Below are 257,979 nucleotides of genomic sequence, written 5' to 3' on the forward strand. Positions count from 1 at the left end.
ATTGATGTCACTTGTTAAATCCACTTCAATCAGTGTAGATGAAGCGAAGGAGATGGGTTAAAGAAGGATTCAGAGGGCAAATGGGCAAGACAAAATATTTAAGTGCCTTTGAACAGGGTATGATAGTATGTGCCAGGCTCACCGGTTTGAGTGTGTAAAGAACTGCAACTCTGCTGGATTTTTCAAGCTCAACAGTTTCCCGTGTGTATCAAGAATGTTCCACCACCTCGATCCAGAGCCACTACAGAATTTAAGTAAGCTGCATTCACTGTTGTCTTCCTCATCCCTAGATTCCCTGTTTGGTTTGAGCATGTACATCTGTGTGTACTTATTACCTTTCTCCTAAAAACTCCTGCCTTTGTTTCATATTTAGAATAACTACTTGTCTGACCCTTTTAGGCCATTTAATTCCTCTTTCCCCCTTGACTCTGTACCATATTGCATCATTTTGCCAACAAATCCTTCATTAATCATTCATCCTGTTAAATGTATTGCTTTATCTTGATGTTCTTATAATAAATATTTTTTGTTTATAAAGTATTTGCTGGCCTCCGAGATGCATTTGTCTTATCATTTAAAAAACGTAATTGCCTTCAGAATTATATGATAATTGTATCTCTTTTGTTAAATTAGAGTTTCCAATAGCCTCACATTGTGGGTGGTGCCCTGTAAATTCCAGAATTAATAACCAAATGAATTAGATATTATCTCATTACAACACTCATCTACACCAGTAATGCCACAGACAGACAAAGCACATAACTTACCACTCAGACAACACCACAAAGAACAACAGAGGAAACTAAGTGCCAAGTACAGTAGAGTACTGATTTCATCACCCTAACTTAGATACAGGGCCGGACTAACAGATTTGGGGCCCCGGGGCACCTACCTCCAGGGGGCCCCTCAACCTCCCCCCATGAAAATATTATAAAGAGGTTCTACGGAAAACTACTTTTTTTTTTAGGAAAAGAGCTAACTTCCTGCATTTCAACACCCATTGAGCATGTTTGGGATGCTCTGGATCGACGTGTACAACAGCGTGTTCCAGTTCCCGCCAATATCCAGCAACTTCGCACACAGCCATTGAAGAGGAGTGGGACAACATTCCACAGGCCAGAATCAACAGCCTGATCAACTCTATGTGAAGGAGATGTGTCGCGTTGCAACTAAAATACCCAAAGCTGAAAAGGACGAGAGGTTTACCTTGGGATTCAGGTCTGATAGGTGGATAATCCTGCCTGCTTTTTAGGCAGGTTATAATGTACATGAGGAGAATGTGTGATGTCAAATGTTTAATAAAACATGTGGCATTACTTTAAAGTGGCAATCAGCAATTGAAACAATAACAAATGGTTTCCTCGCCCATTTCCGTTAAAATGGGGCTGGAGAAATGTAACCACTCAAATTCATATACAGAGCCATGGATGCAAAGACTGACCATCCATGATATCAAAATTATAGTTTTAACTATGTTTGTAGGGTTTGTTTACATTTACTTTGTTTACAAACATTGGAGTAAAACCAGCTTATATTTTGGGTTCTGATGGGGTACGACAGTTGAACAAAGCTCATGAGGCATTTATAAGTTATATTCTTCAAGAATCAATGGGTACATATCATTTATCCACAAGTCCAAAAATGTATTTAGCAACTGTAGATTGCCCCTTTAAAGGGTGCTGTTGAGTGTCATCATTTAGGCCAGGGCCAGGTGTTTTCCCTGACCTCCTCACCTGGTAAGGAATAACTCTGGGTCATAGTTAAAGTTTAATTTTCTGGGTCAGGGCCCGTATTCATAAAGTGTCTCAGAGCAGGAGTGCTGATGTAGGCTCAGGTCCTCCCCATCCTCTGAAGCTAACCAGGGTTGGTTCTGGTCGGTCCCTGGTTGGGAGACCAGATGCTGCTGGAAGTGGTGTCGGAGGGCCAGTAGGAGGCACTCTTTCCTCTTTTCCAAAAAAATAATAATATTCTAAATGCCCCAGTGCAGTGATTGGGGATATTTCCCTGTGTAGGGTGCTGCCTTATCGGATGGGACGTTAAACGGGTGTCCTGACTCTGTGGTCACTAAAGATCCCATGGCACTTATCGTAAGAGTAGGCGTGTTAACCCCAGTGTCCTGGCTAAATTCCCAATCTGGCCCTCATAACCTCATGGCCACCTAATCATCCCCAGCTCCTCATAATTCATCTCCGCTCCCCTTTAACTATTCCCCAGGTCATTGCTGTAAATGAGAATGTGTTCTCGGTCAACTTACCTGGTAAAATAAGGGTAAAATAAAAATCCATATAACCCATTTCATTATGATGCAAGATCAGCAATCCTATTCTAAGATGCTTTGTTAATACGGGACAGGTCTCACAGTCAGGAAACATTCCTCCTCATTGTCTTCATCAATACTCATTGCTTAAACCCCAGGTCACCTTTTCCATAAACTTATGGAGCCATTTGTCAAAGAACGACTAAGAAAGTGATAAAATACCTAAACTCTTTATCAGGGTGTCAAGAAAAACTCAACGCACTTCAAAAATGTGCCTTCTATTACACACTCAGTTTGCCCCTGTCAAGTGGATAATAAAATCTGTGGGAGAGTTTGTGACTGTCTCTCAGGGTTTATGCCTGGTACAGTGAGCATGTACTGTAGGGTGTGTGTGTGTGTGAGTGTGTGTGTGTTCGATGTCTGGGGTTAACTGCTTCTGTTTCATGTGTGACCCTTTTGGTATGTGAACGTACGGTACCCCGGAACCACACTGGAAGGATGACACACACACACAGCAGGACCGGTAGGCACCATTGTTTCATAAAGGATTAGCCCTGGACCTCAGTCACTGTCTGGACTTTGGACCCCACAGCAGGCAAGTCAGACAGTCCATCAGCCAGCCAGACACACAGTCCCAGTTGTGCCTGGCACAGCACAGCACAGCACAGGACAGTATCAAGGAGTGTAAAGAGACATTACATTCCTTGGACAGTATAAGGATATACAGGGAGTTATTTAAGACATAGCTACACTAGCTTTTAAGGAAAAATAGCTTTCAAAGTTAAATCTCTTTACTTTCCTCCATTACGTCGTTCACAGTTATCCTCATTTCACTGTTTTATCTCCCTCCTTAAGGCTATTATTTAAACGTTCTTATTTTTTTCATAATGGTGGGATGTCTGAATTCAGGCAAGGCATAAAAAAAATTCAACGTGTCATCTTTAATTTTACAGTTACAATCATTGTTTTTTCCAGTGTCTTGAAACCATAAAAATAAATATACATATGTTACAAAACAATTCCAGTGTCTTTGATCATACAAAAAATGACATTTTGTACAGTGCCGATCACATGATAGGAAGCGTTATAAAGGCCTTACTTGTGTAGTGGTTAGTTTGACATTAGAGACTCCATACCATACAGTGCTATGAAAAAGTATTTTCCCCCTTTCTAATTTTCTCTACTTTTGCATATTTGTGATATTGAATGTTATCAGATCTTCAACCAAAATCTAATATTAGATAAAGGGAACATAAGTGGACAAATAACACAACAATTACATATTTATTTCATAAACAAAGTTATGCAACACGAGATGGGTCCCATTATGCCTGGCGAAAACCAAACACTGCATTCCACAGTAAGAACATCATACCAAAGGTCAAGCATGGTGGTGGTGGTGTGATGGTTTGGGGATGCTTTGCTGCCTCAGGACCTGGACGACTTGCCTTAATAGAAGGAACCATGAATTCTGCTCTGTATCAGAGAATTCTACAGGAGAATGTCAGACCATCCGTCTGTGAGCTGAAGCTGAAGCGCAGCTGGGTCATGCAGCAAGACAATGATCCAAAACACACAATCAAGTCTACATGAAAATTGCTAAAAAGCAACAAATTGGAAGTTTTGGAATGGCCTAGTCAAAGTCCAGACCTAATCCCAATTGAGATGTTGTGGCAGGATTTGAAACTAGCAGTTCATGCTTGAAAACCCACACGTCACTGAGTTAAAGCAGTTCTACATGGAAGAGTGGGCCAAAATTCCTCCATAGCGACGTGAGAGACTGATCAACAACTACAGGAAGCATTTGGTTGGAGTCATTGCAGCTAAAGGTGGCACAACCAGTTATTGAGTGTAAGGGGGCAATTACTTTTTCACACAGGGGAATTGGGTGTTGCATAACTTTGTTTATGAAATAAATAAAATAAATATGTAATTGTTGTGTTATTTGTTCACTTATGTTCCCTTTATCTAATATTAGGTTTTGGTTGAAGATCTGATAACATTCAGTATCACAAATATGCAAAAGTAGAGAAAATTAGAAAGGGGGCAAATACTTTTTCATAGCACTGTATATGTACTGCAGTGGTTCTTTACCTACTTTGGTAAGCAGAATAATGGGTATGTACTGCTGACCTGTGTTCAAATGTTTTCTTTCAAATACTCCCCAAAATTTGGGGTGCATACCTGGAGTGCCAGATTGGCATAGTTTGCAGAGTGATAATGTTTGCTAGTCTGAGCCACAGAAGAACATGTCCTATAATTTCTCCACAATCAGAAAGGATTTCTAGAATTGTTGTTTTTACAAAAGCATTTTCTTTTCAATTTACAAATATGTATTTTTGTCTCTCATCCACGATGACAGTTCAAATACAAAATATAGAATTTTTTGAAATATCTACATATTAATAAAAGCATTGGGTGAAAGGCAGTGCTCCTCTTTCTATGAGTAGCTTGGAGGAACAGGGCACTTGGTAAGTCACTGAGTTTCTCCTGAACTTCCTGTACGCCTCCTGTAGGCCTCCACAACTCTGACTGTACCGGCACACAGTGGTCATACATCCATACATCCGTATATGTATCAGTCCTGAGGCTCTTAAGAGTCTTTGATCGACCAATGTGAGTCACTCATTCTGGGGGATGTAGTCTTTCTTCACCTCTTCTTCTAGTGGTTTGGCACAGGAGGTTCCATTAGTCCAGTAGGTAGGACCCCCTCCTTTACTTGGTTTAGTCTGACACATACATTCCCTTTTCTTGTCTTTAGTTTAGTCTGGCAGGCGTGGCTCTGCAGTAATACTACTCTCCTTAGGAGCTGAAGAGGGTGAGAGGTCAAGGGTGAGAGGTGAGGGACGAGAGGTCACTTCTCCATTGCACATGGGCATGATACCTTCTCTCTTTTTCTTTATACCTATCCTTTTCTCCTTTACTCTCTTGTTTTCTCCTCTCTTTTCCTTTCATTGTCCTTTCTTCTCTTGTTCCTTTCTTCTCCTCCTCCTCTCCTCTACTCCAGTGAGAGGTCATCTTTTCTCCTCTCATAAGGGCAGAGAGACTCTGGTTTTCCTGCTGGGTCAGATTGAAGTTTCATTACTGCCGCTGTTCCGGGAGAGAGAAAGGGATGGAGGGAAGGATAGAGGGAGGGGAGGATAGAGGGAGGGGAGGGAAGGATATAGGGAGATGAGGAGGGGAGACATGCTGGGTTAGATGTGTGCAGGTAGGGATGCAGGCTAACATCACTAGACAGTGTACAACCAAGTGCAGCATTCATATGTGGGATGGGAACTTTCATTCATACAGTACACATAGACATGTGCAACAGCGAAATATGTCCTCCTTATGTGATAACTTCACCTAATACATGCAGGTCAGCATCAATAGTCTCCATGGTCAACAGATGCATGTCATTAAACTGTCTATAATGCAATCTGACATAAAAAATAATCCACTCATTCACTATTTAGGCTAAAAGGAATCATACATCACTTCATGCTGAGTTGCACTACATTCTCTGCTCTATTGAAAAACACCACACACAAGAATGACACTATGACATCATCATCACGCGACTACCCACTCGGAGTCTGATTCGTTGCCTCCGTTGGTCGTCATCGCCGTCATGCTCATATCCACGCCCCCATTCTGTGGTAATTGTGGCCGTGGGGCGATCGGCGGCTTGATGATTACGCTGTTGCTGTTGCCCACAGATACGGGGCGCACCCCGTCGTTGGAGGCCACGGAGGGGGTCTTGGATGGAGGGATGATGGGGGGAGGGATGGAGGAGGAGATGGTGGGAGGGTTGTAGTCACTCAGCTTCTCTCTCAGTCGGTTCTTCATGTTCTTGTCGGTCAAGGGAGGAGGGTACGTGATCTTGTTCTTCAGGATGCCTGAGATGGGAAGAATACAGAATCTTTAGATTTGTTTTAGGTGTAATAACAAAACTTGTACAAATGGATAAAGACAGGGCCAATATATTGTATGCTTGGATGAATGATTGAATGAACAAACAAACGAGTGAGTGAATGAACAAACAAACAAACACACAAACCAACCAACAAAAAATAAAAAAATAAAATAAGGAATGTCTACATCTCTCACCCTTCTTCGGCTCAGGCTGGTGGGTGCTGGGAGGCCCATTGGAAGGTCCATTGGAGGGTAGACTGGGAGGTCCGTTCTCCCTTGTTGGGGTCTCCCTGTCCTGGGGTGTCTCTCCTCTCTCTCCTACATGGTTGAGTTTGTTCTCCTGGTGCAGCTCCACGTTCACCTTGGTCTCCACCCTCAGCCGTTCTGCACCCCCAGGATCCTCGCTGTCACTGGCTGTCGTCGCCTCCTTGGGCCAGTAAGGCTTCACGTGATTGGACACTGCTTCCACTAGGGTCAGAGGAAGAAGAAATATGAGCCAATCAGTACTTTGGTTGTAGGTAGTACTACCATACCACAGTAAATAAAAAATATGTCTGCAGGTATAATGCACTATAATCCAGTTATAATGTATTCTAAAGACTTATGTCATCTTATCAGTGAGTCATTAAGAATGAATAAAAAGCTAAATGAGAGAAACTGCAGTGCTTTCTGAGCAGTGAGACCATGGATGTTTTGGGTAACTGATAGGTACCCGTTAGGGTGAGGGGTGTTTTGGTTTAGAAATGGATGGCTACCTTTGGGTGCGACGCTGGGCCCTTTGGGTGTGCTGTGTAGAGGCTGTCTCTCATTGTTCCACTTGGGCTTGATGTCCATGTCATCATCTTCGCTGTCAGAAGAGTGAGACGAGGCATAGGACGAGCTGTGTTCATCTACAGACAACTCACTGTCCGAGTCCGAGTCTGAGAGAGAGAAAGAGAGAGAGGGAGACCAAAAGACAAAAAGAGAGAAAGAGCAACACATGAATACATTACACAGACACACAGCTCACTGCTGTGAAGACCACACACCATCTCCATCTACTCTTACAAAAAGGACAGTTTGATGGAGTTTGAATCAGATCATGATATGGCTTACCGTCTCCTCCTTTAGTGCCGTTCCTGTGGAACAGAGATCCGTCCAGGTCAGTGTGTCCTGCTTTAGCTGTCCCCGACGACACACTGGGCTTCTGACCAGAGTCACCCCTACATCAGAGAGAAGGCCAAACACAGGTTAGTTACACAGCTAGGTGTAATCACATTGCAGCCTTTGAACTTACTATAGAGCTGCAGAAGAACTGATGACAAACTTCACCTGGGCAATGGATGAAGTGGAATTTCCCCCCATTTTGTCTCTTTTCCCTGAACATAATGTAAGAGTAATAACTTTTCCAAACTCTTATAGATTTAGACATTAGCCAGAGGGCCTACAGCAATACTGTACTGTAGCTAACCTGTCTGATGCTTTCTGATCTAAGAGTTAGGCTTGCTGGGGCTGGAGCCTAACCAACAAAGGCCAGCTGTGTGTGTCTGAAATATTCTACCAGGTACTGTATATGCCTCCCCCTCCAGCCAGACACTCCCCACCCACTGAGCTTAGCCCTTGTTGACCTGTGTATGTGTGTGTGTGTGTGCTTGTGTGTGTGTGTGTGTCGTCTCTTTTTGTATGCTTGCGTGTTTGACAAACTGCTGTGTTATGCTGAGCCATGCTTTGCCTGCATGCGCGTGAAATCATATTCAGAAAGGTAGAAAAACTGTCACAAAACCACAGAGAGAGAGAGCAAGAGAGAGAGAGAGCGAGAGAGCGAGAGAGAGAGAGCGAGAGAGCGAGAGAGAGAGAGAGAGAGAGAGAGAGAGAGAGAGGGCTCAGAGATGCTGTGGAGGGGGGCTGCTACAAGGGTTAGTGTGGTTGAGCTAGTCACGCAGAGTGAGAGAGAGCGAGAGAGAGAGAGAGAGATGGCTCAGAGATCAAAAGAGTAACAGAGAAAAAAAGAGAGATCCAGACTGAGAAAGGACAGACAGTTTTGCCATTGCCATAGCCATGCGGCAGCCACAGTGTTACCTGAGTGTGTAAGCGAGGTAGCTGCTGTGGCTTTTGGCTGACCTGACGGTACTCTCCAGGGAAACAGTGGACTCCCCAATGGCTGACCTGTACAGAGGACCGTCCTCAGTGTACGTGGTGTTACAGTTCAGAGACCGCTGGAGGGAGGGGGGATTGGTTGGAAGGAGGGTGGGAGAGAGGGGGGTGGAGGGGGGGGTGGAGAAAGAAACCAGTCAGTACTAGACAGTAAAGATATCTGTTTATCTCCTTATGTGTGTGTGTGTTTATCCGTGTGTATACTTACAGTGAGTAGAGATGCTCTGGTAGTGCTGGACTCATCCGGTAAAGCCCTCTTCCCAGTAAAGACATTCTTCAGATTCTTCCTCACTTCTTTATTAAAGATCACATGGAAGAAGAAGATGATGATGCCCTATAAGGAGACGGAGAGAGAGGGTCAGTGAAAGCCTTTACAAAATCCATTCTCTTCAATGATATTAGGCCAGGGCCTGCATTCATAAATTGTCTCAGAGTAGAGTGCTGATCTAGGATCAGGTTCCCCCTGGCAATGTAATCTTATTCAATATTATCTAAAAGGCAAAACTGATCGTAGATCAGTACGCCTACTCTGAGACGCTTTATGAATGCAGGCCCTGGCCTAATATCAGTGAAAATAATGGATTTTGTCACGGCTGGTGATCACTGGTGTACAGTAAGGCTGAGTTTTAGCTTCTAGAGTCTAGTGAATGATAGTTGACTGTACAGCCTGACCCGTGACCTTTAACCCTGAGCCCTGTCCCTGACCCCTCACCTGCAGACAACTGAAGATGGCGAACAGGTAGTGAAAGGTCATGACATCACTGTTGACGGCCATGAGGCCCAACAGCCAGGTGGCGCTGATGAGCAATAGGAGCATGAAGGCCATCCTCAGAGCAGGACTATGTAGGGGGAGGGAGGTAGACGGAGAGACACAGATTATAACACACACAATCACACAGTCACCCGCATGTATGCACACACACAACATAACACACACATGCACACACTCATACATACACGCATGGACGCACACCCACACAGTCGCGCATCCACAGACACACATGTAAGTCCTAGTAATAGATGGTTAATGTAACATAGGCGTAGCTCCACAATAGAATGTAGAGAATGGCCTTTGATATCCTTAATCTCAAGTGTGTGTGCGTGCGTGCGTATGTGCCTGCGTGTGTAATAATACTTACATGGCTCCAGACTTCTCGAAGGACCTCTGCCTGCGTCCACAGGATGCCTTAGCTGCCAGTACAAAGATGACGATATTGACCTGAGAGAGAGGAGAGAGACAGAGACAAGCATTAGTACCATGGCAGACAACATGATAAATTAACTTACAGTCAACTACAGATACACTCAAGACCTCTAATTGCAAATCACTCACTAACACAGGCATGGCATTTGCTAAGGAATTAGAGAGAGAGAGAGAGAGAGAGAGAGAGAGAGAGAGAGAGAGAGAGAGAGAGAGAGAGAGAGAGAGAGACAAAGAGAGAGAGAGACAGAGAAAGAGAGAGCGGAGAGAGAGAGAGAGAGAGAGAGAGAGAGAGAGAGAGAGAGAGAGAGAGAGAGCAAAGGAAGGACAAAAAGAAAAGAAAAGGGCAAGGAGAGAAGAACGAGCAGAGAAAGAAAGAAAGAAAGAGAAGAATGTAACATTGAAAATAATCATGTAAAAGTAAGTATTAATCTATCGCTATTAGAGGTTAAAAAAGGCACCATTTATCTCAGGCACTCACCAGGACGACTACAGAGATGGGTCCTGCGAAGCTCCAGATGAGAGTGTCGTGGACAGAGAGCCAGCAGAAGTCTGGGTTCCCATAGCCCTGAGGGTCAAGACCCACTGCCAGACCTGAGGAGGGGAGAACCAGAGAAACATATCAAGACTGTGTTAGCTGTAGGCCTACTGTAAAGTATGAGCATCACCTGTACTGGGCCAATAATACATTCACACCTATTAGAAACCCCACTAAACAACAATGTAAGTAGATGCATCAGGCTATTATTGATGGGAGAAGAGAATAGCAGAGAAAGGCTAGAAAGCCTGTGCATGGTTCATCCACAGATGATGTTGCAGGTCAAGCAAAGCATGTCGGAACAGCGTCTACCGTGTGCAGGCTTTCTTTCTTTATTCAAATCCATAGATATACACAGAGGCTTCATAAAACACCTCACTCTAGTGCACAACGGTGTAAGCTGATCTACACTGGTATTATCCATGAGAGAAGAGAGGAGCTGGGCTGGGTTAGGGACTTATTCTCTCCCCAGGCTTTGTGCGTTTGCCAGGGTGGAAGGTGATACCATTATGGGCCGACTGGCATCAGCAGACACAGGTCTAATCACCTACAGGAAGTCTTCAGGACAGGAGATGATATATAGCACTAGAGACTACTACTGGACAGAGACTTCAGGATGTCTCTCTCTCCCTCTCTCTTTCCACCGCTTCCTCTCTTCTGCTCGCTTCTCCTCTCTCTCCTGCTTCCTCTCTCTCTCTGCTCTCTCCCTCATATTATCTGGCTTTTCCTACTGCTCTCTTCCTCTCTCTCTCCCTCTCTCTCTCTCTTTCTCCCTCTCTCTCCACCAGGTTTCCCACAGGGATCAAAGGTTCCTCAAGGAGAGACAGGCGAGTCGGTGTACGGCAGGAGACAGACAAGATGGCTTCTGACTCGTAGGTGTGACTAGGTTTGTTTACCTGGGATTGGGGTGACTGAGTTTAAGTGTGTGTGTGTGTGAGTGCGTGAGTGCCCATCCGTCTGTCCGCGTGTGCATCTGTGTGTGCATTCGTTATGTGTGTGTGTTTCCTCACCTGTGATGATTGCAGGTATGCCCCAGCCCATGGCGTAGTAGAATCTCATTTGACCGTGGTTGATGTTCCTGACCTCCGTCAGCATGCGGTAGATGTGGAGGCCCTCCACAAACATCCAGGCAAACGTACACATGTAGAAGTAGTGGAGCAAGATGGCGATCACCGTACACACAAACTACAGACAGAGAGTCACAGAGGGACAAGGTTAGAGATCACGAGGGACATCCATTTCAATCACATTGAGAACCATTAATCCAAGTTCCAAGTTCCATTCTTCAGCACTGGTCACACTACACTGAGGGTACAAAACATTAAGAACACCTTCCTAATAGAGTTTACACTAGTAAAACTAAATGCATGCTTTTCAATCGAACGCTGCTGGCACCCGCCCACCCGACTAGAATCACCACTCTCGACGGGTCTGACCTAGAGTATGTGGACAACTACAAATACCTAGGTGTCTGGTTAGACTGTAAACTCAACTTCCAGACTCACATAAAGAATCTCCAATCCAAAGTTAAATCTAGAATCGGCTTCCTATTTCGCAATAAAGCCTCCTTCACTCATGCTGCCAAACATGCCCTCGTAAAACTGACTATCCTACCGATCCTTGACTTCGGCGATGTAATTTACAAAATAGCCTCCAACACTCTACTCAGCAAATTGGATGTAGTCTATCACAGTGCCATCCGTTTTGTCTCCAAAGCCCCATACACTACCCACCACTGTGACCTGTACGCTCTTGTTGGCTGGTCCTCACTACATGTTCGTCGTCAAACCCACTGGCTCCAGGCCATCTATAAATCACTGCTAGGTAAATCCCCGCCTTATCTTAGCTCATTGGTCACCATAGCAGCACCCACCCGTAGTCTGCGCTCCAGCAGGTATATCTCACTGGTCATTCCCAAAGCCAACACCTCCTTTGGCCGCCATTCCTTCCAGTTCTCTGCTGCCAATGACTGGAACGAATTGCAAAAATCTCTGAAGCTGGAGACTCTTATCTCCCTCAATAACTTTAAGCATCAGTTGTCAGAGCACCTTACCGATCACTGCACCTGTACACAGCCCATCCGAAATTAGCCCACCCAACTACCTCATCCCTATATTGTTATTTATTTTGCTCTTTTGCACCCCAGTATCTCTATTTGCACATAATCTCTTGCACATCTAGCATTCCAGTGTTAATACTATTGTAATTATTCTGCACTATAGCCTATTTATTGCCTTACCTCCATAACTTGCTACATTTGCACACACTGTATATATATTTTCTGTTGTATTTCTGACTTTATGTTATTTTTTTACCCCATATGTAACTCTGTTGTTTTTATTGCACTACTTTGCTTTATCTTGGCCAGGTCGCAGTTGTAAATGAGAACCTGTTCTCAACTGGCTTACCTGGTTAAATAAAGGTGAAATAAAAAAATAAAAAAATGTCTTGCCCATTCACTCTCTGAATGGCACACATACACAATCCATGTCTCAAGGCTTAAAAATCCTTCTTTAACCTGTCTCCTCCCCTTCATCTACACTGATTGAAGTGGATTTAACAAGTGACATCAATAAGGGATCATAGCTTTCACCTGGATTCACCTGGTCAGTCTATGTCATGGAAAGAGCAGGTGTTCTTAATGTTTTGTACACTCAGTGTATAGCCCTGAGTGTGTCTCTCTCCCTCCCTCCATCTCGCTCTACTTTTCTTTATCTCCCTCCATCCCTTGTTCCATGCAGTGTTCTTGGGAATCCCCCAGCAGGTAGGGGAGGGAGAGGACTAGAGCTAGATCCCAGTCTACAGAACAGAAGGGCATCAATCTAACAGGGCTGTGACTGACAACAGCATTCCACAGCACTGACACACACACACACACACGGCTAGGCTTCTAACTTCAGAATAAGAAAAGCACTTGGAAAAACAGAGGGTGAGTCAGTGAGTAAGTGTCGATCATTACTACTGTTGTAACAGAACAGCAAGAAGAGGACTGCCTTCTAGGGAGTTTTTCCTAGCCAATGTGCTTTTGCCTCTGCATTGCTTGCTCTTTGAGGTTTTAAGCTGGGTATCTGTAAAGCTTCTGATATAAAATACGTTGATTTGAATTTGATTTGAACAGTAACAGTCTATGGAGACAGACTCAGACCTGAGGCTCAAACAGTTAGGCACCAGTAACAGCATGTCTCTATTATCACAGGCCTTGAGGGACAGCAGGCCTATTAGTGTGTCTGTGTGTGTGTGTGTGTGTGTGTGTGTGTGTGTGTGTGTGTTGTGCAATACATTTCAGAGTAAATTGCATCAATGTACTTACTTTTATGTCAAAATACACTATTAGATTACTTGCTTATAGGCAAACCTTTATACTGCACTTACAAGGTAAAGGAATCACATGCTATGTGAATACACAGTATCGGACATCTCAGAGTGTCTTAAATAGGGAATGTATTTTTAGACAACAGAGAAATGGTTAGTCTCATCCAGTACAGTAAATTCCTGCTCTAACACTATTAGTGAAGCATCAGATGTATAATCTAGAAAAATCTAGCAGACAAAGACAACCTCTCAGGTAGGATCGATCCCTCTAAGCTCCTGTCAGCACCAGTACCTGAATGGCTCCAGGCAAACCAATAGCAGCAATTTACCAGAAACCGCTAACTGGAGTGAACCTGAAACACAAATCCCTGCTTTATCCCTTATCCTACCTGAAAATACACCACGCTACAGGAATAGGAAAAATACTGTATATGTTGGGGAGGAGTGTGTATGTGGGGGGACTGGGGAGGTGTGTTTGTGTGTGTGTGTATAATGTACGTGGGTTGTTTGTGTGTTTTAAACATTGCAATATGATTTTCAACAAAAATAGAAACCTGTGCAGGCAGACACAAAGACTTTCCATAGTGTTGTAGAGCATGACTCTTTTCTCAGCTCAACAACAATGATGAATTCCCATAACGCCAGGGAGAAAATGGCTGCAGGGCTGTATTCCTGGGGTTATCCCAGGTGATCCCTTCAATTTGTAAACAAAATGTGGAGACTCCATAATCAACATAATTTACAGAAGTGATATTTAAATAATTAAATGTAACCTGTGCTCTAAGCAGAGAGAACAGAGGCACTAGTGTACTTCTAACACTTAAGCTTAAGAATCAGGAGTGCTACCAAACAACCAAGATATTTTTTCATTCATATCCAGATAGTCACAAATACTAAACATTCCAAACTATCCCTGCTAAAGCATGGTCAATGTCATTTTCAGGAGTTTATAGGTCAGGGTTTCTTAATTTTCAGTCACTGGGTTTTCAGTCTTGTTGATGGGTCAGAGGTTAAAGTTCAGGGGTTAGAGGTCAGGGTCATGGTCATGGTTAGAGGTCACGATTAGGCTTCCTTAGTTCAGTTTATCTATTTGTCTGGTGGATTCGTCAGGGTTAGAGTCATAGAAGTCAGGGTCAGAGTAAGAGGTCAGGGTTCATAGGTTAAATGTTTCTCACTGGGTTGTCAGTCTGGTTGATGCCGATGAGGAAGACGAGCTCGGAGAAGAAGAGTGCCGCCACCAGGTTCCTGTGGATGCTGTGGAGGTTAGAGCGTAGCTTCCTGAGTAGAGCCAGCAGGATGAAGGTGAGGAGCAGGGCCACCAGGGAGGCTGACACCGTGGTGTAGGTCACAATCTTTAGGGGTAACACGTCACCATGCTGGGGGGAGGGCAGGGAGAGGGAGGGGGGAGCAAGAGAGGAGAAAGGGGGAGAGGGGTAAGAAAGAGAGAGAGAGAGAGAGTGGGGAAAGAGAGAGGAGGGAGAGATATGTATTACATTATTGTATAACTAGCTCAAATAAAGATCATAATCATACTTGGTAGCAGCAAACAGTGAGAGGACCTTAACTATCCCCCCACCCACACACACACACACTACTGCTGTAGTGTAGCCTGCCCATAGCAATATAATTACAACTCTATTTAGAGCTATGTACAGTATATGTCTTTGAGCCTACCTCTCTCTTGGAGATGTCCATGAGCACAGCGAAGCTGGTCATGTGGTTACACTGACAGCTGATGTGTGTGTTGTTCCTGTGCAGTAGCTCACATCCTTTAGACGACCAGCCTCCCGTACCACCAATCCTACACACACACACACACACACACACACACACACACACAGAGGAAAGAGAATAAATACCATGTAAAGAGTGTGTGCGTGCGTGCATGTGTGTGTGTGTGTGTGTGTGTGTGTGTAGTACTCACTAACTGTAAGTCGCTCTGGATAAGAGCGTCTGCTAAATTACTAAAATGTCAAATGTAAATGTACTCACGCGATGGAGTGATTCCAGAACACACACACAGGTTTGGTCCTCTCTTCTGTCTCCAGTAGTGTGTACTCCAGTGTGATGGGGGGGTCAAGGGGAGAGGGGAGGGGAGAACCCTCGCTGTACACCAACGTGCTCACTATGGGGGTGTTGATCACTGGACGGTTGGGCAGCCTGTTCACACACACACACACACAACACATATACATATGAGCAAGGATGAATGGACACACTCATTTTGATAACTTTTGAAGTAATGTTTACGCATGTGTGACCGCACGCACTCAAGCAAACACTCCTTTTAGGGAGTTCCAAAATATACATTCTCTGCTGGTTGTGGTCGCTTGGCAACCAGACAAATTGTGCTTTCTGAGCCCTTCTAGTACCAGCGCAGCAGCTATCATATACAAACACGGGGCTAAATATTATGACATACCAACCAAACTGTTCCACATTTAACTCTGCCTTATATGTGTATGTTTCATTTGTAAATGATTTGTTTTAATCATATATAGAGTTTTGAGTGGTCCAAATGTATACAGTGAAAGATTCTGACTGCATGGCAATGACATGTGAGAAAAACACCCACAGTATGCCAGGGTAATAACCGGACCTAAAGTAAACAATGGTTTGTGCCAACGCAAATACAGTTGCCATATCTATTGCCACGCTTGAGTAATTTATGACATATGTTATGTCTTTATTATGATGGCTAGATTAGCTACATAGAAATTGATAAAGGCAGTGTCTGGTTATGTCAGATTTTATGAAAGATTGAAGTAAAGTGTAGTAAAATGTAGTAAAGCATTGCCCTGGTTACCTGAGGCTCCTACGGTCCGGGTCGTATCGCTCAGGGAGGAGCTGACCCAACGACCTGAACACTATCACCACGGCAACAGGCAGGGGGGCAGCGGGCTCGACATGGCGGCGTCTCTTATTGGATAGGGTGTGATCCTCTTCAGGGGCGTCGGTCTGAGAGGGCTCGACGCTGGGGCTAGGCTCGACTACTAGAGAGTGAGAGTGAGAGTAAGAGTGAGAGAGAGAGAGAGAGAGTGAGAGAGTTAGAACACCTATTTAAGTCCTTACTACATGCATGAAACACAGATAAATTATATAAAGAATAATAGTGAAAAGCTTTGGAGCACCTTAAATAAAATTTTGGGCAAAAAGGCGAACTGGGCTCCACCATTCATTGAATCAGCTGGCTCATTCATCACAAAACCCACTGATATTGCCAACTACTTTAATGTTTTTTTCATTGGCAAGATTAGCAAGCTTAGGCATGACATGCCTACAACTAATTCTGAACCTACACATCCATGCATAACTGACCAAATTATTAAAGACAAGCATTGTAATTTTGAATTCCGTAAAGTGAGTGTGGAAGAGGTGAAACAATTATTGTTGTCTATCTCTCCTGGCTCAAAGTAGAGGAAAGATTGACTTCATCACTACTTGAATTTGTGAGAAGTATTGACATGTTGAATGCACCAAGCTGTCTGTTTAAACTACTAGCACACACTCAGACACCCATGCATACCCCACAAGACATGCCACCAGAGGTCTCTTCACAGTCCCCAAGTCCAGAACAGACTATGGGAGGTGCACAGTACTACATAGAGCCATGACTACATGGAACTCTATTCCACATCAAGTAACCCATGCAAGCAGTAAAATACAGATGAAAAAAACGGATAAAAATACACCTTATGGAACAGCGGGGACTGTGAAGAGACACACACACAGGCACAGACACACACATACACACGCATGATAACATACACACACGTACACCTGGATTTTGTGTTGTAGATATGTGGTAGTAGAGTAGTGACCTGAGGGCACACACTTAATGTGTTGTGAAATCTGTTGTGAAATGTAATGTAATGTTTTTCTTATTGTATATAACTGCCTTAATTTTGCTGGACACCAGGAAGAGTAGTTGCTGCCTTGGCAGCAGCTAATGGGGATCCTTAATAAATACGATTACAAATCATGGCTGATTAATTTTGAGTCTTGGTAAGAGACTGGGTTACATGACTGCTTAAGCTTGACTACAAGCATTGGATCTGTTTAATTGGTAGGTCACCAACAAATCCCAAAGGTTTTGATGGATTACAGCCCAAAAGAGTTTGTACAGTTTGCAGTATTCCAAGTCCAGTGGTAGGGTGAGCAGACAACTGTACCTTTGTTGGGGACCTCCTGGGGCCTAGTGTTGAACTGTGGGAAATGGACAGAGGACGTGAGATCTTTGGGGTAGTACTCCTGGATCTCATGGAAGCGAGGGAATGAGGCCTGCTCAGGGACGGACGTGTCCAGGTAATCAACAACAATGACTAAGGAGAGAGAAAGAACTACACATCAAGACCAGCTCATTATCAAATAAGGGTGATATATTATAATTGCACTGAATGGAAGTAAAACTTGACTGCAGTTCACTCAGAGACTAATTCTGTGTTAGGGAGTTAGGAATCTGCTCCTAGACTCTGAAATCTTCTCTTCATTGGTCTGTAAATGTGTCTTCACTCACTCATATTGTCAGTGACGATGGTGAATGGTTTGAGGTAGGTCTTCCTCATGTTCTGTGCCAGGGTGTTGGTGTAATCCTCAAAGTGGCGCAGCAGGTGGGCGGTGCCCCCCTCAGAGCGCTGGATCTGCTCCCAGTGGTCTCTGGTGCCAGGGTCTAGGATGGCACTGCCCGCTCTCACCAGGTTCTGAAAGGTTTACAATACAGAGCAGGATGGTCAGACAGTAAGTCACTACAAGTCGCTTTGAATATGGGGGAATACGGGCAAAGCTCAAACTCTGTCACTCCTGTCTAACTCATTTGAAGTCCTGGTGTAGCAGAAGTTACCTGCTCACGTAGGCCTATATAAGATAAGTGACCTAAAAATTTCACAAACTAAAGAGAAATGCCATAATATAAAGTTAAATAGCTCAGCTTTTTGTAGATTAGAAATGATATTGCAGGTTGATGTTTTTTTTTGGGGGGGTAGATCAGCTTAATATTGCAGATAGATTGTAACTTCCATCAATGTAATTGTCTGCATCACTTTTCTCCAAAGCAACTTACAGTCATGCGTGCATATAGTGAGGGAAAAAAGTATTTGATCCCCTGCTGATTTTGTACGTTTGCCCACTGACAAAGAAAAGATCAGTCAAATTTTAATGGTAGGTTTATTTGAACAGTGAGAGACAGAATAACAACAAAAAAAATCCAGAAAAACGCATGTCAAAAATGTTATAAATTGATTTGCATTTTAATGAGGGAAATAAGTATTTGACCCCCTCTCAATCAGAAAGATTTCTGGCTCCCAGGTGTCTTTTATACAGGTAACGTGCTGAGATTATGAGCACACTCTTAAAGGGAGTGCTCCTAATCTCATCTTGTTACCTGTATAAAAGACACCTGTCCACAGAAGCAATCAATCAATCAGATTCCAAACTCTCCACCATGGCCAAGACCAAAGAGCTCTCCAATGATGTCAGGGACAAGATTGTAGACCTACACAAGGCTGGAATGGGCTACAAGACCATCGCCAAGCAGCTTGGTGAGAAGGTGACAACAGTTGGTGCGATTATTCGCAAATGGAAGAAACACAAAAGATTTGTCAGTCTCCCTCGGCCTGGGGCTTCATGCAAGATCTCACCTTGTGGAGTTGCAATGATCATCAGAACGGTGAGGAATCAGCCCAGAACTACACGGGAGGATCTTGTCAATGATCTCAAGGCAACTGGGACCATAGTCACCAAGAAAACAATTGGTAACACACTATGCCGTGAAGGACTGAAATCCTGCAGCTCAAGAAAGCATATATACCGTGCCGAGAAAGCATATATACCGGGCCGTCTGAAGTTTGCCAATGAACATCTGAATGATTCAGAGGAGAACTGGGTGAAAGTGTTGTGGTCAGATGAGACCAAAATCGAGCTCTTTGGCATCAACTCAACTCGCCGTGTTTGGAGGAGGAGGAATGCTGCCTATGACCCCAAGAACACCATCCCCACCGTCAAACATGGAGATGGAAACATTATGCTTTGGGGGTGTTTTTCTGCTAAAGGGACAGGACAACTTCACCGCATCAAAGGGACAATGGATGGGGCCATGTACCGTCAAATCTTGGGTGAGAACCTCCTTCCCTCAGCCAGGGCATTGAAAATGGGTCGTGGATGGGTATTCCAGCATGACAATGACCCAAAACACACGGCCAAGGCAACAAAGGAGTGGCTCAAGAAGAAGCACATTAAGGTCCTGGAGTGGACTAGCCAGTCTCCAGACCTTAATCCCGTAGAAAATCTGTGGAGGGAGCTGAAGGTTCGAGTTGCCAAACGTCAGCCTCGAAACCTTAATGACTTGGAGAAGATCTGCAAAGAGGAGTGGAACAAAATCCCTCCTGAGATGTGTGCAAACCTAGTGGCCAGCTACAAGAAATGTCTGACCTCTGTGATTGCCAACAGGGGTTTTGCCACCAAGAACTAAGTCATGTTGTGCAGAGGGGTCAAATACTTATTTCCCTCATTAAAATCCAAATCAATTTATAACATTTTTAACATGCGTTTTTCTGGATTTTTTTGTTGTTATTCTGTCTCTCACCGTTCAAATAAACCTACCATTAAAATTATAGACTGATCATGTCTTTGTCAGTGGGCAAATGTACAAAATCAGCAGGGGATCAAATACTTTTTTCCCTCACTGTATATATATATATTTTTTTCCCTCACTGTATCTACATTTTATGGACACAGTCAATTTTACAATAATTACATTTTGTTTGTTCTTTCTCCTGAACTTCTTCTACTCTCAACCTCTTCGATCATTTTCATGATGTCCATCCGGTTTGCTGCTATATGCCATATCTTTCTAACTGTGCTCCTTCACAAAAGCTCCCAACCTACAACCCATACACTTATTATGGAAACAGCGTGCCTACATTATTAGTTATCTTGTTATTAGTTGTTGTTAGTTGTTATTAGTCCCATCCTTCAATTCCATTCAACACCTCCCATCTATCTTTTAACACCATCCATATAGGATTTCTATTTGCCATATATATTTCAACTGTACTGTGATGTCTTACAAAAGTTCTGAACCTTTCTATTCTCATTGTTTCTACAGATTGTGAATTGAAAATAAACATTTTTGCTAATAGTATTATTATGTTATTGATCGATTGACTATGACTTTTCAGATCACTCAGGTTGATGTTTATTGTCACGAGTCTTTCCCTGGAACCAGAACTGAGCGGTTTCCGCTAGATGGGCCAGCTGCAAAGTCAAAATTGTCTATATCGTAAAGATTCATTTAAGGTTAGGGTTAGGCATTAGGGTCAGCAGTGTGGTTAAGGCTATGTTTAAAATCTGATTATTGGACTTTGTAGCTGTGCCAGCTAGTGACCACTCTCCAGAGCTGCCTCCAGTACATTAGTTATCTAAATAAATTCCAACCTGCATTCACATTGGCCAGGTCAGCTTCCCCCTGTTAGTGGAATTGGGAGAAAGCCAGTGGAGGGCAGTATTCCTCCAGTTGTCCCAGTGTAACTGAACCCACCCAGTCGGCTACTCCTGAATAATGCACTGGTAATGCACCTAATGCCCTGCTGTCTGACACAACAGACAAGTAGTGCATGGTCCCTGAGAGAAATACTATGCATACAAAACAAAACTTTAGAAAAATAAGAATATTGCAATTAGCCAGTTTGCAGTCAGCATATTTGCAATGTTGTATTCAAATATTGTTTTTTTGAACAACAACAAACTCTGACCTCGTTGAATTCTGCGTCTCTCGTGGCCGTGAGATCGAAGCCTGTCTGTTGACTCTCGTACTGGAGGACCCTGGTCAGCAGCTGGAAGGCTGTCTTCACATCGTTGCCGTAGTAACTGTCCGTGTGGTTGGTGGCGTTGTGGAGCAGGCGGACGATAGCTTTGGAGCGCTCGCCGTCCATCCTGGACTCGTTACGATGCAGCTCCTCATTCTGGAGGGACGGAGGGGAAGAGAAGGAGGTCAAGGATACAGACAGATACTGGAGACAGTTTCAACTATATTGACTGTCTGTGATAGGTTGGTACTAATAGATGAATCCTAACCAGGGGTGAAAGTAGATCACATTTCTTACCGGTATGGGACACCCAAGCACGCGCACCTATTACTTTCATATATGATCTCTGTGGGCCTAGTAGCCTGGGCCAAGTAAAGATTTGTCATATCACTTTTAACATGCAATACCTTTTAACATGCACCTTTGTAATAAAGCATTCCATGCATCCTCGCATTTGCAGACTTACGTAAGACAACTTACTTTTCCTAATGTGATGATTAGACTGAATAGTCATAATTTAGGCTAATAATATAACTCAATCACTGTTCGCAAAAAATACTGTTCAATGCAGCGTGTAGTGGCTTAGAATAGGCCTAGGATATAAGCTATAGGCCTATCAGATAACATTTCTTGTTGGCCTTTTATAAACACATTTCATGCAATTCTACTACACTTTATATGACTGGTGATATTAACAGAAACTTTTTTAATACGACAAAAATTACAGGGTAGCCTACTTGGCTGACATTGACAAACAGATCAATAAAAACAATGTTGTCAGATCCATATAATCGGCCTACGAAAAGGGGAGACACAAATACAATATGACATCCATCTAACCTGGAGGAGGAAATTATTGTCCAAAAACAAACAAAAGTGGCATTGACGCAATGATAAAGACAGTGAATATGTGTACTCACCGGAGATATGGCCGATGTTCTCGTGCCAATAAGATAGGCTACTGTTCGCTCAATTAAGTTGAGAATTTTGGTAACTAAAAGACAGATTTGAGTCTTTTCATTGTCATCTCTTTACAGCAATAGCCATTTGCTTTCCAAACAGTTTTTCCACGATTGTATTTTTAAATATTATGATATGCCTGGCTGGGTCTCTCTGCTTTTCACTGACAGTCACAACTCAACAATCATCTATTTGGTATTTGCAGTGTGTGCTGCCCAATTGTGGGCCCTTCTGACTGTAGGCCATGTGATTTAAAACAGTCCACCGCTTTACAAAAGAAAATAAGCTAATGATCCTCTGTGGCCAAGTCATGCTTTCTGGTGTAGTGCCAATTTTGAATGATTTTATTTATTTATGTATAGACAGAAGTAAGCTAATTAGGCTTTTTAATTGGCAATTTAATTCAATTTACTTTAAGGAAAGCTTAGCTTCCCCTAGCCTTATGGACACGCCACCTATGACTTTTAATGTAGCATAAACACAACCAGTCATGATGTTTTCATCTGATCACTTAAAAATGGCGCTCCTGTAGGCTACCCGCGCAAGTTCGTCCACTCACAAAATAATTCCAGCATCCAAACCCCTACAGTGCACTGTGCACCCACAATTTGATGAATGGAAAGAGACATCAGTTATAAAACACCTGCATGTATTGTAATGACATTCTGCGATTGTCATTTGGCCTACACTTGTAGCCTGAATTGATGTCCACTGTTATTAACTCGTGCTTTGATCTCGGCCACTCATCTGCCCTGCTCGGTCTCAGCTACTAATTTGTGCATTGTCCTCGCGCGTCTTGAACATTCCTCGCGCGTTTTGAACATTCATCTACGCTTTGGCAAAATACAAGTGTTCTCGTTGAACCACAACAAAATTTGGCAATTCGCACATTTTTCACGCGGCTGACATTCAGTAATGTTAAATAATGGTGTAATAGCCTAAAGTTTTTTTAGGCATTTTGTGTTACTTGTGATAGGCTCACGTTTTACCGGTATGGCGTACCCCCACTATTTAGGCGTACCCCCACTATTTATTTTGCCAGGACGCCATACCGTTTGACTTTCACCCCTGAACTCTAGATTTGCATAAGTGACTCCGAATTTTGTATAATCTTTCAGTGGGAGATTTGCACATCTGTAGTTAGAATAGGTCTCTGTATGAGTGAACTATGGATGCCATAGCCTTGGACTGGATAAGATCGAGCACACCCACCATCTTCATGAGCTGGGAGAAGGAACCTGTGGTACAGTTAAAGAGTTCAGGAGGCAGCCAGCCCTTTTCATCACTGCAGTGGCGGATAGCAGTTCCTACAGTGAGAAAAGAAACAAGTTGAACGATAGCGGTACTTACAGTAAGAAAAGCAAAAACAAAAAGGAGGAGAAGAGGAATATTGGGGTGAGAAATAGTTCAACCGTCTCTTCCTTGCACCAGGTGGCTGCTACACATGGGTGGAAATGGGGAGTTCCTTCAGATAATAAATTAGATAAAAGCACAATCTAAATGCCAGCGTCATTACCATTCATCCCAAACAAGCGTTCAACAGAGAAAAGAGTTTACGGTTAGAACTGACAGAGGACCGTTGGTTGATGTGAGCCAAGCCGAGTCACCCAATAAAAACGGCCCAAGAGAGTCTGGCGGGCAACAAAGGGTTTCCGTGGTGACAAGGGTAACTAAGGGGGTAACTAGGGAGGTTACTGTGGTTTAATGGGAGCAGGTCAGTGATGTTACGTCCTGGCCCTGCCCATATTGTCTCTACTGCTAAGGCTCTATGTGGAGCAGGAGGCCCACCCCACCGCGCACACACACACGGCTCTGCGGTTTTATGAATGTGGCTCCAAGCAGAAGTTGCCAAGTCTTCTTCACAATGCCCAGTGTTTGTCTCTGTCTCCGGCTGCTGCCCTCCAGAGACAGAGTTTCACAAACACCATTGGCCAATGACAAGTCTCAAAAGGCCCTGATAGACCAATGAGAGGGCCTCATTAGTGTGCTGTGTTAATGAGTTCCCTCCACAGAAAGAGGTGTTAGGAACAGCAGAAGGCCTTAAACTAAGGGACTCCACAGTACATAATCTCCATTCTCCACCCATAGCATTTGATATCCGTACGAATTGGGCTGATGAATTATTGTGACTGTTCCTGCTATCATAAGAGCTGTGTAGCGTGCAGAGGAACTCACCGATAGATCCTTTGGGACAGTTCATGGCTGCAGGACGGCCAAACTTGGTCTTGGGCCACCAGATCCCTTGGTCGAAGGCCTTGGGACAGCCCTCGTACACCACTGAGAGATGAGAGGGGACAGATGGCACACAGTTAGAAGTGGTCTTTATAATCCCTAACCACTGACACAGGGTCAGATGTTTTGTGATCCCTCTAATGGTTCTGGTTGGTAGTGAGTTATGTGTAATCTGATCCTAGATCTGTGGTTAGGAACAACTTTTGCCTTGAGCATCAAGGGCTGCCTTGGGCTATATTACACATATCTAACACGCCCAAGAAACACTACCGCTAACAACTCTTACGAGTCTTTCAAAACAGCCAAACAGGCCAGCAATTATATCAATAATCCTACAGAGTGGTTCCACAACGTTAATAAATAATTCACATGATTTCTAATTTAGTAGCCTAATCCTAAACAAAACCAGGTTAAGACTTGTATGTGTGTTGTTATGGCTTTTTAAGTAATGCAGTCTGATCATGTGCTGTATTGTATACATACCCAAGTGCTTATATCCTAAGAAATGACCATGATTGTAACTCTTTGAAGACCTTTTATACAGTAGCCACAAGGTTCAGTTGGAGCACTTAGGTGACAGATATGGTATCTAAAAGAGGGAAGGCCTTGAACCAGACTATAGAGAGGCAGAGGCTCTGTTCAAAACTCTGAAGATGAATCCTTCCTTCCTCCTGTCCTTGGCGTTATAACTGATCTGACATGTCTGGATAAGAGGAATCCTTGCTTTCATGAATCCAAATTGAGTGAGATCAATGATTACATCAAAGAAGGAAGGGCAGAAGAAAGGATGCATTTTCAAAATATTCAAAGAGACAAAATGCCCTCACAGGCTCTCAAGATCACATTTAAGAGTATCAAACATTTGCATGTGCACCATTTCCTTCCATGTGTATACATACCTTCGCAACCGGTGGCGGTGACCTCAGCGAAGGGGTTGTCACAGCGATTACACTGTTGTCCGATGACCCCGGCTTTACAGGGGCACTGTCCGGTGTGGGGGTCACAAGTACGGGAGTGGGCCCCTAGAGGGAAGCACTCACAGGGGTAACAGGTGTCCTCATCCTTGGGCCGGTAGTAGTTATCCTGGGGAGAGAGATGGGGGAAAGTTAGCGATTAGCACCTTCAGCTAACTAAGCCTACAACATAAAGTATTATCTACCAGCCTAGTGTTTTAAGAATGGTTGGTTGATTTGGGACCTATTGGTGAGTTGTGACCAATTCCTACTAGGTTTGTCATAGTTTACAATTGGGGGGCTTCAAGAGGAAACATAGTTAGATTCATCTTAGGGTCACAGAAAATTCAAAAGGCTTAAGGAGAGTCCAAAACACATTTGAGAAACCCTGCATTAGCCTGTGAGAAGAGTACCAGTGATGATCTTCTTACCTTGCAGCGACACTCTCCGCTGGTCTTGTTACAGTCAGGATTGAACCCTTTGCCGATGTCACAGTTGCAGGGGCCACACATGGGGTTCCCCCACCAGCCCCGAGCACACGGCTTCTCAATCCTGACACATCACACAATAACAACACATTTAGTTGAGTTTAGCACATGAATGGAAATGGAATGCTATAACAATATCACTTAACAACAAAAATGCACTCAACTGCATCACGAATCTAGTATAAACTTTATATCCCTTGGTAGAGAGACACAACACAGTGAGTGAGTCAAACACTCGCTCTCCAACACATTAATTTCTCTGAGTTGATGGAGGGGTAAGATAGGGGGTTATAATAGGGGCAGGGTAGTCAGTAGCAGTGCAGGTGGAGACCAAACACCTATGGAGGAGCACTGAAGCATGAGGGAGTCCCACATCCTACCTTAGACAGGAAATGATGTGTGACATTTGGGTCAAAGGTCAGTGGGTAAAGAATTTACATACAATCTACCACCCAGAGGAATAGTCAGGAGTATGTTGCTGGCTACTGCAGTACTACAGAAGCAATTTATGGCCAGAACCTAATATAGCTAAAGCTGGCCTGAGGCTCGGCTTACCGTTATATATCGCCAAACACACACACACACGCTCACACACACACACCCGCTACAGACCCCGTTCGCATTTAAACCATACACACCACAGACTTGTTACAAGAACCAGTTAATGTCTAGAACAACACACAGTGGTTTCATCTAACCCTCTGGCTCCTGCCTCTGACACTCACGCCAGATTCCTGCTCTAATCAAAGGCAGATCTGGGATCAGTTTTGGAAGATAAAAAATCCCCCAGAGAGCTTAGATCACAGGCCTGGGAACAGCCACATCTGGGGTTCATTCCCAGCAGGCTTACACCAGGTGCTGGAGAAGGACTGTTTTGAGTTAAGGACGGTAAAAGTAGATCCTGTTCCCAGTCAGATGAATGGTGAGGTGCATATTTGTGAAAGACAGAGAGGAAGGTAAGGGAGTAGAGGTTGATTAGGCTAACATGAAAACATGAAGCCAAATCAGGACACGCACATAACCACACATGCACACACTTACACAGGCACTTCCACAAAGGGTCCAGGTCTTACTTGTTTTCGCAGTACTGTCCGTAGTAGTTCTGTCCACACTCGCAGGTGTAGCCATGGGAGGAGCTAGGCTTGCGGACGCAGGTGGACACGTGCTCGCAGGGGTTGAGGTGACACGCGTCAACACACTCCCTCCCAAAGTACCCTGGGAAAGGGCACAGGTTACAGAGAGAAGGTCAACAGGTCTTCAACAACATGGCAGAATTATACACAGTCATATAATGGAATGAAAACTGAAAGCTGAAGACCACAAAACAACATTGCTATGGTGAACAACATTCAGAGCAAGTGAATGGTGTGAGACGAGATGCAGACACAGGTGTGTGTATGTACTGTATTTGTGTGTGCGTACAGCATGTGTGCAACCTGGGTCGCAGACACAGGTGTGTGTGTGTGCGCCCGTACGTGTGTATGAGCGTGTGTTACCTGGGTCGCAGACGCAGGTGTGTGTGCTCCAATCATCGCTGCAGTGGCTGTTCTCAGGGCAGATGTTAGAGTCACAGGGGTCAGCCAGGTCACAGCCCTCCTCTACACGAATCTTAAAGCCCTGCAGCATGTTCACATTGACCACGTTGGTGGATGTCTCACCCATACGCACACCCTGTGGGAAAGAACACACGCTCTCCATTAGGTCCCAGAGTCTCAGGTACACACACACTCTTATCACACGCTCATCACACAGCCCCTAGGTATTAGTTAAGATAGGTAAGTATATACATACAGTAGGCTACAGTACTTTATGTTGTGAAGAATAATGTAATCCAGACATGGCTACTGTTAAAACGTACCTGTATACATCCGGTGAAGCCATCGTGGACGTGGTTCCCCTCTCCTGGTAATCCTCCCAGATACAGAGCCCTCAGCCTCAGACCTGGCAGCTCATTACCTATCTCCACTGACCTCTGGAGACACACACACACACACACACAGTGTATAAGATTTGCTGTGTGTACGTATGTGTGTGTTTGTATCTGTGTCTTTGTGTGTATGTGTATGTCTCAGTACCTTGTACAGTCCGTAGTCCAGTGACACCAGGGCCATGTATTTGATGTCCTTGCCGTCTTTGACGCTCTTCAGCTCCACGAGGACATGGTGCCACTCCCCATCGTTCACCCTGACTTGAGGGAAGCTCAGCACCGCTACCCGCTCAGATCCCAGAAACACCTCAAACCTCACGTACTGATCACTTATCTGAGGGGGGGGGAGAGCGTGCGAGAGAGAGAGAGAGAGACAGAGAGAGAGAGAGAGAGAGAGAGAGAGAGAGAGAGAGAGAGAGAGAGAGAGACCATTCGATCAACCATTTAGCACAACTTACCTTCTTGCTCTGTTGTTGTTACTGTGTGTGTACAATAACTCACCAGTAGGTTGACAGTAGAGAAGTCTCCAGCGTTAGCCTGCATCAGCGTGCCAGTGCCCTGCCTCGTCCGGAACATCAGGCCCATGTACCAGGGCACAGCGATGGTGACGTCGAGGTCACTCCATGACACCAGGGCCTGGCCGTCAAAGTGCTGCGGTGACGGCATCACTGGAGGAGGAGAATACTACAGATCAGAAACACATAATATGTTCAATAATCACTGCTATTGAGGCACATCACGTGTTATACACATCACATGCTTAGTAGGGCTGGGAATTGCCAGGGAACCTCATGATACGATATTATCACGATACTTAGGTGCCGATACGATATGTATTGTGATTCTCACGATTCTCACAATTCTATATGTATTGTGATTCGATACTGCAACTTTATTGCGATTTGATGTTCCAAATATATTGCTCATACAGTCGTATGAAAAAGTTTGGGCACCCCTGACAATTTCCATGATTTCCATTTATAAATAATTGGGTGTTTGGATCAGCAATTTCTATTTGATCTATCATATAACTGATGGACACAGTAATATTTCAGTAGTGAAATAAGGTTTATTGGATTAACAGAAAATGTTCAATATGCATCAAAACGAAATCAGACAGGTGCATAAATTTGGGCAACCCAACAGAAAAATTACATCAATATTTAGTAGAGCCTCCTTTTGCTAAAAGAACAGCCTCTAGACGCTTCCTATAGCCTCTAATGAGTGTCTGGATTCTGGATGAAGGTATTTTGGACCATTCCTCCTTACAAAACATCTCCAGTTCAGTTAGGTTTGATGATTGCCGAGCATGGACAGCCCGCTTCAAATCATCCCACAGATTCTCAATGATATTCAGGTCTGGGGACTGGGATGGCCATTCCAGAACATTGTACTTGTTCCTCTGCATAAATGCCTGGGTAGATTTTGAGCAGTGTTTTGGGTCGTTGTCTTGTTGAAATATCCAGCCCCGACGTAACTTCAACTTTGTGAATGATTCTTCAACATTATTCCCAAGAATCTGCTGATATTGAGTGGAATCCAAGCGACCCTCAACTTTAACAAGATCCCAGTACCGGCACTGGCCACATAGCCCCACAGCATGATGGAACCTCCACCAAATTTTACTGTGGGTAGCAAGTGTTTTTCTTGGAACGCTGTGTTATTTTGCCGCCATGCATAACGCCCCTTGTTATGACCAAATAACTAAATCTTTGTTTCATCAGTCCACAGCACCTTATTCCAAAATGAGGCTGGCTTGTCCAAATGTGCGTTTGCATACCTCAAGCGACTCTGTTTGTGGCGTGTGTGCAGAAAAGGTTTCTTCCGCATCACTCTCCCATACAGCTTCTCCTTGTGCAAAGTGCGCTGAATTGTTGAACGATACACCATCTGCAGCAAGATTATGTTGTAGGTCTTTGGAGGTGGTCTGTGGGCTGTTTTTGACCGTTCTCACCATCCTTTGCCTTTGCCTCTCCGATATTTTACTTGGCCTGCCACTTCTGGCCTTAACAAGAACTGTGCCTGTGGTCTTCCATTTCCTCACTATGTTCCTCACAGTGGACACTGACAGCTTACATCTCTGCGATAGCTTTTTGTAGCCTTCCCCTAAACCATAATGTTGAACAATCTTTGTTTTCAGGTCATTTGAGAGTTGTTTTGAGGCCCCCATGTTGCCACTCTTCAGAGGAGAGTCAAAGAGAACAACAATTTGCAATTGGCCACCTTAAATACCTTTTCTCATGATTGGATGCACTTGTCTATGAAGTTCAAGGCTTAATGACCTCACCAAACCAATTGTGTGTTCCAATTAATCAGTGCTAAGTAGTTACAGGTATTCAAATCAACAGAATGACAAGGGTGCCCACATTTTTGCATAGCCTATTTTTCACATCTGATTTAATTTCATACAACTTAATATTGCTACACTAAAAATCTTTGTCTGGACAATACCCCAGTACTCAGCTTTTATTAGAAAATGAGTGGCATGCCACTGTGATCATTTTCTGTGACGACAGAGTAAATTATTATGCAGCCTCAGAGGGGTGCCCAAACTTTTTCATACAACTGTATCTGCTATAGAGAGACACGAAAGAACATGAGAACATTTGTTTTGATTAGACGTGGAAATAAAAGTGCTGAAAGCATGTTGGCTCACTATTTAAAAAGAAGATGGAGAACAAGCTATAGGATGAAAGATACCGGAGTTTTGCCGCAGGTACAGCCGACTAGCGCTAGTTAACGCTACCTAGCAAACAACATTTTTACAAATCGATACTTGGATTCAAAGTATGGATACAATATCATCCAAAAACAATATCGCAATATGTACACTACCGTTCAAAAGTTTGGGGTCACTTAGAAATGTCCTTGTTTTCCATGAAAACATACATGAAATTAGTTTGAATAGGAAATATAGCAAAATGCATAGGAAATGTAGTCATTGACAAGGTTAGAAATAATTATTTTTAATTGAAATAATAATTGTGTCCTTCAAACTTTGCTTTCGTCAAAGAATCCTCCATTTGCAGCAATTACAGCCTTGCAGACATTTGGCATTCTAGTTGTGAATTTGTTGAGGTAATCTGAAGAGATTTCACCCCATGCTTCCTGAAGCACCTCCCACAAGTTGGATTGGCTTGATGGGCACTTCTTACGTACCATACGGTCAAGCTGCTCCCACAACAGCTCAATAGGGTTGAGATCCGGTGACTGTGTTGGCCACTCCATTATAGACAGAATACCAGCTGACTGTTTCTTCCCTAAATAGTTATTGCATAGTTTGGAGCTGTGCCTTGGGTCATTGTCCTGTTGTAAGAGGAAATTGGCTCCAATCAAGCGCCGTCCACAGGGTATGGCATGGCGTTGCAAAATGGAGTGATAGTCTTCTTTCTTCAAGATCCCTTTTACCCTGTACAAATCTCCCACTTTACCACCACCAAAGCACCCCCAGACCATCACATTGCCTCCACCATGCTTGACAGATGGCATCAAGCACTCCTCCAGCATCTTTTCATTTGGTCTGTGTCTCACAAATGTTCTTCTTTGTGATCCGAACACCTCAAACTTCGATTCGTCTGTCCATAACACTTTTTCCCAATCTTCCTCTGTCCAGTGTCTGTGTTCTTTTGCCAATCTTAATCTTTTATTTTTATTGGCCAGTCTGAGATATGGCTTTTCTTTGCAACTCTGCCTAGAAGGTCAGCATCCCAGAGTCGCCTCTTCACTGTTGATGTTGAGACTGGTGTTTTGCGGGTACTATTTAATGAAGCTGCCAGTTGAGGACCTGTGAGGCGTCTGTTTCTATTTGTCCTCTTGCTCAGTTGTGCACCGGGGCCTCCCACTCCTCTTTCTATTCTGGTTAGAGCCAGTTTGCGCTGTTCTGTGAAGGGAGTAGTACACAGCGTTGTACGAGATCTTCAGTTTCTTGGCAATTTCTCGCATGGAATAGCCTTAATTTCTCAGAACACGATTAGACTGACGAGTTTCAGAAGAAAGTTATTTGTTTCTGGCCATTTTGAGCCTGTAATCGAACCCACAATTGCTGATGCTCCAGATACTCAACTAGTCTCAAGAAGGCCAGTTTTATTGCTTCTATAATCAGCACAACAGTTTTCAGTTGTGCTAACATAATTGCAAAAGGGTTTTCTAATGATCAATTAGCCTTTTAAAATGATAAACATTAAATGATAAAAATTGCTTTTCTTTCGAAAACAAGGACTTTTCTAAGTGACCCCAAACTTTTGAACGGTAGTGTAATTGTATTCATTTTTTCACCCCATCATTAATGCTTAGTATGTCAGACTTACAGATTGGTTGTTGTATTTTTGTATTCTTCCAGACATCATTACTGTCAAATATCTTGTTTTATCCAGGACACTAATCCTTCTTTGACAAACATGCACACAGTCTAACACATCACACTCCAGAGCACCTACTAGCCCTGCAGCCAAACAGACATGTTGTAGTCAGTCAGTCAGCCATTCAGTCAGTCAGTCAGTATAACAGTTGTATGTCTGTCAGCATAGCACTAGGTCTTTCCTTATGAGACAACCGAAGCGCTAAGCTCTCTCAATCCCCCTCTTCTCCGCAGGGCACATATTTCTACTGATGCACAGAGGACACACACACACACACCTGACAAAACACACACTCAGAAGATGCTGGGGACTAGCTCCTGAACCGCCGCCCTCTCGGTCTCTCTAACTTTTTTTTCACATGATACATTGCTCATTTGCAGTGCCTGGAAAGAGTCAAAGGATGTAAATGATGCATAAAGAACAATAGTTTGGAGTTGGATTCCTTCGAGATACAGTTCATAAGACAGTGGAGAGCGGAGGACAACCACCAGCTCACACGAAACCTTCACACTAACCTAAACACACTCACAGGTCAGCTGTTGATGTGCAACTATCTGGGAAATCCTGAATTACAAATCGACTAATCTCGTCATATTTCTCTACTGCGCCTCTACAGTACCACTGATATGTCTATGGTGTCCCTTGCCGCTCTAAAAGTAATATGATATCTATGGTTCCCGTGCTGTCTGTACCCATGATATAACGTCTATGGTTTCTACTTTCTACACAGCTTGTCAACAAGCAGTGGCGCAGCCAAACCCTCCGTGTTACTTCTGTTCCTACGTCCAACTACATATACTCTATCTGCTGCCTGGCACCACTACACAGCTAGCTCATCCAGCCAACCAGCCCAGACTAGGTGGAGATATTTGATCAAATATCAATGTGTGTGTGTTTTATAATTGTTTGGAAGCAGACCGAAGAGGGTAAATCAAAGCCATCCTCTTACTGTTTTATAACTCAGTAGGACTATTACTCATAGTCATAGTGTAGCATTCATTTCACTCAGGTAAAAATAACAATATATTTGGCAAGTGTTCTGGTTTTATTGCCCTGGCCTTGGATAGTTTCCCAAACAAAGACATTGCTTTATGACATAATGCTGACACACAGGCACACACACAGTCGCACACTACAGCTTCCCTTGATGACTTGGCGTTAGATTGCTCTGTGTGCAAGACAGGACAGGCACAGAGTGAGTCACTTAGTTTAACCCTTTCAGCGGAACACACACACACCATTTCAGTACCCCGCTCCTGGCCTTACACAAGACCTGACCACAAAACCAGTAAACCTCATACAAGCATACAGCCCTATCATTAGGTATGTTAGACACACACACCACACCACACCCATCCATCCACACCACATCCCACCCATCCATCCACACCACATCCCATCCATCCATCCATCCATCCCTAGTGAGGGATATGAGCGACAGAACAGTCAGGATCAAAACAGGGCAAGCTGTAACAGTGTAACCACACACTGACTCACACATCATATATCTGTCTATCACACACCCACACCTGTCCATCAGCACGGGAGTATATAGGACTGCTATGACTGATACTGTATATACACTACAGGAGCTCTGTGGTCTGCTCCATGTAAACACTCTGGCTCAACAACAATGGGGCAACCACAGGGTCTGCGTGTGTTCCCGTCCCTTGATCCTGACAATGATATGTGAGTCAGAATTGGTCTTTGTCTCATTAGTGAAATAGCTCTTTGGGCTATGTTCTAAGTTTCACTATCATAGTAACATCTAACTGCTACATAGCACGTGTATGAGTCAGTAATGACCAGTCACCTCAGGTTCCTGTTGGACCTCTATCCGCAGATACACTTCCTTCACACACACACACGCACACGCACACCCTGCTTGATCGCTATCTGAAAAGACACTTCCTTCACAGGAAGCTAAGCCACATTAACTCCAGTGTCCTTCCTCACTTCCTTATGTAATCAACTGTAACACAAACAACAGAGTCCTGCTCACACTGACGCATACAGATGTTGACCCAGATATTCAATATGAGGGACCCTCGCTGTAACATGCACAGCTGCAGTCCTTATGCCATTTTGAAACACACACATACGCATGTAACAGTATTGCTTCCGTCCCTCTCCTTGCCCCAACCTGGGCTCGAACCAGGGACCCTCTGAACACATTGACAACAGTCACCCACAAAGCATTGTTACCTATCGCTCCATAAAAGCCGTGGCCGAATCAACTACTTCTAGATCTCAGAGCAATTGACGTCGCCGATTGAACACTACTAGCGTGCACCGCTAACTAGCTAGCCATTTCACATTGGCTACACACACACCCTCACCTTGTTCGCAGGTTTTTCCCCCGTTGCCCAGAGGACAGTCACAGCTGTAGGTGTTCCACTTGTTGACACACACTCCTCCGTTCTGACACAAATCCTTAGTACAGAAGTTCCTCTTGGCAGGACAACCTACATGGGTCATAATAGATGTCAATCAGTAGCAGTAAACAAACAACACAGCTAACCTGAGTAAAAATGAAAATAATATATGCATCTATGAATTAATTAATAGATGGATGAATGAATGAATGAATGAATGGTCTGGATGGATAGATTGACAGACGGACGGACAAACAAACTACGAACAACGACCGAACAAACAAAGGTTGTTACCTGCAGTGGTTCCGTTGTTAGCGATGAAGCTGGCCATGTCCGTGGGTTTGCTGTCGATGCTCAGGTTCCTCATGCAGCCCACAAAGTCTCTGTTCCTCACAGGGAAGTCCTCGGGCAGGTTGGGAACACCACCCAGCAGCAGCGGTCCTGTCAGGTCCAATGATCTGCAGGGGAGAGTAAAGGAAACTGGGTCAGAATGGAGCCAAAATGGCACTTGAAGCTCAGAGAGTTCCTCTAATGGTTCTGGATCCAAAATGGCACCCCAGTCCCCATAGGATTAGAAGCTAAAGATGCACCAACAAAAGTGAACAAAGTGCCAACTGATGGGTAATGGACTGAAGTGAAAATGAAAGCCACAAACTTTATTGAACTCCCTTTCTAAAAAATGAATGCAATGACAGGACCAACGTTTCACTGCACAGTGCCTGTGACAGACTCCAAAGTGTTCCTCCAAGGTTCTTAAGGGTTCTAAAGGGGACTACAGGGTACTCCAGGCTACTGGTGGTGTGAGTAGCATGGTTTCCCTTCAAAAGGTTATTTGTCACATCTCTTGTTGACTGAAAGGACAAAGCCACTGTTACACAGCTAGCTAGCTTGATTCATTCCTCATCCTCTAACACTACAGCAGCCCAGAAGACTTAGCAGGCAGCAAACAGCAGGCTAAAGAAGCCGCTTAGCTTACACACAAGCCTCTATACTTCTAAACATCAAACGGCCAGGGTTTAATGTGACTTATTGTGACGCAATACCAACGCATAATGTAAAACATATGATCAATTTGAATAAGTCCAACGTCATATGGTCTAAAAATGGCACATGAACTTGAACTTGTGTGGTGTCCCACAAAGTATGTGTCGAACGGGTGTCACACAATGTACGCTATTTTGGGCCGGTCCTTTATAACGATTGTTGCCTCTCACTTCAGGAAAAGCAGCTAGGGTGAGGTCTGACCGACAGACAGGTAAACAGATAGACGTGTGTGCGTCGTAACTTTCACTCCTTTTCGTAAAAGACCTAACCTAAAAGCCCGAGTGTCGACCTCAGAGTCAAACGGAGCCACATAATTTACTGTAGAACAGCTCTGAGCCTATCATAGTGGAGCGACTGGTTCTAAAAGAATGCAGCCTCATTACCCCGTTCCTTTGATGGGTTTTTCTTCTTTTCCTAAATGTGTTCTAGCTTGCTGCCTTGCCTAACGTCCCTAATTTGAAAAGGCTCTTGGTTTCAGATACAGAAACAATTAGTTGCAGTAGTAAACGTCTGGGAGATAGGATTGTAAAGGTTAAGCCATGTTAGGCTGTGTAAGAGGCTATGTCTGAGAGATTTGTCTGACCATTGAGAGCATGTCAATCCTGAGAGATTAAGAGAGAGAAAGGCAAGGTAATCTGGTGTAATGAAGGTGATTGAACATCAGTCCTGCAGTTACAACACTGACTCCTATTAGTCTAACACGCATTAGTCTCACTAAAGGTAGTGGAAAGAACTTGAAGACAGAGGGGGAGAGGGAGACAGAGAAAGAGAGAAGAGAGTGAACAAAAAACAGAGAGAGAGAAACAGAGAGACACTCACTTTTTCTGTCCGGTCTGGGTGCCCTGGGCAGCACAGGAGTAATTGCCGATCTGGTTGCCAAAGCGAACTGCCATGGCGATGTCACAGTCGTCCACAGCAACCACAGCCACCTTCTCAGCCGAGGGTCCATGGGGGATCCCCAGACGACCAATGTTGGGCTGGAACACAGAGGTCATAGGTCACATGATTACAGGAAGTAAAAATTAACATACATCAATAATGGAGGAATGAAGAAGTTGCCCTTCTTTGGACTTTACTGTTTGGAAACACTTTGCATTCTAATGATGGCATGAAACTTAAAATTGCATTTCCATCTCTATGAACATGATATAAAACAGTTATTCACACCATAAACAGTAAAAGCTATTAGGTTAATTAGGTCATAACGGACACTGATTAGAGCAATTATCCTGATCAAGGGCTCTGGCCTATGAATGTTGATCTGAGAGAAATTAAGATCAGTTTAGAAAATCTGATTAAACTCCTTGGTTTTAATCGCAGTGTCAAAGCACAGGCTGAACAATTATTTGCTGAAATATTTCCTCTAACAATAGCCAAGCAGTGGGCTTGTGTGGAAAGACCAGTATTTTCTCAGTGTATTTACTCCACAGCCTGGCCTGGCCTGAGACCACAGATTAGTTGATTACCTATCTCTCTCTCCCTGGAGAACAGTAAAGAGGTAAATTAGTCTACCCGTACAATAACTGCAGTACAGATCACAACTCAGATTAACAGTAAAGAACCTGCCCCTACAATAACTAACTACAGATCACAATGCAGATGACAGAGTTTACAGAAGATAGGAAGGGTTTTGAGAGGCTTGAAGAGAGGGGGAGAATGTTGGCACATTATGTTTATTGCACAAAGTTTATCACAGACAAATAAGATTAAAGTAATAGGACACTGTATGGTAGGGCAGACAGACTGCTGGAGGAAAGAAATACAGAAATAGAGAGGGAGACTATAGTTAAAAATAGAAAGAAGTGGAAAGAGAAAAACAAGAGAAAGTGTGAGCGAGACAGAGAAACAGAGAGCGAGCTCCATTTTGGGTCAGAGCAGTCCCAGGGTGGCACAGTTGCCAGGACACAATAACCTTTATCAGCACTATCACTACCACTCCTTTAGCCCAGCCCCTTTCCACCGCTCTCCACGCCTCTCCACCTTCAAAACACTTTCACATTTTCCACATAAAGACCTATCTAAACAACAGTGCGCTTCTGACCTCGTTACACTCTCTCCCTACGTATTTCTTCAGCAGTCGCGCTCTCTTTATCTATCCCTGTTTCTCTCCTTCTCTCTCTCTCTCTCTCTCTCTCTCTCTCTCTCTCTCTCTCTCTCTCTCTCTCTCTCTCTCTCTCTCTCTCTCTCTCTCTCTCTCTCTCTCTCTCTCTCTCTCTCTCTCTCTCTCTCTCTCTCTCTCTCTCTCTCTCTCTCACACACACACACACACACACACAAAAAAAAAAAAAAAAAAAAAAACACACACACACACACACACACACACAAACAGGGTTTAACAGGGACGGTATGTGTCTAGCAGTGAGGGTATTTGATCCCTTTCCTGTGGAAGCGTGACAATGGGGAGGATGGGCTGTTGAAAGGCAGGCAGGTGTGGTCCAGCAGCAGGAGCAGGCCATCGTGGGATAGCTCTCAGACAACACACCACCAACTGTGTCTGACTGTCTACAAATTCATGAAGAGCAGCTTTTTCAAATACAAAAGCTTAATAAAATGTAATCCACACAGGCCTGATCTGAGGACTTAAGTAATTTTAGGTTACTGTTCTTTGCAGTGTAACCTCAATTGAAACTACTAGATATTCTCTGGCTCATAGAGGGAGAGATAGAGAGAGAGGGAGAGAGAAAGGGAACAGAGACAGAGAATGAATGTAAATTGTAAAGTCTTCTGTCTGTAATAACTTTTTCTTTATGTGTTGGACCACAGTAAGACTAGCTGTCGCCATTGGCGTTGGCTAATGAGGATCCTAATAAAAATGTATAAACGAGTGAGAGTAAAGAGAGTGATAGACAGAGAGAGAGAGAGAGAGAGAGAGAGAGAGAGAGAGAGAGAGAGAGAGAGAGAGAGAGAGAGAGAGAGAGAGAGAGAAAATGATAGAGAGAGGTAGGAAGTATAGAGCACGAAAGCTTTGAACTTTTAAGTAGAGATAGAGAGCTCAGCAGGTTTCTTGAGGTTGCGCCAACTTCTCTTGGTACCACGTACAGCTCAGTACCACACAATGCCCTGCTCTGCATACACACTGGGTCAACCTGTAGAGAGTCATAACTCTGGCTGGCCAGGCCTGATTTAAGAGCTGCACTGGGAGCTGGCTGGCTACGCTCTGAAGGCACCACTAGAACTCTCTATTCGTTTGATTTACTATAAGAGCTGGAATAGAGAGCTAAGCACCATGGCTCTCTATCTAATCTCTTTATCAGAGAGCAGCGAGAGGGAAAGTAGTAGCAAGTACACCGTTATATATACACACACACACGTGCACGCACACACTTACTGCCAAACACAGAAAATAATTACTTCCTTGCATTGCCACATAACCATGAGAAAAGATCGATATTCGATAAGAAACAGTTGCCTGGAAAAATAACACAAGGCCAGAGTTACATGCCTGTCATTCGTCCATGTTTCAACATCAAGGAAGGTCTGTGCCAAATTAATGAATGTAAGTGAATGAGAGAAAGTGTGAATGGCAGGCAGTTCTCATAATGAACATAACCCTCTTAGCTGTGGAGGTGAAGTGTCTGCTGAATGACCATAGAAGTCTAGTGGATGTTGTAGTAGATGTTGTAGCCAGCTCCCCATTGACAGGCCAGGCCAGCAGATCAATGGCTCTCATTGGTATACAGTACTGGCCTCCTAAGCAGATACTCTCACACTCTGGTTATGTCCCAAATGGCACCCTATTTAACACACTACTCTGGCTCTGGTCAAAAGTAGTGCAGTGCACTACATAGGGAATAGTGCACCATTTGGGATGCATCCTCTCACTGTCACACGCACTCACTCTCCTGCTTAGCAGAAGACCTTCTCACACTCTCCTTGTCAGCCTAGTGACACTGTATGATTAATGAGATGAGGGGTGAAGCCACTCCATTGGCACGCAGAGCGGCACATCAATATAGACGCACACACACACTCTCACTCACTGAAACTATACTTGGCTTGGTACACCAGGCCTCTCTTTACGCATTGGCAGCAACACACACTCAGCGGCAGAGGATTCGAAAAGAGTTGAGTGTGTGTATGTGTGTGTTTGTGCCCAGGGGGACAGGGAGGGCTGTGTTTGGGCAGGTACAATATAATATCCTCTTTACAGTTACCTTTAGAACAGAAACACAAATACATAATTGAGCTCAGGTGCATCCTGTTTCCATTGATCATCCTTGAGATGTTTCTACAACTTGACTGGAGTCCACCTATGGTAAATTCAATTGATTGGACATGATTTGGAAAGGCACACAATTGTCTATATACAGTGCATTCGGAAAGTATTCAGACCCCTTGACTTTTTCCACATTTTGTTACTTTACAGCCTTATTCTAAAATTGATTAAATCATTTGTTTACCTCATCAATCTACACACAATAACCCCTAATGACAAAGTGAAAAGAGGTTTTTAGAAAATTGTGTTTTTTTTTTTTATATACCTTATTTACATAAGTATTCAGACCCCTTTGCTATAAGACTTGAAAGTGCATCCTGTTTGCATTGATCATCCTTGAGATGTTTCTACAACTTCACTGGAGTCCACCTGTGGTAAGTTCAATTGATTGGACATGATTTGGAAAGGCACACACCTGTCAAAATGTCTGCAGCATTGAAGGTCCCCAAGAACACAGTCGCCTCCCATCATTTTTAAATGGAAGAAGTTTGGAACCACCAAGACTGGCCGCCCGGCCAAACTGAGCAATCGTGGGAGAAGAGCCTTGGTCTGGGAGGTGACCTAGAACCCGATGGTCACTGTGACAGAGCTCCAGAGTTCCTCTGTGGAGATGGGAGAACCTCCCAGAAGGACAACCATCTCCGCAGCACTCCACCAATCAGGCCTTTATGGTAGAGTGGCCAGATGGAAGCCACTCCTCAGTAAAAGGCACATGACAGCCCACTTGGAGTTTGCCAAATGGCACCTAAAGGACTCTCGGACCATGAGAAACAATTGAACATCTCTGGAGAGACCTGAAAATAGCTGTGCAGCGACGCTCCCCATCCAAGCTAACAGAGCTTGAGAGGATCTGAAGAGAAGAATGGGAGAAACTCCCCAAATACAGGTGTGCCAAGCTTGTAGCGTCATACCCAAGAAGACTCGAGGCTGTAATCACTGCCAAAGGGTCTTCAACAAAGTACTGAGTAAAGGGTCTGAATGCTATGTAAATGTGATATTTCCATTTATTTAATTGTATAAATTACCAAAAAAAGGCATGGATTTTTTTGGGTGGGGCACTTAACCCTAATTGCTCCTGTAAATCGCTCTGGATAAGAGCGTCTGCTAAATGACTAAAATGTAATGTAAATGTAAGTGTAGACCTTACCGTGAAATGCTTAATTACAAGCCCTTAACCAACAATGCAGTTTTAAGAAAGAATACCTAAAAAAAGAGAAGAAATAAAAGTAACAAATAATTAAAGAGCAGCAGTAAAATAACAATAGCAAGGCTATATACATGGGGTACCGGTACCGAGTCAATGTGCGGGGGCACCGGTTAGTTGAGGTAATTGAGGTAATATGTACATGTAGGTAGAGTTTTTAAAGTGGCTATGCATAGATAATAAACGGAGAGTAGCAGCAGCGTAAAAGAGGGGTGGAGGGGGCAATGCAAATAGTCTGGGTAGCCATTTGATTAGATGTTCAGGAGTCGTATGGCTTGGGGGTAGAAGCTGTTTAGAAGCCTCTTGGACCTAGACTTGGCGCTCCGGTACCGCTTGCCGTGCGGTAGCAGAGTGAACAGTCTATGACTAGGGTGGCTGGAGTCTTTGACCCTTTTTAGTGCCTTCCTCTGACACTGCCTGGTATAGAGGTCCTGGATGGCAGGAAGCTTGGCTCCAGTGATGTACTGGGCCATACGCACTACCCTCTGTAGTGCCTTGCGGTCGGAGGCCGAGCAGTTGCCATACCTGGCAGTGATGCAACCAGTCAGGATGCTCTCGATGGTGCAGCTGTAGAACCTTTTGAGGATCTGAGGACCATGCCAAATCTTTTCAGTCTCCTTAGGGGAAATAGGTTTTGTCGTGTCCTCTTCACGACTCTCTTGGTGTGCTTGGACCATGTTAGTTTGTTGGTGATGTGGACACCAAGGAACTTGAAGCTCTCAACCTGCTCCACTACAGCCCCGTCGATGAGAATGGGGGCGTGCTCGGTCCTCTTCTTTTTCCTGTAGTCCACAATCATCTCATTTGTCTTGATCATGTTGATCAGGGCCTAACATAAAGACAACTCAGAGTATGCTATTCTGTTCTTCTGAAATAGACTACATTTTCTTTATATCATGTTTTTTTAGACCTGTCTAAAATAAATAATTGATTTATTGTGATGGTGTAGGCTATATTAAATGGATTTATTAGATTTGTTAAAATGTAGATGTTGCAAAGGTCTGCATCAGTGGCTTGTAGGCTATGCATGGAAACCAAGAGTAGCTAAATGTGTTTATGTTAATTAACGGTCAATTACTGTGAGACCAGCAGTTATTTGCTTGACCAATCACCGGCTGACAAAATTTCATGGCCACCACACCCCTACCAAGGACATTATATAATTAAGCAATAAGGCCAGAGGAGGTGTGGTATATGGCCAATATACCACAGCTAAGGGCTGTTCTTAAGCTTGACGCAACGCGGAGTGCCTGGATACAGCCATTAGCCGTGGTATATTAGACATATACTGTACTACAAAACCCCCAAGGTGCCTTATTGCTATTATAAACTGGTTACCAACATAATTAGAACAGTAAAAAGTAATGTTTTGTCATACCAGTGATATACCACAGCTTTCAGCCAATCAGCATCCAGGACCCAAACTACCCGGTTTATAATATACAGTCAATGTCTGGTGAAATCAGAGGTGATACATGTATTGCAGCAGGTGATATACATTATGCAGGTATGCAATTGATAATGAGAACACACCTCCGTCTCTGGCACAGTGCCATTCTCCCCCGGGACCTGGCAGGTGCCTACTTGTACCTGGGTGCCCCCTGGGGTCCCATGGTAACCACAGACATCCCTCTTTCCTGTCTAGTACCCTTAAAGGGGCAATCTGCTGTTCAAACAATAACAAAGCTGCCACCCCGTCACTGATTTGGTAAATAGCTGAGGGTTGGGGCTGGAGAAACGTAACCAATCTCAAATGCAGATTGCCCCTTTAAATGCCTATGACGGTTCTTCACCTCTGAACCACTTTGTTGAGTTGAGTGGTGGTGACAGCAGGCTACTGTATTACCACACCAGAGTTTCTTCAACAGAAGCTAGTAGTTAGTAAAACCACACAGAGTGGAGGATATGTAGTCAGTGTGACCTTTGTGTTTCCCTGTGTCCTCAGCCATGCAGGGCTGGTAATGCAGGTGTTTTACCACTAGAGTGTGTAATTACATGGTATGTTCTAGCGAGAGAGTGGGAAAAGAGAGAGAGAGAAAGAGAGCGAGACCGAGAGAGAGAAAAGGAGATAGAGAAAAAAGAGAGAAAGAGAGAGATAGACCAAGAGAGGAGAGACAGAAAGAAGGACAGGAACAGATGCAGGTCCAGATGTGGTATATGGGGGTCCCACACCGAACGGTGGAGGGTCTGCAGCAGCTGTGCTCGAAACTCACTTCACACGCATACACACTGAAATCCCACTCCATACTCGAAGGTCCAGGATAGGGGTCCGATATGTGTCTGACGTATTGACGTATGAGCTGGGGATACATGACCATGTAAACAGCTATCGGCTGGTCACAAGTGTCTCCCACATATACGCAACACACACACACACACACACACACACACACACAAATACTGTATATATACACACACACACACATACTATATATACACACACACTTCCCCAATACAGCTCCAAGACATACATTCAGTAGACATTTGACTAAGTTCTGTGTGAATAATAAAAATAAAAATATTAATTTAACCTTTAGTTAACCAGGTAAGCCAGTTGAGAACAAGTTCTCATTTACAACTGCGACCTGGCCAAGATAAAGCAAAGCAGTGCAATAAAAACAACAACAACACAGAGTTACATATGGAATAAACAAAACGTACAGTCAATAACACAATAGAAAATCTATATACAGTGTGTGCAAATGTAGTAAGTTATGGAGGTAAGGCAATAAATAGGCCATAGTGCAAAATAATTACAATTTCGTATTAACACTGGAGTGATAGATGTGCAGAAAATAATGTTGCCCTTTGTATGGAATGGGGCTTTCAATGACACTGACTGTTATTCAGCATACCGACAGTTAGATCTGTATGTATGGGAGAAATGTATCGAGTTACACCAGAGTTTTCAACAGAAAATATAGGCCTAGGCCCTATACAGTTTCAGTTTCAACAGAGTTTCTGATCCCCTGACTAAAAGTGGACTTGGCTCACAGACAGGGCCCCTGGGAGTCTCCCGTTTACCCCCTTTCCCTCTCTCTTTCTCCCCTTCTTTCTTTCTCTCTCTCTGGGATGTTGACAATTCTGCCATTCACCTCCTAGCTCGTCTCTGGGGATGATAGCCTAGCTGGTGCCATAGCAACACACTTGATCCATACAAAGAGAAGGTCAGAGAACACAAGCAACAAGTAACACACACAGACAGACAGACAGACGTACGCACAAACGCACATACACATGCGTACACACACACACTCTCTCTCTTCTCACCGCCTCTTTGAGTGTGTAAACTAACTAACTCTCTCGCTCTGTGTACTTGTTTTCAGCTCTAACACAAGTCAGTACAGGCAAACACTCCATATTATGGCCTTTAGATTTTTTAAAACATTTTAGTCAATTAGCAGACAATCTTATCCAGAGCGACTTACAGTTAGTGCATTGACCTTAAGATAGCTAGGTGGGACAATCACGTCAGTCATAGTCGTCGTCGTCGGGTGAGGTTGTGTCTCTCTCTGGCGTGAGGTAAGCTTGGCTTATATGGCTTATATACATAGTTTGGGCTTTGTCGAGTAAAGCTTAAACTATGTATTTAGATTGTAGTTAGGTATTGTAGGTAGTTATCGTGGGTTGTTGTATGTAATTATTGTAGGTTAGTATTGTATTCGGCTGAGCCCGGTGCAGCACGAAGCTAGCTAACCCACTACCTGGACTAGCTAGCGGGTAGCTACTGGTAACTATTTGCAACTGTGGATAGTTGTTTCACGCCTGAGAGTGCCTGTAATTACGCCAGCTGGCTGCCTACAATAATTACATACAATAATGCCTACCATACAGCTGTTTCTAACCTCATTGTCTGAAGCGTTTACGTTAGGTAGTAAGTGGCTACTGTGCTTGAAATTTAGCTAGCTTGTTGCTACCTGGATAGCTACTAAACAATGGCTGGAACGACCTAGCGAACAGACGCGAACTGGCTGAGTCAATTCAGTGGCTAGCTTTGCACTTGGCTAGCTAACAGTAGCTGCTAGGGGTAAGTTATAACCTACATTTGTGTTTTGTTTTTACATATTGGTAGCCAGAGTCGTTCAAGGGAATTCGGGACATGGGTGACTAGTTAACGTTAGCTTGGCTCTCTCTGTGTGTTCGTGCCGTGGGAGGAGGGGTTTCTTCTTTGTCTGAACGCAATGGCTAGCTAGTATGCTAACTATTCTAGCTAACTAACTGGCTGAATAAGTTGACGACGGACTCGCTCAAGCTGTCGGGACTAACCCACAACGTTAGACACGGACACGAATGATCTGCTTGGCGTGTTGACACACTGGTGGTTTGTTGTGGCCGAGTATTGGTGCTAAACCGTGTTGTTGGCGTCCGGCATGCTAGTTGGCTGTGGCGTCATATGACTAGGTGCCCTGGACGATTTTCACGGAAGAATACTGTACCAAGTTAGCCAGCTGAATAAACTAAGTTAGTCTATTCCTAGAAAACATTGAACCGCTGTAGTTTACAACAATTATAGTTTCTGAGGTGGAAGTTGGGAGAGTTATATTTGGGTGTTTCAGTGAAACGTAAGTGAGGGAGGCCCCGCTCTCTCCTTTCCCAGATGTTTAGTTCATTTCATTCCGATCTCCTTTGCATTATTGTAGCCATTTTCTGTAGCCTGTCAACTATGCCTCTGTCTATCCCTGTTCTCTCCTCTCCGCACAGGCTATACAAATGCCTCACACCGCGTGGCTGCTGCCTCTCTAACCTGGTGGTCCCTGCACGCACCACCAACGTGGAGTTCCAGGTCTCAGGCAGCCTCTGGAACTGCCGTTCTGCTGCCAACAAGGCAGAGTTAATCTCAGCCTATGCTACCTTCCAGTCCCTCGACTTCTTGGCGCGGACGGAAACATGGATTACCACTGAAAACACTGCTACTCCTACTGCTCTCTCCTCGTCTGACCATGTGTTCTCGCATACCCCGAGAGCATCTGGTCAGCGGGGTGGTGGCACAGGAATCCTCATCTCTCCCAAGTGGACATTCTCTCTTTTTCCCCTGACCCATCTGTCTATCTCCTCATTTGAATTCCATGCTGTCACAGTCACTAGCCCATTCAAGCTTAACATCCTTGTCATTTATCGCCCTCCAGGTTCCCTTGGAGAGTTCATCAATGAGCTTGACGTCTTGATAAGTTCCTTTCCTGAGGATGGCTCACCCCTCACAGTTCCGGGTGACTTCAACCTCCCTACGTCTACCTTTGACTCATTTCTCTATGCCTCCTTCTTTCCACTCCTCTCCTCTTTTGACCTCACCCTCTCACCGTCCCCCCCCTACTCACAAGGCAGGCAATACGCTTGACCTCATCTTTACTAGATGCTGGTCTTCTACTAATCTCACTGCAACTCCCCTCCATGTCTCCGACCACTACTTCGTATCCTTTTCTCTCTCGCTCTCCTCCAACACTACTCACTCTGCCCCTACTCAGATGGTAATGCGCCGTCGCAACCTTCGCTCTCTCTCTCCCGCTACTCTCTCCTCTTCCATCCTATCATCTCTTCCCTCTGCTCAAACCTTCTCCCTCCAATCTCCTTATTCTGCCTCCTCAACCCTCCTCTCCTCCCTTTCTGCATCCTTTGACTCTCTATGTCCCCTATCCTCCCGGCCGGCTCGGTCCTCGGTCCTCCCCTCGGTCCAAGCCCTCGGTCCTCCGTGGCTTGATGACTCATTGTGAGCTCACAGAACAGGGCTCCGGGCAGCTGAGCGGAAATGGAGGAAAACTAGACTCCCTGCGGACCTGGCATCTTTTCACTCCCTCCTCTCTACATTTTCTTCATCTGTTTCTACTGCTAAAGCCACTTTCTACCACTCTAAATTCCAAGCATCTGCCTCTAACCCTAGGAAGCTCCCCCCCCCCTCCCTCTCTGTGGATGACTTCGTCAACCATTTTGAAAAGAAGGTTAACGACATCCGATCCTCGTTTGTTAAGTCAAATGACACTGCTGGTCCTGCTCACACTGCCCTACCATATGCTTTGACTTCTTTCTCCCCTCTCTTCTCCAGATAATCTCCGGTGACCTTCTCACTTACCTCACCTCGCTCATCAAATCATCCTTGACCGCTGGCTATGTCCCTTCCATCTTCAAGAGAGCGAGAGTTGCACCCCTTCACAAAAAACCAACACTCGATCCCTCTGATGTCAACAACTACAGATCAGTATCCCTTCTTTCTTTTCTCTCCAAAACTCTTGAGCGTGCCGTCTTTAGCCAACTCTCTTGCTATCTCTCTCAGAATGACCTTCTTGATCCAAACCAGTCAGGTTTCAAGACTGGTCATTCAACTGAGACTGCTCTTCTCTGTGTCACGGAGGCTCTCCGCACTGCTAAAGCTAACTCTCTCTCCTCTGCTCTTGTCCTTCTAGACCTGTCTGCTGCCTTTGATACTGTGAAACATCAGATCCTCCTCTCCACCCTCTCCGAGCTGGGGATCTCCGGCGCGGCTCACTCTTGGATTGCGTCCTACCTGACCAGTCGCTCCTACCAAGTGGCGTGGCGAGAATCTGTCTCCGCACCACGTGCTCTCACCACTGGTGTCCCCCAGGGCTCAGTTCTAGGCCCTCTCCTATTCTCACTATACTTCAAGTCACTTGGCTCTGTCATATCCTCACATGGCCTCTCCTATCATTGCTACGCAGACGACACACAACTAATCTTCTCCTTTCCCCCTTCTGATAACTAGGTGGCGAATCGCATCTCTGCATGTCTGGCAGACATATCAGTGTGGATGACGGATCACCACCTCAAGCTGAACCTCGGCAAGACGGAGCTGCTCTTCCTCCCGGGGAAGGACTGCCCGTTCCATGATCTCGCCATCACGGTTGACAACTCCGTTGTGTCCTCCTCCCAGAGTGCGAAGAGCCTTGGCGTGACTTTGGACAACACCCTGTCGTTCTCCGCTAACATCAAGGCGGTGACCCGATCCTGTAGGTTCATGCTCTACAACATTCGGAGAGTACGACCCTGCCTTACACAGGAAGCGGCACAGGTCCTAATCAAGGCACTTGTCATCTCCCGTCTGGATTACTGCAACTTGCTGTTGACTGGGCTCCCTGCCTGTGCCATTAAACCCCTACAACTCATCCAGAATGCCGCAGCCCATCTGGTGTTCAACCTTCCCAAGTTCTCTCACCCCACTCCTCCGCACACTCCACTGGCTTCCAGTTGAAGCTCGCATCTGCTACAAGACCATGGTGCTTGCCTACGGAGCTGTGAGGGGAACGGCACCTCCGTACCTTCATGCTCTGATTAGTCCCTACACCCAAACGAGGGCATTGCGTTCATCCACCTCTGGCCTGCTGGCCCCCCTACCTCTGCGGAAGCACAGTTCCCGCTCAGCCCAGTCAAAACTGTTCGCTGCTCTGGCACCCAAATGGTGGAACAAGCTCCCTCATGACGCCAGGACAGCAGGGTCACTCACCACCTTCCGGAGACATTTGAAACCCCACCTCTTTAAGGAATACCTGGGATAGGATAAAGTAATCCTTCTACCCCCCCTCTGACACCTATAGAGCCTTAGAGAGCTGACAACACAGGAAACACTGCAGTAACTACCCCAAAACAGCCCTAGGCCTGAACACTGACTAACTAACATAATATTTTCATCCTTAGACCTATTACCCTGGTCTACCACATGACACCTTTACTAGCCGGGAGGGAGGCTAAGGTCAGTGATGGATGCATCAGATTACAAACAAAAGAGGAAAAACAACTCTGAAAAGAAAATCCAGCCATTTTATGAGGACTTGTAATACTGCTAATGTCATGACTGGAATCTTTCCAGGAGTATATCTTGACTCACAAGGCAGTGTTAGGGCCGTGGAGTGGGAGGTGTGTGTGCAACTGTTAGCCAAGACTCGGGGGTGTGTGTGTGTTGTCGAGAGTGTGTGTGTGTGCATCAGTCTTCCTCCGGTGTGTCACAACACTCCCGCACAAAGACAATGGGGAATGGGGAAACCCTGGACTTCAGATTGGACAGGATTCTCTTCAACATTAGGAGGCTCCAAGCTGCCACAAAGCTAAAATCTGAACACGTACTTGAGCTCCAGTACGCCGATGATCGTGTTTTTGTGGCACATACCCCAGAAGCTTTACAAGCCACCCTCACAGCAGCTGTGAGAGCATACAGCAGAATGGGGCTGTCTGTTAACAGCCCAAAAACAGAGGTCCTATGTCAGTGGTCATCTGATCCTGTTCCACACTCAGAGATCCTACAGAGAACCAACTGCAGGAGCATTGAGGCGTCCATCACACACCACAAGCTTAGATGGCTTGGCCATGCCATCCGGATGCCAGAGGATCGACAGAGAAGACATATGCCTGCACCAGCATCAACAGGACAGGCCTTTGTGTGCTCTGTCTGTGGCAGACAGTGTGCATCCCACATCTGATTATACTGTCATCAGCAAACCCACAAGCAGGAGTGGAAGTCATCATCGGATACGATGGACTACCTCAAGTAAGTAAGTGGGTGTGTGTGTCAGGCCCACACTGCAGGAAGTTGCTAGCGGAGGCGAGGAAAGGGTGAGCGGGGGTATTTTCATAATAAAGGAAGTTGGGAGCAAAGGATCTGATTTTACTTGGGTTTCACTGAGGAAATGCAATCGCCTCTCTCTCGCCCTCTCTTTCTCTCCCTTTGTCTGACTCTCTCTCTCATTCCAACTTCCAGAATTTAAAAAAAAGCTAGATCTCCTGCCATCCTTTGCTTTGTGTGCTCCTACGAAGGGAGGGGAAAGGCAAATGTGTGTGTGTGTGTGGTGTGTGTGTGTGTGTGTGTGTTTGTGTGTGTGTGTGTGCATGCCTTGTGTGTTTATGTGTCACGCCCTGGCTCTGGGGACACTGTTATGTTGAGCCAGGGTGTGTAATTCTATGTTTGTATTTCTATGTTGGCCTGAGTGTCTCCCAATCAGAGGCAACGAGTGTCAGCTGGTTGTCTCTGATTGGGAGCCATATTTAACTGTCTGTCTTTCACTTTGTGTTTGTGGTTTCTTGTTCTTATTTGGGTTGTTTATGTAACCAGAGACATCACGTTTTCGTCTGTTGTTTTGATCGTGTGATCACTCTAATAAATATAATGTTCGCATTCAACGCTGCGCCTTGGTCTACTCCCTTCGACGATCGTGACAGTATGAATGTGTGTGTTTGGTCTGGTGTGTATCTGTGCCTGTCGTGTGCGGGGTAGGGTGTCGGTGTAGCTGTGACGTCCCCATGTGTTCTCAGACCATTACCTCACCTAAACGATAAACCGATCACTTATCGCAGGCATTTTGCTGATATTGTTCATTACGATAAGTAGCCTATGCTAGAAAAATGTGAAGTTTTAAGTTAAATAAGTTTGCCAATATGGGTGATTATTAATGGGAAAACTAGTAGTTGTAATTTAAGGGATAATAAAATAAACTGTGGTGCACAACGTAATAAACGTATCTTTCTATTGATCGTTATCGCGTCAATTCAGGCAATTTTTACACACACACACACACACAGCCTGATGATATACAGTGGATGACAATGTTGCGCTCTCTCCCACAGGACATGAGGCGGACGTTCAACCCTATATGTTACCCTGATGCCTTCTCTAGAAAACACACATATATAAGTGTTCTGCTCTTTCTCAGGGCGATGGCAGATGGACAGCAGTATTGTCCTCTGAATACCTTGAGCCGAACAAATGACATACTGAGGAATAGGAAACCTTCAAATATGGAGTTTCTCTCTATCATATGAATCCCGTGAGCCGTTATCGAAATCTGGAGCTAGTTGGAATATCTGTGAGATTCCTATCTTCCTACAAACTCCCCACTGTAGGTGTGAAAGGTTACTGTAATACATGTTTTATACAAGCCTAGGAGTACTGAAAGCATCAAACACCCATAAGAATGTCTGGCAGTGAATGCTGTTACACATTAACACGGCTTATGTGTAAGAGAAATGGACAGAGCAAGTAAGGGAGGAAAGGGAGAGAGAGCGAGAGAGAGAGAGAGAGAGAGAGAGAGAGAGAGAGAGAGAGAGAGAGAGGGGGGGAGCAAAAGACAGAGACAGGTGCCAGTTGTTTACAGCACTAATAATAAATCCCTTCGTATCACCCTCACCCTCCCTCCCTAGTTCTCTTTCTCCTGACCACGCTCTCCCTCCTCTCTCTCTAACATTGAGTCATGCTACATGAGCTGTGTGGAATCTCTGGCTCCCTCAGTGGCAAACAGCAATTGGTCTGGAATAGGACACAGGTTATACAACAGGGGTTTTCAACTATTTCTTGCCCAGGGACCGCCACTCAGGCAAACCGGCGACCAAGGGACCCCAATCATATGTTATCAAACAAAAATATTTTCACGCCTTGTCTTATCATCAGGTGAATGGTAAGGAGAAGTAATCAACATTTTAAAATCAATAGATTTGGTAGATCGTTTTTTATTATTTTGACCTTATTTTTCTATTTATTTAGCCTATTAGACAGAAAGGTAGCTCCAAACACATTTTTGCTAATAGTGTCGGTTTAGCTGGTTAAACAGAGGTTAGTCATGTTTTTGCAAAAATTAATTAAGTCAAGAAAGCTTACCATCAGCCAGCGAAACTTGCACTCACAGGTGCTTTATCAAAGCCTTTGTCAGATACTCCAGAGAGTGTAATTAGCTCCAATGAGTGTAATTTGCTCAATATTAGGAGTTGAGAAATAAAGTTGACATTAGAAATAAGATATTTTCCTCTTTTCTACTGTAGGTATGTAATTAAACATTCATTTATTCTGTTGTTGCTAGCGATATTCATAAAAACATATTTTGCCCCCACTTTTTTTGTATATATACAGTATTTTCGCGGACCCCCTGAAGTACAGTGAGGGAAAAAAAGTATTTGATCCCCTGCTGATTTTGTACGTTTGCCCGCTGACAAAGACATGATCCGTCTATAATTTTAATGGTAGGTTTATTTGAACAGTGAGAGACAGAATAACAACAAAACAATCCAGAAAAACGCATGTCAAAAATGTTATAAATTGATTTGCATTTTATTGAGGGAATTAAGTATTTGACCCCTCTGCAAAACATGACTTAGTACTTGGGTGGCAAAACCCTTGTTGGCAATCAGAGGTCAGACGTTTCTTGTAGTTGGCCACCAGGTTTGCACACACCTCAGGAGGGATTTTGTTCCACTCCTCTTTGCAGATCTTCTCCAAGTCATTAAGGTTTCGAGGCTGACGTTTGGCAACTCGAATCTTCAGCTCCACAGATTTTCTATGGGATTAAGGTCCATCGTCCCTTTGATGCAGTGAAGTTGTCCTGTCCCCTTAGCAGAAAAACACCCCCAAAGCATAATGTTTCCACCTCCATGTTTGACGGTGGGGATGGTGTTTTGGGTTCATAGGCAGCATTCCTCCTCCTCCAAACACGGCGAGTTGAGTTGATGCCAAACAGCTCGATTTTGGTCTCATCTGACCACAACACTTTCACCCAGTTCTCCTCTGAATCATTCAGATGTTCATTGGCAAACTTCAGATGGCCCTGTATATGTGCTTTCTTGAGCAGGGGGACCTTGCGGGCGCTGCAGGATTTCAGTCCTTCACGGCGTAGTGTGTTACCAATTGTTTTCTTGGTGACTATGGTCCCAGCTGCCTTGAGATCATCGACAAGATCCTCCCGTGTAGTTATGGGCTGATTCCTCACCATTCTCATGATCATTGCAACTCCACGAGGTGAGATCTTGCATGAAGCCCCAGGCCGAGGGAGATTGACAGTTCTTTTGTGTTTCTTCCATTAGCGAATAATCACACCAACTGTTGTCACCTTCTCACCAAGCTGCTTGGCGATGGTCTTGTAGCCCATTCCAGCCTTGTGTAGGTCTACAATCTTGTCCCTGACATCCTTGGAGAGCTCTTTGGTCTTGGCCATGGTGGAGAGTTTGTAATCTGATTGATTGATTGATTGCAGAAAGATTTCTGGCTCCCAGGTGTCTTTTATACAGGTAAGAAACTGAGATTAGGGGCACTCCCTTTAAGAGTGTGCTCCTAATCTCAGCTCGTTACCTGTATAAAAGACACCTGGGAGCCAGAAATCTTTCTGATTGAGAGGGGGTCAAATACTACTTTTTTGTTGTTATTCTGTCTCTCACTGTTCAAATAAACCTACCATTAAAATTATAGACTGATCATTTCTTTGTCAGTGGGCAAACATACAAAATACCCCTAGATTAGAACACAGAGGGAGGTAGGTATAGAGAGAACAAGGGAGTGTGTGATAGACAAAGAGACAGACAGAGGGAGAGATCGAGAAAGAGAGACCGGGAGAGAGGGACAGTAAAAGAGGGATAGAGGGAGGGAGAGAGGGATGGAGAGAGGGATTGGGGGAGGGAGGAAGAGGCAGCCATGAATGCAGGTGGAGTCTGGCAGATTTATGACACACTGTCTGGGGTTTTCTACTACTGTAACTCACAAGTAGACACACACACTACGGCTAGGTCCTCATGCCCTGGTCTTATGCATACACAGCGCTGGAACCAATACAGCTGGAGAGGTTGGGAAGGTCTACATTTTAATCCTTCACACAATCCCTTTATTGTAGCCATCTTTAATACATAAATCCCAATGAATCGCTCCTATTAACAAGTCAATTATCCCAAAGTATCCTTATTATCACTGAGAGGAAATCAAATTGAGGACATTAACCATTACAGAGAGAGTCTCATCCACACTGACAGAAAGCACCCAGCTCCTAATCCTGCCAACGTCAATATTCACTCAGTTAAGAGAGTACAGGTACAGACAGGGACAAGGAGACAGAGAAACTTCATTCATGGCAGACAGCTGTCAACAGGCTGGGCTGACACACACACACACACGCACACACGCGCACACACACACACACACATCGCCCTAGGCTCATAGTGCTGTATTGCCTGGCTACAAGAGCAGGTCTGCCAACAGATACAAGATAGAATTCCTGCCGATATTAAAGACATGCTCTGCAACTTTGGCTTTGAACTTAAACTTTGAACTTTAAGTATTTTTTTAAACCAACCGCTTTGGACTGGATGTGTCAATGTGTAGTTCATACATGGATAATCAATGAGCAGAATTACTGTCTTATCTCAATTAGCCACGAAATACCTAGTTTGAGAGCGACTGTTTATCTGAAAGCTGTGCTGCGCCATTTTCCCTACATTTTCCCCCACATGGGCCAGACCTCTAGCAATTAGAGTTCTAGCCAATAAGCTTCAGCCCCTCGACATTTGAGTGACAGCTAGCAAGATGCACACATTGCAGAGCGAGAGAGCAATGACGAGGTGTACAGACAGTATCTGCACATATGTGACGTAGTACGCAATTTTCGGGGACCACATTTGGCTTGTGAGAGCTACTTTCAGAACTACTGGCTAAAAAGTACACAAAAGTACCGGAGAATCTCTTTAATCCTACTGCTCCTGCTCCTGTTCGCTCCCTTGGTCACATGACCAGCCCTATTAGAGAAAATATGTCAGCGGGGAACGAGATCCCTCTCTGTGTGTCAGGGCCATTCTGACTGGTGATTGGCTGAAATCTGACTCCTCACTTCACAATAAACCCCTCCATTTGAACCCGTCCTCTGCTGAGCGCTACAGTAGGTGCTTGTAGCTCATAGTGCTCAGCGCTCCTGCAAGATTCCCTGTAGGTGTTTGAGAGGCTGCAGCATACATAGGCAGAGATGTCGACGAACACAAACACACAGGTTTAATGGGTGAGCATTGTGTTTTCAGTGAAGGAAAATGTAGCTACAGTGAAATGAATGAGAATCAAATGGAAACCTACGGCAAGACGCGAAGTAACTCTGTTAAAGAATGGAGTCTGTAAAGACATGCAAACTTGTGAGACACTCGACAACATGTTGGATAACACACTGTGGACTAGAACCAACCTAACCACAGAACCACCGCAAGACTAGACCACGACTAGAGCCAGACCAGAGATGAGACTAGAGCCAGACTAACCCCAAGACTAGTACTACCACCAGTACTTGCAGTACTAGAACTAACACCAGTACTAGAGCTAAGACACTAGAGGCCATGCTACTGTACCTCCTTGTGTGTCAGCTCCAGCCAGGCAGTATAAAGAGGGACCCCCAGCACCCCACTGGACCCCAGCAGGTGCAGGCTGTCCTGGGTAGACCATGGGAGAGAGAGGGGTGTGTTAAATCCATTAAGATCTGCAACTAGTGTGTGTGTGTGTGTGTGTGTGTGTGTGTGTGTGTGTGTGTGTGTGTGTGTGTGTGTGTGTGTGTGTGTGTGTGTGGACTACAGCACCAACAGTGCATCCGCTAGTCTAGTGTAAGTGTGTGTGTGTGTCTGTAGGTGTGTGATTGTCTGTGTCTGCATGACAGGGAGTGTGTATGTGCATGGATGTTTGAGAGAAATTGTTTCTGCTCATTTAGATCTCAGTGACTGGATTATTCTGTATGTTCTCGGCTCAGCACTAAAATGGTCTAAATAAAAGTTCCTAAACAACTCCAGGTATTATATCAACTTCTATACTAATATAGTGAACCACAAATAGTATCTCCCTACAAAACCAATGGCAGATATGACTCCCATTTTAAATATACACAGTTTAACTCACTCAGAGTTTATGATCATGAGTCCAGCTGTGAGCAGTGAATGGAGCCTTCTTAACTGTTCTGAGGTGCTATCACTGATGATAAACTCTGCCTTTGAGCTCTGGAGTAATGTGCGTCAAGACATACAAAATAATAACAAGCTGGCTTCCTTTAAAACACTCCCCTAAGAGACATAGAGACTGGCTTTAACCTAGAAAACATACATTTAACCCCTCAGACATTTAGGGAGTAGCCACTGTCCAAGGAGATGAATATTCACTGTTGCAACTCATGCAGTTTAACCGACAACTCTGGTGTTCAGGAAGCACCAAGTTCCAACTCCTACTCCGACCAACTGAGCCTCCAGAACCTGTTTTCTTTATTACAGCAGCCTAACAGCACTGTAAGACAATGGGAAGAAAGCGTACACAAACCAATTCAAGCCAGCTTGAACAAAAAAGGGAATCAGGTGCTCAAAAAAACATCAAAATCAGGCTTGATTAAGGCAATTTATGCCGAAACCTAAGCTTGTTGTATGCCCCAATAAATACTCATATCAATGCAGAAACAGAGTGCTCCTTTTTCTTGATTTTCCTGGATAGTCACCCGTTGAAGTGTCCTGGGGTTAGGGCTGTTGCGGTGACCGTATTACCGCCACACCGGCAGTCATGAGTCAAGACCGCAGTATAAATCCATGTGACCGTTGAGTCACAGTAATCTCCTCTTATACACTCTGGACATGCGTTGGTAGTACCCAACTCGCTAACCTCAATCGGGTCTCTAATGGTCTGGTACTCAGGGCTCTATTGTCCCTCTAACCACTCTGACATCACATCAAACACTTATCATCAAAACAGTGTCATGCTTTTAAAACTCACCTCACTGTGATTGATCAATTTGAACAAAGAAGTTCAACAACAGGTTGAAACTGAGTGGAAAACCTGTTTGTTGTTTCAAAGCCTAACACAACAAAATGGACAGCACTTTCTAAGGTGATGATTAATTCAAAACATCCATATACAAATTAGAGCTTATGCATAGGCCTATATATGAGCCCAAGCACGAAAAAAAGCCTACCAATACATAGCCTACCGCATATTACGTACTGCATATTTTTTTATGACCTAGGCGATGCTGTTGGTTCATTGATTGTGCAGGGCGGCTTACAGAGTTAGCCTACAATTATAGTTAATTTGTATTTGAATAGCCTAGTAATAGGGCATTTTTTATATTTTCATAATTAATAGGCTGACACATGACCTTTAGCTACAGAATATCTCAACATCATATTACACATGGCAGAAAAACATACAAAAAGACTGATTTAAGAGATCTTTGGTACATAATTGTTCTAGCCTAAATTAAACAAATTCAGAGTTAGCCTACAATTACAGTGAATTTGTATTTTATTTTGAATACCCTAGTAATATAGGGCATTTTTTTTATTTTCATAATTAATAGGCAGACACATTACCTTTAGCTACAGAATATCTCACTACTGTGCATTTCCATCTCCTTCCCTGTCTCCTTCATTACTTTCTCCAGCATGCAGAGAGAGGGGATGTCAACAGTTTAATGAAATAGCCCATGTTTCATTGTGAAAACATGTTACTATTGATGTTCCCGAACAGATTTTACTTGGTTTCCCAAATTAAGCACTGGGTAGCTGCAGGAACAGGGTTGGAGAGCCCATGGCATACAGAGTTCGGGCAGAATATCACCTGTCACGTAGCGAAAGGATGCATGCTCCTCAAACAGTGGTTGATGGGTGGAGTGAAATAACCAGAGTAGCCTACCTGGCATGATGGAAAAAAACGAACCGGCAGGATAGGGATTCGAGTGCATACAGATTACATTTATTTTTTCCCCTGCCCCTGTTCCTGCCCATTTGATAATGGGCCATTCTAAATCAAAACTCATTTTACATATTAGTAAAGACAAGATTCAATTGAGAATAGTCTGATGTGTGAAAATATGATCACTTAATGAGAGAACAGCGTGTGCAGCCTGAGGCAAGGAACAGAGCGCAATGTTTTTTTGCGACTTTCTCAAATCATCAACAGCCTAAAGTTGCGAAATAACTCTACATCTAGCATATAGGACCTGTTTCAAATGATTACTTTTAAGCTCAACATCGCTCCCGAATGGGAAAAATATCCATTCTATTTTATTCAGCTAAATTCAATTATATTCTTCCTACTATAAAATCATATAATATAAAATAATGGCACAGGACTTATAAGCATATCTTGTCTACTATACGAACAAGCCTAGAGCCTATGGCATGCACTAATAAAGACCCATATCTATAAAGGCTATGTTATCACCATCTCTATGAGTCAGAGTATGAGTTTCAGATGAGGGCTTCGATGCAGCAGTGTGATTAGAGCTAGCTAGGCCTGTCTGTGTCTGGGAATGTGGCTAAGAGCATGCTATACTGTAAAGTGTAAATAACATCATGTCCTCTAGACTACTCCGTCCAGACCACAACTATTGACAAGTCTGACACTAAAAAGGGAGTCTACGCACCACACACACACCACCGTAAATCACCAAGCACAATGCAAGTGTGTCTGTTACCACGGAGACCCAATGCCCCTCATAGCCCATCCCCTTGTGGCCTCTGACCTATGGTTTGGGGAGAAAGGGGAACGGGTGCGTGCAGGGGCACCCCTACACCCTCAGCCCCTGACCCCATAACTCAGAGCAGACTGTTAGGGTCTGTTTGGGTTGACTGGGCCTCTCCACTCTGATTTGGACAACCCTTAATCTAACCGGTGCCTTGAGTAGGCCATAAAAATATCATAGACTGTGTCCCAAATGGCACCGCAATCCCTACATAGTGCACTATGTTTGACCTGGGCCCATAGAGCTCTGGTCAAAAGTAGTGCACTGTGTATGGAATAGGATGCCACGTGGAACGCAGACATAGAGAATCCCTTTATAAGTTCTCAAAGGCTCTGATGTAGAAAGTGATAGGTCTTCTGAGCTTAGTCTGGCTTTAGATGAAGTCCAGATTGGATCCTATCTGGCTGTTCTCAATCTGACTGGGGTGATGTATAACATAAGATGCCAGCGTGCCTGGTTGCGGTAGCCTCTTCCTAGATTTAAGGGAGTTCCTGGACAGCAAGGTTATTATAGTGTTTTTAAATTAGTTTTTATTTCTATTTTTATTTGAAATTCTGATTTGCTCATTTATATTTAGTTTTAGTTGTATTAAAATATTTATATTTAGTTTTTATATTTAGTTTTAGTGCTAGGGATAGAAAGCATGCGTGGGAGGCTGGTTTTTTGTGAAATGTTTTGTGTCACTTCTTGCAACTGGGGGCAGTAATACATAAGGTGATTTGTCAGGTCATAGGTTAGATTAGGTTTAATTATTAGGTCAATCTCAATGTGACTTGGATTAATTAAAAGGAATAGCACCCAGACTGGTGCAAAATAGATGTCGGAAGGAAACGTTCTCTCGCGTATGTTTACACCAATCCAACGCTTTTTAACTTTAGTAGTACATGTGAGAAGAATCAAGTTAGCTACCTAGACGATATTTTCTGTTAGCTAGTGATAGCTAGTGATAGTGATCAAAGATTGTGTATACACTGACAAGATACTGGACTGACCACTCTAACAATGGGAATAAATGTCGGCAAAGGCGGTGAGGAGGTTGGATCAGGTGGGGCTTTTCAAGCCAATGAGAGGGCAGATACGCACAACTCTGATATAAAATAGTTTTTCTCAAAGTTGTCGGAATGCCACGTACGGCCACTTATATATGTACATTCAAAGCAACCAAAACATTATGGCTATTTGATCAAATAAGCCTCACGTAGCAAATTAGCAATTATATTTTGTGTTGACCAACACTGTTGCTGGTATTTTGGCCCATTCCTCCATGCAGATCTCCTCTAGAGCAGTGATGTTTTGGGGCTGTCGCTGGGCAACACAGACTTTCAACTCCCTCCAAAGATTTTCTATGGGGTTGAGATCTGGAGACAGGCTAGGCCACTCCAGGACCTTGAAATGCTTCTTACGAAGCCACTCCTTCGTTGCCCGGGCGGTGTGTTTGGGATAGTATGCTGAAAGACCCAGCCACGTTTCATCTTCAATGCCCTTGCTGATGGAAGGAGGTTTTCACTCAAAATCTCACGATACATGGCCCCATTCATTCTTTCCTTTACACGGATCAGTCGTCCTGGTCCCTTTGCAGAAAAACAGCCCCAAAGCATGATGTTTCCACCCCCATGCTTCACAGTAGGTATGGTGTTCTTTGGATGCAACTCAGCATTCTTTGTCCTCCAAACACGACGAGTTGAGTTTTTACCAAAAAGTTCTATTTTGGTTTAATCTGACCATATGACATTCTCCCAATCCTCTTCTGGATCATCCAAATGCACTCTAGCAAACTTCAGATGGGCCTGGACATGTACTGGCTTAAGCAGGGGGACACGTCTGGCACTGCAGGATTTGAGTCCCTGGCGGCGTAGTGTGCTACTGATGGTAGGCTTTGTTACTTTGGTCCCAGCTCTCTGCAGGTCATTCACTAGGTCCCCCCCGTGTGGTTCTGGGATTTTTGCTCACCGTTCTTGTGATCATTTTGACCCCACGGGGTGAGATCTTGCGTGGAGCCCCAGATCGAGGGAGATTATCAGTGGTCTTGTATGTCTTCCATTTCCTAATAATTGCTCCCACAGTTGATTTCTTCAAACCAAGCTGCTTACCTATTGCAGATTCAGTCTTCCCAGCCTGGTGCAAGTCTACAATTTTGTTTCTGGTGTCCTTTGACAGCTCTTTGGTCTTGGCCATAGTGGAGTTTGGAGTGTGACTGTTTGAGGTTGTGGACAGGTGTCTTTTATACTGATAACAAGTTCAAACAGGTGCCATTAATACAGGTAACGAGTGGAGGACAGAGGAGCCTCTTAAAGAAGAAGTTACAGGTCTGTGAGAGCCAGAAATCTTGCTTGTTTGTAGGTGACCAAATACTTATTTTCCACCATAATTTGCAAATAAATTCATTAAAATCCTACAATGTGATTTTCTGGAATTTTTTCCTCATTTTGTCTGTCATAGTTGACGTGTACCTATGATGCAAATTACAGGCCTCTCTCATCTTTTTAAGTGGGAGAACTTGCACAATTGGTGGCTGACTAAATACTTTTTCCCCCCACTGTAGGCGTACAGAAAGAGGCCAATTCGTACATGTTCAATTAGATTATTTTTTATAAAGATAAGCATTATATTGTTAGATTAAAGGCGTAACTCTGGTAGGCCTAAAACGTTCTTCCTCACCTCAACTTCAACTGTGGGAGTCAGTTGGAGTGCTGGTGTGCACTGCCTTCACAGGCCTGCAGTAGCTAAGCCTAATGATAGCCATAGCCTTCCACACCAAACATTTACAAAATGTTCTTAACTTTATTAGGGTAATATCAAAAGTAAGTCGACATTGTTTATAGGGAAAATACGAACAGGTTATTATACTGCGGCATTAAATTACGTTTTGCATCTCGCCCTGTTTGGCTTTTCCTTCTCATGGTTTGAGTGTGAGTAGCCCTATAGCAGGCCCTAGTGGTAATTCTATTATTTTGTGGCAAACACAACATTATAGTTGGAACTTAATTTAGCCAACAAAAATGTCTCTACAAAATGAAACAAAATACTTTTTGCAAAGGCTATTTAAAGAATTGGTTTAGATTATTAAATAGGCCTGTAATAATGATACACAATAATATGAATGATAAAACAAATTATAATATTTATGAAAATAAATAAATAAAAGTTAGAAAATTGCATCAAACCTGAATAGCGAGTTGCACACAGTCCATTAAGGCCGCGCCAACTTGTCCCACGAACATTCTCCTTGTCTGAGAATTGTTTTACTTCAATGGAAAAGGCCTCCATCTTCACAAGCAACAGTAGCCTAGGCCAAGGCTCCTTTCACTGGCTTTCTCCTCAACAGCAGGCGCACATGAGGTGAGAAGCCGGAACCTGTTTAAGCTGGACATTAGCGATACGTTTTATTGAGTTGCAATTGGCTGACACATAACAAAGCTTGCGCAGTTCTCATCACCTCACACACATTAAATTAACAGAGGACGGGTCCAATCGGGTCCAGTCGGTAATACATTTTTAGTTGCACATACCTGACCCAGATCTGAGACAAAAGTCAGAATTTAGGACCCGCTTGGCTCCCGGGTCGGATCTCGTGTGTGCACATGTGTGTTAGCTCGCCTTTGCGTGTATGCGTTTGTGTTTGTTTTACGCTGCCGACAGAACACTAGTTGCATAAAGGCGACAGGTCCAGTCATGGGAGAAACTAAACAAGTAAGAAAGAGGAGGATTTGGTTTAGAAACAGGAAATATGCCCAGACTGGCAATAGCATGGACATTAATCTCCCGTTCCCATGGTATTATACCTCCACAACAGCCGCAATACAACACACAGAACAATGAAAACCAACATTCCTTAAGTTTGCACAGTGCAAATAATACTGTGGTTGTCATGGCCAGGTATTGAGATGAACGAAGTACTACATGATACGTCGCTCGTTAACAATAATCATCTTCTTTAGAACTGGTTCCTATTGAGAAAGGTTGGGATTTGGCCTAAATTCACCAATGACAACAATACATGAATGCAAAACCTTAACACAACCATGCTGCTCTAAAGAACTCTTTATCTATTTACATTTCTGAGACAAAATGCTTGTCAGTGTCAGCATGCCTGGTAGAAACAAGCCTAGTTGATAGGTAGTGTAACAAAAGAATGCAACAATGTTTTCTGCTATCCTGGCGAACAGTCAGAACAGAGGCAGATACTCTTTCAGAGGGGGCTGAACAAAACTATACGTACAGTGGGGTCCAAAATTAGTGTAATTAATTTTGGACCCCACTGTACGCACACACACACACACAGACAGACACACAGACACACAGACAACCAGAACCTGGATGTCTCCCAACCTGCTAGGAGGTTGGCCAATCACAATGCAGTATTTCACATCTGATAAAACTGGGGTTAGGGAAGCAAGGAAAGCGGGAATCAAAGACAGTCTGGAAATTTAAAAAACGGTGTCTTTTGTGACAAAAATGTATGAGGCTATACTAAAGCTTCAACACAATGCACATGCATTCCAGTTAACATATAAGCTTTCCTGGAAGCTGGTTGGAAAATAGTCTAAAAGTCGGTGCTAAGAAACTCTCTCATGTTCAGAGAAGCATAGTCTATAATATAGATTTGAGGTAGATGATGTAGATGTTGTCAGTCTGCTATTGTAATTCAATGGGCCAGAGGCCATGGAAGTTTGTGGGAAAATAACACCCAGCAATTGACTGCCATGTAAGGTCGTCTAATATCCGATTACCTTTGGTGGTGAATTTGATCCGCGATATGAAATAAGCATTATAATGCTCCTTAAGATTGGTTTTTATAAAGAGCGTAAGGAAAATCGTAGCCATGTTTCCCTTATGATTAACTGGGACACACACGACTCATAAGATCGTTATCATAAGATCGTTATGATATATTCAGGATCATTATGATTCATATGGTACTGAAATGTAGTCACACTTTATTTCGATAGTCCATAATAAATTATCTACAGCTGGTCAAAATATCAACAGACTATCAACCAGGTTATCTGAGTAGGTGAACTTGACAGGTATGCAGACTCCTCCATTGGGGTGTCCATTACATTTCTGTCTTCAACATATGTTTACTGTTTATATGTATAGCAACAAACAAACCAGACAGAGAGATAAACGAGGTGTAGCAGTGTCTTACCCTGTTGTAGTAGTGCAGCTGGACAGAGTGCCAGTGACCGTCACTGACCCCTCCGGGAACAAAGGGATGGACCACGGTCTTAGCCTCTCCTGGAGGAGGGAGAGAAAGTGATGGGGAGAGAGGGAAAGACAGAAAGAGGGAGCGAGGAAAGATAGGAAAGACGATAAAGATGAAAAGAGGTTGTAGTTAATTCAATACCATATTGTCTGTTGAATGTACAGTACCAGTCAAAACTTTGGACACACCTACTCATTCCAGGGTTTTTCTTAATTTTTTACTATTTTCTACATTGTAGAATAATAGTGAAGACATCAAAACTATGAAATAACACATGGAATCATGTAGTAACCAAAGAAGTGTTAAATAAATCAAAATATATTTGATATTTTAGATTCTTCAAAGTAGCCACCCTTTGACTTGATGACAGCTTTGCACACTCTTGACATTCTCTCAACCAGTTTCACCTAGAATGCTTTTCCAACAGTCTTGAAGGAGTTCCCACATATGCTGAGCACTTGTTGGCTGCTTTTCCTTCACTCTGCGGTCCGACTCATCCCAAACCATCTCAATTGGGTTGAGGTCGGTGGATTGTGGAGGCCAGGTCATCTGATGCAGCACTCCATCACTCTCCTTCTTGGTCAAATAGCCCTTACACAGCCTGGAGGTGTGTTGGGTCATTGTCCTGTTGAAAAACAAATGATAGTCCCACTAAGCCCAAACCGGATGGGATGGTGTATCGTTGCAGAATGCTGTGGTAGCCATGCTGGTTAAGTGTGCCTTGAATTCTAAATAAATCAATCACTGACAGTGTCACCAGCAAAGCACCCCCACACCATAACACCTCCTCCTCCATGCTTTACGGTGGGAAATACACATGCGGAGATAATCCGTTCACCCACACCGCGTCTCACAAAGACACGGCGGTTGGAACCAAAAATCTACAATTTGGACTCCAGACCAAAGGACACATTTCCACCGGTCTAATGTCCATTGCTTGTGTTTCTTGGCCCAAGCAAGTCTCTTCTTATTATTGCTGTCCTTTAGTAGTAGTTTCTTTGCAGCAATTCGACCATGAAGGCCTGATTCACACAGTCTCCTCTGAACAGTTGATGTTGAGATGTGTCTGTTACTTGAACTCTGTGAAGGATTTATTTGGGCTGCAATTTCTGAGGCTGGTAACTCTAATGAACTTATCCTCTGCAGCAGAGGTAACTCTGGGTCTTCCATTCCTGTGGCGGTCCTCATGAGAGCCAGTTTCATCATAGCGCTTGATGGTTTTTGTGACTGCACTTGAAGAAACTTTCAAAGTTCTTGACATTTTCCGGATTGACTGACCTTCATGTCTTAAAGTAATGATGGACTGTCGTTTCTCTTTGCTTATTTGAGCTGTTCTTGCCATAATATGGACTTGGTCTTTTACCAAATAGGGCTATCTTCTGTATACCACCCATACCTTGTCACAACACAACTGATTTGCTCAAACACATTAAGAAGGAAAGAAATTCCACAAATGGACTTTTAACAAGGCACACCTGTTAATTTAAATGCATTCCAGGTGAGTGAAGGAAAAGCAGCCAACAAGTGCTCAGCATATGTGGGAACTCCTTCAAGACTGTTGGAAAAGCATTCTAGGTGAAACTGGTTGAGAGAATGTCAAGAGTGTGCAAAGCTGTCATCAAGGCAAAGGGTGGCTACTTTGTAGCTCAATTGGTAGAGCATGGTGCTTGTAACGCCAGGGTAGTGGGTTCGATCCCCGGGACCACCCATACGTAAAAATGTATGCACACATGACTGTAAGTCGCTCTGGATAAAAGCGTCTGCTAAATGGCATATTATATTATTATATTATTTGAAGAATCTAAAATATCAAATATATTTTGATTTGTTTAACACTGTTTTGGTTACTACATGATTCCATATGTGTTATTTCATAGTTTTGATGTCTTCACTATTATTCTACAATGTAGAAAATAGTAAAAATAAAGAAAAACCCTGGAATGAGTAGGCGTGTCCAAACTTTTGACTGGTACTGTACATAACCTTGCATGCCAGACCTGTAGGCTCTACTTTAATAGGAAGGATAAATGTCTCCTAATATAGTAGTGTCATCGTAGAACATGCATTTTTAAAACGATTTTTCAGCCTCTAAGTACGTCAAAGTTCAAATAAACGTAAGGAAACCTATTTCTCTCCTCCATTCATTCATTAAGTTAAAACATGAAACTCCAACATGGGGAAATAAAAACGCAGCCAGACTCACAAAGCCAGCCAGCTCTCACAGTCATCATAAATCACACTCACTGTAAGAACACCAGGGTTTTCCAACCACGTCAATGGTTCTCATTCACAACGTCTGCAGGGCAACAATCACACCAGATTTACCCAGGGCTTTACTGACTGTTTACCAAGGGCAGGAGTCCCTCTGGAAGAATTTCCCCACTGACTCAGTCAACAGTAATGCAACACTGTAACTGTGTTACACAGAGCCATTAGTCATGGTGTTTAGTGTGTCTTTATCAGAAGAAACTCAATGACTTCTGCAGTACAACGTTGCCTTTTCTCGTTGGCTGTGTGGTATAAACTCCAGGGCTCTCTAGGCATTGGCAGTGAGACAGACTCAGCGCAGTGGATTCAACAAGAGCTGTGTTTGTTTGCATGCATATTTGTGTTTGAGCCAGAGGAAGCAGTGACCCAGTCCTTGCTCCTCTGTTTATGAGTGTGTGTGAGCAGGGCTGAGCAGGGCTGAGGTGTAAGTAGGTCTTTATGGCTTGTTAAGTGTCTATACTGTCATGAATCAGTCTGCCCAGGCTCTGTTATGGGGGAAGCAGCTGCTCTCTGACCACAGTAAAACACTCATCCCTTTCACACAGCCAAAGCCAATGCATCTCTAGGTGTAATGGCACAGCAGCATAGCCAGACAATGGAGAGGACAGATTCTAATGAAATCCTGTAACTGTTTGTTTCACACTGGTCAAGGAGTTCAGCTGATGAGAGTATTTACCAAGCGGTTTGTGAAAGCCACATTAATGATATCCTTACAGCGGAGTTGATTAATCAAGCCATCAGCTAGTGTTGATACAAGCAACTTGTAAGTCATTTTCCAGCTCTTTGTGTGAGCATGATTATTTGTACTGTGGACACACACACTGCTGCCATTCTCACCTGCAGAGAAGGTGAGTTGGATCTGTTCCTCGATAATCTCCAAGGCGATAAAGTCGTGTTTCTCGTTAAATCTCCCATTGTACAGCAGCAGGGCATTCCTCTCTCTGGTGGCAAACCTGGGGACAAGATGGACACAGGGTCAACCTTTTATTGTCAAACACACATTTGGTGCCAAACTGGCACCCATTCAAATCCTACATCTCAAACATAGTTAGTCAAAGTCTTTTCTTCTTTCTTTTTTTTGTGAACAATTATTCATTAGGTTTTTACAGTATGTGGCATAGTTAGACAAACTCAGTGACAGAGTCTGTGTATCTAACCCAAACTACCAGATAAGATACACTATATATACAAAAGGACACCCCTTCAAATTAGTGGATTTGTCTATTTCAGCCACACCTGTTGCTGACAGGTGTATAAAATCAAGCACACCGCCATGCAATCTCCATAGACAAACATTGTCAGTAGAATGGCCTTACTGAAGAGCTCAGTGACTTTCAACGTGGCACCGTCATAGGATACCACCTTTCCAACAAGTCAGTTAGTCAAATTTCTGCCCTGCTAGAGCTGCCCCGGTCATCTGTAAGTGCTGCTACTGTGACGCGGAAACGTCTAGGAGCAACAACGGCTCAGCCGCGAAGTGGTAGGCCACACAAGCGCACAGAACAGGACCGCCGAGTCAGCACAAGAACTGTTCAGCAGGAGCTTTATGAAATGGTGTCCATGGCCGAGCAGCCGCACACAAGCCTAAGATCACCATGCGCAATGCCAAGCATCGGCTGGAGTGGTGTAAAGCTCGCCGCCATTGGACTCTGGAGCAGTGGAAACGCATTCTCTGGAGTGATGAATCAAGCTTCACCATCTGGCAGTCCAACGGACAAATCTGGGTTTGGCAATGCCAGGAGAATGCTACCTGCCCCAATGCATAGTGCCAACTGTAGTTTGGTGGAGGAGGAATAATGGTCTGGGGCTCTTTTTCATGGTTCGGGCTAGGCCCCTTAGTTCCAGTGAAGGGAAATCTTAACGCTACAGCATACAATTACATTCTAGATGATTCTGTGCTTCCATCTTTGTGGCAACAGTTTGGGGAAGGCCCTATCCTGTTTCAGCATGACAATACCCCTGTGCACAAAGCAAGGTCCATACAGAAATGGTTTGTCGAGATCGGTGTGGAAGAATTTGACTGGCCTGCACAGAGCCCTGACCTCAACCCCATCGAACACCTTTGGAATGAATTGGAATGCCAACTGCGAGCCAGGGCTAATTGCCCAATATCAGTGCCCGACCTCACTAACAATATTGTGGCTGAATGGAAGCAAGTCCCCGCAGCAATGTTCCAACATCTAGTGGAAAGCCTTCCCAGAAGAGTGGTGGCTATTATAGCAGCAAATGGGGGGGACCAACTCCATATTAATGCCCATGATTTTGGAATGAGATGTTCGATGAGCAGGTGTCCACATACTTTTGGTAATGTAGTGTATATGAGAGGTGGGATTTGGGGTTGGAGAGGTGTGTAAGGAAGGGGTGAGAAATTCCTGAGGAAGAGAGACTTGAAGGACAATAAGGAAGTGGTCGTAAGACCAGTGGTCTAGAGACAGGAAGGAGGAAGTAGATGCCCATCTCCCTGTTAACCCCTGCCATAGTGTGTGTGTGTGTCTGCCTGCGTGTATGCTATGAGGGGCACAGAGGGCACAAGAGTCAGACACCAGATGCTAGCAGGGTAGTGGGAGGTGCGGAGGGGGGAGGGGGGCAGGAAGATACAGCCGATAAAAGAAAACAGTGATAAGAGTACCTCATCACAGGGCACTTCCTGTTTTCACCCTGTTCTACCGCTTCTCACTGACACACACTCTGCCTTTTACATCAACCCACTTTTATGATCCTCACCCCACCTAGAACTTCAAATGGGACTAGCAACAGATCTGACACAATCTTTAAACTATTGTGCAAGTGCACTAGTTGTGATCAGAGCCACATAGGGCTGCCACATAGAATGTAGTTTCCTATAGTTTATGGGCCAGGAATATGGTGTCATTTGAGAGACAGCCACTATGTGTTCCTGCCTTGACTAATGAAAGGTGTTTTAGCTCATTTTCCTATACGGCAGTTTCAACAGATTAGAGTGTGAACACACACACACCCCTCTCATGTGTTTAATGTAAGGTTGTTTTTGTGTGAGCTCCAACACAATAAAGATGTCTCTACATGCCCCACTGAACTGGTACACTGAACTGAGTGAAGTGTGTTTTTTGTGCAACACTCCCTGTAACCAAATTACAGTTTACTACACACACGCAACCACGTACGATAGGCATGTCGCTCGGTTAACACATCTAGGCTGTGTAGCTGTGTGTGTGTGAGGGGAAGATCGACAGGAGATGCGAGAAGAGAGGGTAAATGGGGAGAATAGTACAATTCATGGGAGAGAGACAGAGAGGGAGAGAGAGAGAGAGAGAATAGATGGTTTCCAAGTACTCACATGAACGAGACAGTAAAGTGGAACCTCTGTCGTAGTCCTCTGAAGGTGATGAAAGACTGACCAGGAAAGGACCTAGTGGTCATCTCACAGTAAGGCTTCTCGTACTCTCCCGGGGGACACTGGCACATGAACCCCCCCACCAGCAGGTCCACACATTTCCCCCCATTCTTACACACCCCCGGGACACACCGCCCTAACCGGGCGTTCACCTCACAGTGCTCACCTAGGGAGAGAGGGGAGGAGGGAGATAGTATGATTTAAAAGTTATATACAGCCAGTCAGACACACAAAAAGTCATATTCATAGACTGCATTCCCATTTCTGAGAGACAGAAGACACTGAAAAGATGTCACTGTTTCCATATTGCTCTGCTGAATGGTTCTCATGGAGGATCTAAATAATAACAATAATAATAAAAAATAATGTTTTATTTTCACATACACTGGATAGATGGAGTGACATGTGTTGTTTTTCAGGGTCAGCCATACTAATACGGCGCCCCAGGAGCAAATTAGGGTTACAGACACTAACTACTGGTCTGGACATCACATTACCACCACGGATACACAGCTCAGTTTCCCACTGACAGACTGTCTGTCTATGAGACCACAGGAAACTGGCTGACTGGCTCAAGTTTGCAGACCAAAGTGGGCCAGCCAAGGCAGATTCCTGATTCCTCCACTGACAGACTCCCATGGGTCCATCCGTTTCCTTATCTAAGATGGCCGCCAACCACCGGCGTCAACTCCAGCTCCAGTGTTGTGTCAACCATCATCACGACAAGATCTGTCCGGGGGGCAGCCAGGTATGCGTGGGATGGACGGGGGTGCAGGATGCCAGAACATCAGATCTCAGACCCTGTCTGGACCCTGGTAATGACTCTTCTCTCTGCGGTATAATCCCTTTTTTTGAGGAGAATTAGGAGGATCTGTTTCCCTGTAATGTGGGAATAATGTGGAAACCCAAGGCGGACACAGTAGGCCCCACTGTCATCGCCCACATAATGTCTCCTGACTAGCTGAGGTTGAACTGTGACCTTCAAAGACTAGGCCACCCATTGGAGGAGAGGAGGGGTGGAGGGTAGTATAATCAGGTAATTACAGCTGATAAGGAAGTGAAGGAGGGAAAGAGAGGAAAGGAGAGGTGGGGTTGTTATTATATTCTACCAGCCCCATTGTAGGGACAGCGAGATGGAGAGATGTGGTATCATGATGAAAGCTCCCGTTCAGTTGACCTGTAAACTCCATAATAAAAACGTCCTGAGTGCATCTGATAGCTCCGACCCTCAACCATCACTCATAGACACAAAGACAGGAGTAGGGAGTAGGGCCTACTATAGCGTGTACCTGGGGCTGCCAGCTAGACAGCATTCCAACCTCATCTCAAACATAAATCACATTGAGACAGACCACATGATTTCCCATTTAGTAAAGGGGTCATTTGTAGTTGATGGATCATCAGTGGGTTGGGCGCATCCTGCTGCTGGCAAACACCAGAGTTGATCTGCAGCCAAAATGACTGCCATGAAATGCGTGCATCACCCAAATTGGAAGCTACACTCTGATGGTGGATGGGGTGACTTACCAGACAGTACCTACATATAATTGAAAGCTCTTAGAGACCTAGCAAAGTATTAGCCTGGTCCCAGATCTGTTTGTGCTACTTTGCCAACTACTATGGCCATTTTCACACCCTTGGCAAGACCGCACAACAGCTCAAAGAACAGGCTAGCAAAGGATAATACAGTATAGAAACAACTCATTCACCGAGTGGAGCCACTCACCAGTGAAGTCTTCCTGACACTCGCAGGTATAGCCTCCCTCTCGGCTGCGACACTTCCCGTTGTTCCTGCAGGGTCCTGAGTAGCAGAGGTCTATCTCCGTCTCGCAGTAGTCCCCGGTAAAGCCTGCAGGACAGCGGCAGCGCAGACCGTTGATGGGGTGGATGGGACGGAACAGCACCGTGTCAGAGGAGATGAAGGGCGGGGAGCTGTCAAACTTCAGCACAGACACACACTTCATGTAGTTCTCACACGGCTCCCTCAGGCAGATGTTGTCGTCGAAGGGAAGCACCTGGAATGGATACAATGAATTAGGAAATTGCTCAAATCCAGAAATTGAAATGGGTAACAGAGATCGCAGGTTTTCGTTCGTTCCTTCGAATCAGTGGCTGACTTAGATCGGGAAAACATGAGTCGTGTTCATTAGGGCACACAGTAGCTAAACTTTTCAAAACAACAACAAACATTTATTATTGTTCAGATAGTACCTTCCAGTTTCAGAGAATTATTTTCTTCAATTTCGTGCCAACTGTCCATTACCCAGTTCTACAGGAGTGCCTATGGGGTAGGTAGGGGTCGATTTGGGATTCATTCAAATAACCTGTTGTGAGTAGGTTACCTGTTGTGATGATATTAGTCGGAGCAGGGTGCGGTTCAGGTAGATCTGCTCCTGCAGCTCCTCGGAGGGGAAGTACCTCCCTGGGGGGCCCCCTGGCTGCAGCGCCGAGAAGGTCACGTTGAGGATGGCGCCGCGCACGTCTGTGTCGTTCTGGATGTTGAACACAAAGACGGCCTGGCGGCTGGTGGAGAGTAGAGAATAGTGAATAGAGAATCTTATGATCATACGGAGCAGAAGTACTGTAGCAGCAACAGAATGGCTACATGGACCTCCATGGAGTAGAAGCTAGGGTTACAACATTTCAATATCTTTCCCCAAAATTCCCAGGTTAGACAGAAATTCCGGTTGGAAGATTATTATTCCCTCCTGATACTGAGAATCTTCCGGAACCCTAAGTAGGAGCAGACAAAGTACCTGGTGGAGAGCACGGCTGCTACACCCTCCAGGAAGAGGGACAGCAGAGGGGACAGGAAGCGCTCCTGAGACATGTTCTCCAGGCGCACCGTGATGCTGTTGGTCAACATGTCGTCTGTGATTATGGTGACACGCAAGGTGCACAGGGCTGTGACCCGATGGATACCGTCTGGGGAGGGGGAGGAGAGAGAGGGAGGCTAGGGTTAAATGGATGAACTACAGAGCAGAGCAATAGTTAAAAGGCGGACCAGAACTAATGTACATAATTGAAGCCATGAAGATTTGTTAAGATTTGTTTAGCATTTTGTAGAATATAGAAGTGATCATCATCTAAGTGGATTTATTCCAGAGCAGAAGTAGAGTCAACCACAGTTCAACCACATAAACACAATAGTTGAATAGTTAATGAATGAGAACATTTTATTATAACTGGCCCGATCAAAGACATTTAATCAAATCAAATCAAATTGTATTTGCCACATGCGCCGAATACAACCGGTGTAGACCTTACAGTAAGCCCTTAACCAACAATGCAGTTTTAAGAAAATAAGATAAAAGTGTTAAGTAAAAAATAGGTAGCAAATAATAAAATAGCAGCAGCAAAATAAAATAATAGTAGGGCTTTATACAGGGGACAGTAGACAGAGTAAATCCAGTAGGCATATATCATTTTAATAAATAACCTGTCCTGTCAATGACATGAAAGTGTCAGCATTTTCCCCCTCTTGTCCAGAAACACACTTTAATTACGTACAGTAAATATCTCAATCCTAACGGCTGACAACGGCACATCTCTCTTCTCAGAGGAGATCTAGGGTGCATCCCAAATGGCATCCTACTCCCTTTGTAGTGTATTACTTTAGACCAAGGCCCATGTGGCTCTGGTCAGAAGTACTGCACTTTATAGGGAATATAGTGCAATTTGGGACGCACCCCAAGAGTGTGACCACCAACACTTCCCGCAAATGAGAGACGTGTGCTGCTCACAGCGATTTCCTGACAAATATTATGTTACAGTGAGACCTGGGAAGGACTGGCTTATATTTTCTTCAGTCTCTGCCAATATTCTCTCTCTGTGCCGAGCTTAGCAGCTCCACTTGTTTGTCATGCCATTGTTCTCTCTCTGCTACGGTAGATTGAATTAAGTAGGTCTCCTTGTGATTCCACCTGATTCCACCTAAATAATTAAACAAATCTGATCTTGATTTCAACTTGTGGAACAAATCAAATCAAATGTTATTTGTCACATACACGTGTTTAGCAGATGTTATAGCGGGTGTAGCGAAATGCTTGTGCTTCTAGCTCCGACAGTGCAGTAATATCTATCAAGTAATATCTAACAATTTCACAACATATACCCAATACACACAAATCTAGTAAGGAATGGAATTTAATAATATATACATATATGGACAAGCAATGACAGAGCGGCATGGACTAAGATACAGTAGAATATTATAGAATAGAATGCAGTATATACATATGAGATGAGTAGTGCAAGATATGTAAACATTATTAAAGTGACTAGTGTTTTCAATAGGCAGCAACAGCCTCTAATATGCTATTGATGGCTATTTAACAGTCTGATGGCCTTGAGATAGAAGCTGTTTTTCATTCTCTCGGTCCCAGCTTTGATGCACCTGTACTGACCTCGCCTTTTGGATGATAGCGGGGTGAACAGGCAGTGGCTCGGGTGGTTGATGTCCTTGATGATCTTTTTGGCCTTCCTGTGACATCGAGTGCTGTAGGTGTCTTGGAGGGCGGGCAGTTTGCCCCCGGTAATGCTTTCGGCAGACCGCACCACCCTCTGGAGAGCCCTGCTGTTGCGGGCGGTGCAGTTGCCATACCAGCCCGACAGGATGCTCTCAATTGTGCATCTGTAAAAGTTTGTGAGGGTTTTAGGTGCCAAGCCAAATTTCTTCAGCCTCCTGAGGTTGAAGAGGCTCTGTTGCGCCTTCTTCACCACACTGTCTGCGTGGGTGGACCATTTCAGTTTGTCAGTGATGTGTACGCCAAAGAACTTGAAGCTTTCCACATTCTCCACTGCGGTCCCGTCGATGTGGATAGGGGGATGCACCCTCTGCTGTTTCCTGAAGTCCACGATCATCTCCACGATCATCTTGTTTTGTTGACGTTGAGTGAGAGGTTATTTTCTCCCTGTAGGCGGTCTCGTCATTGTTGGTAATCAAGCCTACTACTGTTGTGTCATCTGCAAACTTGATGATTGTGTTGGAGGCGTGCTTGGCCACGCAGTCATGGGTGAACAGGGAGTACAGGAGTGGGCTGAGAACGCACCCTTGTGGGGCCCCAGTGTTGAGGATCAGCGAAGTGGAGATGTTGTTTTCTACATTCACCACCTGGGGGCGGCCCGTCAGTCCAGGACCCAGTTGCACAGGGCGGGGTTCAGACCCAGGGCCTCGAGCTTAATGATGAGCTTGGAGGGTACTATGGTGTTGAATGCTGAGCTATAGTCAATGAACAGCATTCTTACATACAGTGGGGAGAACAAGTATTTGATACACTGCCGATTTTGCAGGTTTTCCTACTTACAAAGCATGTAGAGGTCTGTAATATTTATCATAGGTACACTTCCAGAAAAAAATCCAGAAAATCACATTGTATGATTTTTAAGTAATTCATTTGAATTTTATTGCTGACATAAGTATTTGATCACCTACCAACCAGTAAGAATTCCGGCTCTCACAGACCTGTTAGTTTTTCTTTAAGAACCCCTCCTGTTCTCCACTCATTACCTGTATTAACTGCACCTGTTTGAACTCGTTACCTGTATAAAAGACACCTGTCCACACACTCAATCAAACAGACTCCAACCTCTCCACAATGGCCAAGACCAGAGAGCTGTGTAAGGACATCAGGGATAGAATTGTAGACCTGCACAAGGCTGGGATGGGCTACAGGACAATAGGCAAGCAGCTTGGTGAGAAGGCAACAACTGTTGGTGCAATTATTAGAAAATGGAAGAAGTTCAAGATGATGGTCAATCATCCTCGGTCTGGGGCTCCATGCAAGATCTCACCTCGTGGGGCATCAATGATCATGAGGAAGGTGAAGGATCAGCCCAGAACTACATGGCAGGACCTGGTCAATGACCTGAAGAGAGCTGGGACCACAGTCTCAAAGAAAACCATTAGTAACACACTACGCCGTCATGGATTAAAATCCTGCAGAGCACGCAAGGTCCCCTTGCTCAAGCCAGCGCATGTCCAGGCCCGTCTGAAGTTTACCAACTTGTCCAGGCCCGTCTGATGAGACAAAAATATAGCTTTTTGGTCTAAACTCCACTCGCCGTGTTTGGAGGAAGAAGAAGGATGAGTACAACCCCAAGAACACCATCCCAACCGTAAAGCATGGAGGTGGAAACATCATTCTTTGGGGATGCTTTTCTGCAAAGGGGACAGGACGACTGCACCGTATTGAGGGGAAGATGGATGGGGCCATGTATCGCGAGATCTTGGCCAACAACCTCCTTCCCTCAGTAAGAGCATTGAAGATGGGTCGTGGCTGGGTCTTCCAGCATGACAACGACCTGAAACACACAGCCAGGGCAACTAAGGAGTGGCTCCGTAAGAAGCATCTCAAGGTTCTGGAGTGGCCTAGCCAGTCTCCAGACCTGAACCCAATAGAACATCTTTGGAGGGAGCTGAAAGTCCGTATTGCCCAGCGACAGCCCCGAAACCTGAAGGATCTGGAGAAGGTCTGTATGGAGGAGTGGGCCAAAATCCCTGCTGCAGTGTGTGCAAACCTGTTCAAGACCTACAGGAAACGTATGATCTCTGTAATTGCAAACAAAGGTTTCTGTACCAAATATTAAGTTCTGTTTTTCTGATGTATCAAATACTTATGTCATATAATAAAATGCAAATTAATTACTTAAAAATCATACAATGTGATTTTCTGGATTTTTTAGATTCCGTCTCTCACAGTTGAAGTGTACCTATAATAAAAATTACAGACCTCTACATGCTTTGTAAGTAGGAAAACCTGCAAAATCGGCAGTGTATCAAATACTTGTTCTCCCCACTGTAGGTATTCCTCTTGTCCAGATGGGATAGGGCAGTTGCACCAACTGAAAACTGCTAAATCTTACTAACCCATATATCATATACAGGGGCGCAACTTTGGTTCTAGAAGTGGGGGGGACTGCTCGGAGGCGTCCGTATGGTCCTAAAGCACACCGTTGCCTTGTTTTGTATCACATTACAATGATAAAATTGGGGGTGACAAAAATGCTATTTCAGAATGTCGGGGGGGACATGTCCCCCGCCCCCCGTGAAAGTTGCACCCCTAATCATACACACTGAGTGTACAAAACATTAAGAACACCTGCTCTTTCCATGACATAGACTGACCAGGTGAAACCTATGATCCCTTATTGATGTCACTTGCTAAATCCACTTAAATCAGTGTAGATGAAGAGGAGGAGACAGGTTAAAGATTACTTTTTTGAATCTTGAGACAATTGAGATTGTGTATGTGTATGTGTGCCATTCAGAGGTTGAATGGGAAAGATACAATATTTAAGTGCCTTTGAACAGGGTTTATGGTAGTAGGTGCCAGGCGCACCGGTTTGTGTCAGAAACTGCAATGCTGCTGGGTTTTTCATGCTCAATAGTTTGACCCAACTGTTGGAAGCATTGGAATCAACATGGGCCAGAATCCCTGTGGAACGCTTTCGACACCTTGTAGAGTCCATGCCCCGACGAATTGAGGCTGTTCTGAGTGCAAGTCAATATTAGGAAGTTGTTCCTAATGTTTGGTATACTCAGTGTAGATCCTACAGGCCTGGGCCCATTCGTTTTAATACTGGGTTATAGGGAGAGAGCTGACAACTGCAAACTGCTATCTCTAACCGATCAATCCAAGTCTATAGGGCTAGGCTATATGTTCAACACCAAGCATACAGAGAGAGCCTATAGGGCTATAATACTGTGGTATCTGTGATGTAGGAGGAGAGTTGCCAACAGGTGGCTGCAGCAGTTGAAATACTGTTGAAACGTCTCTGAGTGGGAGATCGGGTTGCAGGAGTCTTTTTGAGTTAATGTCTATGCGTGCTTGAGAGAGGCGGCTGAGCGGCAGGTGCCTTGTCAGTCACTCTCCCCCAAATTAGGTCATTTCTCAGGACCCCTATACCACTCTCCACCCTGCCTCCCCCCTTCCCATATCCCCTCTCTGCTCCCTCCCCCGTCAGTGCCTGTCACGATCGTTATAATGAGCGGACCAAGGCGCAGCGTGATATGAGTACATACTTTAATCGGTACTTTTCAAATACAACAAAAACAACAAAACGATACGTGAAGTCCTCGGTCAATAACACAAACCTACACGGAACAAGATCCCACAAAACACAAGTGCACAACAGGCTGCCTAAGTATGGCTCCCAATCAGAGACAACAAGCAACAGCTGATTCTCGTTGCCTCTGATTGAGAACCACCCCGGCCAACCTAGAAAACAACATGAACTAGAAACTGAACATAGAACACAAAACATAGACCCTACACACCCTGGCTCAACATATAAGAGTCCCCAGAGCCAGGGCGTGACAGTGCCTCTGTTCATCAGACTGCCTCACACTGTTTAACAGACTGGGTGTTGATACCATTGTCTCCTCACAGCCTCCTCCTCTCCCTCTTCTCTAAAGTGTTGGCCAGTGTGGCATCATTATCAGACAAAGAAGAGCAAGACGACCCATGTTTTCCACTCTGTTACACCCACAGTCACCACATGTACATCTAGAGAAGTACACACAAAAGCACCCCCACGTGCTCATACACACACACACCCAAACCCACAGACCCAAACTCTCTCTCTCACACACACACACTCTCTCTCTCACACACACACACAGAGAGACTGTGCTCTACTAACACAGAGAGTATCTGTTACATTAGCCATCCATTACAGAGCAGCCTACCCAGATGTCCGCTCCCCACCTGTCCCTCTGCCTGTCTGTCCGCACAATACACTGTTAATACACATGGTGGTCTAGAAGCTAGATCAAACAGCTGATTGATTGAAACACAAACACATATGCAAGCATGGATGGTCAGACAAACGCATGTGCGCACACACACTCACACACACACCACAGAAAGTCATAATACAGGAGCCAGGTGTAAGAGGTTCCAGTCACCTGTTCAGTGTTGTCATTAAGCAGTAGTGAAGTAGGTCCTGAAACTAGCTGTTGGCACTCAGCTTAAGACAACAGTAGCACTCTAAACCCGTTGCAGTTGAGAGTACAGCTCAAGCCGTCTTGATTGTGGGCTGAATGATGTGTTTGACACATGTTTCATCACCTATTCTCAGTGTACTCAAAAGGCAATCTAAGCTATTCACTCACTGAGTAAACTAACCAGGAAAAGGCCTACTGTATTGGCCATGAAGTACATGCACACAGTCCTGACTCTCAGTAAGTTACTACATAGATCCACTGAACCTCATTCTGTTCCCCACACACAATGCTGAAGGAATGAGGGTTGACAACAGGCCATTAACAGGGGAGAACAAGGTTAAGTACAGGGAGAGTTTTACAGGTCTGCCATATTTTTCCCTCTCTCTTTCCTGTGGCATCCCAAGAGAGATTGCTAAAGAGAGAGATGCTATTTATATCTCCCCAGCTGTTCTATTCGGGATCAATGAGAGGGCAACATACACACACACAGGGTGTCCCTGGGCAGATCACAGGGTGTGTCACATTCAGACACCATGGAAACAGGAGCTCTCTGACGGTAAATAGGACTACAGAGTGACATGGGGGAAGACAGGATCCATCCCATAGTGATAGAAAACACCCCACACTACATTACAAAGATGCCGTTTACAAGGATATTTGAGTGTGTCACAATGAAATATCCCGATGAAGGTCTATTGAGTCTGAAACATTGGTGAAATAAGATCAATTACATTTGTTGGAAGCATCAAGATCGCCAGTGTGCTACAGTTTTATTTTCTATTCAGTGTGTGTTACAATTACGATATGCCAAGCATTTATTAACTAGTAATAACCATTAAGAAGATATGAGACTGATATACTAGTGCTAAAGTAAATAAACGAATATATTATCCAAACAATAAAACTCGTTAACTTCACAGTGTATCACTCATTGTTTTATTAGTCATCTCAGCCAGAGTCCAGACAGTATACTGCCGAGCTGTAGCAGTGAATGAATCATAGATATGATGATTGCAATTGTGTTTATTGGATTAATAAAATGAAATAAACCGCAATCTGTTTTCCATAGACACAGATCTAGTCAGCAATAACTCCCCCAATCCTAACCATTAGTGGGAGAAACTCAAAACTCACCTTAGATCAGTGTCTAGGAGCATCTTGTTTATGAGGCAGGAGGTGCTAAGGCTGTTAACAGACTGTGAGACAGTGATAAGCATGACACCAGCCAGTCCCTGTAGTTTATAAGCCATCTTAACTATGATGGAGCTAGACACTGGGACACTGGGACATTCCACCAAGGTCCCCAGCTGTCACAGTGAGTGACAACAACACCCTTGTCTATATCACTAACTGCCCCACCCACCCACCCATTCTGGGGATCGATGACACTGCTGTCACTATCTGTCTGTGGTCTGTCACTGACAGAGTGTGGTCATCATGGTGTGGGGTAAATTATTTTTCAACTCACAATTCAGGAAGCATGTTTAAACCCTGGTGGCCACCCACTCCATCCAACGACGACAGCAGTGTTTTCACAGATAACGGAAGAAGCAGAGAGAGGGTGGTAAAACAAACGACAGACGTCTCATCTGTACGACAGTCGACAGGTTCCCCTCGCAAACCTGTCAACCCCACCCGTGTGTGACAGAGGGGGGATTCAGACCCCCCCTGCAGCAGGAAGAGAGTGGTATGTTCCGCTCCTAAATCACTATGACAGGGGAAAGAAGGAAAGGACAACCCCTGCATTCCACACAAACACCGATCCTTCCCTGCATTGGCTTGTTTGCAGTGGAAATGTGATTATTTAAATCATTTTGACATTTACCACAGCCAAATAGGATGGTAATACGAGGAATAGTGTTTAATCCTTAAAGAAAGCCAACAATTATTACAACAGACATACTAGAAGGCAAGTCATTATAAAGTTATTTTTTCTTATTTTACTGGCAACCACGTTTTATTGTGCGATACAAATTTAAAGGTACAGCCACAAAGCGACCAACCGACCCCTTTCTCTCTCCTAACGTTCAAATATTTGAATCACAACATTGGTTCCAATCCGACTGTACCTCGACCAATCGGTGTCTAGAGTGATATCAGTTCCCCGCTTCCCTGTGACACACCTAACTGCCCCTGGCCTATCAGGTACAGAGCAAACAAGCAGGTTGTTTGACTGTAGAGTCAATCCCACACTTTCACTAACAGTTTGGCTTTCTCAACAATCTGCTTGGGAAAGTGTAATCTCTCTCTCTCACGCAGACACACACACAGGGACATTTTCCCTATAAGAACTTGGTAACTAACCGTTGTGCCCTGGGCCCAGTAGAAGAGTTTCTATCACACAGTGTGAGCAAACAGACAGACTGGGATGTAGGATCGCATATCAGCAGCCTACAGACATGCTGCCAGACATCCTGTTGTCTATGTGATAGTAAGAAGAACAGGGGAAATCACCTCTCATCATCTCCACCATAATGGCCATTATATCCTACAGACTGACAGAATGGAAAGACAATCATACTAGAATCAATCCATCTCTTACTCAGGAATTCAATATGCATGACATGAGATGATTGGTTCGGGAAATGAATAGATTGAATGAGGACGTGAAGGAAAGGTTCTTAGTAGTTGCCAAGTGGATGTATATTATGCGAGTGTGAGGAGGAGAGGAAAGGAGAGCAGGAAACAAAGAAACTGTAGCTGACAGAGATAATCACTGCAGATGATTGGGGATGACTGGGGCCTCCCTGAGACAGACAGACAGCTGTGCATCTGTCTCTCCCTACACACAACTGGCACACACATCAATCACGTCTCCACACACAAACCCACCCAACTGCCATAGGCATCAATCAGGGGAGGACAGGAGATACTGACACCACGGCAAATCATTTTAATACCATTATCAACTATCACTAATAGAACTTGAACATCTCTGTTGACAGACAACTGGGATGTGACTTTATCATGATAGTGTTTAAATACAGGCAATGTGTCAGGCACAGGTAGTAGGAACGTTGGCCGTGAGTCTGACCAGTGGCCCTTTAAATGAAACCATGTTCCAGGATCAATGGTTTACTCTACAGGAATGTGCAGAGTGACTGGGTTCACCGAGAAATACTGGCAGGTTTATAGACCACTAGAAAAAGATGGAGCTCATCTATCAGTTCACTCTTTAAAGTTGTTAAACTATGGTTGCATCCCAAATGGCCCCGTTCCCTATATATTGCACTACATAGTGAATAGGGTGCCATCTGGGACACTCACTATATGTTTCCCATCCACACCGCTGCTCTCACTCATATTCCCCTTCACCAGGAATGAATTGTGCAAAGTCAGCAGAGAGTTGTCAGTGTCAACTGTAATTCCTCCACTGGCAGTCCATTCAACTGAAGGAAGAGATAGTCTGCTACATTTCTTAGCTCATCCCATCCTCCTTCCTTCCCTCTCCTTCTCTCTCTCACTACCTCTCCGTCCCTCTCTTCACCCATCACTATCGCTCACTATCTTTATCGGTCTCTGTCCGTCTGTATCTGTGTCTCATCCCTGTCTGTCCAGCAGGCCCGATGGACTCTACACCCAGAACCCTTTATCTAACAGGATTAGTGTTTATGTACGTCTGGCCGCAGCTTTGATCTGCTCTGGCCTGAAGACAGACACACGGATTGCGTCTCAAATGGTGCCCTGGTCCCTTTATAGTCCAATACTTTTGACCAGGGCCCATAGGGATCTGGTCAAAGGTAGTGCACTATATAGGGAATAGGGTGCCACTTGAAACACAGCCATGGACATACCTGAGAATAAAGATGTCTGGGGAGATGAGAGGGGCTTTCACTGAGTGCTTCCAGACACACTGACAGTAATAGAGGAGAGGAGAGGAGAGGAGAGGAGGAGAGCTTCTGGCCACTACTCCTCTTCTGAGGCTGCCAGAGGTAGTGTCCAAAAGTGTACCCTGCCATATTCTATGTCTATCTGTAACTCTGTGGCCCTGGCTGTTTTGGAAGCGCTGGTGATGATGTCAAAGAGGTTTCCTCCTATCCCACTAGACTAGAGAAATTCACTTCATGTCATAACTCAGACACACATACACAAAAACACACACAGCTGTCCCAGCAAAATCCCACTCAACATCTGCATCTCGCTAGGGGTTCCCGAGACCCCTCTTCTTCATCCTCTTCCCCCTCCTCTTCCTCCTCCTCCTCCTCCTCTCCTACGGTACAACCACAGACTCAAGTGTGAGCTAACAGGGATTACTGCGCTCTCACTTAGCCAGTCAGTCACTCAGCCATAGTTGTGAGGAGAGGAGAGCAGAGCGGCAAGCAGGTAGGGACACAAAAGACTCCTTTCACCCCAGGATGAGAGAAGGGGAGCTAACAGGGAATAACATCCCTTCGACAGCACTGGAACAGGTGGGATTACAACACAGGAACAGACATCTACTTATCCTTACTACAGGGAGAAATGAAATTGTTCCAGAGTGATCATGAAATGCAATCATGACACCCTATTCCAAATCCAATCCAATCAAATTGTATTTGTCACATGCTTTGTAAACGACAGGTGTAGACTAACAGTGTAATGCTCACTTACGGGCTCTTCCCAACAATGCAGAGAGAAAAAAAATAGAGAAATAATAGAAAAGTAAAACACGTAATAATAAATACACAATAAGTATCGATAACTTGGCTATATACACGGGGAACCAGTACTGAGGTGATGTGCAAGGGTACGAGGTAATTGAAGTAGATAAGTACATATAACTACATTGCCTTCAGAAAGTATTCACACCCCTTGACTTTTTCCACATTTTGTTGTGTTACAAAGAGGGATTCAAAAGGATTTAACTGTCTTTTTTTGTCAACGATCTACACACAATAATCTGTAATGTCAAACTCTTAGAAAAATTCAAATATTTAGAAAAAATGTATGGAAAATAAATCACATACTTTGATTAGATAAGTATTCAACCCCCTGAGTCAATACATGTTAGAATCACCTTTGGCAGCAATTACAGCTGTGAGTCTTTTAGGGTAAGTCTCTAAGAGCTTTGAATACCTGGATTGTACAATATTTGCACATTATTCTTTTTTAAATTCTTAAAGTTGGTTGTTGATCATTGCTAGACAACCATTTTTAAGTCTTGCCATAGATTTTCAAGCTGATTTATGTCAAAACTGTAACTAGGCCACTCAGAAACATTCAATGTCATCTTGGTAAGCAACTCTAGTGTATATTTGGCCTCGTGTTTAAGGATAATGTCTTGCTGAAAGGTTAATTTATCTCCCAGTGTCTGTTGGAAAGCAGACTAAACCAGGTTTCCTCTAGGATAATTGCCTGTACTTACAGTTGAAGTCGGAAGTTTACATACACCTTAGCCAAATACATTTAAACTCCGTTTTCCACTATTCCTGACATTTAATCCTAGTAAAAATTCCCTGTTTTAGGTCAGTTAGGATCACCACTTTATTTTAAGAATGTGAAATGTCAGAATAATTCCCAGTGGGTCAGAAGTTTACATACACTCAATTAGTATTTGGTAGCATTGCCTTTAAATTGTTTAACTTGGGTCAAACGTTTCACAAACTTCCCACAATAAGTACATTTTGGCCCATTCCTCCTGACAGAGCTGGTGTTACTGAGTCAGGTTTGTAGGCCTCCTTGCTCACACACGCTTTTTCAGTTCTGCCCACACATTTTCTATAGGATTGAGGTCAGGGCTTTGTGATGGCCACTCCAATACCTTGACTTTGTTGTCCTTAAGCCATATTGGCACAACTTTGGAAGTATGCTTGGGGTCATTGTCCATTTAGAAGACCCATTTGCGACCAAGCTTTAACTACCTGACTGATGTCTTGAGATGTTGCTTCAATATGTCCACATAATTTTCCTTCCTCATGATGCCATCTATTTTGTGAAGTGCACCAGTCCCTCCTGCAGCAAAGCACCCCCACAGCATGATGCTGCCACCCCCGTGCTTCACGGTTGGGATGGTGTTCTTCGGCTTCCAAGCAATCCCCTTTTTCCTCCAAACATAACGACGGTCATTATGGCCAAACAGTTCTATTTTTGTTTCATCAGACCAGAGGACATTTCTCCAAAAAGTATGATCTTTGTCCCCATGTGCAGTTGCAAACTGTAGTCTGGCTTTTTTATGGCGGTTTTGAAGGAGTGGCATCTTCCTTGCTGAGCGGCCTCTCAGGTTGTCGATATAGGACTCGTTTTTACTGTGGATATAGACACTTTTGTACCTGTTTCCTCCAGCATCTTCACAAGATCCTTTGCTGTTGTTCTGGGATTGATTTGCACGTTTCGCACCAAAGTACGTTAATCTCTAGGAGCGTCTCCTTCCTGAGCGGTATAACGGCTGCGTGGTCCCATGGTGCTTATACTTGTGTACTATTGTTTGTACAGATGAACGTGGAACCTTCAGCCATTTGGAAATTGCTCCCAATGATGAACCAGACTTGTGGAGGTCTACAAATTTTTTTCTGAGGTCTTTGCTGATTTCTTTTGATTTTCCCATGATGTCAAGCAAAGAGGCACTGAGTTTGAAGGCAGTACTTGAAATACATCCACAGGTACTCAAATTATGTAAATTAGCCTATCAGAAGCTCCTAAAGCCATGACATAATTTTCTGGAATTTTCCAAGCTGTTTAAAGGCACAGTCAACTTAGTGTAATGTAAACTTCTGACCCACTGGAATAAGTGAAATAATCGGTCTGTAAACAATTGTCGGTCTGTAAATAATTACTTCTGTCATGCACAAAGTAGATGTCCTAACAGACTTGCCAAAACTATAGTTTGTTAACAAGAAATTTGTGGAGTGGTTGAAAAACGAGTTTTAATGACTCCAACCTAAGTGTATGTAAACTCCCGACTTCAACTGTAGCTTTATTATGTTTATTTTTATCCTAAAAACCTCCCTAGTCTTTGCCGATGACAAGCATACCCATAACATGATGCAGCCACCACCATGCTTGAAAATATGAAGAGTGGTACTCAGTGATGTGTTTGTGTTGGATTTGGCACAAACATAACGCTTTGTATTCAGGACAAGAAAATATTTTATTTGCCTTTTTTCTTACTTCAGTGCCTTATTGCAAATGGGATAAATGTTTTGGAATAATTTTCTTCTATACAGGCTTCCTTATTTCACTCTGTCATGCAGGTTTAGTATTGTGGAGTAACTACAATGTTGTTGATCCATCCTAATTTTTGTCCTATCACAGCCATTCAAATCCCCATTGGCCTCATGGTGAAATCCCTGAGTGGTTTGCTTCCTCTCCGGCAACTGAGTTAGGAAGGACGCCTGTATCTTTGTAGTGACTGGGTGTATTGACACACCATCCAAAGTGTAATTTATCACTTTATCACTATCAATAGGTGCCCTTCTTTGTGAGGCATTGGAAAACCTCCCTGGTTTTTGTGGTAGAATCTGTGCTTGAAATTCACTACTCAACTGAGGGACCTTACAGATAACTGTATGTGTGGGGTACAGAGATGGCGTAGTCAATCAAAAATCATGTTAACCACTATTACTGCACACAGAGTGAATCCATGCAACTTATTTATTTTTTACTCCTGAACTTATTTAGGCTTGCCATAACAAAGGGGTTGAATACTTAATGACTCAAGACATTTCAGCTTTTCATTTATTATTAATTTGTAAAATATTATAAAAACAAAATTCCCCTGTGACATTATGGGGTACTGTGTGTATATCAGTGACACAAAATCTCAATTTAATCCATGCTAAACTCTTGGGCTGTAAACCAACAAAATGTGGAAAAGGTCAAGGGGTGTGAATACTTTCTGAAGGCACTGTAGGAATAACGTTATAGACCCTTCTCCTGTTACCAAGCCATTCCCCTATCTCAGGTTGTATGCTGCTTGCATTTTAACCTGTGGTTGTCCCCATTTAAGGCCAGACCCAGGGAGAAGAAAAGAGCCACTGTTACAGCAAGATGACTACTAAAATCAGTCCAAATGATGGACTAACAGCTTGATTTGCTATTTAGCTGTTACTCCATCTTATCCACAATAGGCTAGTCTAGGCCATTGTCCTCTATCTCGCAGCAAGGGGCTGCTCAACGAGCTGTTACACTGGACCTGAGATTCTAAACACAGATAGAACAGAGTGCTTTGCTGTTGGTTGCCCATGTTGTCACTATAGGCCTAAGGTTTCAGATGGTGGTGGCTGAAAGCTGGAATTGCATTACAAAGTATATTAGATTAAGAAGCCAAGGGAGAGAAAGAGAGAGAAGGGGAGAGAGTGGAGAGAGTGTCATGTTCATTGTCTATTAAATTAGCTGGCAATAATTCGCCGGGTGTCATGCGATGTTCATCTGCTGTGAGGACAGAGACCGAGAATAGAGCCTGATGGCTGGTGGCATTTCTACACTACAGGAATACAGTCACACGATGGATCACTGGATGGGCTCGTCCACCAGCCGGCTCTCTCTCTCTCGGTTATATTTGCTAGCAATTATCCTGACGACGAGGTCACTGGTGGCTACAGGGTTCTGTTGCTTTATCAGGGTTCATTAACTTCCCAAATCAGCAGCAATCAAAGTGCTCTCGTCGTCTCGTTGGAAGACACATACCATCTTAATTGATTTTCACCACTTAGATCTACTTAGCAGTTAACTCTGCAACTCAGCATCCCTCCCTACCTCTCTGTTCTCTCTCCTCTAATCGAGTTCCGGCTCTCCATTTCCCCTCATTATAAGGTCAGAGGTCATCATATCCAGGTGTCTACTACTCATCACCAGATGGAAAGGTAGACGTGGCCCTCATGCACTGAACTAGGACCAGTTGTACCCTCCCCCAAGATTAACCGTAGCGATTCGTTAGGGAAAGTGCACAACTGACCTTGGATCAGTTTCTAGGGGCAACTTATTCCTACTCCTCTCCAGACTGTTCTAAGGTGGAGGAAAGGGGGGAGGAAAAAAGGAGGTGTATTGGAAACAGGGGAGGAGAGGTTGATTAGAAAGAGGGAAAGGAGGGAAGAGATGGAGGAGGAACGAGAAGGGGTATGTCCGGAACAGATCATGGGAGGGGTTAAGGCTGCTTCCCAGTAAGGTTTTTTCAGCTGTTCGGGCACAAAACATTTTTTCTCAAGGCAAGTCGAAGTCGGTAGCCGAAGTCTACGCCCCTTCATCAGTGATTGGTCAACAGTAGGGATTCTTCAATAAGGTCTTTGTCATTCAATGAGAGACGACTCGTTTTCATTCAAATTTTTTCCTGAGTGCCTGTCCCTTACGGAGACGCACACTTACTTTGTAAGAATAGTGGCCACAGCAACTACACAGCCACCCAGGGCTGACCTAAATACTCCTCTGTAGCCGGGGCCTTGGAGCATGGCCAGAGAGAGAGAGAGAGAAAGAAAGAGAGAGGGGGGAGAGAGATAGAGAGAGGGGGGAGAGAGGGAGAGAGAGGAGAGAGCGAGAGAGAGAAAGAGGGGAGAGAGGAGAGAGATACAATATGTAGAGAAAGAGAGAAGATGCACCACAGCTTGACCTAGGTTCTGTGATCATATATATATATATTTTTTCTATTTAACCTTTATTTAACTAGGCAAGTCACTTAAGAACCAATTCTTATTTACAATGACAGCCTACACCGGCCAAACCCGGACGACGCCCTATGGGACTGCCAATCACGGGCGGTTGTGATACAGCCTGGAATCGAACCAGGGGGTCTGTAGTGACGCCTCAAGCACTGAGATGCAGTGCCTTAGACCACTGCGCCACTCGGGATCCCATGTTCTTGACAAGATAAAACCCCATTATCCATTACTTTATCTGCCTTATCTGCTGTAGTCAATCAGTGACAAAATTGATTAATTATCATCATATTTCCCTGCTCAGATTACTTTGCATTCTCCTTTTAGCTGGATATGAGCACAGAATACACAAACCCTGCATCACACTAGAGCTAGAGAGAGAGCGAGAGAAAGGAGGAGTGGGGAGGGAATATGGGAAAGAGAGAGAGATGGAGAGAGAGAGAAAAGAGAGATGAAGATCTTCAATAACAGTGTTTAAAAAGTAAAATAAAGTGGTATGCTACTGCACTGTGAGAGGGAAGAGGGTATGAGATGAGGAGATAGCTCTGTCTGTCTGGGTGATAAACTCACTCAGCAACACAACACAATGACGAAACCACCCTACCAAATCAAAACAACACACAAAACATGTCAACAATGAAGCATAGTCAATCAGGCCTATCAAAACTACTCATACCACTAGGCCAGGGTAAAGTATCTTATTTCCTTAACATTTTAGCTTACATTTTCACACTACTGAAGAGACACAGAAGCACACGAAAAGAAAGCACATGAGAAAGAACCACTACTGTCGATTACTTATAGGTTTTACATTTGACCTAAAACGTAGCTTTTAAATTCCCCTAAACTTAACCTAACCTAACCTTGAAATCACCTGGGTTGTAAATCAAAGAATGTTCTCTGATCACTCAATCAGATTAAGGAATTTAAGGAAAATACAAAGTAGTGATGGGGGGGATCGATACAGTTATATATTGGGATATTATTTTTGACGATATATCATATAGTTTTGACAATATTTCAAGATTATTTTTGCGCTAGTTGGCTGTACCTGCACAATTTGTTTTCAGCACTTTTAATTCCATGACTGCTCAAAACTTGTTTTCTCATGACTCTCTCTCTGCAGCAGACATATGGTGAGAAATATGTTTGGAACATCGAATCGCAATAAAAATCACAGTATTGAATTGGAATGCATATAGAATCGTGAGTATCGCAATACATATCGGCATGTAAGTATTGTGATAAAATTGTATCGTGAGGTCCCTGGCAATTTCCAGCCCTAATACAAAGTTAGAATGGTAGAGTGGATGAAGGCTAGGAACTTTCTAACAGCTATCTCATGACTTGCATGATCAAGGTAAGAACAGTATTGGACTAATGTCACACACACAAGCACTTGCATGCAGGCACACACATACAGACTCCCACACATGCTAATGTATGGTCAAAGACAGTATTCCCCCTCTCCCTCTTTCTCCAGAGAGCTATAGACCTCCCACCTGAGGCACATCTGCTTTCTGCAGCAGCAGCCAACCTCTCTTTCCATCTCCCGCTCTCTGTCCCTCTCTCTCTCTCCCTCCCGCCCTCCCTCCCCCTCCCTTAGACTGGTATGGCTGCAGCACCCATAGACTGACATCTCAGTGTAACTCAGTGTAACACACTAGATGTCTTTCTCAGACAAACTCTCTTATTAATAACCTCCACAGGAATGCATTCATCTGTAAGAGAGATTAATATGTGCAGGTCTGTCTTGGCAAACGTGTGTGTGTGTGGAGGAGGGGATTGTGTGTGTGTGTGTGTGTGTGTGTGTGTGTGTCTCTGTGTGTGTGTGTGTGTGTGCATGTGTCCATGTCTCTGACCATTAGCGCTCTCTGAGTATGTTTACATGCACACTAATAATTCAATATTAAACTGATTATGGCATTAGTCATGTAAACGCCTTACTCTGCTTATCATAATTGGCATTAGGTCATGATCGAAGTAAGCATATCTGAGCAATCTTTCAAATTATTAGGACACGTAAACGCCTTAATCAGAGTTGCAGCGGTTTATTTGCATGTGCTAGCGCGAGCTTCCTTCTTTTATGCGAGTGAAGTGATTTCGGAAAAACTAAAAGTATTCATCTTAGAAATAGTTTTTACAAACAAAATGTATATGTCAGAATTCAGAATCAAATAGGCTTCACAAAAATAACATGGTCGCTGTGGTAGAGCGTTTATTTTGATTGCGATTTTCTGTATTTATCAAAGTCCCATCGGGTAGGCTGATTTCAGATTTGTCCATGTAAACAGGATTATTAGGGAAATCGTTCTTGCAAAGAATGTAAATGTGTAAATCAAACTATTATATTAATCTGACTATTCACAATAATGGTATAATTGTGTGCATGTAACCATACTCTCTGGAAAGAGTCTGAAGGCATTCCTTTGTTCGACACTTACAGTGTTATGGTAGAGTGTAGCAGTGTTAGCCCCCTTCGTTGCCAGACAGGTAAACTGGGGTCTGCTCTGCACGGTGCTCATTTAGAATCTGCAACATGGAGATTACAACATAGAGATCCATCGAGGTCAACACATCTGGTGGTAGCACGAAGAAGTAACTACCCTCCTGTGACACTTCTGACATGTTTCAGCAGCACAATAACACAATAACAAACTATTTGGAAGTACTTCTAAATATGTAATATAAGAGCTATTTCCCCCCTTCTCAGAAGTATCTTTCTTAATCATGAGGGGGTGTGACAGGGTAAGTTCTTTGGTTCCATAGCCACAGGCGGTTCTAACTCTGTGTGTTTTCTCTCTCTCTTGTCACAACGCCCTCCTCCCTCCATTTTGTCAACAATTAATTTCCCTCTACGATAAAGCGGTCGTCGACAGTAACACCACACAGGTAGACACAGTCAACATGCTGCAACACGGCTCCTAGAACTTTTAGAACAGTGTGTGTGACTGTGCGTGCGTGTGTGTATGTGTTCGTGTGTCGGTGTGTGTGCGTGCGTGCGCGTGCGTCTTTTAATGAGCACTGAAGGTATTTCATATCTCTCTCTCTGACTGGAGTGTGGCGGGGCCAGAACCATAACTCATAGCCAGCAGAATGAAATACCTCTATCTCTGAGGAGAGATAGAATAGTTGTGTGATGTGATGAAGCGAAGTAAAGTGAGGGTCGTCACTCCAGGCACGTTACTGAAGCCATACAGTAATTTACTATTTCCCCTTAACCCCCCACTGTGTAGGGAGGGAGGGATGTAAATATTTTTTCTTTTCTTTTTTTGACAGGGAGTCAATGCTGAGACCAAGGTCTATTTAACACATGAGCCATGTTTAGCACAATACATATCAAAATACAATATACAAATTAAACTACACATCCATATACACATTAAATACATGTAATTATACACAACAATACATGAAAAGCAAAAAAACAAGTCAGTGGAATTCCTCTTATCCCTAGACAGCCTCTTATCCCTCCCAGAGAAAAGGAGGAGAGGAGACTGAGGAGGACTGGAGAAGGCTGAAGGCCTCTCCACTGACTGTACGTAGGAGGTAAATGTATCTCATCCCTCCATTCCTGCTCTCCCTGTCGTCCCTCACTACCACCCACAATGCACTGCTGCTTAACAGCTCGCCTGAGGAGAGGGCGGTGGGAGGAGGGGAGGAGAGGAGGAAGTGAGGAAAAGGGGGATGGTGGATTGCTCTCTATTCCTTTCCTTACACAATCACATTCTCTCTCTCTCTCTCTCTCACTTCAAAAGAGTCTCCTGGTGAGCCAGGGATTATTCACCTTCAGTCAAGCAGAAAGCTTCATTTCACTCTGAAAAAGACCACAATTACATCCCATTCCATTGCAATAAAACAGCAGCCCTCGTAATATTCAGTTAACCACTCTATTCTTATGTGAAAACACTTATAAGTACATGTTTCAGAAGCCTTTAGTATTAGTTGACTGGTGTTCCAGTCTAGAGCCTAGCTCTTCAACCATGAGGAGCCCTGCATTTCTCTATCACCCCATCTCCCCCCACACACGTATGTAGTTTGGCTTCCACACATTCCTCCATCCGTCTCATTAATGGACTACAGATGTGTTATTCTGGAGCCTGGGCCTTTACTGAGCCTTTACACATTTCCATTTCACACTTGTACAGGTTACCCACTTATACATGCAGTGAAACAGGATAAATATAAGCATCCACTATTTGACCTTTGTGGATTTGGGCCTCAGAAGTGTTGTGGTGTGGAGCTAGAGAGAGCGGATTGAAGCCTTTTCATCCAGCTCAGAGACCAGAGTGGAAGGAGTGGGTAATAGTGAGCACCTGGCCTAGTCTGCCTGCCTCCTCTGTAGATTTCCCCTGATCTGCCTCTCTCCCTGCCTAATCTCTCTCTCTCCTCTTAAACCCCAGTGTGGTGGGCTGGGCCGGTACAGCTTTGTTCCTTGGACCAGAGGGGCAGTAAAACCGAGCGGAACCAGAACAGAACACGGCAAGGTGGAGGAGGAGATGGCGGCTGCCTTCCTGCTACTGAGGTATTCAAGGTTTACAGCCCTGGTCCTGGGCAGCAGAGAGAGAGAGCGGGCAGAGCAGGCACCCAGCCAAAACTCAATTAAAACATAAATAACTCAGCCAAGAGGAGCCCCAGGTGGGCATGAGCCTACTGCCCATTCACTCATCTGGCTCAGGATCAATGGCACAAGTCAACTCACAGGCTGATCACAGACTGGTAGTTTTGAAGTGGATGTAAAGGGTGCATGCTTCTGTATTTGCTTTCATTTGTCTTTAAATATTTGTTCTAGTTTGTACAAGAACATGTTACATTCGTGCAGAGAAGTAAAATATATTAGTTATGGCATTGGTTTTTTATTGGATAGGCATCTATGGTGAGCAGGAAAATGATTGTAAGAAATAAAAATCCACATGTGAAGTTTTGTCCGTAAATCTATTGTAGTCTGATAATTATTAGGTTTCAAATCCCCCATGACAGTTTTAAACATCCGGAAAATGATCAATGATTTATAATTGAAACCCTTTCTTAGAGATGACAGTGTGTCGGGGGCTAGCTTCGCGGCGGCAGGCAGCTAAAGACGTCTAGAATAGAGTAGGGGTGAAATAGTTGGGGTGTTTCACCATAACTAATTAGGTATGAAAACTACAATTATACCATCCTCTTTGAACAGCAGTCATTTGTTCATGTTTTATTTGGTTTCCTCAGAAATGTGACAGGAGACATAAAGAGAGGAATGTCTCTAGTCTCTATACATCCTACGGCAAACACTTTCAGATAGCTATGTGGTCTATATGGTCGTAATGTTGTTACTATCAAGGGCTTAATAAATCACTTTTGGAGAGCAGCAAACCGTAAGTGGACATCTCTGTCTTTCCTCAGCTGGCTAGAGTAGCCTGACATTGTCACGGTTTCGGCCGAGGCTGCCTCTCTCCCTTGTTCGGGCAGGCTTCGGCGTTCGTCGTCTCCGGAATTCTAGCTGCCACCGCTAGATGTTTCATGTTCGTTTGCTTTTGTCTGTTTGTTTACACACCTGTTTCTGTTTTGACGTAATTAGTGTCCTATAAGTTTCTCGTTGTGTTTGTCTAGTGTTGTGTGTGATTGTTTCCGTCAGTGTTGTGTTTTGCTCGGTTGAGCGTATTGTCTCCACTGTGCTGGAGCTTATTTTTGCACTTGTGTGTGCACCGCTACATTTTGTCGCACCTGTTTGTGCGCATTTACCTTTCGCCTTCGTGCGGGTTTTGCTGTCGGGCTTAGTTGTCCTGTTGCCTGTGTTGGGCCAGTAATACAGCCTTTGGAACATTCAGTCTGAGTCCTGCGTTTGATTCCTACACTACACCTACAACACGCCCTGACAGAATCACACACCTTCTATGGAATCAGCAGGAGCCGAAGCAGCCCAGACGAGACTGGAGGCCCAGGTTCGGGACCAGCAAGATCAGCTCCTGCAGATGGGGACCGCCCTGCAGGAGGTGATTTCCACCATCCGAGGCTGGGGTCCGCCTCCACCGCCTCCCGCCCTGCCAGCACCATCGGCCAGCCCGCCCATTCCAGCGCCAGAACCTCGAGGAGTCCGACTATCTCTCCCGAGGGCCTACGACGTGAGCCGCGGCTGGGTGTCAGGGATTCCTACTCCAGGTGGAGCTATACCTGGCCACAGTGCACCCGGCACCTTCAGGGCATGAGAGCGTGTCCGCCCTGATCTCCTGCCTGGCCGGAAAGGCGTTGGAGTGGGCCAACGCGGAGTGGAGGAAGATCGACGCCACGACGATTACTTACAACGAGTTCTCCCGCCGCTTCAGGGCGGTGTTTGACCATCCCCGGAGCGGCGGGGGGAGCGTCTGGTCTTCCTCCGGCAGGGGAGGAGAAGTGCCCAGGAATTCGCGCTCGAATTCCGTAACGCTAGCGGCAGATGAAGGGGTGGAATGATCGGGCCCTCATCGATCTGTACAGATGTAGCCTACGAGAGGACGTCCGTCGGGAGCTGGCTTGTAGGGACACCAGCCTCTCCTTCGACCAGCTGGTTGACATGTCCATCAGGCTGGATAACCTACTGGCTACCCGCGGACGTCCTGCGGAGGGTCCGCCCATTTCACCCTCCAGCGCCTCCGAGCCGTGTCCTATGGAGCTCGGGGCGCTGGCGCTAGAGAGAGGAGGAGTCGGCAGGCTAGGGGGTCCATCCACTGCACCAACTGTGGTCGGGGAGGACACACCGCGGCTAGGTGCTGGGGATGGCCTCCTAGGGGAGATGACGACAGGTCCCGCACTGGGGATTCCCTCCAGGTGAGTAGGCGCCCCACTCACCCAGAGCTCTCTGTTGCCCATTTTTGTATGCCTGTACGTTTTCCACAGGTAGCACCTCATTCCCAGCATAAGGCGCTGGTAGATTCAGGCGCGGCTGGGAATTTTATTGATAAAAAGTTTTGTTTAGAGTTAGGGATTCCCCTCATTCCTGTTGATGTTCCTTTTCCCGTTCACGCCCTAGATAGTCGTCCGTTGGGTACGGGCTTAATCAGGGAGGTCACGGCGCCACTTAGGATGTGTGCGCAGGGGGATCATCAGGAGATGATTCAGCTGTTCCTGATTGACTCTCCTGCGTATCCGGTGGTGCTGGGCATGCCCTGGTTGAGTACCCATAACCCAGCTATTTCGTGGCAGGAGAGGGCTCTGATGGAGTGGTCTGCTCAGTGTGTGGGTAGATGTTTGGGCGTTTCCGTAGGGGCTACCTCGGTGGAGAGTCCAAACCAGGTGCCCGCATTGCACGTTCCACCTGAGTATGGGGATTTGGCTATTGCGTTTAGTAAGGCGAGGGCGACGCGGTTGCCACCCCATAGGCAGGGGGATTGTGCGATAGACCTCCAGGCAGGAGCTGCGCTCCCACGGAGCCATGTGTATCCTCTGTCTCAGGAGGAGAAGAAAGCTATGGAGATTTACATAGACGAATCGCTGAGACAAGGATACATACGGCCTTCCACTTCCCCAGCGTCCTCGAGTTTCTTTTCGTGAAGAAAAAGGATGGTGGTTTGCGCCCGTGCATCGACTACCGTGGTCTCAATCAGATTACGGTGAAGTATAGTTATCCACTCCCGCTGATTGCGACCATGACTGAGTCGTTGCATGGGGGCGCGTTTCTTCACGAAATTAGATCTCAGGAGCGCGTACAACTTGGTGCGCATCAGGGAGGGTGATGAATGGAAAACAGCCTTTAGTACCACCTCGGGCCATTACGAGTATCTGGTCATGCCATACGGGTTGATGAACGCTCCGTCAGTTTTCCAATCATTTGTGGATGAGATCTTCAGGGACATGCAGGGGCAGGGGGTGGTGGTGTACATTGATGACATTCTCGTGTACTCACCTACCCGTGTCGAGCATGTGGCCCTGGTGCGCAGAGTGTTGCGGAGGCTGGTGGAGCACGACCTGTATGTGAAGGCAGAGAAGTGTCTGTTTTTCCAGGAGTCGGTCTCCTTTTTTGGGTTATCAGTTGTCTGCGTCAGGGGTGAAGATGGAGGTAGACCGGGTGTCGGCCGTGCGTAATTGGCAAACACCAACCACTGTGAAGGAGGTGCAGCAGTTTTTGGGGTTTGCAAATTACTACAGGAGGTTTATCCGGGGTTTTGGACAGGTGGCAGCTCCCATCACGTCTCTGTTGAAGGGGGGTCGGTGCGTCTGCAGTGGTCGGCCGAGGCGGACAGGGCTTTTGGGAGGCTGAAGGACCTGTTTACCTCGGCCCCGGTGCTGGCACATCCGGATCCCTCTTTGCCGTTCCAGGTAGAGGTGGACGCGTCGGAGGCCGGTTTAGGAGCCGTGCTTTCCCAACGGTCTGGCGCGCCACCTAAACTCCGCCCCTGTGCTTTTTATTCTAAGAAGCTCAGTCCGGCGGAGCGGAACTATGACGTAGGGGACAGGGGAGCTGTTAGCCGTGGTACAGGCTCTCAAGGTGTGGAGGCACTGGCTTGAGGGGGCTCAACACCCTTTCCTCATTTTGACGGACCACCGTAACCTGGAGTACATCCGGGCGGCGAGGAGGCTGAACCCTCGCCAGGCAAGATGGAGTATGTTCTTGACCAGGTTTACTTTTAAGATCACGTACATCCCTGGGTCACAGAATGGCAAGGCAGATGCGCTGTCTCGGCGGTATGACACGGAGGAGAGGTCCGTGGAGCCCACTCCCATACTGCCTGAGTCGTGTCTGGTGGCACCGGTAGTGTGGGAGGTCGATGCTGAACTCGAGCGGGCGTTACGCACCGACCTAGTCCACCACAGTGCCCGGAGGGTCGGAGATGCGTTCGCTCGAGGTTCGGGATCGATTGATCTATTGGGCTCACACGTCACCCTCCTCTGGACATCCGGGTATCGGCCGGACAGTGCACTGTCTTAGTGCCAAGTACTGGTGGCCCACGTTGGCAAGGGATGTGAGGGTTTATGTTTCCTCCTGCTCGGTGTGCGCCCAGTGTAAGGCGCCTAGACATCTACCTAGGGGTAAGTTGCTACCCCTGCCCGTTCCCATAACGACCATGGTCCCACCTCTCAGTGGACTTTATAACAGACCTTCCCCTCTCCCAAGGGAATACTACCATCCTGGTCGTTGTGGACCGGTTCTCTAAGGCCTGTCGTGTGCTCCCCATGCCGGGTCTTCCTACTGCCCTACAAACTGCCGAGGCACTGTTTACCCATGTGTTCCGGCACTACGGGGTACCCGAGGACATTGTGGCTGATCGGGGTCCCCAATTCACCTCCAGAGTCTGGAGAGCGTTTATGGAGCGGTTGGGGGTCTCGGTGAGCCTCACCTCGGGTTACCACCCGGAGAGTAATGGGCAGGTGGAGCAGCGTAAACCAGGATGTGGGTAGGTTTCTCAGAACATACTGCCAGGACCGGCCGGAGGAGTGGTCAAGGTGCGTTCCCTGGGCCGAGATGGCCCAGAATTCCCCTACGCCATTCCTCCACTAACCTAACTCCATTTCAATGTGTGTTAGGTTACCAGCCGGTTCTGGCACCCTGGCAGCAGAGCCAGATCGAGGCTCCTGCGGTGGATGAGTGGGCGCGGCGCTCGGAGGAGACTTGGAACGCTGCACACGTCCAACTGCAGCGGGCCCTCCGACGTCAGAAAGCGAGCGCTGATCTCCACCGCAGTGAGGCACCGGTGTACGCACCTGGTGATCGAGTCTGGCTCTCTACCAGAAACCTGCCCCTCCGCCTGCCCTGTCGGAAACTGGGTCGGCGGTTTGTAGGGCCATTTAAAGTCCTGAGAAGGTTGAACGAGGTATGTTATAGATTACAGCTACCTGTGGAGTATAAGTGTATTAACCCCTCGTTCCATGTGTCCCCTTCTCAGGCCGGTGGTAGCGGGCCCACTCCAAGAAGATGAGATCTTGGAGACTCCTCCGCCCCCGTTGGACATCGAGGGGGCACCGGCGTACTCCGTGAGATCCATCTTGGATTCGGAGACGTCGGATGGGGGTCTCCAGTATCTAGTGGAGTGGGAGGGGTACGGTCCGGAGGAGCGGTGCTGGGTGCCGAGGAGAGGCGTGTTGGACCCGTCGCTCCTGACGGAGTTCCATCGGAGGCATCCGACGCGCCCTGCGCCGCGTCCCCCTGGTCGTCCCGAGGCCGGAGTCGGCGCACGTCTGGAGCCGCGCGTCAAGGGGGGTACTGTCACGGTTTCGGCCGAGGCTGCCTCTCTCCCTTGTTCGGGCAGGCTTCGGCGTTACGTCGTCTCGGAATTCTAGCTGCCACCGCTAGATGTTTCATGTTCGTTTGCTTTTGTCTGTTTGTTTACACACCTGTTTCTGTTTTGACGTAATTAGTGTCCTATAAGTTTCTCGTTGTGTTTGTCTAGTGTTGTGTGTGATTGTTTCCGTCAGTGTTGTGTTTTGCTCGGTTGAGCGTATTGTCTCCACTGTGCTGGAGCTTATTTTTGCACTTGTGTGTGCACCGCTACATTTTGTCGCACCTGTTTGTGCGCATTTACCTTTCGCCTTCGTGCGGGTTTTGCTGTCGGGCTTAGTTGTCCTGTTGCCTGTGTTGGGCCAGTAATACAGCCTTTGGAACATTCAGTCTGAGTCCTGCGTTTGATTCCTACACTACACCTACAACACGCCCTGACAGACATTACAGAGTAATAGGTTGGATTATCTTCTATCTCATACCACATTAGAGCAACAGATACAGTAACTGGGGTACAGACTATTTAATATAGTAATGGTGTGTTTATCAATGATTTGCTACTGATGGCTCTTCCTATTAAATTAAACTCCTGAGTGATGTCCGGTCACTAATCCAGACCACCATTATGGAGTGGCTTAAGTAAGATGGACACCAATACTTATATTATTATGCCTTTGCTTTGCACATTGTTAAGTTCTACACAGGGAATGTCTGTGGGGTTACAGCTTGCTTAGCGACAGTGCAGGGGGTACACAGACGACAGAGGGTATTGGTTGTCACGCCATCTCTAGCTGTGTGTTGGTAATAGCTGTGAAAATGCCTCCACTCCTCCTCATAATACGCCTGCATGCCCCGGCTCTACTTTTTCAAATTTACACAAGTCTCTGCGTCGCCCGGGCAACCCTTTCTTGGCTTTGTTGAAAAGAGCCAATCATCCGCGGGCGTGTAACTAAGCCTCCTGTTTATCAGTAACTAGGATGGACAATGCCTGTAACTTGACTCTGGTCCAACGGAGAGGGAGGGAGAGAGGGAGAGAAAGGGGGAAAGAGAGAGAAAGAGAAGACAGGAGAAACAAGGAAAAAGAAGCAAGAGAGTGCTAGCTAGCTAGATGAAGATCTAATGACAGTGCAACTGATACCCCAGACCAGTCATATTAGGACATGCACGGGTGGGTGGGTCTTAAACAGCGCAGCCAAGGAAGGGCTCTACCTGTAAGGAGGCGTTTGATCCTCTCAGACAATAGTCAACTTTAGCCTTGCTATTTGTTAGGGTTCAGTTAACTGGTTTCGTTATTAAATGAGATCTGTAAAACTCAACTCAACTTGGTGTGATAGGGGAGTATTTGGTAATGGTACTCTATCTCTTAGAGAGATAGACTTGGAGGAATACATCCACAGACTGTTTGGTAGTTATATCTGGTAGACCAATACAGACTAGCAAAGGACTTCACACCCAGCAGGGTAAGGGTCATTGGGGGTGTGAGTTGGGATGGGGGGCGAGGGGTTGGTGTTTAAGGGGCAGGGGCCCGTGACTGTGTGACTGGTGGTGCATGGCTGGCCCGTGTGAGAGCGTTCTTCACAGCTCACTGGTTCTCTCTCCCAGTTGTTGAATAGGGCCGTTTGACTAATGCCCCCAGCCTCTGTTCCGTTCATCCTCAGCTGGCAATGTACCCCTGCTCACCCTATCCTACCTCTATTCCCTATGCATGTACCGTATGTCCAGCTGGCTCTATGGCAGGGGAGGGCCCTACTGTATGTCTGTGTGAGAGAGAGAAGAACACAGTGCTGCTTCCGGGCTCTTGTGATGCAGGCTGATATGCCCATTGCTTTTCAATATATTTCAAAACATTTTCCATTCAATATTGTCCTCCAAGAGTCCAGACTCCAGAGCAGCTGAGTATCTCTGGCCCACAGTGCTAGTGAGACAGAGCCAGCCCCCCTACTGTCCTCCAGTCACACAGATCAGCAGGGGGGACACTACACTGTGAGGCACTCAGCGCGAGGCTCTCTTTCACTGGGCCTTCAGACTCTAGCCACAGCCACAATAGACCCTGGGCAGGAGCCCCACTCCACCCCAAAATGACCCTAAGAGGAGCTTCTGGTTGCTATAGAGATAGCCCAGTGGGCACCAACAATCCTGCAAAGGCTTTTGGGATAAGTGAGAGCGAGAGGAGAGGAAGAAATTAAAGGAGGGGTAGAGAGAGAGAGAGAGAGAGAGAGAGAGAGAGAGAGAGAGAGAGAGAGAGAGAGAGAGAGAGAGAGAGCAATGAAGAGAGAGTGGAATCTAGCCCATAGCTCCACTTCCCAGTGGCATACAGTGGGGAGAACAAGTATTTGATACACTGCCGATTTTGCAGGTTTTCCTACTTACAAAGCATGTAGAGGTCTGTCATTTTTATCATAGGTACACTTCAACTGTGAGAGACGGAATCTAAAACAAAAATCCAGAAAATCACATTGTATGATTTTTAAGTAATTAATTTGCATTTTATTGCATGACATAAGTATTTTTGTTTTAGATTCCGTCTAGTGTACCTATGATAACACTTACAGACCTCTACATGCTTTGTAAGTAGGAAAACCTGCAAAATCGGCAGTGTATCAAATACTTGTTCTCCCCACTGTATATGTAGGCCTATGCCAGTGTAATGCATGCCCACGCGGTACTGCCATCACTATAATAATAGAGCGTTTACACTACCAGTCCCAGCCGTCCTTGCCTGCTTCAGTACCATGAGATATGTTCATACCAACCTCTGTTCCCCCTGAAGATATAACCACAACACCCAATTAAACCTGCAACCCAATGGAAACTATGTCTGACTACAGTACACACGGATAGCGCTCGTTAAATCAGCATATCCATGCTGTTTTTACTCACATCAGATCACAGCAGGTACATAGGGTCCTAACCCTCACACACACACACACACACACACACACACAAATGTTGTTGACTTATGAAAGCAAGGTGTATATGTAACAGTCTCTAGGCTGTGTGGCAACAGGCCAGTTAAAGGAAGTGATGAAGTTCATCCTGTGTTTAGTGTGTTTCTCATTTAAAAAGCTAAAGATACAGCCATGCACTCCCAACAGCTACAACACACCTTACTGAGCAAACATTCACTCAACATGGCTGTGTAATTACTATAGGAGGTAAGCTTGGGGGATAGAGAGAGATACTGTAGTAGTCTAGTCTCTACTGCTAAATGACTGAACTTTATGTACATTGAGAGAGGACAGACTCCCAGGTCTGTTTGCTAAACAGTGACTAGTCAGAACTTATGGCTCCACAGGAGAGCTAGCTCCATTCAACTCCAGCTCAGTCTCAGCTCAGCACAGTGAGCTTTATTGCAGACTTGTTTATCTAATATCATTACACACTACTACAGTATCTATGACAGCAAAAGCTTACTAATGCCATAATATTTAATTGAGTGAAAATTTATAGGCTGGAAATATTGTGGTGATATGAGGGCTGGGATAGTGTGACACACAAGCAGTGTGACACACAAGCAGAGCGTGCATCCGTGTTTGTGTGCCTGTGCGTGCCTGTGTGTACTGCAGGCATTCAAATGTATGTGTGTTTATGTGTGTGCAAGCCATCCTGCGGGAGCCTGTGTGTGTGGTGATAGATGAGGATGAGGGGGTCAGTGAGTATGTGAGGCATCCCAGTATGGAAACTGTCATCACCCGAGTGGACGGATCTCATTCCTCACATCACCCACATGACTGAGGCCTCACACCCCCCACTTGGGAGTGGGACCCAGCCCAGAGACCCAGGACTGAGCTCAGGACCCCTGCAGTGTCCAGACGGGCACAGCCTGGTAGATACAGCCTTGCTCTAGAAGTTACGTTTTAGCCATTTAGCAGACGCTCTTATCCAGAGCGACTTAACCTAGTCGGTCCGGGGATTCGAACCATCAATCTTTCGGTTACTACCCGCTAGGCTACGTGCCGCCCGTAGACCAGCCCATGACTCATGCCCTGCCTCATACCCTGAGCCCAGAGAGGGGCACAGCCTGAGGGGAAAAGCCTAGACCCTAGACCCTTATGTAGACCCACTTAACTGGGGCCTAGCAAGACCACATCTATTCAGGACCCAGAAGCGAAAATGTGACTTTTCATTACAGAGGGTAATTAGGCTCCATTCACATGCATTGTCCTGCAGGCCATTACAATGTGTGTGAATCATAACACCTTATAACAGTGTAGGCTAATAAGGGCTGGGGCCACAGTAGTCAGTTAGCTGGGACTACTGGGCCTTTGACAAAAAAAACCCTTCCCCTAGCTCCATTGTCAATGCATTTACATTTGCTCTACATTATTCGAGGGTCAGTTTCAAACTCCCACGATATTACTGAAAGAAGAGAGGAGATGATTGTGATTGCAGAGGAATCCCTGTTAGGACTGGCGGGATATAGACCTAGTTCATCAAGATAATTATTACAGTGAGGAGACAAGGGCCCTCCTTTCCTGTCTGTGGAATCTCAGGGCCTCACAGGCGAAACGTTAACACAGTTGTGTTCGCATGGGAAAATATTAGGAGAGATAATACGCAGAGTAAACAGGACAGGATCAATGTTCCTATCAAACACTGAGTGATGGGAACTGCTCTAAAAAAAAAACGGACTCATTTGGATTCGAATAGTTAAACACAACGACGATACACAAGTAGTGTGTGTGTGTGTGTGCGTGTGCGTGTGTGTGTGTGTACATGTTACAGCAGCTGACCCGGGTGTGCCCTGGTGTCCATGCTGATAAGACTCTGCTGCCACTGTCCAGAAAGCCAGGCTCTGGTCTAGTTGACTTCTAGGGTCAAAGGTAAAATCACCATCAATAGCAGGGTCATGACCCTGGGATCTGTGACCTCACTACCTCAGACCAGAGACAAACGCAGCTGACAGGGATCATAAATCCATATGAAATCAATAGATCAATAAGTGCATTTATACAGATACACACTTTCTCAACCAACTGTCTCATCTCACCATAATGACAGAAAAGTTTGTCTTTGAAAATGAACAGGCTTTCAAGGGTAATAGTGACAATAGACTAGATTCTATTCAATGGATCTCAGTGGACGTTTGTCATTCAGTAGTGTTCCCAGCAGCCAATCTATGAGTGGTGTGAGTGTGAGTGTCTATGTTGAGACAGTGAGAGGCTGTATCAGTGGAGTAGGCTAGATGTCTGCCTGTTATCAGTGAATCACTCTGTGAGTGAGTACAGTTGGCCAGCGGCCTGCACGGTTGCAATGAGGGTTGAGGGCAGTCCTCTGGCTGGCATTCTGCTGTTACCTAGCCCGGTCCTGCCAACTAACCCTGATAAACGCTCTCCCTTCCTCCGTGACTCTCCCTCCCTATCTCTCTGGTAACTATCCTCCCTCTAACAAGAGAGAGGCAGATATACCAAAGCCTTCTTCTGTATTTGTCATACTTCACCGACACACACCCCAACATGCACACACACACACACACGTTCAAACACTTGAAACTAGTTTATCTTGAGGGGAATTAGATGAAAGGTTTGAGGCTGGGTCAGTAGTGTTCCAGGGAGAGGAGAGAATGGCAGCAGCAGGTATATAATTTAGGGGGGGAAATCAATACAGTTACATATCACAATATTATTTTGGACGATATTATATCTATACTTTGACTACAAGTTTTTCTTTTAAAAATAATAGGTTTTTTTTGCATTATCTAGCACTATTCGACTGTACCTGCGCCAAAACTCCTGTTTTTGTCATCCTATAGCTTGTTCTCAAGCTTCTTTTTAAATAGTGAGCCAACATGTTTTTAGCATTTATATTTCCATGACTCATTTTCACATGCTCTCTCGTCTCTGCAGCAGACATACAGTGGACAATATGTTTGGAACATCAAATAGCAATAAAATCGCAGTATGGAATCGTAATACATATAGAATCGTGAGAATCGCAACACATATCGTATCGGGACCTAAGTATCGGGATAATATCGTATCGTGAGGTCCCTGGCAATTCCCAGCCCTACTTACCACATGGATCTGAAAGCGACAGAGGATTCCATTGTAGGTCTAATCCCAACATGGAGCAGGTTCCACCCACCCACGCGCACTACTTTAAACTAAATTGAATTTAAGACGTTAGGAAGGCGAGGGGAATGTTTTAACTATGCAGTGTTAAGGTGGGAAGGATCTTTGGGCGAACTGTGAATCTTAAGACACACACACACAGTAGGGAGGGAGGGGTCATGAACTGAATACCTCCAACATGTTGTGTAAGGTAACACGGAGGTAGCCTGATACCTTTACAATAGAGAAGACAAATTCAATCCATCCGTGTTCTCCTGTCCGCGCCTCTCTCAGTATTAGACATTAGCCCAGAGGGGTTTCATAAAACATAAGACTTCAATCCATTCAATACATGTCTTACTCAGGGCCTTTGATATGCTTAGAGAAGGGATAAAGTGGGTGTAGCTAGGAGCTATAGGTGTGACGTGTGTGTGTGTGTTCTACCAGGTAACACCTTGTTGTTGCTCTGTTCTGACATTTGGAAGGGCTGTCAGATGTCAGATGGTTGTAAAATAACACCCAGATGATTGTGTGTTAAGGGGAGGGGGGATATGTTGTCATAGGGGGCCAAAGACATGAGTGACAGGGACATTCTGGTCCATGGACCAGTTAATTCCATAGCAAAAAGGTACGGAGCATTTGGAAGAGTTTTATAGACTGTATAATCCCATTATTATCACCATTACAGATGTGAGTGACTGGTTTTGAGGTTTAATTTCTTTCTCTGAGCAAAGGCCACGTACCAACAAGTTTATATAAACACTCCTATAACCATTACCTTAAAGGATTAGGATTAGCTAGACAGACAGACATGCGTACTCCAAGGGTCCTCTTAATACCTCTAAAGCGACCATTCAGATGCATCACACACGCACGCATAATAAACCACAGAGAAATTGTACATGGAGCATTGTGTACTGACAATAACAGTGCTATAGAGTTACAACTAGGGCATTCCATCCTCAGTGACGAATAGGATCAACAGGCAGGCAAACAGGAAAGTCTTTGAAAGTCTAAATCTGGAGAGGAGAGGGATTTTGCCCCGCAGAGGGTACACACAAGCGAGCAGGAACGAACAGACACACACGTGCATGCACGCAAACTAGGGCTGGCCCCATTTAGTCGACTGGTCGATTGTTTGGTCGATAGGCTGTTGGTCGACCGAGATTTCTTTAGACGCTCCTATACCCTCCTTTTTCTTGATCTCTTTCTTATTGTTATTATTAAAATGATTATTATGATCATCATTAAGTAATGTCGTTATCATTAGTAGGCTTTATATAGTAGCCTTGTATAACCATCATTGAGCTGTAGGCCTAAGAGCGTGTCCTGTTTAGTCTTAATACCGTAATTTACTTAGGCCTATATTTCAATATATAGGCTACTGTATGAATCAATTCATTCATTCATGCCATCACACAGCATACGAGACATTCATGCTTTGAAATGCAAACAAGCAAAAAGGGAGCTTTGAATAATTAGCCTAAACAATAAATAAACCGCAATTCACGAATGCATGCAACTGTTTTCAGTCTGCTGTAATAAAGGTTTTATATATTTATTTATTTATTCGTTAGAACAGACTCTCTTTATTTAGTGTTGTTTAAACTGTTCCAAATGGTCAGAAAAAAGTGTAATATTGTAATATAACAGCAACTGTTTGGCACACATAATACTCCTATACCCTCCTTTTTCTTGATCTCCAGTAGTTTCCACAACTAATTCAAATGTCTTCCACAGATCTGACTTCCCCTTTCCCTCCTGAGCAACCAGTAAACATTTGGCGTTTCAAGTTTCTTTTTCACGTCCACCGCATCCATTTTGCTGTCACGTGTTACGGTCTTCGGAGTTTGTTATAACCAATTTATTGATGTGATTATGATAGGCTATAGATCAGGCCCTATTGGTCAAATGCATGCGATGCTTACATGTTTCACATAAAGAGAGCAAAGGTTGAGGGAATAGGGAATGTTTTTCCTAAACAAATTTGGGATTTCAGTAAGATAACTTTTCAATTAGAAACAAGTAAGAAACTATATGGCAAAATTATGCTGCAGCTTCAGCACGGACAGCACAATAAACACTTGCTGTGTGCGCCAGTCATACAGACACTCGCTGTCATTTTTTTTACACAGTGTGACCATCGGGCTCTTTCTTGAGTCATTTGTGTGTCTTAATTATTTAATCAAACAGTGTGCTTAAAGCATCAGACAAGCTCAGTGCATATGTAGTTGATTTTATTCAAACACATAGGGTGTGTGTCTATGTTTGGAAAAATACGTTAAAACATTTCGACCAATCGATTGGTTGAAAGAACAGAACGACTCTCGGTCGACCAAGATTTTGTATTTGTCGGGGACAGCCCTAATGCAAACACACACAAATTAATGCACACACGCATGCAGCACACACACCACACACACACCCACACACACAAACAGACACATACACACAACCCCTCCGGACCCCGTCACTCATTGCCCTGCTAAGACGGAGCACAGCAGCTTTAAAGTTCCATCCCCCTCTCTCTCTCTTAACATTCCAGTAGTTGGTCACTGTAGGGCCGACCCATGTAATGTCACACTGTTGTGCCGTTGGCTGAACAAGATGCTTTTCCAGCCGCTCGGGGTGTAAGGACAAAGACCTCTATTGTTAGGTTAGAGAGAGAGAGTGGGGAGAAGAGAGAGAGTGGCAGGTGTGTCGTGTTACACTCAAATATGTCCCCTCCAGTCCGGCTAGAGCTGAGTGATGAAAACAGTGTCCTGCAGCATGTTGGCTATGTCAGAGGGATGTGTGTGTGTGTGTGTGTGTGTGTGTGTGTGTGTGTGTGTGTGTGTGGTGTGCGCGCGCGTGCATGTGGCCGTGCGTAGGTGTTTTGTTTGTGTATGCTTGAGCATGTGTGTCCGTTGTGTCTGAGAGGGGAAGTGCTCAGGTGATAGAGAGAGCACAAGGTTCCAGACCGCCACCTTATCGCTCCTCACCCCAGGTGAGAGAGGGGGAGGGACACCTGTCAGAGAGCTATGTATCAATAGGACAGGTACCCTCGCCCTCACCCCTCTGTCTACCTCTGTCTACCACTGTGCCCACAGCAGAAGTGTTTGCTAGCAAACAACCTCACTATAATCCTGTGTAAACGTTGACAGACCTGCTGGAGAGAGTAAGAGAGCGAGAGCGAGAGAGACCGAGAGAGAGCTTAGAGCAGGAGAGAGGAGGGAACCAGCCTATCAGGGTTATATAATTTCTCATCTGTAACACACCCTTATCTATAGAAATCACTCCCATGCTGACAAGGATTTCCTGTATTAGACAAAAGACCTTGATGTGAATGTATAAGAGGGTTTATGGCAGTAGGAGTGGTTGGTACAGTGCCTTCAGAAAGTATTCATACTCACATTTGTAAATTGATTAAATATATATTTTTCTCAATTTGTTTTCAGAATTTGTTTTCCAATTTATTGAAAATGAAATACAGAAATATCTCATTTGCATAAGTATTCACACCACATTCATGTTAGAATCACCTTTAACAGCGATTACAGCTGTGAGTCTTTCTGGGTATGTCTCTAAGAGCTTTGCACACGTGGATTGTACAATATTTGCACGTTATAATTTTTTCAAATTCTTCAAGCTCTGTCAAGTTGGTTGTTGATCATTGCTAGACAGCTATTTTCAAGTCTTGCCATAGACTTTCAAGCCGATTTAAGAAAAACTCTAACTAGGCCCCTCAGAAACATTAAATGTGATGTGTTGGTGAAATCCCTGAGCAGTTTTCCTCCTCTCCGGCAACTGAGTTTGAAAGGACGGCTGTATCATTGTAGTGACTGGGTGTATTGATACACCATCCAAAGTGTAATTAGTAACTTCACCATGCTCAAATGTATATTCATTGTCTGCTTTTTATTTGTTTTACCCATCTACCAATAGGTGCCCTTCCTTGCGAGGCATTGGAAAACCTCCCTGGTATTTGTGGTTAAACCTGTGTTCGAAATTCACTGCTCGACTGAGGGACCTTACAGATAATTGTATGTGTGGGGTATATGACTGTCCCCGACCCAAAAAAAATTTGGTAGACCGAAAGTCATCTGTTCTTTAGACCAATCGATTGGTCTAAATTTTGTATATGTATTTTTCCATATATAGACACGTGTTTTAATAAAATCAACTATATGCATTGAGCTTGTCTGATGCTTTAAGTTTACGTTTTGATGAAATAAGACAAATGCCTCAAGAGGGAGCCAGAGATCTAGATAACCAGAGTAAACAAAACTTAACCTGACCCAACTATTCTCCTCCTGCTGGCTTTCGCAGATTCTGCCATTACTCACCAGAAGTTTCCGGTAATAGGCTACACGAGGAGTCGGCAACTTTTCTCATGTGGAAAGACAATTTATCTTACCATTTCTACCGATCTGCGTGCCAGTTATGGTTTTCATATGCACATTTTCGTGAAACAGTTTAATTTAATTTATAATAACGTCTTCATATCTCAAAATCATTGTCATGTGGTTAATCAAAATTCTATCCAAATCTAAATGAAAATTATACAAACCTAACTACAGTGCATTCGGAAAGTATTCAGACCGCTTGACTTATTTCACATTCTGTTAGGTTACAGCCTTATTCTAAAACGGATTAAATTGTTATCTTTCCCTCATCAATCTACACACAATACCCCATAATGACAAAGCAAAACACACAATACCCCATAATATTTTTGCAAATTAGGGTTGCACATTATTGGAAATAACTGCGATATATATTGCGATATGAAAAAATACAGGATGTATGTATGATCCTCTGGGGAAAATGCAGTTTGCAAACAGCGACTTTTCAGGTGGAATCCTAATTAATAAAGTGTACGTCAGACTTATGTAAGGCTCCGTTTTCCGGCTGGACCACAAGTCCGTTGTTGCTGTATAATATTCCACTTGTGACAGCTCTGTTTCAACTTGTGCCTTGTAACTCTGGGATGTCAACTTGAGAAAAATAGTTGCGTGATGGCATTACATACCGCTTGTCAAGCGACCGGATCATGTTTTTAAAACCCTCTTTGGTAACCGTGTTAATTGGTACCATGTCTTTGGAGACGTGAAATGTTATTCAATCTGTGATTTCTCTCTGCCATTTGGAACCTTTCTCGTATGGTGTAACACTGGCAAAGGCATCCAAAATAGATTTTCGCTTTGGAGGGCATTGAGATGCTTTGCACTCGTCATACAAAGATTTGTGGTGCCGCCTTAAATGATCGAACAAATTGGTCGTGTTGCCTCGTGTTGTGGCAACAATTGCAAGGCACTCTCGACAAAGTACCTGTTTTTGGTCAACATCATCCTGTCTGTAGCCGAAATATTTCCATATAATTGACCATTTTGGTCTTTTTTGCTTGGAGCCTGCATCTCAACCACGTGCAGCAACGAACTCTGTGTTTAAAATAATAATAATAAACTGTGTATCCAATAACCCATAAATCGGAGTAAATTACGTTATAACAGACAGATATAATGCTAGTTTAACATTTAAAAAATATATATATTGTAGACTGATATATGTTTACCTTACTAAATCGCACGTTCTGCAATGTGACTATTGCGGAGGCATACATCGCAATGTCGATGCTGAAACAATATATCGTGCAGCCTTATTGCAAATCTATAAATAAATAGAAATTACTGAAATATCACATTTACGTAAGTATTCAGACCCTTTACGCAATACTTTGTTGAAGCACATTTGGCAGCGATTACAGCCTCAAGTCTTCTTGGGTATGACGCTACAAGCTTGGCACATCTGTATTTGGGGAGTTTCTCCCATTCTTCTCTGCAGATCCTCTCAAGTTCTGTGAAGTTGGATGAGGAGCGTTGATCCCTACAGCTTCACCATATGGATGGTGCCAGGTTTCCTCCAGACGTGACGCTTGGCATTCAGGCCAAAGAGTTCAATCTTGGTTTCATCAGACCAGAGAATCTTGTTTCTCATGGTCTGAGAGTCCTTTAGTTGCCTTTTGGCAAACTCAAAGCGGGCTGTCATTTGCCTTTTAGTGAGGAGTGGCTTCCATCTGGCCACTACCATAAAGGCCTGATTGGTGGAGTGCTGCAGATATGGTTGTCCTTCTGGAAGGTTCTCCCATCTCCACAAAGGAACTCTGGAGCTCTGTCAGAGCGACCATCAACTCCCTGACCAAGGCCCTTGTCCCCCGATTGCTCAGTTTGGCCGGGCGGCCAGCTCTAGGAAGAGTCTTGGAGGCCACTGTGTTGTTGTGGACCTTCAATGCTGCAGAAACGTTTTGGTACCCTTCCCCAGATCTGTGCCTTGACAGAATCCTGTCTCGGAGCTCTATGGACAATTCCTTCGACCTCATGGCTTGGTTTTTGCTCTGACATGCACTGTCAACTTTGGAACCTTATATAGACAGGTGTGTGCCTTTCCAAATTATGTCCAATCAATAGAATTTACCACAGGTGGACTCCAATCAAGTTGTAGAAACATCTCAAGGATGATCAATAGAAACAGAATGCAAAGGGTCTGAATACTTCTGTAAATAAGGTTTTTCTGTATTTTATTTGTAATAAATGTGCATTAATTAATCCATTTTAGAATAAGGCTGTAACGTAACAAAATGTGGAAAAAGTGAAGGGGTCTGAATACTTTCCGAATGCACTGTATTTAAAAATAGCCTACCTGCAGCCAACAAATAAAAACATTGCAGGCTGCAGGTAGAAAATCTCCTGATGAAAACAAGTGTTCTATAAATCACATTGGATACGCATGGCCTGTCTGCAACGAACTTGAAACACTGTATCAACTATTAACTTGGGTCCGCATAAGCTTGTGCTAGCGACCTTGCAACATGGTATAAAATATTCTGGGCCTTCAGAGTTTCCTGTGCCAGTGAGCTCGGGACAGACACAGCTCTAGGTTATTTGTGCAAGGGATAAGAAGCAGTGCTTGACATGGGCAGGAGCTCACCGGAGCTGAGTACCGGCACCTCAAATGTTCTATTGCTTGAGCTCCTGTTCCTCTTATAGAATATTAGCTCAAAAGTATTGTGGAGCTCCTGCACCTAAATATAAACAGTACCAGCACCCAAAATGAGTACAGGAACCTATTTCAGTCCAAGTCAAGCACTGATAAGAAGTAATCAGGTAGGCCTATTTAACGACGTTTCCACTGGATCAGAGCATAACATTTATCCCTTTCACGCTGAGTGGTTATCGAAAGGGAGAGAGCTGGAAAGATTTTTCAAATACATTGAGGAACTATTGTAATTCTCAATGGATGTAAAAACAGACTTTGTTTGCTTGCTGTTTGAGGTGAAGAGGTGGTGGTGCGTTAAGCCAATCAGAAATACTATCAGATCCCCAAATGGCCTACATTTGCGCACAGGCCAGTTGGCCTATACGCCTACTTCTATGCGTGCACGTCCTTACTCAACATTGACAGGAGCGCTCCAAACAAAAAACAATAACTAATTGACAAAACTCGTAAATGGAATGAAATAAACCAAAACTTGTTTCTCATAAGTATAGCATACGTTGTGCACTCTGCAAACAATGTGTCCACTCCGACAATGAGAACGGGAAGACTGGAATAATAATATTGAATGCATTAACAGAAATGACCGTAACCAAAGTACCAAACATTGTAGATTAGAAATCATAGGAATTAAGGGTAAACGTACTACTGGTGATAGATGTAATGGGGAATTGACATACACTAACAATCAAATGCAAACAATTCACACAATTTGGACTACAGACTATTGCTCGTGTTTCTTGGCCCAAGCAAGTCTCTTCTTCTTATTGGTGTCCTTTAGTAGTGGTTTCTTTGCACGAATTCGACCATGAAGGCCTGATTCACACAGTCTCCTCTGAATAGTTGATGTTGAGATGTGTATGTTACTTGAACTCTGTGAAGCATTTTTTTGGACTGCAATTTCTGAGGCTGATAACTCTTATGAACTTATCCTCTGGGTCTTCCATTCCTTTGGCGGTCCTCATGAGAACCAGTTTCATCATAGCGCTTGATGGTTTTTGCGACTGCACTTAAATACATTAAAACATTTATTGACATTTTCCGTATTGACCTTTACGTCTTAAAGTAATGATGGACTGTCGTTTCTCTTTGCTTACTTGAGCTGTTCTTGCCATAATATGGACTTGGTCTTTTACCAAATAGAGCTATCTTCTGTATACCTCCCTACCTTGTCACAACACAACTGATTGGCTCAAGCGCATTAAGAAGGAAAGAAATTCCACAAATTAGCTTTTAAGAAGGCACACCTGTTCATTGAAATGCATTCCAGGTCACCTCATGAATCTGGTTGAGAGAATGCCAGGAGTGTGCAAAGCTGTCATCAAAGCAAAGGGGTCTATTTGAAGAATCTCAAATATAAAATATATTTTGATTTGTTTAACACATTTTTGGTTACTACATGATTCCATATGTGTTATTTTATAGCTTTGATGTCTTCACTACAATGTAGAAAATTGTCACGGTTCAGACAGACGACAAGAGGACCACAATTGCGTCACACCAGAAAGTTTATTTAAACTTAAAGGGAAAGGGATGTAGGGAGTGAGTGAAGGCTCCAGGGGTTATCCCGTCCGATGTGCTGGGTCTGTGCCTCCCCCAGTGGCAGCGATGCGTCCGATGCGCCGGTGGTTGGTGGTCCAGAAGTCCTGGGGGGGAGGAAACACAGACACAACGGGCGGAATGAAACCAGGCAGCAGTACAGTTCAAGGGAAATCCAAAATACGTAGTAGCAAGGCAGAAGGCTGGTCAGAGTTACCGGGATTGAAGAGTAGTCAGGAGTCGTAATGGCAGAAGCAGGTCTGGATCTCCTGAGGCAGAAGAGTATCCAAACAACAGGCAGGTCCGGGGTCACAAAACCAGGGTGAGCCAGAAGCGCGAGCAAACAGGTTCCGGGTGTGAGCTTTGCAGACGATCTGACAAAGGAGAGCTGAAAGACAGGGCTATAAATACTGGGAGAGGTTAGTGGGTAATGCAGCGCAGCTGGCAGAGTAATTAGAGCCGAGCAGAGCAGGGACAGGTGGAGCTAGTTAGGCTGAGTAGAGAGAGAGTGGTGAGCAGAGTGGAAACAACTTAAGGTGGTAACCCAGTGGAGTGAGAGGGCTCATGACAGAACCCCCCAAGGGGACGGCCCCAGAAGTCCCAAGGCAACACCACGCCGGGCGGGAGGAGGGGAGCCGGAGGAGGGCTAGAACTCCTCCGAGCGGTCCGAGCGAACGTCCTCATCCTCGGAGGAAGCCGGAGGGCCGTGGTCGGGAGATGGGACAGGTCCCGAGACAGGATCAGGCACAGGACAGGAAGCCGAGCGGGCAGGACGGTTAGGGATCCCTCTGGGGCGGCCCCTACGGATTGCAGGTTGATCAGGATGCCGTTGGTGGAAAGCGGTGATGAGAGTCCTATCCACAATCCGACTAGCTGGCACCCAGGTCCTTTCCTCAGGTCCATAGCCCTCCCAGTCAATGAGGTACTGGAGACCCCTACCCCTCCGTCTGGACCGAAGCAGGCGGCGGACGGTGTAAACCAGACCACCATCGACGAGCCGTGGAGGAGGAGGACAAGGCGCAGCAGGGACCAGCGGACTCCTGGGCACAGGCAGGGGCTGCAGCAATCCGGCTGGGGGCTGGCAGAACGACTTGTGTTGGTTGCAGATGGGGCAGGCTTGGACGAATTCCGTACATCCTTCCTCAGAGAGGGCCACCAGAACCTCTGGGCGAGCAGGTTGTAAGTGCGGGTGGAGCCAGGGTGACAAGCTAGGCGGGAGTCATGTCCCCACTGAACGACCTGGGACCTCAGGTCTTCGGGGGACAAAAAGGCGGTCAGCTGGGCAAGTGCTGGGACCTGGCTGGTTACGGAGAGCCTCCAGCACCTGTTCCTCAACAGCCCAGGTCAGAGCTGCAACGATGCAGGGACTTGGCAGAATCGACACAGGGTCCTTGGAGGGGTCAGGAGCGGAGTTAGTAGGTACTGGCCGAGGGGGTAGTGCGGCGGCAAGCAGGCAGGTTCGGTGGCAGTCCTCTCCCACTCCCTGATCACCCCGGTCACCCAGTCGAGCTGAGGGTTGTGCGGGCGGAGCCATGGGTAACCCAGGATGAGGGGTTGGCCTGGAGAGGGGAGCAGGTGAAACTGGATAGTTTCTTGATGGTTTCCGGACAGACCCATCGAGACCGGGGCCGTGACATGAGTGACCGATCCGAGTAAGTGTCCGTCCAGTGCCCGGGCAGGAATAGGAGGTGTCAAACGGAGGTTCTCCAGTCCCAGTTGGCGTGCCAGCTTGATGTCCATTATGTTGGCTTCGGCGCCAGAATCCACCAGAGCAGCCAGGGTGTGAGTTGAGTCAGGGAGGCGGAGGTGAACTTGCAGCAGGGGTTTGCGGTCGGAGGACTGGATGGTCATTGAACTCAACCGGACTCCCCCTATGCCCGGTGAGCTTCGGCCCTTTAAAGGGCAGGTTACCACACGATGTCCATCACCTCCACAATAGAGGCAGAGGTTTGAGGTGGAAGCGTCGCTGGCGCTCTGCAGGAGTGAGAGAGGCTCGCCCAATCTCCATAGGCTCAGACTGATCAAGCTGACCTGGGTGAGTGGCAGTAGATGACAGGAGCCCAGTCGGATCTCTCCGAATGCCGGTAGTAGGTGGACCTTGGCGCCCCCTCCCACGACGACGGGTCTGTATCCTACTGTCGATCCTGACAGTCAGTGCGATGGCTTCATCAAGAGTGGAAGGCAGTTCATGGGAGACCAACTCGTCCTTGATATAGTCAGCCAAACTATGGAAGAACGCGTCCACCAACGATGGTGTGTTCCAAGAACTTCGTCTAGCCAGGGTTCGGAAGTCGATGGAATGGTCTGCGACTGTACGTCTGCCTTGTCGAATACTGAACAGTTCACGAGACGCCTCTGCGGTTGGGGAATCCAGGTCAAACACCTTCAGCATCTCCTCAGCAAACAGGTCGAAGGTTGCACATGCGGGGGTTTGACGTTCGAACTCTGCTGTTCCCCAGAGTCGAGCTCGGCCCGTCAGGTGAGTGATGGCATACCCAACTTTAGCCCCCTCCGTGGCGAAGGTCCTTGGCTGCAAGGAGAACTGAAGTCGGCAGCTAGTCAGGAATGGCCGGACCTGGGTTGAATCGCCGTTGAACCGCTCGGGGTTTCCAATCTTGGGTTCCGGGCAGCGGCTGCAATGACCGGGGCAGGTAACTCGGGGGCAGGGCTGGTGGGCAGACTGGCTGGGGTCAGGTTGGTGAGGAGTTGAATGATCATGGCGAGTTGTTGTTGCTGCTGCTGGGACTGCTGCTGGTGCTGCTGGAACTGCTGATGCTGTTGGTGGCCGACCTGAAGCAGAGAGGAGATGACGCCGCTCATGCGGCCTAGCTCTCTCTCAGTGTGTTCCAGGCGTAGCATGGCGGTGGGTTGCTCAGGCTCTTCGGTTTCCATGTCGGGGAAGTGTGCGCTGAGTCCATGATGGTCAGATCGTACTGTCACGGTTCAGACAGACGACAAGAGGACCACAATTGCGTCACACCAGAAAGTTTATTTAAACTTAAAGGGAAAGGGATGTAGGGAGTGAGTGAAGGCTCCAGGGGTTATCCCGTCCGATGTGCTGGGTCTGTGCCTCCCCCAGTGGCAGCGATCGTCCGATGACGCCGGTGGTTGGTGGTCCAGAAGTCCTGGGGGAAGGAAACACAGACACAACGGGGCGGAATGAAACCAGGCAGCAGTACAGTTCAAGGGAAATCCAAAATACGTAGTAGCAAGGCAGAAGGCTGGTCAGAGTTACCGGGATTGAAGAGTAGTCAGGAGTCGTAATGGCAGAAGCAGGTCTGGATCTCCTGAGGCAGAAGAGTATCCAAACAACAGGCAGGTCCGGGGTCACAAAACCAGGGTGAGCCAGAAGCGCGAGCAAACAGGTTCCGGGTGTGAGCTTTGCAGACGATCTGACAAAGGAGAGCTGAAAGACAGGGCTATAAATACTGGGAGAGGTTAGTGGGTAATGCAGCGCAGCTGGCAGAGTAATTAGAGCCGAGCAGAGCAGGGACAGGTGGAGCTAGTTAGGCTGAGTAGAGAGAGAGTGGTGAGCAGAGTGGAAACAACTTAAGGTGGTAACCCAGTGGAGTGAGAGGGCTCATGACAGAAAATAGTAAAAATAAAGAAAAACCCTTGAATGAGTAGGTGTTCTAAAACTTTTGACCGGTAGTGTGTATATATATATGTACACAGTGTTGTGAAAAAGTGTTTGCCCCCTTCCTGATTTCTTATTTGTTTGCATGTTTGTCACACTTAAATGTTTCATTTTAAATATTAGTCAAAGATAACACAAGTAAACACAAAATGCAGTTTTGAAATTAAGGTTGTTATTATTAAGGGAAAACAAAATCCAAATCCACATGGCCCTGTGTGAAAAAGTGATTGCCCCCTACAACCTACGTGGAGTTCCAGGTCTCAGGCAGCCTCTGGAACTGCCGTTCTGCTGCCAACAAGGCAGAGTTCATCTCAGCCTATGCTACCCTCCAGTCCCTCGACTTCTTGGCGCTGACGGAAACATGGATTACCACTGAAAACACTGCTACTCCTACTGCTCTCTCCTCGTCTGACCATGTGTTCTCGCATACCCCGAGAGCATCTGGTCAGTGGGGTGGTGGCACAGGAATCCTCATCTCTCCCAAGTGGACATTCTCAATTTTTCCCCTGACCCATCTGTCTATCTCCTCATTTGAATTCCATGCTGTCACAGTCACTAGCCCATTTAAGCTTAATATCCTTGTCATCTATCGCCCTCCAGGTTCCCTTGGAGAGTTCATCAATGAGCTTGACGCCTTGATAAGTTCCTTTCCTGAGGATGGCTCACCCCTCACAGTTCTGGGGGACTTCAACCTCCCTACATCTACATTTGACTCATTTCTCTCTGCCTCCTTCTTTCCACTCCTCTCCTCTTTTGACCTCACCCTCTCACCGTCCCCCCCTACTCACAAGGCAGGCAATACGCTTGACAAATCTCACTGCAACTCCCCTCCATGTCTCCGACCACTACTTTGTATCCTTTTCTCTCTCACTCTCCTCCAACACTACTCACTCTGCCCCTACACAGATGGTAATGCGCCGTCGCAACCTTCGCTCTCTCTCTCCGCTACTCTCTCCTCTTCCATCCTATCATCTCTTCCCTCTGCTCAATCCTTCTCCCTCCAATCTCCTGATTCTGCCTCCTCAACCCTCCTCTCCTCCCTTTCTGCATCCTTTGACTCTCTATGTCCCCTATCCTCCCGGCTGGCTCGGTCCTCGCCTCCAGCTCCGTGGCTTGATGACTCATTGCGAGCTCACAGAACAGAGCTCCGGGCAGCTGAGCGGAAATGGAAGAAAACTAGACTCCCTGCGGACCTGGCATCTTTTCACTCCCTCCTCTCTACATTTTCTTCATCTGTTTCTGCTGCTAAGGCCACTTTCTACCACTCTAAATTCCAAGCATCTGCCTCTAACCCTAGGAAGCTCTTTGCCACATTCTCCTCCCCTGCTGAATCCCCCCTTTCGTCTTCAAGAGAGCGAGAGTTGCACCCCTTCTCAAAAAACCAACACTCGATCCCTCTGATGTCAACAACTACAGACCAGTATCCCTTCTTTCTTTTCTCTCCAAAACTATTGAGCGTGCCGTCTTTAGCCAACTCTCTTGCTATCTCTCTCAGAATGACCCTCTTGATCCAAACCAGTCAGGTTTCAAGACTGGTCATTCAACTGAGACTTGCTCTTCTCGTGTCACGGAGGCTCTCCGCACTGCTAAAGCTAACTCTCTCTCCTCTGCTCTTGTCCTTCTAGACCTGTCTGCTGCCTTTGATACTGTGAACCATCAGATCCTCCTCTCCACCCTCTCCGAGCTGGGCATCTCCGGCGCGGCTCACTCTTGGATTGCGTCCTACCTGACCAGTCGCTCCTACCAAGTGGCGTGGCGGGAAGCTGTCTCCGCACCACGTGCTCTCACCACTGGTGTCCCCCAGGGCTCAGTTCTAGGCCCTCTCCTATTCTCGCTATACACCAAGTCACTTGGCTCTGTCATATCCTCACATGGCCTCTCCTATCATTGCTACGCTGACGACACACAACTAATCTTCTCCTTTCCCCCTTCTGATAACCAGGTGGCGAATCGCATCTCTGTATGTCTGGCAGACATATCAGTATGGATGACGGATCACCACCTCAAGCTGAACCTTGGCAAGACGGAGCTGCTCTTCCTCCCGGGGAAGGACTGCCTGTTCCATGATCTCGCCATCACGGTTGACAACTCCGTTGTGTCCTCCTCCCAGAGTGCGAAGAGCCTTGGCGTGACCCTGGACAACACCCTGTCGTTCTCCGCTAACATCAAGGCGGTGACCCGATCCTGTAGGTTCATGCCCTACAACATTCGGAGAGTGCGACACTGCCTTACACAGGAAGCGGCACAGGTCCTAATCCAGGCACTTGTCATCTCCCGTCTGGATTACTGCAACTCGCTGTTGGCTGGGCTCCCTGCCTGTGCCATTAAACCCCTACAACTCATCCAGAATGCCGCAGCCCGTCTGGTGTTCAACCTTCCCAAGTTCTCTCACGTCACCCCCCTCCTCCGCACACTCCACTGGCTTCCAGTTGAAGCTCGCATCTGCTACAAGACCATGGTGCTTGCCTACAGAGCTGTGAGGGGAACAGCACCTCCGTACCTACAGGCTCTGATCAGTCCCTACACCCAAACGAGGGCATTGCGTTCATCCACCTCTGGCCTGCTGGCTCCCCTACCTCTGCGGAAGCATTGTTCCCGCTCAGCCCAGTCAAAACTGTTCGCTGCTCTGGCACCCCAATGGTGGAACAAGCTCCCTCACGACGCCAGGACAGCGGAGTCACTCACCACCTTCCGGAGACATTTGAAACCCCACCTCTTTAAGGAATACCTGGGATAGGATAAAGTAATCCTTCTACCCCCCCTTACCCCAAGGGGTAAAGTGGTTATCCCACTGGCTATAAGGTGAATGCACCAATTTGTAAGTCGCTCTGGATAAGAGCGTCTGCTAAATGACGTAAATGTAATGTAAATGTAACTGGTTGGGCCACCCTTAGCAGCAACAACTGCAATCAAGCGTTTGTGATAACTTGCAATGAGTCTTTTACAGCGCTGTGGAGGAATTTTTGAGAATTTGCAGAATTGTTGTAATTCAGCCACATTGGAGGGTTTTCGAGCATGAACTGCCTTTTTAAGGTCATGCCACAGCATCTCAATAGGATTCAGGTCTGGACTTTGACAAGGCCACTCCAAAGTCTTCATATTGTTTTTCTTCAGCCATTCAGAGGTGGACTTGCTGGTGTGTTTTGGATCATTGTCCTGCTGCAGAACCCAAGTTCGCTTCAGCTTGAGGTCACGAACTGATGGCGGACATTCTCCTTCAGGATTTTTGGTAGACAGCAGAATTCATGGTTCCATTTATCACAGCAAGTCTTCCAGGTCCTGAAGCAGCAAAACAGGCCCAGACCATCACACTACCACCACCATATTTTACTGTTGGTATGATGTTCTTTTTCTGAAATGCGGTATTACTTTTTACGCCAGATGTAATGGGACACACACCTTCCAAAAAGTTCAACTTTTGTCTCGTCAGTCCACAGAGTATTTTCCCAAAGGTCTTGGGGATCATCAAGATGTTTTCTGGCAAAAATGAGACGAGCCTTAATGTTCTTTTTGCTCAGCATTGGTTTTCGTCTTGGAACTCTGCCATGCATGCCATTTTTGCCCAGTCTCTTTCTTATGGTGGAGTCATGAACACTGACCTTAACTGAGGCAAGTGAGGCCTGCAGCTTTTTGGATGTTGTTGTGGGGTCTTTTGTGACCTCTTGGATGAGTCAGTCGCTGCGCCCTTGGGGTAATTTTGGTCGGCCGGCCACTCCTGGGAAGGTTCACCACTGTTCCATGTTTTCGCCATTTGTGGATAATGGCTCTCACTGTGGTTCGCTGGAGTCCCAAAGCTTTAGAAATGGCTTTATAACCTTTTCCAGACTGATGGATCTCAATTACTTTCTTTCTCATTTGTTCCTGAATTTCTTTGGATCTCGGCATGATGTCTAGCTTTGAGGATCTTTTGGTCTACTTCACTTTGTCAGGCAGGTCCTATTTAAGTGATTCCTTGATTGAGAACAGGTGTGGCAGTAATCAGGCCTGGGTGTGGCTAGAGGAATTGAACTCAGGTGTGATAAACCACAGTTGAGTTGTGTTATAACAGGAGGGGCAAACACTTTTTCACACAGGGCCATGTAGGTTTGGATGTTGTTTTCCCTTAATAATAACAACCTTCATTTCAAAACTGCATTTTGTATTTACTTGTGGTATCTTTGAGTAATATTTACAATTGTTTGATGATCTGAAACATTTAAGTGTGACAAACATGCAAACAAATAACAAATCAGGAAGAGGGCAAACACCTTTTCACACCACTGTATATATATACACTACTATTCAAAAGTTTGGGGTCACTTAGACATTTCCTTGTTTTTGAAAGAAAAGCAAAATTTTTTGTCCATTAAAATAACATAAAATGGATCAGAAATACAGTGTAGACATTGTTAATGTTGTAAATGGCTATTGTAGCTGGAAAGGCAGATTTTTAATTGAATATCTACATAGGCATACAGAGGCCCATTATCAGCAACCATGGCACGTTGTGTTTACTAATCCAAGTTTATCATTTTAAAACCCTTTTTGCAATTATGTTAGCACAACTGAAAACTGTTGTGCTGATTAAAGAGGCAATAAAACTGGCCTTCTTGAGACTAGTTGAGTATCTGGAGCATCAGCAATTATGGGTTCGATTACAGGCTCAAAATGGTCAGAAACAAATAACTTTCTTCTGAAACTCATCAGTCTATTATTGTTCTGAAAAATGAAGGCTATTCCATGCAAGAAATTGCCAAGAAACTGAAGATCTCGTACAACACTGTGTACTACTCCCTTCACAGAACAGCGCAAACTGGCTCTAACCAGAATAGAAAGAGGAGTGGGAGGCCCCGGTGCACAACTGAGCAAGAGGACAAAAACATTAGAGTGTCTAGTTTGAGCATCACAGGTCCTCAACTGGCAGCTTCATTAAATAGTACCCGCAAAACACCAGTCTCAACGTCAACAGTGAAGAGGCGACTCCGGGATGCTGACTTTCTAGGCAGAGTTGCAAAGAAAAAGCCATATCTCAGACTGGCCAATAAAAAGAAAAGATTAAGATGGGCAAAAGAACACAGACACTGGACAGAGGAAGATTGGAAAAAAGTGTTATGGACAGACAAATCGAAGTTTGAGGTGTTCGGATCACAAAGAAGAAAATTTGTGAGACGCAGACCAAATGAAAAGATGCTGGAGGAGTGCTTGATGCCATCTGCCAAGTATGGTGGAGGCAATGTGATGGTCTGGGGGTGCTTTGGTGGTGGTAAAGTGGGAGATTTGTACAGGGTAAAAGGGATCTTGAAGAAGGAAGGCTATCACTCCATTTGCAACGCCATGCCATACCCTGTGGACGGTGCTTGATTGGAGCCAATTTCCTCCTACAACAGGACAATGACCCAAAGCACAGCTCCAAACTATGCAATAACTATTTAGGGAAGAAGCAGTCAGCTGGTATTCTGTCTATAATGGAGTGGCCAGCACAGTCACCGGATCACAACCCTATTGAGCTGTTGTGGGAGCAGCTTGACCGTATGGTACGTAAGAAGTGCCCATCAAGCCAATCCAACTTGTGGGAGGTGCTTCAGGAAGCAAGGGGTGAATTCTCTTCAAATTACCTCAACAAATTGACAACTAGAATGCCAAAGGTCTGCAAGGCTGTAATTGCTGCAAATGGAGGATTCTTTGACCAAAGCAAAGATTGAAGGACACAATTATTATCTCTATTAAAAATCATTATTTCTAACCTGCATTTCCTATGCATTTTGCAATATTTCCTATTCAAACTCATTTCATGTATGTTTTCATGGAAAACAAGGACATTTCTAAGTGACCCCAAACTTTTGAAAGGTAGTGTATATATACAGTGGAAGTCAGACGTTGACATACACTTAGATTGGAGTCATTAAAACTAGTTTTTCAACCACTCCACAGCTTTCTTGTTAACAAACTATAGTTTTGGCAAGTTGGTTAGGACATCTACTTTGTGCATGACACAAGTAGTTTTTCCAACAATTGTTTACAGACAGATTATTTCACTTATAATTCACTGTATCACAATTCCAGTGGGTCAGAAGTTTACATACATGAAGTTGACTATGCCTTTAAACAGCTTGGAAAATTCCAGAAAATGATGTCATGGCTTTAGAAGCTTCTGATAGGATAATTGACATCATTTGAGTCAATTGGAGGTGTACCTGTGGATGTATTTCAAGGCCTACCTTCAAACTCAGTGCCTCTTTGCTTGACATCATGGGAAAATCAAAAGAAATCAGCCAAGACCTCAGAAAAAACATTGTAGACCTCCACAAGTCTGGTTCATCCTTGGGAGCAATTTCCAAATGCCTGAAGGTACCACGTTCATCTGTACAAACAATAGTACGCAAGTATAAACACCATGGGACCACGCAGCCGTCATACCGCTCAGGAAGGAGACGTGTTCTGTCTCCTAGAGATGAACGTACTTTGGTCTGAAAAGTGCAAATCAATCCCAGAACAACAGCAAAGGACCTTGTGAAGATGCTGGAGGAAACAGGTACAAAAGTATCTATATCCACAGTAAAACGAGTCCTATATCGACATAACCTGAAAGGCTGCTCAGCAAGGAGGAAGCCACGGGGGTGGCAGCATCATGCAGTGGTGGTGCTTTGCTGCAGGAGGGACTGGTGCATAAAAAAAAATAGATGGCATCATGAGGAAGGAAAATGTTGTGGATATATTGAAGCAACATCTCAAGACATCAGTCAGGAAGTTAAAGCTTGGTCGCATATGGGTCTTCCAAATGGACAATGACCCCAAGCAAACTTCCAAAGTTGTGGCAAGATGGCATAAGGACAACAAAGTCAGGGTATTGGAGTGGCCATCACAAAGCCCTGACCTCAATCCTATAGAAAATATGTGGGCAGAACTGAAAAAGCGTGTGCGAGCAAGGAGGCCTACAAACCTGACTCAGTTACACCAGCTCTGTCAGGAGGAATGGGCCAAAATTCACCCAACTTATTGTGGGAAGCTTGTGGAATGCTACCCGAAACATTTGACCCAGGTTAAACAATTTAAAGGCAATGCTACCAAATACTAATTGAGTGTATGTAAACTTCTGACCCACTGGGAATGTGATGAAAGAAATAAAAGCTGAAATAAATCATTCTCTCTACTATTTTTCTGACATTTCACATTCTTAAAATAAAGTGGTGATCCTAACTGACCTAAGACAGGGAACTTTTACTCGGATTAAATGTCAGGAATTGTGAAAAACTGAGTTTAAATGTATTTGGCTAAGATGTAAACTTCTGACTTCAACTGTATATACACACTATCAGTCAAAAGTTTGGACACACCGACTAAATTTGTCCTTTGGTCTGGAGTCCAAATTGGAGATTTTTGTTTCCAACAGCCGTGTTTTTGTGAGATGCGGAGTGGGTAAACGGATAATCTCTGCATGTATTGTACCCACGTAAAAAATTAAATTAAAATACGTAAAGCATGGAGGAGGAGGTGTTATGGTGTGGGGGTGCTTAGCTGGTGACACTGTTTGTGATTTATTTAGAATTCAAGGCACATTTAACCAGCATGGCTACCACAGCATTCTGCAGTGATACGCCATCCCATCTGGTTTGGGCATAGTGGGACTATCATTTGTTTTTCAACAGGACAATGACCCAACACACCTCCAGGCTGTGTATGGGCTATTTTACCAAGAAGGAGAGTGATTGAGTGCTGTATCAGATGACCTGGCCTCCACAATCCCCCGACCTCAACCCAATTGAGATGTTTTGGGATGAGTCGGACCGCAGAGTGAAGGAAAAGCAGCCAACAAGTGCTCAGCATATGTGGGAACTCCTTCAAGACTGTTGAGTGGCGCAGTGGTCTAAGGCACTGCATCGCAGTGCTAACTGTGCCACTAGAGATCCTGGTTCGAATCCAGGCTCTGTCGCAGCCGGCCGCGACCAGGAGACTCATGGGCGGCGCACAATTGGCCCAGCGTCGTCCAGGGTAGGGGGAGGGAATGGCCGGCAGGGATGTAGCTAAGTTGATAGAGCATGGCGTTTGCAACGCCAGGGTTGTGGGTTCGATTCCACGGGGGGCCAGTATAAAAAAAAAAAAAGATGTATTCACTAACTGTAAGTCGCTCTGGATAAGAGCGTCTGCTAAATGACTAAAATGTAAAATGTAAATGAAACTGGAGTGTGCAAAGCTGTCATCAAGGCAAAGGGTATCTAGTTGAAGAATCTCAAATATAAAATATATTTTGATTTGTTTAACACTTTTCTGGTTACTACATGATTCCATATGTGTTATTTCATAGTTTTGATGTCTTCACTATTATTCTACAATGTAGAAAATAGTTTTAAAAAATAAGAAAAACCCTTGAATGAGTAGGTGTCCAAACCTTTGACTGGTACTGTATATATATTTGTTACTGCTTGACTTAAACAATCTCGGTCGACCAACAGCCTAACGACCAAACAATCGACCAGTCGACTAATTGGGGTCAGACCTAGTGGGGTACAGAGATGAGGTAGTCATTTAAAAATCATGTTAAACACTATTATTGCACACAGAGTGAGTCCATTCATCTTATTGTGACTTGTTAAGCACATTTTTACTCTTGAATTTACTTAGGCTTGCCATAACAAAAGGGTTGAATACTTATTCACTCAAGACATTTCAGCTTTTCATTTTTAATTAATATGTAAACATTTCTAAAAACATAGTTCCACTTTGACTCCATGGTGTATTGTGTGTAGGCCAGTTACACAAAATCGCTATTTTATTCATTTAAAATTCAGGCTGTAGCACAACAAAATGTGGAAAAAGTCAAGGGGTGTGAATACTTTTTGAAGGCACTGTATACATTAAAAGTGGGCAGAATATATCTCCTCATGCAGGGGTCCAGTTTCTATGACAACAGGTAATACATAACCCATATGGATTATCAATCCCTTCAAATCCACTCAGAACTGATTTGAAATCAAACATACCTCTGGACTTAATTCCAATCAAAACCCGCTACAGAACATTAACAGATGTCATTTAATAGATTACAAATTCAAAGTTCACTGTCAAAGGTGTAAAAGTAGTGGTAATAAAACATCCCTAGCCTGCATATTCTGTTTGGCACTCCATCCATAGCTAGACTGCATGGAATCCATACCATCACTACCTGCCCTGAGGGTAGTGATGTCCTAACCAGACAGGACCAGACTATAGATCCTTTATTCTCCTAGGCCTGTAATTTACCGTCTGTCGATACCCTTTAAAGTTACACTCTGGGATTCTTTCCTCAGCAAAATGACAGCCCGGTCACAAGAATTTAAATGACCATTAAACAGGCACCTTGTCAGGTGTCAGTGTGCAGCGGTAGGACAGAGTCAGGCGCAGGACACAGAACTGAGTAACAGACAAACTTTACTCTGAAAGAAACAAATACTAATTCCACACAGGGAAATACACCAGCTCACAGCAGTCATAAACACCAAACAAAGAACAATCACGCACAGAACCATGAGGGAACCAGAGGGTTAAATAGGGAAATAATCATAACGTGATGGGAACCAGGTGTGTACAATCAAGACAAAACAAATAGAACACAGAAACGTAGATCGGTGGCAGCTAGAAGACCGGTGACGACGACCGCCGATAGCCGCCCGCACAAGGAGGCACCAACTTCGGCGTAAATGTAAATGTAAATGCAGTGGGCATACCTCTCTGCTGGTCCAATGGGCCCTAAGGGTTGGTAAATGCTGATACAGCCCTGCGGCTAGCTCTGGCTGGCTACATCTGAAGGCCAGACACGCACAGTGAAACCAATGAGCACTGCTGAAATACCAGAGACAATAAGATGCCAAGAAAATCCCTTTTTCTAGCTTCATAATTAATAGCCTGTACACTAATCAAAGGGGATTAGGGTATAAATTAATGTCATTGATATATCAAAACTAGCTGTAGGAGGTGATTGAGGTCATCTGTGTTTCTACAGTGTCCCTGGATAGCCGTTTCTCAGACACTCTCTTTTCCTATCCTTCCCCCCTTCCTGTCCTCCTTTAGAACTAGGCTTATACCACATCCACAAGTTCCTGAGTCTAGCCTCCAACAATCTCAGTCACCTCGACACGCACCAATGACAGAAACACACACACATACCACCGCCCGAAACCAGTGGTGTAAAGTACTTAAGTAAAAATATTTTCAAGTACTACTTAAGTAGTTTTTTTTGGTATCTGTACTTTCCTTTACTATTTTTATTTTGACGACTTTTACTTTTAATTCACTACATTCCTAAAGAAAATAATGTACTTTTTACGCCATACATTTTCCCTCAACCCAAAAGTACTCGTTACATGTTGAATGCTTAGCAGGACAGGAAAATTGTAAAATTCACACACTTATCAAGAGAACATCCCTGGTCATCCCTACTACCTCTGATCTGGCGGATTCACTAAACACAAATCATTTGTTTGTAAATTAAGCCTGAGTGTTGGAGTGTGCCCCTGGCTATCAGTAAATAAATAAATAAACAAGAAAATGGTGCAGTTTGGTTTTTACTTTTGATACTTAAGTACATTTGATCAATTACATTTACTTTTGATATTTAAGTATATTTAAAACCAAATACTTTTAGACTTTTACTCAAGTAGTATTTTACTGGGTGACTTTCACTTTTACTTGAGTAATTTTCTATTAACGTATCTTACTTTTACTCAAGTATGACGATTGGGTACTTTTTCCACCACTGCCCGACACACACACACACACACCACCCACCCGAGTGAGTGAGTGTGCAAGATTAAACATGAATCAGATTCCTTTCCCACTCATTGAACAGGGAGAGAGACCCGGCTTACCCAGTTCAGACTGTTATTTCAGCTTAATTGATGTTCACGATTCACAGTCCTCTCTTCTCTCTCTCCCTCTGTCTCTTCTGTTGTAGGAGAACAGAGAAGGCTGGGGTGGGGTCAAGCCTAAAGTCATAGACAACTCTACAGGAGAATCAGAGGCTAGCTATCCTGGGCCATGACAGTCTCTGCCCTTGCTTTGTAGAGTGTTGAAATGTATTGAACAAACCAACTTAGCTAGGCTACATTACATGTGAACCAAGAGAAGAAACGCAATATAAATGTAGTACCAGATTGTTTTTAAAGCAATATACAAATAAATACATTTCATTTATTCTCAGAAGCTGTCAATGCATTCGGAAAGTATTCAGACCCCTTGACTTTTTCCACATTTTGTTACGTTACAGCCTTATTCTAAAATTGATAAAATTAAATAAATCCTCATCAATCTATACACAATACCCCATAATGACAAAGCGAAAACAGGTTTTTAGAAATGTTAGCTAATTTATTAAAAAATAAAAAACAGAAATACCTTATTTACATAAGTATTCAAACTCTTTGATTTGAGACTCGAAATTGAGCTCAGGTGCATCCTGTTTTTATTGATCATCCTTGAGATGGTTCTAACACTTGATTGGAGTCAATCTGTGGTAAATTCAATTGATTGGACATGATTTGGAAAGGCACACACCTGTCTATATAAGGTCCCACAGTTGACAGTGCATGTCAAAGCAAAAACCAAGCCATGAGGTTGAAGGAATTGTCCGTAGAGTGCAGAGACAGGATTGTGTCGAGGCACAGATCTGGGGAAGGGTACCAAGAAATGTCTGCAGCATTGAAGGTCCCCAAGAACACAGTGGCCTCCATCATTCTTAAATGGAAGAAGTTTCGAACCACCAAGACTCTTCCTAGAGCTGGCCGCCTGGCAAAACTGAGCAATCGGGGGAGAAGGGCCTTGGTCAAGGACGTGACCAAGAACCCAATGGTCACTCTGACAGAGCTCTAGAGTTCCTCTGTGGAGGTGGGAGAACCTTCCAGAAGGACAACCATCTCTGCAGCACTCCACCAATCAGGCCTTTATGGTAGAGTGGCCAGACGGAAGCCACTCCTCAGTAAAAGGCACATGACAGGCCGCTTGGAGTTTGCCAAAAGGCACCTAAAGGACAGACCATGAGAAACAAGATTCTCTGCTCTGATGAAACCAAGATTGAACTCTTTGGCCTGAATGCCAAGCGTCACGTCTGGAGGAAACCTGGCACCATCCCTACGGTGAAGCATGGTGGTGGCAGCGGCATGGACTGCGAGACTAGTCAGGATCGAGGGAAAGATGAACGGAGCAAAGTACTGAAAGATCCTTGATGAAAACCTGCTCCAGAGTGCTCAGGACCTCAGACTGGGGTGAATGTTCACCTTCCAACAGGACAACGACCCTAAGCACACAGCCAAGACAATGCAGGACTGGCTCTGAATGTCCTTGTGTGGCCCAGCCAGAGCCCGGACTTGAACCTGATCAAACATCTCTGGAGAGACCTGAAAACAGCTGTGCAGCGACGCTGCTCATCCAACCTGACAGAGCTTGAGCGGATCTGCAGAGAAGAATGGGAGAAACTCCCTAAATACAGGTGTGCCAAGCTTGTAGCGTCATACCCAAGTAGACTCGAGGCTGTAATCGATGCCAAAGGTGCTTCAACAAACTACTGAGTAAAGGGTCTGAATACTTATGTAAATGTGATATTTCCGGGAGGGGGGGTTTATACATTTGCAAACATTTCTAAAAACCTGATTTTGCTTTGTCATTATGGGTTATTGTGTGTAGATTGATGAGGAAAGGAACTATTTCATCAATTTTAGAATAAGGCTGTAATTACATTTACATTTGATCATTTAGCAGACGCTCTTATCCAGAGCGACTTACAGTTAGTGAGTGCATACATTTTCATACTGGCCCCCCGTGGGAAACGAATCCACAACCCTGGCGTTGCAAGCGCCATGCTCTACCAACTGAGCTACAGGGGACTAATGTAACAAAATGTGGGAAAAGGGGTCTGAATACTTTCCGAATGCATTGTACTAGTTTGGTTCTGTTTAAGTTTATCAAATGTAATATTGTAGCGATGAAATACGAGGATTGAAATACTCTAGGCTTGGTTCCGACTTGAGTTATGGGGAGCTTTATTTCTTCTCTTGGTTGCTGTAGGGATTCTAGGTATAGCCTGGTGTTTTGTTCAAAGGCTGCGAGTTTCAGAGCAATGTGCGTGTGTGCTGTGTGTGTGAGACCCAGACTGTTTCTGTAATCTAATAACAGTTTCTATAGACACCAAGGACAGATATAGCCTCCAAACCAGCAGCCTGGTAACCAACAAACTCTGTTGACTGGCAATGAGGGCAATCCTTAGAGAGGGAGAGGGAGAGGGAGAGAGAGAGAGAGAGAGAGAGAGAGAGAGAGAGAGAGAGAGAGAGAGAGAGAGAGAGAGAGAGAGAGAGAGAGAGAGAGAGAGAGAGAGAGAGAGAGAGAGAGAGAGAGAGAGAGAGAGAGAGAGAGAGAAGGAAGGACGAGAGAGGAAGTTGTAATGTCTTAGGAATGACCAGGGAGTTGCTTGCTAATATCAGTCGCTTTCAGTGCCAAGAATAATATACCATAGCATCATGCGCATAAACATGTAAACAAAATCTAGTCTATGAATAGAGGATGACTTACATCACATGAAATGTAAACAAATCCATCAATCTCCGAACCCACAGATCCAATCTATAATGTGTCTATCTTCATTCCAAACTAAAGGCATGTTCCTCTAGCCTGGTCCAAGATCGGTTTGTGCTGTATAGCCAACACTTATGGACACAATTTCCATAGGAGTTGGCAATACAGCACAAACAGATCTGGGATCAGGCCAATGCTCCTCTAGGCAGGACCTGTATAGGTAGTGATTCATCTCTATGAGCCTCTGCGGACATTGTTAGGACATCCATCAGAGTTAGGGGTCAGAGGTTGTTTGTAGACACAGGAAGGAGCCCCACCACACCACTAACCCCCTCTCGCTCTCCCTCTCTGTTGCAGCTGGTTGAGTGTAGTCAGTGGCAGCAGTGGTAGTATTGTGACAGGCAGGGCTGGAAGACACACTGGCACAGCTGGACAGGGGGCACACTCTCCTCTTTCCCACACACACACACACACATTTCCTTACTTTAGTCCTTTCCTTTAGCGAACCTCCACCCCATCCTTTTACGCTGCTGCTACTCTGTTAATTATTTATGCATAGTCACTTTAACTCTACCCACATGTACATATTACTTCAACTAACTCAACTAGCCGGTGCCCCCGCACATTGACTCTGCACCGGTACCCCCCTGTATATATAGCCTCCCTACTGTTATTTTATTTTACTTCTGCTCTTTTTTTCTCAACACCTTTTTTTGTTGTTGTTTTATTTTTACTTTTTTTGTTAAAAATAAATGCACTGTTGGTTAAGGGCTGTAAGTAAGCATTTCACTGTAATGTCTGCACCTGTTGAATTCGGCGCATGTGGCCAATACAATTTGATTTGATTTGATTTGATGTATTCAGCACCTAATATACATCTCTATGTATTATCTTATTCAGGCTGCTGCAGTAGAGACCTCATGTAAATCAAATTAACCTCTTAGATTCCTGCAGAAATCTGATTATGGGATTTACATGAAATGGTAAACCTCCTCTGGGTGCTATGGAAATAAACTTCAGAGAAAGAGAGAGATGGGAGGGAGAGAAAGAGAGAGAAAGAGAGCGTCAGAGGGAGAGAAAATGAGACTGGGAGAGAGAAAGAGGGATATGGAGGGAAGAGAAATCTTCAAAAGCCCAACTATGTGGCTCCTACAGAGTGGGGTCGAGGGCCAAACCAGTCCTATAGGAGACGCTAGCTAAAGGCCCCTAGGGGGGAACGAAGGAGTGTGTGCGTGTAGCGGCACACTGCAAGCTCTCCCTCCCTTCATCCCTCCCTCCCTCCAAAAGAAGAAAGAGAGAGAGAGACCAAGTGGAAATGATGATTTAGCACCAACCACTCCAAATCATTAAGGTACATCTCACAAAGTCAGCCTACAGAAGAGTAATGTAACACTATCCATCCCTCGTCTCTATTATGCCCAGAGGGCCACACAAACAGACAGCTTATATCACACAGACAGAACTCCATATGCTTGGCCTGAGAAAGACTTAGGTATCTAGATAGAAGCCTGAGGAGATAGATACATTCGATAGTCAAGTCAATGGCTCTTCTTTTAAAAAGACTACGGTGAATAAAACGAGAGAGCTAAGTTCAGAGGGAAAAGCTTGTTGAATGTCAGATAAGAGATATTGTATTACAGTGGGAACACTCAGCCCCTACCATTCCTCATCGGTGTTGTTCTAATGGGAGAGACAGAGTGGTGTTGTGACTAGAATGTTAACCTGCGTTATCTGGGGGATATCTAACAGGCAGGGAGTACATCTGGCCTTTCAGGAGGGATAGATAAACAATTTCAATGCCTTTCTGTGGGTAGAATAAAACACCTGTTCCTACCACGTTTCAGGCTGAGAAATACAATTAGTGAATTTAAACAGGTTTTGAGAGCTTAGTTTGAATGGGTGAATAGACAGAAAGAGACATCTAATTCAAACAATGTTCAATTTCACATATCAGTAGCCACCACTACTATGCCCAGACTTAACTAATAATATAATTGTTTTTTGGAACAAACATTTGTTTCCTTTCTCATAGGCCCTAATATTGGGCCTAATCTTCCAAAGAGCTCTGAATGAATTTGAGCCATGTCACTATCTCACAGAGAAAGAGAGAGAAGGGCTGGTGTTTCATTAGTAAAGAGAGCCAGTGGCAGGCTGTAGAGGTCCATCTCAGTCTGGTCTCCTGTTGTCCCTAGAGGGGCCCTTCCTCTCCCCTGGGCCTGGGGTTGAGAGGTCAGAGTACCAGTGTTAATGGTTACCTAACATTTGACATTAGGGTGTGTCTGGAGTAGTGAGGAGGGAGGTTGGGGGTTGGAATGTGTGTGTGTGTGAGTGTGAGTGTGAGTGTGAGTGTGAGTGTGAGTGTGAGTGTGGGTGTGTGTGTGTGTGTGTGTGTGTGTGTGTGTGTGTGTGTGTGTGTGTGTGTGTGTGTGTGTGTGTGTGTGTGTGTGTGTGTGTGTGTGTGTGTGTGTGTGTGTGTGTGTGTGTGTGTGTGTAAAACACATTATTCTGATGGTCTGATGGAGGGGGGCAGGGGTGCCCCTCGAGGGACAGCCGGGGGTCAGCATTGTCAAGGAGACCTCAAGAGTCCAAATTGTTATTGGCGAATGTGAAAGCAAGACACAAGGGGCTAGCTTCCCCTTCAGAAGGTCCACTAGTGACCACGAGCCTCTGGACACTCATAGGGCCAGACTGTCGTTTGTTACACAGAAAAAGACAAGTCATTGAGATAACTAATTATGAGAGAGGTTGAGAAGGAAAGGCTTAGAGAGGTTTCATTCTTGGTAAATAGAAAGAGAGGGAATGAGAGAGAGAGAGAGAGAGAGAGAGAGAGAGAGAGAGAGAGAGAGAGAGAGAGAGAGAGAGAGAGAGAGAGAGAGAGAGAGACTTAAGGTACTAGGCAGTTTGCCATATCGGGAACTTGATGCGAATTGAAAGAAAAGCCTAATTATGAGAGAGGTTGAGAAGGAAAGGCTTAGAGAGGTTTCATTCTTGGTAAATAGAAAGAGAGGGAAAGAGAGAGAGAGAGAGAGAGAGAGAGAGAGAGAGAGAGAGAGAGAGAGAGAGAGAGAGAGAGAGAGAGAGTTAAGGTGCTAGGCAGTTTGCCATATCGGGAACTTGATGCGAATTGAAAGAAAAGCCTTCACAGAGAGACAAACAGCTGTCAATATGACAGCATTCTCTCATGGGGATAGGATGCCTCTCTCCCACTTACTGCCTGAAACAAGTCAATAAGAAGACCTGTATAACATCCATGCTCTATATTACAGTTGAAATAACCTCTACTACAGTGTCTCTGTGAGGGTGTGAGCTATGGGTGTTTGCATTGGTGTAATCTTTAACTCAAAAGAACAAAGTCTACTGCTGTATAAGAGGACATCTTTCACACAAATTATTTCTGCATGAGGTACCGACGAATGCAGATAACTGTATGGGCTGTACGACACAATCAGCAACAAGTCACTCCTCGTTTTAACCGAAATTGCAGCAAAATCCCCCAGCACGAACTGCTGACTAAGGCTATGTAAAGCACGGAGAACTATATCAGTGACTGAATGCGTGAGACAGACATTGTAGCAGTTTTGATCATCACACTTAACCATTCCTGCTAACCTAAGTGAAAAAAGTGCCAACTTAAGCTGTTCTCATGTAAGGTGAGTTCTTTGAAGAAGGTGTCTCGCGTGCTATGATGTTGATATGTGCAAACCGCATTTCTGCAGTGAAAAAATAACAACATTGGTTAAAAAATAAGGGCACCTGGTATAATAGCACATTTTATGAACCCAGGCAACCACCGACCACCACAATACAGTATCACACAAACAGCGTAAAGCGGTAGAACCAGATCCTACCACCTACCGCTCCGCGTCGCTTCAATAGAACACGCATTCAACTACACACAGTTCCAGACGATAAATATGATATTACAACTGTGATATCTATTATCTATCTCACATATATTTCTTACACTTATTCCACTCTGCAAGCAGCAAACTATTTCAGGTGATTGGAAAGAGTGGAAAACCAAAATAGCTTACTTTCAAATGCTTCTTTGCTTCATTTAATTCAACTCTCGGTCATACCAGACCATGAAAATCACCGCTGAGATATCCATCTTGAATAAAGTCCTTTGCTTACTCATTCAACTCTGCCAGCATGAAACTAGGCCTATTTTAAACCTCAAAATACAAGGCCAGAAGAATATGATTTATGAACAAGGCGTTTTCTTTAGGTAATAAGACAGGTAATTACAGGTATTAATAATAATAAGACATGGTAATAAGCGGATCAGCCATTTGCATTTATATATTTTAGGTGCTCTTACCGGAGACAGAGACAGTCATGGGGGCCTCTAGAGGTCTGTTGTTATCCAGGTCTCTGCTGAGCTTTAGTTCCCCTGTGTCTGCATTCAGCACCAGTAGGTTCAGCTCATTCCCCGACTCAAAGCTGTAGTGGAGTTTATCCGACACGTCCGGGTCATGGGCAGGCACCTTCCCTATGATCCCTGAGGGGAAACTATTGGACTTGTTGGTCACATAGTTGTTGAAGATAATCTCAAAGTTCTGCAGAACCGGGTCGTTGTCATTGATGTCGACTAAACGGATGTGGACTGTGGCCCGGCTGACGAGCGGAGCGGACGTGGCCTGGACCACAATGACGTACTCGGTTCTGGACTCGTAGTCGAGGTCCGTAAGGGCGGTGAGGTCGCCTTTGAAGATGTCCAGCTTGAAGACCTCAGGGATGTTCCCCTCGACGATCTGGTACATGATCTGAGCGTTGGTTCCTTCATCTGGGTCGGTGGCGCTGATCCGAGCCACGACGGAACTGACGGGACTGTTCTCCTCTACGTAGATAAACAGTTCGTCCTTCTCGAACACGGGTGCATTGTCGTTAATATCCAGCACCGACACCTGGATGTCCACCGCTGCTTTGAGAGGAGGAATCCCCTTATCCACAGCGAAGGCCTTCAGGGTATACACAGGCACGTTCTCTCTGTCTAGCTTCCTGGCTGTTCTGATGATGCCAGAGTAGGGCTCGATGAAGAAGTCCCCCTCCCCGTCATCTCCACCCTGGAAGGTGTAGCTCAGCCTGCCGTTGGACCCGGAGTCCCTGTCGGAGGCAGATATCTGGAGCACGCTGGTGTAAACGGGTGCGTCCTCGAATACAGTCCCCTGATACATGTCCCGTTGGAACTGAGGTGTGTTGTCGTTGGCATCCAGGATTATTATCTCCACATAGGTTGTATCGGACTTCTGAGGAATGCCGTTGTCCCTGGCGATGATGGCTAGCGTGTACGACGCCTGGTCCTCGTAGTCTATCTCCATCTGGGTGGTGATGGCGCCTGTGTCGGGGTCAATCTTAAACTGGGGGACGTTGTCCTCCATGATGTACGTGATGCGAGCGTTCTCACCCGTGTCTTCGTCAGTGGCGCTGATGACGACCACGGTGGACCCCACGGGCCGGTCCTCGCTAATCATCACCTGGTAGTTGGCGCTCTGAAACACGGGGCGGTGCGTATTGGCGTCAGTGACGTTGATGAACACCTGTGCCATGTCATAACGCGTGCCGTCCGAAGCCGTCACTGTCAGGATGTACTGGCGCTCCTGTTTGTAGTCTAAGGGTAACGCCAAGGTGATGAGCCCGCCTCCACTCTGACTGGTGATGGCGAAACGGTTCCTGGTGTTTCCGCTAGAGATCTGATAGGTTACGACGCTATTTACATCCCTGTCAACGGCTGTCACTGTCAACACACTGGTCCCCACCACAGCATCCTCATTAATCTTTAGAGAATACACCTTCTCTGTGAAGGTCGGGATGTTGTCGTTCACATCTAGGACCGTGATGCTCACGCTGGCCGAGGATGACATCACAGGTATCCCACAATCCCTCGCTTCCATGCCGAAGGTATAGAACTCAGTGGTTTCCCTGTCGAGCTCCACGGCGACCGTGATCCACCCAGTGCTGTTGTTGATGGTGAAGGGGAAACCAGGGGAGGTGTCGGTGAGACAGTACTCCAGACGGGCGTTATCCCCAGAATCAGCGTCTATAGCCTGGATGTGGATTACTGAGTAGCCAATGGCCACATTCTCGAGCACAGTGGCTTGGAACGGCGTGCTGACAAACATAGGAGCGTTATCATTTACGTCAACCACCTGGACCACCACCATCCCAGTCCCGTTGATCAACGGAGGCCTGCCGCCATCCTGAGCTTTAATCCGTAAATTATACTCCCTAATCATCTCGTAATCCAGGGGATTAATGACATCGATGACCCCAGTGGGAGAGTGGATGTAGAACTGTCCCTTTACGTTGCCACTGATGATGCTGTAGTGGACCTTAGCGTTGTTTCCCTCGTCTTTGTCCGTGGCCTCGACTTGAGTGACTTTAGAGTTGACGGCCACGTTCTCAGGGATTTGGACCACGTACCGTTTCTCACTGAACTGGGGGTAGTTGTCGTTCTCGTCCTCTACAGAGATGTTGACGGTGGCCGTGGCGCTCCGGGGTTCAGGGTCTTTCCCCTGGTCGTTGGCTTCCACGATCAGCTGGTACTGGGACATGGTCTCTCTATCGGGCCGCTCTCTGATCCTCACCAGCCCGTGGCGTGAGTCGATCTCAAATCCAGCGTTCACTCCGTCGCTGTTGACTATTTTATAGACCATATTGGCGTTGGAGGGTGCGTCCCCGTCTGTGGCTCTTATGGTCATGACCTCAAAGCCCACCTCTACATTCTCCCGTATGGTTACCCGGTATTCAGTCTGCTCGAACACCGGCCCGTGGTCGTTGGTGTCGCTGACCGTCACTGTGAGGTAAGACGTGGCTGAACGCCGTGGGGAGCCGTTGTCTGTTACCATTACTTTGAAGACGTGTGTGTCTTTGACCTCCCTATCTAAAGGCTGCACTGTTGTAATAGCACCTGTCTGAAGGTTTATTACAAAAAAGTTGTTGGATCTGCTGTCAAAGAGGGCCTCCATTCCATACTCTATTCTACCGGCCTCTCCATCATCAGGATCAGTGGCCTTTAGTGTGATGACGCGGGTCCCTGATGGTTCATTCTCGGGAACAGACACCTGGTAGTTGGGGAGCTGAAACTGGGGAGGTGTGTTCACATTTCTCCGTTTTCGGTTGTTCCATTTGCCAGGCACAATCTGGATGGTGTGTGATGATGTTAACTGCTCATGGGTCTCTCCCTCAACCACTGTCACCAACCGCAACCTCGCGCTCACCGAGACGCGGACGCGCTGGTCACTCAGAGCACGCAGTGTACAATGCAAATGCACCTCGCTCAGCTCTCCGTGCCCCAAACAGTAGTCGTCGTCCAGCAATAGATTGCCATGTTTAAAAACTGCTCTCAAGTCTTTCCCAGTAGTGCATGATGCAGAAAAATTGATATTTCGCGTAAAGGCAGGCAAAAGTTCTGTTACATTCACAAGCAAATGACCTGCGGATAAGCAGGAAGTTGCTTCCAGTTTGGAAAGGTAATTGATGTAAATGTCGGGCTTACCTATTGTGCTCTTTCTCTTGTATTTGATAAAACAGTCCTGTCCGTGTACAAATGTATTGAAATGTGTCAAAACAAAATTTTCAGACGTCAACGACCCTATCCTGATATAGACAGGCACCGGGTTCCTCAATAAGCGCACACAATCCACTTTTCCGTACATACGGAGAGCTCCTTCTTGCCATTCCACTTGTAAAAAGTTCTGAATGTATTTAGGAGTTAAAGTCCTGTCGATTTTGTAAATCCAACCGGGCCCCAGGGACAAATTTGCCAAAACGGTCCCAGTTTGTAACGTCTCCGAAAGGTGTAGCTCGAAACATCCTAGCAAGGGCACATTGAATAGAACACAAACCCAGATCCAATACATCGGTAATTCCATGGCTTAAAACTCCAACAAATCCCATTCAACTTCATCGAAACACCTACACAAAAACATTAACTATCCCTCTCCCTTTTTCTTTTATCCTTCATGGTGAAGTTTTAAAGTGGAAAAGACACTTATATCCATAGTATCCACGGAGCGCAGTCACATTATTCCACGGGCAAGTTTTAAATGACTACAAAATGGCTCCGCGGCTCCCCTCCTCTGAGAGTTGATTAACATAAACCTGCGGTGTTCGGCTCACCGGGACACTTTCGCAGGGGGCTTTCTCATGGAGATTCGGAAGTGTCCTGAGCTGTTGACGACTGCGCATTCGGACAATTGTTATAACAATACAGAGTGCTTGTTAACACGCGCATTGTGTGTTTGAGGGCCACTAGAACTTTGTTATAAAACAAGTTTGGTATCATTGAGACTTTCTATGATGTTTTGAGATTAGTTGTGTATTGAGTTTGTCACCTGGGAAAATGGTACCTTGTTAGAGATGAGTCTGGCCACGGTTCCAAGAAAATTAGCACACAATTATCTATTGGAAAAAGTTAAGCTATTTGGTCAATGAGTCGCTATTGTCATGGTTAGTAGTCTAGAGCTCATCATTTGCATATCCATTCTGAATAAATTGTTTACAATAATTTATTGATTTAGACTTGGCCCATGTGCTTGGATTTGTATTATGTGGTTGAATTATATACACTTATTATGGTCAGTTTATGAATGACCTATTTTCAGAATATACATAACTCTCCAGATCATCCATTTTAAATTAGATTATAATCCATAGCTTCCTCCATCCTACCATTTATGTTTGTATCCATATCAATGTAGCCTTATTTAACGAAAAAGTGACCCTTAACGTTACCTGTTTGTAATGTATGGTGCTTTCATTCATTCACAAGTTTGGGCGAATTGTAGGTTTATTTCCCATGGAAATCACATCACCGTTGAAAATGAAGGTATGCATGGCACTAAATAAAAAAGGCATAATCTGCAAAGCCATTGAACAGGTACAGGTAACTGCCAAAATAAAGAAAATACCAACATAAAGTGTCCTAATAGGGCGTTGGGCCACCACAAGCCAGAACTGCTTCAATGAACCTTGGCATAGATTCTACGTGTCTGGAACTCTATCGGAGGGATGCAACACCATTCTTCCACAAGAAATTCCATAAATTGGTGTTTTGTTGATGGTGGTGGAAAACGCTGTATCAGGCACCACTCCAGAATCTCCCATAAGTGTTCAATTGGGTTGAGATCTGGTGACGGCCATGGCGTATGGTTTACATCACTTTCATGCTCATCAAACCATTGTGATTACTCGTGCCCTGTGGATGAGGGCATTGTCATCCTATGGGGGCATAGCCATCCTATAGGGGCATAGCCATGGCAGCCCAAATAATGGTGTGCCAAGCATTTTATACACACTAAGCATGATTTACAATGTTAGTCATTTAGCAGACGCTCTTACCCAGAGCGACTTACAGTTAATGCATTTTTTTTTTTCATACTGGCCCCCGTGGGAATCGAACCCACAACCCTGGCGTTGCAAGCACCATTCTCTACCAACTGAGCTACACGGGACATGGGAAGTTAATTTCTTTATTAACTCCGGAACCAAACCTGTGTGGAAGCACCTGCTTTCAATATACTCTGTATCCCTCATTTACTCCAGTGTTTCCATTATTTTGGCAGTTACCTGTACATTCCACCCCGTATAACATAAATACTGTTATTTTAACCACTAGAAACAGTGCATAGGCAAAGTATAGAAGGCTCAGTATAACTTGTGTGTGTTCGCCCCCTTGTGGCGAGAGTGGAAGAGGACGTGAAACAGTAGCTACAGAGGTAAAGTGAATCACATACTTTAGCTGGATTTCTTCAGTGAGGTTTTCTGCTGGCCACAAAAATGCAAGAAATCACTTATAATTTAAAACAATCCTACATTTAAATAACTTACTCTTCATTTCTGAATTCAAGTTATTCTCCATTTACAGATTGCATATTTTATACAGTAGTTCAAAAGAATGCAGTTCAATCCAAAATGTGTTTTGGTGAAATGGCACCAAAGGAAAAGGCACTCTACTTGTTCGGATTTTCACAAAAGCCATACTTTTTAAAATATGGATTTCACATTTTCTAATAATCTGTCCAAATAAATAAATTAGACAATGAATTACCATGTACATGATTGTACACAGTCCACACTATCAAATAATACTGTACATCACAAGTACCCTAATAGGAAGAAGTATCAACTGAGGGCAACAGTACAGAGGAAGTTTGAGTGTGTGTTTCTTGGCGAGTGGACAGGTCCAAAAGCATGATCAGTGTGCTCTACTCTACAGTAGCGGTTCAGAGAATGGGATAAGGCTTGTGGAAGTACAGTAGTCTTGTCCATCAGCAGTGTGACTGAAGTCTGGAAGGTAAGGTTCATATCGATAATGGATAGGCCTGAGCCTAGGTCTGTTTCTAGGAAGTCTCTCTCAGGCTCAGCTGGATGGTTCCGGAGTCCTCTCCTTGGCCACAGGGGCTTCCTTCATGCGGTCTCGTCCCTGTTGCAGTGTGTGCTCTGTGGGGCCCAGACGGACGATCTTCCCACTGCCAAGACACTCGTCCCCCTTGTACAGCACTGCAAACTGGGGAGAGATGAGAGAAGTGAATAAGGAGAAGTTAGAAGGGAGGGTAGCGAGGCGCAGACACTGACGGAAGCTTTGAAGCAAGGCTATTCATTCAATGTCGAGGTAGATAAGACGGGCACAGAAAATTGATGTTAGTGGGAGACATTGATGCTGAATATTGACTCCTAGTCCCTCTGAACTAACCTCCACATTTGAGCGTACACACACACCACTATTCTCTATCGCTTCTCTATTCATCTACCCTCACTCTGGCCTCGAGCCCAGAGCTCCAAGACAAACGCGTCTCGGCCATATTGTTTTCTCAGAGCAGTGGGTTATGGGATAGCGCATGAAGAAAGGGGGTAATCCAAGCGTGGACAAGGCTCTTTGTACCCTGACTAGAGTCTGGAGTAATCCCTGTCAGGGAAACAAGAGACACACTGGAGCAGCTGGCTACGTTTGTTGGGCCTATGATAGGCCTTTGTTCGCTGGTTAATCAGGATCTTAAGGAATAACACACTGGGACTAACACTAACGCACCAGCTCACACAGATTCACTAAAACCACTGTAACGGTACATGGGTTGGCTTTACTCCTAAAAGCTGACCTAATGACAATAAATCGATTTAAAAATAGCCTAAAGAAATTTTACTCATAGTTTAAATTCTTCTGAGAAAAAAACATCCCTAAAAAGTAACAAAACCAACTGCCCAAACTCTGAAAAGTGTGAGACAGGCAGCTTACATGTCTACGTGTGGGAAACAACAGAGAGCTTACCTGTCCTGGTGTGAGTGCTCTGATTGGCTGAGACAGCATGATCCACACAGAGCCATCCATGTTCAAGGTCACAGTGCAAGGGGCTGGAGATACACAACATTTACATTTACATTTTAGTCAGTGCATACATTTTTATTTTATTTCATATACTGGTCCCCCGTGGGAAACGAACCCACAACCCTGGCGTTGCAAGCGCCATGCTCTACCAACTGAGCTGCACGGGACACAACCTCACTGTGTTATTAACATGTTACCAACACTTTTGAAGTGTAAATTTTTTACCCAATAAAGCTGTTTTTTAAGCCGTATGGGAGGTAAAGGTATTGTTTATTAGATTTTAATTGGGTTATTTTTATTTTTTTACCACCCTTTTTCTCCCCAATTTAGTCATATCCAATTACGATCTTGTCTCATCGCTGCAACTCCCCAACGGGCTCGGGAGAGGCGAAGGTTGAGTCATTTGTCCTCCGAAACATGACCCGCCAAACCGCGCTTCATAACACCCGCCCGCTTAACCCAGAAGTCAGCCGCACCAATATGTCGGAGGAAACACTGTTCAACTGACGACCGAAGTCAGCCTGCAGGCACCCGGCCGCCACAAGGAGTCGCTAGAGCGCGATGAGACAAGTACAGCCCACCCGGCCAAACCCTCCCCTCACCCAGACGATGCTAGGCCAATTGTGCGCCGCCCTATGGGACTCCCGGTCACAGCCGGTTGTGACACAGCCTGGGATCGAACCCAGGTCTGTAGTGACGCCTCAAGCACCGCAATGCAGTGCCTTAGACCGCTGCGCCACCGCTGCGCCAGGTGTCATGTGACTCACTGAGAGGCATCTGGTGGATGAAGCGGAAGTGACACTCCATCATCTTAGTCTGGATCAGCTCAGTGGGAGGGTCCTCCGTTATCCAATGGAAACGATCTGTTCGTACCGTGTCTCTGAATAGAGCCGGGTGATTGGTGGTCGGACCCTGATGTTAGGGAGTTTAGAATCAGAATCCCATTGAGAATCAACAGCAAATAACAGCAAGGAGGTGGGAGATCTGCCTCATAGCCTGTACTGTAGTTAGGCCAGTTGTTTAGGACTAAATTAGCTATAACAGTATTGAAGAGGTAGAAACCATTCCTTACCACAAACACTTCTCCAGTAGTGATGTCTTTGTCCACAACAAACCATGCGTCCCTCTGCCCACCAATCCTAGCCCTTTGGCCTAGTGTCAGGGTGAACCAACCTGAGAGGAAGAGGAGGAAGAACAGGCAGAGAACCAGTCGTTAATGTAAGGGTTTACCATTGGAAGAGCAGTAGTCTTATAAGGATAGTGGGATAAGCAGTAATATAGAAGATACCACTGAGGATATCACCTTTATGTTCACCCATGATCTTCCCATCCTCAATGGAGACAAAGTTCCCCGGTTTCGGCTCTAAATACTGACAGAAAAACAGCATTGCAGATATTGTTACTACACACAAACATGTTTATTCATTACTATGGCCAGTGTACCTCAATAATTAACTTGATACAGTACATGTTGTATATGTATTTGAATTCCATACCTCTAGAATGAAATCCTCAAAGTTCCTCTCTCCAATAAAGCAGATGCCCATACTCTGGAAACAAATAAAGATATTCAGTGTTGCCACACTGTCCCCGAAAAAATACAACTGACTTTGTAAAATATAGCAATCTATGTCAATACAGTGTAATTACGGTGTAGGCCAAACAACAACACAATGCAATGAAAATATGTTAATCTGTAGGCAGCTCAGAGAGGAGAGATGAAAGATACTTTATCTACACTCCCGTCCTTATGCATTTGGACAGCGAAGCGAACATTTTAAATTTGGCTCTGTACTCCAGCATTTTGGATTTGAGATTAAATGTTTCATATGAGGTGAAAGGACAGAACGTCACCTTTTATTTGAGGGTATTTTCATACATATCTGTTTTACCGTTGAGAAATGAAAGCACTAGTCCTCACCCCCATGTGAAGAAGTCAAAAGTATTTGGACAAATTCACTTATAGTGTATCAACAACAGGGGAGGTTTGCATTTTTGGGGCGGTATTAACTTTATTCATGATTTTGGGGGTATGATCATCATTATTCATTAATGATTATCCGTAATCATGCACATTAAGACCAGGCACCACACCCTAATAGGCTATTTTTCCACTTTACTCATATCAGAATAAAACTTTACCAGTTGAAAGTATATATATACACCGAACATATTTTTGTATTAAAAGTAAAACAACATTTTGATTTAAAATATGAAAATGAGGCAACTCAATACATTTGCACTTCACAATAATAAATTTTTCAACACATTGATTCAAGTCAGAATGACTTTGATATATTGTTGTTGTTGTTGATAACACATCCAATGGTCCGACATACCCAGAACAGTTTATCAAAATATTGTTGTTTCATGGATTTATTTAAAAAGCACTATTCACACGTATGACGGATGCATACGCCTTGATCACACAGACAGTGTCATTGCGCAAAATGTTACGCAGCTCATCTGGATATGTGTCCAATAAAAGTTCTGCATTTACCTTCTGCTACCATTTCTGTCAAGCCATCTACGCATACGTATGCACCACACAGAACGCACTGCAACTGCCTCTGCAACGCAATTCTGCAAGGCAAACGCAGCGTTCCATTGGAAATGAATTTACTTCTGGTGTACCAAAATGTAATGACGTTGTCGGTGTAACCGAGGCAACTTTTTGGAGAGAAAAAATGCCACGAGATATCAAAACATGCCTCTGGACAGGTCTGGCTATAAGTCATAAGAACCAGTGTGTGAAATAATGTAAATGTACCTCCTTTGAAGGCTGAGAAAAATGACTTGGCGCATGGGAAACAGGTCATTTTGAAAATGCCCGATAAAGATAGGTTAATGCAATTAACATGTATTTTCCATAAATATGACTGTTTATGTCACATGAACTCATCTCTTATTAATTTGTTATTTCTGAATTGACTATTAACACATCGAATACACTTTTTACAAATACACTCGCACATCTAATAGAATAGTTTTAAGCAATAGAGCATACCATTTTAAATACTGGTCTGTTCGGCAAATGCGCACAGCACCTTGTAAAAACATTTTCACGTAAAAGGCTAGAGACATTTGCACAGGTTCATGGATGAATTAGCTATACCAGCCCAATATGTAAATCACTATTTGAGTTGTTGCTGGAGCCTGTTAACTGTTTTGACTCTGTCCTGGGAACTGCGACTGCACTTGGCACACTCTGTTGAAACAGCATCACCTCTCACCCTCCTCTCTGATTGCATCCAGTGTCATCAAAAATGCTGTCAAGCCACAATCTGTCTATCACATTTGTTACAGCAGTAGCACCCTCGTCGAATGTAGCTACTGCCATACTGGCTGCCTCGCCTGCATCAATGCGGCTTTTGCCCACACATTTTTTTTATAGGACACCATCTTACAGAGTTTAGACATTCATTTGCATTCTGGGTTCCTCCGTGCTTCAATATTTTGAGGTTGTCATTTGACATCCTATGTTATACAGGCACCATTTTCTGTGCAACCTCTCGATTCAAAAATGTATGCATAGTTTTTGTGACTGGGTGGATCCTCACCATTTTCTTGGGCTAGCTGGTGCCAACACCAAGATGACGAGTATCTACCGTGGGTTTCGTCTATTGACATGGAATGGAGAAACCAGCCCAGATAGCAGTCTTCATGCCCTCTACATCACCCTGGTTATCAAGAATTGCACCCCTGTAATAGCAGTTTAGCAGAATCTTACATTTCAGTGCAGTGAGTTTCGCTACACCTCTCCCCCTACGCAAAGCCCTAAGTTTACGTAGGGCTGTTTCCATCCTCGTGGGCATGATTGATGCATTCCAGTTTTCCTATCTCAATGCCTGGTTAGGGATATAATGTGACAACTTCCTTCTATGCAGTACTGCCTTGTATGCAGTACGGTCAACCATCTGAAAGCATCTCTGTGTAATGAAAGCTGTGGCGACTGACTGATCTGGCCCACATACGTTTTGCTGCATCCTGCTACATTACTTTGCTAGAGCCTGAGAAGTTTTTGGCACAGTCATCTGCGTGACTCCTTCCATTCCATGAACTCCTCTCCAGTAACCCCACTTTTCCTTTTCATCACACATGCATGGCAGTATGAAGACAATACTTCATAGTCTATCACTAAACCTGTTGCAATGTCTATGCACACACCTATCCCGTAGTTGGAATTGAATCCTCTCATGTGCCACTTGCAATCAAAGGACACATGAATGTCTATGACGGCATCCTCCCTCAGCAACCCTGCTACGTCTGGGTCTATATCTGCATATGCACTCCTAATCTGCTCTGTAGCACGCTTCAATGACTGTAGCCCTCTCTGAATCTCCGCAACTGTGGGAAAAATTGTGTTTATTATGGTATGTCGTAACAGTCATAACTGCAGGAGTAAATATGTAATCAACGACAAGTTGATTTTCCCTTTTATACCATAGCTATAATTTAACACATTTGCCGCAAGAAAATGTGTTTATTTGCCGGTAGAAATGGGTTCAACATCCACTGAAGTAGCTAGCAAGTTTACTAGATACTGTAGCTACAGTAGTTGCTGTGGTAACCAAACAAACAGACTTGCTAGTTTAGCTAACCAAACCATCCGTCCTAACTTGCCATTACGAAAATCAAATTCAACAATGCACGCTCTAGAATGCCCTTCAAGCCAATCAGAAACAAGTATTCAACAATGCCATGGTATAAATGCTGTTATAAACTGGGTGGTTTGAGCCCTGAATGCTGATTGGCTGACAGCTGTGGTAAATCAGACCGTATACCACGGGTATGACAAAACAGTTATTTTTACTGCTCTAATTACATTAGTAAGCAGTTTATAATAGCAATAAGGCACCTCAGGGGTTTGTGATATATGACCAATATACCACAGCTAAGTGGTAAGAATAGCCCTTAGACGTGGTACATTGGCCATATATCACACCCCGTCGGGCCTTATTGCTTAATTATATACCATGGCATTGTTGAATACTTGTCTCTGATTGGCTTGAAGGGCATTCTAGAGCGTGCATTATTTCCCTATTACGCAAGGTAGAATTCAATGGCTATAGTTAATTCTTACATGTTCTATGTTTGAGCTGCTTTTAAAAGCAATAATCAAAATAAAAACATTATTGGCACTGTTGAACTAGATTTCCATAATGGCAAGCTAGGACTGTTAGCTAAACTAGCAAGTCTGTTTGGTTGGTTACCATGGCAATGACTGTAGTTATCAAGTAAACTTGCTAGCTACTTCAGTGGATGTTGAACACATTTCTACCAGCAAATGAACACATTTCTAGCAGCAAATGTGTTAAATTATAGCCATGGTATGAAAGGGATAAACAACTCTAGGCTCTATGCTTTCTCTGGAAAATAACGCAACTTCGTGGAAGGTCAGTTCCACTCTGCTAGCGCATCGTGGAACACACCTTCCATGTCACTCATTATTTTCCATATAACGCATAGCCCCTCGTTGATTATCCCTTATGTATTTACACCATGTTTTACTGTATGTAAAGTTAATTTGCAGTAGCCTACTCTGTATGTACAGTGCATTCGGAAAGTATTCAGACCCCTTCACTTTTTCCACATTTTGTTACGTTACAGCCTTATTCTAAGATTTAATTAATGTTTTTCCTCATCAATCTACACATAATACCCCATAATGACAAAGCGGACAGGTTATTAGACATTTTCGCAAATGTATTAAAAATAAAAACAGAAATACCTTATTTACATAAGTATACAGACCCTTTGCTATGAGACTCGAAATTGAGCTCAGGGGCAACCTGTTTCCATTGATCATCCTTGAGATGTTTTTACAACTTGATTGGAGTCCACCTGTGGTAAATTCAATTGATTGGACATGATTTATGGGCTCCTGAGTGGCGCAGCGTTCTAAGGCATTGCATCTCAGTGCTTGAGGCGTCACTACAGACCCCCTGGTTCGATTCCAGGCTGTATCACAACCGGCCGTGATTGGGAGTCCCATAGGGCGGCGCACAGTTGGCCCAGCGTCGTCCGGGTTTGGCCGGTGTAGGCCGTCATTGTACATAAGAATTTGTTCTTAACTGACTTGCCTAGTTAAATAAAGGTTAAATAAATAAAATAAGAAATGTGGAAAGGCACACACCACTATTTTTATTACATTTGCAAAAATGTCTAAAAACCTGTTTTCGCTTTGTCATTATAGGGTATTATGTGTAGATTGATGAGGAAAAACATTAATTTAAACCAAGGCATGATGTCGAAGGAATTGTCCGTAGAGCTCCGAGACAGGATTGTGTAGAATGAAGGGTACCAAAACATTTCTGCAGCATTGAAGGTCCCTAAGAACACAGTGGCCTCCATCAATCTTAAATTGAAGAAGTTTGGAACCACCAAGACTCTTCCTAGAGCTGGCCGCCCGGCCAAACTGAGCAATCGGGGGAGAAGGGCCTTGGTCAGGGAGGTGACCAAAGAACCCGATGGTCACTCTGACAGAGCTCCAGAGTTCCTCTGTGGAGATGGTAGAATCTTCCAGAAAGACAACCATCTCTGCAGCACTCCACCAATCAGGCCTTTATGTTAGAGTGGCCAGACGGAAACCACTCCACAGTAAAAGGCACAAGACAGCCCGCTTGGAGTTTGCCAAAAGGCACCTAAAGTACTCTCAGACCATGAGAAACAAGATTCTCTGGTCTGATGAAACCAAGATTGAACTCTTTGGCCTGAATGCCAAGCGTCACGTCTGGAGGAAACCAGGCAGCGCTCATCACCTGGCCAATACCATCCCTACGGTGAGCATGGTGGTGGCAGCATCATGCTGTGGGGATGTTTTTCAGCAGCAGGGACTGGGAGACTAGTCAGGATAGATGGAAAGATGAACAGAGCAAAGTACTGAAAGATCCTTGATGAAAACCTGCTCCAGAGCGCTCAGGACCTCAGACTGGGGAGAAGGTTCACCTTCCAACAGGACAATGACCCTAAGCACACAGTCAAGACAATGCAGGAGTGGCTTCGGGACAAGTCCCTGAATGTCCTTGAGTGGCCCAGCCAGAACCCAGACTTGAACCCGATCTAACATCTCTGGAGAGACCTGAAAATAGCTCTTCAGCGACACTCCCCATCCAACCTGACAGAGCTTGAGAAGATCTGCAGAGTAGAATGGGAGAAACTCCCCAAATACAGGTGTGCCAAGCTTGTAACGTCATACTAGGAGTGGGCGATATACCGGTTTGATAGTAAAAACCGGTATTGTGCCGCGCCATGATATGGATTTAGCAATATCATGGATACCGCGATTTATTCAGAATTCATAAATTCGAATTTTGCATCAATATTTTTTTGTTCCAAATTTCAACTGAGTGATAGTACTAAGTAGCTACATCTTTTTTTTTTTTTTTTATCCAACCTTTCTTGGTTCTTACGAATAAAAGAATGTATGTTAATATGTTGACCTATTTTTATGAGCGCACGTCGCATGCACTTGTTGCACGCATGTAGTGCTAGCAACAAAGAAGTGTGCAGGCAGCTGCAGTTAGGAGGCAGGTTAACTATTGGGGGAAAACTTTACAATCCAGGATGAGCGAAAACACAGAAATTGATGTTGCTCAAGAGCAGGAGGATAAATTGGTTAAGAAGAAAGGGGGCACCTCTGTTGTTTGGAACTGGTTTGGCTTTAAAATCTCCGACCCCGACCAAAACACTACCCTATGCAAGTTGTGTCGTCGTGTTGTCTTAGCAAAAGGTGGAAACACGACCAACCTGTTCAATCACTTAAAAAACATACATGTCCGTGAGTATGAACAATGCACCAGAATGCGTGAGACAGTAAGCCCAGGAGCTCGCCCGAAGACAAGCCAGACTCGCACTCAACAATCAATTATATCATCATTTGCTGCCGGTACTTGCTATGAGAAGACGAGCAAAAAATGGATAGACATCACAGCTGCGATTACAAATCACATAGCGAAGGACATGGTACCGATTCAAACTGTGGAGAAAGAGGGGTTCAGAAAGTTGATTCAAACTCTGGACCCAAGATATGAGATCCCGAGCCGCAAATATTTTAGCCAAAAATGCCTGCCACAGCTTTACACAGAATGCTGGGACAGAGTTTACAGTGAGATAAATAACATTCCATTCTTCTCCACTACTGCCGATCTATGGTCAAGTCGTACCACAGAACCTTATATAAGCCTCACAATCCATTACATAGACGGTGACTGGAAACTGAAAAGTAAGTGCCTACAGACGTCTTATTTCCCAGACGACCACACCGGGGAAATAATTGCAGGTGGGCTGAGGGACATACTGTCGTCCTGGGGATTAAAAGAGTCGCGTCAAGTTTGTATGACGACCGACAGCGGATCGAACATGATCAAGGCATTGCAGCTGAACAAGTGGGCAAACCTTGGATGTTTCGGACACAGGCTGCACAATGCTATTGGTAAGTTTCAGGACTGTAGCCTAGGCCTACCCTGTATGATGCTTATTATTAAGAAAAAATACAGCTCACATCAGCCATGTACCGTAGGCTAAATCTAAGCACATCAGATTTGTAAAATGTGTAACAGTTGAATGTAAATGCCGTAAATCCTCAAACAAAGATTAAAAGTTATATTGTATTGTGATTTCTATATAAAAAATTCATTATTATTAATTATTATTGTATTGTGATTCGATTATTTTTCACCCTATTATTTTGATTTCTTATTCCCAATTTCCAGAGAGGAGTGTCCAAAACGCTCCCGGGCCACAGGGGTGTGCGATTTCCCGGGCCACAGGGGTTTGCAAAAAGGTGGTTAGCACGTTCTCATACAGCTGGAAAAAGCAGAAGGCCCTGATGACAGCACAGAATGAACTAAGCCTGCCCCTGCACAAGCTCATCACAGAATCTCCGACAAGGTGGGGATCTCGTCTGAAAATGATGGAAAGAGTCCTGGAGCAGGAAAAGGCCATTACACAGGTCCTGGCAGGGGACAAAAGACACGGCACCTTGTACCTACCTGGCAAGACATCCAGGTCTTGGAATCAGTCACAGCAGCACTGAAGCCACTCCAGGACTTTACAGATGCCCTGTCAGGAGAAGCGTATGTGAGCGTGTCCTATTTGAAGCCTGTCATCAATCTGTTAAATGCAGAGGTTCTAAATCTGAGCAAGGACGATACAGAACTGACCAAAGAGATCAAGATCAAGGTTCTTGATTACTTGAATAACAAGTACACTGACCCTGCAACAGATGAGCTGCTCTCCATGGCTACCTTTCTAGATCCAAGGTTCAAGACCAGGTACATGTCCGCTGAGAAACTGGAGGACATTAAGGTATTTATTCATTTGTTCTTGTTTTATTGCTTCAAATGTAAAGCACTTTGGGCTGCATTTTATGTATGAAAGGTGCTATACAAATAAAGTTTAATTATTTTCATTTTTTAAGGTGAGAGCTGCCTCAGAGACCGAAGCCCTCCTGGTGGAGAACACAGCCCTGGGAAAATCGTCTCTTGCAGAGGATCACACTGACAGGGAGAAAGAAGCTTCCACTGCTCATCAATCAGGCAAGAAGCCCAAGAAGAGCCTTGGGAGCTTCTTTAAGCAGACCAGCAGTGCACCTGCCTCATGTTCAGAGAGGCAGATCATTGAGCAAGAGCTGAATAGCTACATTCTGGCAACGGCAGCAGACAGCGAGTCTGATCCTTTGGAGTGGTGGCGATTTCACGGATCTAATTTTCCACGTGTGAGTTGTCTGGCAAAGAAATACTTATGCATCCCTGCCACAAGTGCCCCCTCTGAGAGGGCATTCAGCACTGGGGGGCAATGTGGTGACATGTCACAGGGCAGCACTAAAGCCAGAAACAGTCAACATGCTGGTATTCCTGGCACGGAACTTGTGAAGAAAGTTCTAGTGAAGATTTGTTGATATTGTTGATAATTGATGGTTGAGGCTTGAAAGGTTTAGTTTCAAACGGTTAGTTTTTTACATATCTACGGACCGTAGCCAAAACAAACACACGTATTTGAATTTGTAATTACCTTATTTTCTTTATCTCCTGTTATTTTTTATTTAATTTTACTTAATATCTAATTTATATATATATATATATATATATATATATAGGCCTACCTACCTCATGTTTACGGAATGCATGTTTGCACAATACAAATAAAAACTTTTCAGGTCCATACGGTCCAATGCCTCACTCTTTCTGGTTATATAAGGTTCAAATACATATTTTTCCTTAACTAATATAATTTAACCAAGAAGGGATATTAAAATGTGATTCATATTTTTTTACGTCATATATCGTGATATCATATCGATATCGTCTGGACAGTGGAAAATATCGTGATATGAATTTTAGCTCATATCGCCCACCCCTACGTCATACACAAGAAGACATGAGGCTGTAATCGCGGTCACAGGTGCTTCAACAAAGTACTGAGTAAAGGGTCTGAATACTTATGTAAAAGTGATTTACGGTTTTTTATTTTTTATATATATACACATTTGCAAACATTTCTAAAAACCTTGTGTGTAGATTGATGAGGACATTTTTTTAATTTAATCAATTTTAGAATATGGCTGTAACGTAACAAAATGAGAAAAAAAGTGAAGTGGTAATAATACTTTCCGAATACACTACGGTTCAAAAGTTCCACCACCAAAGCACCCCCAGACCATCACATTGCCTCCACCATGCTTGACAGATGGCATCACGCACTCCTCCAGCATCTTTTCATTTGGTCTGCGTCTCACAAATGTTCTTCTTTGTGATCCAAACACCTCAAACTTTGATTTGTCTGTCCATAACACTTTTTTCCAATCTTCCTCTGTCCAGTGTCTGTGTTCTTTTGCCCATCTTAATATTTTCTTTTTATTGGTCAGTCTGAGATATGGCTTTTTCTTTGCAACTCTGCCTAGAAGGTCAGCATCCCGGAGTCGCCTCTTCACTGTTGATGTTGAGACTGGTGTTTTGCGGGTACTATTTAATGAAGCTGCCAGTTGAGGACCTGTGAGGCGCCTGTTTCTCAAACTAGACACTCGAATGTATTTGTCCTCTTGCTCAGTTGTGCACCGGGGCCTCCCACTCCTCTTTCTATTCTGGTTAGAGCCAGTTTGCGCTGTTTTGTGAAGGGAGTAGTACACATACGTGTTTCTTGGCAATTTCTTGGCAATTTCTCGCATGGAATAGCCTTCATTTCTCAGAACAAGAATAGACTGACGGGTTTCAGAAGAAAGTTATTTGTTTCTGACCATTTTGCTCCAGATACTCAACTAGTCTCAAGAAGGCCAGTTTTATTGCTTCTTTAAATCAGCACAACAGTGTTCAGTTGTGCTAACATAATTGCAAAAGGGTTTTCTAATGATCAATTAGCCTTTTAAAATTATAAACTTGGATTTGCAAACACAACGTGCCATTGGAACACAGGACTGATGGTTGCTGATAATGGGCCTCTGTACGCCTATGTAGATATTCCATAAAAAAAATCAGCATTTACATTTACAACATTAACAATGTCTACACTGTATTTCTGATCAATTTGATGTTATTTTAATGGACACATTTTTTTGCTTTTCTTTAAAAAACAAGGACATTTCTAAGTGACCCCAAACTTTTGAACGGTAGTGTATGTGACAGTCTCATTGTATAGCCTAGTTATATTTTTCCCACTCTTTGAATAACACTTTCTAGTTACTGGAGCAAATAAATATCATTATTTATAGACAGCAAGTTACCTGACAATAATGGGCTACTCTGCCTTTTTATTTACCTTCACTCTCCTGTCATGTCTCTAATATGAGCTGAGACGCAAGGAAGGAATCCCTAGAACTTTGCTTATTCTCTTAAAAGCTGCATAATCAAGTCTAAGTTCGTGGGCTAGAAGAACCATCCTCACATTTATATAAAATGCCACATCTCCCTTGGAGCACTTGTGCAGCCTCAAGGAAGTGTACACACTCCTCCTAAATGCATCACGATCTCCTTCACATTGTGTGTATTCTACCATGAGTTGGATTATTTGTGCCATGTGGAATAAAGGCCACTGCTGGCTTGCTGCCTGGTTGATCACTGTTGGAGCTAGGAATACAAGCATTTCACTACACCCGCAATAACATTTAAGTCATTTAGCAGACGCTCTTATCCAGAGCGACTTACAGGAGCAATTAGGGTTAAGTGCCTTGCCTTGTTCAGAAACATTCTTATTTACAATCAAATTAACTTCAAAATGACAATACAATATTCACCATTCAGTTACTATTGGGCAAAACATAATCTGAAACACAACCAAAAAAAAATGCAAATGCATCCAACAAGTTTGTAGTCACAAGCTTGATGTAGTCATTGCGCACAAGGAAAAACAGGACGAAATGCAAAACTTTTAACTACTTTAATACACTAAGTGAATTTGTCCAAATATCTATGACTTGGGGGGACTAGATACATAAAGTGCTTTAATTTCTAAACGGTAAAACCGATATGTATGAAAATACCCTCATATTAAAGTTGACATTTTGTACTTGTCGCCTCATATGAAACATTTGATCTCAAATCCAAAATGCTGGAGTACAGAGACAAATTGTAATGTTTTGCTTCACTGTCCAAATACAGTACATACAGAGGGCAGTGTATCTGTCTGTCTGTTTGGTTAGTTACCTCTTTCTTCTTCAGGACGTGTTGGAAGCCGGCCTCGGCTGCAATCTTCTTCACGTAGTCTTTGGTGAGTCCCGACAGTGGAAAGAGTGTATGCCGCAAAGCATCCTGCGACATCTGGCTGAGGAAGAATGTCTGGTCCTTAAAGCGGTCCGCTCCCTGGTACAACCTCACCGCTTCAACGGAGATAACAAAGGGTTAAATATCTGAGACACCAATCCAATGACAGTCCTATAATATAGGTCCCTATATCAAATATAACCAATGGTTGTACTCATTCAAGTTCCCTGAATTTCTCTACACATATCAAATGTCTACAGACTTACAAATAAAAGCATTTCACATATGAAATTCGGTACCCTACTTCGGTACCCTGGACCGTTTTTGAGAATTCTACAGAATATGTTTTGATTTCACAAGACCTGAACATAACCGTTTCAGGGCGCGATTAGCAAGGCGCACATTCTACATGACGTTAGTGAGCTAACTTCTTTACAACGGTCAAAAAAGTTCCACACGACTCACGCTGCCGCGTCACAATACTTGGTACTCTGATCCTGGATTTCGGACCCGCTACTCACGCAGGTCCAGGATTAGTTTCAGCCAGGGTTCTTTTGCGTTTCACATATGGTTTATAGAGCAGATCATGGTACCAAACGCTCCAGGATCCGGATCATAAGGGGATATGTGAAAGCGCCCAAAGTCTACGTATTATTATAAAGAGGTAAGATTGACATGATAATAATAACAACACATTGGTATGTGGCAGGTAGCTTAGTGGTTAAGAGCATAGTGCCAGTAACCGAAAGGTCGCTGGTTCTAATTCCCGAGCCGACTAGGTGAAAAATCTGTCGATGTGCCCTTGAGCAAGGCACTTAACCCTAATTGCTCCTGTAAGTCGCTCTGGATAAGAGCGTCTGCTAAATGACTAAAATGTAAATGTATGAGAAAAGCACAGATATAGGTTGAGAGGAGTTGTTCTTACGGTTCCTGATCTCAAAGCGGTCTCTGAAGACATGTTGAGGGGGAGGAGCCACGTGTCTCTGTTGGAAGACATCCTCATCCTCCTGAGATGTCCTGGCATAGTGGCCTGTCGCCATGGCATCAGCACCTAGGGGGAAATCAGCAACAACCCAATATTTGCTTTTTTTTGTACAAGCTCAGTTTCTTTAATGGTACTTGAAGTTCTTATAATATAATACTAAGCATACTAATAATACTGAACATTATTATTAGGCTACATACCCAAGCTGTTGATGGCATAACTGTAGAAGTGGTTGAATTTGATGTGTTTGTTGCACAGAATGTCTGGATTTGGTGTCCTGCCCATCTCATATTCCTTCAAAAGATTGCTGAAGAAAGAAGACAGTGGTCAGACATTGAGAGAGAACAATCTTGGGTATATTCATTTAGCAGATTCTGTTGCAAACGGAAAACGTTTTGCAACAAAAACGAGCGTTTCTATTGGACAAATTCAGGTAGGTCCCTCCAAATTTCGTTGCATTTGCTCTGTTTGGTTCTTAAATGGTAAACGGTTTATTTTGCAAGACAATGAACACACCACAAAACTAGCCTTGTGACACCAGCCTAATCTCGCGATAACTCACATATTTAAATTTGGGTGAGAGCAGCTGTCTGCTTGGCCGGGCTACAACTATTCAAATTATACAGATTTAACAATCATCTAATTAAAGAGGTTACCTACGTGAACACTTCGTGCCAGTACTCTTTGACGTAGGATACTTGATGGAAGGGTATGTCCAGATCCTGGCACACTTTGTAGGCATCTTCACAGTCCCTTTCGGAGGAACACAACCCCTTCTCATCCAGGGAATCCCAGTTCTTCATGAACACTCCAGTAACGTGGTACCCTGTCAATAAAACAAATCAATGGGAAGACGTTATATTTACATTAAACAAGCAACATTATATATAAAATAATAAGACAGATATTCCGTTTACTCATTAAAAAAACCTTAGGTTTACTTGTATCGTCTCAAGGAGTTTTTAGCTAGCTGGCTAATGTTGAGTTCTCCAGTGAAGGAATGTCTCACCTCTTCTTCGGAGTAACAAAGCCGTTACAGAGCTGTCAACTCCTCCAGACATCGCGCACACGATATGTCTCACGACACCCATGATTTTCACAACTATTTGCCACGAAAATATGTCTTTAATTGTCTAATTCAGGTTACAACTTCACTTTTTCGGATAGACGCGGCCATTTATTCGGTCCGTCTCAAAACAATGTCCGACTAGAAACAAGTCGCGTTGGCTTTACCTTCAACCGTGGTTTACTTGTGTTGTGTTGTGTTGCGAGGTGCCAGAATAACTGTAACACTGTAAACATAACGGAGCTGTTGAAATTCTGCTCCGTAAATTGGGTAAAAAACTTGAAAATCCACACATTTTCATATTTCTTCAAAAATATCAATGTACGTGGACTAGAATTATACAACTGTGTCTCTGATTATATTGACTGCTACACCCGGGAAAGTGGAATATATTGTGTAAATCTGTAAATCTGTAGTAACAGTTCCACCATGTCAATGGTGAGATACTTTTGTGTTACGTAATTTCATTAAACCTTTTTTGCAAGTATTAATAGAGCAGAATAATTCAACAATATATAATGTTTATTTTGGTGGAAAGGAGCTAAGCAAGTCATATAAGAATAATCCTCACGAAGTCTATGCAAATGAATGACTGTTTTTAGGATAATCCCACAAAAGACTGTTTCGAACCTATTTGATACAACTGTGTGGTTGTCTTCCAGCATGGTGGACGTGCCAGTATCAGTGGAAGCCATCACTTTGGATCTGCTAAGAGATGCCAGAGAGACAGTGAGGACCAGTCCTTTGGGAGTCATCGACACTCCTATGATCCCATGGTGCCAAACAACACTACCGCTCAACATCCCCTGTAACATCCTCATCAAACTGGAGAACATGCAGAGAACTGGTGAGTTTGTGTATGAATGAAATGCCTTAGTCAGGCACATTTACATTACTAATGTACAAGTTTCAATTAATAATGTAGGCTGTTTTGTAATAGATATATTGATGGACATGGTTGATGTTGGACATTGAGAGTGATACAATAACAGCAGTTTCTGTCATTGTGTTAATTGCCAGGTCCGTTTAAGATAAGAGGAGTGGCCAACCAGTTTGCCAGGAGACCAAAAGGAGCTCATTTTGTCACCGTGTCTGCAGGGAACTATGGGAAGTCTTTTGCGTATGCCTCTAAACACTACGGCTCCAAGGGGAAAGGGGTGATGCCAGAGACAGCCCTTGTATCCAAATCTACACTCATACAAGTAAGGTTCTTGTTTCCAATTGACTGCTTCAGTCTTTAATTGTATCATCTAAAATTACACATCTGAAAATAACCAAATATATCAGTGAGTTGTTGAGTACAATTGCTGTGCACCCGCCTTCGACCTGTCTGATGAACGGGGTGAATCGTTGTGTCCAGGAGGAAAACATGACGTTCCTCCACTCATACGATGACCTGGACCTGATTGCAGGACATGCCAGGTACAGAACAGCTGAACAAGGCAACACAACCAGCTTTATGCAGGCCTTTTCCCGCCTTTTGAGGGAAAATAAAATGCTGGTCTGTCTCTCGCTGTCTGTCTCTCTCACTACCCCCCCACCCCTCCTACCCCAGCCCCCTCTCTCCCTCCCCCACTCTCTCTCTGTGCTGTAGTTTAGGTTTTGAGGTGCTGGAGGTGATGCCCCAGCCTGATGTAGTGGTGGTGTGCTGTGGAGGAGGAGGTCTACTGGCTGGGGTGGCTGCTGCCATCAAACTGGCTGGCTGCGAGAAGAAAAGGATATATGGAGTAGAGCCAGAAGGAGGTACATAACACCTGTTGGTTAAACTTCACCAAGACAATATCAGGCAGGGCTTTTTACAACTACGATACACCACTAAATGATGTACATGAACATACACATGGGGCAATATACTGAAGGGTTGATATACAGTATGACCATTTTGTTTACCTTATTTTCCTGTCTTTGATTCATTAGCCTGCACCATGTACAAAAGTTTCATCGAGAAGAAGCCTGTCGGCATGGACACCAAGAGCATTGAGTCAGGACTGGCTCCACCTTTTGCAGGTACAGTACATCTCAGAGAAGTAGATTGGCTAGATTTAAATAAATCCTAAAAGATCAGGACATAAGAAGGAACAACTTTGTCTTCATCTGGAATGAACCATAGCCAAGCCAACAAATATGTGAAATGTACCTTCTTTACCTGTGCTAACTCCCTGATGTGTTTTGTACCATAAGGCACTTAAAGGTTCAAACATCTACCATTGCTAACTGCCTGGTGTGTTGTGTCCCTCCCAGGCACCCTGCCCTATGAGCTGTGCCACTAACTTCCCTGATTGAATGTCTAGTTACTTACTTGCTTAGGTATTTTTCTACTCTTGGAGCATAGGCCACTGACAACAGTTTTCCAGCGTATTTAGTCCTGGGCGATTTGTTCAAGTTCTCCTCATGCGTTGCCCCATTGAATGTTTACAAAGTTATTATTACAGTGACTACTACAGAGAATAAAGAATGATTATTCCAACCAGTCTGAATTAGGAGAAATTATGCATTATTATTTTACTACATTGACTATTACAGAGAAGAACGAATGACCATCGCTCTAACCAGCTAAAGTTAGGGGCAAATCATGCATTATTTTTCTCAATAATAATTGTTATACTGTGATATTATCTTTTTGCAAATAAACTATGCAATGTATTCAATGTCAGGAACATATGCTCTGTTTGATCATTGAAATGTCAACAACTCCCACAACTGTGCTCTTTGTTAAACCGAAATACATAAATTCTCATGTCCATACTACATAGCAATCACTTGATGGGGTGTATATTAGGCATGTACGAAGCACACATTCCTAGGTAACGCTATCAGTGAATCAGAGTTACCAAATAAATAAACTGAGTAGCCCATAACCTCCCACCTACAGTGCATTCGGAAAGTATTCAGACCCTTCCACATTTTGTTACTTTACAGCCTTATTCTAAAATGGATTAAATAAAACCAAATCCTCATCAATCTACACACAATACCCTATAATGATAAAGCGAAAACAGGTTTTAAGAAATGTTTGCACATTTATTAAATATAAAAAACAGAAATACCTTATTTACATAAGTATTCAGACCCTTTGCTATGAGACTCAAAATTGAGCTGAGGTGCATCCTGTTTCCATTGATCATCCTTGAGATGTTTCTACAACTTGATTGGAGTCCACCTGTGGTAAATTCAATTGATTGGACATAACTTGGAAAGGCACACAACTGTCTATATAAGGTCCCACAGTTAACAGCGCATGTCAGAGCAAAAACCAAGCCACGAGGTCGAAGGAATTGTCCGTAGAGCTCCGAGACAGAATTGTGTCGAGACACAGATCTGGGGAAGGGTACCAAAACATTTCTGCAGCATTGAAGGTCCCCAAGAACACAGTGGCCTCCATCATTCTTAAATGGAAGAAGTTTGGAACCACCAAGACTCCTCCTAGAGCTGGCGGCCCATCCAAACTGAGCAATCGGGGGAGAAGGGCCTTGGTCAAGGAGGTGACCAAGAACCCGATCGTCACTCTGACAGAGCTCTGTGGAGATGGGAGAACCTTCCAGAAGGACAACCATCTCTGCTGCACTCCACCAATCAGGCCTTTATAGTAGAGTGGCCAGACGGAAGCCACTCCTCAGTACAAGGCACATGACAGGCCGCTTGGAGTTTGCCAAAAGGTTTGAAACAATATTCTCTGGTCTGATGAAACCAAGATTGAACTCTTTGGCCTGAATGCCAAGCGTTACGTCTGGAGGAAACCTGGCACCATCCCTACGGTGAAGCATGGTGGTGGCAGCATCATGCTGTGGGGATGTTTTTCAGCGGCAGAGACTGGGAAACTAGTCAGGATCTAGGGAAAGATGAACAGAGCAAAGTACAGAGAGATCCTTGATGAAAACCTGCTCCAGAGCGCTCAGGACCTCAGACTGGGGCGAATGTTCACCTTCCAACAGGACAACAACCCGAAGCACAAAGCCAAGACAACGCAAGAGTGGCTTCGGGACAAGACTCTGAATGTCCTTGAGTGGCCCAGCCAGAGCCCAGACTTGAACCCGATCGAACATCTCTGGAGAGACCTGAAAAAAGATGTGCAGCTCCCCATCCAACCTGATAGAGGATATGCAGAGAAGAATGGGAGAAACTCCCCAAATACAGGTGTGCCAAGCTTGTATCGTCATACCCAAGAAGACTTGAGGCTGTAATCGCTGCCAAAGGTGCTTCAACAAAGTACTGAGTAAAGGGTCTGAATACTTACGTAAATGTAATATTTCTGGGTTTTTTAGAATATAAATGAGCAAACATTTCTAAAAACCTGTTTTTGCTTTGTCATTATGGGGTATTGTGTATAGATTGATGAGGGAAAAAATAATTTAATCAATTTTAGAATAAGGCTGCAATGTAACAAAATGTGGAAAAAGTCAAGGGGTCTGAATACTTTCCGAATGCACTGTACATCATGATTGTTATGTCCTAGAGCTTGAGATCTAGGTCTCAGTGTTTTGGCACACTACCCTGATCTCCAGACAGCAACACCCCTTCTCACTAGCCTCGTTTACACCTTGTGCTAACATGTGGTTTTCATTATCCGATCAAGCTGATCCAATTACTATCTGATCAAGTTCTGTCATTTTAACATGTGACAATTATTGATGCCTTGAGTCAATGGTGTCAATTGTCAATCATTTTACTGGGTGCTATAATGATGAATTAAAATTAAATGGTTTCACCCTCTATATCTGTTGACACTTGTAAGATATCCAGATACAATGGTCGTCACTAGTTAACACAGCCACAAAGTCAGATTTCCCAGCCACAAAGTAAAAATTGGCTACAAAAATGAGCTTTTTGGTCTTAATTTAAGGTTAGCCATAACGTTAGCAGTGTGGGTAAGGTTAGGTTTAGGTTGAAATTCTAATTGTATGAAGGTAAATTGTAGAAATGGGCAAGGTTTAGCCATAATTATGACTTTGTGGCTGTGTTAACTAGGGACGACCAGATAGAACGTGTGTCTGACTACCTCTGGAGGTGGTTAAAGGGCATAACTACACTCAATACTTAGATGTGACTTCTGCTATCAGAATACAATGATTGCATTGAAAAAACAAGTTGGCTGCGTTTACACAGGCAGCCCAATATTTTTCCTACTAATTGGTCTTTTGACCAATCATATCAGATATTTTCATATCAGATCTTATTCAGAGCTGACCTGATTGGTCAAAAGACTAATTAGTGAAAAGAATATCATAACTGGGCTGCCTGTATAAAAGCAGCCGTCTAGATGTACAAAGGTCCGCATTGAGGTCTGATTGTGTTCAGATCAGGCTGACCCCCTCAGGAGGTCGGGGACGCATTGTGTGTGGCTTTCTCCTCAGTCTGGATACAATCAGGCTACCTAAAGTGCATACAGTGTGCAATGTCATCAGCATTCCCGCCGCAAGTCTTCAGAAACGTGTATTTTGGGAGTGAGGCAACTTTTTACTATAACATTGTAGAGCAAATACGTTCCTACCCACTGGGCACAGACGTCAGTTCAAAGTCTAGTTTTGATTTACATTTGGTTGAGTTGTCAACTAACGTGAATTCAACGTGAAATCAAACAAAAATGTCACCCTATCATTGGATTTAGGTTAAAAGTTGGGTAAAACAAATACGAAATTACCTTACTTTGATTACTTTTTGCAAATCCAATCAGTTTTTCACGTTGATTCAACATCATCACATTGAATTTTGGGGTTGAAAGGAGGTGGAAACAACGTTGATTCAAACAGTTTTTGCTCAGTGGGTATCGTGTGAGGAATGTCTTTGCTGGCCTCATAAATGCTAGCCAGCTGGCTTATATTTAGAAAAACAAATGTTTGTTTGGCTAGAGTTTTATAGATGGTTATAATAAATAATAACAATGGCTACTGCCATGTTGTTCTGTTATTATACAATTTTGCCTATGCCACCTCATATTTTGCCTATGCCACCATTCGCAATGCTTACTGGCATTTGAATATAGCGCAGCAAAAGGGAATCCGATTCCAGACACAATGTGGACAAGGCAGACACATTTAAATGTAGGTGTAGATGCATGATGTGTTTGTAATTCCATTATCAGAATACAAAAACTGCATTAACTGTCAAGTCTAGACATGGCCAGAAATAGCTGATTACGATCAGTTTCCAATGTGTATTTTGATTGTCTACACTTGTCTACAAATGTGGGCACAATCAGGACAAAGGACACATGTTAGCACCAGGTAGAAATGGGGCTTCTGTAACACACACAGCTATGGGACTGGAGACACTGGACAGACTGTAGATGGTTGGAGGGGAATCATATCATACTGGACCACGAGGGATCCCAGATGAAGAACTTAGACACTGAAGTGATTGTTTTTTATTTTGAGGAGAGGATGAACTCTACCAGAAGGTGGGATTGTGTTGTTTGATGTCTATTCTGCTCATATGAGGTATTACAACTATTGTACAGTATGTTCAGATATATTTGATAGAATTATGATTCTATATTTGCATTTGCAGTATTTGAGTAATTAAATGCACAGCATCATTTTATATATATATATATATCATATTCTATAAAGTAGTTCTGTGATATAGTTTCTGATAATTCATTTGTGTTCTTGTCACTAGGATCCTGCCCCTTCGTGCTAGAAGGCAAAATGATAAGAAGGTACCAACGAAGAAACGACTATATCAGACCAAGTACATACAAGAAGTTGTGACAGCTGCAGTAGTTATGTCTATGATTATCATTATCATTATTGTGCTGTGGCATATATGGACCCAGGACAAGACATAGATGCCTTGCTATCTTTGAGTTAACTCAATAACAACTGTATCATCAAAGATTCGTAAGTGTTACATCAGCTTCAAACATTTTCAGCATGATTCAAGTTGCAAAACAAAGAATGTCGGTGAGTGGAGACACCGACAGATCCCTGTAAGACAAAAGGGGGATTTAATAAATCCCCAACCTAAACTGTGACGAAGGAACATGAGAACATTGATTAATGATGATGTACCACAGTGCCTGTCACACTGCTGCAACTCAAGGAGCACCATTTCCTCTGAGTTCCCAAGCCGGCAGAGAGGACAGGACACTCAGGACAGGACTGTTCCCCACTCGATCAATGTGATGAATGAAAGGGCTATTTCAAGAACGAGTTAGTTACACAATGGGGTGGATTACTTGTGGATTTAATAGGACAAGCTGTTTTTCATCAAATGTACTGACTGTAAATACATTGCATCATATACTGTACAGTAAGCCATATTTGATAAATAATCTCAAAACTAGAAATAACCAAAGCATAGGCTACTTATGTCATTATTGTCTCAATGTTTTATGTAGTAAATTTGGATGCCTTTGTTTTTCAACCGTCTTGAGGCACTCTGCCATGGCTTACGCCTCGGTCACACCGACAGCGCCATTGCATTTTGGTAAACCAGAAGTATATTCATTTCCAATGGAACACTGCGTTTGCCTTGCAGCATTGCGTTGCAGAGGCAGTTGCAGTGGGTTCTGTGTGGTGCATACGTTAGATTTATCGAACATATGCGTCAAACTGTATGCGCAGACGGCTTGACAGAAATGATAGTAGAAGGTGAATGTTTAACTTTTGTTGCACACATATCCAGATGATGCAGCGTACCATTTTGCGCAATGACACTGTAGGTGTGATCGAGGCATAACAGCATCATTGCATTTTGGTACACCAGAAGTACACTGCTCAAAAAAATAAAGGGAACACTTAAACAACACATCCTAGATCTGAATGAATGAAATAATCTTATTAAATACTTTTTTCTTTGCATAGTTGAATGTGCTGACAACAAAATCACACAAAAATTATCAATGGAAATCAAATGTATCAGCCCATGGAGGTCTGGATTTGGAGTCACCCTCAAAATTAAAGTGGAAAACCACACTACAGGCTGATCCAACTTTGATGTAATGTCCTTAAAACAAGTCAAAATGAGGCTCAGTAGTGTGTGTGGCCTCCACGTGCCTGTATGACCTCCCTACAACGCCTGGGCATGCTCCTGATGAGGTGGCGCATGGTCTCCTGAGGGATCTCCTCCCAGACCTGGACTAAAGCATCCGCCAACTCCTGGACAGTCTGTGGTGCAACGTGGCGTTGGTGGATGGAGCGAGACATGATGTCCCAGATGTGCTTAATTGGATTCAGGTCTGGGGAACGGGCGGTCCATAGCATCAATGCCTTCCTCTTGCAGGAACTGCTGACACACTCCAGCCACATGAGGTCTAGCATTGTCTTGCATTAGGAGGAACCCAGGGCCAACCGCACCAGCATATGGTCTCACAAGGGGTCTGAGGATCTCATCTCGGTACCTAATGGCAGTCAGGCTACCTCTGGCGAGCACATGGAGGGCTGTGCGGCTCCCCAAAGAAATGCCACCCCACACCATGACTGACCCACCGCCAAACCGGTCATGCTGGAGGATGCTGCAGGCAGCAGAATGTTCTCCATGGCGTCTCCAGACTGTCACGTCTGTCATGTGCTCAGTGTGAACCTGCTTTCATCTGTGAAGAGCGCAGGGTGCCAGTGGCGAATTTGCCAATCTTGGTGTTCTCTGGCAAATGCCAAACGTCCTGCACGGTGTTGGGCTGTAAGCACAACCCCCACCTGTGGACGTCGGGCCCTCATACCACCCTCATGGAGTCTGTTTCTGACCGTTTGAGCAGACACATGCACATTTGTGGCCTGCTGGAGGTCATTTTGCAGGGCTCTGGCAGTGCTCCTCCTGCTCCTCCTTGCACAAAGGCGGAGGTAGCGGTCCTGCTGCTGGGTTGTTGCCCTCCTACGGCCTCCTCCACGTCTCCTGATGTACTGGCCTGTCTCCTAGTAGTGCCTCCATGCTCTGGACACTACGCTGACAGACACAGCAAACCTTCTTGCCACAGCTCGCATTGATGTGCCATCCTGGATGAGCTGCACTACTTGAGCCACTTGTGTGGGTTGTAGACTCCGTCTCATGCTACCACTAGAGTGAAAGCACCGCCAGCATTCAAAAGTGACCAAAACATCAGCCAGGAAGCATAGGAACTGAGAAGTGGTCTGTGGTCATCACCTGCAGAACCACTTCTTTATTGGGGGTGTCTTGCTAATTGCCTATAATTTCCACCTGTTGTCTATTCCATTTGCACAACAGCATGTGAAATGTATTGTCAATCAGTGTTGCCTCCTAAGTGGACAGTTTGATTTCACAGAAGTGTGATTGACTTGGAGTTACATTGTGTTGTTTAAGTGTTCCCTTAATTTTTTTGAGCAGTGTATATTCATTTCCAATGGAACGCTGGTTAGACGCCTCGATCACACCTATAGCGTCATTCACCTTCTGCTACCATTTCTGTCAAGCTGTCTACCCATACAGTTCGACGCATACGTTCGATAAATCCAACGTATGCACCACACAGAACGGACTGCAACTGCCTCTGCAACACAATGCTGCAAGGCAAATGCAGCGTTCCATTGGAAATGAATTTATTGCTGGTGTACCAAAATGAATAAACACTGTCGGTGTGATCGAGGTGTTAGGCTACAGATGAAATCAATTATGATGAACTTCACAGGGTTGTGAAAGTGCACGGTGATGAGATTGATGCTCCTTTCCAATAAATATTGAGGGTCTTATTCTGGTGACATGATGATTGATGCTTGGCTGCCATCTGACAAATAATTTTGCTCATTTGTCCAGAATAATCTCATCATGTAGGCAATACCCGCACTGTATCTGCGAGCTGTGGGCTAGAGCGCACGTGCCAAGGCACCATGGTGGGCACATTCTCTATATAACGCAATTTTGTGTGACAAAACCATCAGTTGAGTTGAAAATGCGATGGCAAACCATTTACATGTATCTTATTCGGTACATGGGACTTTAAACGCAAAAGTAATTTTTATGTGCACTACATCATCACGCTCAGCCTTTTATCCACAATAAGTCAATTTGATTTGATAAAACATCTCTGGTGGGGAAATGTGTTTTATGCAGATTTTAGAATATTTGCATGAAAATCTGTAGCCAATTGGATGGGAACCTAGCTATAGACACTAGCCCATTTTGGTCCTCCCAACTTTTTACACATCTGTCATTTTCTAACCAGACTCAACATTGCTGATGTGTAAATGAACAGTCATGTAAAAAAAAAAACATGTTTATTAACATATTCAAGGAGGAAAACATTTGTTTTATGACAAAAGTAGGAAAATGTATGCACTCGCTAACTGTAAGTCGCTCTGGATAAGAGCGTCTGCTAAATGACTAAAATGTCAAATGTAATTGTGCAACAAACATCAATATGAAAAAGCTCAACAACAAAAAATGATATAACATGAATGGTTCCATTTGCTGCCATGTCTTCTTGCTGAGCTACATGACATCTTTGGTTGCCATCCGGCAGACAACAGCATCCAGTAGACACATATCCTCCTGGGGTGTGGTTTTGTACAGCTGGAGAAAAAAAAAACACGAGCATGTTGAGTTAGAGTTAGAAACATTCATTAAAGTGTCACTCCACAATGATACAATAGTTGACAGTACAAAATACACATTTTAAAAACCACATTGTGACTAGTCAAAGAGAGTTGAGACACTAAAAGCAGTCATAGTCAAACATGGTACAATATTTCATTTGGAGTCATAATACATTACATAATCTATACATTATTGGTATCAGTTATTATATATTACGTAATCTATAAACATGTATGCAGATGCAGTAGATAAAAGGACATTTAGATCCTTAAAAAGAAACATCTCCGTTGGAAGATAAGGTGGCAGGCTTTGGTGCAGACATTTACATTATTGTTACCTGAGAATCGCACAATTTATTATTTTCATCTAGAACATTAAAATGTTTATTATGGCTTGGCAGTTGACGAAAAATATAATTCCTAATGTTGTTGTGTAACCTACAGTAAAGCAAGGCATGAGCTTCTGTTTTAATGTTACAGCCTTATTCTAAAATTGATTAAATTGTTTTTTTCCCTCATCAATTTACACACAATACCCAATAATGACAAAACAGAAACAGGTTTTAGAAATGTTTGCTCATTTATATTTTAAAACCCCCAGAAATATCACATTTACATAAGTATTCTGACCCTTTACTCAATACTTTGTTGTAGCACCTTTGGCAGCGATTACAGCCTCGAGTCTTCTTGGGTATGACGCTACAAGCTTGGCACACCTGTATTTGGGGAGTTTCTCCCATTCTTCTCTGCAGATCTTCTCAAGCTCTGTCAGGTTGGATGGGGAGCGTCGCTGCACAGCTATTTTCAGGTCTCTCCAGAGATGTTCGATCGGGTTCAAGTCCAGGCTCAGGCTGGGCTACTCAAGGACATTCAGAGACTTGTCCCGAAGCCGCTCCTGCGCTGCCCTGTTGGAAGGTGAACCTTCGCCCCAGTCTGTGGTCCTGAGCCCTCTGGAGCAGGTTTTCATCAAGGATCTCTCTGTACTCTGCTCCGTTCATCTTTCCCTCGATCCTGACTAGTCTCCCAGTACCTGCCGCTGAAAAACATCCCCACAGCATAATACTGCCACCACCATGCTTCGCCGTAGGGACGTTGCCAGGTTTCCTCCAGACGTGACGCTTCGCATTCAGGCCAAAGAGTTCAATCTTGGTTTCATCAGACCAGAGAATCTTGTTTCTCATGGTCTGAGAGTCATTTAGGTGCCTTTGGCAAACTCCAAGCGGGCTGTCATATGCCTTTTACTGAGGAGTGGCTTCAGTCTCGCCACTCTACCATAAAGGCCTGATTGGTGGAGTGCTGCAGAGATGGTTGTCCTTCTGGGAGGTTCTCCCATCTCCACAAAGGAACTCTGGAGCTCTGTCAGAGTGACCATCGGGTTCTTGGTCACCTCCCTGACCAAGTCCCTTCTCCCCCGATTGCTCAGTTTGGCCGGGCAGCCAGCTCTAGGAAGAGTCTTGGTGGTTCTAAACTTCTTCCATTTAAGAATGATGGAGGCCACTGTGTTCTTGGGGACCATCAATGCTGCATAAATTTTTTGGTACCCTTCCCCCAGATCTGTGCCTCGACACAATCCTGTCTCGGAGCTTGGTTTTTGCTCTGACATGCACTGTCAAATGTGGGACCTTATATAGACAGGTGTGTACCTTTCCAAATCATGTCCAATCAATTGAATTTACCACAGGTGCACTCCAATCAAGTTGTAGAAACATCTCAAGGATGATCAATGGAAACAGGATGTACCTGAGCTCAATTTCGAGTCTCATAACAAAGGGTCTGAATACTTATGTAAATATGGGGTATTGTGTGTAGATTGCTGAGGATTTTTATTAATTTAATACAGGCTGTAATGTAACAAAATGTGGAAAAAGTCAAGGGGTCTGAAAACTTTCTGAAGGCAATGCATATATATTTGTGTGTGTGTGCCCAACACTCCAGGAAGAACAAGACTGACAAAGAAAAACAAGACCAACCTTTTTGATCTTAGCAGGGTCGGTCAACATGGAGACATCTTCAACTGGGATCTGTTGTCCATCCACCTTGGCAATGATGTCACTCATGTGCTGCGTCTCCTCTTTGCAATGGACCAGAACTATGAGAACAGCACTGTCACTGTCTGACATCCCAAACCTCTTGAAGGCCTCTGAAATCTAAAGGAAAATATGTGTAAAAGACAATGGGATGGGATATTACTTTGAAAGAAGTGTCAATGTGTGTGTGATACTTTTAGAGGCTACTTACATTATTAGTGGGTGAAAGGTTGTAGATGATTTCGGAATATAAGCTCCTTGTCTTCATTTTCCCAGTTCTATGTAAATGGACTGCCTTGTTTGCTGCCACTAACACTTGGAACGGGTTCACTATCTGCAAACATTTCAAATCATCAGTTTGTGGAACATTGCATCAACTTCAGTCAAGCATTCATACATTATATCAAACCAACATGTCTAACTAGCTAGCAACATTGTCTCACCATAGACGGGTTTATCAAGGCACCATTAATCTTTCCTTCCATGGCATTTTTCCTCAATTCTGCGGCGTTTTTGACATCTTTGAATAGCAACTGCGTTACAGTACGATCAGGAAAGAGTTCCAATTCCTGAGTTGAATACATAGCTGAAGAAAAACTAATTTGTGGATAAAAAACACTCGAACATTTCTGTTAGACCATCTCACGTGGTTAAAAAAATGAAATACAGAGGGAACAAAAACAAAGTAACACAAATAATCTGAAAGGTTCCGGTTTTACACGAGAATAAATATTTATGCTGTACCTATAAATTGTCAATACATATTATGAAATAAAATATAATAGATATAAGCTCGCATTTTTTAAATGATTGTACAACAGAGAAGCAATTCAATAATTTGTGAAATGATACCGATAGGAACTCAGAATTTTAAAACAGCTTCCGTACGGACTACCTTTCACTGACGGACCAGCAAGCTGTCAAAAAATCTAAACTCTTCCGTTTTCGTTTTAGCTAAATGGAAAGATCTGTATATTTATTGTAATGTTATTTCAAGAAATATACAGTCGTATGTAGTGTACACCATATATAAGTATCTAATTTTAGATTGATTTCCGCGTTAGTTCGGAATTCGTAGGTGAAGATGGAGAAATTCGAAGGGTACATTTTCACTGCTCTCTGCAGCACCAACTTTTTGGTTTCATGTCTCCTGTTCTCCAAAATAACTCGGGAGCAAAGGGAGCCCTACATGGACGAAATATTTCACGTCCGACAAGCTCAGAAATACTGCTACGGGAAATTCAACGAGGTATCGTTTTGCTATGTCATTGTCATTTCCTTGATTTTGTTACATTGTTGCTTGTCGGATTAACGCTTGTCCTTGGAATAATGTGACAGATTGCTAGCTAGACCTTTTAACCCTTAACTAAGCCATCTGTGACGATGAACACAGACATATCAGACTCTCGCTAGTCATTATTGTGGATAATATGCCTGAATCCTGAAAAGCATTGTACTTCTGCAGTGGTATATAGCCCTATATGTATCAACCATTTGGCATCTGTCTCTAGCTTGAATAACAATAACCCTTTTAAGTTCAATGCTGTAGTAGAGGCTCTTTAATGGGATCTTTTTCCTTTCTCTTTGTTGTTCCAGTGGGACCCAATGATCACCACGCTTCCTGGCCTGTACCTGGCGTCAGTAGGTGTGATCAAGCCAGTAGTGTGGCTAGTGGACCTCTCAGGGAAGGTAGTGTGTTCTACAGCGATGCTGCGCTTCATCAACCTCCTCTTCAACTGTGGCATCCTCTACCTGCTCTATCTTATCATCTGCAAGCTCCACCTTAAACAGAAGGTAATAATGTTATTTAATGTTATTACATTTAAAACATCCCCAAGGGTGGCCAGCTCCTGTTCTGGAAAGCTGCAGTGTGTGCACTGTGCAGGCTTTTGCTCCAGTCCAACTTTTACTCACCTACCTCAAATAATGTTGCTATAAATGAAAAGACCTTGAAAAAATGATTGAATGCCTTTAAAGCTTCAATTGCATTCCTTTTGTTAGTCATAACAACCATGGTTTCTCTTTCAGACTAAGACTGCCTCCCGCAGAGTTCTCTCAGCCCTGTCCCTGTCCACCTTCCCTGTGCTCTACTTCTTCAACTTCCTCTACTACACAGATGCCGGATCTACTTTCTTCATCCTCTTCACGTACCTCATGACCCTGTACGGCTGTCACAAAGCCTCGGCACTCCTCGGCGTCTTCGCCATATTCTTCCGCCAGACCAACATAATCTGGGTGGTGTTCTGCGCCGGCACGGTGGTGGCCAACAAGATGGACGAAACCTGGAGGACGGAACAGTCGAAGAAGAAGGACGACAAGTCGCCCTGTCAGATACCTTTCTCCGTAAGCGGGGTGAAGAGAGTGATGCGTTTCCTGTTGGAATTTCTGACCACAGCCAATCACATGAAGGCTGTGATGCTAGTGGTGTGGCCGTACATTCTTGTTGCCGTGGGTTTTATCGTGTTCATCGTGTTGAATGATGGGATCGTAGTCGGGGACAGAACCAGTCACGAGGCCTGTCTCAACTTCCCTCAGCTCTTCTACTTCTTCTCCTTTGCCCTCTTCTTCTCCATCCCCACGTCGCTGTGCTACCACCGAGCTCTCCGCTTCCTCCAGACCCTCAAGAAGCAGCCACTGCTCTACTTACTGGTTACAGGACTCTGCCTGCTCCTAGTGTGGAAGTTCACCTTCGTCCACAAGTACCTCCTGGCCGACAACAGACACTTCCCCTTCTACGTGTGGAAGAGGATTTTCCAGAAGCACGAGGCGGTGCGTTTTGCCCTCATCCCGGCATACGTGTTTGCAGCTTGGAACTTCATGGACACTCTGAAGGCCCGGTCGCTGTTCTGGAGCCTGGCGTTCCTGGTGTGTCTGCTGGCGGCCACAGTGCCTCAGAAGCTGCTAGAGTTCAGGTACTTTATTGTTCCGTACCTGCTCTACCGCCTCCACATGCCCCTGCCCACCCTCACCAGGCTGGTGCTGGAGTTCCTGCTATATACAGCCGTCAACGCAGCCACGCTCTACATCTTCGTCAACAAGACTTTTCAATGGCCAAATAGTCCGGCTGTACAGAGGTTTATGTGGTAGCCTGACCTGAACAGAAGGAACCCAGTCATTTGGAAAAACCTATAGGTTATACTTTTTCTATTTAAAATGAGTAGGGCCAGGAGTTTTTCCTGTTGTGATGAGATCATGCTCAGGAAAAACTCCTGGCCCTAAATGTGAGAAAATGCATTTCATATGAAAAATACTTTGAAGAGCACAAGACGTTTATAATGTACATTTGAACTGTGAATTGTACATTGAATGATGTAATTTGGATGGAGGAAGAGACCGAAAAATTAAAAAGCCATATTGTAAAACAGGGATCTGTGTATTATACTGTATGGTTTAAATGAACTTTATTTGTTTTCTGCAAATTAAGAACATTCATGACTTATCTTAATTTAACTCTGTGGTAGAGTTATACGTGTTTATTTGTCCATATTTAATTATAACAGATGGTTTAAGGTTGATAGAGACTAAATGATGTGGCTCGCTTTGTAAACATACAACATCCCTGACTGTATTCAAATACATTTATTAGTCTGTTATTCCCTATTCTATACTGGGAATAGCATCCATAAACCATGTAAACAAACATCTGTGTTTACATTCTGCTGCAATATTCTGAAGAGTAAAGTTGTGATATACAATGGGTTATAATCAACTTTTTTTCTTTGTAGTGTATTTTAGGTTCTCTCATTCTTGCCTTCAACTGCATTCCCTTGAATAATGTTCTTGAACTTCTTTGTGTTTCTTGAGTGTGGTTGGTTGTCCTAAAGTTCCAGAATCCTTCTCTGTCCTTTAGGTCTAAGATATCATCCAGTAGCTTAACTATTCAGTCAATGATTTCATCTACTTTTAATAAACAGTCTTTAACATACAGTACCAGTCAACAAGTGCTCAGCATATGTGGGAACACCTTCAAGACTGTTGGAAAAGCATTCCTCATGAAGCTGGTTGAGAGAATGCCAAGAGTGTGCAAAGCTGTCATCAAGGCAAAGGGTGGCTACTTTGAAGAATCTCAAATATAAAATATATTTTGATTTGTTTAACACTTTTTTGGTTACTACATGATTCCATATGTGTTATTTCATAGTTTTGATGTCTTCACTATTATTCTACAATGTAGAAAAATAAAGAGAAACCCTTGAATGAGTAGGTGTGTCCAAACTTTTCACTGGTACTGTATGTAGATTCTTCAAAAGTAGTGTGTACATTAGCTTCATAAATGTTTTTTGGTCAGAATTCGATTACTTTTACCTGTATTTTCTACCTGCATATTTACCTGTCTGTTACTGATCTTTCTTGTCCCTGTATGGCTGTCCCTGGGCTGAAATGATCAAATGAAGTGATGCAATAAAATTATTCATTTGATACTAATATTGTTGAGTAAGTTTGAGCCACTACCTGATGCATTAATACACCCATTTCACCACAAGGTGGTGCTCTAATATTTTGTAAATATACAGTTGAAGTCAGAAGTTTACATATACCTTAGCCAAATACATTTAAACTCAGTTTTTCACAATTCCTGACATTTAATCCTAGTACAAATTCCCTGTTTTAGGTCAGTTAGGATCACCACTTTATTTTAAGAATGTGAAATGTCAGAATAATAGTAGAGAGAATTATTTATTTCAGCTTTTATTTCATCACATTCCCAGTGGGTCAGAAGTTTACATACACTCAATTAGTATTTGGTAGCATTGCCTTTAAATTGTTTAACTTGGGTCCAATGTTTCAGGTAGCCTTCCACAAGCTTCCCACAATAAGTTGAGTGAATGTTGGCCCATTCCTCCTGACAGAGCTGGTTTAACTGAGTCAGGTTTGTAGGCCTCCTTGCTCGCACACGCTTTTTCAGTTCTGCCCACACATTTTCTATAGGATTGAGGTCAGGGCTTTGTGATGGCCACTTCAATACCTTGACTTTGTTGTCCTTAAGCCAATTTGCCACAACTTTGGAAGTATGCTTGGGGTCGTTGTCCATTTGGAAGACCAGCTTTAACTTCCTGAATGATGTCTTGAGGTGTTGCTTCAATATATCCACATAATTTTCCTTCCTCATGATGCCATCTATTTTGTGAAGTGCACCAGTCCCTCCTGCAGCAAAGCACCCCCACAGCATGATGCTGCCATCCCCGTGCTTCACGGTTGGGATGGTGTTCATCGGCTTGCAAGCAACCCCCTTTTTCCTCCAAACATAACGATGGTCATTATGGCCAAACAGTTCTATTTTTTTTCATCAGACCAGAGGACATTTCTCGAAAAAGTACGTTCTTTGTCCCCATGTGCAGTTGCAAACTGTAGTCTGGCTTTTTATGGTGGTTTTGGAGCAGTGGCTTCTTCCTTGTTGAGCGGCCTTTCAGGTTATGTTGATATAGGACTTGTTTTACTGTGGCTATAGATACTTTTGTACCTGTTTCCTCCAGCATCTCCACAAGGTCCTTTGCTGTTGTTCTGGGATTGATTTGCACTTTTCGCACCAAAGTACGTTAATCTCTAGGAGACAGAACGCGTCTCCTTCCTGAGCGGTATGACGGCTGCGTGGTCCCATGGTGTTTATACTTGCGTACTATTGTATGTACAGATGAACGTGGTACCTTCAGGCATTTGGAAATTGCTCCTAAGGATGAACCAGACTTGTGGAGGTCTACAATTATTTTTCTGAGGTCTTGGCTGATTTCTTTTGATTTTCCCATGATGTCAAGCAAAGAGGCACTGAGTATGAAGGTATGCCTTGAAATACATCCACAGGTACACCTCCAATTGACTCAAATGATGTCAATTAGCATATCAGAAGCTTCTAAAGCCATGACATAATTTTCTGGAATTTTCCAAGCTGTTTAAAGACACAGTCAATTTAGTGTATGTAAACTTCTGACCCACTGGAATTATGATTCAGTGAATTATAAGTGAAATAATCTGTCTGTAAACAATTGTTGGAAAAATGACTTGTGTCATGCACAAAGTAGATGTCCTAACCGACTTGCCAAAACTATAGTTTGTTAACAACACATTTGTGGAGTGGTTGAAAAACAAGTTTTAATGACTCCAACCTAAGTCAAATCAAATCAAATCAAATTGTATTGGCCACATGCGCCGAATACAACAGGTGCAGACATTACAGTGAAATGCCTACTTACAGCCCTTAACCAACAGTGCATTTATTTTTTAATAAAAAATGTAAATAAAACAAAAAAGTGTTGAGAAAAAAAGAGCAGAAGTAAAATAAAATAACAGTAGGGAGGCTATATATACAGTGGGGTACCGGTGCAGAGTCAATGTGCGGGGGCACCGGCTAGTTGAGGTAGTTGAAGTAATATGTACATGTGGGTAGAGTTAAAGTGACTATGCATAAATAATTAACAGAGTAGCAGCAGCATAAAAATATGTGGTGGGGGGTGGGGGTGGGGGGGCAGTGCAAATAGTCTGGGTAGCCATGATTAGCTGTTCAGGAGTCTTATGGCCTGGGGGTAGAAGCTGTTGAGAAATCTTTTGGACTTAGACTTGGCACTCCGGTACCGCTTGCCGTGCGGTAGCAGAGAGAACAGTCTATGACTAGAGTTGCTGGAGTCTTTGACAATTTTGAGGGCCTTCCTCTGACACCGCCTGGTATAGAGGTCCTGGATGGCAGGAAGCTTGGCCCCAGTGATGTACTGGGCCGTACGCACTACCCTCTGTAGTGCCTTGCGGTCGGAGGCCGAGCAGTTGCCATACCAGGCGGTGATGCAACCAGTCAGGATGCTCTCGATGGTGCAGCTGTAGAATTTATTGAGGATCTGAGGACCCATGCCAAATCTTTTCAGTCTCCTGAGGGGGAATAGGCTTTGTCGTGCCCTCTTCACGACTGTCTTGGTGTGTTTGGACCATGACAGTTTGTTGGTGATGTGGACACCAATTAACTTGTAGCTCTCAACCTGTTCCACTACAGCCCTGTCGAAGAGAATGGGGGTGTGCTTAGTCCTCTTTTTTTTCCTGTAGTCCACAATCATCTCCTTTGTCTTGGTCACGTTGAGGGAGAGGTTGTTATCCTGGCACCACACGGCCAGGTCTCTGACCTCCTCCCTATAGGCTGTCTCATCGTTGTCGGTGATCAGGCCTACCACTGTTGTGTCGTCGGCAAACTTAATGATGGTGTTGGAGTCGTGCCTGGCCATGCAGTCATGGGTGAACAGGGAGTACAGGAGGGGACTGAGCACGCACCCCTGAGGGGCCCCCGTGTTGAGGATCAGTGTGGCAGATGTGTTGTTACCTACCCTTACCACCTGGGGGCGGCCCATCAGGAAGTCCAGGATCCAGTTGCAGAGGGAGGTGTTTAGTCCCTCTTCAACTTCAACTGTACATATGAACTCAATCTTGAATTGTGCACGATTAGCTTGATTGGGAAACATTGCTTTTATAGAAGAAAAAAAAGGTTTGACAAGTATATGAAGTGTGTAAATGGAACTGTATATCAGAATGTGTGACTTGTTGTGAAGAGACAAAGGCTAGACAAAGAAACAAGAATGAACATGCTTACTGTAAATGAGGTATTGATTGCCTTGTATCTATAGTGTTGTGAAGTGCTCTTCCTACCTGCACTGATGTCAATAGAGTAATCAAGTATGCTCTCTACTAGGGATGTAATGATTCACCGATATGCATCGGTCCCCGATTCAAATGTCTAAGATACAAGTGCATCGGTCCGCGGACCCCAAACAAAATGTAGGTAGCATGCATCGGTCAGAATATCGATTCAAATATTATGAATCGCCTATTCACTAAAATGTTTTGCTCATATTACATTCTTTCAACCTTCCGAAAATACCTCTCATCTTTTAAGTCAACCGATGCGTCCTCTCCTTCAGCGTGGAATTGCATGTTACTGTGTTGACAGTCATTGATCTACAAGTAATTTTGCATGCCACACAGCCCCAGGCAACATAAGATTAGTAGCCTAGTCAAACTGCGCACTGTGCCCAGTTTCGCGCACTGACCAACGCGATGTAGGCGCAGTGTTGCCAACTCCTCAGTAAGGAAAGTAGCTATTGGCTGTCCTAAAAGTCACTAGAAGTCGCTAAATGACGTCATCACTCAATTTGCATAATTGGCCATGTGCATGTAATTGTGATGGACGCTGTAGGAGAGAGGAATAACGTCGTGGGAGAGACAAAAAGTGAGTAAAAAACGCCCTACATTTACATCCCGCCCTGAATGTAAGCCAGGGCAGGATCAGCCAGCGGCGGCTTCCCGCATGCGCGATTCATTTGCAGTCTGGACGAGGAGGGGTGAACATCTCCTGCGCTGACTGCAGCTGGACGAGGAGGGGTGAACATCTCCTGCGCTGACTGCAGCTGGACGAGGAGGGGTGAACATCTCCTGCGCTGACTGCAGCTGGACGAGGAGGGGTGAACATCTCCTGCTCTGACTGCAGCTGGACGAGGAGGGGGTGAACATCTCCTGCTCTGACTGCAGCTGGACGAGGAGGGGTGAACATCTCCTGCTCTGACTGCAGCTGGACGAGGAGGGGTGAACATCTCCTGCTCTGACTGCAGCTGGACGAGGAGGGGTGAACATCTCCTGCTCTGACTGCAGCTGGACGAGGAGGGGTGAACATCTCCTGCTCTGACTGCAGCTGGACAAGGAGGGGTGAACATCTCCTGCTCTGACTGCAGCTGGACAAGGAGGGGTGAACATCTCCTGCTCTGACTGCAGCTGGACGAGGAGGGGTGAACATCTCCTGCTCTGACTGCAGCTGGGAGGGACGACGACGACGACGTATACTGCAAATTGACCAGAAGAAGTCCAAACAGATATTTCATTTCAAGCCTTGCTTATATTTGTATACGATCACGTGTCTCTCTATTACAGTGAGGGAAAAAACGTATTTGATCCCCTACTGATTTTGTACGTTTGCCCACTGACAAAGACATGATCAGTCTATAATTTTAATGGTAGGTTTATTTGAACAGTGAGAGACAGAATAACAACAAAAAAATCCAGAAAAACGCATGTCAAAAATGTTAGAAATTGATTTGCATTTTAATGAGGGAAATAAGTATTTGACCCCTCTGCAAAACATGACTTAGTACTAGGTGGCAAAACCCTTGTTGGCAATCACAGAGGTCAGACGTTTCTTGTAGTTGGCCACCAGGTTTGCACACATCTCAGGAGGGATTTTGTCCCACTCCTCTTTGCAGATCTTCTCCAAGTCATTAAGGTTTCGAGCCTGACGTTTGGCAACTCGAACCTTCAGCTCCCTCCACAGATTTTCTATGGGATTAAGGTCTGGAGACTGGCTAGGCCACTCCGGGACCTTAATGTGCCTCTTCTTGAGCCACTCCTTTGTTGCCTTGGCCGTGTGTTTTGGGTCATTGTCATGCTGGAATACCCATCCACGACCAATTTTCAATGCCCTGGCTGAGGGAAGGAGGTTCTCACCCAAAATTTGACGGTACATGGCCCTGTCCATCGTCCCTTTGATGCGGTGAAGTTGTCCTGTCCCCTTAGCAGAAAAACACCCCCAAAGCATAATGTTTTCACCTCCATGTTTGACGGTGGGGATGGTGTTCTTGGGGTCATAGGCAGCATTCCTCCTCCTCCAAACACGGCGAGTTGAGTTGATGCCAAAGAGCTCGATTTTGGTCTCATCTGACCACAACACTTTCACCCAGTTCTCCTCTGAATCATTCAGATGTTCATTGGCAAACTTCAGACGGCCCTGTATATGTGCTTTCTTGAGCAGGGAGACCTTGCGGGCGCAGCAGGATTTCAGTCCTTCACGGCGTAGTGTGCTACCAATTGTTTTCTTGGTGACTATGGTCCCAGCTGCCTTGAGATCATTGACAAGATCCTCCTGTGTAGTTCTGGGCTGATTCCTCACCGTTCTCATGATCATTGCAACGCCACGAGGTGAGATCTTGCATGGAGCCCCATGCCCCATGCCAGATTGACAGTTCTTTTGTGATTCTTCCATTTGCGAATAATCGCACCAACTGTTGTCACCTTCTCACTAAGCTGCTTGCCGATGGTCTTGTAGCCCATTCCATTCTTGTGTAGGTCTACAATCTTGTCCCTGACATCCTTGGAGAGCTCTTTGGTCTTGGCCATGGTGGAGAGTTTGGAATCTGATTGATTGATTGCTTCTGTGGACAGGTGTCTTTTATACAGGTAACAAACTGAGATTAGGAGCACTCCTTTTAAGAGTGTGCTCCTAATCTCAGCTCGTTACCTGTATAAAAGACACCTGGGAGCCAGAAATCTTTCTGATTGAGAGGGGGTCAAATACTTATTTCCTTCATTAAAATACAAATCAATTTATTAAAAAATTTACATGCGTTTTTCTGGATTTTTTTGTTGTTATTCTGTCTCTCACTGTTCAAATAAATCTACCATTAAAATTATAGACTGATCATTTCTTTGTCAGTGGGCAAACGTACAAAATCAGCAGGGGATCAAATACTTTTTCCCCCTCACTGTATGCGTGGGACTACTTGGGAACAGAGTTCTTAAGTTAAAATCACTTGGAGCTGATTTCCTGGTGTTTTTACAGTCTATTAGGTCCAGCAATGATATTTATTTTTCTGAGAAAACTTGGGGGGCCAAATAAAACCACCAGTTGGGGAACCTATAGACATACATCATTTACACACACACACACACACACACACACACACACACACACACACACACACACACACACACACACACACACACACACACACACACACACACACACACACACACACACACACACACACACACACACACACACACACACACACACACAGAAGTCAGCTCAGACAGATCCAGCTCATGAGTTCCATCAGCAGCAGATTTGAATTTAGAATGGAAAATGAATGTGTTTATGCAACAAATGTTAGTGCATCAAATCGTATCGCATCGAACCGAATCGCATCAATGCGAATTCATTCAAACTAAAATGTATCGCTCCTGTATCTATCAGAGCCTGTCTATCTAGATACGTATTGAATTATCTTGAAAGGTAACGATGCACATCCTTACTCTCGACCTACCTAACCTGTGGCCCTACTAGAGTACTATCACACTCTTCTCAACATGAGTTCTCTGCTGTTTACACAAGTGGTTTATAATAAGACAGAGAGGATGTAACTGGAATTATCATCCAGTGTTGATTACACTATTCAGCCAAAAGTTGCTCGGTTAACAACTAATTAGCATCTTGTTGTTATTGCAATGTTAAGCTCTTCATATGAACGCACAATGTTATATGCTGTTTTAATGTTATGGCTTGGAAGGACAGAGAAAGCTCTGTGTAATAAGAATGTATTATGAACCTATAGCAGCTGTTATTAATAAGGAAAACCAGTTAAGGTTTGTTATTGTTGCAAGTATAAAATGTTCGAAGTGTGGGTGGTAGGGGCGTCTGTAGAGGTTTTATCTTTACTCACACACAAACAAATTGCTCCCTATTCTATTCCCTTTGTGCCCACAGAATACACACAGTATTGGTTTTATTAGTCCAGCTGATAAGAACCAAATACAGTGGGGAGAACAAGTATTTGATACACTGCCGATTTTGCAGGTTTTCCTACTTACAAAGCATGTAGAGGTCTGTAATTTTTATCATAGGTACACTTCAACTGTGAGAGACGGAATCTAAAACAAAAATCCAGAAAATCACATTGTATGATTTTTAAGTAATTAATTTGCATTTTATTGCATGACATAAGTATTTGATCACCTACCAACCAGTAAGAATTCTGGCTGTCACAGACCTGTTAGTTTTTCTTTAAGAAGCCCTCCTGTTCTCCACTCATTACCTGTATTAACTGCACCTGTTTGAACTCGTTACCTGTATAAAAGACACCTGTCCACACACTCAATCAAACAGACTCCAACCTCTCCACAATGGCCAAGACCAGAGAGCTGTGTAAGGACATCAGGGATAAAATTGTAGACCTGCACAAGGCTGGGATGGGCTACAGGACAATAGGCAAGCAGCTTGGTGAGAAGGCAACAACTGTTGGCGCAATTATTAGAAAATGGAAGAAGTTCAAGATGACGGTCAATCACCCTCGGTCTGGGGCTCCATGCAAGATCTCACCTCGTGGGGCATCAATGATCATGAGGAAGGTGAGGGATCATCCCAGAACTACACGGCAGGACCTGGTCAATGACCTGAAGAGAGCTGGGACAAGAGTCTCAAAGAAAACCATTAGTAACACACTACGCCGTCATGGATTAAAATCCTGCAGCGCACGCAAGGTCCCCCTGCTCAAGCCAGCGCATGTCCAGGCCCGTCTGAAGTTTGCCAATGACCATCTGGATGATCCAGAGGAGGAATGGGAGAAGGTCATGTGGTCTGATGAGACAAAAATAGAGCTTTTTGGTCTAAACTCCACTCGCCGTGTTTGGAGGAAGAAGAAGGATGAGTACAACCCCAAGAACACCATCCCAACCATGAAGCATGGAGGTGGAAACATCATTCTTTGGGGATGCTTTTCTGCAAAGGGGACAGGACGACTGCACCGTATTGAGGGTAGGATGGATGGGGCCATGTATCACGAGATCTTGGCCAACAACCTCCTTCCCTCAGTAAGAGCATTGAAGATGGGTCGTGGCTGGGTCTTCCAGCATGACAACGACCCGAAACACACAGCCAGGGCAACTAAGGAGTGGCTCCGTAAGAAGCATCTCAAGGTCCTGGAGTGGCCTAGCCAGTCTCCAGACCTGAACCCAATAGAACATCTTTGGAGGGAGCTGAAAGTCTGTTTTGCCCAGCGACAGCCCCGAAACCTGAAGGATCTGGAGAAGGTCTGTATGGAGGATTGGGCCAAAATCCCTGCTGCAGTGTGTGCAAACCTGGTCAAGACCTACAGGAAACATATGATCTCTGTAATTGCAAACAAAGGTTTCTGTACCAAATATTAAGTTCTGCTTTTCTGATGTATCAAATACTTATGTCATGCAATAAAATGCAAATTAATTACTTAAAAATCATACAATGTGATTTTCTGGATTTTAGATTCCGTCTCTCACAGTTGAAGTATACCTATGATAAAAATTACAGACCTCTACATACTTTGTAAGTAGGAAAACCTGCAAATTCAGCAGTGTATCAAATACTTGTTCTCCCCATTGTATATCAGAGATCGTTCCACTTTATGATACAAGTATCAAACTTGGTACACTAAGACGAAATAACTTTTAAAGATTGGAGGCAGTCTGGGAAGCATGTCAGTCAACCAAGGCAGCCATTTTAATAAAATGTCAGCAATTCGGATTTCCTGTTAGAATAAAATAGGGTAAAATCATTCCAAACAATATCAAAATGACTTTGTAACGTTATCTACCCATTAAATAAACCCCACAAATAATATAGACAACAATTCCAATAATAAAATACTCTGAAGACCTTCATGGGGGTCATATTAAGGTCATTTTGACCATAGTCCAGTGGCTACGGGAGAAAATGGTGGACTTTGTGATAGAGCCATCAAATTTCACACACAGCTGGGGCATGTCTAAAGAAGTATTTTTGGCTACTGTGCCATTACAGATTTTGTCCGTTACCCCCCTGGCGGCCATTTCCAATATGTCTACCAACCAGCTACATGGGGCCATATTGGACAAGATTCACTTGGCCATATCTCCATAAATAATTGGTACATACAGCCCAATGATGGCATAAAATGTTTCAGGGTGTCTGGAAAACACAATAAATGGGCCACAAATACATATTGTTTAAACATTTAGCAGAAAAGTGGTGAAAACTGTTTTTTTGTTAATGTTTTCATGGTTAGTTCCAATAGTTTACATGTAAATACTCTAAAAAGTAATATGGTATTCCCTGAAGTCTACTGATTGCAATGATATATAATATGATATTATGTTCTGTGTCAATTTTAAGAAAAATTACAGGAAACCTGTCCTCTACTCGTCACTTTAGGTAAAATCCCACAGGAATATATTATGTCCAGCAGAGAGACAGGTAACCCATTTTAACAAAATACATTTATGATGAGAGCATTCGGCCAATCGTGAAAGATAATTATTCTCATTTTATGGGTGAAATGTCCAATCTGCATCCCCTCCCCTATAAAACAAAGTGGATAGCAGAGAACATGTTTCTTTCTTGGACAGACCAGAACCATACATATGCAGTTTTAGAAACTGTTCTTCGTCCTTTAAGCATTACGTGGCAACGCAGGAATTTTGGTGCACAGGGCTGCGGGCCAGAAGGTTGTGGGTTCGCAGACCACCGTGGACAGGAGTAGGGGTGGAAAGATCTCCTTTATAGTAAAAGCATTGCATGAATCGATCATCATGTTTGCAGGTCCGAGAAAAAATAGCCTTTTATAAACATTTCATACAATTCTACGTAATTTTACATATTAGAGAATATTTTTTAATACCACACAAATTAGAGAAATGACAAGCTAAGATTGGACAGAGAGATCGGCCTATGTGTTCATCTTATATTTCTCCAATGCCAAATCAGTGCGTCTTGTTTGCAATGAAACTGTCCCTGTTTGCAAATAATTAAATCTGAGACGTTATTCGGAATCTGAGCATGGTACTTTCAAAAGTTAGGCCTACCTTTCCAACCCATACAGAGTAGGACTAAATTTTTTAAACTTTAACTGCTGGCTACTCTTCCGTGGCTTAACCCAACGAGAGAAGGTCACAAGTGTTTCCCTAAAAGCTGTCTGGGTTTATACTTCTTCCATTTTACAGAAAGTGAATAGCTTAATCAATTGATAGTGACAGAATTAGATTACTTTCCAAGCAAAGTTAATTTGTTGTCTCCTTCGCTGTAGAAGGTTGTAGCTCAGCCTCTGAATGTCAATGAAACGAAACAATCATATCCCCATATGCACTGGAGTCACGTCTTTCCTGGGTATTTTACAGCTTGTTTGTAGCATAAAGCATCGCGAACCAAAGCGCCTTTATAGATCACTTTATGTAATCGGATCTTTAAGAAGCCCTCCTGTTCACCACACATTACCTGTATTAACTGCACCTGTTTGAACTCGTTACCTGTATAAAAGACACCTGTCCACACACTCAATCAAACAGACTCAAACCTCTCCACAATGGCCAAGACCAGAGAGCTGTGTAAGGGATAAAATTGTAGACCTGCACAAGGCTGGGATGGGCTACAGGACAATAGGCAAGCAGCTTGGTGAGAAGGCAACAACTGTTGGCGCAATTATTAGAAAATGGAAGAAGTTCAAGATGACGGTCAATCACCCTCGGTCTGGGGCTCCATGCAAGATCTCACCTCGTGGGGCATCAATGATCATGAGGAAGGTGAGGGATCAGCCCAGAACTACACGGCAGGACCTGGACAATGACCTGAAGAGAGCTGGGACCACAGTCTCAAAGAAAACCATTAGTAACACACTACGCCGTCATGGATTAAAATCATGCAGCGCATGCAAGGTCCCCCTGCTCAAGCCAGCGCATGTCCAGGCCCGTTTGAAGTTTGCCAATGACCATCTGGATCATCCAGAGGAGGAATGGGAGAAGGTCATGTGGTCTGATGAGACAAAAATAGATCTTAATAATTGCAAACAAAGGTTTCTGTACCAAATATTAAGTTCTGCTTTTCTGATGTATCAAATACTTATGTCATGCAATAAAATGCAAATTAATTACTTAAAAATCATACAATGTGATTTTCTGGATTTTTGTTTTACATTCCGTCTCTCACAGTTAAAGTGTACCTATGATAAAAATTACAGACCTCTACAGTGGGGGAAAAAAGTATTTAGTCAGCCACCAATTGTGCAAGTTCTCCCACTTAAAAAGATGAGAGAGGCCTGTAATTTTCATCATAGGTACACGTCAACTATGACAGACAAAATGAGAAGAAAAAAAATCCAGAAAATCACATTGTAGGATTTGTAATGAATTTATTTGCAAATTATGGTGGAAATAAGTATTTGGTCAATAACAAAAGTTTCTCAATACTTTGTTATATACCCTTTGTTGACAATGACACAGGTCAAACGTTTTCTGTAAGTCTTCACAAGGTTTTCACACACTGTTGCTGGTATTTTGGCCCATTCCTCCATGCAGATCTCCTCTAGAGCAGTGATGTTTTGGGGCTGTCGCTGGGCAACACAGACTTTCAACTCCCTCCAAAGATTTTCTATGGGGTTGAGATCTGGAGACTGGCTAGGCCACTCCAGGACCTTGAAATGCTTCTTACGAAGCCACTCCTTCGTTGCCCGGGCGGTGTGTTTGGGATCATTGTCATGCTGAAAGACCCAGCCACGTTTCATCTTCAATGCCCTTGCTGATAGAAGGAGGTTTTCACTCAAAATCTCACGATACATGGCCCCATTCATTCTTTCCTTTACACGGATCAGTCGTCCTGGTCCCTTTGCAGAAAAACAGCCCCAAAGCATGATGTTTCCACCCCCATGCTTCACAGTAGGTATGGTGTTCTTTGGATGCAACTCAGCATTCTTTGTCCTCCAAACACGACGAGTTTAGTTTTTACCAAAAAGTTCTATTTTGGTTTCATCTGACCATATGACATTCTCCCAATCCTCTTCTGGATCATCCAAATGCACTCTAGCAAACTTCAGACGGGCCTGGACATGTACTGGCTTAAGCAGGGGGACACGTCTGGCACTGCAGGATTTGAGTCCCTGGCGGCGTAGTGTGTAACTGATGGTAGGCTTTGTTACTTTGGTCCCAGCTCTCTGCAGGTCATTCACTAGGTCCCCCCGTGTGGTTCTGGGATTTTGCTCACCGTTCTTGTGATCATTTTGACCCCACGGGGTGAGATCTTGCGTGGAGCCCCAGATCGAGGGAGATTATCAGTGGTCTTGTATGTCTTCCATTTCCTAATAATTGCTCCCACAGTTGATTTCTTCAAACCAAGCTGCTTACCTATTGCAGATTCAGTCTTCCCAGCCTGGTGCAGGTCTACAATTTTGTTTCTGGTGTCCTTTGACAGCTCTTTGGTCTTGGCCATAGTGGAGTTTGGAGTGTGACTGTTTGAGGTTGTGGACAGGTGTCTTTTATACTGATAACAAGTTCAAACAGGTGCCATTAATACAGGTAACGAGTGGAGGACAGAGGAGCCACTTAAAGAAGAAGTTACAGGTCTGTGAGAGCCAGAAATCTTGCTTGTTTGTAGGTGACCAAATACTTATTTTCCACCATATTTTGCAAATAAATTCATAAAAATCCTACAATGTGATTTTCTGGATTTTCTTTTCTCAATTTGTCTGTCATAGTTGACGTATACCTATGATGAAAATTACAGGCTTCTCTCATCTTTTTAAGTGGGAGAACTTGCACAATTGGTGGCTGACTAAATACTTTTTTTCCCCACTGTACATGCTTTGTAAGTAGGAAAACCTGCAAAATCGGCAGTGTATCAAATACTTGTTCTCCCCACTGTATATATATATATTGTTTGGGGACACATATTTAACCCCTTATTTTTGTTGGCACAAAACTACCTACATACTTCCATTCATTTATATGGGTTACCTTCAGACGAGTCCCTTTACAATTGTAGGAGAACACCATTGTGTTCGTGAGAGTCTTCCATTCCACAGTGGGGTCATATTAGTTTGTAGGCCAAACCGTTCAGACGCTACAGATGTTTTCGTGAGAAGACCGATTTTCAGGATGTCTCGTGGTCTGACAAACACTGCTTGGTCGCCTTCCACCACAGATGCGGAAGGCTGACATAGGCGGATGCGGTTGATGGAGACGCAGCCCATGCAGCAATAACATATCTCTAGTTTAAATTGACGGATTTTGATGGGGATTTTAAAAAAATGTTACTTAGATTGACACGTCAATAGACTCTTAATAAAAGGTAGGCCTATGGCAAACCCTCTCATACCCCCTCAATTCGAGTCTTGGTTTTAACTTAACAGCCCTTCACCTGACATGGAGGTAGGCTATATTTAAAGAGTACATGGTGGGTGGAGGAATTGACCGACAAATTTATGGGTATAGCAGCCTATAGCCTAATTTCGTCCTTCAGACAGGTAGGTCTACCACTTATTTCTTAAATAGGAAGAAATAGGCTCTTGTTGGTAGTAAAGTCTAATTAAAATGAAGACGGTTTAACTGAATTATATCTTCTCGAATTTGCCTACTTTCAGCACCATGAGCTGTCCCATTTAAGATTGATTGTGTCCCTGCACCACAATGTTAATTAAAAAAAAAATGGCTTATTGTGAGATCAATAACTTTGCTAAATACATTATGGGCAAGAAACATATTGTTTTTAATAAAATAAAAAAATATAGTAGTAGCAAGCTTTCATAGTCCCGGTCCTCCTCGTCTTTGGCTCTCCTTCTCTGTGTCATGATTTAACTGGATTTGAACCCAAATGCAGACAACTACACCAAGCCAGAGAAGGTTTAACAGGTTTATTTACAATGTTCAATTAGTCCAGGTTTCCAATAATAGGGGAAGAGCAAGTCCAGGTTACAGGGAGGGTAACAGATCCAGATCCAGATCCGGTAGTGGAAAGTAGGATGGTGGTGGCAGGAGTGAAGCGGAGGCAGGAGTCAGGTTCCAGTAATCTGTGGCATAGGAGAAAAGTAAATAGAACAGGCCAAAAACACAAAGAGCGAAAACAAACAGGTTGAGTCGGCAGCGAGACTAACATGGTCGTCTTGACTATGATCTGACGATGAGTGGTAAGTTTGACCGGGTCTTAAAGGCTGAGGTGATTATGGTGAATGAGCTGCAGCTGGAACCCTGACTCCCGCACACCAGACTTCACTCCTGCAATCAAGGACAGACAGAGGGGAGGGGGAGAGCAGAGAGAGAGCTACCTAGCAGCAGTAGGCCTAACAGTACCCCCCCCTCTATGGACGCCACCTGGCGGCCGACAGGGTTTATCGGGATGTAACCTGTGAAACTCACGGACCAGAGCAGGATCCACAATGAAGCTCCTGGGCACCCAGGAACGTTCCTCAGGACCATAACCCTCCCAATCCACCAGGTACTGGAAACCACGACCCCGGCGGCGAACATCCAGAAGTCGCCGGACAGTGTAGACCGGACCCCCACCCACGGTCCTGGGCGGAGGAGGGGGACGAGAGGGCGGGCACAGAGGGCTAACCGACACAGGCTTAATCTGGGAAACATGAAAGGTGGAATGAACCCGTAGGGAGGCAGGAAGCTGTAGCTTAACCGCGCAGGGGTTAACAATAGACAGTATCTTGAACGGTCCTATAAAACGAGGCGCCATCTTCTTAGACGCCACTTTCAATGGAAGGTCACGTGACTTAAGCCATACCTCTTGACCAGGAGAGTAACCGGGAGCCTGGGACCGGTGACGGTTGGCTTGCCTCTGCATGTACGCCGAAGCTCGGGACAGAGCTACCCTGGCCTTCCTCCAGACATGAAGCAGCGGCGCATGTGGGACTGCACAGAGGGTACCGCCAGTTCCCTCTCTTGAGAAGGGAACAGGGGAGGTTGATAACCCAGAGCACACAGAAAGGGAGACAAACCAGAGGAAGCGTTAGTCAAGGTGTTATGAGCATATTCCACCCAGGGGAGCATGGAGCTCCATGACCCAGGGTTAGACCCTGTGACACAGCGGAGAGCGGTCTCCATCTCCTGGTTCGCTCTCTCGGCTTGCCCGTTGGTCTGGGGGTGATATCCAGAGGACAGGCTGGATGTGATGCCCAAAGCTTTACAGAAAGCTTTCCACACCTGGGAGACAAACTGGGGACCCCTGTCAGAGACAATATCCGTGGGTAGACCATGAGAGTGGAACACATGTTCAACCAAAATATCAGCCGTCTCTCTGGCAGTGGGCAGTTTAGGTAGGGCCAAAAATGAGCGAACTTAGAAAAACGATCAATCACAGTAAGAATGACAGTCTTTCCAGACGAGGGGGAAGTCCAGTGACAAAATCCATAGCAATGTGCGACCAGGGCCGGCTGGGTATAGGTAGAGGTCGTAGATGACCAGCGCTGGCCTGGGTGGAGTTCTTACTTCGTGCACATACCGTACAAGCAGCAATGAAGGCTCGAGTGTCCGCCTCCATCGTGGGCCAACAGAACTTCCGTCGCACAAAGTCAAGGGTCCGCGAAACTCCAGGGTGACAGGTAAGGGGGAGACGAGTGAGCCCACTGAAGTACCTGGGAGCGAGCAGACTCAGGGACAAACAACCGGTTAGGAGGACCCCTCCCAGGGTCAGCTTGATGATGTTGAGCCTGTCTAACAATCCCTTCGATGTCACATGTGATGGCCGCAATACTGCAGGTAGGAGGCAAGATGGGTTCAGGGTTACTACCAGTATCAACAGCCGAATGAACACGAGACAGGGCGTCAGGCTTGACGTTGCGTGACCCAGGACGGTAAGACAGAGAAAAATTGAATCTCCCAAAAATAGTGCCCACCTGGCTTGACGGGGGTTGAGCTGCTTCGCTGACTGGAGGTAAGCCAGATTCTTATGATCCGTCCAAACGATGAAGGGTTGTTCCGCCCTCCAACCAATGTCGCCACTCCTCGAGAGCCAGCTTAACGGCGAGCAGTTCACGATTGCCAACATCATAATTCCTCTCTGCCTGAGAAAGTTTCCTTGAGAGAAAAGCACAGGGATGCAGTTTGTTATCTTCAGGAGAACGTTGTGACAACACCGCACCTACCCCAGTGTCGGATGCATCCACCTCCACGACAAACTGGCGGTCGGGGTCCGGCTGCATCAGAATGGGAGCCGAGGCGAAGCGATGTTTCAGTTCTTCGAACGCTGATTCGGCCCCTTCATTCCAAGCGAACGGTCGTGAGATGGAGGTGAGAGCGGTGAGTGGCGCCGCAATGCGGCTGTAGTCCTTGATGAACCTCCTATAGAAGTTCGCAAACCCCAGGAATCGTTGAAGTTGTTTGCGGGTGGAGGGGGCTGGCCAGTCCGTGACAGCAGAGATCTTAGCTGGGTCCATCCGCAACTCCCCCTGAGCTATGATGTAACCCAAAAAAGAGGTCTCAGACACATGAAATTCACATTTCTCCATCTTCACAAACAGTTTGTTCTCCAACAACCTTTGCAACACCTGGCGCACATGCAGTTCATGTTCCTGGGAGGACTCTGAGAAAATCAAGATATCATCCAGATAGACAAAAACAAACCGATTCAACATGTCCCGAAGGACATCATTGACTAGTGCCTGAAAAACAGCAGGGGCATTGGACAACCCAAAAGGCATAACTAGATACTCAAAATGTCCCAAGGGTGTGTTGAAGGCAGTCTTCCATTCATCACCTTTACGAATGCGCACCAGGTGATACGCATTTCGTAGATCCAGTTTGGTAAAGATAGTTGCACCATGAAGGAGGGGAAAAGCAGAATTAATTAATGGCAGAGAATAAATCAAATCAAATTTTATTGGTCACATGCGCCGAATACAACAGGTGCAGACATTACAGTGAAATGCTTACTTACAGCCCTTAACCAACAGTGCATTTATTTTAAACAAAAAAGTAAGAATAAAACAACAACAAAAAAGTGTTGAGAAAAAAAGAGCAGAAGTAAAAATAAAGTGACAGTAGGGAGGCTATATATACAATAGAATAAAGTGACAGTAGGGAGGCTATATATACAGGGGGTACCGTTGCATAGTCAATGTGCGGGGGCACCGGCTAGTTGAGGTAGTTGAGGTAATATGTACATGTGGGTAGAGTTAAAGTGACTATGCATAAATACTTAACAGAGTAGCAGCAGCGTAAAAGTATGGGGTGGGGGGGGCAGTGCAAATAGTCCGGGTAGCCATGATTAGCTGTTCAGGAGTCTTATGGCTTGGGGGTAGAAGCTGTTGAGAAGTCTTTTGGACCTAGACTTGGCACTCCGGTACCGCTTGCCGTGCGGTAGCAGAGAGAACAGTCTATGACTAGGGTGACTGGAGTCTTTGACAATTTTGAGGGCCTTCCTCTGACACCGCCTGGTATAGAGGTCCTGGATGGCAGGGAGCTTTGCCCCTGTGATGTACTGGGCCGTACGCACTACCCTCTGTAGTGCCTTGCGGTCAGAGGCCAAGCAGTTGCCATACCAGGCGGTGATGCAACCAGTCAGGATGCTCTCGATGGTGCAGCTGTAGAATTTTTTGAGGATCTGAGGACCCATGCCAAATCTTTTTAGTCTCCTGAGGGGGAATAGGCTTTGTCGTGCCCTCTTCACGACTGTCTTGGTGTGTTTGGACCATGATAGTTTGTTGGTGATGTGGACACCAAGGAACTTGAAGCTCTCAACCTGTTCCACTACAGCCCCGTCGATGAGAATGGGGGGCGTGCTCAGTCCTCTTTTTTTCCTGTAGTCCACAATCATCTCCTTTGTCTTGGTCACGTTGAGGGAGAGGTTGTTGTCCTGGCACCACACGGCCAGATCTCTGACCTCCTCCCTATAGGCTGTCTCATCGTTGTCGGTGATCAGGCCTACCACTGTTGTGTCGTCGGCAAACTTAATGATGGTGTTGGAGTCGTGCCTGGCCATGCAGTCATGGGTGAACAGAGAGTACAGGAGGGGGACTGAGCACGCACCCCTGAGGGGCCCCCGTGTTGAGGATCAGTGTGGCAGATGTGTTGTTACCTACCCTTACCACCTGGGGGGCGGCCCGTCAGGAAGTCCAGGATCCAGTTGCAGAGGGAGGTGTTTAGTCCCAGGATCCTTAGCTTAGTGATGAGCTTTGAGGGCACTATGGTGTTGAATGCTGAGCTGTAGTCAATGAATAGCATTCTCACATAGGTGTTCCTCTTGTCCAGGTGGGAAAGGGCAGTGTGGAGTGCGATAGAGATTGCATCATCTGTGGATCTGTTGGGGCGGTATGCAAATTGGAGTGGGTCTAGGGTTTCTGGGATTATGCTGTTGATGTGAGCCATGACCAGTCTTTCAAAGCACTTCATGGCTACAGACGTCAGTGCCACGGGTCGGTAGTCATTTAGGCAGGTTATCTTAGAGTTCTTGGGCACGGGGACTATGGTGGTCTGCTTGAAACATGTTGGTATTACAGACTCAGTCAGGGACATGTTGAAAATGTCAGTGAAGACACTTGCCAGTTGGTCAGCACATGCTCGGAGTACACGTCCTGGTAATCCGTCTGGCCCTGCGGCCTTGTGAATGTTGACCTGCTTAAAAGTCTTACTCACATCGGCTACGGAGAGCGTGATCACATAGTCGTCCGGAACAGCTGGTGCTCTCATGCATGCTTCAGTGTTGCTTGCCTCGAAGCGAGCATAGAAGTGGTTTAGCTCGTCTGGTAGGCTTGTGTCACTGGGCAGCTCGCGGCTGTGCTTCCCTTTGTAGTCTGTAATAGTTTTCAAGCCCTGCCACATCCGACGAGCGTCAGAGCCAGTGTAGTATGATTCAATCTTAGACCTGTATTGACTCTTTGCCTGTTTGATGGTTCGTCGGAGGTCATAGCGGGATTTCTTATAAGCGTCCGGGTTAGAGTCCCGTTCCTTGAAAGCGGAAATATTTGTTCTTAATGGTGATGTTGTTAAGTCCACGGAAATCAATACAGGGTCTGAGGGTCTTATCCTTCTTAGCAAAAAAAAGAATCCCGCTCCTACAGGTGACGAGGAAGGACGAATAATACCTGCCGCCAAGGAGTCCCGAATGTAGTTCTCCATAGCCTCCGTCTCCGGGCGGGAGAGATTGTACAGGCGACTGCTGGGGAGCGGGGCTCCTGGCTGGAGGTCAATGGCGCAGTCGTAAGGCCGGTGAGGAGGAAGAGAAGTAGCTCTGTGTTTCCAGAAAACGGATGCCAGGTCATGATACACGTCAGGGACAGCAGAAAGATCCATGGACTCCAGTGGAGGTTGAGGCACAGTGCTGGCAGGGGTCTGAGCAGAACACAAACAATTCACATGACAAAATGTGCTCCATGAAACAATTCTACCTGTCACCCAATCAATGTGTGGATTGTGTCTTATGAGCCAGGGGATACCAAGGACCAGGGGGTCTGTGGGCAGTCGATTATATGGAATTGAATGTTCTCCTGATGATTTCCCGACACTCTGAGACAAACAGGAACAGTCTGATGAGTAATACGGGTCAACAATTGTCCATTTAGACCCTTAGCATGCAGCGGACAGTCCATAGGAACAGTCTCCAAATCCATTTGTTGAGCCCACTCTCTATCCAAAAAGCTTTCGTCGGCACCAGAGTCAACCAGCGCACTAACAGAGAAATTCTGGGACTGCCACTGGAGGGATGCCTGGAGCAGAATGCGGGGAGAAGAGGAAGAATCCGCTGCTCGGCTCACCAAAACTTCTCCCAATAATGATGAGCCGGCCCCTTTTCCCCGGACGAACTGGGCAGGAAGGAACGAAATGACCAGCTTCTCCATGACACAGGCAGACCCGAGCCTGAATACGACGTGCACGCTCCTCTGAGGACAACCGTGCACGACCCACCTCCATGGCTTCGGGTTCAGTGCTCCTCGTATCGACTCGGGAAGACACGGCTTTCTCCGTAGGGAAGATGCGGGGAGGAGTTTGTTGACGACAGACAGGTTGCTTGGAACTAACACTCCTCTCCCGGCGGCGCTCCCCGAATCCGATTATCCAACCTGATGGTGAGTGAAATAAGATTATCCAGCGTAGGCGATTCATCATATGACACCAATTCATCTTTTAAAGTCTCAGACAAAGCATTGATGAACACTCCTTGTAATGCCTCGTCATTCCAACCACTCACTGCCGCTAAAGTCCGAAACTCCACTGCCATCTCCGCCACACTGCGAGCCCCCTGCCGAAGAGAAAACAACCGTTTCGCAGCCTCCTTGCCCGTGCACGGGGTGGTCAAAAACCTTCCTCATCTCAGTGGTGAAGGCAACGTAAGCGTTGCAAATGTCCGACTGACTCTCCCAGACCGCGGATCCCCAGGCACGAGCGGAACCGCTAGTAGAGTTGATAAGGTAGGCAATACGGGCTCTTTCTGAGGCGTAGGTGAGGGGCTGTTGTTCAAACACTAACGAGCATTGAGTCAAAAAATCGCCACAGGTTCCCATGTTCCCGTCATAGCGCTCTGGAGCAGGTACAAAAGGCTCTCTGATCTGGGCTGAAGGGGTAGGAAAAACAGGTGGAGCAGGAGAAGGAGCAGTTTGTATGCCATGCCCGAGGGGTGCATTATTAACTTGGGTAGAAAGGGCAGACACTTGATTGGTGAGTAATTGAACCTGATTAAGCAGCACCTGACTGTTCTCAGCAATAGTCTTAAACAGGGTATCATGTTGGCCAAGTAAAATGCCCTGATTGGCTATGGCAGTCCGAATCTGAGTGCACTCTGGGGTGGTATCCGGGCTACTGTCTGCTGGGTTCATGTTGGTCAGATCATACTGTCATGATTTAACTGGATTTGAACCCAAATGCAGACAACTACACCAAGCCAGAGAAGGTTTAACAGGTTTATTTACAATGTTCAATTAGTCCAGGTTTCCAATAATAGGGGAAGAGCAAGTCCAGGTTACAGGGAGGGTAACAGATCCAGGTCAGGGCAGGTGTGGTACCGTAATGTCCTAGTGTCCGTGGTGAGTCCAAAAGGGAGGTCCGGTAGTGGAAAGCAGGATGGTGGTGGCAGGAGTGAAGCGGAGGCAGGAGTCAGGTTCCAATAATCTGTGGCATAGGAGAAAAGTAAATAGAACAGGCCAAAAACACAAAGAGCGAAAACAAACAGGTTGAGTCGGCAGCGAGACTAACATGGTCGTCTTGACTATGATCTGACGATGAGTAGTAAGTTTGACCGGGTCTTAAAGGCTGAGGTGATTATGGTGAATGAGCTGCAGCTGGAACCCTGACTCCCGCACACCAGACTTCACTCCTGCAATCAAGGACAGACAGAGGGGAGGGGGAGAGCAGAGAGAGAGCTACCTAGCAGCAGTAGGCCTAACACTCTGAACAGAATATATGCTAGGCCGCGCAAGATCGTGCATTTTTTGTACTAGGCCTAACCCCCCCCAAAAAACATTTTTAGTCCTACACAGCACAGCCATTGGTTAGGCAGCACATTTTTTTTATCAGCAAGAGCAGAGCAGAGCAGGCCAGGGCTCAGGGTTGGAATATCCATTGCAGAGTGTAATGAAGCCTAGTTTTACTTACACCATCCCAGCCGCTATCTTAGAAATATAACTTTGCTCTGCGCTTCTCCGAGCATGCACTTCGTAGCCTATAGGCTATAGGCTATGGATCACTTGATTGAGACCGCTGTGGGCTATACTCGGCCTTGTCTCAGGATTGTAAGTTGGTGGTTGGGGATATCCCTCTAGTGGTGCGGGGGCTGTGCTTTGGCGGAGTGGGTGGGGTTATATCCTTCCTGTTTGGCCCTGTCCGGGGGTTTCTTCGGATGGGGCCACAGTGTCTCCGGACCGCTCCTGTCTCAGCCTCCAGTATTTATGCTGCAGTAGTTTATGTGTCGGGGGGCTGGGGTTAGTTGGTTATACCTGGAGTACTTCTCCTGTCTTATCCAGTGTCCTGTGTGAATTTAAGTATGCTCTCTCTAATTCTCTCGTTCTCTCTTTCTCTCTAAGAACCTGAGCCCTAGGACCATACGTCAGGACTACCGGGCATGATGACACCTTGCTGTCCCCAGTCCGCCTGGCCTTGCTGCTATTCCAGTTTCAACTGTTCTGCCTGCGGTTATGGAACCCCTACCTGTCCCAGACCTGCTGTTTTCAACTCTTAATGATCGGCTATGAAAAGCCAACTGAGATTTATTCCTGATTATTATTTGACCATGCTTGTCACTTATGAACATTTTTGAACATCTTGGCATGGTTCTGTTATAATCTCCACCCGGCACAGCCAGAAGAGGACTGGCCACCCCTCATAGCCTGGTTCCTCTCTAGGTTTCTTCCTAGGCTTTCGCCTTTCTAGGGAGTTTTTCCTAGCCACCGTGCTTCTACACCTGCATTACTAGCTGTTTGGGGTTTTAGGCTGGGTTTCTGTACAGCACTTCGAGATATTAGCTGATGTAAGAAGGGCTATATAAAATAAAATTGATTGATTGATTGATTGCTCCTCTCTGTAGCGCGCCTCCACAGTCTCCTCCCAAGGACGGCGATCCATTCCGGCCTGAATCTCTTCCCAAGTCCAGGATCCCTTCCCGTCCAGGATCTCCTCCCAAGTCCAGGCTGTCTGTTCCTGGACACGCTGCTTGGTCCTCTTTAGGTGGGATCTTCTGTCACGCACGTTGACTGATGACTCGTGGAACCAAGGCGCAGCGTGGAGAGAGGAGCAGCGGCATCACAGAGGGTACCGGCCGAGGAGGAAGCCCGAGAGACAGCCCCAATAAAAAATTTTGGGGGGGCTAAAAGGGTGGTTGGCGGAGCCTAGAGTTAGAGCAGAGCCAACTCCCCGTACTCAGGCTAGGAAGCGTGAGACTGGGCAGGCTCCGTGTTATGCGGAGCCACGTACTGTGCCGCGAGTGTTCCGGCACAGTCCTGTACGTCCGGTGACACCGGGTGATGTAGCTGTCCTGGAGGTCAGGCAGTGTGCCCCAGGTGATGTGTTGGGCAGAGTGCACCACCCGCTGGAGAGCCCTGCGGTTGCGGACGGTGCAGTTACCGTACCAGGCGGTGATACAGCCCGACAGGATGCCCTCAATGGTGCATTTATTAAGGTTTGTGAGGGTCTAAGGGGCCCAGCCGAATTTCTTCAGCCTCCTGACGCTGAAGAGGCACTGTTGTGCCTTCTTCACCACACTGTCTGTGTGGGTGGACCATTTCAGATTGTCAGTGATGTGTACGCCGAGGATCTTGAAGCTTTTCACCTTCTCCACTGCGGCCTTGTCGATGTGGATGGGGGTGTGCTCCCTGTCTCCTAAAGTCCACGATCAGCTCCTTCGTTTTGTTGATGTTGAGTGAGAGGTTATTTTCATGGCACCACTCCACCAGGGCCCTCACCTCCTCCCTGTACGCCTTTTCGTCGTTGTTGGTAATCAGGCCTACCGCTGTTGTGTCATCTGCAAAATTGATGATTGAGTTGGAGACTTGCGTGGCCACACAGTCATGGGTGAACAGGGAGTACAGGAGGGGGCTGAGAATGTACCCTTTTGGGGCCCCTGTGTTGAGGATCAGGGTAGTGGAGGTGTGTTGCCTACCTTCACCACCTGGGGGTAGAGGGTACTATGGTGTTGAAGGCTGAGCTGTAGTTAATGAACAGCATTCTTACATTGATATTCCTCTTGTCCAGATGGGATAGGGAAGTGTGCAGTGCGATGGCGATTGAGTCATCCGTGGATCTATTGGGGCGGTATGCCAATTGCAGTGGGTCTAGGGTGTTGGAGGTGATATGATCCTTAACTAGCCTCTCAAAGCACTTCATGATGACATGATTTCAGTTCTGTGCTAATGCTGCCATCCAATGTTCACTCTAAGCTGTGCGTGTGCACGGGTGCACAGCTCCCCTGCGACTGCTGCGCAGAATAAATATCAGCCCGCGCAAAGAAGCATGAGATTGAACTTCACTCAATGTTCTAGAGTTTTCCCCTTTAGTTAACACTATCAACATGTAGCTCTACTGTGGGAATTGTGCTTGAATCAACACAATATTAGCCACTTTCAATGTAACATACCGAAACAAAACAAACTATGCAAGACTTAGTATGCAAAACTAACTGTCCAAGAGATTTTCTTGTAGGCAGAGCGCATTGGAGTAGGATTATATTGCATTGACAGGCACGACTCAGGCCTGTACTCTACACAGACCGGTGCGCCATAACCAATCAGAGCTGCAGTAGGCCTATATGCAAATAGCCATTGCCATATATGGATCTCTGCCATTTACTTTGAACTGGAATGTGTTTACAGCATGAGCGGTTTGAGATAAAAGCGAGAGCCGCATGTAGACACCTGTGCACATTTGTTCATATTCTTTGCTAGTTAGTGAGTTATTAGCCCAGTTATAGCTAATTTCTAGTCAACAATGGGGGAGTGGTTGCTTCCTACAAGAGCACAAAATGTGTGCATTTCTAGCCATCTTTGAGAAGCGAGTCAGGTGAAGAGCTTTTTATGTCTTAAAGGGGCAGTGTTGTATTTTGAGGCGGTCTTGAATAAGCTAAGTAGCCAATAGGCAGAGGGTAGCATAATTTGTCTGATTCTCTCTAATAATGGTATGGGAATAATAATGAATTTGATTTTGTAAAGTGGTTTTTTGCATCAAACAACACAACATGTTCAGTCACCTACTTGTCTGAAGGACAAGTGGATAAACAGGTTAATGTCAAGCCCTGCATGTTTGTTTTTTTATCTCATGGAATGTAGGCCTACATTGAACACCACACATTTGCTGCTACTGTAGGCTGAATGATAGAACAGCTATTTCCATGTTTAAATGTTATGGGATGCATTTTTCTCCATTGGTTTTGATGGTAGGCCACTCTGGTAGGCCTACGTTATAATCAAATAGCCACAGCAGCCCACTTGGCCAATGTTAAAACTGTAACTTAAAGCGGGTACAGCCTCAGTGTTCACAGTAAATGTGTACCGGAAGTTGCAATGTTCAAGTTTGCGCTCAGCAGACCTCAGCAGACCTGAAATTTGCTCAGTGCCTAATTTCTTTTTAGGGAACATTGCTGCCATCTATCCACTGTTTTTGGTTTGGACAGGTTTTAATTGTCACAGGGGAACAACATCCCCTATACATTTCCTGATGAACTCAGTCACCGTGTCAGTGTATACGTCAATGTTATTCTCAGAGGCAACCCGAAACATATCCCAGTCCACATGATCAAAACAATCTTGAAGCATGGATTCCGATTGGTCAGACCAGCGTTGAACAGTCCTCACCACAGGTACTTCCTGTTTGAGTTTCTGCCTATAGGAAGGGAGGAGCAGGATGGAGGCGTGATCTGATTTGCCGAAGGCAGGGCGGGGGAGGGCCTTGTAGCCGTCCCGGAAGGGAGAGTAGCAATGGCCAAGAGTTTTTGATGCACGAGTGGTGCAGGCAATGTGTTGATAAAACTTCGGTAGCGTTTTCCTAAGATTTGCTTTATTACAGTCCCCAGCTACAATAAATGCGGCCTCAGGATATGCGGTTTCCAGTTCTCACAAAGTCTGGTGTAGTTCCTTGAGAGCCGTCGTGGTATCGGCTTGAAGGGAAATATACACGCTGTGACGATGACCGAAGAGAATTCTCTCGGGAGGTAATGCAGTCGGCATTTGATTGTGAGGTGTTCTAGGTCGGGTGAACAAAAGGACTTGAGTTATTTTGAAACATGAAACATACACCTCCACCTTTCTTTTTCCCGGAGAGTTCTTTATTCCTGTCTGCGCTATGTACTGAGAACCCAGCTGACTGTATGGATGGGGACAGTATATCCGGAGAGAGCCATGATTCCATGAAACAGAATATGTTACAGTCCCTGATGTCTCTCTGGAAGGAGATCCTCGCCCTGAGCTCATCTACTTTATTGGCCAGGGACTGAACATTAGCAAGTAAAATACTCGGAAGAGGTACTAAAAGTCCACTCCGAATACGTCTTCTCCACCGGTGGCATTTTGGAGCAGTCTCTGGGATAAGTAGAATTGCCTTGGGGGTATGAACAAACGTTCCAATTCAGGAAAGTTGTATTTCTGGTCGAAATGTTACCACCGCTCTAATATCCTAAAGTTCTTTCCGGCTGTATGTAATAGTGCAAAGGACGTTCTGAGCTAATAATGTGAGAAATAACAACAACAAAAATAGAAATACTGCAAAGTTGCTTAGGAGCCATTAACAGGGTGACCATGTCTATAGGCTCCATCTTGGAACTACAGCGAGAGAAAAAAGTATTTGATCCCCTGCTGATTTTATACGTTTGCCCACTGACAAAGAAATGATCAGTCTATAATTTTAATGATAGGTTTATTTGAACAGTGAGAGACAGAATAACAACAACAAAATCCAGAAAAACCCATTTAAAAAATGTTATAAATTGATTTGCATTTTAATGAGGGAAATAAGTATTTGACCCCCTCTCAATCAGAAAGATTTCTGGCTCCCAGGTGTCTTTTATACAGGTAACGAGCTGAGATTAGGAGCACACTCTTAAAGGGAGTGCTCCTAATCTCAGCTTTTTACCTGTATAAAAGACACCTGTCCACAGAAGCAACTCTCCACCATGGCCAAGACCAAAGAGCTCTCCAAGGATGTCAGGGACAAGATTGTAGACCTACACAAGGCTGGAATGGGCTACAAGACCATCGCCAAGCAGCTTGGTGAGAAGGTGACAACAGTTGGTGCGATTATTCGCAAATGGAAGAAACACAAAATAACTGTCAATCTCCCTCGGCCTGGGGCTCCATGCAAGATCTCACCTTGTGGAGTTGCAATGATCATGAGAACGGTGAGGAATCAGCCCAGAACTACACGGGAGGATCTTGTCAATGATCTCAAGGCAGCTGGGACCATAGTCACCAAGAAAACAATTGGTAACACACTACGCCGTGAAGGACTGAAATCCTGCAGCGCCCGCAAGGTCCCCCTGCTCAAGAAAGCACATATACAGGGCCGTCTGAAGTTTGCCAATGAACATCTGAATGATTCAGAGGAGAACAGGGTAAAAGTGTTGTGGTCAGACCAAAATCGAGCTCTTTGGCATCAACTCAACTCGCCGTGTTTGGAGGAGGAGGAATGCTGCCTATGACCCCAAGAACACCATCCCCACCGTCAAACATGGAGGTGGAAACATTATGCTTTGGGGGTGTTTTTCTGCTAAGGGGACGGGACAACTTCACAGCATCAAAGGGACGATGGACGGGGCCATGTACCGTCAAATCTTGTGTGAGAACCTCCTTCTCTCAGCCAGGGCATTGAAAATGGGTCGTGGATGGGTATTCCAGCATGACAATGACTCAAAACACACATCCAAGGCAACAAAGGAGTGGCTCAAGAAGAAGCACATTAAGGTCCTGGAGTGGCCTAGCCAGTCTCCAGACCTTATTCCCATAGACAATCTGTGGAGGGAGCTGAAGGTTCGAGTTGCCAAACGTCAGCCTCGAAACCTTAATGACTTGGAGAAGATCTGCAAAGAGGAGTGGAACAAGATCCCTCCTGAGATGTGTGCAAACCTGGTGGCCAACTACAAGAAACGTCTGGCCTCTGTGATTGCCAACAAGGGTTTTGCCACCAAGTACTAAGTCATGTTTTGCAGAGGGGTCAAATACTTATTTCCGTCATTAAAATGCAAATCAATTTATAACATTTTTGACATGCGTTTTTCTGGATTGTTTTGTTGTCATTCTGTCTCTCACTGTTCAAATAAACCTACCATTAAAATTATAGACTGATCATGTTTTTGTCAGTGGGCAAACGTACAAAATCAGTAGGGGATCAAATAATGTTTTCCCTCACTGTATATATCATTGCAATCAGTAGATTTCAGGAAACACCCATATCATTTGTTTACATGTAAACTATTGGAAATAGCCATGAAAACAGTTACAAAAAAACATTTGAAAGGATACGTATATATGGCATCTTTGTGCCATTTTATTGTTTTTTCCAGACCCCTCAAACATTTTAAGCCATCATTGGGCAGTATGTACCAAATATGTATGGAGAAATGGCCATGTGAATTGTGTCCAATACGGCCCAATGCAGCTGGTTGGCAGCTGTAAAAAGCTCTCAGAGAGGAGCAGCATACGACTGAAATGAACTTGATCACCAAGTTGATTTCACCTGTTGACTCTCTCTCAATGCCACACACTTGTCACTAATTATCAGGACTGGCCTGATAGGCTCATTCACACCTTTAGTTTGTATTTAAATCCTGTCAAGCAATTCCTCAGTTTCTTTCCAGTTAAGAGTAAGTTTGTTTCCTATTTTCCACATATGTTATTTAAGATGTCTAATTTTCATTATTTGAGCTATATTGGTTTAATAGATTAATCCTTATCACTTTGACCTTTTATGTTACACAACCTACTTATGTCTATCCTTTGTTTCAGAACCACACACTTGAAGAAAGCGCAGTTAAAGAGACAGCTGTGTAATTAAAGGGGAATTACACTCAAATCAAAATGTGTTATTTTCTTTCCAGACCTAAAAGAAAATGGTTTTCTGATGTGATCTAAGCATCGACATGGACTCAGAATATTCCGATTTCATTGTTTCTCTATGAACAATTGTAATTGTGTTTTTGTAAACCAGGAAAAATATAACAGAACATAATTTGGGAAGAAAAATGTTTTTTATAGGGCCCCCTTAGTAGTTTATTAACTATTATTTTACCAGGTACAGTGGGGAAAAAAAGTATTTAGTCAGCCACCAATTGTGCAAGTTCTCCCACTTAAAAAGATGAGAGAGGCCTGTAATTTTCATCATAGGTACACGTCAACTATGACAGACAAAATGAGAAAACAAATCCAGAAAATCACATTGTAGGATTTTTAATGAATTTATTTGCAAATTATGGTGGAAAATAAGTATTTGGTCACCTACAAAGAAGCAAGATTTCTGGCTCTCACAGACCTGTAACAACTTCTTTAAGAGGCTCCTCTGTCCTCCACTCGTTACCTGTATTAATGGCACCTGTTTGAACTTGTTATCAGTATAAAAGACACCTGTCCACAACCTCAAACAGTCACACTCCAAACTCCACTATGGCCAAGACCAAAGAGCTGTCAAAGGACACCAGAAACAAAATTGTAGACCTGCACCAGGCTGGGAAGACTGAATCTGCAATAGGTAAGCAGCTTGGTTTGAAGAAATCAACTGTGGGAGCAATTATTAGGAAATGGAAGACATACAAGACCACTGATAATCTCCCTCGATCTGGGGCTCCACGCAAGATCTCACCCCGTGGGGTCAAAATGGCAAAAATCCCAGAACCACACGGGGGGACCTAGTGAATGACCTGCAGAGAGCTGGGACCAAAGTAACAAAGCCTACCATCAGTAACACACTACGCCGCCAGGGACTCAAATCCTGCAGTGCCAGACGTGTCCCCCTGCTTAAGCCAGTACATGTCCAGGCCCGTCTGAAGTTTGCTAGAGTGCATTTGGATGATCCAGAAGAGGATTGGGAGAATGTCATATGGTCAGATGAAACCAAAATAGAACTTTTTGGTAAAAACTCAACTCGTCGTGTTTGGAGGACAAAGAATGCTGAGTTGCATCCAAAGAACACCATACCTACTGTGAAGCATGGGGGTGGAAACATCATGCTTTGGGGCTGTTTTTCTGCAAAGGGACCAGGACGACTGATCCGTGTAAAGGAAAGAATGAATGGGGCCATGTATCGTGAGATTTTGAGTGAAAACCTCCTTCCATTAGCAAGGGCATTGAAGATGAAACGTGGCCGGGTCTTCCAGCATGACAATGATCCCAAACACACTGCCCGGGCAACAAAGGAGTGGCTTCGTAAGAAGCATTTCAAGGTCCTGGAGTGGCCTAGCCAGTCTCCAGATCTCAACCCCATAGAAAATCTTTGGAGGGAGTTGAAAGTCCGTGTTGCCCAGCGACAGCCCGAGAACATCACTGCTCTAGAGGAGATCTGCATGGAGGAATGGGCCAAAATACCAGCAACAGTGTGTGAAAACCTTGTGAAGACTTACAGAAAACGTTTGACCTGTGTCATTGCCAACAAAGGCTATATAACAAAGTATTGAGAAACTTTTGTTATTGACCAAATACTTATTTTCCACCATAATTTGCAAATAAATTCATTAAAAATCCTACAATGTGATTTTCTGGATTTCTTTTTCTCATTTTGTCTGTCATAGTTGACGTGTACCTATGATGAAAATTACAGGCCTCTCTCATCTTTTTAAGTGGGAGAACTTGCACAATTGGTGGCTGACTAAATACTTTTCCCCCCCACTGTATATTGACTGAACAGTGCATTACATTCTATTGTACACTAAGGACACGGTGAAGAGTTTCAGGGGAGAGGAGAAGAATGTGCCCATTTGAGAATAAAAAGTGATGCTTGTGGCATGTAATTTTTTAAAAGTAGCTCTCATGCTAGAAAAGGTTGGAGACCCCTGATTTAGTGGGTAGATGTCATTTTTATAATGTTTGGAATGATTTTACCCTATTTTCTTCTAACAGGAAATCCAAATGGTTGACTGACCGGCTTCCCAGACTGCCACCAATCTTTAAACTGTTCCTTAAGTTATCTAGTATTAGTGTACCAAGTTTGATACTTGTGTCATAAAATGGAACAATTATTTCACATATCCGCTGGACTATATGTGCTCTGCTTGCTCAGTTACTTTTCAAAAGTTGTGCGCATTGAGCGTGGGAAATGCACTCTACAAATTTAAATATTATTATTATACAAATGTACTGTTATGGAAATGGAATGACACTGATGGATAAAAAGTCAGCGAATGAAAACAAGTGATGATGAAATTAAATAATAAAAAGTTCTGGTGGTTTCTTTTATAAAGAACCGTAGCAAATTTTTATCTCAATGCTCATTATTCTGGACACTTGGCAATCATGTACAGCACACAAAGATGATTAGCATGTCTTATCGTTTCTTCCAGGCACTAAAACACTTGTGTTACTGGATCTGTGAAATAATTAACTTCAAGCAGAAAGAAGCGGGGCATCAATTGCCTTCAGGACAAGCGGACGAACAGTGTCACTGATTTTGGGACGTTAATTAACTTCATAATTAAATCCGGCTCTGTGCTTTAATTGTTCACTGAAGCTGTAAGATTTTGCTGTGAAAGCAGAAAAAATATAGAATAGACTTTCACATCATTATCAACTTTATCTGTGCCCCAGATACTGTCTCTAGATTGACACCTGCTGTGCCAGAGGATTTGTTGCTACAGCCACCCTGAAGGACAAATGAACATTTCACACCTCTCCTCCCCCTCATTCAATTTAACTGTCATGTAGAATAACGGTACTACACTCAGAAAAAATGGTTATTTGGGGTTCTATATAGAACCTTTTGGTAATTTGGATAAGATTAAAGAACCCTTTACTAAAAAGAGAGTATAAACGCAACATGTAAGATTGTGTGAGCCGTACTGTTAGATTTCAGTGCAGCCTTTGCTATTATTGACCATAACCTGTTGAAAAAACGTGTGTTATGGCTTTTCAACCTCTGCCATATCGTGGATTCAGAGCTATCTATCTAATATAACTCAGTTTTCTTTAATGGAAGTTTCTCTAATGTCAAACATGTAAAGTGTGGTGTACCACAGGGCAGCTCTCTAGGCCCTCTACTCTTTTCTATTTTTACCAATGACCTACCACTGGCATTAAACAAAGCATGTGTGTCCATGTATGCTGATGATTCAACCATATACACATCAGCAACCACAGCTATTGAAGTCACTGAAACACTTAACAAAGAGTTGCAGTCTGCTTTGGAATGGGTGGCCACTAATAAACTGGTCCTGAACATCTCTAAAACTAAGAGCATTGTATTTGGTAGAAATCATTCCCTAAGTTCTAGAACTCAGCTGAATCTGGTAATGAATGGTGTGGCTGTTGAACAAGTTGAGGAGATTAAATTACTTGGCGTTACCTTAGATTGTAAACTATCATGGTCAAAATATATAGATTAAATGGTTGTAAAGATGGGGAGAGGTCTTTCCGTAATAAAGAGATGCTCTGCATTTTTGACACCACACTCCAAAAAGTAAGTTCTGCAGGTTCTAGTTTTGTCTAATCTTGATTATTGTCCAGTCGTGTGGTCCAGTGCTGCAAGGAAAGACCTAGTTAAGCAACAAAAAAAAACAGCGGCACGTCTTGCTCTTCATTGTAATCAGAGGGCTGATATAAATACTATGCATGCCAGTCTCTCTTGGCTAAGAGTTGAGGAGAGACTGATTAAACTGCATGATCATTACACAGGTACACCCTGTGCTGGGGACAATAAAAAACACTCTAAAATGTGCAGTTTTGTCACCCAAAACAATGCCTCAGATGTTTTAAGGGAGCGTGCAATTGGCAAGCTGACTGCAAGTATGTCCACCAGAGCTGTTGCCAGAGAATTAATGATAATTTCTAATAATCATGTGTAACCATGCCAGCCCAGGACCTCCACATCTGGCTTCTTCACCTGCAGGAACATCTGAGACTAGCCACCCGGACAGCTGATGAAACAGGAGTATTTCTGTCTGTCATAAAGACCTTATGTGGGGAAAAACTCATTCTGATTGGCTGGGCCTGGCTCCCAAGTACGTGGGCCTATGCCCTCCCAGGCCCACCCAATGCTGCGCCCCTGCCCAGTCAGGTGAAATCCAAAGATTAGGGCCTAATTAATTTTTTTCAATTGACAGATTTCCTTATATGAACTGTAACTGTAAGATCGTTGAAATTGTTGCATGTTGCATTTATATTTCTGTTCAGTGTATTTAACAGTAGTAGCCATCATAAATGGCACCATGCAGGGGTCTATATGGAACCATTTTGGTTCAGTGAAGAAAAACCCTATAAACGGGAAGTATATAGAACTTTTAAAGGTTCTATATATGAATGGAGCAATAGAACCCTCTTTGGTTAAATAAGGAACTTTTTGTTCTAGGAGTATACTGTATATAAATGAAACACATGCTATAAATCTGCTTTGAGGGCTCTACTTAGGTTCCCGAGGCTATATCCCAAGCCCTGCTGAGAAGAGACAGGAGGACCAGAGGTCTATCTCTTCACAGCACATCAATGAACAGGAAGCTCATAAAGACTGTACACAGATGCCACTAATGAACAAGACAATTACCTGTGCTGATCTAAAGAATCCTGCATGCCGGAGATCAAATCATGTCTCTGTATCTGAGACTTAGAGTGGGAGAGACTGGAGAATGAAAGGGGACTAGATTGGAACAAGGTGGTTAGATTATAGAAATATCTGGTGTAATCTCTCACAGGCAATAATAGTGGGTAGGTTCTGTTCATGTAAGAAGATTGGCGGGCCCCGTGATGCAAAGCAATATCTGTACCAGCCAATAACATTATGTAAAAGGATTGGCTGCTAAGCTAATGCAATTTCTGATTATTATTATTATCACCCTCCAGTGTATTTATGGAAAGAGACCTTTCCTTTTGCCTCCTACGTTATTGATGTAGCGAACGTTGTTGAGATATTAGATCTGAGTCGCTTCTTGCTTTGGAAGTGTAGATGGTGCAGGGAACAATACCGTCTCTTTATGAGGGGATATTGTCGGGATCTTCAAGTGGACTCATATGAAATTGGCAGCATTTCAGAGATGTGTGGGAGACATCTTAAAGAGCAAAGCTTGGGTGAATGCCTCATTCTGCTTGGTTCATGGCTTTTGTTTTAGATTTTTGGTATGGAGGTTACCCACACACATATACACACACATGTAAGCACACACGCACATGCATGAATGTGGGCACACACACACACACAGGGGATGCTGTTTCTCAGGTGGGATGCAGAGCTACTGTGCAGTGGTAATAAAGGGCAGTTTGGCGGTGAGCAGCAGTGATGTCACTGCATCAGAGACTTGGAGAGAGGATTCTATGGTCTCCCTGCCCACTCTCCTCAAGACGCTGTCACTGTGAGTCAATCAGCCCTGATAACACACACACACATACACGAACACTCAAGTACACACACATATTTCACATCTGCACATGCACACCCTGAAACACACACACTCACACAAAAACGCACACAGAAAGGAACACACGTGCACACTACTACTTCCTCAGTTCCCCCTCTTTCCATTCCCTGTAGATCCAGCTCTGCTCTGGGTGCGACGTACTGTACATCTGCTTACTACATCCCTGCATAATACATTGGTCTTCTTAGGCTTTAAATAGGGAGACAACACCACACAGAACAGACAGGCATGTCTACAGAGAACTGTTACTTCCCCTATCATGTTTTACACATCAGACTGGATCACAGTAGATTGCCAGTCTCATGAATTGCATTTCTAGCCTAATCTGTAAATGTATTTCCTCTTGTCTTCTATTTCATTGTAATTGATTGCATGAAATATGTGAGCATGTGCGTGTGTGCGTGCGTGCGTGTGTGTGTGTAACTCACTGCTGTGGCACAGTCTGCAGAGTGCAGAGACAGCATGTTTCTGAAGCCTGTGAGGAGAGCAGTGTCAGTGTCAGGCCATAAAGGCTGGTGTGTGTGTGAGACAGAGAGCAAGAGAAAGAGAGAGTGCGAGAGAGACAACATGCCTTGCCTTAGAAACACCTAAAATAACGAGGTGTTTTAATGTATCTTTATTGGTAACATGAGTCATTGCAAGCTGTTGATCCTTTCCAGATAAATTATTTAAAGCTGTGTTGCTATAGTATCCAACCCACCCAGATGACTACCCAGACTAACAGGCCAGGTATTTACTGTAGCCTCACTTCTGCACTGCTTAGCAACTCTACTTTAAAAACAATTACAGTACATGAGAATATGCGCTATTTATAATTATACAGTGGGTGTTAGGTGGGTAGGCAGAGAAAAGCATGTGTTCAGGTTTATGCTTCCTATCTGAAACTTTAATGCAGAGCTAAAGTGACTCGGGCAGGGGCGTAGTTGTGATTTGAACATTCCCCAGAATATTTGTTTAACTTGAAAACACATTTCCTGCATTTTAAAAGGACCAATGCAGCCGTTTAAAAAATAAATCTCAATATCAAATTATTTCTGGGTAACAATCAAGTACCTTACTGTAATAGTTTTCCATTAAAATGGTCAAAAAATTAACAAAAATAAAATTCAAGCAAGAATTTAGCTAGGACTGTCTGGGAGTGGTCTGAGTGGGGAGGGGAAGGACACCAAAGCAGTGCATGAACCACAATGTGGATCAATCCACCAGAGCAGAGGGGCCTAATGGGAGGGATATGAAAAGTAGCTGTTATAGACACAGAGGTTTCAAACTCTCTTTGTTATTGGTCTATTAACTTATACCACCTAGTGATGTCACTGACTAGATTGTATTTTCAAGCAGCAACTATTACATTTCATATTATGACATTATTTCACACTTTTAGAGTGTTAGTTTCTTCCGCTGTTGTATAATATGATACAAAACACAGGAAAAACATAATTTTAACAAGGTTTGCCATTACACATGGTCTCTGGAAGGTTTGTAGAAAACATAGTAAGAGAGGAAAGATAATGGGGCAATATAGGAAAGACAATAGTTGTGAAAATGTTAACCTATTAAATGTCAGAGAGCCTTTAAAAGTACCTTCATTGGGTTGGCTTGCCACCCACAGATTTTGAAATTGTGTCAGTTTCCTGTCATACCAAATAGTGTCCACTGCCAAATAGTGCTCACCCCCTGTGTCACAATGGGCTAAAACAGGGTCACACTGAGTGCCAAGCAGAGAGGGTTCAGGTCCGATTTTGAGAGCCTTTGATAGGACTCGACCGGGGATCAAACTCCCAACCTTCCAATCTCAGGGTGGACACTTTAACTACAAGGCCACTGAGTTGCTTCCAGGTGTCTTTTATGTGTCAAAAATCTCTCCAAAATGTCAAATTGTGTCAAATCGTTCTATACATTTCTATATGAAATCCTTTTTGGGGCAGAAAGGATATTCTTTGAATTAGACAATAAAATGTTCATGTTTTCATGAGTCTTTGAGTTTAGGTCCATAACTGGCCTCTGTCCGCATGCTTAAATTGCTTTCAAGGTAAGGGAACATGGCATGGCCTTCTTCGTTTGGGCTATTTGGGTAAATAATTATTGCTTCTTTATTCAAAACACATGTTTTATATGCGTTTTCTTTATACAGTGCCTTCAGAAAGTATTCACACCCCTTGACTTTTTCCACATTTTGTTGTGTTAGAGCCTGAATGTATCTGTAAGGTCCCTCAGTCGAGCAGTGAATTTCAAACACAGATTCAACCACAAAGACCAGTGAGGTTTTCCAATGCCTCGCAAAGAAGGGCACCTATTGGGTCGTTTTTTTTTTAAACATGGAATATCACTTTGAGCATGGTGAAGTTATTAATTACACTTTGGATGGTGTATCAATACACCCAGTCACTGCAAAGACACAAGTGTCCTTCCTAACTCAGTTGCCGAAGAGGAAGGAAACTGCTCAGGGATTTCACCATGAGGCCAATGGGGACTTTAAAACAGTTACAAATGTCATGGCTGTGATAGGATAAAACTGAGGATGGATCAACAACATAGTTGTTGGTATTGTAGTAACTCTCCAATACTAACCTAATTGACAATGTGAAAAGAAGGAAGCCTGTACAGAATACAAATATTCTAAACATGCATTGTGTTTGCAACAAGGCACTAAAGTTATACTTTTTTTTTTGTCCTGAATACAAAGTGTTATTTTTGGGGCAAATCCAATACAACACATTATTGAGTACCACTCTTCATATTTTCAAGCATAGTGGTGGCTGCATCATGTTATGGGTATACTTGAAATCGTTAAGGACTGGGGAGTTCTTCAGGATAAAAAATTAATCCTAGAGGAAAACCTGGTTCAGTTTGCTTTCCACCAGACACTGGGAGATAAAATTACCTTTCAGTAGGATAATAACCTAAAACACAAGGTCAACTCTACACTGGAGTTGCTTACCAAGAAGACAGTACATTTCCTGAGTGGCCAAGTTACAGTTTTGACTTATATCTACTTGAAAATCTATGGCACGACCTGAAAATGGTTATCTACCAATGATCTACAACCAATTTGACAGAGCTTGAAGAATTTTGAAAATAATATTGGGCAAATGTTGCACAATCCAGGTGTGGAAAGCTCTTAGAGACTTACCAGAAAACTCACAGCTGTAATCGCTGCCAAAGGTGCTTCTACAAAGTATTGACTCAGGACCATCAAATAATTGGCATATACATTACTCTTACAGAATTTCCACGTGGTCGAGGATATTGGAAATTTTATCAAAGCCTATTGGATGACAATTTGTTTTTAACCAGGTCAGAACAATTTATAACTGACTTTTTCCAACATAACATAGGTACAGCAGATCCCCTTATTGTATGGGACACTTTTAAATGTGCCTTTAGAGGCCATGCAACAACACTCATCTTTAAAACAAAAGCAATTTAGATTAAAAGACCATCTCTGCAGCACTCCACCAATCAGGCCTTTATCGTAGGGTGGCCAGACGGAAGCCACTCCTCAGTAAAATGCACATGACAACCCGCTTTGAGTTTGCCAAAAGGCACCTAAAGACTCTCAGACCATGAGAAACAAGATTCTTTGGTCTGACGAAACAAAGATTGAACTCTGGCCTGAATGCCAAGCGTCACGTCTGGAGGAAACCTGGCACCATCCCTATGGTGAAGCATGGTGGTGGCAGCATCATGCTGTGGGGATGTTTTTCAGCGGCAGGGACTGGGAGACTAGTCAGGATTGAGGCAAAGATTAACGGAGCAAAGTACAGAGAGATCCTTGATGAAAACCTGCTCCAGAGCGCTCAGGACCTCAGACTAGGGTGAAGGTTTACCTTCCAACAGGACAACGACCCTAAGCACACAGCCAAGACAATGCAGGAGTGGCTTCGGGACAAGTCTCTGAATGTCTTTGAGTGGCCCAGCCAGAGCCCGGACTTGAACCCGATCGAACATCTCTGGAGAGACCTGAAAATAGCTGTGCAGCAACGCTCCCCATCCAACCTGACAGAGCTTGAGAGGATCTGCAGAGAAGAATGGGAGAAACTCCCCAAATACAGGTGTGCCAAGCTTGTAGCATCATACCCAAGAAGATTCAAGGCTGTAATCGCTGCCAAAGGTGCTTCAACAATGTACTGAATAAAGGGTCTGAATAGTTATGTAAATCTGATATTTCAGATTTATAAATAAATTAGCAAAAATTTCAAAAAAACTTTTTTGCTTTGTCATTATGGGGTATTGTTTGTAGATTGATGAGGGGGGAAAAAAACTATTTAATCAATTTTAGAATAAGGCTGTAACCTAACAAAATGTGGAAAAAGTCAAGGGGTCTGAACACTTTCCGAAGGCACTGTAGATAATTTTCTAACCTCTCTGGATTTCAACCAAATTATGATAAATGTACTATATTACTTTTTGGATCACAAAAAAATACAAATTTTACATTACCGTGTAGTTTGCCAATAAAATGGTCTGACGGTGAAGTGGACATACTCGGTATTCATATCCCGAAATAAATAAATTATTGCACTACAATAAATGTGGAAGTTAGAAAAAATAGATAAGATCTTGCTACCATGGAAAGGACAATACCTGTCTATTTGTGGAAAAATCACCCTTATTAACTCATATATCAGTTTACCTATGTGCTTATGACTTGTTTTTTAAATTATACTGAACAAAAATATAAATGCAACATGCAACAATTTCAAACATTTTGCTGAGTTACAGTTCATATAAGGAAAACAGTCAATTGAAATAAATTCATTAGGCCCTAATCAATGGATTTCACATGACTGGGCAGGTGCGCAGCCATGGGTGGGCCTGGGAGGGCATAGGCCCACCCACTTGGGAGCCAGGCCGAACCACTGGGGAGCCAGGCCCAGCCAATCAAAATGAGTTTTTCCCCACAAAAGGGCTTTATTACAGACAGAAATACTCCTCCTACCCACTCTGACAATCCCTCAGGTGAAGAAGCCGGATGTGGAGGTCCTGGGCTGGCGTGGTTACACGTGGTCTGCAGTTGTGAGGCCAGTTGGACGTGCTTTCTCGCAAATATATATATATATATATATATATATATATATATATACATACATATACATACATACACATACACATACATATACACATACATACAAATACATATACCTACATATATACATATCCTTTAAAAAAATATATTTCCCTTTATTACTTTCCAACCCCACGACCCCTTCCCTAATTGGAGTAAACTAGTGAACAACAATGCTTAGGCCTCTACTTCCAGCTTATACATACTATAGACATTTTATGGACACAGTCAATTTTACAATAATTCTATTTTGTTTGTTTTTACTCCTGAACTTCCACTACCCTCAACCTCTCCAATCACTTTCATGATATCCATCCGGTTAGCTTCTATATGCCATATCTTTCTAACTGTGCTCTTTCACAAAAGCTCTCAACCTATAACCTATATACTTATTATGGACACAGTATGTTTTACATTAGTTACAGTTGAAGACGGAAGTTTACATACAGTTAGGTTGGAGTCATTAAAACTTGTTTTTCAACCACTCCCCAAATTTCTTGTTAACAAACTATAGTTTTGGCAAGTCGGTTAGGACATCTACTGTGCATGACACAAGTAATTTTTCCAACAATTGTTTACAGACAGATTATTTCACTTATAATTCACTGTATCACAATTCCAGTGGGTCAGAAGTTTACATACACTAAGTTGACTGTGCCTTTAAACAGCTTGGAAAATTCCAGAAAAATATGTCATGGCTTTAGAAGCTTCTGATAGGCTAATTGACATCATTTGAGTCAATTGGAGGTGTACCTGTGGATGTATTTCAAGGCCAACCTTCAAACTCAGTGCCTCTTTGCTTGACATCATGGGAAAATCAAAAGAAATCAGCCAAGACCTCAGAAAAAAAATGGTAGACCTCCACAAGTCTGGTTCATCCTTGGGAGCAATTTCCAAATGCCTGTATAAACACCATGGGACCACGCAGCCGTCATACCGCTCAGGAAGGAGATGCGTTCTGTCTCCTAGAGATGAACGTATTCTGGTGTGAAAAGTGCAAATCAATCCCAGAACAAGAGTAAAGGACCTTGTGAATATGCTGGAGGAAACAGGTACAAAAGTACCTATATCCACAGTAAAACTAGTCCTATATGGACATAACCTGAAAGGCCGCTCAGCAAGGAAGAAGCCACTGCTCCAAAACCGCCATAAAAAAGCCAGACTACGGTTTGCAACTGCACATGGGGACAAAGATCATACTTTTTGGAGAAATGTCCTCTGGTCTGATAAAACAAAAATAGAACTGTTTGGCCATAATGACCGTTGTTATGTTTTGAGGAAAAAGGGGGTTGCTTGCAAGCCGAAGAACACCATCCCAACCGTGAAGCACAGGGGTGGCAGTATAATGCTGTGGGGGTGCTTTGCTGCAGGAGGGACTGGTGCACTGCAAAAAATAGATGGCATCATGAGGAAGGAAAATTATGTGGATATATTGAAGCAACATCTCAAGACATCAGTCAGGAAGTTAAAGCTTGGTCGCAAATGGGTCTTCCAAATGGGCAATGACCCCAAGCATACTTCCAAAGTTGTGGCAAAATGGCTTAAGGACAACAAAGTCAAGGTATTGGAGTGGCCATCACAAAACCCTGACCTCAATCCTATAGAAAATTTGTGGGAAGAACTGAAAAAATTTGTGCGAGCAAGGAGGCCTAGAAACATGACTCAGTTACACCAGCTCTGTCAGGAGGAATGGGCCAAAATCCACCCAATTTATTGTGGGAAGCTTGTGGAAGCTTAAAGGTTACCAAATACTAATTGAGTGTCTGTAAACTTCTGACCCATTGGGAATCTTTATGAAAGAAATAAAAGCTGAAATAAATCATTCTCTCTAATATTATTCTGACATTTCACTTTTTTTTGTTGGTATTTTATTCCCTTTTTTAAATCCCCAATTTCATGGTAGTCTTGTCCCATCGCTGCAACTCCCGTACGGACACTGGAGAGGCAAAGGTCGAGAGTTGTGCGTCCTCCGAAACACAACCCAACCGAGCCGCACTGCTTCTTGACACAGTGCCCGCTTAACCCGGAAGCCAGCCGCACCAATGTGCCGGAGGAAACACTGTACACCTGGGTCAGCTTGCACTGAGTCAGCTTGCACTGAGTCAGCTTGCACTGAGTCAGCGTGCACTGAGTCAGCGTGCACTGAGTCAGCGTGCACTGAGTCAGCGTGCACTGCGCCTGGCCCACCACAGGAGATGCTAGTGCGCAATGGGACAAGAACATCCCTGCCGGCCAAACCCTCCCCTACCCTGGACGGCGCTGGGCCAATTGTGCGCCGCCCCATGGGTCTCCCAGTCGTGGCCGGCTTCGACAAAGCCTGGACTCGAAACAGGATCTATAGTGGCACAGCTAGCACTGAGATGCAGTGCCTTAGACCACTGCGCCACTTGGGAGGCCAACATTTCACATTCTTAAAATAAAGTGGTGATCCTAACTGACCTAAAACAGGGAATTTTTACTAGGATTAAATGTCAGGAATTGTGAAAAACTGAGTTTAAATGTATTTGACTAAGGCGTATGTAAACTTTCGACTTCAACTGTATCTTGTTGTTATTAGTTGTTGTTAGTTGTTATTAGTCCCATCCTTCAGCTCCATTCAACACCTCCCATCTATCTCTTAACACCATCCATATTGGAGTTCTATTTGCCATATATTTTTCAACTGTACTGTGATGTTTCACAAAAGTTCTGAACCCTTCTATTCTCATTGTTTCTACAGATTGTAAATTGAAAATAAATATTTTTGCTAAAAGTATTATTATATTATTGATCGATTGACTATGACTTTTCAGATCACCCAGTAGTGCTATCTGCAGGGTTAGCTCCAGGTAAATATTGCAATCCTTCAGCCATTTCTGGACCTGTGACCAAACACAAGCTACAAATGGACAGTACCAAAACAAATGATCTAATGATTCTGTCTCTTCGCAGCAAAATCTGCAGAGCTGGGAAGATTGTATCCCCCATATGAATAACATTCTACTGGTAGCAAGAATTTTGTAAAATAAGTTTTGAATCCGGCGTTGTTTTGCGTATCAGTTCCTGAACACTATGCCATGGAATTGGTACGTCAAAAATCTCTTCCCAACTATTTTGCAATCTATATGGGACGGCTGTCAATCCTTTGGTCCTCAAATGAAACTGGTATACTTTTTTATTTATCACAATTTTCTTTAACCAATTATGTTCTTTAATGCAGGGCCGATTGCATGCTCCCTCAAAACTTGAGACATCTGTGGCATTGTGTTGTGTGCCATAACTGCACATTTTAGAGTGGCCTTTTATTGTCCCCAGCACAAGGTGCACCTGTGTAATGATCATGCTGTTTAATCAGCTTCTTGACATGCCATACCTGTCAGGTGGATGGATTACCTTGACAAAAGATAAAATGCTCACTAACAGGGTTGTAATCAAATTTGTGCACAACATTTTTGAGAAACATGCTTTTTGTGCGTATGGAACATTTCTGCGATCTTTTATTTAAGCTCATGAAACATGGGACCAGCACTTTACATGTTGCGTTTATATTTTTGTTCAGTGTACAGTGGGGAAAAAAAGTATTTAGTCAGCCACCAATTGTGCAAGTTCTCCCACTTAAAAATATGAGAGAGGCCTGTAATTTTCATCATAGGTACACGTCAACTATGACAGAGAAAATGAGAAAAAAAAATCCAGAAAATCACATTGTAGGATTTTTAATGAATTTATTTGCAAATTATGGTGGAAAATAAGTATTTGGTCAATAACAAAAGTTTCTTAATACTTTGTTATATACCCTTTGTTGGCAATGGCACAGGTCAAACGTTTTCTGTAAGTCTTCACAAGGTTTTCACACACTGTTGCTGGTATTTTGGCCCATTCCTCCATGCAGATCTCCTCTAGAGCAGTGATGTTTTGGGGCTGTCGCTGGGCAATACGGACTTTCAACTCCCGCCAAAGATTTTCTATGGGGTTGAGATCTGGAGACTGGCTAGGCCACTCCAGGACCTTGAAATGCTTCTTACGAAGCCACTCCTTCGTTGCCCGGGCGGTGTGTTTGGGATCATTGTCATGCTGAAAGACCCAGCCACGTTTCATCTTCAATGCCCTTGCTGATGGAAGGAGGTTTTCACTCAAAATCTCATGATACATGGCCCCATTCATTCTTTCCTTTACACGGATCAGTCGTCCTGGTCCCTTTGCAGAAAAACAGCCCCAAAGCATGATGTTTCCACCCCCATGCTTCACAGTAGGTATGGTGTTCTTTGGATGCAACTCAGCATTCTTTGTCCTCCAAACACGACGAGTTGAGTTTTTACCAAAAAGTTCTATTTTGGTTTCATCTGACATTCTCCCAATCCTCTTCTGGATCATCCAAATGCACTCTAGCAAACTTCAGACGGGCCTGGACATGTACTGGCTTAAGCAGGGGGACACGTCTGTACTGCAGGATTTGAGTCCCTGGCAGCGTAGTGTGTTACTGATGGTAGGCTTTGTTACTTTGGTCCCAGCTCTCTGCAGGTCATTCACTAGGTCCCCCCCGTGTGGTTCTGGGATTTTTGCTCACCGTTCTTGTGATCATTTTGACCCCACAGGGTGAGATCTTGCGTGGAGCCCCAGATCGAGGGAGATTATCAGTGGTCTTGTATGTCTTCCATTTCCTAATAATTGCTCCCACAGTTGATTTCTTCAAACCAAGCTGCTTACCTATTGCAGATTCAGTCTTCCCAGCCTGGTGCAGGTCTACAATTTTGTTTCTGGTGTCCTTTGACAGCTCTTTGGTCTTGGCCATAGTGGAGTTTGGAGTGTGACTGTTTGAGGTTGTGGACAGGTGTCTTTTATACTGATAACAAGTTCAAACAGGTGCCATTAATACAGGTAACGAGTGGAGGACAGAGGAGCCTCTTAAAGAAGAAGTTACAGGTCTGTGAGAGCCAGAAATCTTGCTTGTTTGTAGGTGACCAAATACTTATTTTCCACCATAATTTGCAAATAAATTCATAAAAAATCCTACAATGTGATTTTCTGGATTTTTTTTCCTCATTTTGTCTGTCATAGTTGACGTGTACCTATGATGAAAATTACAGGCCTCTCTCATCTTTTTAAGTGGGAGAACTTGCACAATTGGTGGCTGACTAAATACTTTTTTTCCCCACTGTATATGAGCAAAACATATTCAATTTTATTTGGAATGGCAAGCCAGACAAAATTAAACCGTCCTATTTATAAAATGAATATGAATTCGGAGGGCAGAAATTATTAAATATTAAAGCATTAGACCTCTCAGTCATACAAAAGCTATACTTAAATTTGAACTGGTTCTCTAGCAGATTAGTAAGAATGGCTCACACCATGTTCAAGAATGGCCTTTTTCCCTTCATTCACATTACAACCTCTCACTTTAGGTTATTTGAAAATTAAATAATAATATCGCTATTTTTAAAACAAGCCATAGAAAGTTGGTTGCAATTTCAGTTTAATCCACCAGAAAATACAGAATAAATATTACAACAAATATTATGGTTAAACTCAAATATACTAATTGATTAAAAAATTGTATAATCTTTGTAAATTATATCATAAATAGGACTGGTGGAGTTATGTCACACATGCAGCTAACATAAAGCTGGAATGGGTAGAAAGTAAGGAACTTGTCTGTCGGCCCAGCATTGAAGACGAAAATTGGTTAAAGAAAATTGTGATAAATAAAAAGTATGCCAGTTTCATTTAAGGACCAAAAATTGACAGCTGTGCCATACAGATTGCAAAATAGTTGGGAAGACATTTTCGACGTACCGATTCCACATGATTTATGAACTGATACACAAAACGACACCGGATTCAAAATGTAGAGTTTTTCAATTTAAATTGTTATACACAATTATTTTAACCAATATAATGTTATATATATAGGGGATTCAACCATCCCAGCCTGCAGATTTTGCTGCGAAGAGACAGAATCATTAGATCATTTGTTTTGGTGGTGTCCATATGTAGCTTGTTTTTGGTCGCAGGTTCAGGAATGGCTGAAGAATTTAAACATTTACCTGGAGCTAGTGTAGTATACGTCAATCGTAGGTGTTACCATCAATTAAAAGAGTCTGCTTAGACTGGATCGTGTTCAAAGGCCTTTATTCAAACCACGAGGTTCCAGCGTAAGTACAGACACAATGTCCGGAGAACCAGACCCAATTAAATCTTGCTGCATTCTAACTCTCCGTCGTTGCTCCCCCCTTTATATAGCCTTCCAAGAGTTGAATAGCTCCCTCTACTGTTCAATCCCCGTATCTTACCACCCACTTCCTGTTTGTCATATGTGACGTCACGCTAAAACCTTCCCTCTGGATAGCAATAATCAACCTTCCATTTCTTCATGAAAAACCGTTAACAAAGACATAATTTTAATATACTACACTAGCTCTGCAAATATCACTGCTAGGTGACCTGAAAAGTCATAGTCAATCGATCAATAATATAATAATACATTTTATCTTTAATTTACAATCTGTAGAAACGATGAGAATAGAAAGGTTCAGAACTTTTGTGAAACATCACAGCACAGTTGAAAGATATATGGCAAATAGAAATCAAAACTGGATGGTCTTCAGAGATAGATGGGAGGGGTTGAGGGTAGCTGAAGGATGGGACTAAAAACAAACAAAAGATAACTAATGTAAAATATACTGTGTCCGAACAATGTACAGTATACAGACTGTATAAGCTGGAAGTAGAAGCCTAAGTCTTGTTGTCCATTAGTTTACTCAAATTAGGGGAGGGGTGGTAGGGTTAGTGGAAAATAATAAAGGAAAGTATATATAAAAAATATATATATATATACAGTGGGGAGAACAAGTATTTGATACACTGCCGATTTTGCAGGTTTTCCTACTTACAAAGCATGTAGAGGTCTGTAATTTTTTATCATAGATACACTTCAACTGTGAGAGACGGAATCTAAAACAAAAATCCAGAAAATCACATTGTATGATTTTTAAGTAATTAATTTGCATTTTATTGCATGACATAAGTATTTGATACGTCAGAAAAGCAGAACTTAATATTTGGTACAGAAACCTTTGTTTGCAATTACAGAGATCATACGTTTCCTGTAGGTCTTGACCAGGTTTGAACACACTGCAGCAGGGATTTTGGCCCACTCCTCCATACAGACCTTCTCCAAATCCTTCAGGTTTCAGGGCTGTCGCTGGGCAATACGGACTTTCAGCTCCCTCCAAAGATGTTCTATTGGGTTCAGGTCTGGAGACTGGCTAGGCCACTCCAGGACCTTGAGATGCTTCTTACGCAGCCACTCCTTAGTTGCCCTGGCTGTGTGTTTCGGGTCGTTGTCATGCTGGAAGACCCAGCCACGACCCATCTTCAATGCTCTTACTGAGGGAAGGTGGTTGTTGGCCAAGATCTCGCGATACATGGCCCCATCCATCCTCCCCTCAATACGGTGCAGTCGTCCTGTCTCCTTTGCAGAAAAGCATCCTCAAAGAATGATGTTTCCACCTCCATGCTTCACGGTTGGGATGGTGTTCTTGGGGTTGTACTCATCATTCTTCGTCCTCCAAACACGGCGAGTGAAGTTTAGACCAAAAAGCTCTATTTTTGTCTCATCAGACCACATGACCTTCTCCCATTCCTCCTCTGGATCATCCAGATGGTCATTGGCAAACTTAAAACGGGCCTGGACATGCGCTGGCTTGAGCAGATGGACCTTGCGTGCGCTGCAGGATTTTAATCCATGACGGCGTAGTGTGTTACTAATGGTTTTCTTTGAGACTGTGGTCCCAGCTCTCTTCAGGTCATTGACCAGGTCCTGCCGTGTAGTTCTGGGCTGATCCCTCACCTTCCTCATGATCATTGATGCCCCACGAGGTGAGATCTTGCATGGAGCCCCAGACCGAGGGTGATTGACCGTCATCTTGAACTTCTTCCATTTTCTAATAATTGCGCCAACAGTTGTTGCCTTCGCACCAAGCTGCTTGCCTATTGTCCTGTAGCCCATCCCAGCCTTGTGCAGGTCTACAATTTTATCCCTGATGTCCTTACACAGCTCTCTGGTCTTGGCCATTGTGGAGAGGTTGTAGTCTGTTTGATTGAGTGTGTGGACAGGTGTCTTTTATACTGGTAACGAGTTCAAACAGGTTTAGTTAATACAGGTAATGAGTGGAGAACAGGAGGGCTTCTTAAAGAAAAACTAACAGGTCTGTGAGAGCCGGAATTCTTACTGGTTGGTAGGTGATCAAATACTTATGTCATGCAATAAAATGCAAATTAATTACTTAAAAATCATACAATGTGATTTTCTGGATTTTTGTTTTATATTCCGTCTCTCACAGTTGAAGTGTACCTATGATAAAAAATGACAGACCTCTACATGCTTTGTAAGTACGAAAACCTGCAAAATCGGCAGTGTATCAAATACTTGTTCTCCCCACAGTATATATAAAATAATATATATATTTATTTATAAAAAATATTTGGGGGATTGGAAATTATGCAGACAATTACATTGACAGAAGCCACAATCTATTAGCAATATTAAAGCTGATCCACCCCCTAAAAATATATATATATATTCACTACCAGTCAAAAATTTGGACACACCTACTCATTCACAGGTTTTTCTTTATTTTTACTATTTTTTACATTGTGGAATAATAGTGAAGACATCAATACTATGAAATAACACATATGGAGTCATGTAGTAACCAAAAAAGTGTATATTTGAGATTCTTCAAATAGCCACCCTGCCTTGATGACAGCTTTGCACACTCTTGGCATTCTCTCAACTATCTTCATGAGGTAGTCACCTGGAATGCATTTCAATTAACAAGTTCATTTGTGGAATTTCTTTCCTTCTTACTGCGTTTGAGCCAATCAGTTGTGTTGTGACAAGGTAGGGGTGGTATACAGAAGATAGCCCTATTTGGTAAAATACCAAGTCCATATTATGGCAAGAACAGCTCAAATAAGCAAAGAGAAACGACAGGCCATCATTACTTTAAGACATGAAGTCCAGTCAATACGGAAAATGTCAATAACTTTGAAAGTTTCTTCAAGTGCAGTCGCAAAAACCATCAAGCGCTATGATGAAACTGGCTCTCATGAGGACCGCCACAGAAATGGAAGACCCAGAGTTACTTCTGCTGCAGAGGATAAGATCATTAGAGTTACCAGCCTCAGATATTGCAGCCCAAATAAATGCTTAACAGAGTTCATGTCAAAGACACATCTCAACATGAACTGTTCAGAGGGCACTGTGTGAATCAGGCCTTCATGGTAGAATTGCTGCAAAGAAACCACTACTAAATGACACCAATAATAAGAAGAGACCTGCTTGAGCCAAGAAACACGAGCAATGGACTTTAGACCGGTGGAAATGTGAGTCCAAATTTGAGATTATTTTAACACGTTTTTGGTTACTACATGATTCCATATGTGTTATTTCATAGTTCTGATGTCTTCACTTCTATTCTACAATGTAGAAAATAGTAAAAATAAAGAAAAACCCTTGAATGAGTAGGTGTGTCCAAACTTTTGACTGGTACTGTATATACAGTGGGGAGAACAAGTATTTGATACACTGCCGATTTTGCAGGTTTTCCTACTTACAAAGCATGTAGAGGTCTGTAATTTTTTATCATAGGTACACTTCAACTGTGAGAGATGGAATCTAAAACAAAAATCCATAAAATCACATTGTATAATTTTTAAGTAATTAATTTGCATTTTATTGCATGACATAAGTATTTGATACATCAGAAAGCAGAACTTAATATTCGGTACAGAAACCTTTGTTTGCAATTAAAGAGATAATACGTTTCCTGTAGGTCTTGACCAGGTTTGCACACACTGCAGCAGGGATTTTGGCCCACTCCTCCATACAGACCTTCTCCAGATCCTTCAGGTTTCGGGGCTGTCGCTGGGCAATACAGACTTTCAGCTCCCTCCAAAGATTTTCTATTGGGTTCAGGTCTGGAGACTGGCTAGGCCACTCCAGGACCTTGAGATGCTTCTTACGGAGCCACTCCTTAGTTGCCCTGGCTGTGTGTTTCGGGTCGTTGTCATGCTGGAAGACCCAGCCACGACCCATCTTCAATGCTCTTACTGAGGGAAGGAGGTTGTTGGCCAAGATCTCGCGATACATGGCCCCATCCATCCTCTCCTCAATACGGTGCAGTCGTCCTGTCCCCTTTGCAGAAAAGCATCCCCAAAGAATGATGTTTCCACCTCCATGCTTCACGGTTGGGATGGTGTTCTTGGGGTTGTACTCATCCTTCTTCTTCCTCCAAACATGGGGAGTGGAGTTTAGACCAAAAAGCTCTATTTTTGTCTCATCAGACCACATGACCTTTTCCCATTCCTCCTCTGGATCATCCAGATGGTCATTGGCAAACTTCAGACGGGCCTGGACATGCGCTGGCTTGAGCAGGGGGACCTTGCGTGCGCTGCAGGATTTTAATCCATGACGGCGTAGTGTGTTACTAATGGTTTTCTTTGAGACTGTGGTCCCAGCTCTCTTCAGGTCATTGACCAGGTCCTGCCGTGTAGTTCTGGGCTGATCCCTCACCTTCCTCATGATCATTGATGCCCCACGAGGTGAGATCTTGCATGGAGCCCCAGACCGAGGGTGATTGACCGTCATCTTGAACTTCTTCCATTTTCTAATAATTGTGCCAACAGTTGTTGCCTTCTCACCAAGCTGCTTGCCTATTGTCCTGTAGCCCATCCCAGCCTTGTGCAGGTCTACAATTGTATCCCTGATGTCCTTACACAGCTCTCTGGTCTTGGCCATTGTGGAGAGGTTGGAGTCTGTTTGATTGAGTGTGTTTACAGGTGTCTTTTATACAGGTAACGAGTTCAAACAGGTTTAGTTAATACAGGTAATGAGTGGAGAACAGGAGGGCTTCTTAAAGAAAAACTAACAGGTCTGTGAGAGCCGGAATTCTTACTGGTTGGTAGGTGATCAAATACTTATGTTATGCAATAAAATGCAAATTAATTACTTAAAAATCATACAATGTGATTTTCTGGATTTTTGTTTTAGATTCCGTCTCTCACAGTTGAAGTGTACCTATGATACAAATTACAGACCTCTACATGCTTTGTAAGTAGGAAAACCTGCAAAATTGGCAGTGTATCAAATACTTGTTCTCCCCACTGTATATATTGACTCAGGGGTGTGAATACTCATGTAGATTAAATATTTATTTATTTAATTTTAAATACATTTGCAAACATTTTTATAACACCCATCTACACACAATACCCCATAATGACAAAGTGAAAACATGTTTTTAGAATGTGGAATAAGTGAAGGGCTATGAATACTTATTATTATTATAATACTTTCTGAATGCACTGTATCACCTGCATTACTATCTGTTTGGGGTTTTAGGCTGGGTTTCTGTACAGCACTTCGAGATATTAGCTGATGTACGAAGGGCTATATAAAATAAAATTGATTGATTGATATCTACTACCCTAACAAATATGATTGTTTTAAGATAGGAATACCATGGACAACATTTTACATTTACATTTTAGCAGACGCTCTTATCCAGAGCGACTTACAGTTAGTGAATACATGTTTTATTTTTTTTTATACTGGCCCCCAGTGGGAATCAAACCCACAACCCTGGCGTTGCAAACGCCATGCTCTATCAACTGAGCTACATCCCTGCCGGCCATTCCCTCCCCTACCCTGGACGACTTGTGCGCCGCCCATGAGTCTCCCGGTCGCGGCCAGCTGCGACAGAGCCTGGATTCGAACCAGGATCTCTAATGGCACAGTTAGTACTGCGATGCAGTGCCTTAGACCACTGCGCCACTCAGGAGTTACTTGGTTCTCTATTTTAGGACACCTGGAGGTATTACAAACAAATGTGTATAAATGATTTGATGAAACTTTTTTATTTGGCTTTACAACCAAAAGTCGAGGCTGACTTGGACGCTTTAGTCAAGAACAAAGGACTGGAGCCTGTCAGCGTGAGTTAATGGGCAACCCCCATCGTACCAGTCCTTAAGAAGGATGGTGCAGTCAGGATATGTGGAGACTTTAAAGTCACAGTTAACCCTGTGTTGTCTGCTGAGCAGTATCTGCTATCACACATTGACAACCTTTTCGCTGGCTTAGCTGGGGGTCTAAAGTTCAGCAAAATGTATCTCTGCCAAGTGCGTGGATGAAAAGTCAAAGGAGCTGCTGACTACCGTGACACACAAGGGACTCTTCGGGTGCTATTGTCTACCGTGTGCCAGAGCTGTTCCAGAGGGTGATGGACCAGATATTGAGTGAATTGCTAGGAGGAAAATGCTATCTGGAGGACATCATAGTTACTGGAAAGGACAGAGAGGGCCATCTCAAGATCTTGGATGCAACCATACAGAGATTGAAGGACTACGGACTGCGAGTTCATAAGTAAACATTTGCATTCTTCCAATCATTGGTTGAATACCTCGGGCACGTCATCAATGCCACGGTCAAGGCTATCTTGCACATCCCAGCTCCTCAGAACGTGAGCCAACTACGTTCTTTCCTGGGGTTACTGAATTACTATGGACGCTTTATCCTGAGCTTAGCGATGAAGCTGAAGCCGCTGCATCAGTTGCTTTGTCAGGGAAAACATGGAAATGGACAGAACAATGCGAGGAAGCATTTGTGAAAACCAAGGAAACACTCCTGAAATCTAAGGCATTGACACACTTCGACCTGTCATTGCCCATCCAACTAGCTTGTGATACTAGTCCATATGGTGTGGGAGCAATTGTGTACCATATCATGCCTTCTGGTGAAGAGAAGATGATCGCTTTGGCATCAAGGACATTGAATAAAGCAGAAAGTTACTACGCACAGATAGAACAAGAAGCCCTAAGCATAGATTTTGGAGTACGTAAGTTTCACCAGTATCTGTATGGGAGGAAGTTCACCCTTCTTACAGATCATCGTCCGGACATCATCATCAAAGGTAGAGCCGCAGGAGATGCAGGAATTGAAAACTAACCTTTCCAGGAGAACTGAGCTGTTAGAACAGTCCGGTTTTCTGCTGTGGGGGAGGAGAGTTACACTATATTTACAAAACTATGTGGACATCCCTTCAAATTAGTAGATTGGGCTATTTCAGCCACACCTGTTGCTGACAGGTGTATAAAATCAAGCACACAGCCATGCAATCTCCATAGACAAACATTGGCAGTAGAATGGCCTTACTGAAGAGCTCAGTGACTTTCAACGTGGCACCGTCATAATATGCCACCTTTCCAACAAGTCAGTTAAATATCTGCCCTGCTAGAGCTACCCCGGTTAACTGTAAGTGCTGTGAAGTGGAAACGATTAGGAGTAAGAACGGCTCAGCCACGAAGTGGTAGGCCACACAAGCTCACAGAACGGGGCCGCCAAGTGCTGAAGCGCGTAGCACGTAAAAATCGCCTGTCCTCGGTTGCAACACTCACTACCGAGTTCCAAACTGCCTCTGGAAGCAACGTCAGCACAAGAACTGTTCGTCGGGAGCTTCATGAAATGTGTTTCCATGGCCGAGCAACCACACACAAGTATAAGATCAGCATGCGCAATGCGAAGTGTCAGCTGGAGTGATGAATCACGCTTCACCATCTGGCAGTCTGACGGGCGAATCTGGGTTAGGCGGATTCCAGGAGAACGCCACCTGGCCAAATGCATTGTTCCAACTGTAAAATTTGGTGGAGGAGGAATAATGGTCTGGGGATGTTTTTCATGGTTCGGGCTAGGCCCCTTAGTTCCAGTGAAGGGAAATCTTAACGCTACAGCATACAATGACATTCTAGACGATTCTGTGCTTCCCACTTTGTGGCAACAGTTTGGCGAAGGCCCTTTCCTGTTTCAGCATGACAATTCCCCCGTGCACAAAGTGAGGTCCATACAGAAATGGTTTGTCGAGATCAGTGTGGAAGAACTTGACTGGCCTGCACATAGCCCTGACCTCAAACCCATCGAACACCTTTGGGATTAATTGGAATGCAGACGGCAAGCCAGGCCTAATCGGCCAACATCAGTGCCCAACCTCACTAATGCTCTTGTGACTGAATGGAAGCAAGTCCCCACAGCAATGTTCCAACATCTAGTGGAAAGCCTTCCCAGAAGAGTGGAGGCTGTTATAGCAGCAAATGGGGGGGACCAACTCCATATTAATGGCCATGATTTTGGAATCAGATGTTTTCGACGAGCAGGTGTCCACATACTTTTGGTCATGTAGTGTATCATTCTGACTTCACTGAGGAAACCAGTGTTGCAACAGCTACACTCAAGTCATTGTGGAATGGTTTGCATGAAGGAAATCGAACAAAGCTACTTCTGGTGGCCTGGGTGGAAGAATTGAGGAGAAAGCAAAAACATGTTCCTCATTCCAGAAGTTTTGCAACGTACCTCAACTTGTACGCCTTCATCCTTTGGATTGGCTGGAGGAGGTGTGGCAATGCATACACGTCGACTTTGCAGGTACATTCGAAGACAGAATGTTTCTTCTGGTCGTGGATGCTCATAGCAAGTGGCCAGAGGTTGCCATCACGAGGTCTACTACTGCAGAGAAGACCATCGAGAAGCTTGGCACACCACTCCAATTCGTTAGCGACAATGGACCACAGTTAGTGTCCCAAGAAATGGCCACATTCCTACAGGTGAATGTCGTACAGCACATCAGTTCTGCACCGTATGATCCATCTACCAACGGGCTGGCGGTGAGGTTCGTACAGACCATGAAACATGCCTTAAAAGCGTCTCAGGTTCAAGGGAACTGCACCAATGCTTGAACAGTTTCCTGCTATCCTACAGGAACACGCCGCACGCAACCACCAAGGCTTTGCCTGCATCGCTACTCATGAAGAGAGAGCTACGCACAAGCTTCGACTTACTCAAACCTCCGAACGTCAAGTCAAACGTTGTGAATTGAGAGCAAAGGACAGAGCTTTCAATCCTGGAGAAACTGTCTTAGCTAGGAACTACCTCAAAGGACCAAAGGGGATTCCTGCTACAGTCATCATCAGACTGCTCCTGTGTCCGACACTGTTCAGACTGCAGAGGATATAATCTGGAAAAGGCACACAGATCATTTACTGTTGAGTAAAGCAACACCGACAGAACCACCAGTCATGAGTGGTCCAGAACTGTTACTGGGTGACACCCTGACCCAGCAGTCGTCACCTAGGGGCTCACAGTCACCTTCTCGGGACTACTGTTCATAATGGGGGCAATATATGTAGGAGGGGAGGAGATGTTATGTATTGGGGTTGTGCCGCAGATCATCATGGGGGTTTGCATGTGATGAGATTGCCACATTCTAGATAAATGGTTGAAACAATTCCTGTCTCCCATCTCATCATTATTGAATTGTTATAAAGACGTGGTTATGAAACCCACGAGACATAACATGCGTAACCGCGGTTCTATATATTTTACATTTTCATTTTACATTTTCGTCATTTAGCAGACGCTCTTATCCAGAGCGACGTACAAATTGGTGCATTCACCTTATGATAGCCAGTGGGACAACTATTTTTTTCTCTTTGGGGTGGGGCAAGGGGGGGTAGAAGGATTACTTTATGCTATCCCAGGTATTCCTTAAAGAGGTGGGGTTTCAAGTGTCTCCGGAAGGTGGTGAGTGACTCCGCTGTCCTGGCGTCGTGAGGGAGCTTGTTCCACCATTGGGGTGCCAGAGCAGCGAACAGTTTTGACTGGGCTGAGCGGGAACTGTGCTTCCGCAGAGGTAGGGGGGCCAGCAGGCCAGAGGTGGATGAACGCAATGCCCTCGTTTGGGTGTAGGGACTGATCAGAGCCTGAAGGTAAGGAGGTGCCGTTCCCCTCACAGCTCCGTAGGCAAGCACCATGGTCTTGTAGCAGATGCGAGCTTCAACTGGAAGCCAGTGGAGTGTGCGGAGGAGCGGGGTGACGTGAGAGAACTTGGGAAGGTTGAACAACAGATGGGCTGCGGCGTTCTGGATGAGTTGTAGGGGTTTAATGGCACAGGCAGGGAGCCCAGCCAACAGCGAGTTGCAGTAATCCAGACAGGAGATGACAAGTGCCTGGATTAAGACCTGTGCCGCTTCCTGTGTAAGGCACGGTCGTACTCTGCGAATGTTGTAGAGCATGAACCTACAGGATCGGGTCAACGCCTTGATGTTAGCGGAGAATGACAGGGTGTTGTCCAGGGTCACGCCAAGGCTCTTTGCACTCTGGGAGGAGGACACAAGAGTTGTCAACTGTAATGGCGAGATCATGGAACGGGCAGTCCTTCCCCGGGAGGAAGAGCAGCTCCATCTTGCCGAAGTTCAGCTTGAGGTGGTGATCCGTCATCCACACTGATATGCCTGCCAGACATGCAGAGATGCGATTCGCCACCTGGTTATCAGAAGGGGGAAAGGAGAAGATTAATTGTATGTCGTCTGCGTAGCAATGATAGGAGAGGCCATGTGAGGATATGACAGAGCCAAGTGACTTGGTGTATAGCGAGAATAGGAGAGGGCCTAGAACTGAGCCCTGGGGGACACCAGTGGTGAGAGCACGTGGTGGGAAGACAGATTCTCGCCACGCCACCTGGTAGCAGCGACCTGTCAGGTAGGACGCAATCCAAGAGTGAGCCGCGCCGGAGAAGCCCAACTCAGAGAGGGTGGAGAGGAGGATCTGATGGTTCCCAGTATCAAAGGCAGCGTCTAGAAGGACGAGAGCAGAGGAGAGAGAGTTAGCTTTAGCAGTGCGGAGAGCCTCCGTGACACAGAGAAGAGCAGTCTCAGTTGAATGACCAGTCTTGAAACCTGACTGGTTTGGATCAAGAAGGTCATTCTGAGAGAGATAGCAAGAGAGTTGGCTAAAGACGGCACGCTCAAGAGTTTTGGAGGGAAAAGAAAGAAGGGGTACTGGTCTGTAGTTGTTGACATCGGAGGGATCGAGTGTAGGTTTTTTGAGAAGAGGTGCAACTCTCGCTCTCTTGAAGACGGAAGGGACGTAGCCAGCGGTCAAGTATGAGTTGATGAGCGAGGTGAGGTAAGGGAGAAGGTCTCCGGAAATGGTCTGGAGAAGAGAGGAGGGGATAGGGTCAAGCGGGCAGGTTGTTGGGCGGCCGGCCGTCACAAGTCGCACAAGTTATATGAACTAACTGGTGCATTCAGTGGATAGAAAATTATTGGGGGCGACAAAATAGCCCACTGGAATATTGGGGGGGACATGTCTCCCTCACATATGCCAACTGCGCCTATGGGGTCGGGGAACTGAATGGGTTTAGGGATAAGAGTTTGAGCTCAATGCAGGAACATGATGAGCAAGTTAGTTGGAATGGACTATGGGCTTTTGGTTGGTAGGCATGCTAGTAGAGGACCACACATTAAATCAGTATTCAAACTTGTTTGTGTTATCCTGAATGATTTTAAATGCTGGGTACCCACTTGTGTAGGTATCTACAGCTTTAACAAAGGGAATAGCAGCTGCCACCTCAGCAGTGGGAGGGTTAACACTGAGTTGTGTTCCTTCCTCCACATAGTCAGCTAGCCTAATCATTACTCAGTCATGGCTCATCAAGGACCAAGGCCTGTGTGTGTGGATGTGCAATTGGCCTATACCTTCATAGAAAGGTCATCTGATGTGGCTGACCTGGGATAGCCAGACATAGTAATTCACTGAAGCCCCCACTCTCACAACATCACAGCTCTGGAAGGGGGACTGGAGGAGAGGCACATTATAGCAGTTCGGTTGATTCCCCAGATCCAGATTTAGCCAAGAGATGCTCCAATGAGCATGGTTTTTAGTCAAGATGTAAAATTAATCTGGGTCCTTACACTGAGCCTTAAGCCTAAACCTAAAGAGCTAACCCTAGCCTCAACCCTAAGCCTAACCCTAGCTTCATGTCTACACCCCGGTTCAACCCTAACCCTCAACCACAACCCTAACCCCACACCCTAGCTTCATGTCCACATCCCTGTTAAACCTTAACCATAGCCTCAAACACAACCCTAACCCTAACTTCATGACCACACCCCGGTTCAACCCTACTCCTAGCCAGAACCACAACCCTAACCGAACCCTTCACTGTAAAAAAGCCAACTTAAGTCCACTCAACTCAGTTGGTTAAAAAAGGACAAGAATTTTAGCTAATGTGTTTATGTTTGTTTACTCAACAAACTCTGCTTGAAATGAACTGAATTGTTGAGTAAAATTAAAATGTCATGCTTGCCTATGGAAGGCAACACTACAAAAAAGCGAGTTGTGTGGACTTAATAATTTTAGCTAATGTTTTAAGTTTGTTTACCCACTCAAACCCACACCCATCATTATATTTCCCAGTATGCTCTATTATAAGTAGATTTTCTGTGAGCCAGACCCGATCACCCGGTACAAAGACCGGGGCCTCATTGCGGTGGCGGTCAGCGTTGGCCTTCTGACGATGCACGGCGCGTTGGAGGTGGACGTGGGCAGCGTCCCATGTCTCATCTGTGCGCCGGAACCAGTCATCCACCGCAGGAGCCTTGGTCTTTAAATAAAGTTTGATTTGATTTAGTCCTATTCGTTAAGTTAGTTTTTGGTTGATATGGAGACGTGAATCCAACATATGTAGTCCCGTGTAGCTCAGTTGGTAGAGCATAGCGCTTGCAATGCCGGGGTTGTGGGTTTGATTCCCACGGGGGAACAGTATGAAAATATATGCACATATATAAGTCGCTCTGGATAAAAGTGTCTGCTAAATGACGTAAATGTAATTACAATTATTAATTTGTAGACAAACTGGAATTAAAGCCAGACTAAGTCAATAGCACAAATATAACTATCCAAGCAGAAGATACCTCTCCTTCAAATGTTGATATTTGGTTGCATTGACAACCAAACACAATTCAATATCATGAAATTGGAAATCAACCCGAGCTTGAAACCCTAGGCCTATTGTATTGTCTATTTTTAGTTGAATTCTGGGTTGAATTGAAACAATAGCTGTTGATGACTTTGCAAATGCTATATAGGCAAAACATAACATAATTGATGATATACTGAATGAGTGATAAAGTATGGTCATATTTCAGTTGCTCTGTTAAACCTACCCTTTGGAATGACTTCGATAGCAACAGTAAATCTATTTAGTGTTTAAGTGGAGCTCTCTCAAAAATAATTCTCACAATAGCACATTGGTAGTAGTCAGTACCAAATATCAAAGCTAATAGGGCTAGGTTAAAACCCTGGATGGGAGACCAAAGGGTAGCTGTAGATAGATCGATTCTCCAGTAGGAGGCGCTACCCAACTTATAGTCTTTTTTTCTTCTGATAGTGGATATAATGTTGAAGATCTGAAGTTGTTTAAAATGTACAAATTCAACATATTTTGTACAAGGTTTGTCTATGTTGAAATTTGGTTAGCATGATTACATAGTCCTGTGGTTGAGATTTCACCCTCAAAACAACAAGTTTACATTGATGACTTTTTTTCCACGTCACAATACATTGACAAATTACGTTGAAACAATGTTGATTCAACCAGTTTGTGCCCAGTGGGCAGTCATATTTTAGCAAACTGAAAAGCAGGTAACACTTTATTTGAATAGTCCAGATGTAGACCAGTAACATTTGAACTAACCATCTACTAACCCTAACCCTATCCCTAACCTTAACCCTTATCCTAGCCCTAAACTTAACCTTTATCCTAACCCTAGCCCTAACCCTAACCTTAACCCTTACATTAAACCTTGTTATAAACCTAACCCGAACCATAACCTTAGCAAGCAGATGCTTATCAAGAGATACATAGTTTGTTAATAGAGCATCTACAGATGGACTTTCCAGACTATCCAAATAAAGTGTGACCTTTTAATTGTAGACCTATGGCTTCATAAAATGCGGGGGTGAAATTTGGAGACCCAAGCCAAGGCTGTAGCCTATGGAAAGCTTTTTCGTTTAGAAAAACAAACATTTCTATCATATTAAATGCTAGTAAAACCCACATACATAATAACTGTCACTTTTGTGCAGTGACTATTAGTTTCCTTCAGTTTTGTACATTTTGCATCGTGTCCTATTTGACTCATACATAGCAGTTTAAACCTCGACCCTGGCGCATGGTTCACGATGACTGGACCGTTGTCATTACAGTTCTGTGATTGCTGAGGATTAGGGTAGATTTATAGGATAATTTTTTTTATATACAGTTGAAGTCAGAAGTTTACATACAGTTAGGTTGGAGTCATTAAAACTTGTTTTTCAACCACTCCACAAATTACGTGTTAACAAATTAGTCATTTTTCCAACAATTGTTTACAGACAGATTATTTCACTTATAATTCACTGTATCACAATTCCAGTGGGTCAGAAGTTTACATACACTAAGTTGACTGTGCCTTTAAACAGCTTGGACAATTCCAGAAAAGGATGTCATGGCTTCAGAAGCTTCTGGTAGGCTAATTGACATAATTTGAGTCAATTGGAGGTGTACCTGTGGATGTATTTCAAGGCCTACCTTCAAACTCAGTGCCTCTTTGCTTGACATCATGGGAAAATCAAAAGAAATCAGCCAAGACCTCAGAAAAAAATGGTAGACCTCCATAAGTCTGGTTCATCCTTGGGAGCAATTTCCAAACGCCTGAAGGTACCACGTTCATCTGTACAAACAATAGTACGCAAGTATAAACACCATGGGACCACGCAGCCGTCATACCGCTCAGGAAGGAGACACGTTCTGTCTCCTAGAGATGAACGTACTTTGGTGCAAAAAGTGCAAATAAATCCCAGAACAACAGCAAAGGACCCTGTGAAGATGCTGGAGGAAACAGATACAAAAGTATCTATATCCACAGTAAAACGAGTCCTATATCGACATAACCTGAAAGGCCGCTCAGCAAGGAAGAAGCCACTGCTCCAAAACCGCCATAAAAAAGCCAGACTACAGTTTGCAACTGCACATGTGGACAAAGATCGTACTTTTTGGAGAAATGTCCTCTGGTCTGATGAAACAAAAATGTTGGCCATAATGACCATTGTTATGTTTGGAGGAAAAAGGGGGTTGCTTGCAAGCCGAAGAACACCATCCCAACCGTGAAGCACGGGGTGGCAGCATCATGCTGTGGGGGTGCTTTGCTGCAGGAGGGACTGGTGCACTTCACAAAATAGATGGCATCATGAGGAAGGAAAATTATGTGGATATATTGAAGCAACATCTCAAGATATCAGTCAGGAAGTTAAAGCTTGGTCGCAAATGGGTCTTCCAAATGGACAATGACCCCAAGCAAACTTCCAAAGTTGTGGCAAAATGTCATAAGGACAACAAAGTCAAGGTATTAGAGTGGCCATCACAAAGCCCTGACCTCAATCCGATAGAAAATTTGTGGGCAGAACTGAAAAAGCATTTGCGAGCAAGGAAGCCTAGAAACCTGACTCAGTTAAACCAGCTCTGTCAGGAGGAATGGGCCAAAATTCACCCAACTTATTGTGGGAAGCTTGTGGAAGGCTACCCGAAACGTTTGACCAAGTTAAACAATTTAAAGGCAATGCTACCAAATATTAATCGAGTGTATGTAAACTTCTGGCCCACTGGAAATGTGATGAAAGAAATAAAAGCTGAAATAAATAATTCTCTCTACTATTATTCTGACATTTCACATTCTTAAAATAAAGTGGTGATCCTAACTGACCTAAAACAGGGAATTTTTACTAGGATTAAATGTCAGGAATTGTGAAAAACTGAGTTTAAACGTATTTGGCTAAGGTGTATGTAAACTTCCGACTTCAACTGTATATCTCAAATCAAATGAAATGTTATTTGTCACATGCGCCGAATACAACAGGTGTAGACCTTACAGTGAAATGCTTACTTACAAGACCTAACCAACAATGCAGTTTTAAGAGAAATAAGTGTTAAGTAAACAATAGATAAGTAAAAAATAAAAGCAGTAAAATAACAGTAAAAATAACAGTAGCTAGGCTAAATACAGGGGGTACCGGTACAGAGTCAATGTGCAGGGGCACCGGTTAGTTGAGGTAATTGTGGTAATACGTACATGTAGGTATCATTAAAGTGACAATGCATAGATAGTAAACAGAGAGTAGCAGCAGCGTAAAAGGGGGGTTGGAGGTGGGGGGGGGACACAATGCCAATAGTCCGGGTAGCCATTTGATTCCCTGTTCAGGAGTCTTATGGCTTGGGGGTAGAAGCTGTTAAGAAGCCTTTTGGACTTAGACTTGGCGCTCCGGTACTGCTTGCCGTGCGGTAGCAGAGAGAACAGTCTATGACTAGGATGGCTGGGGCATTCCTCTGACACCACCTGGTATAGAGGTCCTGGATGGCAGGAAGCTTGGCCCCAGTGATATACTGGGCCGTACGCACTACCCTCTGTAGTGCCTTGCGGTCAGAGGCCGAGCAGTTGCCATACCAGGCAGTGATGCAACCAGTAAGGATGCTCTCGATGGTGCAGCTGTAGAACTCTGGCCATGCAGTCATGGGTGAACAGGGAGTACAGGAGAGGACTGAGCACGCACCCCTGAGTGGCCCCCGTTTTGAGGATCAGAGTGGCTGATGTGTTGTTACCTACCCTTACCACCTGGGGGTGCCCAGTCAGGAAGTTCAGGATCCAGTTGCAGAGGGAGGTGTTTAGTCCCAGGGTCCTTAGCTTAGTGATGAGCTTTAAGGGCACTATGGTGTGGAATGCTGAGCTGTAGTCAATGAATAGCATTCTCACGTAGGTGTTCCTTTTGTCCCGGTGGGAAAGGGCAGTGTGGAGTGCAATAGAGATTGCATCATCTGTGGATCTGTTGGGGCGGTATGCAAATTGAAGTGGGTCTAGGGTTTCTGGGATAATGGTGTTGATGTGAGCCATGACCAGCCTTTCAAAGCACTTCATGGCTACAGATGTGAGTGCTACAGGTCTGTAGTCATTTAGGCAGGTTACCTTAGTGTTCTTGGGCACAGGGACTATGGTGGTCTACTTGAAACATGTTGGTATTACAGACTTAGTCAGGGACAGGTTGAAAATGTCAGTGAAGACACTTGCAAGTTGGTCAGCGCATGCTCGGGGGACACGTCCTGGTAATCCATCTGGCCCTGCAGCCTTATGAATGTTGACCTGTTTAAAGGTTTTACTCACATCGGCTACGGAGAGCGTGATCACGCAGTCGTCCGGAACAGCTGATGCTCTCATGCATGCCTCAGTGTTGCTTGCCTAGAAGCGAGCATAGAAGTAATTTAGCTTGTCTGGTAGGCTCGTGTCACTGGGCAGCTCACGTCTGTGCTCCCCTTTGTAGTCTGTAATAGTCTGCAAGCCCTGCCACATCCAATGAGCGTCAGAGCCGGTGTAGAACGATTCAATTTTAGTCCTGTATTGACGCTTTGCCTGTTTGATGGTTTGTCGGAGGGCATAGCGGGATTTTTTATAAGCGTCCGGGTTAGAGTCCCGCTCCTTGAAATCTGCAGCTCTACCCTTTAGCTCAGTGCGGATGTTGCCTGTAATCCATGGCTTCTGGTTGGGGTATGTGCGTACGGTCACTGTGGGGACGAAGTCATCGATGCACTTATTGATGAAGCCAGTGACTGATGTGGTGTACTCCTCAATGCTATCGGAAGAATCCCGGAACATATTCCAGTCTGTGCTAGGAAAACAGTCCTGTAGCTTAGCATCTGCTTCATCTGATCACTTCTTTATTGACCGATTCACTGGTGCTTCCTGCTTTAGTTTTTGCTTGTAAGCAGGAATTTGGAGGATAGAGTTGTGGTCAGATTTGCCAAGTGGAGGGCATGGGAGAGCTTTGTACGCATCACTGTGTGTGGAGTAAAGGTGGTCTATAGTTTTTTTCTCCTCTGGTTGCACATTTAAAATGATGGTATAAATTGGGTAGAATGGATATAAGTTTCCCTTTCATTAAAGTCCCCAGCCACCAGTAGTGCCGCCTCTGGATGAGCGTTTTCCTGTTTGCTTATGGCCTTATACAGCTCATTGAGTGCAGTCTTAGTGCCAGCATCGGTTTGAGGTGGTAAATAGACAGCTACGAGAAATATAGATGAAAACTCTCTTGGTAAATAGTGTGGTCTACAGCTTATCATGAGAGACTCTAGCTCAGGCGAGACTTCCTTAATATTAGATTTCGTGCACCAGCTGTTGTTTACAAATATACACAGACCGCCACCCCTTGTCTTACCGGACGCCATTGTTCTATCTTGATGATGCATATTATACACAAACCCGCCAGCTGTATGTTATCCATATCGTCGTTCAGCTGTGACTCGGTGAAACACAAGATATTACAGTTTTTAATGTCCTGTTGGTAGGATATTCTTGATTGTAGTTTATCTATTTTATTATCCAATGATTGTACGTTGGCTAATAGGACTGATGGAAGAGGCAAATTACTCACTCGCCGTCGGATCCTTACAAGGCACCCCGACCTACGTCCCTGATATCTCCATCTCTTTCTCCTGTGAATTACGGGGATTTGGGCCTTGTTGGGTGTCTGAAGTACATCCTTAGTGTCCGACTCTTTGAAGAAAAAATATTTGTCCAGTCCAAGGTGAGTAATCGCTGTCCTGATATCCAGAAGCTCTTCTCGGTCATAAGAGACGGTGGCAGAAACATTATGTACAAAATAAGTTACAAATAACGTGAAGAAACACACATCAATTAATAGCACAATTAGTTAGGCGCCCAATCTTCTAACGGCAGCAATCTCCTCCGGCGCCATTCTTCTATTGTTCAACCCCTATTGTACACTTCTCTCACCTTCCAATATTTAGTGGATTGAACAACTTTCAGTATGAATCAGATTGCTTTATTTTATTTTATTTTATTTTATCCCTATTCTGACCCATTTTCTCAATATTCTATTGAATTTGTCGAAAGAAATCTAATAAAAAATGCACTATGCAGAAATCACTCGGCCATTTCCTGGTTGCTCAAATTCTAATAGTTCGCCTAATTTCAGTATACGCGACAAAACAATCAAGTATAGTGTAGAGAATCATTGTATCATCTAAACCGCTGATAAATATATTTTCCATTACCAAATTATTGTATCTTCAGCTGTTTGTAGGTTGTGTACAAAACCAAAAGAATCAATAACAAAACTTGAGAACGGGAAGCATAGAAATAGCGCACATACAGTAGAACAGATCTACCATTTCTTAAACTTGCTTTCAATGCGAATGACAGATCTATAACTCACATTTCTATGTGAATTTGGTCGGGTTGCCCAAAAAGCTACATATTGCAGCTTTGAAGGTACACTGTATTTAAAGGAGTGGCTTAAAGATCTACAGTGCATTCGGAAAGTATTCAGACCCCTTTACTTTTTCCACATTGTGCTACGTTACTTAATCAAAAATTGATCAAATACATTTTTTCTTTCATCAATCTACACACAATACCCCATAATGACAAATGCGAAAACAGGTTTTTAGACATTTTTGCAAATGTAAAAAATTAAATAATGAAATACCTTATTTACATAACTATTCAGACCCTTTGCTATGATACTCGAAATTGAGCTCAGGTGCATCCTGCTTCCATTGATCATTTACATTTACGTCATTTAGCAGACACTCTTATCCAGAGTGACTTAGAGTTAGTGAGTGCATACATTTTCATACTGGTCCCCCGTGGGAAACAAACCCAAAACCCTGGCGTTGCAAGTGCCATGCTCTACAAACTGAGCTACAGGGGATATACCAAGCCATACTGCTGCTCCCCATACTGAGGTGAACTACCCATCAATACTTAGCTAGCTAGCTATCAACAGAAGCAGTCCTCGCAAAATATCACATTTAGTAGCATTTATTTATAAAGACAATGTCCATTGCAGATTCGCTTTTTGGAAACTGGCAAGCAAGTGTTAGCAAGCTAGCTAACTTTGCTAGGGCTAGTAGCTAGCTAGGGCAAGCTAGCTAACGTTAGCTAGGTATCAATGTAAAGCTTACTTCCTGAGGCTTGGTAATGTTATTATTGTCAGTGATCCGTAAATCCATTTTTTCCAGTAGGTTTAGTATCTGTAATGATTTGTAAATGTAAGTAACGTTAGCTATATAGTGCAAACTGACATTTGATCTCACTAGCTAGCAAGTCTCTACTTGACTTCTATTGGATGGTTAGCAAGCTAACTACCTAGCTAGCAAACTACATCACACAAATGCACTTTTTTGTGTGACGTTTAGTTAGCTAAAAGTTAGACAAGTTACTCGTTAGTATTGTTATACCGTTGACGTATTAGCTAGCTAGCTAGTTCTCTAACATGCTATCAAAAAGCAGTTTAGCCAGTTGGTGGCTAGCCAGTGGTGAAGGGCATTAATGACGTTCCCCTGTCTGTCTGACTTTCTCTCAGCCACTCTACATTACAATATGTTATAAATGATATAGATGGCTAGATTGTATAGTTGGTACAAATCCCTGCTTCTCAAAATACCAACAACTTGGAGCTTACTCATCCTTGAGATGTTTCTACAACTTGATTGGAGGCCACCTGTGGTAAATTCAATTGATTGGACATGATTTGGAAAGGCACACACCTGTCTATATAAGGTCCCACAGTTGACAGTGCATGTCAGAGCAAAAACCAAGCCATGAGGTCGAAGGAATTGTCCATACAGCTCTGAGACAGGATTGTGTCGAGGCACAGATCTGGGGAAGGGTACCAAACATATTCTGCAGCATTGAAGGTCCCCAAGAACACAGTGGCCTCCATCATTCTTAAATGGAAGAAGTTTGGAACCACCAAGACTCTTTCTAGAGCTGGCCGCCCGGCCAAACAGAGCAATCGGGGGAGAAGGACCTTGGTCAGGGAGGTGACCAAGAACCCGATGGTCACTCTGACAGAGCTCCAGAGTTCCTCTGTGGAGATGGGAGAACCTTCCAGAAGGACAACCATCTCTGCAGCACTCCACCAATTATGCCTTTATGGTAGGGTGGCCAGACGGAAGCCACTCCTCAGTAAAATGCACATGACAGCCCGCTTGGAGTCTGCCAAAAGGCACCTAAAGACTCTTAGACAATGAGAAACAAGATTCTCTGGTCTGATGAAACCAAGATTGAACTCTTTAGCCTGAATGCCAAGCGTCACGTCTGTAGGAAACCTGGCACCATCCCTACGGTGAAGCATGGTGGTGGCAGCATCATGCTGTGGGGATGTTTTTCAGCAGCAGGGACTGGGAGACTAGTCAGGATCAAGGGAAAGATGAACGGAGCAAAGTACTGAAAGATCCTTGATGAAAACCTGTTCCAGAGCGCTCAGGACCTCAGACTAGGGTGAAGGTTCACCTTCCAACAGGATAATGACCCTAAGCACACAGCCAAGACATCGCAGGACTGGCTTTGGGACAAGTTTCTGAATGTCCTTGAGTGGCCCAGCCAGAGCCCGGACTTGAACCCGATCGAACATCTCTGGAGAGACCTGAAAATAGCTGTGCAGAGACGCTCCCATCCAACCTGAAAGAGCTTGAGAGGATCTGCAGAGAAGAATGGGAGAAACTCCCCAAATACAGGTGTGCCAAGCTTGTAGCATCATAACCAAGAAGACTCGAGGCTGTAATCGCTGCCAAAGGTGCTTCAACAAAGTACTGAGTAAAGGGTCTGAATACTTATGCAAATGTGATATTTCAGTTTTCTTTATTTTAATAAATATGCTAATGCTTTGTCATTATAGGGTATTGTGTGTAGATTGATGAGGGGAAAAACAATTTAATCAATTTTAGAATAAGGCTGTAACGTAACAAAATGTGGAAAAAGTCAAGGGGTCTGAATAGATTCCGAATGCACTGTATGTACTGAAAACCATATTGAATATTTCATGAGAAAATCTGTTGGCCAGCAAGTGGGAGGGTTTTCAGCCACTGAATTACATTTATTCAGTGCGTGCAAGGGAGCCACACCTGTAAAGTCAGTTACACACCTGCCTACGGTAAGTCTGGATACCAACCACTGAGTGCTTAAATCAAATCGTCTGAATCAGGCACTAAGACACTCACTTGGTGAAGGCTACAGGAATACAACAATCATGTCTCTGTCACTAATAAATACAGTCAAGGGTGGTAAAAACAATTCACTCGAAAGGCACACTGGGAAATATGCAAATAAGGTAGAATAAATTCTCAAGTTGAATTGTATTTACACTCAACCTAAAATTCAAAGTTGAGTGAACATACAATTCAACTTGAGAATGTATGTTGGTTCATTTACATGCCCAAATGTTGACCAAACTCACAACCCTATTGTAGCTGGTTGCCTTACAATTTTATGTTGAATCAACAACACATTTTTTTACAGTGTAGCTTCATGTCCACATTCCGCTTCAACCCTGACCTTTGCCACAACCACAACCCTAATCCTAGCTTCATGTCCACATCCCGGTTAAACCTTAACCCTAGTCTCAATCACAACCCTAATCCGAATGTCCACACCCTGGCTCAACCCTACTCCTAGCCATAACCATAACCCTAACCCTAGCATTCACCTTACAATACGCTACCAGGTCTGACAAGAATTAATGACATGAGAAGGTTATGGAAACCCAGGTTTACATGTGTCTGAAATAGCACCCTATTACCTCAGTAGAGCCCTGGGGAATAGGGTGCCATTCCAGACAAAGACATGGGCAGCCAAACAGCAGAAAGTTAGAGCCATTAAAAAATGTAAATCCCCATCTGACCTTTTCCCGTCATTGTTGAACAGATCAAATTATTACAATAATGACTTAATGAATTAATGAATTAATGCATTCTTTCACGTCCACTGTGCAAGGAATGTACAATTACCATAATGAGAAATAAGCTTGGGTAGAATATGTATTTTATTGTGTGATGTCTCTGTGTGCTTCCAAGTACACACAGCAGGACTCATGTTTTTGAATAAACTGGCTTTTGTAAAAGGGATATATGAATATGCACAGATATGAATTAAAGAATGGCTCTGGTATAGGGAATACAGTTAATTGTATTGACACTTACACAGCCCAAATTGAATAAGCCACGTATTGTAATTACTTATGTGTGCTCTTAGTATTCAGAAGAATGTACAGTGCTGTCATTTAGTTCAGATGTCAGGTGCTATTTTTGTCCACATTACTGCTCAGCATGCATACTGATCTCTTGCTATATCGACCTACTCACATTTTCCTCCAGGATTAGCTTCATGGACTGACCAGTTAGTGAGTACAGTAAATATAGATGTAATGTCATGTTCACTGGCATAATGCAGTTTCTCTGGAGCCCCGCATGGTCGGAGTTCGTTGCATCTGCCAATTTATTGGCTGTCCAGTATCCAGACAACCTGTCCCCAGATCTACCAATACAGTTAATATTTTTCGTAACGTGTTGAGACTGGCAATTAATGAGAATGAGAGGCTCAATTAAATATGTTGCAGAACTGCTGTATTTAAAGACCCACTCCTTTCTGCCCAGTTTCCCTGATGTTGCTACGGCATTGCGGCAATCAAGCTGTTTTTTACCATCCCTGTAGATGTCTCTTCTGCAGAGAGATCGTTTTCTAAACTAAAACTCATAAAGAACTACCTAAGAAGCATTAGGCTCTTGGTCGTAGCCTTGACCACGGCGTTTGTTCACCCATATCCCCTTACATTCAATCAGTAGAATTTTTTCATTTTCAAGGCATGAGGCACTTTTTCAGTCACATTCGTGAAGCCCAAGAAACAAACACTTAGCTTCCTAGTACATAAAGGTTTATGAAGGACTTTTTGGAGGTTTACTGTAAAGAGTGATTTATTTTAAAAAAAAATAATGACATTGGTGACATGCACATGGGCCCCGTTGCCTTGTGGGTGCTGCTGTCCAGTATGCCAGTGGTCATGTTCATGTTGATCAATCAAGGGCACTACTCCTGCTTGCATAGTAACTTAATACACCAGGCATAACTGAACATCCCGCCAAATGTGTGTGTGAGAGAGTGTGTGTGTGTGTGTGTGTACATGGAAGTGTACTGTATGTGTGTGTTGGCAGTCTGTGCCCCTTTTACGAAACCAGAAACTAGCCTACTGATTTTGCTGCACTCATTATGTCTAAGATCTGTGAGAAGGGTCCGTGCTATCCGGAATCCTTGGGACGTCCCTACCCCATTTGAAGTTGAGTATGACGCTACAATGTTGGCACACCTGGGTATGACGCTACAAGGTTGGCACACCTGTATTTGGGGAGTTTCTCCCATTCTTCTCTGTAGATCCTCTCAAGCTCTGTCAGGTTGGATGGGGAGCGTCGCTGCACAGCTATTTTCAGGTCTCTCCAGAGATGTTCGATCGGGTTCAAGTCCGGCCTCTGGCTGGGCCACTCAAGGACATTCAGACACTTGTCTCGAAGCCACTCCTGCAGTGTCTTGGCTGTGTGCTTAGGGTTGTCCTGTTGGAAGGTGAACCTCCGCCCCAGTCTGAGGTCCTGAGCGCTCTGGAGCAGGTTTTCATCAAGGATCTCTCTGTACTTTTCTCCGTTAATCTTTCCCTCGATCCTGACTAGTCTCCCAGTCCCTGCCGCTGAAAAACATCCCCACAGCATGATGCTGCCACTACCATTCTTCACCGTAGGGATGGTGCCAGGTTTCCTCCAGACGTGACGCTTGGCATTCAGGCCAAAGAGTTCAATCTTGGTTTCATCAGACCAGAGAATCTTATTTCTCATGGTCTTTTGGCAAACTCCAAGCGGGCTGTCATGTGCCTTTTACTGAGGAGGGGCTTCCGTCTGGCCACTCTACAATAAAGGCATAATTGGTGGAGTGCTGCAGAGATGGTTGTCCTTCTGGAAGGTTCTCCCATCTGCACAGAGGAACTCTGGAGCTCTGTCAGAGTGACCGTTGGGTTCTTGGTCACCTCCCTGACCAAGGCCCTTCTCCCCCGATTGCTCAGTTTGGCCGGGCGGCCAGCTCTAGAAAGAGTCTTGGTGGTTCCAAACTTCTTCCATTTAAGAATGATGGAGGCCACCATGTTCTTGGGGACCTTCAATACTGCAGAAATGTTTAGGTACCCTTCCCCGGATCTGTGCCTCGGCATAATCCTGTCTCGGAGCTCTACAGACAATTCCTTCGACCTCATGGCTTGGTTTTTGCTCTGACATGCACTGTCAACTGTGGGACCTTATATAGACAGGTGTGTGCCTTTCCAAATCATGTCCAATCAATTGAATTTACCACAGGTGGACTCCAATCAAGTTGTAGAAACATCTCAAGGATGATCAATGAAAATATGATGCACATGGGCTCAATTTTGAGTCTCATAGCAAAGGGTCTGAATACGTATGTAAATAAGGTATTTCTGTTTTTTATTTTTAATACATTTGCACACAAAAAATACAAACCTGTTTTCACTTTGTCATTATGGGGTATTGTGTGTAGATTGATGAGGAAATTGTTTTATTTAATCCATTTTCGAATAAGGCTGTAATGTAACAAAATGTGGAAAAAGGGAAGGGGTCTGAATACTTTCCGAATGCACTGTATATATATGAACTAGTCCTTTATTGCTCCTGAATGAGCGGAGAAAATACTAGTTAGCAGAATGGAGAAAAATACTCCTGGCCATGGATGTGTTACTCATTTTAATGTTGAATAAATACTGTTACATTAGTTTGTAAGATAGCCTTAACTTTTGGCTATTTATTGTGTTACAAAAGTAATATTCAATTGTGTTTGGTTGACAACGCAACCAAATATCAATATGGGCGGCAGGTAGCTTAGTGGGTAAGAGCGTTGTTCCAGTAACCGAAATGTCGCTGGTTCTAATCCCAGAGCTGACTAGGTGAAAAATCTGTCGATGTGCCCTTGAGCAAGGCACTTAACACTAATTGCTCCTGTAAGTCGCTCTTGATAAGAGCGTCTGCTGAATGACTAAAATGCAATTTTTAAAAAAAAAGAGATGTATCTAATGCTTGGATATTTTCATCTGAGCCTATTCTTTAACTTTTATTTTTGGTTTAGTTGGAGACGTGAATCCAACATATCATTTGTTAACTTGTCGTTAATAGGCTATTTACTGTATTGCAAAAGTGATATTGAATTGTGTTTGGTTGTCAACGCACCCAAATATCAACATTTGAAGGAGATGTACAGTGGGGAAAAAAAGTATTTAGTCAGCCACCAATTGTGCAAGTTCTCCCACTTAAAAAGATGAGAGAGGCCTGTAATTTTCATCATAGGTACACGTCAACTATGACAGACAAATTGAGAAAAAAAAATCCAGAAAATCACATTGTAGGATTTTTAATGAATTTATTTGCAAATTATGGTGGAAAATAAGTATTTGGTCACCTACAAATAAGCAAGATTTCTGGCTCTCACAGACCTGTAACTTCTTCATTAAGAGGCTCCTCTGTCCTCCACTCGTTACGTGTATTAATGGCACCTGTTTGAACTTGTTATCAGTATAAAAGACACCTGTCCACAACCACAAACAGTCACACTCCAAACTTCACTATGGCCAAGACCAAAGAGCTGTCAAAGGACACCAGAAACAAAATTGTAGACCTGCACCAGGCTGGGAAGACTGAATCTGCAATAGGTAAGCAGCTTGGTTTGAAGAAATCAACTGTGGGAGCAATTATTAGGAAATGGAAGACATACAAGACCACTGATAATCTCCCTCGATCTGGGGCTCCACGCAAGATCTCACCCCGTGGGGTCAAAATGATCACAAGAACGGTGAGCAAAAATCCCAGAACCACACGGGGGGACCTAGTGAATGACCTGCAGAGAGCTGGGACCAAAGTAACAAAGCCTACCATCAGTAACACACTACGCCGCCAGGGACTCAAATCCTGCAGTGCGAGACGTGTCCCCCTGCTTAAGCCAGTACATGTCCAGGCCCGTCTGAAGTTTGCTAGAGTGCATTTGGATGATCCAGAAGAGGATTGGGAGAATGTCATATGGTCAGATGAAACCAAAATAGGACGTGTTGGTAAAAACTCAACTCGTCGTGTTTGGAGGACAAAGCATGCTGAGTTGCATCCAAAGAACACCATACCTACTGTGAAGCATGGGGGTGGAAACATCATGCTTTGGGGCTGTTTTTCTGCAAAGGGACCAGGACGACTGATCCGTGTAAAGGAAAGAATGAATGGGGCCATGTATCGTGAGATTTTGAGTGAAAACCTCCTTCCATCAGCAAGGGCATTGAAGATGAAACGTGGCTGGGTCTTTCAGCATGACAATGATCCCAAACACACCGCCCGGGCAATGAAGGAGTGGCTTCGTAAGAAGCATTTCAAGGTCCTGGAGTGGCCTAGCCAGTCTCCAGATCTCAACCCCATAGAAAATCTTTGGAGGGTGTTGAAAGTCTGTGTTGCCCAGCGACAGCCCCAAAACATCACTGCTCTAGAGGAGATCTGCATGGAGGAATGGGCAAAAATACCAGCAACAGTGTGTGAAAACCTTGTGAAGACTTACAGAAAACGTTTGACCTGTGCCATTGCCAACAAAGGGTTTATAACAAAGTATTGAGAAACTTTTGTTATTGACCAAATACTTATTTTCCACCATAATTTGCAAATAAATTCATAAAAAATCCTACAATGTGATTTTCTGGAAAAAAAATTCTCATTTTGTCTGTCATAGTTGACGTGTACCTATGATGAAAATTACAGGCCTCTCTCATCTTTTTAAGTGGGAGAACTTGCACAATTGGTGGCTGACTAAATACTTTTTTTCCCCACTGTATCTTTTGTGCCACTGATTTAGTCTGACTTTAATTCCAATTTGTCTACAAATTAATAATGTATATTATCACGTCTCCATCTCAACCAAAATCGAAGTTAAAGAATAGGAGTAAATCATGTCAACCTTAATTCTTTAACTTAGATTTTTGGTTGAGATGGAGACGTGAATCCAACACATTAATGATTAACCTGAAGATTACATTTGAAATAAAAAAAAGCTTGAAACCCTAGGCCTATTTGTATTGGTTATTTTTAGTTGAACCCTGGGTTGAATTTAAAACAATAGCTGTTGATGACTTTGCAAATGCTATATAGGCCTAAATAGTATCATTGATGATATATGACTTTTAGAATATGGTTACATTTCATTTGCTCTGTTAAATTGCCCTTTGGAATGACTTTGATAGCAACAGTGAATCTATTTAGTTATTAAGAGATCTCTCAATAATTAATAGCACATTGGTAGTAGTCAGCGACAAATATCTAAAGCTAAGCAGGGTTGGCGTATGTTAAAAGGCTGGATGGGAGACCGAATGGATAGCTGTAGATAGATTAACTCCCCAGCCTGTAGTTATTTTTTCTGATAGTGGATATACCGTTGAAGATCTGATGTTGTTGGTTACCATGATGACATAATCCTGTGGTTGAAATTTCAACCTCAAAACAACCGTTTTTCACATAGATTCCATGTCACAATAGGTTGACAAATTACATTGAAACAACGTTGATTCAACCAGTTTGTGCCCAGTGGGCTCCTCCTCCTCAGTCCCCTCAAGTTATCTGCAAACCCCAGAGTCCCAACACTCCACACTCCCTCCAGTCCCCGTCTCCACTCTTAGGTCCAAGGCAGTCTACAGCACACTGACCCAGGCTCAAGCACACTGAGCCAGGGGGGGCAGAGGCCAGGCCGGAGGCAGCTGGTTTTACTCCCAGATGAGACCCATGTAGCGAGAGATATCACTCTAGAGACACACACACAAACACACATGCTCACACACAAGCACACACACAGATAAACATGCACATGGTTAGAGAGAGCGAGGGAGAGAGAGAGAGAGAGAGAGAGAGAGAGAGAGAGAGAGAGAGAGAGAGAGAGAGAGAGAGAGAGAGAGAGAGGGAGAGAGAGAGAGAGGGAGAGAGAGAGAGGGAGAGAGGGAGAGAGAGAGAGAGAGAGGGAGAGAGAGAGAGAGAGAGAGAGAGAGAGAGAGAGAGAGGGAGAGAGAGGGAGAAAGACCCAGCGATAGATAGCACCCTGGAGACACATATTTGAATTTAATTAAACTGTGAGCCGTACAATAAGCTCCATGTGAGGATGTGCCTGTGGAGGGTTTTGGACAGTAATGCAGACAATTGGAAGATAAAGAGAGCGCTGACCAGCTATATAGGGAACAGACAGACACACACACACAGACTCTAGCTCACATTCATACTATTGCACCAAATTATTTTCAGCACTAGTTCTCGGGAAAGAAAATTCAACCATATTCAGAAAGTTAACTAAAAAACCTTACAACAGATACAAAAAGTGTTTTGAAAAGATCAATAACCTTTGTTGAGTGTAGTGCCCTTTCAATTACATAGTAAAGCTCACTTGAGGACTCTTCCTCAATCAAATTTAATCAAATGTATTTATAAATCCCTTTTTACATCAGCAGATGTCACAAAGTGCTTCTACAGAAACCCAGCCTAAAACCCCAAAGAGCAAGCAATGCAGATGTAGAAGCACGGTGGCTAGGGAAAACTCCCTGTTTCTATAAATAGCCTCCTGGATTTTTAATATTCAGTTGTTGATCAGGGCCCCTATGTGTGTCTCTCTGATTTGTGTCTCTGGAGCAGAGACTTGGGCCTAGATTCAATCAGATCAAACATTAGCCGGCGATAGCAGACACCCGCATAGCGGATGTTTTGGCGGTATCAGAGGTGGAACTGTGTTGGAGCCGTCACATTGGTGAGCAGTTGTTCATACCCGCCCCACTCGAGTTAGAAGTTCAGAGCGAGAAAGTGTAGCCTATATAGCAATAATTACGCTCAAATGTTTAAATCATTCAACAAAATAATGAGGATTTCTATCATCCTAATCGAGGTGTTGATTACATCTCACATTCCAGTGTTCATCTTGTAAACAAGGCATCATGGGATTTCTGTTAATGTGATTCCCTGGCAATGGCATTGTCCGCTTTCGGTATAATGCTGGGAGCTACTTGTGGATTTCACAGCTCTAATGCAGTTCCACCTCCGCTATGCGGATGTCGGCTAAAGTGGATCTGATTGAATAGAGCCCTTGGTCATACAGCCGGGAGATAAATATAACTAGTAAATGTATTTATAGCATCTACCTCTCTCTGCTGCAGCGAACTGTGCAGAGCACACCTACACACACACACAGATGGACTTACACTCACAAACACACGCACATGCACACACACACTCAGGCAAGCAGACAGGCATGCACACACACATGTGCACACACACACATCATGCACATGCACCCAAACACATACACACACACACACACACACACACACACACACACACACACACACACACACACAGGAGGATTACCTAACCTTGGGATGCTAGAGTGGGGGACGGAGAGGAGAGTCGCTCTGTCCACTGCAGCTGTTGCTGCTGTTCACACCAGGTGAGTCACTACAGCCCACCTCCCATAAAGTCACACATGGCTCCTCTGCTTTCTTTCTAGCTGAAATTGCACATGGGTTTTCTGGTTTAGTTTGTTTCTGGTGTCTTGTACTGTTGTTTTAGAAGCAGCCTATACATTACAGTATCTTTGAAATAAATTAGAGAATAAAACTATCTTGCATCAATTATCATATAACAAAATCCCTCTTTACATGCAATGCAGTAAGGAATACAACAACTTGACACCTTGGCCTAGCTATTAAATATTATTTGTCATCACAAAGAGTGATTGACCAGCAAGATGGTGTCAGGTGGTCTCTAGGCAACCTGAGGGAAATTACAGGCTAACAAGCTTTACAGTAAATAAAGCCTTGTCTCCAGAGGAAACTACCCACTAGGCATTGACGTCAGTTCGACATCTAGTTTTGATTTACATTTGGTTGAGTTGTCATATCACCATGTCATTGGATTTAGGTTAAAAGTGATAAATCTTTTCAAATACAATCAGTTTCCCACATTGATTCTCTAATGTTAAGGAAGTCTCAAGTTTTTGCTCGCCTGAGTTAGAATACTTAATGTTAAGCTGCACACCATACTATTTACCAAGAGAGTTTTCATCTTTATTTTTTGTAGCTGTCTATTTACCACCACAAACTGATGCTGGCACTAAGATCGCACTCAACGAGCTGTATAGGGCCATAAGCAAACAAGAAAATGAACATTCATAGGCAGCATTTCTAGTGGCCGGTGATTTTAATGCTGAAATCCGTTTTACTTTATTTTTACCAGCATGTCATCTGTGCAACTAGAAGTGAAAATCTCTACGGCACCTTTATTCCACACACAGAAACGCATACAAGGCCCACCCTCGCCCTCCCTTTGGCAAATCAGACCATTATTCTATCCTCCTGCTTCATGCTGTGATGGGTGATTTGAAGGAGTCAGGTGCAGGAGGGTAAATCACAGAATACCGAGTTACGCAGAAATGTGTCAAACAGTCCAGTGCGCAAAACAGGCACACTGGAACCAAACAGGCACACGGGGAAAATATACCCCAGCAATACAAAATACACGGAGCTCAACCGAGCTACACTCTCCTCACAATAAACAATCACCCACAAGGACAAGGGGGCAGAGTGAACACGTATACAAGTACTAATGAGGGGATATGAACCAGGTGTGTGTGTGTGTAATAAACAAGACAAAACAAATGGAATGATGAGATGAGGAGCGGCAGTGGCTAGAAGGACGGTGACGATGAACGGCGAAGCCTGCCTGAACCAGGAGAGGAGGCAGCTTCGGAGGGAGTCGTGACACCTGCTTACAAGCATAAACCACTTCCGCTCAATACGGAAGTGGTACGATGAAGCGGATGCTAAGCTACAGGACTGTTTTGCTAGCATTGATTGGAATAAGTTCCAGGATTCATCCGATAACATTGAAAAGTTTATTACATCAGTCAACAGCTTCATTAATAAGTGCATCCACGACGTCTTCCCCACAGTGACCGTACATACATATCCCAAACAGAAGCCATGGATTACAGGCAACAGCCGCACTGAGCTTAAAGCTAGAGCTGCCACTTTCAAGAAGCGGGACAATAATCTGGACGCTTATAAGAACTCCCGCTACAACCTCTGCCGAGCCATCAAACAAACAAAGATCAAATCCTACTACGCCGGCTCTGACGCTCGATGGATGTGGCAGGGCTTGCAAACTATCATGGATTACAAAGGGAAACCCAGCAACGTGAGCCTACCAGAGGAACTAAATGCCTTCTATGCTCGCACCAGCTGTTCCAGACGACGGTGTGATCTCAATCTCCGTAGCTGATGTGAGTAAGACCTTTAAACAGGGTAACATTCGCAACACCGTGTATTCAGAGCATGCGCTGACCAGCTGGCAAGTGTCTTCACTGACATTTTCAACCTATCCCTGACCCGGTCTGTAATACCAACTTTTTTCAAGCAGACCACCATAGTCCCCGTGCCCAAGAACACGAGTGCTACATGACTATCGTCCTGTAGCACTTACATCTATAAACATGAAATACTTTGAAAGGCTGGTCATGGCTCATGTCAACACCATCATCCCAGACACCCTCGACCCATCCCAATTCCCATAGGCCCCGATTCTGACCCGAGTTAAGCTCGTGTAAATGGAACGTTATTCCCTTTTTATGCACTTTTCAAAAAAAAAAAATGTTAGATATAGGACAGACACTTCAATTTTTTTTGGCCATTTATGAATGTGTTATTCAATACGTTTCTATGGGCTATAGTAGTGGTACTTTTTTAATATTTTGGGGGGATACCTAAAGGGGTCCTATAATTCTAAATCAAATAGCTAAATGATCCATGGTATGACCATCTTAAAACAATTCCATATGTTAGCAAGTCAGACATTTCTGAGTTTCCTACTTCCGACTAGCACGTGAATGCAGCATAATGCTGCGTTCATAACCAAGTGGGAAGTGGGAATTTACACAAACGACTGAGAAAAATCCACTTGAACGTCTACCATCCTGAGCTCCTACTTCTCCCGCATGCTGACCTTTGACATCACCTACTAAGGAAATTACCTTTATAACAGCATTTTCGGCAGTTATATGCAACAACAAAACATTAGTAATAAAAAGCAATCTATTAATATGTTTACTAGCATGATATCTGTACTTTTAGTTAATGATTTACGCAGCTTGCGGGAAATTAGCCAATCAGCGTTTCTCAACGAGTTCAAGGCACGTGAATGCATCTAACTGATATTTACAACTTCACAACAGATAAATTCCCACCTCTCAAATGGTTACTAATGTAGCATTAAATTGAATGTATTGGGTTGAAAAATGTACCATTATACTAGATTATCTGCACATGTACCCTAACAGGTACCAACCAGTGCCATGTGAGTTCCTATGTGTACCTCTAAAGGGACCTTATGTGTACCTTTGACCTTTTTGTACACCAGGGAACAACACTGTACCGTAAGGCAGTTACACCTCTGACACTGCCAGTACACCAGCTATGCGGGTGTCGGCAATCACGTGTTTATGCTTGATCTGATTGAATCTAGGCCTTAATGTCAAGTGTCTCTGAGCACTGCTACTTTTTCATTGGTGTTGTCAGATAATCGCTAAATTATTGACTTGATTCTCTGTCAATTATTGATCTCTGTCATTGCCACAGACCTGATGGCAAAGCAGGAAATTCTGGTGTGCAAACCATGTTGGGGTCGATTCCGTTTACGTTCCCGTCAATTCAGAAAATAAACCAAATTCCACTTCCTAATTTTCCGGTATTGAAAATCATTGAAAATAGTTGGAATCAGAATCAGAACTTCTGTGTTCTTCCTGAATACAGTTCGTTGTTGTGTATTTACTGACAAAATGCAGTTTAGCTGTAGAAAAACATAAAAAGTAGTTTTTACTATTTTCACTGCAACTCAGTACCTGGTAACTTACTATAAAATAATAAGCGCATCTAAAGTATCTATAAGTTTAAATGCAATTGCAAGTGAGGCATGACAAGTTAATTTGCAGGACGGGCCAAAACGTAGCCTACCAAAGTGCATTGGGATTGACAGTAAATATATTGAAAAATACAGTAAGTATCCTATTACTGCAGAAATGTACTGTAAAATGACAATAATTCCCTACAAAATGAACAGAAAAGGCTAACAGTGTAGTTTCATGTTATCACATGTTGAACCACATTTCTCATGTGGAAAATCACATGAAAACGTGTTTTTGGATCACTTCACGTGACATTTCACATGTGAAAACATGTTTTGTAACCCTTCACTTGTGACATTTCACATGTGAAATCATGTGAAACCATGTGTTTTTGGAACACTTCAACATGTAACATTTCACATCTGAAAACGTGTTTTTGGAACACTTCATGTGACATTTCATATGTGAAAATGTGTTTTTTAAACACTCAACATGTGACATTCCACATGTGAAAACATGTTTTTTAACACTTCACTTGTGACATTTCACATGTGAAATCATGTGAAATCCTGTGTTTTTGGAACACTTAAAATCAAATCAAATTTTATTTGCCACATGCGCCGAATACAACAGGTGTAGAACTTACCGTGAAAGGCTTACTTACAAGCCCTTAACCAACAATGCAGTTTTAAGAAAATAGAGTTAAGAAAATATTTATTAAATAAACTAAAGTTTAAAAAAATATATAAAAAAAAAAAAAAAGTAAAACAATAAAATAATAATGAGACTATATACAGGGGGTACCGGTACCAAGACAATGTGCAGGGGTACAGGTTAGTCAAGGTAATTTGTACATGTAGGTAGGGGTAAAGTGGGGGGGGGGTCAATGCAAATAGTCCGGGTGGCCATTTGATTAATGGTTCAGCAGTCTTATGGCTTGGGGGTAGAAGCTGTTAAGAAGCCTTTTGGACCTAGACTTGGCGCTCCGGTCTGGCTTGCCGTGCGGTAGCAGAGAGAACCGTCTATGAATTGGGTGACAGGAGTCTGAATTTTTTGGGGGCCTTCCTCTGACACTGCCTAATATATACAGTTGAAGTCGGAAGTTTACATACACTTACAGTGAGGGAAAAAAGTATTTGATCCCCTGCTGATTTTGTACGTTTGCCCACTGACAAAGACATGATCAGTCTATAATTTTAATGGTAGGTTTATTTGAACAGTGAGAGACAGAATAACAACAAACAAATCCAGAAAAACACATGTAAAAAATTTTATAAATTGATTTGCATTTTAATGAGGGAAAAAAGTATTTGACCCCTCTGCAAAACATGACTTAGTACTTGGTGGCAAAACCCTTGTTGGCAATCACAGAGGTCAGATGTTTCTTGTAGTTGGCCACCAGGTTTGCACACATCTCAGGAGGGATTTTGTTCCACTCCTCTTTGCAGATCTTCTCCAAGTCATTAAGGTTTCGAGGCTGACATTTGGCAAAGGAGGCTCTCACCCAAGATTTGACGGTACATGGCCCCATCCATTGTCCCTTTGATGCGGTGAAGTTGTCCTGTCCCCTTAGCAGAAAAACACCCCCAAAGCATAATGTTTCCACCTCCGTGTTTGATGGTGGGGATGGTGTTCTTGGGGTCTTAGGCAGCATTCCTCCTCCTCCAAACACGGTGAGTTGAGTTGATGCCAAAGAGCTCGATTTTGGTCTTACGGTCGGAGGCCGAGCAGTTGCCATACCAGGCAGTGATGCAACCGGTCAGGATGCTCTCGATGGTGCAGCTGTAGAATTTGTTGAGGATCAGGGGACCCATGTCAAATCTTTTCAGTCTCCTGAGGGGGAAAAGGCGTTGTCGTGCCCTCTTCACAACTTTCTTGGTGTGTTTGGACCATGATAGTTTGTTGATGATGTGGACACTTAGGAACTTAAAACTCTCGACCCACTCCACTACAGCTCCGTCGATGTGAATGGGGGCGTGTTCGGCCCTCCTTTTCCTGTAGTCCACGATCATCTCCTTTGTCTTGCTCAGGTTGAGGGAGAGGTTGTTGTCCTGGCACCACACTGCTAGGTCTCTGACCTCCTCCCTATAGGCTGTCTCATTGTTGTCGGTGATCAGGCCTACCACCGTTGTGTCATCAGCAAACTTAATGATGGTGTTGGAGTCATGCTTGGCCACGCAGTCATGGGTGAACAGGGAGTACAGGAGGGGACTAAGCGCGCACCCCTGAGGGGCCCCCGTGTTGAGGATCAGCGTGGCAGATTTTTTGTTACCTACCCTTACCACCTGGGGGTGGCCCTTCAGGAAGTCCAGGATCCAGTTGCAGAGGGAGGTGTTTAGTCCCAGGGTCCTTAGCTTAGTGATGAGCTTTGTGGGCACTATGGTGTTGAATGTTGAGCTGTAGTCAATGAACAGCATTCTCACATAGGTGTTCCTTTTGTCCAGGTGGGAAAGGGCAGTGTGGAGTGTGATTGAGATTGCATCATCTGTGGATCTGTTGGGGTGGTATGTGAATAGGAGTGGGTCTAGGGTTTCCAGGATGATGGTGTTGATGTGAGCCTTGACCAGCCTTTCAAAGCACTTCATGGCTACCGACGTGAGTCCTTCGGGGCAGTAGTCATTTAGGGAGATTACCTTCGCTTTCTTGGGCACAAGGACTATGGTGGTCTGCTTGAAACATGTAGGTATTACAGACACCTGCCAGTTGGTCCGCGCATGCTCTGAGTACACGTCCTGGTAATCCATCTGGCCCCGTGGCCTTGTGAATGTTGACCTGTCTAAAGGTCTTGCTTACATCGGCTATGGAGAGCGTGATCACACAGTCGTCCGGAACAGCTGGTGCTCTCATGCATGCTTCAGTGTTGCTCGCCTCGAAGCGCGCATAAAAGGCATTTAGCCCGCCTGGTAGGCTCGCGTCACTGGGCAGCTTGCGGCTGGGTTTTCCTTTGTAGTCCGTAATAGTTTGCAAGCCCTGCCACATCCGATGAGCGTCAGAGCTGGTGTAGTAGGATTCAGACAGAATCACGCACCCCTTATGGAGTCAGCAGGCACGCCCGATCCCAGCGCTTCGGTGGAGGAACTCATCCACCAGCACGCGACCATGCTGCAATGACTAGGTTCGGCTCTGGATCAAGTGATCCACACCATGGATCGATGGGAGAGAGTTGGGTTTTCTACACCTCCTCCTTCGCCGATTTCTCTTCCATCAAGATCCTCAAACCCTGGGTCCAGTGGTCTTCGGCTCTCGCTCCCGAGGGAATATGATGGGACAGCTGCCGGGTGTAAGGGTTTCCTGCTCCAGGTGGAACTTTACCTGGCCACCATCCACCCGGCTCCCTCGGGATACGAGAGCGTGTCCGCCCTCATCTCCTGTCTGTCGGGCAGAGCTCTGGAATGGGCCAACGCGGAGTGGGGTGGAATAGACGTTGAGTCCGTCTGTTATGAGGATTTTACCCGCCGTTTCCGGGCAGTATTCGATCATCCGCCTGAGGGGAGAGCGGCGGGGGAGCATCTGTTTCACCTCAGCCAGGGAAGGAGGAGCGCACAGGAATACGCCCTGGATTTCAGGACACTGGCAGCCAGCACGGGATGGAACGAGAGGGCCCTGATTGATCACTACCGATGCAGTCTACGGGAGGACGTTCGTCGGGAGCTGGCCTGCAGGGACACTAATCTTAACCTGGAGAAGCTGGTAGATTTATCGATCCGGCTGGATAACCTGTTGGCTACCCGCGGACGTCCAGATCAGGGTCCGTCCAGTCCATCCCCCAACACTTCCAAGTCCACACTTATGGAGCTTGGAGGTGCTGATGCGGAGAGACCGAGCAAGGGGGGTGGTCACCTGCACCAACTGTGGCCGCAGAGGACACACTGCGGGCTGGTGCAGGAGAAGACCCTCATGGAATCGAGGCAGCAGGCAAGGTTCTGGGGGTTCATCCCAGGTGAGTAGGCACCCAACTCACCCAGAGCTCCCTGCTGCTCACATGATGATTAATGTTATTTCCCCTGAGTTTTCCCCACATTCCCAGCATAGGGCGCTCGTAGATTCCGGTGCAGCTGGGAATTTCATGGATAGATTGGTTGCGCATAGATTAGGGATTCCTATATTGCCGTTAGACGTGCCCGTCCCCATACGTGCCCTAGATAGTCGCCCATTAGGGTCAGGTATGGTTAGGGAGGTCACAGCTCCACTTCGGATGGAGACACAGGGGGGTCATGAGGAGAGAATTAGTCTCTTCCTTATTGATACTCCTGCGTTTCCCGTGGTGCTGGGCCTTCCCTGGCTAGCCACCCATGACCCCAGTATTTCGTGGCAACAGAGGGCTCTTAAGGGATGGTCACCTCAGTGCTCGGGAAGGTGTGTAGGTGTTTCCGTAGGGGCAACCACGGTGGAGAGTCCAAACCATGTCTCCCCAATGCACATTCCCTCAGAATATGTTGATTTGGCTCTCGCCTTCTGTAAAAGGAAGGCGACTCAATTACCACCCCATCGATGAGGGGATTGTGCGATAGATCTCCATGAGGGTGCCACACTTCCCAGGAGTCACGTGTATCCTCTGTCACAGGAGGAGACGGTAGCTATGGAGACATATGTCACCGAATCTCTGGGACAGGGATACATTCGGCCCTCCACTTCCCCTGCCTCCTCTAGTTTCTTTTTTGTGAAGAAAAAGGATGGAGGTTTACGCCCGTGCATTGACTATCGAGGTCTAAATCAGATAACCGTAAAATACAGCTATCCTCTTCCTCTCATTGCTAGTATGACGGAGTCATTGCACGGGGCACGCTTCTTCACAAAATTGGACCTCAGGAGCGCGTACAATCTGATCCGTATCCGGGAGGGGGACGAGTGGAAGACGGCATTTAGTACCACCTCTGGTCACTATGAGTACCTCGTCATGCCGTACGGGTTGATGAATGCTCCCTCAGTCTTTCAATCCTTTGTCGATGAGATTTTCAGGGACCTGCACGGACAGGGTGTAGTGGTGTATATAGATGATACTGGTACTGTCACGGATACGGCCGAGGCTGCCCCTCCTCCTCGTTCGGGCAGGCTTCGGCGGTCGTCGTCACCGGAGTACTAGCTGCCACCGATCGATGTTTCGGTGTCTCACTAGTTCTGTCTTGATTGTTCACACCTGTTACTCATTAGGCTTATTAGTTTCCCTATATTACCTCTGTTTTCCCTCCTGAGTGTGTGCGTGATTGTTCTTTGTTACGTCGTCTGTTGAGCTGTTGTTTTTGCTCTTCCCTGCGTGGAGGGTTTGCTAATATTTACTTGGAGTCGAGTAAAGCCATTTATTCTCAGTTCTGTGTCCTGCGCCTGATTCCGTTTCCCCAATGCACCCAGACACTGACAGCATCTTACATCTTTACCAAGAGAACATCTCTTTACATAGGAGAGAAAAGAAAATGGCTGACCTCTGTCCGTTACAAGCTAGACGTTCAATTTCTCTCCACTGGAAGTATGTCAGTTCACCCTCACTTGGTCATTGGTTATTTCTGTAATTGTTGATTGTCCTATTTGGAACTAATAAATATATGTTGTGACGTCACGAGAGGCTACACAGCTTTCAGCGGGATTGCTCAAGTAGTGCAAGGAGACCAGGTTCAACCAAAACAAGGATTTTATTAAAGGTCTTGGGAAACTAACGAAAGTATAACACAATTCTGTTCTCTGGTGGCTCTTTAAGGGTTAACAGTTCAGGGATGTCTCTTCCACATCCAAAATCATAACTCTCCCTCGCTCAAATAACTTTTCCCCAGTCTTACTGTATTCCACGTTGCAGCTAGTGGCCAACCCAGCAAAACGTCCTTCCAAATGTCCCACACGTATTTCCACAGGTGCATATATCCAAAGGTGAGTATTTCCCAAAGGTAAGTATCTCCAAATCCTTATATTCCTCATGGAAGTGGACGTGCAGCACTCTTGTCCTCCAGAGAGCCCAGGTTGGAGACCGTGTCTCTTCCCTTCAACAAACCTTCAGCTCATCAGCTCCTGATTGGTTTCAGCTGCGTGGGAAGATTGGCCATAGAGGGTTGGAGTTCCCGACCATACCAGCAGATGGAGCCATAGCTGTCTGGGTTTGCAGCCACCTCAGGGGGATGTAACGTCCCTCCAGGACACAGCCTCTCGTGACATCACACATCCCCCTCCTCGGGACCGACGTCCTCGTCGGGGTAAAGGCAGCGAAGAAGGCATCACGCCGGGAGAGGGCGTCCGCATTGCCGTGGTGCTTGCCAGACTGCTCTCTCTTCAACTCCTCCAACTCTAGGACCAGGGACTCAGCCTCCTGTTGTCTCTCCTTGAGTTTCTTACTGAACGCATCAGCCTTGGTTTTAGCAGAGTTTAGCTTCTGTTGAGCAGCTTTCAGTTCCTTCTCTCTCTCTGCCTCCGCATTCTTCATCTTGTTCTCCAACACCTTGTACTTCTCCTCTGCCTTCTTCTGGACCTCCTTACTACTGCGCAGGGTCTCCTCACACTCCTCGATGGTCCTGCGCAGCCTCTCCAGCTCCTCCTGTTGCTTAGGGAAGGAGCTCTGTTGGAGTTTAGCCTGGAGGATATCTAACTCTTCTGTCTTCATGTCTAACTGTTGCTTTAACAAACGATACCTCTCAGCGGTCCCCTTCAGACCAGACAGTTCTTTGTCCAGATTCTGTAGCTCCGTCTCTGTGTCGGTCTGGGCACCTGCCATCCCTAT

At 44.3% G+C, this 257,979-nt stretch overlaps 5 protein-coding genes across 9 annotated transcripts; 2 read left to right on the forward strand and 3 right to left on the reverse strand.

Moving 5' to 3' along the window:
* Positions 1–4,273: 4,273 nt before the first annotated feature.
* Positions 4,274–137,440, reverse strand: LOC121581258 (cadherin EGF LAG seven-pass G-type receptor 1-like). 3 transcript variants are annotated; one of them, XM_045224758.1, is made up of 37 exons: positions 133,733–137,440; positions 71,714–71,882; positions 71,300–71,480; positions 70,684–70,972; positions 68,901–69,123; positions 66,422–66,537; positions 63,260–63,348; positions 36,294–36,451; positions 34,725–34,888; positions 34,395–34,520; positions 28,199–28,365; positions 27,846–28,031; positions 27,629–27,742; positions 27,267–27,441; positions 26,844–26,985; positions 25,714–25,834; positions 25,229–25,412; positions 24,273–24,374; positions 23,310–23,404; positions 21,084–21,293; positions 17,852–18,035; positions 17,508–17,657; positions 16,142–16,328; positions 15,328–15,495; positions 15,010–15,136; positions 14,511–14,711; positions 11,034–11,208; positions 9,967–10,079; positions 9,424–9,503; positions 8,997–9,123; positions 8,493–8,618; positions 8,252–8,346; positions 7,247–7,353; positions 6,907–7,071; positions 6,347–6,619; positions 5,826–6,135; positions 4,274–5,314 (listed from the first exon to the last, which is right to left on the reverse strand). In XM_045224758.1, exons 1-37 carry the CDS (start codon positions 137,283–137,285, stop codon positions 5,287–5,289), a joined length of 9,180 nt encoding a protein of 3,059 aa, XP_045080693.1. In that variant the 5' UTR covers positions 137,286–137,440; the 3' UTR covers positions 4,274–5,286. The 3 variants fall into 3 exon arrangements, with proteins under 3 accessions (XP_045080693.1, XP_041752699.2, XP_045080692.1); XM_041896765.2 differs by having other exon boundaries at positions 8,210–8,346; XM_045224757.1 differs by having other exon boundaries at positions 5,221–5,347; positions 8,210–8,346.
* A 1,351-nt stretch (positions 137,441–138,791) lies between these two features.
* LOC121581259 (mitochondrial tRNA-specific 2-thiouridylase 1) lies at positions 138,792–155,609 on the reverse strand. Its single transcript, XM_041896767.1, has 11 exons — positions 155,427–155,609; positions 155,078–155,243; positions 154,618–154,724; positions 154,358–154,483; positions 153,376–153,548; positions 142,234–142,287; positions 142,041–142,107; positions 141,810–141,910; positions 141,505–141,649; positions 140,681–140,763; positions 138,792–139,921 (listed from the first exon to the last, which is right to left on the reverse strand). The coding sequence occupies exons 1-11, from the start codon at positions 155,506–155,508 to the stop codon at positions 139,775–139,777; spliced, it is 1,251 nt and encodes a 416-aa protein (XP_041752701.1). The 5' UTR covers positions 155,509–155,609; the 3' UTR covers positions 138,792–139,774.
* An 86-nt stretch (positions 155,610–155,695) lies between these two features.
* On the forward strand, positions 155,696–158,140 carry LOC121581590 (L-threonine dehydratase catabolic TdcB-like). Of its 2 annotated transcripts, none has more exons than XM_041897086.1 (6): positions 155,696–155,753; positions 156,146–156,330; positions 156,504–156,685; positions 156,844–156,905; positions 157,039–157,226; positions 157,401–158,140. In XM_041897086.1, exons 2-6 carry the CDS (start codon positions 156,147–156,149, stop codon positions 157,538–157,540), a joined length of 756 nt encoding a protein of 251 aa, XP_041753020.1. In that variant the 5' UTR covers positions 155,696–155,753; position 156,146; the 3' UTR covers positions 157,541–158,140. The 2 variants fall into 2 exon arrangements, with proteins under 2 accessions (XP_041753020.1, XP_041753021.1); XM_041897087.1 differs by lacking the exon at positions 155,696–155,753 and adding an exon at positions 155,769–155,921.
* Positions 158,141–165,634: 7,494 nt separating this feature from the next.
* Positions 165,635–168,680, reverse strand: tprkb (Tp53rk binding protein). Of its 2 annotated transcripts, XM_041897088.1 has the most exons (4): positions 168,438–168,679; positions 168,206–168,328; positions 167,938–168,114; positions 165,635–165,944 (listed from the first exon to the last, which is right to left on the reverse strand). In XM_041897088.1, the coding sequence occupies exons 1-4, from the start codon at positions 168,576–168,578 to the stop codon at positions 165,864–165,866; spliced, it is 522 nt and encodes a 173-aa protein (XP_041753022.1). In that variant the 5' UTR covers positions 168,579–168,679; the 3' UTR covers positions 165,635–165,863. The 2 variants fall into 2 exon arrangements, with proteins under 2 accessions (XP_041753022.1, XP_041753023.1); XM_041897089.1 differs by lacking the exon at positions 168,206–168,328 and having other exon boundaries at positions 168,438–168,680.
* Positions 168,681–168,903: 223 nt separating this feature from the next.
* Positions 168,904–171,985, forward strand: LOC121581592 (putative Dol-P-Glc:Glc(2)Man(9)GlcNAc(2)-PP-Dol alpha-1,2-glucosyltransferase). Its single transcript, XM_041897090.2, has 3 exons — positions 168,904–169,243; positions 169,591–169,788; positions 170,023–171,985. The coding sequence occupies exons 1-3, from the start codon at positions 169,079–169,081 to the stop codon at positions 171,079–171,081; spliced, it is 1,422 nt and encodes a 473-aa protein (XP_041753024.2). The 5' UTR covers positions 168,904–169,078; the 3' UTR covers positions 171,082–171,985.
* Positions 171,986–257,979: the final 85,994 nt, after the last annotated feature.

This window comes from Coregonus clupeaformis, chromosome 14 (genome assembly GCF_020615455.1).
Source record: "Coregonus clupeaformis isolate EN_2021a chromosome 14, ASM2061545v1, whole genome shotgun sequence".
Classification (NCBI taxonomy): Eukaryota; Metazoa; Chordata; class Actinopteri; order Salmoniformes; family Salmonidae; genus Coregonus; species Coregonus clupeaformis.

Excerpts from the sequence above, each read along its gene's own strand:
- LOC121581258 (XM_041896765.2), bottom strand. The coding sequence starts at position 137,285 with ATGGAATTACCGATGTATTGGATCTGGGTTTGTGTTCTATTCAATGTG. Across the intron at positions 14,712-15,009 it reads TGGACATCTCCAAGAGAGAG|CATGGTGACGTGTTACCCCT; the intron begins GTAGGCTCAAAG and ends CCCTCCCCCCAG. Across the intron at positions 11,209-14,510 it reads TCAACCAGACTGACAACCCA|TTTGTGTGTACGGTGATCGC; the intron begins GTGAGAAACATT and ends CTCTGTCTGTAG.
- LOC121581259 (XM_041896767.1), bottom strand. The coding sequence starts at position 155,508 with ATGGGTGTCGTGAGACATATCGTGTGCGCGATGTCTGGAGGAGTTGAC. Across the intron at positions 154,725-155,077 it reads TACTGGCACGAAGTGTTCAC|CAATCTTTTGAAGGAATATG; the intron begins GTAGGTAACCTC and ends TTCTTTCTTCAG. Across the intron at positions 142,288-153,375 it reads ACGTCCTGAAGAAGAAAGAG|AGTATGGGCATCTGCTTTAT; the intron begins GTAACTAACCAA and ends ATTTGTTTCCAG.
- LOC121581590 (XM_041897086.1), top strand. The coding sequence starts at position 156,147 with ATGGTGGACGTGCCAGTATCAGTGGAAGCCATCACTTTGGATCTGCTA. Across the intron at positions 156,686-156,843 it reads CCAAATCTACACTCATACAA|GAGGAAAACATGACGTTCCT; the intron begins GTAAGGTTCTTG and ends CGTTGTGTCCAG. Across the intron at positions 157,227-157,400 it reads TGGAGTAGAGCCAGAAGGAG|CCTGCACCATGTACAAAAGT; the intron begins GTACATAACACC and ends TTGATTCATTAG.
- tprkb (XM_041897088.1), bottom strand. The coding sequence starts at position 168,578 with ATGTATTCAACTCAGGAATTGGAACTCTTTCCTGATCGTACTGTAACG. Across the intron at positions 168,329-168,437 it reads CCTTGATAAACCCGTCTATG|ATAGTGAACCCGTTCCAAGT; the intron begins GTGAGACAATGT and ends AAATGTTTGCAG. Across the intron at positions 168,115-168,205 it reads ACCTTTCACCCACTAATAAT|ATTTCAGAGGCCTTCAAGAG; the intron begins GTAAGTAGCCTC and ends ATTTTCCTTTAG.
- LOC121581592 (XM_041897090.2), top strand. The coding sequence starts at position 169,079 with ATGGAGAAATTCGAAGGGTACATTTTCACTGCTCTCTGCAGCACCAAC. Across the intron at positions 169,244-169,590 it reads GCTACGGGAAATTCAACGAG|TGGGACCCAATGATCACCAC; the intron begins GTATCGTTTTGC and ends TTGTTGTTCCAG. Across the intron at positions 169,789-170,022 it reads AGCTCCACCTTAAACAGAAG|ACTAAGACTGCCTCCCGCAG; the intron begins GTAATAATGTTA and ends TTTCTCTTTCAG.